The sequence below is a fragment of the Platalea leucorodia genome, assembly GCF_965183815.1.
Source record: "Platalea leucorodia genome assembly, chromosome: 6".
Lineage (NCBI taxonomy): Eukaryota > Metazoa > Chordata > Aves > Pelecaniformes > Threskiornithidae > Platalea > Platalea leucorodia.
The window spans coordinates 72,720,913-73,009,270 of NC_138828.1; the positions used below are offsets into that span (position 1 = coordinate 72,720,913).

General features: G+C 40.6%; 5 protein-coding genes across 23 annotated transcripts in view; 1 reads left to right on the top strand and 4 right to left on the bottom strand.

The window, feature by feature from the left end:
* Positions 1-7,314: 7,314 nt before the first annotated feature.
* EVC2 (EvC ciliary complex subunit 2) lies at positions 7,315-81,231 on the bottom strand (the record flags this gene model as incomplete). The annotated part of the gene is given in 23 exon segments (XM_082315009.1): positions 7,315-7,588; positions 8,112-8,213; positions 9,114-9,307; positions 15,968-16,055; positions 17,517-17,734; positions 19,957-20,184; positions 28,355-28,477; positions 29,782-29,982; positions 32,989-33,453; positions 34,993-35,152; positions 40,705-40,880; positions 43,025-43,264; positions 45,841-46,165; positions 55,318-55,469; positions 56,189-56,323; positions 62,145-62,207; positions 63,339-63,448; positions 65,429-65,615; positions 70,251-70,316; positions 70,855-71,015; positions 78,069-78,123; positions 80,958-81,200; positions 81,202-81,231. Coding segments are annotated over 23 exon segments (3,996 nt in total).
* A 108-nt stretch (positions 81,232-81,339) lies between these two features.
* On the top strand, positions 81,340-138,599 carry EVC (EvC ciliary complex subunit 1). Of its 3 annotated transcripts, none has more exons than XM_082315286.1 (21): positions 81,340-81,516; positions 85,130-85,240; positions 87,979-88,062; positions 88,597-88,829; positions 89,793-89,877; positions 92,105-92,203; positions 94,526-94,663; positions 96,612-96,770; positions 98,331-98,547; positions 102,333-102,481; positions 105,950-106,048; positions 116,481-116,693; positions 123,204-123,313; positions 124,619-124,829; positions 127,541-127,747; positions 128,524-128,668; positions 133,169-133,277; positions 135,232-135,358; positions 135,624-135,717; positions 136,922-137,027; positions 138,038-138,599. In XM_082315286.1, exons 1-21 carry the CDS (start codon positions 81,346-81,348, stop codon positions 138,117-138,119), a joined length of 2,949 nt encoding a protein of 982 aa, XP_082171412.1. In that variant the 5' UTR covers positions 81,340-81,345; the 3' UTR covers positions 138,120-138,599. The 3 variants fall into 3 exon arrangements, with proteins under 3 accessions (XP_082171412.1, XP_082171410.1, XP_082171411.1); XM_082315284.1 differs by lacking the exon at positions 81,340-81,516 and adding an exon at positions 82,559-82,645; XM_082315285.1 differs by lacking the exon at positions 81,340-81,516 and adding an exon at positions 82,559-82,645 and having other exon boundaries at positions 133,172-133,277.
* A 7,543-nt stretch (positions 138,600-146,142) lies between these two features.
* Positions 146,143-196,610, bottom strand: CRMP1 (collapsin response mediator protein 1; the record flags this gene model as incomplete). Of its 2 annotated transcripts, none has more annotated exons than XM_082314991.1 (14): positions 146,143-146,234; positions 147,983-148,148; positions 150,822-151,001; positions 152,246-152,416; positions 154,030-154,171; positions 159,184-159,340; positions 160,420-160,540; positions 162,576-162,644; positions 165,891-165,971; positions 167,629-167,690; positions 172,800-172,964; positions 174,523-174,707; positions 180,002-180,090; positions 196,239-196,610. In XM_082314991.1, 14 exons carry the CDS (start codon positions 196,608-196,610, stop codon positions 146,143-146,145), a joined length of 2,052 nt encoding a protein of 683 aa, XP_082171117.1. The 2 variants fall into 2 exon arrangements, with proteins under 2 accessions (XP_082171117.1, XP_082171118.1); XM_082314992.1 differs by lacking the exon at positions 196,239-196,610 and adding an exon at positions 193,547-193,585.
* A 55,858-nt stretch (positions 196,611-252,468) lies between these two features.
* LOC309591912 (uncharacterized protein C4orf50 homolog) lies at positions 252,469-277,211 on the bottom strand. The gene is given in 11 exon segments (XM_082314811.1): positions 252,469-252,582; positions 252,585-252,939; positions 254,058-254,300; positions 263,491-263,673; positions 264,107-264,163; positions 267,801-267,977; positions 270,909-271,055; positions 272,763-272,864; positions 273,630-275,852; positions 276,231-276,371; positions 277,110-277,211. Coding segments are annotated over 11 exon segments (3,711 nt in total). The 5' UTR covers positions 277,125-277,211; the 3' UTR covers positions 252,469-252,514.
* Positions 277,212-285,047: 7,836 nt separating this feature from the next.
* Positions 285,048-288,358, bottom strand: part of JAKMIP1 (janus kinase and microtubule interacting protein 1) — a 108,544-nt gene continuing 105,233 nt past the window's right edge. For all 16 annotated transcript variants that reach the window (XM_082314823.1, XM_082314824.1, XM_082314818.1 and 13 more), the window contains 2 exons: positions 287,423-288,358; positions 285,048-285,155 (listed from right to left, as the gene is read on the bottom strand). The exon at positions 287,423-288,358 is cut by the window's right edge and continues 1,135 nt beyond it. The gene's annotated coding sequence lies outside the window, so the exon portion shown is untranslated. The remainder of the gene's footprint in view (positions 285,156-287,422) is intronic.

Sequence of the window (288,358 nt, forward strand, 5' to 3'; positions counted from 1 at the left end):
CCCATTATTAGAACTAATACAAGGTCCCAAGATTGTGGATTTAGTCCTAAAGGACTGGTTTAAAATGACCAACTCTTTTATCCAAGCGTTTTGTAATGTTTTGCCTCTGTTAAAAACAGGCCTATTTTCATAAATTCAAGGAAAAGGGAAAAAAATAAGATTTTCAGCCATTTAAAAGAATTAAGCAACAGAGGAAAAAGGGAAGTGGAAACAAACCAGACTAAATGTTTTTATTTCCAATTTTGTTTAACATGTGTTAAACAAGTTTGTTTTCGAAACAAAAGCCATTCCTTCGTTAAAAATATTGACCAGCTCTAATCACATATTTGTTTGAAATTGTTCCCACAGCAACTGCAGCCAGAAGCTTAAAAGTTCTTCTGCTTTTGCTTGAAGAAAGACTTAAATGCTGAAAAGGTCCTCTACTTCCCCAAGTATACTCATTAGTCTAATAAAATATAGTTCTCCTCCCTCCTAACCATGATGTCTGGTACTCAGTATGCTGAGACCCCCAATGAAAATATACCTCTGCTTTGCAGAAGTCACACACTGCAGAAAAGTCCAAGAGAAGGAGAAATAGATTTTCATCTGAATATATTTTCCTATTCGGTAGCACGGAGTCAATTTTCCCAGTTCCTCTTCTTCTCTACTTTCATTTAGTAACAAAGCAGCAGGAGAGAGTTATTTGAAACACAAACTATACTGCCTGTTGTAGGTGTTAGATGAACCATCCTAGGGTAGTACCTGTACCTGTCTCTCAGTTAGGGGGAAAGCCACGACATTTAGCTTCAATTAGATACCGTGACATTTAGATGGCCAAAATAAAGCAAAACAAATTGCAGCACGTACCCTGTGCACAGAGCATGCCTTGACAGCCAGAACATGCTAGCAGGATTTTGTGCCACACTGAATTACTCTCCAGTCTGATATGACACTGAATCACAGTGAACGGGGGTTGTATTAACCAAACCCTGACATCTTTATTCATGTAAATAGTATTATTGCATTTAAGGAACTATTCATATGCATAAAAATTGGAGAAGCCAGGAAGATGCCCAGTCATTTCTGCAAGGTTTTTTTCTCCCCAAAACGTACAGAGCTTTTCTTATCATAATTTTCTTATCACATGTTCCTGGCAAATATTATTTCCAAATGCTAGAAGTGCTCTTCATACGCTTCAATTAAGAAGAAAACCTCTCAAACACACACACAAATGCAGCAACACAATTATTCTCAGAATAAAGTAATTTTGTAATCTCATTTTATTCGTTCCACAGTCTAGGCTTGGTATCAGAAACTAACTTCACTCTTGACAGCACCATGCAAGATGCTTTTCAAGATCTTTGTCAGCACAGGCGCCATTAGCGTTACAGCTTCCTGCTTCGCATCAAAAGCCTACAGGCAATTTGCTGAACCCATGGCTTTTCTGTGGTTAGGAGACGGACGGCTCATGAACCCTCTCTCCCCCGCTGCAGTGCTATTCAGGAGCCAATTCCCATAAGGAACCATGTTGCATATTCAACAGTTGGCTGCGAACTGCCTTATTGCAGTGTTGGTATGATTTTTCACTTGTTGTTTTATTCACAAGTGAAATGCAGTGCACTGGGGCCTCAGTTCCCAGATCTTTCCACTGGGATTCACACAGGCTTCTTGGTTTAACTCACTCACGACAGAAACCCAAATCTGGACAAAAGGAGTCGACAAAAAAGCCCAGAGCCTTCCTTAGGTGTTTGGCTCCCAGTGCATGTGACAAATTGTCACATCTCCATGCAACAGGGCAGACACTCTGGAGGGTAAGGTAGGAGCTAACCTTACAGGTTACACAGCTGAGGTGGAAAAATAACTAGTGGTTTTATATACTAACAAGCACAGACTGCTCAAATACAGAGATGGGCATTATCAGTTCTCATTAAATGGACCATTTATATCACAGCTTGCCTGCAACACAAAGGCAAACGGTGAGCACACTGTAGTCTTTCACAAGTGTTGGTCCTGACTTTCCCTGCCTTGCTCCCTGTGAACGACAAAAACACAAATGGAAAGAGAGCACCGAAGACCTGAGCTGGTGGCCTTTGCCAGCCATTTTGCAGAAGAGGACTTGAGTGGAAAGCAGAAGGAAGCAAAGGCTGGATCCTACCTGGAGCACTCGGCTAGGAGGATAATGTTCACCACTTGTACGATACCGCTCGGCTGGTACGAGTGTTCGTATGAACTCTCATATGGCTCTCAACAGCCTGTGACAATATAGCTTTTACAATTTGGTAAGGAAAATAAGCTTTATCCTGGTACACCTGTGTCTGCACCAGTTACATCAGCACAGCAGCGAAACACTTTGGCAGAGGGCAGAGGGGGAACTGGGTCAGCTGGGTGAGCGGACTTGGCGTTTGGCACTTTGAAAATCTTGCTGTCAGTCTCTCGGTAAGCGAGAGCTGTGGATGAAAGGCAGTGTAATTACTGGCACTAGATTGTATTAAGATAACAGCATAAAAACTTAACATTCCCCCAAAGAAATAAAGGTGTTAAAATAGCAGCTGGGTAAATACAAGATAATGAAAGAAAGCAGCATGATTTCCCCAGGTTCAAATAAAGCAGACGAGTATTTTGCAGAATTGACCTTATTAAAGAGACATTGTCACTTTAAAAATTAATCCAAACCCAAAACTATTATAGCAATAAGTGAAGATAAAGTTACCTATTAAACATAACAATTAATTCCACCAAAATGTCAACCCTTTTACTTCCACTTTTACATTTTTCTGTAGTGAAATGCCAGGTCCATATATGTATTTCACTTTTTTTTTTACGATTGACTTTTTGAGACAATGATGATGTTGATAGTCTTTACCAGAACATCCAGTCATTCATTCTCAGTATTAATTATTCTTCATTAGGCTTAGCATGTGTATTCTACTTTATAAAAAATTAATACATAATACTGAGGACAGAGAAATTAAAAGGAAACATTGTAGGAAGTCTCAACTCACTTGTTTCATGGAAACATTTTCAGCTCAATCACTGCAGAACAACATTTTGTCTACATCTTATTCTTTCTAAAGGGAACTATGCAGGCTTCATGCTATTGTGTATGACACTGTGATTTTTGTTTCAACCTCTATTAAGAGATGTAGCAAAGAACTTCATCACTCACATTAATTAGACTTCAGTAAATGCACTCACGAGGAAACTACAGCATACAACTTGAACAACAGGATCATAATATGACACAGCAGAAAATCTGGTGAATAATTACTTACCCCACTGCAAATAGTTGCACAGGTCCAGAAGCATATGGATGCTGATTCTGTTTAAATCTATGGACGCTGAGGACCTTGATAATTTTAAATATTCCAGTAAGTGCTCATTTAATCATAAAATGACTCAAGTATCTTAAAATAATTTTCTTTGAGTCTTTATATGGCGCTAGCATTTTGTCCCCTACTGATGCATACCTCTGCTTTGACAAACACTACGTGGTCCTTCATGAGGGATCACAGCATGAGCAGAAAGCTGGGCTAATGATAACGCCAAGGAGCCTGTGCACAACTACTAAGCCTCCTGAAAATCCTGAACCGGGAGCCAGGTTGTGCCCAGGCAGTGCCCTGGGCACAAGGGATGTGCTGTGCAGTGGGTGCAGACTGGAAGCTAGCATTACTTAAGTGCATGTTGAAGAAATGATAATAAAAAGCTACAGTTTATTAGTCCAGTGTGGAGAATAATTTCTTCAATAAATTATGTCATTGCCAGTAAGTCAGCTTTACTGTGTGGATTAAAGCATCACTGCCCAAGGACAGCCGCTTTGGCCTGGTTTTTTGCATGTTTTGTCTCCTTGGTCAATGGCTTCAGGTTGAGGGGAGACAACAGCTGCAACAGAGATCGAGTACATTGTCAACAGTCAGGGACAACAAGAGAAGTAATGAACTTCCAGGGGAACACAATTAATTGTGGGATTAATTACAGAGTCATTCATTTCCAGCACTTCCAATCTCAGTAAAATGCATTATATAGCCAGGCAGAAACCAACAGGAAGAGCTGCCAAACAACTGAGGCATTTAAGTCCCAGTTCTACAATGAGCATGATATTAGCACGCTTACCCAGATACTTTTATCCTTTTAATTTGGCTACATCTGTTTAAAATAGGAGGTTCAGCCAGACTGTAAGGTGTTTCTGATGCTAATTTAGTCAGAATGAAGAACAATTTGCCCCATGTGGATAATGTTCAAAATCCTGAAGAATTTGGCCTTACATTTCTTAATTTATTGATGACTATGAAGACAAATGGGCTTAATTTGAATGGCTTGTCCAGCACAGCTTCCTTAGAAGACTTCAACTGTGAAATTGTTGTTTAAAATCTTTGTGGGCAACATGGACAGTGGGATTGAGTGCACCATCAGCAAATTTGACAATGACACCAAGCTGCATGGTGCAGTCAACAAGCTGGAGGGAAGGGATGCCATCCAGAGGGACCCTGACAGGCTGGAGAGGTGGGCCCATGCAAACCTCATGAAGTTCAAGAAGGCCAAGTGCAAGGTCCTGTGCACGGGTCGCGGCAATCCCAAGCTCAAACAGAGGCTGGGCAGAGAATGGATTAAGAGCAGCCCTGAGGAGGAGGACTTGGCGGTGTTCATCGATGAGAAGCTCAACAAGTACCCAACAATGTGTGCCTGCAGCCCAGAAAGCCAACTGTATCCTGGGCTGCATCAAAAGAAGCGTGGCCAGCAGGTCGAGGGAGGCGATTCTCCCCCTCTACTACGCTCTGGTGAGACCCCCATCTGGAGTACTGTGTTCAGCTCTGGGGCCCCCCACATAAGATGGACATGGACCTGTTGGAGCGGGTCCAGAGGAGGGCCATAAAGATGATCAGAGGGCTGGAGCATCTCTCCTAGGAAGACAGGCTTCTGTTTTCTTGGGGTTGTTCAGCCTGGAGAAGGGAAGGCTCTGGGAGACCTTACTGCAGCCTTCCAGTACCTGAAGGGGGCCTACAAGAAAGCTGGAGAGGGACTTTTTACAAGGGCATGTAGTGATAGAACAAGGGGTAATGGCTTTACACTGAAAGAGGGTAGCTTTAGATTAGATATAAGGAAGAAATTCTTCACTGTGAGGGTGGCTAGGCATTGGAACAGGTTGCCCAGAGAAGTTGTGGATGCCCCATCGCTGGAAGTGTTCAAGGCCACATTGGATGGGGTTTTGAGCAACCTGGTCTAGTGGAAAGTGTCCCTTCCCCTGGCAGGGGGGTTGGAACTTGATGATCTTTATAGTCCCTTCCAACCCAAACCATGCTATGATTCTATGAAATACAGATGCTAATACCTATGGTACGGACACAGAACTGCACACAGAACAACTGGCCCTCCTATATCCTCTGAACAACTCAAAGCTGAACGTAAGTCAACTCTTTACTGAAGTGGACTATTACCTAGGTAGTACTTCTTTCATAAGGCACAAGAGATTTTAAGATCTGGACTTTTCTTTATATATGTATTGCATGATATGAAACTGATTCATAGCAGGGTATGACTTTCCCTGCTAGAATAGTTACGATCACTGAGCTGCTTCAAATTTGTGATGAGGTGTGCAAGAGTTACACATCAGCTTTCCATTATTAGACATAGAGATTATCTGTTAGGATAATAAACTGATATTGCAATCAATATTCAGATGTTGCATTATATTATTGTAACTGATTAAAGCTATTGGCCCCAATATCTCATCTGCGATCAGTCCTGTCACTTCTCATTTATATTATAACAACCTAGAGTCTGGGCTTGCAAAGAAATCTTGGAAGAGACTCATATCCAAGAGAGGGTACTTCAGCTTTCAAGTGCTCCTTGCAGCCCCGAGCACAGCTCTGACCCACCTCCAAGGTAGGACAGACCCTATCTTTACCTACCCACGCCTTGGGGACGATATACCAGATGCATTAAAATGTAGAGACTCTAAACTCCCACAACCCTGGTAGACTCCTCTTTCTATGAGAGGGATGACTTCTATGAATGCAATCAAAAAATAATTAGGATTATCAGACTAATTACTGAATACATTTTCTAATGCTAATAGCGATATGAAAGACTAATTGTTGTTTACTGTGGGATGAGTATTTAAACCTGTCAAGAGAAGTGGAGGAAAGAAAATAATGTTTTTTTTCTCCACTTGGAATAGATGCCAACTGCAGACACATTGTAACATTTCAATTTTTTAAATTAAATTGGCACCCTATTAATACAAAGACACAGAAACTCCATACACAAAACCCTGCAAAATATATGATTACAGTGCCCTCAGAGCACAGCATTCAAATACTGTTCAAAAAACCTCACAACAGGCTTGAATATCATGAAATATTTTAAAAAAAAAAAAGTATTTATTTTAATTAGCCTTTTCCCGTTCCTGTTTTTAGGGTTCATATTTACAGGCTTCTTTCTGTCAACTAGAAAGGGTTTAAAAATTAACTCTTTTTGAAATGTAAAATGATCTTCTTGTCAATTCAGAGAAAGCCAAGAATAAGAACTTCAAAAATACCCACCTAAAATTGTGACAGTTGGCAGCATTGCAGCCAAAAAAGCTTTTGAAGGTATTACATGCCCATTTACATTTCTCCCTTTTCTGCTGAGCAAGCGTGATGATACTGGTTTACGAAGAAAAAGACTGCAACAGGTTGCAACTATTTAACACAGTTTTGAAATGTAGCCACATTCATAGTTCAATTGGAGTTTAGAAACAATAGCGAAAAGCTGAAGTTACTCCAGGATGTAAGGCTAAGTGTGTATGTATATGCTGAAGATCTGGACTATCAGCTATCACTCTAGGACATAGATTGCAGAAGTAACATTCAAAGCCTATTAAGAACACAACATCAAACAGTAAATTAGCTAGAAAAACAGAAAATCAGAGAAGAGAGGACTTGTGGGTCATCCACTTAATCTCTTCATGTCCTCTGCTATACCGCAGCTTATTACAACAACATATAAATACAACAATAGTAAATCAGTACTTTATAAATAACCTTTCTATATAAATTACGAAAATACAGCAACAGTAAAATCAGTGCAAAATTGATGAAAATGTCCTGCCTGCCAGAATGTGCATCATAAAACATCCATATTTCATCTACTGCATGATACACTGACAAGAATTAAAAAATGCACAATGCACATTGCTAACTGCGCTATTCTCAAATTACAGCTATTTACAACGTCAGACAAATGAGATTAAAACAACACACATGTTATTTAAACTGCACACTTCATTCTTTCTCATTATTTTACTGAATTTTAAATAACTTCCTCTTCCCTAATTGATACTTTGAATGGAAATTGCCTTCACGAGTCCATATTTGCACGAGCAGCCTTTCTGGAATTAAGAAAGTTCTTTTTCTTTTTCCTTGGAGAATTATGCAAAGAAAGTATTGGATCACTTGGCTCACGGAATAAAAATACCGTCTCCCCTGTGTCTAATAGCTCTATGGCTTCGGCAGCTGCAGTGTTCAAAGGAACAGGTGGATCAGACTGCTCTGTAGGAGGATGTGCAGAGGAACATCCAAGACGAATGAATGATGCTTTTTCCAAGAGGGCAAGTTGCTTCTTCTTTATCAAGCTACATTAATGAAAAAAATTGAATTGAAAAATGAAAACTTGGGCAATAACTTTTGAAAAATGAAAACTTTTTTGGGGAAAAAAAAAAAAAAAAAGCCTAAATTCCTTTATCATATCCTGACACAGAAGTGGTGATTTTGGAAGCTAAAGAAAATCGTATTTCAACAGATCGAATTCTAATTTCCATTCCAATCCCTAATAATTTACATATCATTTTATGAGATACAAAATTTAATAAGGAAAGGTAACCTTTTAATAAATAACTTTAGTGAAGATGGGCAATGTATATGAAAACCGTGTGAATTTTGTGAATATGTACGGAAAAATCTTTTCAAGCATTTACTATTATTGCTTATTATGTGTAAGCATGTTGTAGGAAACACAAGCACCAAACAGCAGAACAGTGTCAGAAAATGCATATTTATAAACTTATTTTCTGATTTCTAACAGATGTAAGAGGAACCTCTGGAGATGAAATGAAGTATTAAAAAAAACATATATGTTTCTTCCTGTTTTCTCCTTACCTGTCTTTTCTCTTGTTTAGGGAAGAGATCTTTTCCAAACTTCTGTTTATCAGATCTTGCCTTACTTTGTTCTCCAGTGCTTGCCACAACTCTTGGTTCTTCCTGAAGGAGCAGAACAGAAAGAATTCCCAGCAGCAAATCCCCAAATATGCACACTTTCCTCCCCTTTCTGATTTTAGCTACCAAACCCACGACAGTAATACCACAAATACAGTCAGTAGCAGCATTCAAGGATTTTTGCTGCCCTGCCACAAATCATTTAAATCAGCTAAGATCACACCTCAGGGCATAGTGCCAAGGACCCTTATCTGTTCCTTGACAGCTCACATCTGACAACTGGAGGGCCCAGTGCCACATCATCTGTTTTTCTCTCCTCCCCATGTCATCGCAGGGAGTTGGGAGAGAGGGTCTGGGAGCACCTCTTGGTGTTAGCTGCACAGCTATTCAGCTGGTGTTAATGGGGATAAGCTGGAGGGATGAAGGCTCTGGGACACTACCTGTCTCTGTGTGTAAAAGGGAAGACAGTGGTCACTTGGGACTTTAGTAATGAACAACAAAGGGAACAGGTATCTGCCAGGTTGAAACGTCCATTATTAGAAAGGAGGACCTCCTTTATATCTTTAGGAGCTATAGACACCTGAAATCTGGTGTGCTGTGAATATTATAAATATAAAAAGCTGGGAGGAAAATATTTTAATAAACTCCAATTAAAGTCAACAGGAAGAAAATTATCAGAACAAGATTTGTAAATCTATAAAATAACCGTTTAATTCATAAAGTTATAAAATTTATTAATTCTTAATCAATTTATTATAGTTAAAATATTTCACAAAATAAGGTAGCAGTTTCAAAGTATTTTTACCCCACAAAAATATTTCAAAAGGAAACTTAGGCACCTGTGACTTTTTCTACTGCTGTCAATCTGCTTGTCCAGCAAATACATATATACATGTAAAGCAATAGTCTTTTCCTGCAATCGTCTACCAAAAATATCACACTTACCTTTTCTTACAGCTGCCAAACTCATCTGCATTACTGTCACTTTCAGCAACACCATGTGAATATTTACTGATTGAATCAAGGACAGAAAGAACCTCACTTTGCGAGCTGGAGGGCAGCAACAAGTTCAGGATCCTGTGCAATATCCCCATTGGCACCCTTGTCAGTTTAGCTAAATAACCTGCCAGTCGGAGCTCCTAGAGGATTAATGAGTAGAAGACAGACAAATTTAGCATTGAAAATAAAAAAAGTGTTAGCAAATTTTAATTACCATCATTAAAGAATTATTCATTATAGAAACAAAAAATATTATTGAAAATCATGTTAGTGGTGACAGTTTCGGTGTCAAGTGGTCATAGTCCTGTGTTTACTGTTTCTACCCTCAGTGGCCCATATATCTTACGGTTGTCCACTTCATTCTGAATATAGGCAATGTAAATGTTAAACAACCAGTTGATCTTAGCATATGTGCTTAGGGCATGTACTCAATGCCCTTCGGTCTGAAAAATCACCATGCAACCATATTCTAGCATGTAAGGTTTAGTTAATTTGTGGACTGTACTATCAAAGAAATCCTTTCAAGATAGCAAGGAAGCGATATGGCATTCCTTGGTCTGTAAAATTTGGGGTAAAAAAAGTAGCCTCTGAAAGCTAATGACAACATTCACATGTTGCCATGGTTGAGCACTTCATGGTTCAGCCTCTCTTAACACTAGATTCTGTGAGAAGCTCAGAGAACAGCTTGTAACATTTGTTAAGAGGTGAAGGAAACATCTGTTTTTGTTTTGGTGCTTTTTTTTTTTCCAAACATCCTCTCTTTTTTGGCCCAAAGGTCAGTGGTAAAGCATACTCACATAATGCTCAAATAGACTAAGCTCAAATGTAGTTGTTCCCTAGACAATCAACCAGCCCCATTTCCTGCCCCCCTCCAAACACCAAAACCCTGTTGTTATTTTCTGCTCTGCTGTCAAAACTACTGTGTCCCCGGGGCTGTTTCTATGGATTTCTCATGCGTATCAAATATGAAAAGTCTACAATATACTGAGAACTACATGGAAAGAAAAGAGTAGAGCAAATTAAAGCAAGTTAAATGCCTCAAAGGATGCCAGAAAAATGCTGTTGTAGTCTATTCAAACCATACGTGTATCTCAGGTAGCCAAAGTTAGGTAAACCGTGCCAAACGTTTGAGATGACTCCTGACAGCTGAGTCACCTCCGCTCTGTAGACCCTCCTATAAGCATTGATGGGGGAAGATGACTACAAAGCTCACGTCACATAAAAAACCCACAAGGTCCCACCATGCAGGAAGACAGCCAATTTCTTTATCTACAGTGGATTCAAAATGTCACAGCAAATGTTTGAACTCTGCTTCTTTTTTGCATGACAAATTTTCAGAGGAGTGAATGCACCTAGGATATCCCTGTATCAAGTGAATCTTCTTCTTTGAAAGAAGCCGCTTCACCAAAAGGATGCTCTGTAAAGGACAATTCTTTCTGCTAAATCCATGTAAAAACAAACAAAGCAATCACCCCCACAGCAGCCCTAACCCAAATTTAGATGGCCACACAAAATAAAGATATCAATCAACCTCCTTTTCCCATAATGGTTCTCCAAGCAGAGAACTTCTGTCCAAAAGGCAGGCAGACTAGTCACTTCCCAGAGTTTCCTGGGCTCTTCAGTGTTATAGGTTTTCCACGGAAACCACTGAGATACTAGAATGAACAAGACAAAATCCTAAGATTGATGAGAGATTAGTAAGTTGATGTGGTATCTAAAACATCCAATATTTTTATCCTAAACAGGCACCAAAGTTAGGTAAAAGAGATGTCTGTTCAGGCTACTTAGGGCAAGAAATCATTTGATTCTTCTCTGGAGAGGAATGTAAACAAGAGCTTAAACCTTAATACAGACACCTAAGTTTAATTTCTATAGTTGTATACAGACTGTGTCATACTTTTGGTCTCTAGAAACTGTTCTTCTAGAAACTTACAAAAAACAACACAAAGTGAGAATAAAAATGACACATCTCTGTGACCTATTCTGCCCCTTTTGGCTAAATGATGTCAGGACCTTTAACTCAGTAATTTACATGCAGATGATCGAAACATCATGACTTCAGTACTGTTTTCCTCTGTAATAACTTCCTTTTTAAAATGTTCTTTTCTCCACTCTGACCCTTACCTTTCTGCATCAGGTATGATTTGGACTGAGAGGCAGCCCTTAATGCTTTTCTAACGCAGCAGAATTCACGATTAAGTAATCCTGCAAGGTGCCACAATGCTGTCAACAGTACCAAAAGCAGCAGAGGCACCCACCGGCCAGGTGCATCTAGCATATGTACGGCAAAGGGACTGCTGATGTGTGAACAGGCACCAGCAGTGAGCAGCACTTTCAGATGCTCACAGCTACCCAGATCAGCTTGCAGAAGCGGCAAGGAGAACTGAACGTGCGTGCAAACACAGGAATGGTCACACCAGTCAGACCAACAGCCCTCCAGCGTGGGATGCGTTTGATACTTCAGGTATATTATTTAGTATGGTACCACAAAGATTAGGAATTATGTTTTTCATAACATCTAATGGATATAAGTGCTACTTGCGCCACCAACAACCTCATTTGTATTCTCTGAATTTGGTCAGAATAAAACCAGGAATGAACTGTAGTTTACAAACAGCAGAATTACTTCTAAGTGTTTGGACTAAGCAATGTGTATTTAAACAACTAATGTAAGAATCAATGAACTTGATCCATGCGGTGTTTCAAGCTTACTGTGCTGTTTCCACATGACAGTCTGCCTGCATCATCTGTTGTCTCTAAAATGCAACTAGTGTACCTGGGGCTATAGCTATGAGCTGATTTGAAAGTAACTTCTCAGCCAGAGGCCTATGATCCTGAACTCGCTATCATGCAAGCAAATCTCTTATTGACCTAGATCTGCCTCAGTAAGGATGTAAGCTGAAACACAAAATGTAGGAAAGTACAACTTATCTGGTTTTCCAGAGAGGGCTGCATCCACAGTTCTGAAAACTAGCCTAAAAGGGAAAATCCTCTTTAAAGAAAAGAATGAGTGTAAGATACAGAGGTACAATAGCTAGTTTCCCAATACTTGCCACTGTAATGTTTTCTATAAATTGTAAGAAAACAGGGGGAAAAAAAGATTTAAAAATCAATTCCCACATCAGCTCACAGGATAAGCACAACCAGAAGTAGGAACATGTTATGCTGAGACTTTGTAAATTAATAAATTACTCTTCTACTAAGCATATACTTCTCTACAGTTGAATTAAGAGTAGTCAGGTTTGGAATTATAGTTGGAGTTAGTATACTATTATACTTGCTGAGAACAGAAATTTTGCTCCGTATATCTGCAGGGTAAATATGTATAGGTTTTATGGAATTTCAATAAAGTATATCCCAGAATATCTCTGGGCTGTATTGTATATGAATAAATATAAACACAAAAATCCCAATGGTATATCTAATGCATATTTACACAAATTAATTATTTCTCCAGGGAATTTTATGAACAAAACATAAAGCACAGTCCCTCAAGTATACACTGAACAGTGCGTCCAGTTTTTCAAGTGCAGTGAGGTGACAGTGATGCTCTTAAATCTCTGCCTTCAAGATGTGAAAATCTATAATTATCAAGGATCATTGTTCACCTGCTAGGGTGCTAAGATGACTGGGTACTGTGAAAATTATGACATATTCTGTTTGCATGCATCTAATCTGCAAAACAATGATTTTAACCTCTCAACTTGCAGAATACATGCCATGCTGTTCAGAAGCTCTTTCACAACGTATCTGTGCCAAAGGAAGTTAATAACTATCACAGGAAGACAATTAAATTGTCAGCAACTTAAGCAACATGGTTTACCTATGCTGTAGAAAAGCAATATCCAGCTTCCTCCCCCATCCAAGTGGTATGATCTTGGGGAATACAGAACAAGGAGTGTCAGTATTTAATTATAAAACTTCCTAGGACCGAAACCAGCCACAATAACATACAAAACCAGCATATTCGTGGTTAGTCCTGGGCAGTCCAATGATAAATATGATCAACACTTCCAAAAGGAAAAGAGCACTGCCTTTGAACTGAAATGCAAAGAAAAGAGCCAAGCTCTCTTGGGATAGGGTTCCCCTCAAAATGAATGATTCACAGCCAGCAGCAGTAGCACTCAGCCACCGGGTTTGTCTCTCTTCCCTCGCACCAAGTCCTACACAGCCGCTTCAGCATTCATCTTAACATGCCACACACCTTGAATTCATGCCTTCACGAGGGAGGCAGATGCCGAGTTTCTATCAGAGACAATCAAACTCAAGAACAGCAGAAAAACATTCCACAACATCCTTTGCAAGATAAGAACTATTCTGCTGAGCAGCTAGTTTGTTACGTGCATCTTCTTCCTACCCTTCTATGCCCAGGAGTATGGCAAGCTAAGAACCTCAGTATGAGATTAATGCAGTCCTCATGCTCTCTTTAGGAGCTCCCACTCAGCAGTGACTGTTTTTGCCAGCCTATGAAATTGCTAAACCAACACTGTATAAGGTCTCTTCAATCAGTCCAAGATTGCAAGGCAACAGAGGATTTAAAAGCATTGAAATTAAACTGTGATAATGGTCTCAGTAGACCACAAGACTATGGCTCACCAAGACCAATGATTTAAACCACAGTAGTACAGGGAAAGATCAGCAAAGCCCAAAGGACCTTTCAAAGCATTTTCAATTTTTGTATCTGTTCTGATGTTTATTTCCCACCGATGCTGAATGGAGTTTATTTTATCTAAGACTTACTTTATATTTATCATATTCAACATGTATCTGAAGTACTGTATGTTTCAGCAAAATATTCACACAAGCCTGTTAACTTCTTACCTGTTTTTTTTTTTAAAAAAAAAAAAAAAAAAAAGGAACGTTGAACAGGACAAAAGATCATCCTTCCTCCTAGAAAAGTATCTTGAAACCTTGAGCTACTAGACAAACTGCAACTACAAATGGGCAAATAAAGCCTCAAATTTAATATCGCCTCTGAAAAGCGTTATAGCTGTCATTGCCCACTCCTTACCATTCCACGACTGAACGAATAACTGAAAATAGTGGGTGACTGCCTCGTTAGCATTATGCGAGTTATTTTAAAGGAGCATAAATGAATACATATAAAGTTTAAAGTTACAAAGAAATAATAAGATTAAAACTCACCATCATGTGAGTATTTACATCATAAGCACCCTACAAAGGTCTGCAGCAGAAATTTTTATCAGTGTCAGCAGGATGCTCTTTCTGTGAAGTCCCAATAAAACGTTAGGAGCTCTATGTGCAGTAGGCCAAAAGGGGCAGAAAACAGTGAGAAGGAACTGAAGGCTGGAACAGAATTCAGCAGCTCCTGACAGCCACATCCGCTTACAAGACCCCAAACTGTCACAGCCAACAAGGTAGCAAGCCAGTATGAAAAAAAAACAGGTGCAACAGGAGGCAGGGGGTGGGGGGTCAAAGAGGAAAATAATAATACTAAAAAAAAAAAAAAAAACCAAACCCAAACTCTAAGGGAACACATAGCTTGTATTTAAAACCAGAAGGCTGGTACCGCAGGTCATGATCTGCTCAGCAAACACCTTCAAACATTACACTCTGCAAGACACACCAAGATGGGTTTTTGGTGTTTGTATTATCATGCCCAGAGGACAGGATGCTCTTGGAAAGCATTAAGATGAAGTTTGAATTCCCACTCTGCCTGATTTAATTCATTAGCACAAAGTGAGATCTTCCATTTGAGGACAGCACCTTAGCCACCAGGCTGCCAGATATTTAGAGGTGCAAGGCTCACAGAAGGACTCCGCTCTGAATGGAGCCCAGGTGTCCACACGAGAGGCAGTGACTGAAGGGATTATCATGCTCCTGTGAGCTTTAGGAGATCTTGATGCAAACTCCTTACCCAAATCAGAGTAAGGATCTGAAAGCATGTGCTACCTTCCAGGTGAATCTCCTAACACAGATATAATATACAGGAGTCTCAGTCCAAGTCTTCATGAGAACAGCTGACCTCAAAAAGACATCTAACTCTAGAGAGGATAATGAGTTCAGAAAACTGAGGAGAAACAAGCCGAGACACAGGAAAAGCTCAGAGACCCTTAGTCTACATGGTCCCTCCTTGGCTTGCTGGCCTCTGAAGATCCCAATTCATGATACAGGTGACTGCGCCCACACTTGTTCCTGAGAGGTAAGATACTTGGACGTGAAAAGCTGCAACACCGAGTCTGTTCTGACGCTAGCTACATATCTCAACCAAGGCCTGCAGATAAAACTTGGGGACAACAGCGATTCATTTTTAATGCCTTTCGTGGCACTGACAGGCATCCAACAGATAGCAAATCACCTGAATAGGTGATGCTGTTTTTGAAAACAATATGAGTAATGATACTAGAAAATTGAACTAGCAGTCCTTCTACCATTTAGTTTTGTAACACAATCAATGCAAATCTTTTCTAACACTGATTAAAGCCTAAACAAAACCCTTGTCTCATTACATGAAAACCAGACTGTAAATCTGTCTGTAAACCAGAAACTCAGGCAATTTAGTTCTCTCCACAGAATGAAATGCAACAGGACAACCCCCAGACAGGATTTGTAAGTGAACAAAAAGAAGTATAACTCAGTAAAATTCAAAAGTCTGAAAGTAGGTCAGAATTAACTGAAGTGAATGATAATACAGGCTGCAAACACGAGAACTGGTAGTGACTATTAGCAGAACTGGGTCCAAATACAACTGTAATGGTTCCCAAAAAAAGGCAAGAAAAGCTGATTTCCGGATACAGCTGTAATTTAAACTTGGATGCTTTGTTCAATTTCATGCTTACCTGACTATAAAGTGCCAAAAATGCATCCATTTCTATATTTTCCAGGAGATCTTCAAGCACTGCGCAATTCCATTGCTCATCTCTCAAGCTGAAGTGAAAGACAGAATTAACATTGAAATCTTCCCAGGCGCAATGACTGTGTTACAGGAAACAATATCTGAAAGTCATCCATTCAGGAAGTGTATCTTTCTGTCAGCTAAGTTGGGTGAGCAGCATAACTTCTAAAATAAGCCAGCTTCTCCTCCTTTCTCCCCTGAACCACCAAGAAAACATCAGAGCAGAATCTAAGGCTATGCTCTGGCACACAATTCAAATCTGGTATTGCTCCAAAGCAACATGATTCAACCTGTCCCCATCTTCTTTAAATTTCATCACCACACTTCATGGCAAGTTGTGGATCTTTCTGTTGCTAGAATATAATGGTAAACAGTTAACTTCCTCACTACTGGTGATTTTTTTCTTTCTGGACCAAATCATGGAGACATCCTTATGTCACTTGGGAAACGTACAAAATTTGTTTCTTCCATTATGTTTTCAGGTAAAGACTAGTTGCAGTTTCTTTGAAGGCTTCACGGATATATCTCTACAGTAGTATCCACAAGCCAGTAATCTATCTGCTCTTCTAAGTGACTCTTTACTTCTACAACAGGAGAGTCATTGATCTACATCAAGTAGAGCTCCAGCCGTTTCAGAATTAAAACAGACTTAAGAGTGCAATAACTCCACTCAAAGTGTATAAAAGCCATTTTTAATATATCAATTGTTTCACGGAAACCCCTCTTCGTAATGGAAAGCACCCTCTCAGGATCTTAGATGAACCTTGAGATGTGGTAGACTTTTAATATTGTGCAATACAGATGGAAATGTACTCTCTAACACCTGTAACCCTAATGAATGTAATACAATACTTTGCAATTTTGCAAATTATCACCCATTTTTGCTAGGCAACCCTCACGACAAGACAGATATTTCTATATATCTCCCAAGAGGCATTTTTTTTTTTGCCACTGATATCTTTACTTAAAAACTGGCCAGGGAAAAGTGAAATTGAGCCTGTCTCTGAAGAAGAGCTTATATATCCCATCAAAAATGATTGCGTGACAGGGAATTTAATCTACAGTGTGATGGTGGAGATAGAAATGCAATTTAAATTGTCTCAGCTACTTCCTTTGACCCCAGCAGATCAGGTTTCACTGAAGTCCCTACCTATCTTCTTGGGAGACGAAGCAACAGGATTAAAATTCTTTTCCTCCTTGCTGCTAAGAAGTATTGTTATTTTTCCACTGTCCCTGTCAAGAAATGGTGATTGCCATGCAACACATCACAATCTATATGTAACTAAGTTATTATTATTTCATGGATTCTTATTTCAATATTCCCAAGACTCTTCAGTTATGCTCTGGGCCACATCACAAAAATGCACTGTTCAAACGTAGTTGTATAGTTCCTCCCCGACAGAGCAGAACATTTAGCCTGCTGTTTCTCTGTAATATCTTATGGTCTGTAAGGACTGCAGTAACTTAGTGACACCTGAGACCAAAGCACTTACCTTTGCTGGTGTAGATTTATAAATTGACTACATTTACTCATGGCCTGTCTTAGCAGAACTGTCACCTGTCTGTCTGCATTCATTTCCACAGCTTCACTTGAAAGTCCCAATCCATCTGGAGTCCACCTCTGCCTACCCATTAGATGCTGCTGCTGCTGCTGAGCTGACTCCTTATGCAACATCTCATACTCCAGCTTCCTGTCAAGTTCTTCAATCTCCTAGGGGTTGAAAACACGTAATGACAAAAAGTCACAATTTAACTTGGAAGAACAAATTTCATTTGGAGTGAAGAAAAAAAGATGGTATCAGAATTTCTGATATTAGTTTATTCATTTCTCATTCTACCCAGCCACTTGCAGTCATTACACTTTCCAATTCATTGCATGGCTTCAGTAAACATGACTTGCACACTATGAGTATCGGAACAATGCTGAAAGATATGAGTCAATTTTCATTGTGTTAAAGGTCGATGCTCTCTGAAACCTTCCACTGTAGAGGACATCTAGAAAGTACACTACCAGCATGGCTGAGATCCAAACAAAAGAATGGCACCACTAGAATTCATCTATAACCTGCATAAAGCCACTGAAACAGCTTGAGAAACTCAGACTGACTAGTTTTAGTTATACTGAATTGACAGCTAACATCAAAGAGGTTTGAAGTTAAGAGACAAAAATTCACATTTAGTGTGATAAAATTAGGGTTAAAATACAATGCTCTAAAAATCAAAGGGCTAAAAACCAAAGTCTTAAGCGCACTGGATCCCTCATGCCGAAGATCTCTCTTTGGTAAGAGTCAAACTAGACATCAGAGGGATGACTTCATATTCCAGTTTTCCAATGTCATTGTTGTCCGATCTCAAACAAGTCGCTTAATATCTCAGCGCCCTACTTCCCAACCTGTAGCCTGGACAACATGCTGAATTTTAATCTATTCCTCCACCTCATCAGCCATATTTGGACTAGATATTCATTCGAGCATGACATCTCTAAGTAAGTATCTGCTCCCTGGTCAGCAAGATTTGACATTGGAGCTTAGATCCACTCTTCTAACACCAAACCCGAACATTACCTTGCTGTCTCTAAGGAGATGAAGCAAATTCATATATAGCCGGATGTGTTTGTTTCACTGACTGGCAAAACTATCGCTGATGTCGTCAGCATTAGGGAATCCTGTGTATTCTGATCATTTTTTTTTTAAAGTAACAGGTGTTTAAATTTGCCAGCTAGTGTGACAAAAGAGCAGAAATAAATCACAGCAAGAGAGAAAAATCACCAGGAGGCAGTCCCCATACACCAAGCCTAACAAGCACTTTGAACAATGCCTAAAATTTTTTTCCCCCCCAAAATAGGGCTCAACTCAGTTCTTGCACATTGGCTAAAGAATCCAGTGCTAGCTACTGTAGAACTCTCCTTCAATTCTTTATCTGTTGAAGGACAGAGAAGCTAAAAGCAACCTCTTTGCAGAGCCCTCTTGCACTTACGGCATAAAAGGCCATAATTCCAGATTAAATTATTTTTAATATTCCATCTCCATACAACTTTCACTATTTCCTACAGAGTTAATACAAATTTAAACAAAACTGGAAGCATATAAGCATTCTAACTGCCATTCTAAGAGAAACTCTGTAGAGATGACAGCATTAAAATTTAACCAGGAGTTTTCACAGCAATAGCTGTCTAATGATGCCCTCTAGCAAAGAGGTTTTGCTCTTAAAAACCCATTTTGTTTGTTCTACTCCAGTGCTCTCCCAAGCCCCACTTGGATGGCTGCAAATAGCAGATGTAAAAAAAAAAAAAAAAAAAAAAAAAAAAGTCCTTATGACTACAGAACACTGAAGTATGAAAAAAGGATTAGAAAAAACTGGCACATACCAAGTACGTAATAAATACGATGAAGGGAAAAGGCCATTCCAAAGTTTCTACTATTTAAACTGTATGAGCATGCTTGGAGGGAGATAGACAGGTAGGAGACTGTATATATAATCTTTAAAAACTCGATGATTGACACATATCATGTGGTTATGGATTTTACTGTATGGATAGCACTACAACATGAACAATTTTGTAATACAGTCATGACAATTTACACAGTACCCCAGTCATGACTCTCAATCATTCCCAATTGTCTTCCTTGCAATCTACAAAACTTTAATATTAACTAGCCACCAAAACACCGCTCTTTCTGACTGTAGATCTCTGGATACTACTATAATAAAAATAAATAATAATACACAATCTTCTACACAATTCCCTGGCTTTAATACTTTCCTTCTCTTATTTCTTTTACTGCGTGCATTAAAGTGAACATAATCACAGAAATTAAAAGCCGGGCCACCAGGAGCTGCAAACCAGCACAGCTAAATCAAAGTCAAATAAGCTACTGTGATAGCTGCTGTCTCCTAACAGGAATTTTTCCTTTTCATAACTTCATTACTTACAGGATTATGTGCTTCTAAAATCTGAATGCATTCCAATTTTGACAGGGTTTTTGACGTGCTCAGTTGTTCAAAGAGAAAAACTTGTACGCTTATGACAGCAGTATACAGCTCCAACATTTTGGATTTTTTAACAGTCTTTTGAAAGGCTAAAGAAGCAATATACTCTCCAAGTTTATTTTCAAGATCACGCAACTGACACTCTTTCTCAAGCAGCAACTCATACTTAACCTGAAAAATACCAAAGCACAAAAGATAACAAGATTAACAGATAACCTTACATGCATGCACATGATTTTACTACTCTGTAATTAATGAGCAGGATTAAAGCAGCAAAGAAATCAATGCTGTTATCTTATAATGTAATACATTGTTTTAAAAAGTGCTTTTAACATTAAATTCCAAGCTTTTACTGTGTTTAAGTGATCAAAAAAATTACTACAGTAAGATCAGATATTTCAAAGAGATCAGGCTTTGTTTTAGGGTAGTCATAAGTTTAATATGAAATATTAAAGCCTAAAATAGAGGGCTATATAATTTTCAATCTAATAAAAGTAACAAAAATATAAACAAACCTATGCTTACCTATGTGATTGGTTAAATGGGAAGATAAAATACATCCTTCTGTTCAGCAAAAATACAAAGTTTATAAAGACTGTATTTAGTTTCAAATTGGCAAACATCAGTTAATACCGACCAATGAAATTCAACCTACCATTCTTTAAGCAATAACCAAAAATTCTCTTATATAAAACAAAGTTAAACTGTAAATCAAGAGTCTACTGGTAATGGATTTCAAACAAGATTAAAACTGGATTGAATGGACATCAAATAGAATTAAATCAAAATGATTTAACTCAACAACTATGTTGCTGCCATACATCTGATGGGACATCCCCAGAAATTAACCAAGGGTGAAAGGCAAGCACAGCATACGCAAGCACGCGATCAAACGCAACGTGATTGCTGAGCTCTCCATGCTATCCCACTGACATTCACAGCCAGTGATATTGCCACTGTGACCATTTTTCTGCAGGACAATGTTGATAGCCAGCTGCAATTACCCTCTTTAGATGCCTTCATCTGAGCTTGTCACTCTAAGCTCCCTTTATAGTCAAAGAAAAGGAAAAGGTACTTCTCGGTATGTTTCACATCCTAAAAAATGTTTTTCCACTGAGGTATAAGTGTGGATGTCTAGCTCGGACATTGACGGCTACACTGCGTATCTAACATCTGGGTGGCTGAATCCTCAAAACACAGTAAATAATTATCAGTTTGGTCTTATTCTCTCTCCCTGTATTATCCAGACGAGCCTAGAAGTTGGATTGTAAGAGAGAGAAGACACAGAGAGAAAGCACATGCAACCATAAAAGCTCCAACTCCACTACTTGGTGTTGGTATCAACTGCTGCCCTACACACTGGATTTAGAATAAAGCTAAGCACAGAAACAGCCCATCTGTACACTGCTGGGTATCAGAGTGTGGGGCTTTCCCTCACTCCATCTCCAAATTCTCTTTCGACCCTGACAAACCTAATCAGATAGGTTTCACAGCATACCAAAAAAAAAAAAAAAAAAGTTTTCAGAAATCAGCATTTTCAAAGTTTCCAGTATTATGTATTTTAACAGCAATGCTCAAGTAACTACTGTCTGTGACAGAACTGAAGAACCACAGCCATCAAAGGAAGCATCTCAAAAACTTTTAAATAAGTTTTGGTTAAGTTTAGTATCACCATGGCACCTGAGAGCAGATACTCACATTTGCATTCTATGGAAAAGTATTTATCCCATCAAGTTTGGCCTCTCTCTTAAAAAACAAGCAGAGATGAACATCCCTATTTAATTGAGATACCTACACGGTTAGTACCTTAGCATGGTAGGCATCCTGTGGTATACCTTTATATATGTAGTCTTAATCTCTGTACAGTTTTACCAGTCTATAAAATAAGAATAATAAAGACCAATAGTATTTGCCTTCAGGTGTGAACTACAACACTGTAAAGGTCAACTGCAGTCTTTAGACACTGTATGACTTCCCATTGGCAGAAGACCTGATTTTGCCCCTCAGAATATCTTTACACAAATAGAGATGGTACATACTTGAGACATTAAAACCTTATTAGCTTTCTATTCATGCTAATCAGAATTATTTATTATTGACTCTATTCATGATTAGCTTTAAAGGAACATTTAAGGAGACTTCCACCAAGTTTTTAGATCCTAAGATGATAAATATGTAACATGATGCCCATGAATTTTCTCTGGAAATTCTATTGATAAGGGACCTGCTAAGACTGATTGTGTATCATACAAATTATATTATCCAGTAGATAGACCTAAATTTAAAATGTGATTTGGAACCACATGTGCTTGTGATATTCTCATTGATGTTCATGTGATATTCTCCAAAGTCTCCATTATATCATCTGGAATGTCCTTGAATGCAAGAGATGGAAGGTTGCTTTCAGGAAATATTTCCTACTAACACGAATTAAGCCAATTACAACACAAGAGTAAGAAATCATCCTACAGACACAAAGTAGAGGCAAGATTCATTTTCTTGATATCTTTAACAAATCTCCATCTTAAAAGATAGACATTGTCTCTTAACATTACTCTTAATCTAACAAATCGGTCTTGAATAATGTAGGTGTGTGACACTAAATAATAAGTAAGCATATGGGTTACAAATAAACATAGGGGATATTTGAGTTAGGAGGAAAATTCAATTCAGAGATCATACTGGAAATATAGTAACCAAAATGCTAAAAACTAAGCTAAAAAAGCAAAAGAGATGGCCAAAATTGGGAGTTTATGGAAAAAGAGCTGAGCTGCCTTCCAGTACTTGTTCAAAAAAAGTAGATGACATTTACCTTAGGATAGGTCCAGAAATATCCATTGCTTGTTTCTATGTTTCAGTTTTCCTTAGGAAAAAAATTCAATAATAATAATAGCAATAATAATAATAATAATATTTTTTTATATCTATCTTCCATGTTCTTTGCAGGCAGGCAAGAAACCTATAAAAGTAAATTTGAGGCCTTTTGTTTTCTGTAAATGCTTTTTACTGAAAAGCAAGTAATTTTAGCATCTCTCATTTAAGCTCACAGTCCAGCAGTTCACAAGCATCTGAAGGTGTACACTGTACTCTAGCAGCACCAATCGGAAATCAAAGATAAAAACTTCTGCAGAACATCCTACGAGTCACAACTCTGATATAGATTGCACAATACAGTCAGTCCCATACTAACTCAGTTTTTTGGGGGAGTTTTTTTTGTTTAGTTGGTTTGGTTTATTTATCTTGTCAAAGCAAACTTATTTTCAAAATCCAAAGTGCTATTTCAAGATATTCTTATGAGCCAGTGACATAAGACTAAGGCCTAGAAGCAAGACTATTCCACACCTCAGTGCCAGGGCAAATATTTAAAACAAAAATAATAATAATAATAAATCTTCCTTCAAAAGGCTGTGCACAAGAATAATTTCTCAAATAAGACTCAAGTTTTTGTTGTAAAAGGCACATTGAATAAATTGTTGTACTACTGATCACTGTGACACAAGACAATGTTCTCAAAAGCAATTAGCAGTTTTCAGAGCCGTATTGTCTGACCATCCAATTTTTTAAGGTCTCAGCTATGAAGATTCCATTGACTTGCCTTCACCCCTCTTTTCGGCAGTGAAAGTTGTTGCACTCTTAGGTGATTCTTAAAGACAGGATGGAATGGAAGTGAGTCCTTAACAGTAAAACAGACATGCTAAATAACAAAAGAAATAGCTTCTAAAGGAAGGCAAGGAATTTATATCTGATTCAGCCAGCCACTTAATACTTCGCTAACAACAGCTGCTACTTAGCAAGGTGTTCAGGGAGATGCATCGCTACAACAGACATCACATTAAGGGGTAAATCATCTTAGAAATGAACCAGGTTGGGCAACTAATGCTACAAGTCACCTTTCAAAACTGTGGCAACATTGATTTTTGAGTTTACTTAAAAGCAGGAAAATGAAGATGGATGAGACCAACCAATGTTTTTGTCACAAGAGACTAAATGATTTATATCGTGATTTTCTTTACAATAGCACCTATTCAAGGAATGGAAAAAAAAAAAAAATCAAGTAGACTTACTCGACTAGAAGTAAATAGGACCATTTTCAAACGAACTAATGTGCTAGAGTCTATGGGATGCTCCCTATTCAACGTATTAGGGCAGCTTCTTAACTAATAGAAATTATTATAACACTACTTGCTTACATGAGTTATGACAACATACACACACTGAGGAGCTGATCCTTCTTTTTTTCCAGCCTTTATTTACACATCTAAGATACTGCCTGCCAGAATACACACATTTTTACATTATCTCAAAAAAGAGGAAAATACATGCTTGAGGTATGATTTATTTTATATGACACAAAATTAGTAAGTGATATCCGAAGGCTGCCTTTGTGGTTTCGGAACAGGATGTGCTATAAACCTTTAAAAATATAGATTAAAAAAATTACACAGAAATGTTTTGACAGGTGTATGCACACAACTGAATTTAAAGTTTCCTTCTTTCTTCACAGGAGGCTCAGTTTCAGACACAAGGATTTTAAATGAATTATACATATATGAAATCTGGGGATAGATGAATGAATAATGAATAGATGAATGAGTAAATGAGCGATCACCTTTGTGTAAGTTTGAACCCATTAAAATGAATCATGAATAAGGATGGAAATGCAGTTTGACAACTCAGGTTCACTTATAAGGAGACACAAGAACGTGTATTTTAATTGCAGCTGAATTCAAAGGCAAAAGAGATGACATTGATGACTGAAACACTTATACTTTTGTCAACCACTTCAAATAACAGGAGGTTTATATGATATGTTCAGTATATTCTATGAATCATAAGATTTATGGTCCAAACTGCAAAACTAGATACTATTCGCATATTACTAAGTACAAAGCCATATGTTAAGCACGTCCAAATACATGGGAATGATGTTCAGCTTTCTCATTCAGCATCTATTCAACATTATACAGTAAATTAACTGCTTTTAAACAAACAAAATGTTGCATTACTCAACTGGTACTACTATCTACCCCTAGCCACCTGAGTTTCTTTCTGCCTCGTCAGCTCTGAAATCACAGCTCTGCAAACAGAAATATGTTTGTGAAAATCAAAGCTTCTAAGTAGACCCGACTTCAGTGTGACACAGAAGGTGACTTCAGTAGAAGCTGAATCAAATATTGATTACAAACCAAATTATAAACTACTTATAAACTAATATCCCCTTGCCATTCTTGAAGCCTTTCATCACATGAAACAGAAGACTGTAGAATACTGCTTGACATACATTGTACTATTTGACATAATATTATTAGTGTCAAACTACTTTGGTTATGATGAATCAGCCCCTGTAGGTCTGAACATTTGCTGCCGATTCCACCTGAAACATCTGAACTACACAAAAAATTGCCAATGCTGTAAATGCACTGATTAGTCCATTGCTTGAAAGTGCTGACTTCTGAATTCCACATTTAGTTCAGACTAATTGCTAACTAGTGTTGTCTCAGTCCTAAATATTACAAATAAAGGGAATAATCTGAAAATGTACGTGCTTACCTGCAACCCCAAAGACATTTCTCATGCAAGTCTTATTATTGGGTTTTTTAAGCCCAGCAGGGAAAACAGACTAAAGAATGTCATTTTGCCACTGTGTTTCTTCTGAGATAGGTAACTGCTATTTCAGAAAGGAACAGCTACTTCCTCATGCACAAGACAGCTCAAAACAGCTACGAAACAATAAAAGAAGAAGATATAGCCTGCTTTTGAAGATTTTCACAGCAGGGTCAATGATACTCCCAGGTGCTCCAAGATTAGGCTTCAAACTTCTTGCCATGGCCTCCCTGCTCACTCCCTCCTGTAATGAGTTGTTCTTCTCTGTCATGCCTGTTTTACAGTATTACAAAACACATCCTGCTGCTGCTTTTGTAAACATTAGCTGGAAACTATTTTACAGCCATCCTGTAGTGAGACAGAACCCACGACACCATGTGAAGTCTGCAGAACAGCAGCAGGAAAGGCAGAAATACAGCAGAGCTATATTGCTCCATCGTCCTTTTTCCCTGCCTTGAATTGGTTGTGAAACTTCAGATGGTTAATTTTGAGTTAGATGATAAAAGCGTTCACATTAATGCAAAATTTAGAAGTGTAAGATTCTAAATGAAGAACAAGCTAACAGATTGCAACAGCCAAACCACTTCTGTGATCAGCTTAAGGTTTATTGCAATACTTCTGTGTCGTAGTGATAATGTGAGAACTAACAATTTTCCTTAACAATCATTCAGTTTCCTTATTGGGAAAAGCCCAAAGCATTTGGCTTTTTATAACTAATGTGCAGCCATACAATTAGAACAACAACAGGTATGCCAGATGGGGCATATAAAACTGAAACAACGAGGCCTAGAGAAGCTAACTTTCCAATTTTAAAACAAGGTTCTAACAAAAATGTAAGGCAATATTCATACCAAACAAGTATTCGGTACTTTTTGTAACATAAGAGCTTAGCCCAAACTGCATTGTACTTTCAAGTAACAGTACAAAAAAACCTCTAAGTTTTGGAGGTCATGGCATTAGGTATTGCAGCCAAAAGTTTAAATGCCTCCAGTAAAAGATTAGGGCATTCTTCAACCACAGTTATTAAATTATTAAAGAGTGCCAGAACACACTTGCCCACTTGTTGCATTCTTGCCCAAGCACCTGCTCTCACTTTCAAAGACTGTGTGCTGGACTAGATAAACATTTGCTTTTATCGTCTGCAACCAATACTAACAACGTGTTGCTCTCACATAAAAGTGAAATTATTTCTGAATAAACATGTTGACCCAATATTTTTCATTCCTCAGGATACAAGTATAAAAAGCACAAGAAAGAGGTGTAAAACCAGAATTTTGTCCAAATTGGTACTAAAGTTGATATTGCAATCATTTGTGAAACTATTTTTATCTACCAATGGCACCTGCTTGTTCTGCATAGTTCTTACAGCTGTGCACCACCTATGTCTAACACAGTTATCATTGTAACGTTCCTTTGATATACTAAAGTAATATTACCCATATTTTACAAGCATGAAAGAGAAGGAGAGATAGGTTAAGGAACACGAACAAGACCTCATGGAACATCTGCTGGCAGAGAAGGAAAAAGCCTCCAAAATCCCATATTGGCATTGGCCCCACTCATTCTTTAAGGATTAACTTTAGACAGGGGCTGTGAGCCTTTTAAAAGATACCCACCAGAACCAAGGCTCCCTTTCAATAAGCTCTGTACAGATAAACTCAGCCCCTAACGAAAAAGTCTTTGGATCTAACTCATTTCTGGATTTTCAGTAGTGTTAGGAGAGGTGCAAGAACTAAATCTTGCTCAACTGAAGTATGCAGTGAAGCACCTTCCAGCAATGTGCACTTGCAGCCCAGAAAGCCAACTGTATCCTGGGCTGCATCAAAAGAAGCGTGGCCAGCAGGTCGAGGGAGGCGATTCTCCCCCTCTACTACGCTCTGGTGAGACCCCCATCTGGAGTACTGCATTCAGCTCTGGGGCCCCCCACATAAGATGGACATGGACCTGTTGGAGCAGGTCCAGAGGAGGGCCATAAAGATGATCAGAGGGCTGGAGTATCTCTCCTAGGAAGACAGGCTTCTGTTTTCTTGGGGTTGTTCAGCCTGGAGAAGGGAAGGCTCTGGGAGACCTTACTGCAGCCTTCCAGTACCTGAAGGGGGCCTACAAGAAAGCTGGAGAGGGACTTTTTACAAGGGCACGTAGTGATAGAACAAGGGGTAATGGCTTTACACTGAAAGAGGGTAGCTTTAGATTAGATATAAGGAAGAAATTCTTCACTGTGAGGGTGGCTAGGCATTGGAACAGGTTGCCCAGAGAAGTTGTGGATGCCCCATCCTTGGAAACATTCAAGGTCAGGTTGGACGGGGCTCTGAGCAAGCTGATCTAGTTGAAGATGTCCCTGCTCATTGCAGGGGGGTTGGACTAGATGACCTTCAATGATTCCTTCCAACCCAAACTATTCTATGATTCTATGTTTTGAAAGCCTTACCAAGAAAACCACAGGATCTAGGGGAGTCTTGCAATCATACATACTCCAAGCCCCAGAAACACCAGAAGAAAAAAGGGTGAGACATGAAATCAGTTCTGTAACTAAGGCGTAAAAATTAAAACAAAGCCAAAACTATTAAGCTTGAAATACAACATTTCAACAAATGCAGGCAAGAGTAGAGAGATGCATCATGCCACGACACCTCATGTATTTTTTATCGGGTTCTTATTCACATTAGTAATTAAAGAATGACAGTTTTCTATCAAAGACCTAGGTTTTGACCTCAGTACAGAAAAAGTTTGCACTTACCTTATTCAAATTTTCATCTTCCACCGAGTCTTCATAAATGAAAATTTTGTCCTGTAAAGATTTCTTCAGAATATCTATCTTATTTCTATTCCTGGATCCTGGTTTCTTCATTTTAGAATGCTGCTGTAAGAAGAGGAGCACAAAATGCTTTATTTCTAACAGGTATATGAGGATGCTAACATTGAGATTATTACTTGCTATTATTGGCAGATCCGCCAATTAATGAAACACTTGGCAAGGATGACTTTCACTGAGAAAATATTTCTGAAATGAAGGTGCTGTCTATTGATTCAGAAGATTCCTTTCAGACATTCAAAGTTATAAACTTCGTTTTTAATTTCTTTCAAGCAGAATTATATATACACCCTTTCCATGAAAACTGCTAGCACATAAATTTGATTTTAAACAAGCTTTAGCAGCGATAATAAGAGAAGATTTTAACTGCTATGTTTTCTCCTCGGTATGGTTAAAAATGAACAAAGAATATTAATTTAAGAACTACATTGTTTTCAAGACACAGTATATGAATCACAAATGAACCATGATAGTATTAAGGGGCACCGTTCCATGTAATCAAATTATTCTTGACCTTTATATTTCTTTACAAGAATATCAACTAAGTATAATGTACTCTTGGGGAAATGATAACATCTGTTCAACTATAAGGCTTTGCAGAGTCATTTCCCTTCTTTAGTACTTTAGAAATTATTAAGGTTTTGAACTAGGCTAATTCCTATTCCAATTAACCCAAGTTAGTTTACACATTTAGAAATCATAACTGAACAAAAACAAAGCAAGGGGAAGTCCTCCTTTTTATGACAGTATCTGATAAAATTCATACAGGAAACATTTTTTCCCCTCCTATTTAAGAATTGGAAATAATTTATGATCCCACAGGTTTTATACTTTACTGAAGGAATTAATAGCCCTCACCTCTTTCCTACATGGACAAGACAGTGTAGGACATTCCCCTAAAAACCTCCTTAAGTCTTTCCTTGATTTAGTGTCAAATTTAGTACTGTGTAGGGGCTGCCAAAGAAACCTCAGTTTGGGCTGTGAAGGACCTAACTTGTCCCTGACATTCAGAGCCAGGCTCAGCACCACTCCAACTTTTGGCATTTCAGTTGACTCTCCTCAGAGATGCAGCCCTTTCTGAACACCCATCTGCTTTATACCTATGCCGCCTTCTTGGGAAATCTGAAGGACATGCAAGGAGCAGAAATATGCAGGCATATGTGAAGAAAGTATTTATCCAACTGCTACCCAAACAATTACCTTTAAGGTCCACCGATCCACACAGACAGGAGAAATGTACACCGCTGTCACACCTATGGAGAAGTCACGGACCCATAGGCCGAGGCCAACAACCTGTGGGTACACCCATGAACCCCTTGCACATCCCCACACTGGTCCCACATCATTCCCACCTGTTTATTGCTCATTGCTAAATTCTGATCGACTTTCAGCAGTTCTGTGTCCCTCCGCTCCACCTCGAAAGCCTGAAGCAAGGTTCTTGCCCTTATCTTGGGCCAAGCCAAGCTGCTGTCCACCTGAGAGAAGCAGCAGTGCAGCTCTTGCCTCATTCTAAGCAACTCCTCTTCTGATAGTGAGAGCGGTAAACTTAGAAGCTGCCTGTTAAAAAAAACAAAAGCCATTTGCTGTTCAGCAATATCGGCAATTTTTCATAAAATGTAAGAGATGTGCACACAAATACTTTACGAGACAATTCTCATCCTTTTCTCTCTTATTCATACATCAGTTAATGATTCCACACATAGGACTGAGCTGCTCAGCATGTTCAAAATATCCTTGAGGATACTTTCAATTCTGCATACAGAACCTTCTGGACTGTAAAACTTCAATTTTCAAGGGGAAACCGTTTTTGAATATTTAAAAAAATAAATAAATAATTTTTAGCACTTTTCCTATGCACAGAATCTTTGCACCTCTTCAGACAATACAAACCCTGAACTTAGGGCTGAAATCAAGGTAAAAGCTTCCTGTAAAGCCTCCCTGTGCTGTTTCCCAGCACTTAGCAGTCACAGCTACCGAAGGGGAAAAAAAATAAAATAAAAAAAAGTATCTCTTTATTATAAACTCATATATGTCATCCCTCCCATCGCCAAGTCACAAGGGTTCCAGCTGTTCTTTGTAAAAAAGCTTTTAGCAGTCTGAACAACACGGAATACATTTTAAGAGCAACTTGAATCACTCAAAGTTCCTGTTTTGTAGAAGAAAGGTTCTCAACACAGAAGTCTGGGGAACTGATCCTCAGGTCAAGCTGAAGTTGACTTAAAAATAAAGCATGCTAAAGCCTAAATTAATCTTCCAGTTGTGACTAACTTTAGACTACCTTCATCATCTTATTTTGTGACTGAAGTATTTCCTTAAGAGTATTTCATAAAAAATAGCATAATTTTTTGTTTGGAATTTCTCTAATTCCCAAAAAATGTATTTGTATTTAAAGCATGAACAGTATATCTTTTTAAAAAAGTAGTTTTCTTTTAAAAATATATTATACTGTATGTTCCATTACGACTGATGCTTTTATTCAGTATATCACAGGGCTATACCATTTCACCGAAGTATTTCTGAGTTTAGAAATCCTTATTTCTGTTTACTAAAAGTACAGCTAAAGCCTAAATTAAAACATTTTTAGTGCATAAAGTTTTTCTCTTCAAAGAATTACTTACTTTAAGGCAATATTACTCCAAGCAAGCATTTACAGTATACTTAACCATTTCTCATGTTGTCTTAGACTTTTAGAAGAAAATACATACTATATATCCATATATACAGATATATGGACAGAGATACAAAAGAAAATACAGCAAATCACAGTTTTGTCATGTCCATGTTTAAAAAGGACTTTAAGCATTAACAGTCTTCATAAATATTTTGGACTAACTCATAGTCTCTTTGATAAGCAACAAAAATGAAAAGCTATCATTCAAAATAATTCTTTGTGAAAACTAGATAGCAGATGAGAACATAAACATGAGAGCTGGCATCTGTCATCGAAATACCAAAATTGACAGACAGTGGACTGAACATAAAGACAGTGACAGATTTTAAGGGGCTTTTGATAGAATAGCTGTGCAAATGCTGGTTTTTTGCATGTATTTTCCAGTATTTTACTGGAAAAAACAAACAGCTTACTGTTGCTGTAAATAAAGATAGCATTTAACAAATACAACAGGCAACACTGCAGGCTGGAACACAATTATCATGGAATCATAAGTTAGAAATAGGAAAGACCTGCTGGGTCATACAATCTACTTCCCTGCTTATGCAGGTCTGCTTGCAGCAATATAAATAAGAGAGAATAAGACAAGCCAGAAAATACATTGAAATGGCTTATAGAAAAGTATTTAAAATGCTGAATAAAATACAAAGGCCTTGAAATTAGAATGAAAGCAAGAGAAATGGATTTATTTTCTTCTTTAACAAAGCAAACATGCAATGGGCAAGGCTTCTTTTTATATTTCGCTTATATGGTTTGACACTGTGCAGCAGGCAAACTTACAAAGACGCTGTCTGGACAGAACTGCCCATACAAATCTGTTTTGCTTTAAAGAAGAGGTATGAAGGAGAAACCTTAACTAATGCCGCCCCCCCGCCCCATTCAATTTCTCATGCCCAGTACGTTTGCTCCAGGGGCAGACAGCCTAATATAGGTTTGCCTGTTCCAGTTGCTTCCCCTAACGCTGCAATTTTGACAGAAGACTATTTTTTCATGCTCCCATGTCTTTAACAATGTCTGTTATTAAATGGACATTATATAGGAAATGTAGTAGTGTAAATATTCAGGTAATACAACAACTAGTCATAAATGTACTTCACAGCTAAGAAGAAATGCTAGCGAATGGTGCAAATCTCTCAGGGACCTTGCTGGCCAGTCTGAGAGGCACCGTGCACATCAACTCTTGGCTGCAGCCACAGTCTCTCCCTCAGCAAGGTTTCCCAATGGCAGCAAGGCCACCACTCGCTTTCCTGCCTCCCCAGGGTCACATTGTAGTAGGCAGTGATGGCCAAGATGTGTGCCCGGGGCCAGCAAACCTGTCTGCAAAATCGTCTATGCCATGATACCTCTCTGGCTGGGGGCTCGGGGACAGGGGCACTTTGTCAGGAGGCCAGATTGGCCAAGTCTGATGCATGGAGCCCATGAGCTGGAGAGGTACACTACTGTGCTGTGTATTTATGAAATATGGGGAAATACTGTGGCAGAACTTAAAATGAGCACCCGATGAGTAAAGCTTGACTTGTAGCTGGAAGGAATATATTGAAATCGAATGCAGGGCTAATTAGGCCTGACATACTAAATGACATTTCCGAAGTGCTGGACCTCTGAGAACAGACTGAGAATAATAATGAATGATGTGCACGTGAAACCTGACATGGAGTGAACAGAAATATAAAAACACTTCACCTTTTTGGTTTCAAAATGGCTGTTTCCCATTGCATAGGAGTGCCGGCTTACCTGCCAGCGCTGCAGGGGCTGAGTGCTTGTGAAAAATCAATTCCCGAGTGCACAACAGAGAACTGATCGTAAGGAATTATACCCAGACAGGTGTAAAAACTCCTAGTTCGTCTCTATTTGCAATAATAACTAAGAAAAGGGTACAGAGAGATACTTGCATGAATACTGATTGTTCCCAGCTCCTTAATTTTTTTTGTTCCAAAAGGCTCGTTTCCAGTTCTTGGCTCAGCTTCTGCCTGGTGAGCTGAAGCAGCTCTTCAGCGGCCGTACTCTTGTCATGCTCTTCCCTTTCAAGCTGTTCATGTTTAACAACCATCTCTTTTTTATGCTCCTCCACAGCTTCCAGCAGGAACAACTTTGGCACACTGAGCTTTACCAGTTCTTGCACAAATACTCCATACTGAACACGTTTAAGCTCTTCAATGGTTTTCTCTGTTAGACTAAATAGAAGCTCTTTCAGCTCTTCACTGGCCTCATTGTCAAGCTTTTCAGTAAGTTCTTCAAATTCAATGGTGTGATCACTCAGAAGATTTTTCCAGTGGCTCAGGTAGTGAGTGATCTCCTTAGTAGTTTTGAAGGGGTCTCCAAGTGACAGCTGCTCCTTCCGATGCTCCTTCTGCTGATTCATTTGCCAAAAGGAGAAACAAGGTTAAGAGAAGGAACATCTCAAATTATAGCTCTTTAAATATGTATTTCATAGCAACACAAAATTTCGTACTTTTGTTTTTCAGTGTTCTCAAAAATGCTTTGTGCGCATCTAGCAGGCCTGTGATAATTCAGGTTATTGTTAGATAGAAGGGCTAACACAGGCCTATGATAATTTGGATTGTTGCTAGATAGAAGGGCTAACACCTAAACAAACGCATGATCTTGTGGTTTGACATAATCCCAACTGTAATGATCTGGCAGTGTTCCAGAAGTAAATCTGGATCAAATACCAAGGAAGAAAAAGAAAGAAAAAATGAGAGAGGAAAAAAAAAGTTTGGGTTTTTTTTATTTTATTTCCCCATCTTACAGCATGCAGCAATTTCATTGGAAAGCTAAACCAAAGCTATGTATACTGAGAATAAATACAACAAATGAAGTCTCCATCATTATACCTGCTGTCTCTTCTTGCACTGGTATCTGTTAAAGAGCAGAAAATACTGGAACACATATCCCGCAAAAGGTAAAATTATTCTCACCTAGCTTTGGTCATCCAAAGAACAATCATCACCTAATCCAAGATAGTTTTTTCTACATCCTTTAGGCTGAGAAAAATAGGGACCTTTGGATAACAACTCCCTTCCATTTATCTCATATCACCTGCAAGTCATCTTCCATCATGAGATTGTTTCATACAATCATAGAATCGTTTACGTTGGAAAAGACCTTTAAGATCATCAAGTCCAACCATTAACCCAACACTGCCAAGTCCACCACTAAACCATGTGCTCAAGCACCACATCTACCCTTCTTTTAAATACCTCCAGGGATGGGGACTCAACCACTTCCCTGGGCAGCCTGGTCCAATGCTTGACAACCCCTTTCAGTCAAGAAATTTTTCCTAATATCCAACCTAAACCTCCCCTGGAGCAGCTTCAGCCCATTTCCTCTCATCCTATCGCTTGTTACTAGGGAGAAGAGACCGACCCCCACCTCGCTACAACCTCCTTTCAGGTAGTTGTAGAGAGCAATAAGGTCGCCCCTCAGCCTCCTCTTCTCCAGACTAAACAACCCCAGCTCCCTCAGCCGCTCCTCATAAGACTTGTGCTCCAGACCCTTCACCAGCTTCGTTGCCCTTCTCTGGACACGCTCCAGCACCTCCATGCCCTTCTTGGAGTGAGGGGCCCAAAACTGAACACAGCACTCGAGGTGCGGCCTCACCAGTGCCGAGTACAGGGGGACGATCACCTCCCTGGTCCTGCTGGCCACACTATTCCTGATAAAACAATAATATATTACTTTCTTGCAAGTTTTTCTAAAGGAATAGCTATTAAATACTGCATAATTAATATAGCATATGGCGGTATACAGCTAAAAACAATGGATACTTGTTTTCACCAGTACTCCTGGCAGTGTTGACCCCATCCTAAGAATTACACTTTATTTTTCAATTAATTCTGTTTTTTATTTCATGATAAGCCCTGTGAAAAATAAATATACTGAAAATAATTACCTTTTGTAGCATTTCACGCCTTCTCTTGGTAATGAGTTTCTGGCGAAGCTTTTGCTTTTCTTGTTTTAAATCATGATCGAATTTCTGTTTAACAGAATTAATTTCAGCCTCAGCTCGGTCCAGCAGCACTCGCAAATGACTTTCAGGTAGATGACCTGCTCTGTAATAACAGTGTTTGAAGCCTGTTATCCCAAATTCTTAAGAGCAAAAGAATATTTGAGGCAATTAGTACCATAATAAGGCTCAACAAAGTAGACACACAGAATGATCTTTGTTTCTTTAGCAGTGATAGCTGGGGGGATCAAACAAGCAAGTGGATAACAGAAAGATAATCTCAGAGATGAGTGTAGAATTGAGCCAGTTTGTGAAGGTGTACGAAGAAGGAATGGGAAGAAGGAAGGGGAGGCAAATGCAAAACCAATTACCTATCAGTTAGTAATGTAAGTGATATTCAAATGAGACATTTTAAGCCTTATATATTATTCATAATATTTACATTTTTCATTTAATGCCCCTGGAATGCAATTCTAGATGTCTAATATAACTCCTTCTCCTCATTAGAAACAATTTTCTCTTTAAAGGATGTAATCTAATCAAGTAAAAACAATTTAAAACTATTTTAAAGATACAAAGCAATCATATCCATGAAAAGATTTATATTCAGATTTCCTATTACATTTACATCATGAGAAAAATTATAAAGATTTCAAACTAATAGCAAAATATAATAATCTAACAGAGCAAATTCTCAGTCTTAAGCACACAGTGCTTTCAAATGGAAGTTTAAGACTATGGTCTACCTCCAGTTGCTACAGTATTTAATTTCAAAGAGTAAGCAAGATCCCAACCATGCCTGCAACAGTTAGAAAAACCTCCTTCTCCACAAACTCAAACCAAACTTCAAAAATTATCTGCTATTATATTTACACCAGAAATTCCCCAAATCTTTCTTAGACAACAGAAGAATAAAAGAACATCTTAATTCAGATCAGGCTGTTGGAAATTTGTGAGTTATAATTTCTAATAATACAAAGTGGACTTCCAAATTGTGGCGTTGAAAAGGTCAACATGGAACTCTGAGTAGAAAGCACCAATTCCTGACCTGAACCTGGATGTTGTCCAAATACTTTCTCGCTGCAACAGAGAAAGACAGATGTACTGGAACCATCCAGCAAATGAAAGATACAGGAAAAGCAATGCAACATAGAATGACTGGAAGATGGTATCTACCTACCTAGTCTTAGGATGAAAAAAAAAAAAAAAAAAAGTCTACATTATTTCAGTTTCAGGTTGTTGATTTATTTAGAGATCCAATATGTCCACAGCTCAAACTGAAGGTGATGCAGTAGTGTAAAACCTATCTATTTATTTATTTGGAATCTACTTATTTAGAAATCCCAGATAACAAAAATAATGGGCAAAATCCCTACCACCACAAAGTCTACGGGAGTTTATGTGGCAACTTACTTACATTAATCAGTATTACAGTAATTCCTAGAAGGCTCAATCCTGGCAAGGGACCTTCATTTCTGGTTTCACATAAATACAGTATAAAAACAATTATGGTATTAGAATTAAAAGATGTCCTGTTCCAAAAGGACCCTGAACTGAAACACAAAATAAAAGGAGAGGAGAAAGATAATGAGACAGTATAGACTGTATGATAAACTGCTTGGTCTCAGCATACCAGACATCTAATCGCTGAAGAAATGTGCAGGCACACGTTTAATGTCTTTGAACAAGGAGAATTTTAATGAAGGAGAATACTGCAGTAACGACAAGGATGTTTACAGGGAGATTCTCCCAAATGCAGCGAGCACCGTGGAAGGAACAGAGATGAAGTGTGAGGCCAACAGCAGCAGTATCAGAGGTCAATCAGAGGCAGACCTTGACTTCTCTGTACTGAATGAAAGCCAACAAAATTAGGAGAAAGTGTGAAGTGAGGGCCCTAAAAGTAAAAAGTAGTAGTTTGTATTTCATGCTATGGAGAACTATCTAAGTGATGCTGGACCCCAGCAAAGGAAGATTGTTTTATGAAAGCTACAGAAGGCATGGGAGTGTCACTAAAACATAAGGGAGATAGACATGAAGCAGAAAAGTTGTACCAGCCTGGATGTACACAGCGGCTGAATCACAATACTATACAGAGAGAACCTGCAGGATGGTGCCCACGTAGTAACTTCAGCTACTTCAGGATTTCACCTGCTGAACTGGCATCTTGCTGGTGCCCAGATCAAAATTTAAGTAAATAATTGAGAGCAATAAATGCTCTACATAGCAAAGTGCTACAAGCAGAAAAGGTTTTAAGAGATTATTAGAAAACTTTATACTAATGCATTACTGCTGGAGGCATTCACTTTCCAACACCAACTCACTGAAAGGTCCAGCAGGACACTGTTCAGAAAATTAGTTTGCTTGTAACAAGGTCCATATAAATTATTAGATTATTCAGAAGAGTAAGAGACCAATACGAGATGTTTTGCTTTGAACTTTTATGTCAAAGATAATCAATTGCCTACTTTAAAAACACAGTTCACAAGAAATGCTTGAGGTCTTATAAAAACTTAAAATTTGGGGAGAAATTTATAAAAGGAGCTTGAGTTGTTCATACCTAGCGAGTCAGCAGAACTGGATTCAGTTTTTAAGAGACCAAAGAAGGAAGGAAACTTCTTGTGAACAAGCAGATACTGGCAAAAGAAGAATGCAACATGCTACAGCTGCTGTAGTTCAAAAACATCAAGAACCTCATGCTTCTGGGGACAGCCGGAACAACCCAGGATAAATACCGCCTCAAGTATCGCCCTCCTGCCCATTTATTCTTTAAGGGAAAACACAAAAAGCCTAGCTACACATCCCTGAAATCTATTGTTATTAATTATATTTTAAAACTTCCTTTCCTGGCTTTTGGCACTGCAGTCGTGGACTTGACTTCCAAAGGCACTGAGTATCCAGAGCCAGTCCTGACACACAGGACATTTTATTTAAATACTATCCTTAGAAAGCCCAGCTTGAAAATTGGCTGCTCTATTTCATTTAAAAAGTTCACAACCCTACCTAGAATTGGTTTGGTTTTACTTTGCTTTTTATAACCTTTATTTCTGGCCATACAGAATCTTTTTCATATTAATTTGAAATTGCCTTGCTATTTGATAAGTTTTAAACACCCTGTTAAGTTCCGTTTTTAAAAGACCTCTCCCTTCATCATTTATCTGCTGGTTTATGTATCCCTGAATCCGTTTATCTGTGGTATATCTAATCTACATCTTTTCTCAGTTTCTCTTTTCCACACAAACAGTTCTGCATTTTAAAATTCCATTTATAACAGTAAGTTTAAGGCACACTATTAAAGCTGGACACAATATATTAAGTCAGACCTGGATCTATATTTAGATGAGCAGATTCAATGCTGAAGTGAAAAATAAGAGGCTATTATGGATACAAATTTGAATTACCAGCCATTCAGACCAGACTTCTCTTGCTGCTCAAATTTTAATGCTCCAATTTGTAAATATTCCCCAAATCACTTTACAATTAAAAACTGAAATACAAGCCTACATAGCATAACTTCCTCAGGGTTTATACTAGGATATTTCAGTTTGCCTGTAGAAAAAAAAAAAAAAAAAAAAAGACTAGCAAATAATCTGATTTACTACATTCTGGAGTTTTATAATCTCAACAGCTAGAGAATGAATAATAACATAACAGTTTGGCCAACATTTGCTTGAAAGGTATTGCTGCCACAGCAGGTGTAGGAAGTTAGAGGAAAACAACTCGTTCTAGTCCCAAAAAGTAAGGTGGGATTGCTTCTCTACAAATGCTGTCTCCAACTATGGACTCGTTTCCTTTGTCCGCAGAGTACTATGACCATTGCATACTCTGAGAAGTTTAATAGGGGAGTGCTAGAAAAATTAATTTTTCATCTTGGTAACGATGCTTGTTGGCTTTGGAAGTTTTTGGGTGGTATACATTTATACATTTTTTGGGATGAGATCCATGAGGTCTTGGATTACTAATACTACACATTTCCTCTTTGTTTTGTAGTTGATCTGTTTTGTGACTGTTAGGTACAACAACAGGCATTAAACAGTGAGTGAAACCTATTTTTCCAGCTTGAGAAGTCCCAGTTGTTCACTGGAATGATTTAAGCCATGGATTCAGTGGTCATACAGGTGAGAGTTTCTCACGAAGGCTTTTCACATAACCACAACATCTGTGAAAACATCTCAGAACATTTCTCATAATCTGATTCCAGAGAGGCATGACCTGATGGAAGGGACCTCTCTGTGAAATACAATGTATTGTATGATTAAATATCTGAATTATATTTCCTATGCCAAGACATTTATTTTTGTCTTTGAGCCACACAGCTGCAGATGTTAGCAAAATAGGCAAAGCACTGCAAGCATACTGGAAGAACCTCTCTTTCATCAACAAATCTTGACGCTAAACTTAGGGTATCATTCCAATGAGGCAGCACACAGGACAATCAAAAAGAAGAGCAAGGAAAAGTAATACAAAAAAAAAAAAACACAACCAAAAAACAGGTAAATGATTTTATCATATCAACAGATGTGATCTTCAGTAGCTTTTAACAGACTTCCTGTTCCTAATATTAAATTACTTTTAAATTAAGTCAACATTATGAAAGAAAAACCACAACGTAAACACTGATATTTACACTTGTCTTAATGCATGTTTCACATGTTGTCAGTGACTGACACTAATATAGACATCGAAAATACACAAATAAAGCTGCACAGGATCAACAGCAGCAGTGCTCGGTTGCTTTCCTGCCCACTAACGTATTTTACTGCGCTGGCATGCTCCTCAGTAACCTCTCTGGATGCCAAACTAAGACACACCACAGCTCTCTGGGTAGCAGCAAGAAGTCTCTCTCAGTGCTCCACATTGCCACGTAATTTTAATAACTATGTCTCTGGTAAGTCACCATTTCTGTCTCTCCACCTTGACTATGAATATCCTCACACAGAGTACTTGAACCAGCCTGGATCTGGTACGATATCCCAAATAAATTAAATGAGTGTATTACAACAGTCCACTTCCAGGTCTACTTTTTACTTCACCTGACCTTTACTTTTTAACATTCCCTGCAATAGTTGTATCCTCTGCTAGTCAAGATCTTCCCCAGTTACATTATTTATAAACTTAGTCACCTTTCTTTAGAAAATATTCATGCTTTCCAGCTTGAGACTGTACATCCAGCTCCTCAAACACATTCAATCACAAGTGAATCAAAACTGTTCTTTTCTGTTAAATCCAGATATTCGCACATGAAGAACCCAGACAAATGGTCTTAACTGGTACATGTTGGAATGGACTCTGGTAGGACTTTTCACATGATCGAGGACTATTTACATGAATAATGGATGTGTAGAGACATCGAGACTCTTACATGAGTCTGGTTCCCACTGAAGTCAGAATTACCAACAGGTACTATACACGTTCCCAGCAATTCATCCCTGTGCTGTACAAAGCGGACACAGACAACAAAGCCTCACCTTAGCCTCTCCTGGGATATTAACTAACAAAGTCACCAGTTACAAAGTATTTTCTTAGAGTTAACTTAAAAGATAACATTTTTATGTGCCTTTCCTGCTAGGTAACACAGACAAAATGACTTTTGAAGACCTTTCCATTCCTTTTGAGATAACATAGTCAAATGGCTGCCAAGAAAACAACTGAGATATTTACCTTTCCATCTTATTAATGAGACTTGATATCTGGTTTGCTGCTGCATTTATAAGAGCAGAGGCTTGAGAATCCCTTAACTGTATCTTACTTATAAGATACTCTCTGTAAGCAAATCTTCTATTCAGATGATATTTCTTGCTAGCTTGCAAAAAATCCATCAGGTCTTCAATGTCTCCCTACAGGAAAGAATGTGAACAAATATATTTAATTAGACATAATGTTAATTTGAGCTAACACCTGTGCTTATCAGACCAGATTTGTTCATTAACAGGGCAAAGTTAAAAAGCTTTTACAAGCGAAAAACAATAAACTTATATCAACTTAACTCTAATGATCACATCAAATTATTACTGTTATTTCAACAAAACAAAATAAATAATGTACTGCGCGTTTGGCCTGAATACCTCAATATTGTGTGTACTCTCCTGAATAGCTAGTGCACCTCCTGAGAGCCCTGAATTAACAGGTAATTTGATCAGGTACCCATAATTAAACACACATGCAACCCTACCAGTGTTAGTAGAACTGTTCCTGCCTAAAGCTATCCACAGGCTGAAAGGTCATCTTGAACTGGGCCCTGAAGACAGCATGTGTTCAGTAACAGCAGTAAGTGGCATCATGTCCTTTTTTTTTTCCCCCCTTTCTTTTTTCTTTACAATGTATTGTATGATTAAATAAATGAAGGGTAACATTTTCAAAGGTGTCTAAATTGACTTCAAAGCCAAGGATAAGTCTTCCATGCATGTCCAGTACAGCATGGGGAAAGCCAAGCCTGCTGCCCACAGGCTGGCTTAGAAGTTCCTCCTTCCAACAGTGGGGAACAGGAAGGGTTTAGGTACCTACAATGGGTCTGGTAGAGATCGGAGGCGGGTGCACAATGGTCTATAGCAGACATTCTGCTAGCATCAGATAGCCAAGACAAGGTCTGATACTTAGGTGACCCATGTCAGAGCAGCCAAAACATCCGTCAAAACTTCTTTCACTTGCTCTGTCTTCTGCTGGCTGCTCAACTGTCTTTTGCCCAACTCTTTTCTGTATCTACATCTGACAGTGGCCTATGTGTGGGTTTTCAATACTGAGATCTGACAGTGCATCTAGTTTTAGGAGTAGGCCTTACATGTTTTGACACCTGCTTTCCAGACGTTGCTTTTTAACCTCCAGGCCCTCAACCTCTAGGACCACAACAATCATACTCTTCTTCAAGAAGCAGCCAGAAGAACAATTCCCAGAATTTTTGGAATCTAGACACTAACTTTCAAAACAAATGGAGTAAAAAAAACAAAAACAAAAACAAAAAACCACATGAGGAAACAACTCAAGCTATTCTGTTGCAAGAGGCTTAAAACGTAACTGAAACCAAAACTAAAGTCCTGAACATACTCTTCATCAGCATCCCCGACCACATAAGCTAGAGATACTCAACCCTCAAAGTACAAAACCACAGCAAATCAGACATACCACAATTTCAATAATCTACATATTACATCTTCTGAAGTATAGAAAAGCACTTGATGTCTAGGGAGTTTTGAAAATGCCTATACACACAGGCCTCCAAAGGTACTTATCATTCATTAGACAGCATCTGATCTGTTTTAGAAAATGCCATTCATAAAATAGATTTAGGTACCTAACTGTTCTCTTAGTTGCCTAAGTCCCTTTATTTGGTTGGAAATTACTTTTGAAAATGGCACTCCGGCATTTCTGTACCAACGTAAGGGCCCCATTAACACCAGCGAGGGTAGACCTGGAACCAGAAGTTTGCTGCATGAGCACAAATCTGCTCTCAGACCATCCTGTGGGGGAGGGCTTAGGGGCAGAGCTGCACCAACAGAGCTTTCAGGAGCTAAGCAGAGCCCCAAGACATGCAGATATATCAAAATATTCACTGCAAAACTGGGGATTTCTATTACACAATTTCCCACTGCATGGTGTAGATGTTTTCTAACTTCTTTCTTCTGCATGATACAGGTGAGCTACTAGTCTTATTTTCCCTGAGCAGTAAAGACAAGCTTTAAACACTTGGGTGCTTTGGAAATATCACCCATGAAAACAAAAGTCAGCACTAAGCACATAATCTTGTGGCATATATATCTAACTCACTGTTGTAGAAAAAGGCTGTGTGTATGCATCAATATACAGCTGTGTAGTTGTCTAGACATGCATAATGATGGCATTATACTTTTTAAAATTCTTCCTAAGAAAATGAGGTATAAAAGGGATAACATTTATCCTGAAACATATTTCCTGAAACATTTCTCAAAAGTTACTGTGGGTTTGTTATTCTGTCATCAGGTTAGGAATGGAGTTATCATCCTATTACCTGTATTTTAGAGTAATCTTCCACTAATGTTTTAGCTGCTTCCAACTTCAGTTCTCCCTTGAAAGTAGCATTTGTTATCTGTGTAAAAAAGATATTATGGAGCTCCTTTCTCTGGGTAACAGCCAGCTGCCTATAAGCCTTTGCGAAATACTCCTCCTGCTTTACCAGAAGGAACCTCTTCAGGCGGTCCTGCTCCAGTCTGTGAAGTCTATCCAGAAGACTTTTGTATTCTACAGCAGGCTGCAGAGAAGAGAGAAATAAATAAATCTGAAGTGATTTTAAGTATTCAACATATTTTAAAATATCAGTGCTACTAGCTCATACATATTTTATGCATACTCTGATTACTGTCTTTTCAGGTTTGAATGAAGGCTAATACTAAATCAGTGTACACTTTCCACGGTTTTCACCTGTTTGGAATGACAGGGGCTGTGCAGCTGTCAATCTCTAATCCAGATAACACTTCCAAGGCATAATAGTCTTTTTAGAATTTAGAAGCATTATTTAAGATAAATTATCAAAACGACAAGAAATACAACACAAAGACTATATATTAAATTAATTTCTTAGGTTTCATAAATCCTGAAATCATATTAAAATTGAATAGACTCATATAAATCAGAACAATGAAATAACAATAAGCATACATTTAAAAAAATATATAAATTAGAAAAAACTATTCTACTACAAATCTCTAAAAGTTCTTATTTTTGATGACCTACTTTATCTATTGGTTTCTACAAATTAATCCAAGAGCATCATTTTAGAGTTATAACAATGGAGTAGAATTAAACAGCAATTAATTTAAAAGCTTCTTTGCAAGAAATATTTTCTCAGAGTTCTCCAGTAAGACTTACATATTCATAGTTTTAATCTCAGATGGCATAAACTCATTATAGAATCAAAACATACATGTCCCACAGAGCAAAGGATGCTTCTTATGCCAGCAGAGCTACCTAATAGTAGCTATGTTGGTCTTGTTCTAAAATTCATGCTATTTATCTGGGGAGAACTGTCCTTTCAACCTCACCCTTCATTCCCAAGAGACACAATACAGACAGCAAATAATTGATCAAAAAGGCGGGGAATATACATTCTGTGTTTTGACTGAGAAGGGGAAGAGGTTATTGCTCCAGCTGTTTTTCACTGCTGTCTCTTGGATGTCAGTATACCCGCTGGCAGGAGCACAAGTGTGCGCCATCTCCAGTGCTCCAGCACATCCTTTTGGACCAGGTTCCATGGCAAGTACAAAAACAGGTCCTTTCATAGACATGAAAGTGAACAGCAAGATGTTAGTATACGATAAATGAATCAGGACAAGTACTGGATTGGCCTTAATTCTTTGTTTGACTCCAACCATTCAGGATTTCCAATATAAACCAGACTGAACCGATACCAATGTATTTTGTGCAAAGAAAAGCTTCTTTGCTGAGAGCATGTTTAGTGTGAGTTCACATACTGAGTTTCAGCCAGGCACCTCTCTCTGCAAAGCTAGGATTTATTTCAGCGAGGTCTATCTAAGTGTTAGACATCTAGTCTAGGCTCCTTCTATAACCAACAGAAGGAAAAAGACTTCTGCAGAGTACAATTCACCTCATCCTTGAAAAGACATCCACAAGTATCCCTTCCTTGCCGTCTCCTTTGACTTTCTAGCACCTCTAGTTCAGGATGCTCATATCCTACAGATATTTGAGAGCTCCCTAGAGTGACAATTTAAAATTCACCTGGAAACACCAAAGAAATTCAACTGGCTCACTAGCCTCGTGCCATCAACTTTCTCCACACAACAGCCTGATAAAGCAAAGTTCTTCCTGAGAGCCTCAACATACTGTAGTAGCTTTGATGGATCACACTCAGCAAAGAACTTCTTTTGTCAAAACTGCAACCATGAATTGTCATAAAAGTCCTTAACAATTATAGGTATACGATATGAAAATAAAAATGCCTTTATAAAAAAAAGAATCAAACCAGAAGGCCAAAAACGTAAGTACTGTCTACAAAGAGCGCATACACAAGTAAGAAATATACTGCCTAAGGGATTATACTCCTAACATAACTTATTTTGTCTCTGTAATCGAACTGAAACAGACAGACAGAAACTCAGCAGCATCACATTCAGTACCCACATATTCACTTGCGCTCCAGAAGCACAGCCCCACCGGTAAGTAACGAACTGCACTATTTATTCCCAGGAAGACTCTAAGCTTGTAAAGAATCATACTCTGCCTTAAATTATTTATCTCACTATTATCCAGAGGCTATTTCCAAGAGAAGTCCACTCTCTGCTCTGTCTAAAATACAGATTGTTCTGCTTGCCTTCACTCGGTTTGGAGGAAATCGGCCTCTGGTTGCGCTTATACTCTTATTTTCTTCAAAATAAGAATATAAATATTGGAGGCTTTTTACCTAGATTGTAAGGTTTATGATGCAAAGAGTTTGTTCTGCTCTGAATGTGCAAAATACTTTAGACAGTGTCTGAGTTCTTAGGAACTGCTGCAGTAAAATATAGTAAATAAAAATACACCACTTTGCAAGGGTTTAAGTGACTGTAAAAAAAAAATCAGGGTAATGACAACCTTTTATTTTCAGGTGTCACAGATTCTCTCAAGATAAATTCATTTTCTGGTGAAGTAAAACACAGTTTCTTAATAACAACTACGCTAATTATGACATCTGAATTTTTGAACACATTTAAATTGTACAGCTTTTCTCTTCACTCTTCTAAGAGGCCAGCTCTGCCATTCTAGTCTAAAAGAGAAACCATCTATATAAAACCACATATCGTGCAAAATATATTTATTTTATACCATATTTACCTTTTCATTCATTTTCTTCATTAATTCCTCAGCCTCTTCATTTGCAGCTCTTGCTTTTTGGCATTGAGCCTCCATTTTCTTCCTAGTTTCCAGATTACATTCAGCTGTTAAAGCCACCATCTTCCTTTCATACTCCTCTTGAATCTCTTTCTCCATTGCAAGAAACTGCTTTTTGAAAATTGAACTCATCCTCTTCTCCACATGAGGAAAGAGGCTGTGACTTAAGACCATGTTCTTCATCATCATAGCAATCACTTCTTTACATATCTGCATTCGACATGCCTCAAGATCAGCATCTGCCCGTGTCAGGCTGGCAATCTCCAAGCTGTAGAAAGGTAATCAGGATTGTTTGAAATCACAGATTGTAGGAAATTTCTATCAGAAAACAAGGATACCTAGATTCACTCAATATTGGGTAACCAAATGGCAGTCAGAGAACTGCAGGAATGTCACAGCATGAGTTTACTAATCACGATAGTAATCATTCATTAAAAAGCAGGGTGAGCCAACTTCTACTACAGCAACTTTAATGAAGTATGCCCATTCCTGCATCTCCACCTTAGGCAGAAAAAGGCAAGGCTTTTCTTTAAAACTCAAAACATTTCCTCAGATTAAAAGCAAACATAAACCTCCCACAAAAAAACCCCACACCTCTCTTGGGAAGCAGACAAAGTGAGTATCTGAATAGTCTATAAATTTCACTGACTTTGTAAAATAGTTCTAAACTCACTGACCCATCTACACTGATACATCACTGCTTTGTATTCTGTGCTGGTGTATTCCCTTCCCTGCAGGGAAAAAGGGAGAGTGTTTTGATTATGTGCCGATACAAATAAATTAAAATAGCTGATACTTCCTTCTCATGAACGTTAATAGAGTTTTAGAAAAGAGATTAAAACCAGTGGGAAATACAAGGGTTTTTTTACAAAATGCCAAAAAAAAAAAAAAAGTCATGTTGCATATGAATACATTCTCATTTATCTTTAGAGTTAATTAAATTTGAATTATAATTATTCTCATTTCATATATTATGTAACTACTGTATATTCTATAGCTTTGCCTATTCTGCACTTAATTCAGGATTGGAGAATTAGGTGGGCTTTGCCCCTGCATGTCAATTTACATGAACACAGAGCACTGTATGCTTCTGTGTGTGGATTAAGTACACAAGAATTTCTTTGTGACCTACAAAATACACTTTTAAGAGCTTATATCTGTTCTTTTTTCAGTTAGGCTAAATTATTGGTTTGATTTGTTCCACAGTCAAATCTTAGAACAAATTTCAAATCCATAGCATAAATCTTGGCAAGATTTGCAAGATAGTAGAATGACACTACATTCAGAATGGTATATGAACACTTCAGCTTTTTGTCAAACGAACTTTCCCTTCCTTATGTAGGCAAATAAAGTTCAACTAAAAGTAAATCAGCAATATATTATTATCACTGCCCCTCTGTTAAACACGAGATATATTTTCCCCATTTAGAAATCATTGGGATAAAATTAAGTTGTTTTCTTACAATGACTCAAATACTTGAAGTATTTAGGAGACATTAGCTTAAGTTATGATTATCTATCCCAAAGAGGCACAGAGATTTTTCTGTTGCAGTCTCTCAAAACGCACTGGCGATGGCCATACTCATCTTGGTGATCTGCTGCAGGGCTGGCTGCTGGCAGCTGCAAAACCTCCTCCATTTCCCTCCCCTCTTCCTCCCATACAGGAGCCGGAATCACTGCCGTATGAGGCCAGATCCCTGTGCCTGAAACATTGTGTGGCTGAAACATTCTTCACAGTAATCTGAAGATCCCGTAAGAGCTAATATTTTCTATAATGTCTCCAAGACAACACAACAATCCAGCTTCTCTGTGCTGTGTACGTATGGACATTGCAGGACAGCACCTACGCATACATAGCCTTCTTGGGTGGTGTTCAGCTACATCCATGGTTGAGTCCCCCAGGACACTGACCTGCTCCCTGCGCTTGGGGTGAGTCCTTCTCACTCCACGACAGCGGGACAGACACAGAGGACAGGTGATGGCAGGATCAAGGGAACAGGATGCTGAAGCAACACAGCAAGCACTTCAACTGGGCAGCGCAGATGCATATTTTCTATCTTAGTCTTTCTGTTTACCAAAGTCCTAGGACTTTTGCTGACACAGCCAGCTAGTACTAAGCTAATTACTTACGACAACTAACTTAGGGGAAAAAAAAAAAAAGTGTTTCAGTTTTGTGCAAAAACACTTAAATATGAAGAAGGATCCAAAAAATGGGAGCTTTATGCTATAACATTTCCCTAATGACTGTCAGGCAGCAGTAGAAGGCTCCCTTTCGTAGATTCATCAATTCATTATTAGTCCGTAAAATCCAAGCCACCGGATTTATTTTCCTGTTTTAATTCCTGCTTCAAGTCCAGTAGCTCTGATTTAACTGAAGCGTATCTGAAACATCTCATCTTGGTTTTCAAGCATTGCCTAATAGAGAACTAAACAACACTTTAATTAATTGTTCCACTTGATAATTCCTTTAAGACCTAAAAATGGTCACCTTATCCTCAGTTTGAATTTGATTAGTTTCAACTTCCAACTCCCTTTGTTTGGTGGAATAACAAGTTCCTTAGCCATTATTTTTCTGTTCTTCATGCGTGCACTGATAGATGGTGGTCACAGCACCTACTAACCCTTTCTTACTGAGGTGTGAAAGACTGAATTCCTCATCTCTCTCCCTGGAAGGCAACACTTCACAGCTCCACCACGTTGATAAATAGCTCGTAACACAACATTTCTTTCTACCACAAATGCAGAATTTTTTTCAGCACACTTTTGAAAAAAGATTAAGCCATTCCTCACCCGCCTCCTTACTTGTTACTTTTCCAGTTGTCTTTAGCAGTGATCCCAAGAATGAAACCCAAAACCAAACACAATCACAACACTTCCTATTGTTATCTTTCCCTCAGTCTTCCAATAGCATTTCTTCCTATTTACTGCAAGTCATTACAGACCAGACCTGATTTCATTTTGAGCAAGATTCCCATGCTCCTTCTTGCCCGCAAAGAGAACTACGGTACCCAATTAACTCCACTGCTCAAGTTCATGAAGCCAAATGCAGGAGGAACAATAGGTGCAGTTCACCTGACGCTCATGTGTCAGCAAGTGAGTGATGAGGCTGTTAAGAGCTCAGGTGTATTTAATCTGCAACTCTCACCCTCCATTTTCCTGACAGCACATCTGTGAAGAAGGCAATGAAGCAGAAGCAGCATGTGAACTGTTCCACCAATCCAAGGGTAATAGCATGGAGAAAAAGTAATCACAAGCCACAGCTCTCCCAGGTCACATCCTGGAAGACAGCAACCAGACCATTACCTTTTTTCAGTGGCAGCTGAAGAAAGGTTACGTCTGTAAAAATTTGAAATCTACCTTCCACGTGATGTGCTCTGCTTCTGGTCTGCCTCCTCCACACAGCAGCCAGCGGGAGTGAGACAAGCTCATCACATCCACCAGAAACCTTGCTCCAGGCTCTTACTCCAAATGAGAGGCTGAGGGCAGCCTTAACAAGCTGCATCAATATAGTCTTGGAGTCTTAGATGCCAACAGTCAGTACAAAACAGTAATCCTGTACATATAATAAACCAAATGCTTTCAGACACAAGTCCATCAGAACAGCAATGCTTACAGTCATTCAGATTAACTGCGCAATGTTTTGTGACATTTAGGGGAAAAAAAAAATCCTAACCTGACACTCTGTGCCTCCTCAAACCGAAGCAGATTTAATAAGCTGCTTTAAATGCTCTGCACTCTGCTTGTTACAGCAATTCATGTTTAAAAGGTCTCGCATCTCTTCCTAAGCGTATTTGACATAATAGAAACATGAAAGCCCATGAAGTACAGGTAGCAGATGGCAACCTATTGATGAAAAAGATCAAAGCTTCTGTTGGACAAAGCGTGCAGAGAAAGGATGAGGACAGTACAAAAGCGTGGGGGGAGGAAAGGTGAACAGACACGTAGAAAATGAAGCTGCAAACAGCAAGTGTAAAGATTTTTCACTCACTTGAAGAGGAAGAGGATTTAAAGATCTGTCAGAGAAGATCTGGGAGGGGAGAATCCCAGACGCCAAACACAGAGAGGCAGAGAGAGTGCCTGAGCATCTGATGTCTTCCACAGACCTAATAAAAGAATACAGGAAAGCAGCTAGTGTCAGGAAAGAAACAACTACATTTAATTTAAAAAAAACACACCACACCACAAAAAAGGAAACCTCTCATTAACTACAAAATAATTGTGTCTTTAAGTCTTATTCAAATTAGAAGCCTGCAGAGGGAATTTTTGAACAGGAGAATATAATAGAGGCTGAATCTAACAGTCCTAAAATGAACTAATGGCTTTTTGACACATTTTTAAAATGAATTCAGAGTTCACAAAGATAAGAAACTACTGTGACACAACTTTCTGAAGTCTAAAGGGAAGAGAAACATCAAGCAAACTCCCCTTCGGTGACATTTTCTCACCAAAACAGAAAAACTCGTCATCTTCAGAAGATTCATCTCTCATCTGCAAATGCTAGCCAGCTAGTAGCATACGTATTACAACAGCATCCAGAGGAGACTGGAGCCCTGTGGTAGTGGTTTCTGCAAAAGCATTCCTTCGTGATACACAGTGTTGCTGAAAAGCATGTAATTTAGGGCCATCTGTGGACGGTTTGTGTCTCCACTGTCCCAGACGCCCCGTTGCAGCTGTGACCCGGAGCACCTCAGCTGCACCAGCTCCTGCTGGAGAGGGCAACACAATCAGGGATGGACGGACAGACACACAACTGCCCCCAGCCCGGTGGCACCCACTGCTACTGCCTGAGACAGAGCAGCACATCACCTGCACCCACAGGCACAACGCCAAGGGGTCAGCTGCACTGAGGAAGGGAAAAGGAGAACAAAAAAAAGAAGTGTTATAGTCTGTGTTGCCTTTTCACACTTCAGAGAAGTGAAGATGGAGAGAGGGTCGGACAGGGAGAATCATACAGCTGAGACGTGAAACAGTACGTGCCAGTGCTGGCGTTAGTAACAGTAAGTGGAGAAAGCCAATTCATGTGTAACAGGCATCAGAGGTCTTCAGTTGCAGATGTGGTTTGTTTCCTAAATCATCCATTTATTGAGGGGTTAGGAATACAACATCAATGTTGGGCTGCATTTTGTTTTGTTTGCTTTCTTGCTTTGTTTTTGCTTTTTGTTTTTGTTTTTCAATTGCTGTGTCAATGCGGACCCTGTGTGCAGTGCTGCAGCTTCCTCCCTTCAGTCTCTTCCTCGTTTTTCCCCCTCCTCTGCTTCCCACACTCTCCTGCTGGGTCCAGTCACAACAGAAACCGCAAACACTTCAGGGCAGGGATTTATGCAGGTTGCAGCACAACAAGGTGCAAATCTTTGCAGAAGACCAAAACTGTGCTGAAGCAGAAGCAGAGGTGATGGTGTGAGGTCTCCACAGCCACGAACAGCTACTGACTGCTCAAATTCTTCAGCCCTCCTGTGCTGGAGCGGGGTGCATTGTTTTTCCCTGGTCTCTTCCCACTGCCTGGCTGGGCACAGCCCACCTGTGTTAGAGGAGGTGTGAAGATGCTCTGTGCTACACCAGTAGCTGTACTGGCCTGCAGCCAGCTCTGAACTGGGGGAGTTCATCCATTAGTCCTGCAACACCATTACACAGCTAAGCGTAAACTCAACACATCTGGAATGTGAGCTTACAGAGAATACAGGACATCTCAGCAGTAAATAAAATAGCTAAGAAAGGTATGTGATGATTATCTAAGTATGCTTTCACATGGATGAGTCACAGGTGAAGTTTAGCTTTCCAGAAAAAGCCAAGACGCTGACAAAACCAGAAATAGGACTCTCATGATATATAGCCAAAAATTAAAAAAAAAAAACCACAAAACCGAAAAAGATGATAAATTGAGCTGAGAGACCAGTGGCTCTTCAGAAAAAGCAATGATTAATGAAAACCTGCCAAAAGTCTAAGCACTAGATTTGGCAGCAGTTTCACTATCAAATTCCTTTAACTCTCCACAGCAATATAAAGAGAGTAAAAGTATTTCAATTCTTTAATTAATCTATTTAAAAAACATTAGAAAAATCCTGCATCTAAAAGACTGAGAACGTCTGCTTTGATTGCAGAAAGTATGAAAACTGATAAATCAGTCACCTTCAGCAAACCAACTGAATAAATACAGCTAGCTACAATACAGCTGTTGCAACAGAGCTCAGACAATGGTATTTCACTAAAAACCTACTATGCAAAAAGAACATAAAAAAGACTCGTCCTGCTTCCAGTGAAGTCATCATGCATTTTACCATTGATTTTAAAAGCACCAACTTCAGCCTGGATACTAACAAAAGCATAAACAAATATTATGGCTATATACATTAATGCCTGAGGAGCTTCCAACTTTGCTGTGATCTACTCAGACTGGGTTTGGGGTTCATTCCATGTGTATTCACAGTATATTATTGTTATATCCATGTGATTATTATTTATTGTTGTATTCCTGCATTGTACACATTGCACAAAAACAGAGCAATGAATATGCCCTCCCTTCAAGAATTCTAAAATTTCAATTACACTTTTAAAAAGTTATGAAATACAGAAATTTAGCACCTCAATTTTTTTTTTTTGTGCTAATAAAGTAGCTATTTCTCACCATTTTCTATGTAGAATTATTCATGTCTAGCTGCTATGACAATGTGATCTTTTATTCTTCCTTTCCATCTCAATTCAGGGTTAAAAAAAAAAACACATTTGCTCCCTAGCAAATTAAATTGAGATGTACAGCAAGAAATTTACATTTATAAAGAAAAAGTGAACTTCTAATATGGTAGTAAATTGGTTTTGACTTCTCTGTCAAGGCTCTCTGGAGACAGTTTGATCCTGTTCTCTAGTACATTGGCCTCAATGCCCTCTACCATCAGAAAAAAAATCAGCTGCAACGCATACATATTACTTAGTGATTTCCCAAAATAATTGGTAGTATGTATTGTGTATCAGCAAGCAGGTTCAAGTTCAGCTAGAGCTTAGCTATACAAAATGAAGATGAAAAAGAAAGCCATTTAAAGACATTAAGTTGCCTTTAATGTATCTGTATATTCTGAGACTATGAGCATGGCCAGACTTCATCACATTGGACACAAACCCAAACTGCTCAGCTCTCTTCATACTCTGTTCTAGACATACAGAGACCCACAACATTTTGGAACATGATCTTCTAGTGCACCCATCAAATATTCAAATCACATAGCTTCTTCTCCATAGCATTCATTGCCAATGGGCCAATATTCAGGAATGTACACAGTAAGGAACCTACTGAGAATAAAAGCCAAGCTATTTTGCTGCATAATGTGCATCAAGGATATGACTTATTAAGACAAAATTCACAAAATGAGTAACTAAGAAGCTTCCTTATGAAATATTAAAAGTATGTTTTGTTCTCTAGCCAATCCTCCTGACATTGCAAACTGTCTACACTCCAAAGATGTCCCTGTCCATAAATATTGAACATGTCCTCCTAATGTATTTGCTAAACAATTTCACACTGTCACTTTGTAAAAGACATTAACTATTAACATAGCTTTACATCATAAAGAGGACAAAAAAAATCCTGTGGCTCTTACTTTTCTGAGTAATTTTCTCATTTGTGTCTGGACAAAAGAACAAAGCACCAGAATGATTCCAACCATGTTTACTATCACAGTGCAATTTAAAAAGAATATATAAATTATGTTGGCAAGCTTATACATATGCCATGTAGAGAAAATGACACATAGCTGCACCAATACATGCAGAAGGAATTATCAAACTAGCATATAAGCAAGATGCTGTTGGTTGGTTGAAAATATCTAAAGTATCAAAAGCTCTATAACAAAAGCCCCTATACTTTTGTCTCCCCAAATAATAAAAACCAGAATTACGATGCTAAAATTCATATTGGCATACATATGACATGAAAAAATTGCGCTCAAGATACAAGCCCAGTTCTTATCCTCAGTATACTGCCATTCCTATAAGACAATACAAACCTTATGCCTCAGTTCCTTACAGAAAACCCAACTATTCTATTGGGTGACACTAAATGTAATAAAACAAAATGGAATATTGTTGAAAAACTGATTGTGACTACAATTAGGAAAATTACATTTCATTCAAGCACAGAATCCATTTAAATTGACTGCAATTATCCATTAATAAATTACAAATGCACAATCTTTCCCATTACGTTTTGCAAATTACTATCCTTAAAGCAGGTAAGGCAGGAAAAAGAAGGATTACTCCATTCTGGTTTTAGCCTAGATCACTATCATAGAAGCTCCTAAGGCAACAGTATGGTATTTTATCTTTGTCTTTGGAATCAGCTAAAAACCTGGATAATGTACAACAGCTTATGAAATACAAAACTAAAATGAAACCTTTAAGAAATATAGATCAGAAATTAAAGGACTGCTTTGCTCCAACTTGCAGAATGAATAAAGAATCAACATTAAGAGATGAGGAAGCATCCTAAGCTAAATATCATATAGAAGTGTTAACAATGAAAGATAAAACAAGTGGTGTATTATAGCTACTGAAGAAAGCAGAAACAATATTGCATGTATCTAATATAGGCATTAAAGTAATGCTGTAGCCTTTTTTACCAACCAGCCTGCAAGACTGGGATTTATCTCACTCACCTCCAGACCCTTACAGCTGAGCTCATCAGCCCAGGCTCTAGGCTTTAGGGTCAGTGGGCACAGCATCCATATGATTCATTTTTTGGAAGTCTACTTTAGGATGAGAATAATCATACCCTAGAAGTGCCCTTTTTCACCCCTGAGTAAAAAGGGGAATGCAAGGCAACTTGCAGAGCTCCTCACTCAGTCAGATAAACTGCACCACCAGTAAGAGAGGAGAGTAACAGGCATATAGTAACTGAATACACATATTCAATGAGTGCCAATAAAAAGAGGGAAAGAATAGAAAAAAAACATGGTAAGTGCATCTGTGTGTCACCTCCTAATAGTAAATGAATCAGAAGGTCCATTTTAAAACTACAAGAAATGAAAAGAATTGGGATAATCTAAACAGGGATTAGGAAGCACCCATTGCTAACAGGTAGAGGCTGATTTGAGCCCTTCACAGCAACATCTATCACCCTTTCAATCATCTTTTGTAGCAGGAACCACTGTAACTCTGGATGCCTTTGTGGTCCATCTACCATCCTCATCCCAGAAGATGGAAAAGATAACTCAGAAGGTGAAGAAGATTAGGGACTGTTTGCTGATGGGCATCTATTTTATTCACTGCAATGCTCTGCCTCCTTAGAGGCAGAGAAAATAGAAACTGTGAGGAAAGAAGTGGAAGCAAGAGAGACATTTGTGCTAACTGCGTAAGAATATTAAAAACTTTAGCCCCTGGATACATATGGATGATAAATGTAAAAAATGTAATGTAATAGCAGTGAATTCTTACTCTTCTAAAGCCTGAAGCATGTTCCCAGATTCTTCAAAGGACAGAATATCGATGATTTGATCATTCATAATTATATCTTCACTGAACAGATTACCTGAATTAAACTGAGAATGCTCCAGTTTGTGACTTTGACTGAGCTCATGCTGTATCTCCTAAAAAAAAAAAAAGAAAAAGAAGTAAGCTTCAGATTATTAAAAAAATTTACACCGTCTGATCTAATTTTATTGCAAGTAACTCTGGGTGAGAAGGTTCCAACTTATCATCAAACTGTACAGCTGGAAAGGGTATAAAGAGATTGTGCAATTCAGATACGTATCCACAATCAAATACACTACTGAAAATGCTCCATCCCCAAACCCACTGTTTTGTTTAATCACTCAAGAGATTAAGGCACATCCAAGGAACTAAGACCTAAGTTCAAATCCCTATTCCTGATAACCAGAAATACAATTTGGACCCAAGTCTGCTGTGCTCGAGGTGAGTTGTCTACTCCCTGGGCAACTGCTTATAACCCACAGACATCCTGCCTCTCTCTTATTTTGGGGGATGAAGAGGAGATGAGGAACAGAGGAATATGAAAAGAAACAAATAGCCAAAAGGCAGTCTCCTTCCAGTCTGAAGCTAACATCCAGGTACTGACAGCAGTTCTTTTGATCAGATTATCATTCTTACAATCTCCTCTAAATCTGATTGTGCTAAAGATTAGAGATTGTAGAGATTACATTACTTGTGAATCCAATCCATCACTTGGTGGCTTTTTATTTATCTTCAAAAACTCGTTAGACAATCTGTATTAGTTAGCAAGTTATAGCATCAGATATGATCAACGAAAAAATTTAAATAAAGTACCGTTACAGACAGTATGACTTACCTGGTTTTTACTACAGAAACTCCATTGTAATATTTGGGTTCGGTAAACAATGAAAAAAACAGCACATGTCAATACAAGGGAAACAAAAAAAGCAATGAAGAACCCTGAAGCGTGGATGGCATGGCTGTATGAAATCTGAAATTAAAAGACCGTATTATTAAAATTACATATTAAATATATATAAAGATCAGACTCAAAGATTATAACTGCAAGCAACATCGTAAATTGTTTTTAAATGGCTTCACACAACTTCAGAGTTTTACACCATTAGGTTTTACTTACTACATTTTTATTAATATTTTCAAACAAGTGTCTATTTTCCATAGGTTTTCAAGTCAGCATGGTTCATTACATTCACCTAGTCCAAATTCCTGTGTAACTCCAAGCAATAGAACTCCCACAGATTGAATTTTAGGTGCTGAGACTTTTGGGTGTCCTGTACTTAACAGCCTGTTTTCCAGTGTTGCCAATCTCCCTCTCCTGGTTTGGGCCAGGACAGAGTCAATTTTCTTCCTAGTAGCTGGCATAGTGCTGTGTTTTGGATTTAGGATGAGAATAATGTTGATAACACACTGATGTTTTAGTTGTTGCTAAGTAGCGCTTACACTGGTCAAGGACTTTTCAGCTTCCCATGCTCTGCCAGGTGCACAAGAAGCTGGGAGGGGGCACAGCCAGGACAGCGGAACCAGACTGGCCAAGGGGCTGTTCCATACCATATGGCATCATGCTCAGTATAGAAACTGGGGGAGACGGCCAGGGGGCAGTGATCGCTGCTCAGGGGTGTCCTACACATCAGTTGGCGGGTGGTGAGCAATTGTATAATGCACCACTTGCTTCATATATTATTATTGTATTATTATTATTACTACTATTCTATTTTATTTTACTTCAGTTATTAAACTGTTCTTATCTCAACCCACGAGTTTTCTCCCTTTCACCCTTCCAATTCTCTCCCCCATCCCACCAGGGATGGGGGGGAGTGAGTGAGTGGTTGCGTGGTGCTTAGTTGCTGGCTGGGGTTAAACCATGACACTCTCCTAAGTCTTGTTGAAATTAATGGCATTTCATGTTGCTAAGGGCCTCCAAAAAAAGCAGTCTAATGTTGGCTACCTTTAATTAACGGCCTTTTTTCTCTTCATTGAAACTCAGTAATCACCATAGGGAAAAAGCACCAATATGAGTTCAGAACAAGTATGTAACTGACAGTTGACAAAACCACCCAATTTGTGTGCACCCCTGCAGTTTCTGCATGAGCCAGAGTCAGAAAAGAATAGCAGGAGCACCGGAACCACGGGCCAACTAACAACTTTGCAGGCGTTTCACTTTAGCTCTTAATTTAATCTTTAAATTGAACTGCATTAAAAATTAATCTTTACTTCATGCTCCATGTAGCAAAAGTTAATTCAGTGTTTGTTTAGTTCTTTGAGATCTCTGGATGAAAAACATAGCACAGCTATTAGCATAACGTTTCACCACAAACTAATCACTCTACTGGGGCTAGAAAGTGTAAATAATTAAGGCGATGCTTGCAAGCTGGACTTGGTCATCTCTTGGAGCAGAAACCTGAGAGCATTCCATGGAGTCAACGGTAATTCTGCATAGGAAGTGATAATCAAACATGGTCCACAATTTGAAAAGGATTTATTCCAATTTAACAGCAGAATTTTATCCTTTTACTGCCTGATACGGCTGATAGGTTTTCCCTGATATGTTCTTGTACACTGAAAATCTGTCATATCTCTAACTGAAAGGAACTGCTTCACGTCAAACTTTGCTGTTTCACAGGCTCAGCTCCTCAAAGCTGCAGGAGATGCTCAGCACTCATTGATTTCAACATGATTTCAGTTGACTTAGTCACTGGCATCAGTATCAAGGAGATCATCAAGATGTTAATACAGGCTCTATTTGGCACTTGCATAGTTCCAAGAAGATGACCCAAGGTTTACTTCACAGTATTGTACATACAGAATCAACAATTGCTCCGACTGTGACAAAAGTTATGTTTGGTTTGTTTTTTTGTTTTATAGAATAATAGAATCATAGAATGGTTTGGGTTGGAAGGGGCCTTAAAGATCATTTATTTCCAACCCCCCTGCCACAGGCAGGGACACCTTCCACTAGGCCAGGCTGCTCAAAGCCTCATCCAACCTGGCCTTGAACACTTCCAGGGAGCGGGCACCCACAACTTCTCTGAGAAACCTGTTCTAGTGTCTCACCACCCTCACAGTAAAGAATTTCTGCCTAATATGTAATCTAAATCTACCCTCTTTCAGTTTAAAACCATTACCCCTCATCCTATCACTACACTCCCTAATCAACAGTCCCTCTCCATCTTTCCTGTAGGTCCCCTTTAAGTACTGGAGGGCTGCTACAAGGTCTTCCCAGAACCTTCTCTTCTCTAGGCTGAACAACCCCAACTCTTTCAGCCTGTCCTCACAGAAGAGGTGCTCCAGCCCCCTGATCATCTTCGTGGCCCTCTGGACCCCCTCCAGCAGGCCCATGTCTTTCTTATGCTGGGGGCTCCAGAGCTGAACACAGTACTGCAGGTGGGGTCTCACCAGGGTGGAGTCGAGGGGCAATATCACCTCCCTTGACCTTGTTTTTTAATGTGGTTAGTCTAAAATAATGAAACCCTTGAAGCACTTTGAGGTTCACCAAAATGTTTTGGGACTAAGTATTTATCCAAGTAAGCCAGCCATGTGCTGAATTCCTTCTAATACCTTTCAATATCTTTAAGTTTTAGATAGAAACAAGAAAGAAAAGAAAAAGAGGAGCATCACATTAATTTCCTGGTTCCATATGTAATTACCAACACATTGTCTGAAAGTTTTTTCTTGATGTAGCTTTCTACTACTTCAGCCAACTGCTTCCGTTACGTTCCCCTGTACCATGGCTGACCACTAAGGACACCCAGCACATCTACATCAGCATCAGTACCAGCTCTCCCCTCCTCTGACTCTGCACTGCCCCTCAGTTCCTTGTCATGAACTCAGTTAAAGCTGCATCACTTTGCATCAAAAACATCTTCATCTTGAAAGATGATTATGTAAATATTAAATAACTCCTTTCCCTAACCCAGTGTTCACTCCCTTCACAGATCAAAAGGGTTTAGCCCATACCCCTTGAACGGTCACAGAACCAACAAACACACGTGTGTGACTTGGAAAAAATGCAATTCCTCTTAAGTCAATCTGCTGTCCCCAGCTTCTCCAGTTGCACTAGGTGGCCAAGAGGGAATCACGGAAGGGTTCTCCTTGAGCTCTGCCACACCAAGGCTCTGCCTGATGTCTCACCGCTTTCAAGGAACAGGAGATGCTGTAGATAATACTTAGGAAAAAAAGTGCTGCTTTGGAACCACTTCATAGTTTTTTTCTGAATTCACTCGCATTTAGCTAATTTCCAAGCACTCCATGAAATTTAGTGATCTCTCTAGGCCTCTGGGGAAAGCAGGAATCTAGTGAGGCTATGGGTTCAGTGAAGCTGATATGAAGCTGGTTAAGTTTTGATGGAGAAAAAGCACTGGCTATGGAATGACCCTGTGCTTTCTAAGTAAAGTAAAAGGCAAGACCTCTGCTGGGACAGTCAGCCTGCACCAGGGTAGGCAGTTCTGTCAGAGGTTAAGCTTCAATGGAGAAAAATGAACAGGGAATTATCTGTACTTTTATACTTAAAAGAAAATGGGTTCTGGAAGGGCAGTCCATGTCATTGGGGGGCTGTAAACCCAAGCAGGAAGACACAGCAGACACCTAATGGTATCTGAAAGCATCACAGCAGACGGTGTGGGGCAGGTGCCAGAGCCCCTGCGCAAGCCAGGGCATAGGACCAGTGTTGGCACTGTAGGCCGACCTTCAAACCACTGACACACCAGTGAGCCTCAAAACCCACATCCTAACTTCTTAAGCCATCCCAATAGTGGGAAGAGGCATTACAGGCCCAAGTTTCTTTCAAAAACTGCTGCACTCCCACTGATTTGAAGGATGCTGAGGGAAGCAAGCCTGGTAAAAAAACAGATGAAAGCAATTATTATCATCCATCCCCTGCAATGTGCTTAGATGGGAGAACTTCCTTTTGTCCTTTTCACTACAGCTTCCCATTCAGCATCAAAACCACCTATGGACAGGTTAAATAATAATTTTTAATAAATAAAATTTGAAACCAAGAGCATTTATGACAGCTGAAGATATGGATGAAATACAAAACATCACACCTTTTTCAGCTGATCATAAATTTCCTTGCACAAACTGATTTCATTCTGAAACACCTTATGCTTGGCCACAGCCCAAAGGCAAATATTATGCATGTGAAACATGATGTGTTCCATAATTTCTTAGCTTTATTTTTCAAAAATTAACAGTATTCTCTACACACCATTTCCACACATTTTAATTACAAAACCTGTTGATTTAGTAAGTTCAAATGCAGCTCAGCCAATTTTACCTAACTATGGAATAGTCCCCAAGAACTTGTTCAGGTCTAACTATCAAGTTCAAGTTGGAAAAAAATACACTATAAAGGTTTTAAGTACAGTAATAGATTGCAGGAGTTTTCGCAGTAGGCTGAGACCAATGTAGCTTACAGTCTTAGCTTAGACATCATCAACTGCTGCAGATCAATTCACACTGAACTCATGCACGAAGCTATTTTTCTAACCCGGTCAGCTACTGCATGGCTGACACCTTTAAGAATAAGAGTTTCCAAAAAATACATTTATGGTAATTCCAAGAATAATTCTTAGCCATACAAACATCCGATCCTTTTAAATCTTACTAGATCTTTATCCAGGAACAATGAGTTTTCTAGCTCATGTATAGTTTTACTTTATATCACGTTTAATTCTGGCTTTCATTTTAACAGAATGGGCAGCTGATCTTCAATTACGAGAAAGCCAAGTCTGGACCTATATCTATTACACTAATATAAGCTAAGAGGGCAAGAGATCCCCAGCAAAAGAGAATACTGGAACAAGAGGCTCCTGTGCCCAATCTCCAAATAGACTACTGATTTTAAACGTGGAGAGGAACTCATGGGACAGGCCTGTGGAAGGTCAAGTCCTCAGGACCCCTCTAGGCAAACCCCATCCATGTGAACTTTAGATTTCAAATGATACAACCATGGCAAAAATGTTCTGGGGTGAAACAAACTATTTTCTTCTGCCTGAACACAAATAATCACAGTGTTCTTACCAACCAAGCCACAGCTCCTGAAAAAAAGACCCCTTGCAACACAGCAGCCTGTCAAGGTAATGAGGGGCTGGGAGAGCAAAACAAGTTTGGTGAAGAGATTACTCTAGCAATTAAACTGATGGATGCAGTGGGGAGTTCTCTCATAAAAAAATATCTAGAAGAATAACACTGTGCTGCAATCAATGTAATTTTGAAGGTTTGTTTGGCCTCTTAGAAACCATGTTAATTCAGCAGCCAAGAACAGAAAGTCGTATTGGAAGGATGACTAGTTAAAAAATGAAAAGCAATCATAAACTATGCCTCTCATACTGCCGTTTTATTTCTCAGGCTCCCCACACAGTTATTTTCTGATTCGTGTATCAGCTTGATACAGAAACCTTTTCTCAATACATGGAAGATAACTCCACCCTTGTAGAAAGGCAAAAAGCTTTCTCATGGTGGCTAGGCACAGGAGCAGGTGAGCATATTCCTCATCACAGTTCTCTGTGCCTGGACAATTCTTCAAATGAAAAAACATGGCTAGGAATATAATGGAAGTTTGTAGATTTTCCATACTAAACATTGCTGCTTTAAGACAACAAAGACCCCCTATCGTGACTCTTTGTTTTCTTCCTCTTAAAATCAGAGAAGGCAAAACTTGTGTATGATGAATAGCCAATAGCTGAGTGAAAAGATACAAGTACCTAAGTACACCCTTAGCTCCTAGGATTTAGTTTAGATTGTCCATAAATTTAAGCAGGAGAATCAACGCAATACCACATCATTGAATTTACCTTGGTCTTTTCTTCTTCAGTAATGGTGAACGATGCTGTCAATGATATAAGATGTGTTTTATTCTGAGAGAGATATAAAAATATTACATGTATTAAAAAAAATGAGCAGAATCCACTGGCAAACAGCCCAGAGTCTCTAGAAAAGCCTTTCCTTAGAAGATAAGCTATACTTCTCATTAAGCTTAAAGCTGAAGTAAATCTGATAGGAAAATGCAGTGTACTTAGGGATAACACTAACAGACATGGAAGCAGCTGCTCTGTGGGATACACTCCTCTTCTAATCACACAGAAGCATATTCCAGTGCTCACAGAATTACATTTTGCTGTGCCTATAAAATCTGGGTTGACTGAAAATGACAGGAGCCACAGTCAGTGCATATGTCTCTACTCTTAAAGTTCCCTATTTTTTGAAGTCTTGCTCTCTACCACTCTACCGCCACTCTCATGCACATTGAACACTTTTTCCTCTAAAACAAAGGAGATACAGCAGTTGAAATGAAAATACATCTGTAGGTTCTAATTACATGCAATTATGAAAACCACAGAAAAAATATCAAGCCATATTTAAGAATCAGAAAATTTTACTTTGGAAGAAACCACTCGTCCTGCCTCTTACTCAAAGCTGGGCTAACTCCAGTTAGACCAGTTGCCTCGGAGCCTGGTGCAACTGAGTTCTCAAAAACCAGCAACGATGGAGATTCCTCAGCTTCTCTGAAAAATCTCTTTCAGAGCTTCACAACTCTCATACTAAAAAAGTGTCTTCCTTACGAGCAAGGAGGTTTTCCTTTGCTGCAACTTGTTTTTTGGTTAAAAGAAATTATGTTCTGATAAAAATATGGCAAAACTTTCAATCTCTCACAGACTACGGGAATATGCATATGAGTATGTGGAACACCATTATTTCCGGGTTACATAGATAAACTGGAGAGAAATACAAGAAGTAGAGAGAAAACTACAGGACAACACATAAACACATTTCACCTATTTAAGGAGGTCTAGGACTTCCTAAGCTATGAAGAATAACTCATGTATTTATAAATTCATGGCAAACAATCAGAGAGCCTAAGAACTTCATTTTGTTACATGCAGGCCTCATTGCTTAGGCAGACAAGAACCACCTTGGAGACTTTTGTTTTGGTTTGGTTTTTTTTTACAAAAATCATGAAGAGCAAAATAAAATTGTAAAGGAAATACCTGTGATGAACTCCTGAAAGTTAGCTTCACAGGCAGTGTCAAGACCCTGCCATCCCACATTTCTTTTGCATCAAGAAGTGCAGAGTAGTTGATTGCAAAGTGTTCTCCACCTGTTAAAATAGAGAAAAAAAACACAATTATGTACATTAAGCAGATGAGGTACACCTGCCAGGGCAACAGTGGCCTCTAAGTAATTGTATCTGCATTTTATTAAACAGAACAGTAGCTGCACTGACTTAAAAGCAACCCAGTGCAGTTGCACATCTTTTTTTACACAAGACTGGGCGTGAATCTCTGAAGAGCTGAGCACACAGCTGAGCTCAGCTGCAGTTACAGATGTTTGCAAAATTTGAAAAGCAAGTTCAATATGAATAAAACATCTGAGGAGCTTTTTAGGTTCCCCTTTAGACTGTGCTTCCTCACCAGCAAAAGTGCTCTCCCAGGAACCAAGCTGCAGTAAGCTCACAACACTGACTTCAAGGGAATTCAGCAGAGGAGGCAGACAGAGCCTACCAGCATAGTCCAGAGAGGAGGGATATGGACAGATTTGATCTGTCCCAGGAAGATTTCTCAAAGATCCTTGGGGAAGGCTTGGGACAGCACTGAAGCTTTTCCTTTCTGGCACAGCAGATGCCCCACATCCAGAGTACAGAGCTCCTGGCCACATGAGCCCAGCAACATCCTTTGTATCTGCTGCCTCTAAGAACTCAAGTAAATTTGGCCCAGGATCTGGAAACTGCATTAAATGATGATTCAAGCTACTGAAAAGCATCATGTTTTGACTAAAACTCAACATGAGATATTTAAAAATATTTTTTTTTTTTTTATAAAATGGACAGCCAACATTATAACCACTATATTATTATGGTGAATGTGCAGCATGACATAGGCCAGTGTAGGCATGGCCTTTGTGTCCAGCAAGGTATGGGCTGAGTCCAAGACTGATATAGTAATGACCAAACCTTAAACTATGCAGAAATCTGTTCTGCTGGATTTTCTTCCACTTCGGTATTCTTCATGCTGATTCGTGCAATGTACATGGGCTGGAAAAGTTAGCTTCAGTTACAGATTCAGTAATTATAAATAAATAACTGCTCCAACTTGGTTTACTAGATCAGCTCTGCAAGCCATTTTTCTATTCTTTACCAGGGATCATTCTTTCTTAGGAACCTCTGTTGAGAGCCAGCAATTCCTTGACATTTTCAAAAAAACCAGCCCTGTAATCAGTACTACTACTCACACTGCTGTTATTAGAAACAGAGTCTGGCTATCCGTTTGCAATCAGACAGCAGCCCCAGGTCTACTTATTTCCCTTTCCTATTTGGAAATCTTTCACCAGTAAAACACTATCATAACCCTAGATACTCCAACCATAAACAGATATCACTGAACACTTCTGAAGCTCCAAGAGAAATATCATGATTCTCAAAAGCAAGCTGCTAATCTTCGCTGCGCTTGTGCTTAGGAAAAAGGACATGAAGAAATCAAGAAAGGTAAAATTATATGAATGTGCAATGATCCAACTGCTACCAAAGGAACAGACTGACTCCAAGAGTGGAACAGGTTTATCTCTCTATTACTTGCTTTGATTTTATAATTTGCTCAGTTTTGGGGAGAACGGATACTGCGAAGAGCTGCCTTATTTCTGATGAATCATCTTGCCTGCTTGCATGGCCTTTTGTAATTCCAATGCACCTCAATACCTCAGCAAGCCAATCTGCCACGCTTGGCTGAAGAAGGAAGACTCGTCAGATATGATTAAAATGGCTCGTGCAGCAGCTTTTAAAAATATCCAAAACGAACACATACTATTATGAAAGATTCTGTTTCGTTTTGATGGCAGTGACTTTTACAGAGCACAGGGGCTCCCTTCTGTGCCTCAGAGATCAGAAGCAGTTCAAAGGTGGGAGTCAAAATGTGAATTAATAGAATTGTAAACTGCAGCACAAAACCCTTCCCAGAGTTTTTCACCTGTATTAACTGATAATCAGAGAATTTACACGACCAAAAAAAAAAAAAAAAATATTGTGATTTGAACAGATGCTCTTCCACATGTGTAATCAGGGGTACTTCCCTGAAGATTTTTTTACCTTGCAAAAATCTTTTCCTGTAAATCTGTATGCCACTTGTGGTCTTATTACCACTGTTTTTTTGAACATGTAGACCAGTGATATTGTCCAGGAGGATAAGATCTGTAATGTTTGTTGAGAGCAGCGTGTTGGTGTTATTAATCAGAAGTGTAATGTACGCAGTTTGAGGGTCATGTTCAACATCCACCTGAAAACAGAAATATTAGTATTAATGGTGCAAAATGGCTATATGTGCATCTTAATAGCAAAATTCATAGTCTTGATTACTAATAAAAGCTCATTATATGTGTAAACTTATTTTCTGAAGGCATCCTGAACGACCTGCAAATGGCACTACACTCAGTTTGATCTCAAACTCCCAAGGAGATTTTAATCTTTGGTATGTCAAGCTATTGCTTGGAGACAAAGGGACAGAAAGCCAGAAGTTGGAAACTCAGCTCATGCAGAACCAGAAGTGAAAACAAGAATCTGAATATCCCCGTGATACCTCATACAACACAGAACTGGATCATAACTTTATAATCAGAGTCTGGAAAATTCTTAACTTTGAACTTCTGTACCAGAAGGATGTTTCTTTTGCAAGCTGCCCTTGCTGCAAATTCATTCTCTCCATGCAGTTTTGGTCTCTATTTCCCTTTTTTCACGGCAACCACACTCTTCAAAGGGTGACGGCTGCCTCGATTCGCCCTTCCCATGGGAAGGCTGATGGAGCTACCAGTGGACTTCGACTTCACGGCTCTGCTTCCAGTTAGTAGTGAAGTTCATAAGCTAATCACCAATCCCTAGCAACATGCACTCAAGTGATTTTATTTATTTATTCCATCAGGCCATTAACTCTTATTGAGTAATTACACCCTCTAAATGAAATTACTCTGAGCACAGAGTTGCTTACTGACCTCTCACCTTCCAAATTGCCTTCTCCTATAACTCATATTAAACCAGAATTGTCTAAAACTTCATCAGGTCTATAATATGCTGGCCCATAGTATAGCCATGATGGTGTATCAGGCTTCTAATAAGGACACCAAATTAACACTTATTTAACGGACCAAAGTACGATTCAGGCCAAGCCTCTCTCCTTTTTCCTCCTCCTTTTTAGGAAATGTCTACTCAGTATCTGGACACCAGCAAATATAAATAATAAAGCAGCTCCCACAGAAATAAGTTCTAAAAATATGAATTGTGATAGACTTCAGAAATCACACCAGCGTTCATGGCAGCCACAGGGTTCGACATATGTAGTTATGATTTCATTGTGCACCGTTGATCTCTGTATTTCATAATAATTCAGTACAGAAACAGATTACAGTTTTAGGATATCGTATGAATCAAGGAGAAGAAACAGTTTATTGAAATTATTATTCCTCAGTTTGCATTTTTCTATTTAAGTGACAATAATTAAAGTACATTTGAATAAATCCATTTATATAATAACTCTCCTTGGTGTACTACACTAAATTTTCCAAACTCAGTACAGCAAGTTCAACCTCAACTGTATTAAACAAATCTTACGGAGGCAAAAACCCAACTATTTATTGTACTAGGTTCTGCAAATAATTGTCAGCATGTATAAAAATAGGCTTAATCATATTTGTGAGGAAACCATTACCAATTTCATATGTTTGTATATCATGAATTATACCACAATATTTATGAGACTTAAAATCACCAACTATTAAAAATGTGATATATTTTGGGCAGATTTTCTCCCTCCTGGTTTCTGAACTGGCATGATGCAGTCAACATGCCTTTCAACCTTTCCTGTGCAGTCACGAAGGCTAGAAACTTGCTTTAAAGAGCACAAACAAAACGAAACAGGAAAAAAAGCCTCAAAGCCACATAAAGGAAATCCAAAGCCACAAAGCAGAGACCCTGACCCAACCACCAAAACAAGAAAACACACCTTGAAAGATTCAAGGTTGAAACTGCACAAGTTGTTAATACTGTATTATGCTCCACAGTAAGTGTGGATGGGCTTGGGCAAACAAACATGTATGCACCAGCAAGAGAGGGAGCTAGGGAAACAGGGGGAAATAGAAAAACTGTTTCCTCCCTTCATTTTCCCATACCTTTCCCTTGCTCTTCTGTGAGATGAAGGCAAAAAATGAGGATTTCAGGGTCTCTTCCTGTGCTTCTAATCAGGCACAAATATATTCCTTTACATTTGGGGAGACGGGATGTAAACAGTAATTTAGATAAATTCCTACAATAAAATAGGCTGAGAAAGCAGCATGTGTATATTCACCAGCAGGTGTGGGAATATGGCAGCATATACCTCCTTCGCCTAGGCAGGAGGTTTAATGCACACGCCCACACACTGCTCATTCTCTTTCTCCAACCAATTTTGCACTTTCTCTTCATTTTGTTTCATTTAATAAAATTCTCAGTTCAGTGACTAAACAAAGCAACCCTTCAGAGGTATCCCAACTGTATCGCCTATCTCCTACCACAACCTTCCCCAGGCGGCCAAAAGGCCACATTTGTTGCATTTCTGATTAATATTAAATACATGTTTTGCGTTCTTTATTTTTCACTGGCAGTCAGTTTTAAGCTAAATTGCAAAGGGATTGAAAGAATTTGGATTTTTTTCCCTGATAGCACTGGAGAAAGCAGCAGATGAGAAGCAGTAGGGAAGCTCTTGGGTTTGACCTCTCCTAGAAAGAACCTCCTCCATATGCTGCTGCCATCGGGATCAGCGGCCACTGGATATCTCCTTTAAGTTGCTCCTCTAATTTGCCTGAAGATGTTTTTTCTCGCTTTTGGAGCAGATGATTATGCTGCCAACCATCTACAGGAACCGAACCCAATGGCAGCCACTGATGATGCATAAATGCATACTCTATCTTCCCTCTGCTGCTGAAGCACACCGTGTGTGTCACCACCCCCTGCAAGCGGTATCACTTCAGGTACCTGGGAGAGTGGAGTGAAAGAACCACAGCAAGAGCAAGGACATGCTAGGAGAAAAGAGAGGAGGAAGGAAGTGCCATGGAAGTGAAAGGAATGGAGAATCTTTGGGAATAAGTCAGAATAACCAGAAACTGGAAAGGAGGAAAAAACTGAAGGATCATAGAATCATGGATGATCTGCAATGCAAGAATGCTTAGGAGATTGAGAAACAAGACAGGTGGATGTGTTAAAAGCCAAACAGCCAAATTTAAAGATTTACTTCAGCTCTGCTAAAGATTGTTGTCATTATGAAGTACTATTATAGAAAAGTTCATGTCATACTATGGAATGAAGCTCTTAAAGGAGCACATTTCTGGGAAGAAGGAAGGGACTGGGTGCTGGAAGCATAGGTAAAATTTAACCCCCCCAGTTTCAATAAGGGTATTTCTGCAATAAGGTGTTGGAAAAATCCTGACTCCAAGAAGTAAACGTATGTCATCTCCATGCTCTGAGGAGCCACTCATGGTAGGAGGAGGACAATGTGCAAAATTCACTTTTTTCCATTTAAAACAGCTAAAGACCACCACAGGCCAGTCTGTCTCTTAGCAGGAAAGCATCTGTTCAGACGAACTAGGATTGAAGTAGGTAACAACGTAAGCAAAGGAAAATAAAATGTGAACTGCATTTTAAGGTGGAAGACAGCCACATACAATGGCATAGTTTTCAGTAATTTACAACTAATAGCACTGCAAAATTATTTTGTAATAATCCTAGCATCTACAACAGATTAACTTTGGTCTTGTACAGCAGGATTTCACAATTTTTAATGAGCCCGTGTGAGGCTGTGCTATAAATAGCAGAAAAAACCATGTAACTGTCTCAAATTCTCTGAGAGGCTCTGACATAAAAATTGGGAATCTTCTGTGTTACTGCTTCTTATGCTTGAAATGCTCACTATTCAGCCTCATTAATTATGATATGCTGCCATTTCAATAACAACATTATAGGTAATTAGTGCCATGAAATGTGATGTATATTCATTCTTCTCTACGCATATGATCTGGTGCAGGTTATAATGTCACCTCTTCTGTACTGGTTACTGAATCTTCTACCCTCATATGCAGCATTTCAGTGGCTGAATTCAGATTTGTCTTAAAGTTGGATGCGCTTTCTCTCTCCAAGGGACAGGTAAGACGAACTGTCTCTTAATTACAAAAATTTCAGACTTGTTTGTAAAAAAAAAAAGCAGGGGGAAAAAAAAGAAAGGAAAAATAACAGTCTAGGCAAATCTATCAACCTATGCCACATAAAGTAAAAATAAAATGGAAGGTTTAAAATTTCCTTGTAGTAGGAGGTCTTTGCTCCTCATAAGCATTTTACACAAGTCAAATGATACCTTTTTTCCATTAAATACCGTGCTGTAGCTGAGTCTCACTGAATATGCAGACATTGGCTCTTTTATGGCTGTGTGATAGGATGCTCAAAGACACAATGGGCATCACGGGGCTCAGTGCCCCATCCTTCAAAAGGAGTCCATACTTGACACAGGTAGGGCACCCATGGTTGAGCCAGGAGAGTATCTCAGAAGGCTTATCTCATCCCCTAAAGAAGCTTGTCTCTATCTCTATCCAGCCTTGTGGTTAATTTCTAGAGTTCACTGAGCTTTGCCCATTTATAGTGTTACAAATTCACACTGAGGTATTTACTTTGACCACAGTCCAAAATCCCCTGAAGTCTGAGAGAAGACTTCACTGACTTCCTTCAGTTTTGAATCAACATTGCAAAACTGCCTCTTACAGAGGATGCAACCATCTTAACATCAAAATGGACGTTCTCCCAAACACTCAGCATGGGCACAATTCTGCTCCCACTTTTTAAAGGACATTTGGGGACAAACTTCCTACTAAGTTAACAAGACAAATGTAAGAAAACTTACCACACCACATTTCTGAAGGGTTATTCCAAATCCAGAAGACACTGACAAATCGGACACATCTTCAGGCTGTGGAGGAAGAGGAAAAGCCTACATAGTGTATGAGAATACCATAATTCACAAACTGCAGGACAAGATAAATTATGTAAATAATGAAATGAGAAAAAAATTTAAATATATTAATCGCCTTCAAATTTAAGAGCTGTGTTATCCCAATAGTTAATCTTTTCTTCTAGTCCAAATTTGTATGAACTAGTTATTCCCACAAGTAATTACTAGCATCTTAATTGATATATTCATCTTTTGGCTACCACAATTCCCTAACAAAATACACTATGGACAAAGTTCATCAGACTATACAGATCCGTTTCATTACTAAGTGTCTATCAAAATTTACACACCAATCACATAGTTGTATCTGTCACAATAATTCTTTGGAAGTCTCACAACTAGTTGGTGTTGCTGAAGATGTCTCAAGTGAACATAATCACCTGAGACAGAATTAGAAACGTACTAATTGGGTAGTAAATTCCCAGCAACGTTCACTTTTGATATAATTGCTACAATCCTTACAAATATTAAAAGTGGCAAACCATCTTTTACTGACCAGCTGGTGCTTAACAGACGACTCTCGTTTGAACAAAATCTTCTTTGTCCATGAGGGTATCAAAGCAAACAGTGAATGGCTCCACTGATCGTCCGAGGCTGCAGAAGTTAAGAGCCGGTGAGAGGCTTCACTTGCTTGAATGACCAGAGGTAAGGACATCACTGAAAACCAAGGCAACACTGCATTAGAGCTAAAGCTGGCTCCTGTGCAGCAGCTGCTTGGTGCAGATTCCATCCAGGGATGGGGCTCGTGGTACCTAGTGCTGTGAGTGCACACAGCGACCTCAAAGCACTTAAAATCAATATAGGTAACAGAGACATGAGGCCAGACAGGAAACAGAGATGGGATTTACCCCATAAAACCCAGCAGGAGTTAGAACAAAACTGTTTCCTACCTAGGGAACTCACATATATCCCACAGATAACTTCTTGCCATTTAAATGTAAAGCGTCTAATGCATGAATTAAAAAGCTTCAGCCTTAAATCAACTGTTAATATTTTCAACACAAAGAAATTTTCAGCAAAGCATAAATAATTGAAGCACTCTACAACGTGAGTGGCCTCCATGGTAAAGGTATTCTGCTTCAAAGACATAGTCTGCCAATTAACCATTAACCATGTCAATACATATTCAGAACAAAACTACTTCTCAGTTGAGTAAAGCTCTCAGTTACATTTCAGCTGAATTGGAGTGCCATCAAATCAAATGCTCCTCAATTTAGTAATTAGCCATATAAATGCTATCTTATACTCCTATATTTTTATGAAAGATTAGTCTACGGTATCACACCAAATTACAAGAACAGTTTTGAAATCATATCACTTTCATCTATTAAAGTAAAAGCACCTGTGACATTAATAAAAGAAGCTTACACTAAAAATCAATAATTTAATACACTAAATTGTCAAAAGGTAAAGCTGCTGAATGAAGAGAACAAATGTCATGAAAATTTCAAAATGATAGTTGGCTGTCTATGTTTAAAGAAGATACTTTTGTTCTTTCTTTGCATAACAGTTCTCATTTATTACTTATTTTTAAATCCCATATTTTAATCATTAGCAATATATATTCATATAAACAAAAACTCTCATTGAAAAGCAAAGATTTTTGGCAAATGACATTTTTCTGTGAAGTTTTCATTTTTAAAAAACCTATTATATGTTAATGAAATATGAAAAGCTGAAGATACTAAAATCTCGTTAATATGAGAAGCAGCATATTTTTGAAAAGACATTGCATTGTTCGAAGAACAATATAGAGGAATAGTTAGCTGTAAATAGAAAAGAAAGACATGCACAGAGCATTCAGAATTGGACCCTTAAAAGGAGGTCCTATAAAGGGCCTTGAAGCATTGATGCACATGAATCACTGAAAAGATTTCTGTTAACATAATGAACAAGATGTACTCCTGCTGCTTACAGAACCCAGATGGACATGTGTACCTTGGGGAGCTTCACTGTCTTCCCATGCTGGAACAGCATGTTTTTTATTTGGGAGGGAATGGTTTATATTGGACAAAATTATGGATATATGGGCCAGGAAAAGCTAGTTGTTTATATTTTACGATCAGTTTTCATTCACTTCTCTAAGTTTTACTTAAACCACTGTTAAACAATGCAACAGAATCAGACTAATTTAGGGACTGTAAAAATAACAAGGTAAACTTGGTGAGAACAGTAATATGTATAATTACAATACCAAATGTCTGCGTATCTTTGGGGCTGGAATTTTTTCAGGGTAGTCATGCACAGCATATTTCTGTTTCAAGACTAAGTAACAGCCCAAATCACTCAGGATGACACCAGTGCTGAACTGTACATGGAGTACAACCTGCTACCTACCAGTCTGAGCCCACCTGGCCCTGGCACTCCCCAGCAGACACAAGTATCATACTATATCCCACCTCCAATGGCTCTAAACCCATGTTCTGACTACTGAATCAAGCTTCTTTGCAGATTTTATAGATATATCCAAACACTGAAAAATATTATTTTTATATTTGCTGTGTCTCTCATGTATTAATCCAATTGCCACCCCATTCCGATGGAGGTGGAGCAGCAATTCTCCTTTTTGTTTTCTTGCCAGACTACAGGAGATGCACTTTCCTTTATAGTAAACAGAAACCCTGACTGAAGATATGGAGCTTCTTTGTAGGGCTTCATAAGAGTCAGAAGTCAAAATGGCTAAATGGATGGGCTGGGTTGAGTAACTACTGCCTTGAAAGTGCTTCTTATTTAGCAGATCATTTCCTTCTGTATTCAGGATGAGGGAGGTCAGCCAACAAGAAGGGGGTAATTGCTTCATAAAATATATTTTGTTCTTGTGTCCTATGCAGCATGACATCTCCACCAGCACACCCAACTGCACTTCCATGTGACAGCAAATCCTGATACTCCCCTCTTGAGAGTCCACAGCAACCAATTTAATTAACTGATCATACTCTTTAACTCTGAATAAATCTCTGTATTACTAATTACACAGATGAGTCTGTTTTCAAGTTGTGCTTTGTCATCACTTACAATCCCAAGATAATGTGCCCAGCTCCCAGCAAAAGTCTCCAGGCATGTTATTTGGCTGCTCCATCATCGGTAATTGGAGGTTGGGGATTTTGTAGGTTCTTGACATTATGCTGAGCAGCCTCAACGCTGATGATGATTACAAGAATACTTCTGCAAATTCACTTGTATCCTCCCAGCACTCACTGCAAGGTTTTGCTTAAATAGATTCAATCAGTGTGACGCGTATCCATACACCAACATGTGCCACTGCCTTCCTCCAGATTTTTTCTCATCCTTCCTATTAATTTTTAACAACATAGGCTGTTTTATAATACCCTGGTTTCCCTTGCCAGTAAAGCAGCACTTTTCTATCTCATTATTTTTGTAATATCAACTGTTAGTTAAATAACTTTTTCCTGATCCACATATATTTAACTGTCACTAGAACATTATACAGCTCAGTCCAGCTGACCTACAAGAACATAACTGCTTTTCCACATAACTTGCTGCGTATTCTTAAAATCAAGACATCTCTTTTCAAATGAGGTCCTAGACAGATTGTAGATGGCTGATGATTGTTTGAAAAGCTGGATGCTGAATATCTGAGAAAGGACGGTACAGGCATAACACATTCTATGGTTTTCACGTCTATTCTAGATTTCCATTCTGAAATTGGTTTTTTTTAACAAATATAGATTCATCTGAGGTTGGAAAATACTAATACTTGACTCCTGCGGCCTTTCACTAACAAGCATCGAGCTTTCTTTTGGATACCCTGCTGCTCAGAAGCGGGCGTGCACCATTGTCAGCGCCCCTTCAGAGGTGCAGCCCAATTCTGACACCGACTCTGCCGTCTCCTTGTTCCTCCTGCTCTCTTTTCTTCTTACAGCTTCAATCTTTGCCATTTCTCTGGCTGTTTTCAGAAAAAGCCATTATCAGAGCTGCATGATCTTCACTTCCATTAGTTTCTAAATGGAAACTATTCCTGCTCCTTTTCGAAAGGGAAACTTTGCAGAGCAGGGGAACAATTTCAGCTCTACTCACAGCCCAAACAGCCCCCTCTCAGCTGGGCTGGCCAGGCTGCTGCCAGGCTCTCCCAGAGTACAACGCAGAACATGAGGCTTAATCTGGGGCTTTCCTGCAAACACCTCCAAAGATGCCAAGTGAAACAGTTCATCAAAAAAAGGCAGTAATTTCACTTTCTTTTGAGATGTGAGACAATATCACTATCTTTAAGATGAAATTTTCTTTGTTTTGTTTTCCTTAATTAAACAGTACACATTTTACAATGTATTATCAAGTTGTTAAATATTTTATCTTACTTTTAATTAGCACGTTACTGAAATGTTTTCCCATGATTTAATCCTCCATAAATCCAAGATAAACAGATATGCCAGAGCCCTGTCTTAAACTGCATATTCCTAGCTAATTACCAGTGCTGACAGGTCGGCTTTGCACTGAATTACAAACTGAAAACATGAAAATAAATATTAATATAGCTGAAACAGCTGGAAGATTGGTGTAACATTTTACCACTCACATTCCTAGAGCATTCACTCAGTCCCACATATGTGCAGTGCCACAACAATATGAAATGACAAATGCACAGTTGATCAATTTAACGCTGTTCAATTTTCTTTGCTATTCTCCCCAGGTAGTCATTTGCCACTCCTCAGCTTTGTGCACTATTGCTTTGGGTGGTGATCTTTTGCTCTTTTGGACCTCCAGCAGCCACACTCAAGGCACACGCAATAAACTTAGGAAGGAGAGCTCCCCACTCCCAGATACCGCTGCATTCACTTGCTGCGCAGGGTGTGCAAATACAGAAAGGATCCAACCTGGTACAAAATGCACTTACCGTGTGGAGACAAAAGGATGATACAAAATTAAAATAGTCTTACAGTAGGTTTTCAGCTAAGACTCCAGTATGTCCTTAAGGCTCCCATACCTTTATGACACATCCTAACCTGCCAAATTACAGTAGGAAAGTGAAGTCTCTGACAAGTTTGTGAAATGTCAAGTTCAGAATTAAAAATTACCTGACACTGAGAGGAAAAAAAGCAATTTAACTAAAACAGTCATTCTAATTCTTAGCTCTTGAAGGCTGCATATTTCAAGTCCCACATCTGCAGTCTGATTTGCTTTCCCCCAGAATTTATCAGCAAAGCTTTGAATACTCTTGCTTTATTTCAGTGGGGAAGAAAAGAGTTAAATATACTTGCTTACTATATTTCTGTTGTTGTTGTTGTTCTGAATTATTCCCTGTCCTGAAAACCATCCAGGATACAAGATCCAATTTGAAGTCCTTTCAATTACACACAACAATGAACAGGCAAAGGTAGTAATTTACTTTATTTCAGTTTTGAATGTTGCCATTAGCTTTTCTTGTTCCAAAGTCAAAGAAACTATGGGCATCAACAAGACAAAACAAATCTACTTTCCAGGCCTGTTTTGAGTAAGTCAGAGCAGACTCGAACATAACTCAAAAATCCATTGTGTTCCCCAATCACAGGACTATTCTGGGACTGCTTTTTCTCATCTTATCCAGAAACAACTCGAAAAAGCTTCCAACAGAAACCCTGACATCACTGTGCTGCCACAAACCATTTCACTTCAGCACACTGCTACTTTCAATGACAAAGGTTTTATGCAGAAGTTCCTAGCTCGCTGTTTTCATTGAGAACTTCTTCAGTAAGAAATAAAGAGTCTAGTACCTTGATTAAGGAAACCACTAAAAACTTAGCTTTAAATATGTTAAAAATTCATGTTTATTAGAATGGGACAATTCTCAGTTACAAAACCAAGCATACAATTCAGTGCTTGTAGCAGCCCCTCATTTAACACGTATATTTACCTACTAAAAAAATGGCAGAGTTTCATAGAATCATACAACCATAGAATCATTTAGGTTGGAAAAGACCTTTAAGATCATCAAGTTCAACTGTTAACGTAACACTGCCAAGTCCACCACTAAACCATGTCCCTAAGCACCACATCTACCTGTCTTTTAAATACCTCCAGGGATGGGGAATCAACCACTTCCCTGGGCAGCCTGGTCCAATGCTTGACAACCCCTTTCAGTCAAGAATTTTTTCCTAATATCCAATCTAAACTTCCCCTGGAGCAGCTTCAGCTAATTTCCTCTTGTCCTATCACTTGTTACTTGGGAGAAGAGACCGACCCCCACCTCGCTACAGCCTCCTTTCAGGTAGCTGTAGAGAGCGATAAGGTCTCCCCTCAGCCTCCTCTTCTCCAAACTAAACAACCCCAGCTCCCTCAGCCGCTCCTCATAAGACTTGTGCTCCAGACCCTTCACCAGCTTCGTTGCCCTTCTCTGGACGCGCTCCAGCACCTCGATGTCCTTCTTGTAGTGAGGGGCCCAAAACTGAACACAGCACTTGAGGTGCGGTCTCACCAGTGCCAAGTATGGAGGATGATCACTTCCCTAGTCCTGCTGGCCACACTGTTTTCAACCACTACAAAAAGATATTGTGTGTCAAAATCCTCCAATTGCCCCATTTTTTCCTTAGCACCAGGAGGTTTTTCTGACCTACAAAACAGCATGCATTTCCTCTCTCAGTGGATGGTACGTTAATAATTTGCAACCCATCAGAAAGGAAGATGTGAACAGCAAAGATGACATTGAATAAATACAGGAAAAAAACAAGGAAGCTCAGCAAATCTGAATTATTTGCTTTCGTATTTAAATTAATAAACTCATTTGTGAATTAGCCATGGCAGAGGGCAAAGAAATTAGACGACTGCTTCAGAGCGTGTAATTTCTTGGCAAATGCATGTCATGAAATCATCTCTTGGGGAACTGCAGCCATGGGGGGAGTCTATTTCAGGCACGCATTGCCCCTCTTAATACGCTGTATGAGGATGTTGTCACCTGTCAGGGTACTCATCTTCACTACACTTGGGTGAGGCAGCACACTATTTATTATACACATAGAAAGAAAATAAAGACAAGAGACTTAGAGAAACTAGGTGATTGTTCAAATGTACACAAAGAGGCTGTGGCAGTCAACCCTCAGATGCAGCTCCTCCAAGCTGTAAGGGACTTCTCTAAGTATCAGGGTACCCTATTTCAATCAGATTAGGCAACCACCACTGGAGATGCTCAGTGTATCTGAGATCAGTGACAAGTACACTTGATATCTGCTGTAGAGAGTATTAGCATCCCAGCAATACTTCCAGACACCCTGAGTCTATGAGTCTTTAACAATTTGGTCCAGGACAAAGTCTACGAGTTATTGTAATTGCAGAGGTCTTTGAAAATAGCTTCAAGAGTAGGTATGGTAACAGTGTTAGTAAATGCATAGAGGTTAAGTTAGCTTCTGAAAAGGAACGAGGTCTTGATCAGCTTTAAGTAATATGGGTTTTCCACAACAGTGGGAACACTGGGCATCAGAGAGTGCTCCCCTATGTCACTATGTTTAATCAGGAAAAAGGGCTCCTCCTGAAAATGATTCAGAGCAGGGTATGAACTAAGGCCTTCTCACAGGGGTCCCATTCTAGATGAGCTGTTTAGGGAGTCTAGAACACCCTCATTCCTAACTTCTGAGCAAACACTCCCCTGTGGCCCAGGATCAAGAGTCCCATTGACAACAGCCACCAGGGCACAGCTCCAGTTCCCTGCCCACCTTCACACCCATGCCCTGGGAGTCCCGGGACTCCCACAGCACTGAAAAGAGAGAGAAAACAGCTACATACCTGTCATTCCCAGACATCCCATCTCTTTTTGAAGCCACAGATTATCTTTAATAACCTAAAGTTAACACAGAAGAGAGCAATTATAAAAAAGAATTGTTTTCATAAATGTCTAATATCGAACTCTTACACCGAATTTATGCTTCACAATTAGACAGAACCCTGTTGCACAAAGCCTCGAATTTCCCAAAATTAACTACCAGAAGAGACACAACACGGCTCTAGAGGTCTCCCACAGCTTGTCAAGCAGTATGAGGCTCTGCTGTCTCCCAGTATGGCTACAGACACTTGGGGCTCAAACTGTACTTACACTTCATAATATCAGGCTGAGCCTCTGCGCAATAATGGAGCAGAAGGGTTGATATTAGTTTGTTCTTATAAAATAATCTTTCTTTGCCATTTTCAAAGGCAGATTTGAGGACACAGGAAAGTCCGATCACTAGGAGTCAGCAAGAATGTGTCCATGTTGGATGATCCAGTCTACTGACATTACGCTCATTCCTCCTTCGGAGCGTTACACGGAGCCTTTCAAAGGGACCACAGGCTAAAAACTGCAGCCTCTTGCCTGTGCCCAGACCACAGAGATTGCTACAGAAATCACAGCTTTAAAACATCAGTAAAAGAAACCAGTGTTTTTAAGAATTGTTAATGCCCAGTGATTTGATCAAGATGTGGTAGTCACACAAGCAAGTTTTCCTTTAATAAAAATGCTTCCTTGCAGGAGATAATACAGAGTTAGGAATGTCAGCTGATTAACGGCAATCTTCTAAGACCGCTGAGTGTCGTGACCCGCACTCGCTGTTTCTGTTTGCTCCCAAGCACTGCATCTGAGTAACATCAAGTACTGGCTTACGTCAACACCACTGTTACAGTACAGCAAGTTAGGGGCAATTTTCTTCTTTGCCTGCTCAGGGAAACCATCACTTTGATTATCGCTAGAGCTGTAACTTTAGTTAACCTTGTGTGAAAATAGTTCTGACTTCAGATAGGGCACTTTCCCTCAACATAACAGAAAATGGAGGGCATCTCACAAATTTGGATGCAGGAGGAACCTTGCGTTTTAAGTGGACACTGCTCTGGAAAACAAGTACATATGGGACTGGAGGCAGCTCTTGTGGAGGAGAAATAAAGGACAGAGAAAGGAACACAAGCGGGAACACGCAGCATACTCTGAGCGGCCCCAAGATGCAGTTCTGGGAGACCCCAGCATTGAGCTCTTCACTAGGGTCTACTTGCAAATATGTCATTGTACAGCTCTCCCTGCACTCCAGAGTTCTTGTACACAAACTGAGTTATGCCGAAGTTTTCTAATGCCATTCTTAATTTCTTCTCATTGGTTAAACAATATATATGACCCTGAATTTTGAGTAGCCAAGCACCTCAAGAACACAGAAAGATAAGAACAGGAAACTCCAATGGCAAACTTAAACAAAAAATCTCTGGTGGATACATATATATATTTACGTATGTATTTCCATATATGCATATGGATATGCAGCAATAGAAATCACATGTTAAAAGGGAATTAACCTTTTAATTATTCTATTATTTCTAGACCAGTCTAGAGCCATTCCTGCATTAGGGAAATGTGTACCAGTACACTAAAGGGACTTAATGACACCAGTGTAAAACACTGATGAAAATACAAAACAGCAATATGATGGTCTATTATGCGAAATGTTGACATAAATCTTGTTTATAAATATAAATCCCAAATATTATTCTTATGCATTATCTCAGCATATATATGAATGTAAATATTAAATGTCAACAGTTCCTTTGTAAATGAGCCTGTAACAAAAGCAGACAGTGGTCTAAGCGTGTATAAAGGCATGTAGAAAATGTGGCTTGCTACCTAACAAGGTTTATTTCCTACTTCCTAGGAAATCAGTGTACAAATGGCTCCTGATTTCCACAGACTCCAGGCATTCATTCATCTGTGGTTTTACAACAGCTCATGCACAAAAATCTATGGTGTTCGTATGTCCATGTGCATCAACTACAAACGACATTGTTCTTCCTCCTTGTTTTTCCTCCTGCCTTACCTGACATTCAGTTCTCAGTACTCTGCACTGGAAAATATAGTCTGGATATTCAGCACAGTTCTTCCACTTTGCTGCAGAGTGCATCCATAATACCAGAGGGCACCATGAGGGGCTCCGCATCTGCAAATAGTGCCAATTCTATGGGCCAGCACTCACATCATGCTTCAAAAGTAATTAATTTAATGCAGTAACAGTGCCGGGAGACATTTTCCCAAGTTTTACATTAATTTATTTTTCTGGTGGAAAAATAAGGTGGGTTTTTTCCTTTCATTTTCCTGCAATACTGTTTCCTGCTGATTAGTCTTTCTGTAACGACACCACAAACTATCGTTCGTGACTCCCTCCATTCCCCACCGCAGCCTCAGGTAGTCTCCACATGGGCAAAAGCAAGCTACACCGACACATTCTGAGGCAGATTGATAAACACATACCTAGATAAGGAGAAAGAATGAAAAATAAAAGCCGTATGCTAAACTGCTAGTCGCACTCCTAATAGCGGGCAGACACCCGTGGGCAAGGGTGCTGTGACTGGATAAAAAACCACGGAATGCCGCTGCTCTGGACGAACAGCGAAGCGGAGCCGCTGTCGGCATGGGGCACGTTGCAGCGGCCCCACCTCGCCGGCCCCGCCCGCTTTTCGGGCCGCTGCCCCCAGCCCGGGTGCCCGGGAAGCGGCCGCTGCTGCTCCGGGCCACCGCTCCCCCAGCAAACCCCGCCGCGGGCGCTCGCCGCGCCCTCAGACGGGGCCTCTCCTTCGCTCGCCGTCAGCCGCGCCGTGCCCGCGGATCCGCCCCGCCGAGGGGCTGGCCCGCCACCCGCGCGGCGCCCCGCGGGCGCACCGCCTTACCCCAGCCGCCGCCTGGCCGCAGGCCTCCCGCGGCGGGCTCGGCGCCCCGGCCCCTTCCGCGGGGCTCGGCGCGGGGCGGCCCCCGGCCCGGGCGGGCCAGGCCGCCGCTCCGAGCGGCTGGGCGGGCGCCGAGGGCCCGGCGGGGAGCAGCGCCAGCAGCAGGCCGGCCAGCAGCCGCCGCATGGCGGAGGGCGGCCCCTCCGCGGGCGCGTAGGGCGCCGCGGAGACTTTCCGGGCGCTGCCTCCGAGCCAGGCCGGGCCTCAGCCGCCGCATCCATCCGCCATCGGTCTCCTCCCACCGCGGCGAGGGCGGGGGCCGGGCGGCGGAGGGGCCCCGAGCAGCGGGACCTCCCCTCCCCTCTCCGCGTCCCGGGCCGGGCCGGGCCCGATGGCGGCGGCCGGGGGCTGCCTGCGGGCGGTGGGGCTGCAGTTCTGGGCTCGCTCGCTGCAGGCTCTGCCCGCCCTGCTGGCCCCCGCCGTCCTGCTGGGGCTGCTGCTGGGCGCCGCCGCCGCCGCCCTGCTCTGCCGCTGCGCGCTCGGGCCGCGCCAGCGGAGAGAGGTACGCGGGGCCGGCGGGCGGGGGGCAGGCGGCCGGCCTTCCCCACCGCCCTGGGCCGCGGAGCGCCGCCGGGAGGCTGGGGCGGTCTCGGGGTGAACAGCGGGGAGGTCGGGGCCGGTTTGTGAGGGGCGGCGGCCGCAGAGGGCCCCGGAGGTGCCGCCGCTGGCTCTGCCCGCCGCAGCGGGCGGCAGGGGCTGCCTGCGCTGGGCCCGGGGCCCCGGGGCGAGCGGAGCGGCTGGCGGTGCGCTCTCAGCGGTGGCCCCGCGGCCTGGGGGGAGCGCGGCGGGGGGGGAGCCCCGTTATTGCTGACACACCTCTCTTGGAAAGGATTTTACTGCTCGCTTCGTTTAAAAATTTACTGGAACAAACGGGCTGACTTAAAAATGAGACCGGTTTAAGTATTTATGTGTTCCGAATATTGCCCGGATGGCCTGTATGTTGAACAGACTCGCTAGTTGCCTCTCGCAGCCATCACTTCTTGTACGAGGCTGCGTTGCTTTTGGGGGATAATGGAAGGCATACCCGGCTTGCAGAAACTTCATGAGATAATTGAAAATAAACACTAATTTCCATCTTAAGCCAGTAAGAACAATCCAATTTCCAAAACATTTTATGAACTTTTCCAAAGTTCATTTTACAAACAGCTCAAGCAGAATATTAGTACTAACCGCTAGCAGTAACTTTGTACTGAGGGTACACACGTACATACCCAAGAAATAAAGGAGGCAGAATACATCTGATGGTTTGCTTGATGCAAAAGTAACAGGGTTTTCTAAAGCAAGTGATTTTGTTGCTGACATACCTGCCTTGCTGTTTTAAGGACTGTGGTGGATGATTCATATCTCTTTATTACATAAAGTGTTTGTTTGAACTCGAGGATGGCAGAGGTAGCACATACCCACAGAACCACTACCGGGCAGATACATTTTCTGAGAATTGTTATCGACTTCTGCTTCTTTCTCCCATTGCATTTAGTCCCAAGTCGTGCTGGATTGACTGGATGTAGCAATGGTTGGCGCAGCTGGGAAATCTGGAGCCCTGCGGAGCGTTCTGCCAGCCTGCAGTGGGGGGTCTGGTTTGGCTTGGTTTTTAACCGCACCTTTTTTCAGCTATAGCAGCTCTGCTGCAGGTGCGTATCTGCTAGTGTTGATCGTCATTAAACATGACATAAGAGAAAAATCTTCTTGCTCCCAACTGCTTTTAAGTAGGAGGTTTGAAACTCTGAAGCCATGCTTCATCCTAGTAACGGAGGCATTTCAAATGCTGGATCAATGCCTCCTGTGCGAGTGCAAGCCTCTCTGATTCAGTTGCTCATTTTCCCTGCCTTAATAGATGGTATCTTTATTGTACTGCCACTACCAACTCAAATATAGCCATGTACAATTTTATCCTTCATGTCATTTATGTCAATAGGGAATAGAAGCTGTCAGTTCTCTCTGGCCCAGATCTTCAGATGCATTTAGGTGCTTAAATGCCATTAAAATCAATGCTACTGCTGTAAAGGATTTGTTTATTTTGAAAGAAAAATAAACTGCCTGCTGGCACATACAGAGCACACTTCAGGGTGGGCAGGTTGTATCCTATGGGTCTGATTTCCCAAATTCAACAGCGCTACTTTAGGCTGTCCATGCTTGTTCCTTCTTCATACTGTCTGCAGCCCCGATGCTATGGAGCAGGCCTGTTGCATGTGTAGCAGGTACTGAACTGTATGTATTACAGCCTTCTGTATCCAGAGTAAAAGCAGGGATAGTTTACCTAAGTACAGCATGTTGCTTCCAAAGCGGCTGAGTTATCCTTGCAGTGGGAGCAGGGCAAGTACCTGGAGTCCGAAGCAGCTATAGGCACCGCAGTAAGGTACCAGCATTTGTCATTCAGCCCCAGTTGATCATTGTGCTATAGATCTCAGCCTGAATCTGTGGGACTTGGACACATGCAGTTAAGTGCCTTAATGGTTTGATGATCTGTGCATAAGGGCGCACTGGGAAAGTTTTAAGAAGAAACCTTTACCATGGTAACTTCAGACTGTGTAGTGTACTGTAATAGATTTCTATCAATAATATTCTCCTGTTAGAGTACGGCATTGCCTGGAGGCTCTTGTGACCCTTTGGGTTGGAGCTTGTCTCATTATGGTACTCTGGTAGATTAGCTTGATGAAATGTTACAGTAATTACAGTTATTTTTTTTCAACTTCTTAATGCTCTAAAAGGGGAGCTCCGTAGCACTGCAGCTGCAAAAATAACAAAGGACAAAAACAAATGGAGAGGAAGGGAGATTAGAAATGTTAGCAGGAAAAAAATGAATCCTGGAAAAATTCAAAGACACTTAAAATTATGGTGATGGAGATACAAAGGAGTGAGTGACTACTGGATCAATACGAACAATCAGAGAAATAAGATGAGAAAAGCAAATTCTTATTTTGGAGTGGCTATGGTGTGAGGTACAGCGGTGAATCCAACGTGGCTATTTGCACAAGTCCCGATCACTCAGCCTAAGTTTTGTGAACTTCTGGTTTGGGACAAATAAGTGACCAGATTGCTGGGGGAGTACTGTAGCTGTTCTTTTGTCATTAGTAGATTTTTAGGAACCAGCATCTGCGATTCGCCGCGTCTTGGAGACTAACCTGAGAATATGATCTGTATTATTGAGCATCTAAGTTCCAGAGAGGTGATAAGAGGCAAGTCATGAGGAGTGAAATGTATTCAAAGGCTCATCAGTTCTCTATATTCTTAGAAAATGGACTACTTTATATACCAGGTGGCCAAATAATTCAAGGAGAATCTTTCCATAAGACAGTTACATGTGTAGTGGCTGCAGCCATATCATTAGACTGCATCAGAAAGCAGTTAGTGCAATGAAAACCTGAAAAATAATTTTAAAAGTAGTCGAGGTAGGGAGGCTGCCATCTTTTCCTTCACTAAAAAAATTCCTTGCAATCCTGTGTTTGGATGCATTGACCAACATTAGTGTTATTTTTTGTCCATCTAGTGCACAGGGAAGAATGTGCGTGGCAGGAGGTTTTGTTCCTGCACAGTCTGTGTCCATACCAGCAGCTCTGTGTGTATGTTAGGGAAGTAAAGACCAATGATACGGGCTGCTTTTGGGGAAGCAAGATGGTGAACGTTTTCTGATAGTTATTTCTTCCTGACAGGAACTTTCCCACTAAAACTTCATTTAGGAAGTTTTTCTCCTAGCAGGGGACCAAAAATACCAGGCATTCTTTTTATTGCAGGCAATTATGGACAATTTTAGTTAACTTGCTTTAATTGAGAAGTTTGAAGTCAGACCATGAGCTCGACTCCATAGTTCGTAGTAAGACGTTTTGAGAGCAAGTGGATTGATTTGACACGTTTACAGCCTCTTACAACTTTTTAGATTAAAGTTCTACTTCTGGACTGACAAATCAAATTCCTAAAGTTCATTAATTTTAATTTTTCCTTCTTATATGTAAAATTCTCCTTCATTTTCAGATTGTATTTTTCCAAAATTTTCAACCAATAGTGAAATAATTTTCTGGATGGAGACATGAATGTATCCAGGCTGCTGTCCAAGATATTTCCAGTGAATCTGCATGATCTCTGTATTACATTTTATCTGTTTTCTCTTGGAATTTCAGAAGGATGATTCCCAGAGACTTCTGGAAAGCTTCAACTCTGATGAAAAAGAGCACACACTCATGAAAAGTAAAGCAGAACCTTATACATCAAAAGAGGAAATGGTGCTGGAGGTAAAGCTCTGCTCTTGGTGGTGGGTGTCCATTTTGCTGGAGGTAGCAATGAGCACATTCAGGGCCTTGCCCAAACTGTCTTAATATTATTGGGTTTGGAATTGAGCCCTTAAAAAGTGTTCAGAAAAAGGGTAAGAAGGAAAGTGGGAGTTGATGGCTGCTTATGAATGCAACCATTTCAGGCACTCATTCCCCTTATGAATCCGTTTCTCTTGGGGGACTCTTGGCTATTTTAATCAAGATCCTGAATTCTTTTTGGACAGGGACTTCTTTGGTTTTGTCACTACAATGTCCTTAATTTCAAAAGGCTGATGGGAAAAGTTAACACTGTTGACATAAGAAAAAGTTATTAAGTACTGAAATCAATGCTGATAGTTAATAGTGGATTCTTTTCTGGAGAAGGGGCTTTATTAGGGAAATTTTGACAGTAACGAAGTTCCCTCATCAGGTCCAATCTGGAACAAATACTTTTTTCAAGAGCCTCCTTAGAGGCTCCAACTCTCAGTTGGACTGAGTAGATCAATGGAGGCAGAAAGAATAAATGAAGTAAAATGAGTATGTTTGTGAATAGTAGCATCTTCAATGGCTTTCCCACATAGGAAGTTCTCCCATCAGGTACCAGCTGAAGATACAGTGTAGAGGTGAAATGACCACGAGGACTGAAACACCAGTGTGGTAGGCTGGGATTCAAGGACAATTAGAGAAATAATTTGGAAAGAAAAGTAGGTATAAACTTAACCCACCCTCAATCAAAAATTCAAATAACTTTTTTTTTTTTTTTGTGATAATCTCAAAATAACTTGAGAACCAGTCCTACTATATAGTTGTTAGATCACAGCCTTTCACCCAAAGCTGATTTGACTGCTCTTGGTGAAGCTAAAGGTTGTGAGTTAAACTACATTTAAAAGAATGTGCAGTTCAGCTGACTCGTTCAGTCTATTATACATAAATTAAATACATGCAGAAACTGTCGGTTAAAGCCAGCCAGTCTGGTGCTTAGCTTGTAATGAGAACTGGTTTCAAGACAAAGAGAAGATAGACGTTATTGTGAACATGTTACTGTTGGTTTAAATCGTGACAGGTAATTAATCTTCATTTCAGTTTTGTGATTAGGAATGGTGACAAACCATGGTTGGTCATTTTGCTTGAGTTAAAGTACAGCATGGATTAGATTCCTTTTTGGAGTGTAAATCCTGTGGGAGAAATTATATAATGATATAACTTTACGCGTATTACCAGCCCTTTTGAAATGGGATCACCGTCTTTTAAGGTGACCATTCACAACTGTATCCATTTCCCAAACACGTTAGCTCATTTATAACACATTAAGAAGTAACCTTGTTATTTGAAGGGACTTTCTCCCACCTATTTGTCCAACTACTGAAGTTATGTATTTTTTTTCTATTCATTTGTTCCCGTTCCCAGAGGCTTTTGCTGTTACTAGCATCAAATTGACAGTTCATGGAGAAGCATAGATGGAAAATGCTTTTGGTTAGGTTAGAGCACTTCAGAAAAACAGATATTTTCATTCTGAGACCTTCCACATTGCAGTAATACCATAATTACCGTATTAATAATAACTGTGTATTACTCATGCCTGCTAAGAAGCAGGATGTGTTAGTTTCTAGCACACTGCGATGTGGCTTTACGGCTTTGGACTGGAGCTGCTCTGCCTCCAGCCATGGCAGAGCAATGGATCTGTCAGCTTCTGTTTCTGAATCTGTACTACAGCAGTGGGACTGCTCAATATGAGCAAGTGTTTTACATGCTGACCGCCTGCTTTTAACTTTATCAGTAAATCCAAAAATGACTTCTGGAAATAAATGAAATGGAGATGAAAAGGTGCAATGATAAAAGAATCTAATGAATGACGTAGTTTGCTCTTTTCTTCCTGTCTCTATTTTTAGACTCTATTAGTGCTTTGATATTTCCTAGAAAAATCTATATAAAGAAAATTGTGTTTTGACAAATCAGATTCTTTCATTTCATGTGACAAAACCAAAAAAGTTAGAATAGGAAATCTCCTAAAGCTTGGTTTTAAACATTCTATCTGTTGCTTGTAGCCAACCTTTTATTAAGCCATACATAACCTCACAAAACAAAGCGGATTATCCCACTGTTCCAGTGCATAAAGCAGTGGCTGGGAAAGAGGAGGAGCAAAAAGTCAGATTACGTGTTATAGCAGATTGCATGAAAAGAATGCATTATCTATAAAAAGTTCTTTGGAAGAACATTGGTATTTTCTCTAGATTATAGGTAAGGGTTGTACTATAAAACTTCTTCCTGGGAAAAATGATGACTAATTGTGTTTAATCTATTGTTTCTTTATTTAAATTGGAAGTCAGAATTTATAGCCATGATGATACCTGTGGAGCTTATCCTTTAGTATTTTCTGTTATTAAGATAATTTCAGTCTCTCATGTGAAATCTTTAGTTGCTACTAAAGGGGGGAAGAAAATCCTGAAATTAAAATAACTTCCGAATACCAGCTCTTACCTATTTTCCCTTGCAGGAGTAAAAACATTCTGGAGCAGTGTTAATGACAGAGTTCTGTTTTCTGGGTTTCATACTCTGAATGAGTCTTATGAAACTTCTTCTGCCAAAGCAGAAACAGTCAATAAATAGTTATCAATAGGAATTTCTAAATTGTGTAACCAAAAAGGGCATGCAATGCTTACAGTGAACAACCGTCAGGTCTACTGCTGTTCCCAAATGGTTTTCTGTTCTTTTCCATACAGGAAAGTGAGTCTCCTCTGAACAGTAACGTCACAGCATTTGCATTAAAGGCAAAAGTGATCTATCCCATCAATCAGAAATTTAGGGTAAGGTTTTAGATTCTACTTGTAAAAATTAACAACAATCATTCTGTGTCAGAGTAAATTGCAGAGTCAAGTAATGGAAGAAAACTTACTGCCAATCTGCTTGATAGGGATCTTTCTTTGTTTATAGTCCATTGATTCAGGGCTTATTCTGTAAGGCATCAGCTGCTTTCAGTTCCCCCTGAAACCTGCAGTGCTTTACGTGGTGTCTGGTCAATTTTCAGCGTAGTCAAGAGACCTTTTCTTCCCATCAACATTAATGGAAGTTGGGTCTGTCCAAGGAGACACAAGAAAAACCCCACAAGGATCTGCCCTTCAGTAAGAAAACATGCACTAAGCAGATAACCACAACAGAAGAATGCTTTTCCGGGCAATGCAGAAACCTGTCAGTATGATGAATCTTTAATTTATGTGGAAACACTTTTGCTGTGTATATTGTTTAATTTTTCGCTTGAAAGCAAACACTGCAAATTGATGAGATGTTTATCTCCTTATTGTGTTGTATTAACTGACCTTGTAAATTTTCTTTGACTGTAGCCTTTGGCAGATGGCTCATCCAATCCCTCTTTGCATGAGAATCCAAAGCAGTCCGTTCTGCCTAATCAGGTCACGGAGACATCTACGTCAGGCAGCCTGGGATCCCTGAGCCAGGGAGACAAAGAGGACTGCAGTTCCTCCACGACAATACATTCCACAACAAGCGATGACAGATTTCAGGCTCGAGCCTTCCTCAAGGTGATCAGCTTCCCTGAAGTGCTAACGTGTGAGAGGTAAGCAGTAAACCTGCCCTCACGTTTGGTCATTTCCTAGCATGCCTCAGTGGTTTTCAGGACAATCACTGAAGATCTGGTGTAAACCAAAGACTGGGCTTGAATGCATATATTCACTGCATCAAGACATAGTTATCTGCGTATAACCCTAAAAAAGTGGTTGGGGAGATTAAAGTAATACATCATGCTGCATATTGAAAGTCAGTTTGTTCTATATGCAATTCTGGGAATCAGAACTTTGACAAAAGCAGTCTCATAAAAGCTGTATCACTGTTACGATAGTTCACATGTGCAGTGATGTGCTTGGCTGGGGATGGAGTCCTCTGCACTGTACAACGTCAAGTCACACAACAGGTGCCTTGAGAACAGCAAGTGGCAGTGGTCTGTTCTCTCTGTTTTAATGGGAACTACTCATGTCATATTGTGGGAAAACTGTTACTTTCTCAGACACTCCAGTAATGAGCAGGTAGAGCTAATCAAAATGGCTTATCAGCTCTGATATTCTTTCAGCTGCACAACAGCAAGATACCCCTAGATGAATACATATATGTCTGTATTCTCATTAGCAAGAATAAAGAAAATTGTATTTGTGTCACTATGGGGACTGGGAAAGGTACTAGCGAGACAGAATATTTTCAAAATGCCCACTCTTACTATAGCCATTTAAATTTAAACCTTTGTTTTCCTTTTGTTGTAGCCACTCGTGCCTGTATTTACCTTGCCTTTTTCTAAAGGGAACTGCAACTCCAACTTTGTTAAAGCACTGTTTTGTTTTGCTTATTTTTACGTAGAGATGTTTTATCTGAAAGGGAAGGCAATGTAAAAATGAAGTGACTTGACTGCTGTTCTAGAGCCAATGCTTTTAGGAGAATTTAGTGATTAAATGAAACTATTATATGGTGTTGCTCTTTTATGTGACCTTCATTTAGATTTATATTAACACTTTTTAAATCTTTGTTTTAGTTTTGATGTTAAGCTCTGCCTTTGCAGTGTTATTTTAAAAGATCTCATGCTGCTTGATACTGAACTCAGAAAAGAAAAACATGTGGTAGGTACTCATGTCTCATTTATAGCTATTTGTTTTGAATTGAATATCAGTTTAGGAAATAACATAAACTACTGACTACCTGGGAAGTAGTGTAGCAGAGTTGCATCTCTGCAGTATTCTCTTTATTTTTTCTCTCTGTTCTGCCTATATATGAGCTTCACAAAGGAGTAAAATATAAAGAAATATATTGGGCTGTGAAATACAGGAGGTCAGACTGGATAATATAAAAATTTGGTTTTAAATGTTACTCCAGAGAATAACATAGAACACTTGAGGGTCATAAAAATAAAAAAAAAAATACATTTAATAGATGAGTTTATGTTTTAAGGACAATGCTTGTGCATATGTTTTAAGGACAATGCTTGTGCATTGCAATTCCAAGGACTCCAAGCTCTTTGAATAAAATTGAAAATTCGGGTCAACTGAATCAGTACCATTGTCATATGTACAATAGTCCTGATTTTGCATGACAGAGGAATTAAGGTACCCATTTAAACCATAGATAGCTAACTACATCAAGTCACAGCATCCAAAGCTGACAGGAAAAAAAAAACCAAACCAAAACAAAAATGGATGTATACAATTGTTTATGGTGACTAGTTACGATCAAGTACAGAATCGTTACCATTACTGAGTTTTAGCTTAGTTAATATAAATCTGGACATAACGTATGTAGCTTTCTCCTCCCCTTCTTTCACAATCTCTGTTTAAACAGATTTATTTTTTCTGATATAATTTTTTTAAACGCAGTGAGAATATTTCTGTTCTGGGATTTTCTGAACAAACTTCTACACAATCCAAAACAGGAAGCATGAAAGTAAACCTGGAAAGCAGTTTCTCTTCTGATGGGATTTATTCCCATTTAAGCAGATGAGGAAGGGAACTTGAGATCAGATTCCAGAAGGAAATTTAGCTTGACTAGAGAAGGTTGAACTTGATCTCAAAGTTAATCATCCATTTGTAAATGAAGATAAGTTAACAACATGGTGATGTAATCACAGAAACACTGAGGAAACGAGCAGTTAACATACTTGAAGGCCCACCAGAATTACCATAAAAGACAGATGACTTTGACCTTTAGCTGAAGCTTTGAGTAGATGTGTGTTTTCACTAGCAGGGGAAAAGGGCAAAAAAAATGAGTTTAGGGAATAGCTTCTTCCTTTTCAATTCTGCTTTCTCTGATTTCAGAGTCAGTCTTTCTTAGCATCACTTCTAGGAAAAGGAAACGTATCCTCTTCCTTCAATGTTTTCCTGGATTCTTCCCCCCCCCCCCGCTTTTTACAGTATGTGGTATCTTGGTGTTGTGTGTTCAAAACTTGCCAAACTCCTATCCAAAACATAGATAAGTGAGATCAAAAACATGGCTGCTTTACTATTTTCTCTTCTACTCAACTCTAATGATAACATACTTTCCAGATTTTGCTCAACTGAAATGTTGGCTTTGATAACTTTGTATATGTAAATATGGTTTTATTTATGTTTTTACATGTTTAAAGCAGGCAACTTCTGCATCATCTGTTTTCAAGTACATGAGTAACAGGCAGTTGGCTGTTAAATTTCGTATATTTTTGTCTTCATGTTGGAAAATGCTGCAGCACAGCAGTTAGTAATGAAGTGAATTGTCTTTACACTGACACTCTAATCAAGGCAAGAGGAGAAGAGGTTAAGCAAAAATTATCCCAGTGTTCAAAAACATCTTTTTCAAGACACAATCCTTAAAAAAACACAACAAACGACTGGAAAATAGGTGTATTTTTTGTAAGAGAAGGTAGCTAGAACTTGAGATGGTTGCTTTTGTGTTGTATATAAAAATGATTGATACTTCATTTGGCCGACTACAGTTGAAATCATAGTAATGAATATGTTAGTTTCTTTCAGCTTAGAGGTTCATTAAACTTTAAAAAATGGGCTTTATATTTTTAAGTGATCTGTATATTGTCCAGTAAAGGATAGTTTCAGATGTGTCAGTCTGGTTACAAGGCTGTATGAGATTATGTCCTTGGCCTTGTTAGAGCATAACACCGTCTTCCAGTATCTTACTGAGGCCAAAGCTAAAGAATTTTTCATAATGGAAGTACTGTAGAGTTCTGATGGTGTTTCTATTATTTTGCTTATGATGCACTATAGTCTCACTGATTGATTTAAACCAACAAAAGTTATCACAAAGATGTCCTTACGATGTTGAACAGGCACTTACCCTGGGATTTGTTTCCTTCCTTTTGAATAGATGTTTATGCAGGTTCTCAAAATATACCTCACAGACTTTTGTCATAAAAAGAAGATTACTGATGATTTGTTCAAGAAGATCCTTTTAATTCAAGAAAATGTAAGTGGTTTTGTTGGTTAATATTTCAGACTGCAGAAAATAAGAGTTAATCCAGCCAGTTAGTGCAAGCTGCCACAGCAGGCTATCTCACCTGCTCTTTTTAAACAGCAATGTCATCTGTAATCCATTTCAGAAGAAATGCAAAGAAATTCCCTTGTTAGTTGATTCTCTCCATTACCTTATCCACATTTCCCCCTTGTTGTTGTATGAGGTGATCAGGACAATGATGTGTCTAATCTGTTAAGAATAAAAGTGTTTTGTAGTTGAATCCATTCAACCAAACAGAACGTTGTGAACCTTATTCACTCAGATTTAAAAATTTCTCATTATCAGGTCTTTGTCTGGTTCCATGTATCATTACTGATAATAGAATAGCAGGAAATAAAGTACCAGAAGGAAATTCAAGGCTTTTTTTAATCAAGGGAAAATATACTTATTTTCCTTTTTATCATTTTTTCTTCCATATACTTGTATCAAAATCCATTTTCCACTTCTGAACTAGATGACGTACATTGACAGTCAATATGCATTTCAGGTGGCCTCACAATACTATTTTTAAGATTATTAGAAAGAAAAAAAGCTTTACAAAACGGAACAAAATAGAAGAGCTACTGGTTCCACTTTCCCTTTTCCAGATTAGAGTCATGGAAAAGTCTGGGTTGAGAGCCACCTCTGGAGATCATCTGGTCCAACCTTCTGTAGGAAGCAGGGAATAACGTAAGGCTATCCAGTGCCCTGCCAAGCCAACTCTTGAATATCTGCACTGAAGGAGACTCCCCTGTTTCTCTGGGCAGCCTATTTAATTCTTCTTACAGTAATGATTTTTTTTTCCTTACATACAGATGGAGTTTCACATTTAGGCATTAAAGTCTGTCGGCTTCCCAGCTCTAGTTGTTGAGATTTATTTTGTTTGTTCAGTCTCACAATCTGTGAATGAATATCAGGAATCTCTGTAGTTGGTACCTAATAATTTATTTCAGAATGGATTTTGCCTTAAAACCACTCCTGCCTTAAATCCTCAGGTTTAGTGTTAAAGTTGATTGTATTTACTAACTGAAAAGTGAGATTTTGCGTGCAAATCCCTTTTTCTGATGGACTTCCAGTAATGACTTCAAATTATAAACATAGAGGTAATATAGATTAGGCATGTTTCCCAGTGTAGCCTAACCATCAGTGGGGCTTGATGGCATCGGTGTCTTCATGCACTTAACTGACCTGCTGCAAGACAAAGACTAAATCTTGTTTATTAGGTGCAGTAATTGCTGGAGTAGGCCAGTTGTTTAAGTGTCAATATGGGATTCCTGTGTCCTATATTCTGGAGAGAAAGGTCTTGAAAACTTGACAGCTGTAGGGTTGGGATATCACATAAGGGATGAGGCTGATTGTGGATACCAAGTAAAAGAGACGTTGGTCACAAGCAAAAGCATTAGCACTGGAAACTACTGTATGTAATACTGCCTTGGCAAGACTGAGGATTATATGATTTATCACAGAGAGCATTTTCCTCTTTTAATTCTGCATTGGAAGAAAAATTTATGGGATTTTGATGAAATTGTTTGTGAAGCTTGTCAAAATCTGGTTACATTTCTTTAAGACATAGGGTATCAAGTTAATGCATTGACACCCAAAATTGTGCTATATTAGAAGTAAATGCTTGTTATGTAAGGCATGTTATGCACTGAAGCATCATCCATTTCAGTACCAAGCTACTAAGTAAGGGCAGAAGACTAGTATTTGTCTGTGTCATTAGCTTTCAGAAAAAATCATCCTGTTTTCAAAGGACTGAAAAACTTTAAAAACCCATATAATCATGTAGCCTGTAATTTGTCCCTTATGAGCGTTACAGGCGTGTTTACCTGTGTGTGCTAGCACTCTGCAGGAAACACTCTCTCATTATCATATCTGGATACTTCTCTGTGCTTTCAAACACAGCGTATATACTCATAGCTGCCATTTAAGATGGGACACATGCATTAAAATAAAAATATTTGTGGGTAGATTCAAAGGATTATTAGTATGAAAGCTCCTGCAGCAGTGCTTACTAAAACTTGAATTAAACGGAGGTGGATAACAGTCTTGATTGTACTCACATACTAGTGGAAATGTATGCATTTGTATTGAGTGTAGTTAAGAGCTGCCATATATATATAACTTGAGTTTTCTTTGCTTGCTGCAGGAGGTGCATCACCCAGAGACAGAACTTTCTGAATACCTTTGTTCAGCTTCCTTAGCCATGAGCCACAACTGACATACAAATTCACTCCCGAACTTAGAAATTATGTCTGGTTTTCTGTTTAAGAAATCACTTGCTTTTTTTTCCAGGATTTTGAAGAACTGCAGAAACAACTTGACTCTAGACTCCAGAATACTGAGATGTCAGGAGCCCATAATTCAGAGTACCAGACTCTAGAAGACTTAGAAAGGAAAGAAAGAGAATATTCTGAGCACATAATAGATAATGTAACTTCCTAATTTTTCTCTCCTAAAATTGTATTTTAATGTTATTCTTTTGATGGCGAGTGCTTTTTAATTTTTTTTAAACTGTTGTGTTGACTAGTCCACAATTAGTACTTTAGATGTGCGTGAGTCCTGAAAACATTTTTACATTGTTCCAGCAAAGTATTTCCAGTTCCCTTTGGGAGCCAATGTGGTTTTTATACAAACACTGTTTTATTACACTGGGTTTAGAGCTGAGAAATGTCTGTTGCTTGTCAGATAGTAAGATTTATTTCAAGCCTAGGTACAGTCTGACTTTTAGGAATATTATCCTAGCACCTTGTTTTCTTCAATCCTCTATAACAGAGTAAGAAAGTAATGAGACTATACAACATTTTTAAGCTGAAATAATTACTAAGAAAATAATTACCTGTTAGCATGCTTTGCACATTTACTTTAGCAAAACATTTTGTCTTAGCAGCTCTGCACATTATAATACATTTTTTTTTTTAATGTAAAAAATATAGTTTGATGGCAGGCATTTGATTCCCATAGTGAAGTTTGGGGTTTTTCTTCTCTACAGTAGTGTCACTGTGTCCAAATAGCTTGCAGGATAGAAAACTGGAGGTTAAGAATATTCTGCCTATTATTTTCCAGTAAACTGAGTAATCTGAAAGATATTCTTCTTCCCAGTCTTGTTTTTGAGGTTTGAGCAAATTCACTGCTGATGAGAATGAGAGACTGACTAGTCAGAGTGATGGCTCTGCGAGCTGCCTGCACTGATTGACTGTGACACTTCAGCCCTGAACTAAACAGCCCATCATCTCAGCCTTGGGCCTTTTTGATAGAGGAGTTAACATTTTTTAATGTCTGATGGTTAAGTGCTTCACTGGGAATTTTCTTAGCTTTCTTGTGATTCTCTGTGCCTTTCACTTTATAGTGGAAGTACTAGTAACGATGGTACATCTGTGTCAAGTTTCTTTTGCAATTTAACTTTGCTCTTTGAAAAATTGGTTGTTTAGAGTTCTCCGGAATTAGTCATATAAAAACTCCCTGGCAGCCTTGCTCAGCAACATGAGGCAGTTATTCACCAGCAGCAGTCATCCTTCAGTGGGTCTGTCACTCTTATGGCAGCAGATGCTTTTCATCCATATTGAAAACGATTTCCCTGTACGCAGATTCGTATAGATCAGGACCTTGAACTAATCCACTCTTCCCTCAGTAATATAAAGGGATTTTTTGCCATACTCACAGATGCCATAGTCACAGGTTTTTGCAAAACTCACAGGTACTTAATACAAATCCTGGCAATGGATGCATTTTCTTATCTTTATGTGTACTAGTAATCCCATTGAAGACCACAGAATATTCACATTTGTGCACAGTCGTGTTTGTGGGATTGGAGCCTAAAACTAGAGATTACCCATATGATAATATATACACTGTGCTGATACTGCATAAAGTGCTCAATTCCAGCACAGTTAATAAAGTGCTTATATAGCATGTGGCTATGAAAGGCTTTGATGGTGAAAAACAGTGACAATTTTCAGTTTTCCTTTTTTAGCAAAAATCTTGTTTGACCGGAATGCCTGCTCCTACAGCTAAATAAACTTCCCAGAAAAAAAGGCTGCAGTTTCTTATCTTTTTTAGTTTTCCCATTAATACTAACAACATAACAGGATTTTATAGATGCAATATGTGGAGAACTAACAACAAATTCTTAGCAAGTTATACAGAATCCCTACACTTAACAAGGTCAGAATTAATCTGCTGGTTATGTGCCACCAACACGTGTATTATCATATAGTAAATAGGCTCTTTAGCTTTTCAAAATGTTCAGTATAACTAAAACTGAAAGCTGTCTGTAGTCTCAGTGACTTGTATCTCAGTAGACTCATATGCCTCTTGCTGTCATGAAATGCTAGATGATTAATGAGGGAACATGGATTGTTTTTTGATTCATATTCCACAGATGGAAGCTTTCTGGAAGCAGACTGACAAAGCCCAGCAGGCTTTTTTGGACCAATCAAAATGCTCAAGTGCCAAAGCAACAAAGATAATGATGGATCTGACTGAGACGATGATTGCAGTAGAAAGCTTATTAAGTGAATCTCAAGATTTGCAGGCAATGGTAAAGTACAAAAAGAAATAAAACTTGAGAGAGATTTAGTCAGTCTGAACACAAAGAGTGATGCAAGTGTACAGTCTGTCAGTCCTACCTCAGGAATGATGAAAGCTGCTTACTGCAGTTGTCTCTTTCAGGCTTGTTGCAAAGAGCTTAACTTCCGTTGCAGTTTATGAAGACTCACAGGAGGGTGAACTCTCTGCACTTGAGTTCTAATTCTCAAAATACTGTTTAGGCAGTCATGTTAGGAAAAAGTGATATTAATGCAGCCAGTGAGCCAGGAGCAAGAACACTAGATCTAATGATGAAGGAGAATCGTTACCCTGGGCATCAGGACATTTCTTTTCCTTTCAAAGTATTTATTCCACTTTGACTGAGAAATCCTGATTTAAATTTGAGGGTGATTCTGTGTGTCCAGTGACTTTAACTGGAATTGAAAACCCTTAACATCTCTTAGTGATATGGTCTTAAGGGGGAAAAATGTGTTTATAAATACCTCAGCACTGTGCTTTATGTTGTGTTAAATCTAACAGATCCTTTATTTGCTTTGCAGAGGACATACTGAAAGTATTACACGGCATTTACAGATTAACAGTACAATCAGAATCTGGCCCACTGCATTTATTAGTAATTTGGAGAATAAATGGATAGCTAGCTTTATTTGGCTTACTAATAAACAGACACAGTAATTATTAGCTTGTTTGTTTTGCATTGGAGCAGCTAAGTAAACTGAGCTGGCCAGATATGAAAATAGTCTTTGCAGCTGATCACACTTGACCCATACCGGGCTGCTGTACAGTAAGTTCCTTCAGATGGGCAGATTTCACATGAGGTATTTGGATACAGACACAGGAAGTATTCCTACCTGAAGTCACTACTGTGATGCTTGCATCTCATTGCAAAGGTCATTGTCTGTGTGTCTCCGTTAACTACAGTAGTTGTCACACTCTTTCCAACCTTGCAGCATTGTCTAAAGCAGTTGCAGTTTCAAACAGAAAATCTTGCTCCCTACTGTAATTCTGGGCTTCTTCTCTAATAGTGCAATGAAAGGTGCTAGGCCATAGGCAATTGTACTAATTTTTAGTATATTTACTGAACTCCAGCTGACCACATACTTGAAGGAATCCCAGCAGTATCAAAATCAGATATGTATCCTCATTTCAAAGTGAAGGCCCATACTAGTGTGCTGCATAGCATCTTGAAAAGTGGCCCAGGACTTCCATGTTGCTCTTCTGTCCATCTTTCCCCCTTGAGTATTTAAGTTTGTTCTGCAAGCTTGCGGTTGTCTTTTCCTGCCTTAATGTCTCCTTGACAGCTACAAATAATGAAAAACACCAATAGTTCTAGATTAGCTCTTGCAACTGAACATGTGATAAACCCACCGCTATCCTACACCAGTCAAGGTTTTCGGAAGCATTTAAGTACCTGAAGAAAGTTATTCACATAGTCTTGAGAAGCCTCCTCGGTTTTCTGCATAGTTTGGGAATGAAAAGTTCAACGAAAGGGCACGCACAACTAAAGACCCATTCTTGCTTTCTAAACAGGACTTTTTTATGTTTATTTTAGGACATTCAGGAAAGGTTATTCAACTGGGAGCTTATGGTGAAAATGATCGATTCACTGAAGTCCTATATACCAGAAGAGTGCAAGTATAAATTAAATATTGTATCAAATAGTCTGGACCATTTAACTGTAAAGAATAATCTCTCAGTCCGACAAAAGGAAGAACTTTTAACGGATCTGCACAAGGTCTTCTGGGAACAACTGGCCCATTTCAGTAATGGTGAGTACTTAGACCAGAGCTCATGACTTAACAAATATGGGTGTGAGTTCTCATTGTTGTATTAAGTAATAAAAAAATTATGGCTTCGGCCTTATACCCCTCTGTTTTAAAAAGGTATTGATGGATTGGCCAAGAACACTGTTACTGTGAAGGGTGGATACTTAGAATAGGAACTTTGGCTTCAAGCCTTCTAGGTCTTTTTTCAGGCATTACTATGAACTTACTCTACAGTTCACATAATCTATACCTTACTTCATTAATTTGAAGATTAAAGAAGACTCACATTTGTTACAATTATTTGTGAGATTTCTCCATTTACTGTTCACGTACTTGACATTGTCGGTGATACTGGCTAATGTTAGGGGCAGTAATAGCTGTGTATGTGCAGAATACTGTCTTATGATATCCTGATAGTGTGTGGAGCCAGAAGATACACAAAACATATTTGTGCTATCATTCTTGTGAAAAGATAACTTTAAGGCTTATGATCTTCAAATAAACCTCTCTCTTATTATATCAGACTAAAATTCTCTTAAAACAGTCTTTTCCTCTTCCTCTTACAGCCCTTCACATTGCCTATCTGTAAAGTACACAATTATAACAAAGTCTAAGCTGACTGACCCACTGATTTAAGGTTCTCCCTGTGTCACTTTGCACGTTACCTAATGCCCAACGTGTTGAGAAGCATACCCCCAACTTCTCTGATAGGTGCTGTATCAAGGCCTCAGTGCTTCCCGTCAGCACTCATGGAAAATTATAATACACATTCAGCCAAAAAGAAAACAGTGAGAAGTATTTTACTCTCACATATTTTCCAGAAACATTTCTGCTATTTGTGGGCATATTTAAAGAAAATTGTTGTAGCAAAATGGCATGAGGGTTAGAGTTCAGTCAACTGAATAGTCAGAATGAATGTGGTCTTGTTCCAGTGTGTTCTTGCTGCAGTGCTGCTCATTCACATTCAGGCTTCGTGTTGATAAATTGTGCCATATCTCATGGTCAGCAATTCACAGAATCACGAAATGGTGGAGGTTGGAAGGGATCTCTGCAGGTCATATGGTCCAACCCCCCTGCTCCAGCAGGGTCAGCTACAGCCAGTTGCCCAGGACCATATCCACATGGCTTTTGAAGATCTCCAAGGGTAGAGACTCCACAACCTACCAGGGCGGCCTGTGCCAGTGCTCGGTCACCCTCACAGTAAAAAAGCATTTCCTGATGTTTAGAGGGAGCCTCCAGTGTTTCAGTTTATGCCCATTGTCTCTGGCCCTGTCACAGGGCACCACAGAAAAGAGCCTGGCTCTGTCTTCTTTGCATCCTCCCTCCAGGTATTTATATGCATTGAAAAGATCCCCCTGAGCCTTCTCTTCTCCAGGCTGAACTGCCCCAGCTCTCTGGCCATTCCTCATAGGAGAGATGTTCAGTGTATCATTCCAGTTCCATTTTCATGGCCCTTTCTTGGCCTCTTTCCAGTCTGTCCATGTCTCTCTTGTACTGGGGAGCCCAGAACTGGACACAGCACTCCAGGTGTGGCCTCACCAGTGCTGAGTGGAGGGGAGGGATCACCTCCCTCCACCTGCTGGCAATGCTTTCCCTAATGCAGCCCAGGATACCATTACCCTTCTTTGCTGCAAGGGCACATTGCTGCCTCCTGTTAACCTGGTGTCCATCAAAATCCCCAGATCCTTTTCTGCAAAACTGCTTTCCAGCTGGGTGGCCCTCAGCATGCACTGGTGCCTGGGGTCATTCCTCCTCAGGTGCAGGACTTTGCACTTCCCGTTGTTGAACTTTATGAGATTTGTGTCAGCCCATTTCTTCAGCTGGTCAAGGGCCCTATGGATGGCAGCATGACCCTCTGGTCTGTCAGCCACTCCTCCCATTTTTTTGTGACCTCTGCAAACTTGCTGAGGGTACACTCTGCCCCCATCGTCCAGGTCATTAATGAAGATACTGAGCAGGGTTGGACCCAGTATTGACCCCTGGGATACACCAATCATTACTGGCTTCCAGGTGGACTTTGTGCAAGTTTTCAATCCATCTCACTGTCTGCTCATCCAGCCTATACTTCATCCTCTTCTCTATGAAGATCTGATGGGAGACTGTGTCAAAAACCTTGCTGAAGTCAAGGTAGACAATATCCACTGCTCTCCCTTCATCTACCAAGCCAGTGATTTTAGCATAGAACGTGATGGGAAGTCCCATGCTGCAGACTTGCTCCACTTTAAAAACATCAGTTAACCATGTGAACAGTTTTCTGATACTCATGAATTCATGTATATCGTGATACAGATTATTTCATGGATGTTTGCTCCTAAAACTGGCATGCCTAGTTCATAGTCTTTGCATAGGTTCAGCCACTAACATTCCTTAAGCATAAATGTACGTTTGTGTGTGTTTTCTCCCCCTTTTTGTCAAGCTTCTCTTGTCCCAAAGCAAAAATACCTCTATCAAGGCCTTGATTTTATGCAAAGTAGATGTTTAGAGTTATATATAGCTATATATTATAGTTAGTACTGCCTGTGCAGAAGGGCATTATCAACCTCCTGGTTTTAGGTAGAAATGAAATGTGCTTAAAAAAAAAAAGAAACTGGAGAGCAGCATTTTCACATGAGAGTCTATGTTGACCTTGCTTATGAGCTCCTAAATACGTAAATTAAACTGTACCTATAATTCACAAGCAGAACACAAAGCCAGCAAGACTCTGCTCCTAGGAAACAAACAAGGAAGTAGTAAAGAATCAAGTAGTGTTTAAAAATAACGGTTGCTACATTTGTTCAGATGACATTTTTATTACAGGCTTTCCTGTACTTTTAGTGCACTTCAAGTGTTTTGTCAGTGCATCATCAGCCTGCGGATAAGCGTGATAAATTAGCATGGAGAATAAGTAACATGCTCGGTGCTACAGTACTGTACTCCTTTATTTCTCCATGAAATAATTTTTCATAGTTAAAGCAGCTTGATGTGGTGGCAGGGCAGCAGCCACAGATGGCTATATTTTATTTTTTTGCATTCCCCTTTAGCTGCCTGTGTCAGGAGTGAAGTACTGGCCTGGGGCAGGTTGAGTGGAAGAAAAGAACAACATTCTTGCTAGGTGGACAGGCAATGAGACGTGAAGTAATGGCAGAACATCGTAAGTGCCAATTCCACCCTGCAGCACAGGGTCCAGATAGACTCATGAATTTATAAATCACTTGGAGCTGTAGGTGTGATGAAGGGGGGAAGAACTCGGTCCCAAATATTTCACAGTACTAGCACAAAATCAGAGGGACCTTGACAACTTTTGCTGCAGGTTCCTGGATGAGTCACTTTGGAAGCCTGGTGTGGCTCCATGCCAGTTCAAGCTAATCTGAACTAGCACTGTTCTAGACCTTTTATCCCCGCCATATGTTACTGCCCCTGTCCTTGCAGCAGCATTTGCGTATCTGCAATTAGGTAATAAGCCACTTTTGGACCTTCCCAGAGCAGAAGGGTGAGGTTTGGGGTGCTGCAGGTGGGAATCTGTTTCTTCTAACTCACTGCCTTTGCATAAGCAGCAGCAGCAGTGAAAGGGAGGGTGCAGGATGGTAGTAATCCAAAAACCTGATAGATGTAAGTGCCCTGTAACAGCCCAAAAGTTCATATCTAAAAAGACCATCAGAGTAAGAATCAAATTTGAAATCCTGTATGGTAATTACTTGCCTATTTCACTCACTAACAGATTTCTGTGAGCTTATGTTGTGTGACAGTAGCAGATGCTACTTTCTCCCTGTGGAGATGTGCTATCTAATCATCGGTAGTTTATGTTCCAGAATGTATCCAGCAAAGTAAAGACCTGATCTTGAAACGACTAGAGTGCCGTGCAAAGAAGAGAGAAGAGTTCAAACACAGACAGAAAACTGAACAAGGGAGTCTCCTCAGTAAAACTTTTCATATTAAAGATGTTCATGATTTTCTTAAGGTGAGCAGGTAAAAGCTTATTTTCACTGTTCCATTGGTTTTTAAGGCCAAATATATCACAGATTTCTCCCAGTTCCATAAAATTGGTATTTTGGGGTCATCCTAAGAATTGTGTACAGTAGCACAGGTAGGATAGGGTCACACCCCCTGTTGTCTAGGCTTGTCTAGAGACTTTTCCTTCAGTTTTGGTCTTGTCACATTGGAACAAAATGCCAAAGGGTGTTAATGCTAGAGTGCATGTTTTGTAGAAAACATCTTTTACTTAGATACTATGTATTTGGTTCAATATAGGAAATTCCTGGAGGAAAGTATTTAGCGTGCATTACAGAAGAAAACAGACTGCACTGATCTAATTACTTTTCTATAAGTGAGGTTACTGAGGCTCAAAAGAGTATCAAAGTTCACATAAGCAGAAGGAAAACTCATTCTGATCGCTGGCAGGATACCTTAGAGAAGGTTTGCAATAGATAGTTTAATATGGTATACAATGGCCAGTGTAATGTTTTCTTGGCCATATTTTCTATAGAGCTCTATTGCTATTGTTCAGAATGTGTATATGAAATCAGAGTTCTTAGCTGTAAATGCTGAGAGCTGCAAAACTCCTATAACTGCTGAGAACCACAGACCCAAGTTATTAAGAAATAAAAAAATCAATCCTCAATTTTCATGAAGAGAAATAATTTAAGGTTAAAGTGGTTACATCCAGCAGCATTAAACTTTTGATGAAATATAATAACTTAGATAAATTACTGTATGAGAAGACCCAGATTCCAGCTGTAACAAACTGTCAAAATTTATTGATCTCAACACTGCAATTTGGTACTGCAGGGACAAGTTCTTGAATTATATTGTATGAATTCGATAATGCAGTTACTGTTCTTGTGTGCAACACCTGTCTGGCAACACCTCACTTCAAAACAAAAGATTTCAGGCACTTGAAAACAGTAGAGCACATTTTACTACTTTGGCTTTTCGTAACTTGAGACAAAGGATTCTCTCACACATTTTTGTAGCCATTGAGCGCTTGTGAATGTATTTTCCTTATACACATCATTCAAAACTCTTGGACACATCCCAACTTATTTAAATAAAGCTCAGAAATTTTGTATGAAGACCTCTCCCCTACAGAGTTAGAGCCACACAGCTTTGTGCAAGAGATGCTCTATTCTGTACACCTTAGAAAGCTAACAAGCTTAGTTAGCCTGTAGACTAGCAATCTGCTTTTGACAGGCTGAGCAGGAATGGGCAACTTGCACTTTATGCTGCAAGACAGAATACAACTGAGTCTTAATGTTATGAAATGTCTGTGTGCAAATAATAAAGCAAGTCAGAAATTTAAGCCTTTCTGCTGCCGCAATGGAGAGATCCTTTTGTCCCAGAACAGATGGGGTATTGAGTCCAGAGAATCTTTGTAGAATAAGAAAAACGTGTATATCTGCAGCTCCCATGATTTGACTTAAATAGTCCAGTAATTATTTTGTGCGAACAATCCCCTCAGCATTGAGGAGCTATTTTAAACCTGTTTCATGGTTTCATAGCTAGCCCAGCAGTGAAGGGCTTGGTCTTGAGTCCTTACCATGAGCCCAGAGTTGTACCCATCAAATGCACTTTTCTTCTCTGCCTTCCCCCCTCCACCACATCAAAGAGCTCGCACCACCATGGTAGCAGCTTCAGCAGTAACTGACCTTTCTGCTGAATTTTAAGTGGTTGCAAATTAAGAAGTTGGATTTTGCAATGAACTTTCTTCACATCGGTTTCTTCTGAACACAAGCTGGATGGTAATGATTTAGTTGCTGCAGCTCTGATTTTTTTTCTATGACAGAATGACCTAGATAGTAAAGGTTAGAGTCCCTGTATCATTCTGTTTCCTTCATCTATGTTTCCACTGGAAAAGGAGCATTTTCATTTTGGTTTTTTTACTGGTAGGAAATACAGGAATGATCAAGTGAAGCACACAAGCCAAAAAGTCCCAGTTACAGTAACCCAGTCTTGCTCAGCCCTACCGCAGGTGGGCATAGAAGTTACAGCAATTAACTTGTCATATTCTGTTGGTAAACTACGATTTCATGGTAAGTGTGAATTTTAAAGTCCACCTCTACAAGGATGACCTGTACATGAAGAGTTTATGAGCACTTTTGTGCTCTTTAGAAGAGTCCTATTGACATATCTAACAAAGAAAGCCATATTTACCACGGGGAATGTAAGAGGGCACTTCGCAGTTTAAATCAAAACATGGAATATTTATGTATAAGACCACTCATTAGTCTATAAAATGAGATGTTCTTAGTTTGTGAAATTTAGTCTTCCGTTACAGCACATGAGCTTGCCAACACATCACAGTCCTGGGTTGAAGAAAAAAATTGCATCCCTCTTAAATCTGTGACCAAGGACCAAATCAGGACCAAGTCATAGATCAGCCTTTTAGGCTGAGTGTCATCTGACATGGGACATTGTCGTGGTTTGTACCATGGGACATTGTCACGGTTTAACCCCAGGCAGCAACTCAGCACCACACAGCCGCTCGCTCACTCCCCCCCGGTGGGATGGGGGAGAGAATCAGAAGGGTAAAAGTGAGAAAACTCATGGGTTGAGACAAAGACAGTTTAATAGGCAAAGCAAAAGCCACGCACGCAAGCAAAGCAAAACAAGGAATTCATTCACTGCTTCCCATCGGCAGGCAGGTGTTCAGCCATCCCCAGGAAAGCAGGGCTCCATCACGTGTAACAGTTACTTGGGAAGACAAACGCCATCACTCTGAATGTCCCCCCCCTTCCTCCTTCTTCCCCCAGCTTTATATGCCAAGCATGACGTCATACGGTATGGGATACCCCTTTGATCAGTTGGGGTCAGCTGTTCCAGCCATGTCCCCTCCCAGCTTCTTGCGCACCCCCAGCCTCCTCGCTGGTGGGGTGGGGTGAGGAACAGAAAAGGCCTTGACTCTGTGTGAGCACTGCTCAGCAGTAGCGAAACCATCCCTGTATTATCAACACTGTTTCTAGCACAAATCCAAAACATAGCCCCATAGCAAGTAGTGCAAAGAAAATTAACTCTATCCTAGCCAAAATGAGCACAGACATGGCGACCAACCCCAGTGCAAAACCCCTATACAGTGTGGTACAGCTGTGACTAAGGTGTCTGATGACTGTTCTGCACCTCATAGTACTGGCTATGATTAAGTGATGTTCATCCTCAGGAAAGCAAGTTGCAAATCAGATCATTTCACATGTTTTCCAATATTAGGTACATATTATTTAACCCCAAATAGCTGAGGCTATGGAGTTTCATACTCAAGACTGGATATGCTGAAATTAAGGTGGTAAGGCAAGTTTGATTTCCCTCTGAGTCATGGTTCCAGGTAAACACTTACTATTGTGATGGTACATGGGAAGGGGATCAGGGAAGGGGAGGACCACAAGATGCTATCAAAACCTTTTCAGCTATTTAAATATACCTATTGTGTTTCTTTTAGGCTTACCATGAGCTGTTAGAGAAGCATTGGCAAGCACAGTGGGAACTGGAGGAAGAGGATGACTGCGAGAGCACAGAGGCTGTTGCAGATCTCTACAAGGTACCACCTCTAGTGATATGTGTTATTTACTAAAATAATTATGAAGGATCTTCTAACCCCACTACACAATGTCAGGCCTTGGGGAGGACTGGGGAATTGCAGGAGAGATCATGGCAGCTCCAGGAAGCGAGGCTGGCAAACCAGGAGATGGAGACAGGACAGTCTTCCACGTTAGCTTGCCTTTTCCATTATGTCCCCAACACACTATGTTTCCTAACCTCGTATTAGTCAGAAAATGCCTCTGTGGTCTGCCAAAACATGCTGCCTGGGTGGCTGACAAGGCTGCAGTAACATTGAGAGCATACAATGTCTGGCACTACTACCAGGAGAGAGACTTCATTTATGTAGCATAATTATCTCCTCTGCACCATGGTAGCATGATACTATTTGTAGTTAACTTTACTACATCTCCAAAAATAGTTTTCCCATCTCTTTTTCTCTCAAAGAAATTGTTTTGACACTAGCTAGTTCCCTGAAATAAGTTGAGATCTTTGGTGTAAGTAATATTTTTACACTTCCTTATGCTACTGATTTGGAAAATATGTAGATGCTTCATGCTTTTGCGTCATCTTTAATTATTTTCTGTCTGCACCAAAAAAATAAGATAACATGATCTATCTGATGAAGCCCAAAACTGTAGCCAGCAGTGACCTTTAATTAGGCTGGAACTAATCACTTTCAGCTCAACAGGATCCTTGTCATGATTAATTATGACCAGATCAGGGTGTTATGGAAGCTTGTAGTCCCTACCACGTTAGGATAAGATACCCACACAGTCTTAATTAGCACTAGTCCACATGCACTTTTTCAAATTCAATTGATTAAAAAAATAATGCAACTGTATTTAGAACAAATAGTTTTGTCATGGTTTTATGTCATAGTACAAGCAGCAGGATATTTGAGAACTACTGCTTTGGAGAGAGGAAAAGTTTGCTTGGAGGGCTATGCCAGTGAATCAGAGTAGATTAATTGTACAAGGCTATTTAATTTAAGAAAAGTCAACATGTCTGCTGATACTACTGCCACAGTTCATTCTCCAGAGTTAACTAGCTTCTCCACCCCCTTCCTCAATTCACATGAAGTCTCTGGAGACCAAACAATTTTTTTTACCCTGCACAGTTCCACTTCATTTGTGAAATTATATTTCTTTCCTTTATTGTATATTCTGCTTTAGTGACACTAAGATCAGACTGAAAATCCTATTTCTTTCAGCACTGTTAGCTAAGTTTTCTTTTCCATTAAAGAAAAATTGGTTTGAGTGAATTAAGTGTTTCTAGAATTGCCAAGTTGCCAGGAGAGCTGCGCAAACTTGAACTCTGCCAATTCTCCCAGCTCTAAGCCATTATATTCCATATTACAGCTGCTCTCTTATTCCTAGACCCAAACAAACACTGCCAGACATGAAAAACTGAAAGTACCATGATCCAGCTGGCATCTGTTGAATGAGGGTCCACAGATCTTAATTTCCGCTTTTTTTTTCCTATAATAAAACATTTTTATTGTGACATTTAACGTAATGAACAACTGCACTTTCTCCCCTTAACCCTAAATACATGTACTACAGATGGTTTTAGGAGAGCAGACTGCTTCTGAATACACCTTGTAAGCAGTATAAGCTAAAAAGAAGAGACAATACAAATGAGCATAGCCCCACTGTAGGTAAATGGAGCTGTTCCGACTTCTACAGCTGAGGGAAATGCAGTAGTTACACACGTTGTCCATTGTCTGGGTGATAAAATCAAAAGTAGATTTGCCATTAAGAGAAGGAGTTGCATCTCACAACCACAATGCCTTTGCTTCTCTCTCTGCTCCACCACACTTTCAGAGCAGAAGTGCACCTTGGACAAGCAGAAGCCTTTCCCTGGGCATCAGGGCTTTGCCCCTTCACTTAGTTTCTCTGGGTTTCTGCTAGGTAGAAGCTACTGCTGCCAATGGGGAAGGCAAGATACCCATGGGAAGGTGACAGAGATTTGAGATACTCCACAGTGCAGTGGTGTGACTGCTGCTCAGGTCGACCTAAGCAAGCAAACATTAGACTAACCAGCTGGGTACCAGCAACCCTCATGTGGCAATAGTCAGCTCTGTGCTACAAGACCTATGTCCCAGGCGGGTTTGAACAAGCTAGTTTGGCACATCTGCAAACACTGCAGAGCTCTGTGTTGTCATTTCAGAAGGTCTGTACTCCCTGAAGCTTAACTGGTAGTCATTTGCCTTGCACTTATTTGGAAGGTTTGGAGTCTGCTGTTTCTGTTCTACCATGAGCAAGGAAGAGGTTAAATTAAAGATTTGGTTAAACATTCTATTGTTCACTTAATCTCCGTATTTCCATAACTGCAAGCATGTGTTACTTGCTTAAGTAAGTAAGTTAGAAGGCAAGAAAAGAAGTTCACCAGTAGAGAGTTCTGTTCTGTTGCTTTTTTATCATTCCAGTAGTAACAGCAGCCTAGCAATATTACTGGAAAAACTGAGTGAAACTCTCTAAAGTCACCCTGGCATGCTCCACAGATATTTAGATGAATACTCCTCAGCCTGTGGTCCACAGATAGACCACAAGACAATTTAAAAAAGATGCATTCATACATTTGTAAACACAGTCAGAGTGGAAAGAACTAGAAGTAATTAAATATTTAAGAGTTCAGCCCAGTTTTTATTTTGTTGCAAATGAAGATTAGCCTTGCAAAACTGCACAAAGTAGTTATGCTTTCCCACACACAGAAGTTAAATAGCTGTTGGATTTAAGGGAGGTAAAACTGAGATGTCTTACTAGGAGCTAATTACCTAAATCCAAGAGGAGACAAAGTGTTATCTAAATCACAATTTCTCCATGACCAAGATTTACCAATGTCATCCTATATGCCCCCTGTACCAAGTAGCTCATACTCTCTACTGGCCCAGGGTTAAAGAAATACCACATATTTCTTCTGGGCTGAACAATCTAATATTGTCTAGTACTCACAGAATCTAGGGTTCCAGACAAGTTCCTGCTTGTGTACCCATTGCCATCTTGACTTTGGTTGGAAGCCCCCGGAACTGAAATGAATCACACCACACTTTTCAGATTAAGGGCAGCAGAACCCAAACCATGGTGAGGTTTTTCTTCCACATTCAAGCCCTCCATTTTCTTAAGTTGCTTTCATGGTCCTTGGGGCATCATCAATGTTGCAATTTATCAGATAAACCCCAATATCCTAGTAAAGAACAACCATGTTGGTTCAGACAAATGACCATTTGGTGTAATATCCAATAAGTTCATGTACTGTAACAGCACCAGTGCTAGAGAGATACATAATACCCAGGTAGACAGAGTTAAGTCCCATTCTCAGGCATGCCTTCAGCTAAAAGCAGTTACTAGCAGCTTTCAAAGAAACTGTCTTGGAGCATACAGGTGCCTCCATCCTATATCAACTTTCTAAACCATCCACCTCCATTTAAGTACTGTATCAAAACTTGCACTGTAGATGACAAACCAGAATAAATCCTCAAGAAAGACAGCTAGCATAAAGTTCCCAAGGGTTGCACTCTCACAAATTCATTTGACCAAGCACAGAAGCCCAAGACCCTAAGGTCATGGTCCTTAGCTGCTGTATTTGAAGGCCATTACACCTTTTTTTTCCAAGGGAAAAGGACCTGGCAAGGTCTTATATGTGATAAAGGCTTGTATGTGATAGAAAGTTTAGGCCCTCCATTCCTCCTTCAGTTGTGCACTAGAATGATTTGACTTATTTCAACAGTTACCTTGGTTTGTCCTGGTATAAGCAAGCAGGGAAGCAAGCCTGGCAGGCTTAATTTCATGAATAAGTAGAAAGATGACCTCAATGCAAGGGGTGATATTAAAATATAAAGAAAAGGTCACCATGTGACCAAATAGGGAACCAATGAATATCCTGGGAACACAAAAAAAGATGTCACTTACCTGTAAGTGCCACTCACCTGTGGGAGAAGATCCTTACCTTGTTCTCACAGTGTTCTTCTAAGCCCTTCTCAAATTTCTATGCCTTTTTTATTTTTGCATTTTTTCCCCTTTTAAGCAGTTCGTGAGTTCACCAAGATAGATTTATATAACCCTCTAGCACTACTGTAGCCTGCAGTGCTACAGTACGTCAAAGAATTATCCAAATTGGTGAATAAATATGTAAAAATGCAATGATCTGGAAGCTGACTGTGTTTGCATAGAATAATTGAGTAGGTTTGTTTTGTGTACACACGAATAAATCAATTAAAATGATCTAGCCAAGGTCAATGGAGTCTGTTGATGCCTGAAGTGAATGAATGAGTTCTATTTGGAGGATAGCGTAGGACTTTTCAACCATACTAGTGGATTAAAATAGTGCGCTGAAGGTGAATAGTCTGTGTCTAGACACAGGCTCCATAACTGATTTTTGAAGTGCCAGTTGAGGAATGGGGGCAAGTGATTTTGATTATCACATTGTATCATAACTGAGGGAGGAATTGTGTCAGAGGTAATTGAATGGCTCAGCCTAATATTTTCATAAACACAGTCTGCAGAGTTATCCCGTACACAAGGGATATTGTGCTGCGGTAACAGTGCACCCTCCCCCAATATATCCTGTTCTGTTTCTCGTTTCTCGTGATCTCTTGAAAAGATTAACGGCTAGCTCCTTGCAAGTCTGTCTCAAGTTTAGCATATCAAATGTTCACCAACCTTTAATCTTTTCTTTCTCCTTTTTTTTTTTTGTGAGCTACCTACTTATTTCAGTAGGGAAAGGAGAAGTGAAAAGAGGTTGGTGGTTAACAGTTCATTATTAAGAGAACAGACATACAGATAGCACAAAGAAAATCAATTAACAGCTAGGAATTACATAGTCTATGGTAAGATAATTATTTTTCCTCAGCCTTAACATCAAAACCATAAAAACACACAATTTACTGTCATTTATAATTCCCCTTTGCTGATAGCAGTTCACCAGAATGTTATTTCACTTGACAGAACATAGAAATGCACAGGGATTTAGAATAAAAGCTATTAAGTAATGAGTATTATCAACAGGCAAGGCAATAAACATTTTATGAATGGGTAAACATGAATGTGAGGTTGAAGCAAAGTATTTTATTTTTTCCTTTGTTAATAAAAAGGGAAAATTTATTTTTGTCAAAATAAAAAGTACAGATTCCCAGAGACTTACTCTTTCATTACTTTCCTTATGTAATTTCATTAACATCAGGTTAGGGATGCTTTTCATAGAGTGGACTGCATTTTTGGGTACCAAGAGCTAGCTTCTTTTCAAGGTGAATCACCCACAGCTTGTCTCAGATGGAAATCCATATCAAGAGACATCCACCTCAAGTGCTCACTTTTGAAAATTTTGCCCTGTGACTTACCCCAAAAAGGCTGAAAGACAGCATGATCTAATAGATGAAATTTGTGAACTCTTACCATGCGAGCTCGGTCTGGTTCTGGGTTTGGGCACTGATTGATTAAATTTCATTTGGTCATTTCAGTCAAAGCTAATAGAAGATGCCTGATATGGATAGCCCTCTTATGCTTTATTGCATAAGAAAAATCTATTTTACCTCTCTGTGGATTCACAATTTGTTAATAGTTAGATCTAGTAAAGGACATAACCTTATCTACACAGGCACATTTCTAAAAAGGGAGTATCAAAAGAGAAGATTGAAACTGCCTCCTGAATAAATCAAAAAGGACCAGTGAGGGGGCAAGACTGGAATTTCAATGAACCTCCATTTTAAATGTATGGAAATGAAACTTTTTTTTATTAACTTGTGCTAAGGATGACTTCAATGTCATTGTGTTTTACTGGTGTTAGGATGCTTAAAAGCAGAGTACCGTTTTTATTTTCCAGTTAGCATTCCAGAATTCGTCACGTGGAAGAAGTACACACCATCAGCTTTTCCCCATTTAGCATGAATTTATAATGTGACGTATCTTCCAGTGGCCAGTGGTGTCCAAGAACGTTTGGAGTATTTATGGGATGTATGATCCGAGTATTGAATCCCTGTCCTAAATAAGATACAGTATGGGTTGGGAGGTGAATCTCTTGCCTCCTAAATAAGTGTCCTAGCCATTGAGCTTCTGGAGATACATGCAAGAGTATTCTATGACTTTGACCAGGAATTTTAATTATTTTAATGAAATGCTGTTGTATCACAAGTTAACAAATAGCTTTCACAAGTTAACAGGTAGCTGTGCAGTTGCCTCTTGGAGATAATATATACTAGTTAGTGGCTGACATGTAAAATACAGTACAACCAGCCTTTCTAAATACAATATCCTGCTTCACAATTTCATTATTCACTTTATTCTCATCTGCATGTAGGAACCTTTTAATCATTTGGGTTTGAGGGAGAGCATTAATATTGTTCTTTGGTTTTGTAGTGAAATCTGATAAGCTATGTATTTCCCCTGGTTTTTGACAAAATTACATATTTATTGCCTTGTTTGAAATTCAGATACACTCAGCATTTTAATCTGAGCCCATTTTATTTCTGCATATACCCCTCGGTATTTCTTTATGCTTGATGAATTTCTCTGGAGATTTTTTGAAAAGCTTTGAGATTGACTGCCAGGTACTACAAACAGGTTCATTCAGCACTGCAATCAGCTATTCTATTAAAGGAATCAATGTGAATAAATTTCATTAAGTAAAAGTTCTAAAAACAACAGAAGGCATATCAGAAAGCTTGTAAGAACTCTTTTGTAGGGGTTCTAGTCCAAAAATAAGACCCTGGAAGCAGTAGGATTTCTTAATGGTTTTCTTTTTTTCCTGTGGAAAATAAGCTTTATAATGGGTAGTGCACCGTTGCTGTTCACAGACAGACTTTATTGCTGTTTCAGATCAAGTACATTCCTTACAGTAAAAATAGTTTTGAACTATTTTGTTAGCTTGAGTCACTTTGGTAGAATTCAATCACATCTGCAATCTTTCCTAAATGTAGACTTACCGTTTCCCGTACCAAATTTTAAAAGGCCATTCCACTGCGTTTTTTCAAGTGCTGCGTTAAACAGTGTGGCCATCGTGTTGTACCTGTGGTATGTCCTCTGGCTAGAGCATGCTGTCATGTTAGAGTCTGGGTTGCAACGGCTGCCTGGCATCTAATATCCATACGATTACGTGTTCAGATTAAAGAAGCCAGTGGTTCCCTGAACACTGGAGAGAAGTTAGTATTTTGCTAGTCACCACTGACGGTGGTTTATTTTGTGATCCTGAACCACGGATGAGACCAGTAAGTACAGGATTTGTATCCTGCACAGATTAGAATTTCTAACAGAACTTAAAGGGAAAGTCTTCAGTTCTGTTAAAAATCACTGTCCCAGGGACTTAGAGCACCTGACTAGGCTTCCTGTTGCTTTGCGTGCCAGTTTGCAACACATGTGAGATATAAAGAACATACTGCTTAGTCCTGCTTCCCCTCCATGTATTCACCCAGCATTTTCATTTTTAAAGGGACTGTTGATGTGAAAAACTGCTCTGGAATTCTAATCCCACTTTCTCATCCTTTCATACACTAGTTTCAGCAGAGGGCCATGAAACATTTTGCAAACAAATAGTTAAGCACCTTTGATCTAAAGATAACTTGGCCCATCACATTGATGTGTTGATGTAGGTAAGTAATTTTGTGGGAACAGAACCTAGTCACATTTTTCCTGGGTAACTATGCACCCACTCTGGTAGAGCCAAAGGTAAGTATACAATATAATTCAAAGCTTCAGGGAGTGCAAGCAGAACTCTATTCACTTGGTCTTGAAACAAGATGGCATGAAGGCGAGTAACAAAATACCTTCTTTATTTTCTGTGCAAAAGATTTCCTAGTAAATAATAATACAGAGCTGTCAGCATGGCAGGGAAATGCTATCAGTTCTGCAGCAAAATGTGTTGCTAGTTATTTAGCTGCCATAGGTGGAACTCTTTGTTTCAGAATAGAGTTCCTTAACACCCTGCCTGACATCTTTTGAGATTGCAATAGAAATGCCACAGACTCCTCTGGACTGCTCCTGAACTATTTCAGACCCAAGAGAAATTCTTATATCCATGAACACCCAGTAAAGGCAGGAGAATTAACTTAGCCTGAAAGGGTGGTAAAGCTCAGAGAAGAGATAGATGGTTTACAGAGATAGAGTGATCATTCTTTAAATGTTGTATGGGATACGGAGATTAGAAACACAGGATCTTTGAGCTTATATTAAATCCGAGAATTTGGAGACTTGAATTTTAAAATAAATAGCAGCAGAAGAGAGAATTCAAACAAACCATTTTGCATTAGTGTTGGCAAGCAAAGCCAAGTCCACAACTACACAGATGATTAAGATGGTATAAATCCTGCCTCTTCTTGTAATAGGAACTGGTAACTTTAATAATTAAGGAGTAGGGGAGATCCATCCTTCAGCATAGGAGGCACTTGTGTAGCAAATGTTACCCTAATGATACTGTCATGTTCAGATTGTGAGCAATCGCTAGAAATGGGAGAAGTGTTACCAGAAATGAGGTATCTGATTTTTGGGTCTTTGACTGCTAATTCTCATACGCCCAATATCCTGTTTCAGAAACCTATAGCCCAGTTTACAAGAATTCAGAACACTTTGAGATTAAACAAAGCCAGTGGGTGATAGATTCTGAAAATCCTGCATGCTTTAAACAGGTAAGAGTGGAAAAAATCAAGACAGTTCATCTCAAAGGTGTAGGGAACACCCTTGATAGTGTTGTGCCTCAATTTTATCCATAAGAAGAGGTTACTGCAGGGAGCTCTTAAGATAAGCTATTTATTGTTTGTGAAACAGCTCATTAATATGGTGATTAGCATCCTAGAGGGATCCCAGGAGGAAAATAATAATTTAGTATTCAGTGCACAGTTTGGATATTTTACAATAAATGAGAAATACAAAATAAAGGTTTTTGAGAAATCTATCCATTCAATGGGTGTTGATAAACCTAAACATGGAACCGATAAAGGTCCTGTGGAAACAGTACATGAACCCAGAAGTTATCATTATGGGAGCACAGAACTAGATTTCAGATGCAACCTAAGTTCTGGTCATTCTTTATTTCTGAGTTCTTGACTTTGCAATTTAATACCCTTTTCTGTTTCTTGGGGTTTTTTTGGTCTTATTTTCTTTTTCATGATACCACATCTAGCAGTTGGAATGGGTTCCTACACAGTAGTACATTATACCAGTGTCTCTCCCAGAAAAAGACAAGTCCACTAGAACTTTTCATGTCTATGAGCTGCAGACAAATGGTTTTGACATTTAGATAAATATCTTTGTGTTTCTATTGAGAGGTTGTAGATTTTGATCACTGAAGACATTGTAATTAAACCTATATTTAAAAGAAGGCAACAGTTAGAAGACTTGACTTATTTTTGCAACAGGAATGCTGAAAAGAGTTATAAAAATATTAGCTGTATATTAAGGAAAAGAAAGAAATGTAAGTGTTTTCAAGAGGGCTAACACTGCTTTGCAATGAAAGCAAAACCAAGTAGGCAATAAAGCTTTTTGGACTGGTAAGATTATGTGGAACTTACACAAAAATAGCTCTTCATGCTGCTGGAGTACTGCAGTGTCCATGGGACCTTTCCAATGTGTCTTTGTTTTTTCTGCCGGGGAAAGCTGCCTGCCCTCACGCCTTCTCCTCAGAGATTATCTCAAATTGCAGCAAGTTTGCAAACACAGCACCTATCATCACTGTGTATTTGGCAGTGAAATTATGTGTTTTGAACAGACTTTTTAGCTTGGATGCCATCTGACTAAATCACCCAAACTCTTCTTGTGAGTGAAACAGCCTCAGCAATTGAAAGCCACTTACAGGGGACTAGTTTTAATAAAACCACCGGAAGGTGTTTGTTTTCCTAGGCTTGAACCTGTTCTGCATAAGAAGGAATTTGAATAATTCTGTCTTTCCGGAAGGCATTGAAGAGTGTCATATTTTGGAGCAGCAAGTATTAACATGACTAGTGTCAATTTTGTCTCACTAAATGCCATAACATCTCTTTTAACTTTTCTTTCTTTCTTGCCTTCATTCATTTCATATCAGCACCTTTGAAAATGTGCCTGTGAGGTGTTGTGCTACATCGGAGTGTTTCCACAGCAACTTTCAAAATAAGTGTTTTTATAACACATTGCCATAGCCAGTAAAACCAGATATTCTTTGTACTGTAGTTGCATGTGGGCAACAGTTCGGATTCAAGGTCTCATGCTCATGCCACTATTGCATTTTAAATACCCTTGTGTGCCTTGAACCAAAACATTTAAGTTGTTCCATCTACAAGACCTGGTCTTTTTAACTCAAGCATTAGTGGCATTGGATTTTAGCTCTAGGCGTCGGTCACTGGCCCAGTGTCTTCACTGGGACGTGGTTCCCTCACTGGCATCATGGAGACATGCAGTGAAACAGCCCCAGAGGGCCGGGAGGGTTCACTTTCTCACCTGTCTCTCTCTCTCCCTCTTTGTCCCTGTTAGGAGCTGTACTCTAAAGCTTCCAGTACTTTAGCGGAGTTGGTGACGGAGCTGTTTCTTCAGACCCTGCCAGTTGTGACCGGCCTCTCTGTAAGAGAATGTGAGCTTCTGAAAGAGGAATGGCAGGAGAATTTGGTCCCTCAGCTGGAGAAATGGGAGACCCACCGCCAGAGACGCTGGAAGCTTTTCCAGGAACAGCTATTGCAAGAAAAAGAAGTAAGAAAGAGCCATGTTACATTCTGGGACCCAAGGGTCTAAAAACAGGGATATGGAAAAAAAAAATCAAGATATTTATCTGTGGGGAGTATTTTGTCTACAAATATACAGCCTGGGTCCAGACACAGGATGAGACTCAGGATGGGGAGTTTGACCTGCAGTATGGAGTGAATATATGTAGATGTACGTGTAGACTTGCATAGAGGAGTCAGAGTAATTACTGAACATCTGTCCACAGTGTTTGAGGGCTTTGTCAGCACATAAACATTTTTTGGCAAGGCTGCTGTCTGATGTCCTCAACTCTTGAGCATCTGCAGAAACAGTTAAAAAAACCCTTCACCTGATCTGTTTGAAGAGGGTACATATGAGTACAGTTTACAGGAAAGGAGGCCTTACAATGATAAATATTTCTTAATCATTTTTATGTATTAATACTATAATAATTGGAAACATATGATCCTTTTATATAAAACTTATTCTTTACTCTGAGAAGGTAAAGAAACACACATCTAGCTTTCCTGGTCTGTGCCCAGCATAGGGGGCATTGACACCAGAGGAGAAAAGCAACAACAGCAAATGCAGAGGCAGATATCTTCAGCATTAGGCTGGAACTGAAATATACCTTCAATTTATTCATGCAATGCTATGTCTCTTTTAATACTGCTTTGAAGACTAACACAGCTTGGTCAAAGACAGACCTTCTGTGTACAAAGTTGTGCCACTTCTCAAATGTCAAGTGTGTGCTGCAACATACAGAGTAATTGGAGCTTCTTCAATAAAAGGTTGGCAGAGTTCTTTGACACTGGCAAAATCATACTTTTCCCTAGCCTCATTCTCCAAAGTGCCTGGACAATCTAGTACATGGTTAATAAGGTACTGATTGAGTCCCTAACTATTACAGACTGCTATAAGATGTTTAACTTTTCTACCCACTCATATTTAGAGTTCTTCCATAAAACCCTGTGATTCAGGAAACTGTGGGCTTCTGGTAGAGTGGTTTGCTGACCAGTCATTTTAGAATACCCTTGGGAATACAAAAGTAAAATTACTTGTTGGAAATTTTTAGCCATTTCCTTTTTTTCCTCTTTTTTTTCCTTAATCTGGAGTTATACAACATGCACCTCCCTGATCATTTTATATTTACTTTATTGTAACTCACCTGTTATCTCAACTATTTTGAAAAACAGTTCTGCTTGCCTCTTCGGTTTCTGTGTCACAGCAATATCTAGCAGACTAAACTAAAATATGCTTGGGACCGACCACTGATGCCTATGAGTCTGCTCATATGCTTTAAGTTAAGGTTGAGCATTTGTGTTTTCTAGGACTGCTGGCTGACATTTAGTGTTTGAATTTGGCATACCTATACCTTCAGTGATTAATGAAACAGTGTCTGACCTCAATGCTTTGTTTCACCCCTTTTTTATCAAGGATTAGATTCAATACCTCACTTGGCAAGCTTAAACCTCTGGGTTGCTGTTTATTTTCACGTTCACCAAAGGTTCACAAATTGCCTGTCCTTGTATGTGAATGTCCTGAGCAGCCTGGACTAGTAGGTGCACTACAAGCATGTCTCATAGTGCATGGAGACCAAAGCACCGTGGTGGTATCTGCTGTCATTAAAAAACACAGTCAGAGAAGGAGGAGGTTCTGGTGTGCAACTTATGATTAGTCTCAGAAGTCAGAGTGCATGTTAGGGCACCTCTGCTCTGGTCCTTCCACTGTCCCATTGAACCTCAGCCATTGTTCAGGGCCATAGAGGATGTTGCTCAAGGGCTAGGAGACTCTTCACAGAGGGAGAGATCTCAAGTCTAAAGTTCTGTTCCAAAAATGCTGTTTATGCATTCCTCTGTTACTGTCGTTGGGCACACTATTGAGTGGAGAAACCACATCCTGGGACTTTTTTCTCAAGCAATAAAAGGATTAGTTTATCATCTCCAGCACCTAGTGCTTTGGGCAACACTGTGTGATGGATTCATTGTACGTGAATTCAGATGTTCCAGTCATGCCCAAGCATAGGTTATTTAAACTAGAAAGTTGACTTTCCATCGCTTTCAGTGTACCGTAGCATTCATAATACAAAGAGGATGGCTTCCTAGCTGAAAAAAAAAGAACAAAGGGTTTTCTTACATCATTAACAGTAATTACTGAGCTATAGAGGAACTCATTTAGCAATGACAGAGCTCTCACATTGGTCTCTAGGTCACCAGCACTGCAGTTGGGCAATGTAAAAATTTCCTGAGCAGCAGACAGAGCTGTCTTAAGGAGGAGTGATTCTGTGGGATACATTACTAGAAGAGACAAGGGTTTCTCCTAGTGGAAAAATGTGTGATTCCTCAAGACGATATTCTTTGCAGGAGCTTAAGTAGCTTTTTTAACTTAATGCATGTGGCTTTTTGGAAGTGGTTTGAACTGGAAAAAAGTCTGCTATATCTCCAAAGAGAGCATGCAGGGAGATAGCTATTCCACCAAAGCTAGGCTGGCAGATTTTCCTGTATAAACAGGTCGGAAAAACATCACGTAACTCATTATATTATGTTCAAATGCATTTCTTGGCCCTTTCCTAGGATAAACGCAGCAGCATGCACATTTAAGCAATAAGCTGACACTTGCATCCTACAAAAAGGAGCACTTAGTTTCCACCTTAAGAAGAGAAGAGAGATCAGACAGTTGTGACAGGTGATCATGTCATTTAGGAGATCCCATAGATGTTACAGTGCTGAATATGACAGAAGATCCATAAATCAACATTCATATTGACAGGGCTTTTAATTTACCAGACATTTTCCAGCAGGAGATATGTCTTTCATTTGCCTCTTGATAAATGTACTATACTAAGAGTAACATTGTCACCTGCTTTGCAGACTTGGGAAGTCTTAACACGAGAAGACTTTTCACCAGTGTATTTATGTGTGCTTTTCAAGGTGGCTCAAAAAGACGTTTTTCCCATTTACTTGAATGGCATTTTTTTTTTAGATTATCTTTCCTAGCATTTATACATATCTGGAATATGATGTCCTTTGGGGGAACAGAATCTCTTTTACAATTTAAAAGAAAAAATCAGTTACGTATTTAGCTTTTGCCATATACACTTGAGGATGTGAGTGAGGCAAATGAGAATAAATGACTAATGAAAATAAATTTTGAGCATTTTCCCACATAGCCCCTACCTCATGATTTCTGTAGAGGAGCTCTCCTGCCTGGGCAGGGGTTACGGGGAGCAAACTGCTGCACCAGGCTGAGGTACTTGCTTGGCATTCAGTGTGCATCACACCCCATCTACAGGCTGTTAGGGAGAAATTGCTTTCCTTCGATTTCCTGAGAATCTGTGCTAAAAACGTCAAACTGATTGCTGCAGAAAAAAGAGTGAACTTACTTGGGTCTAATTTGCTGTTGCATCTGAGGTCTAACTCAAAATATTTTATGTGTTTCATTACCTGCCAAAGACATATTCCTCACCTTTATTGCCAGAGAGTAATACTTAATGTTAGCAGTGCTCCAGAAGCTCTTGTAATGGACTTGTTGCCAGGAAGCAAAACACCGAGAAGCTTACAGAGAAAAAACAGGGTGAGGAGATTTTCCTCCATTCCTACATTGTTGGTTGACACCCAGAAAGCTGAATCGGCATCTGCTTACCAGTTTTGACATGGTGTGCATTTTATTGCTTTCTCTTAATTTTATACACATTTTTTCATAGTGATTGGAATGACTCTCTTTTTCAAGAAGCCAGACATTCCTTGGAGCTTTACTCCCCCATTTACCATGCTTTTGTCACTGGTTTTACTGGTTAAATGCAGGAATCAGAGAGCCCAAGCTCTGTTCCAGCCGCCCAGTCTGTGCAGCAGTGTCATTTTCTCCACTCCGTGCTGACCTGTCTCTGAGCAAAGTAAGGCCATTCCCAAGAACAGGAAAGCTTGGAGAGGCGCCCGGAGATTTGGCCCAGTGTTGGAAGGTCGGTGCAGCACAAAGCCTGACGTTTCCACCTGGCTTAATGAAATAGTTGTCTCTGTTTTGCTGGTTTTCAGCAATATGCCAGCAGTGTCAAATTAAGATTCCCAGAGGATCTTTGCTGCTGCATTTGTGCCTGCATGTGTGAGTTCTTGTACTGTTTTGGAGGTGGAAAATACCCAGCCCTTCCAGCCCATCCCAGTGCACCATTGAAGTGTTGCTTCCAGTAAAATATACAATATTATGTTCTTATTCCCAGCTGATCCTTCCCTTTTTTATCATCTTCCTAATAGCCTTTTTTGAGACAAAACACTGCTTTAGTATTTGGTCCAAATCTCAGTCTTCCTTATTTGTCATCCCATTTTAAATGCTTAATAATCCCCCTCCTTTCTCCTTTCTTCTCTTACTGCTTATGTGGCTGATGTACTGCTAGTGTTCAGTTTAATAACTGTGTGCAGGGGTATTTTCTGCTGTATTCTCAGTTTCCCATTGGGTTCAGGGGGGTGAAGAGACCTTTTATAAATTTTGCGTACAGCTTACCTTAAATGCAGTCACAATGGAAGAGGTGACTCATTCTTCTCCTTTAAAAGAAAGTCTATGTTCACCACTACAGAACTAGGCTATTTCTTCATAAACAGAAGGAAACGACGACTACAATCCCTGTCATTGTTATCATTCTGAGTGCCTTTTTGGATAGGATATACTGATAGCAGCAGAGGTGTTAAGTTTTAGTTTCTTGGCTGCAATATTATATCATTTATCATCCCAACTGTAATTCAGAAAACATCTCCTGTCTTCTGTATCTTGGTGATCTACAGCAGATTTAATCCACAAGCTGAGAGTAAGTGTGCAGACAGGCCCTTCAAGAGCAACTTCTCCGTGAATAACCAGGTCTCCAAAAATGATGGGAAGCCATGTCTGAGCCACAGCCAGTCTCTTATTGAAAATGAAAATACTTCTAGAAAATAAAAGGTCATTTTCAGCCCTTCTTTTAACTGCTGAAAGAGACATTAAAATACACAATGTGATGGATCTAATAGGTATATGCAAAGAGGTGTGAAACACCAGGAAGCTATATCCACAGAGCTGCTAAAGGGAAATACTGATACATTTATTACTTGAAGCGAGTATTTGCCATCTGTCATGATGATACCTGGAGACCTAACAGACCTTAATTTGACACTTGCAGCATGCAGTCAGAGAAGACACTGTGCCGAGCTGTGCTCTATGATTTTACGGATTGCCAGACTCAAATCAGTTGAGGTCTGGCTACACAGGTGCACCTTGTGGCTCTTTCTGAGAGCAGCCTGGTGGGCTCCCCGGTGCCGTACAGACTTTCAGGCTGTGCTTCTCATGCGCAGCTGAACTCTTTCCATCTGTCACCTGTTGTTGACTGCCTGCCCATCCTCCCCAGGCATCCTGCTCCAGACTATGTGGTTTGGTAAGGTTTCCTCCAAGAAAGAAATACGATTTTGTTTTAAAGTTGAAGATGATGTGGTTTGTGATGTTCTGCACTTCACGGGGGAGTTCATCCTGTGCTTACAGATAAAGCCTCTCTCCTGCACAGATCACTGCTTCCCAAGGAAAAGACTGTCAAATCCAGTAGGAAGGCCCAGGACCACTCCTAGTTCCTAACACTAACAATCATTCAATTACATATCTAATTCTTTGCTAGGCACATTGATCTAGTGAAACCTTGCTGTCTGCAATAATAGAAAATTTAGTCCCTCATGTTCTGAATGAGGCTAGAACATGAAGTGAAGCTGTCAGAGAGCCTGAGTATTATATTTAATTTAGGGCTGTGCATACGTCTGCGGATAACCTGCATTTATCCAGCTGCCAGTGTGGCTTAAAATATACTCTTCATCTCATGGTAATAAAGTTTGGACCTTACAACCATTTCATCTTATGGCTTATTATTCATTAAATTCTGACAATATGCTAAACAAAATCTTAAGTCCATATCTCCACAAGTTTACAGTCTAATGGCAAATCCATCAAAACATTTAAAGATTAAATTCTTTGATCTAAATGTCACTTGAAGGAGCTGTAAACTTGCAGTCCGTAAACCTAATCACGCAATCTCCATTTCATTAGCACTGTGTACTACACACAAAAGTATGATGGAAGATGGTATCCTTATTTTGTTCAGTGAAAATAAAAACTACATTCTGTACTAGTGAAAAAAAAAAAAACAAATAAAAAGCCCACTGCAACATGCTGATAAAGAGTCGATGCAATATTTTGTGCCGTATTGTTCTTTTTCCCTTGTTCCTCTGTTGCTGAAACCAGAAAATCTGTAGGAGACACAGCTCAGGGCTGATCCAAAGCAGTGCAAAGCCTCCCTTTCTTTTCAGTGAGATTTGTTTAAGACTTTCGCCACTGAGGAAAACATATTCCTAAGTAGAATAATTTTAATACAGCATGAGTTTGTTTCTTGAAAGCGGGGGATGATTGTTTTTAGCAAAATAATGTCAAGTAAACCCCTATTTCATAATGTGGTGACTAGAATGAGTGAAATCAGAGTATCTTATGATTGTACTTTTTTTTCCCCCCTGCTTTTAGCTATGGATAAAGGAATATGCTCTGTCTGCTGTGATGCAAAAGCACCTGTCTGAGAAACAAGAGAAGATAATTCAAGGTGTCGTGAGCAGACTAGGATGCCTCAGTGATGAGTAAGCTTGGTTTTATCAGTAAGCAGTGGGGTAAAACTGCACTGCTGCATGCACAGATAAAAACTTGTGTACATTACATTGTGGAAAGCAGTGTTGAGGGACTATGGGCATCTTCAGACAGAGAGGCAGTTACTCTAGTTTTTTGTCTGAGTATCAAAAACAAATTAAAAAAAACAGATACCATGACTCCTGGTAAGTAGAAAAAATAGTGTCTTCTGTGATTTGTCAAGTGCTTTCTGTGTATCTACTCCTATGTTTATGAGTGATTTCTAATCTTGAACCAGCCTCTCTTTGCACTCTGTATGCCACACTGGAGTTGGATATTCTTCAAGGTAAAATGTTCGGTCCAGCACCATTCAGCTCTACCTTTGCTTTCTGCTATTACAATACCACTGGTCATCGCTTTGCATGATAGTGACTCCTCTCTTGCATTCTGGGTCTGTATTCAACAAGGAAACTTGTAGTTTTATTTCATCTTTGTACAGCTAAACATCTCTTTGATAGAGATACTTCTCAAAAAAAACACAGTTCCGTGTTATCTGCCTTGTTTTAATTCAGATATCAAATGGCTTCATTCACCATGGTCTTCACATTACCAAAGATCAAAGTGTTTGAAGACTTGTCTATTTGGAATATTGGTATTATTGCCATTGCAATCCTTTGTTTCAGCTCTGCTTTTCAGTTAAACCTTATATTTTCTCATTCTCTGACCTCAGTGTTTCCCAAGGTTCGGTAGCTACAGAGCTCATGGTGCCTTACATATATGCCCAAGTTAGATACAGGCACAAACACTGTCATCCCAAATGTGCACACAGATTTCACTCACCTGGTCTGGAATCAACTTCAAAATTTGCTCTCCTGTTTAAAATTCATCACAAACTTGCTTCAGCCATGTCTGCCCCGCCAGTGAACACTAGCCTCTTCAATGTCTCTTCAGAGTGTGCCTCCTTGTTAATCCAAGATGTGCTCTGCTGCATTTTCTTGAAATAACTTTCCTGTTGTTCTGATTACATTCTCTTTTCATCTTATTTCAAGTCTCCTATTAAAAAACTTTTGTTATGTAATTATAGATGATTATTTATCTCTTTTCGTCCTATTTTTATTTTAATTTAACTTCAGTGTGACAGAACTAGAAGTCTATCATAGCAATTCCCATTCTTTACACCTGAGCAGCTTTCCAAGGCATGCTTGTTACACAGAGTGAATAGTAACTGTTGCCATCTTTGAGCAATGACTTTGCTGAACACAGGTGTGCCAAATCAGCAAGCAGCTCAGCTGATTGATTTTTAATGGTCCTTTTTACAGGTCTGTTAACTATATATTGCAAAAACACCGACTTCTGCTGTGTTCAGTACTCACAAGGTTAACCCTCCGAAGAGTTGGTATGGCAGCCCTGGCCCGCATGAGAATGTCCAGAAAGAAGAGCTTGCTTCAGGAGCTGCGAGAGCAACATACCCTGCAGAAGGGATCCTCCCCCTGCCAAGATGAGGACCAGTGGCAGTTACAGAAGGCAGTGGTAGGTACCATGTCCGGGTGGTTTTTCTCCAGAGGTCTCATATGCTATGATGTCTGGCATTAGAAGTAGCTGTAGGAGATCTCAAAAAATAAAAATGTTCAAGTTCCAAATAGAAAGGAAAATATTCTGTCAAAAATGCACCCACTGTTGGCATAGGCAGTCCCAGAGTGTGCCTGTTGTAGTTTGGGCAGACATTTAAAATTCCTGAATACTTTATCTACTGGCTAGCTATCTGTGATACGTGTTATCACAGCAAACTTATTTAGCTTTTTTTTTTATATGAAAATAGTAATGAAAGAAGGCATGCCAGTGTGTATAATGGACTTCTACACAAGTTACTGCTTCAGGATATGATAAACTCCTATTAATTCTGCTAGGGCTTGTAATATGCACTTGAAAATTTCTTACTTGAGCATCAGAAGAAATTCTTCCCTCCACCAGACCTAGCAAGTTCTTCTATACTGTCATCATTTTTCATTCTTTTTTCTTTTTCCTCTGTCCATAAGATGCTCAGCATGCATTCCCTTGACATCCTTCCAAATAATGTAGTTCCTGTAGGTCAAGGAGATGGGAGAAAGTTTAAGGGATTTTTTAGACTTGATGTTCCCACAGGTTGCTTTCAAATCTGTTTGTCACTGGTTTTTGGGGTTAATCCATTAAGTGTTGTTGGTTATTTACTTATCTGCATTGGATACTTACCTAGAACAACACTGAATTGTCATATTTCAACCTCAGAGGACCCTCCTAGTGAGTGTCAGTGATAGCTCCTGCTCAGCCCACTGCTGCTGCACGTATGGGTTGAATCCATCCAACACTTTGCAGCTCTGTACTCCATGCTGTTGCTGTGTAATTAGCTGAGAGATAATATTTTGCATCTAATTCTGATTTGCATAATACAAACCCTAATTCTGTACTTGGAAGAGGAATGAGGAAATTCTGTCTGCTGCCATTTTCATATTTGATACTTCCGTTGAAATAGTTCCTGTTAAGTGTGAAAATCTCAAAATCTCATTAACCTTCAGAAGAAATAAAATATAAAATAATAAAATACAAATGCATATGACTGCATTCATCTTGTGATGTGCTTTCCACTGCTCCTTCTGACTTAGCTCCCACAGGGACATTAATTGGTGCAATCACTGTGTTCCCTAACAAAAATGAAATGTCCCAAGGTATTATTGTTCTTTGGCCTCTCTCCATTACAGCCTCTTTCCAAGGCCAGCTAAAACCCATCGCACAAGGAAGTGCCTAAAAATATACATATAAGATCCTTGCTGCCAAAGAAGTAGAGCCTAGGTGTGGAATTGCGAAAAGTCAGAGAGAAAAAAAATGTTATGAACAACCTCCAAAACTAGAACCAATGTCTAAGGAGTTAAGGAAAAGGTTAATTTACAGACACTCAACCAGAGTTTTAGACATACCTTGTTGTTTGAACTAAACTTAATTTGAGCTTATGCCAATTTTAGACTGGTAGTCAGTGTCGTGTCTATCTGTTGATTTCATATAAAATGTAAAACTACACTAAAGAATCCTAGCTTGGACATGATAACATGACATCGTGTTTCTCTCAAAAAAAAGAGAAACAGTTTAATGACATTCCAACTGTCTAAAAAAACTATCAAAAACATATGTCTGAGCTATAAATAAAGACATGTCAGAATAACCCAGCATTAATAGGGACATCATTATTTTCCACAGATGAATGTGGGCAGAGCAGGTTCCTTTTCCTACTTGCATTTCTTATCTCCAAGAGGGAATCAAATAGATGCTGTCAAATCCCCCAGAATAATTTAATGGTTATTTAGCTTTAAATGAGAATATTAATGTGAGAGAGACATCAGCAACTCTATGGAAGGCTAATACACATAAGAAAGACAGAACAGGTTGTGCTGGTGAGTGTATACTATTGTGTGCTAAAGAAAGTTTAGAAGGAAAGTGGATTTAAAAAGAAGCATAGAAAATGGTGGCAAGGATGGTCTAAAGACCTCAAGAGACTAGAACTCTTCAGCCTAAAAAAGAGGTGCCTTCTGGAATATCATAGGTTTTAAAAATGGCATCAAAGATGTGAATAGGGAGCAATTTTTCACTTGTTTCTAATAAAAGAGGGGCACCGGGCAAAGCTATTAGATGGCAGGTTCAAAATTAAGAAATGTGTGGCTAAGCTGTAGAACTCACCAGGATGCTGTAGATGCCAAGAGTGCAAATGGTTTCCAAGTGCTGTTAAACATGTTCATGACCTCTCCCAAGGGCCCTAGGTACCAATATACCAGCTTTTTCTCAGGTAGACCCCACAAACTGTACGAGTATGCCGGGTGCATAACTGTATACTTCCCTTGTTCCTGTGCACTTTATCAAGGCATCCACAATTATCCCTTACTGGACTCAGGATATTTGACCTAGATTGTTCGTATTTTTAATAGAAATAAGACCAAATTCAACAGTGCAGAATATGAAGATGGGAATACATCACTTGGAAATGACTAATGGGACAGGATACAGCTGTTACTGTACATATCGTGAGAGAGGCAATAGTTTTGTTGCAAAGACAGATGTGTTAAATAACTGTACATAAGCTTCTGCTGGAAATTAGATTATTCTAAGTATTAAAACAGTGTCATTCTGAATGGGTGTAGGACTTATTTTTAAAGTGAAGCTGACTAAGTTCGTCAGCGTATTTACACGGCAGTGCTATCTTTTTGTCTGATTACCAGGAGTCCCACATTCTGGAAGAGGAGGAGAAGCTCGAGGAAGAAACGCAGCAAATCCATTTAGAATTTCACCAGCAGCTAGTCACAGAAATTCAAGAAGCTCTTCAGTTTCTTCAGCAGCACATGGAGCAGGTGATTGGGCGGACACTGCTGCAGCATGCCCACTGGGAAGCTGGAAAAAAGAATTCAGATGATGGACAGGACTTCAAGGTATAGAAACGTTCAACAGCAGTTTTCCAAAGAAAATGAGTGCTACTTTGCTAAAATGGAAGGCAGTTTCATTTATGCATTACTCTATGCAACCTGTGTCAGCACTGAAGATACCTTGCAAACTATTTACAAACTAACACTTATGTAGAAGTACAGTATTTTCTAATGACTTGCTATAGCAGCCAAAACAGGTTTTATTAAGCCAAACCCTGGAACATAAAAAAAATTTGAGAGAGATCTTGATGACAGAGAATAACAAAAATTAGGAAGAAATGGAGATGGTTATCTATTGATGAAGGTTTTATGGTTAATTAGTAGTATTTGTATATTACCAGCTTAATATTAATTCATAGGCAAATAATTAAATAAAAATAAAACTTGCTTCATAGGTTAATAGAATTGTTCCAAAGTAAATATTTGTATTTTCTGTATAATGGAAAGTTGTAGCAGAGCTACACATATTGATTTTCTTTTCTGGCAGTCGGGTTGACAGGTAAAATGGGCTATAGAGATTGAACAGATAGGGGGATGGCCCCTTCCCAGATGGAGGTGAGGCACATTAGAAAGATTTTACTGTAATTTTTCATGTTGAAATATTCCATGGATGAATAGAAATACCTGTTTTCCAGCATCTCAATCTGCCACATTTTTAAAGCACAAAATTCACAATTTTGTGCGCACATACAAAATTAGATTGGGTCTTCAGTTTTAGACAGATCAAAACACTTCAGTTTTTGACTTAGAAAATGAATTGTGACTTCTACTGTGTAATACAGGAGAGACTGGTGGAAGCTGCTGTGGAAAGTGTGTATGGGACCAGCAATAATATCAATAGACTGGTGCAAAACTACTATCAGCAATTAGGAAAAATCACAGAGGATTATGAAACTAAAAAGCTTCAACAATTGAAATCCTTACAAGGTACGTATGATACTGACAACTACAAGATAATTCTTGGTTTTTAACAGATACATTAATTTTCTTACCACTGTAAAGATTGCTTTTAAAGATAACAGAAGTCTTTTATTTAAAGTAAGCAACGAAGTAAAATGAATGTGTCGGTCCATTTCCATCTTTGAAGGAGAAGTGGTAGAGCTGTTATTATTAATAATGACTTGAATTACAGTCATAGATGCAGGACCCTGTTACTCGAAGTTTGGTACAGACACACACAGAATGATGACCCAGTGTTGGAGATGATAGTTTAACCACGAACTCCAGTTCACCAAGCTAAGATCAGAGATACCACCATAGTCACAACCACCAGCAGTTGATTTTCTGGTGCTCTGACCCTCAACACAAGGCAGAATAATTTAGAAAGCAAAAAGTTGTACAAGTATTAGGTTGTACAGCCAACGTCTACAATAAACACTGTTCAACTTCGCATATTAATATATGCAAATAAAATGAGTCAATGAATCAGATATTCATAGGGGAGAGAGAGGGTATGTGACAGGCACCTACAAGCAGAATCTTTTCCCTAGAAGGGAGGAGATCTGGGTCTGCAATCCCTGCTCCCATATTAGAAAACATGAACATCATTGGCAGGCAGTCTGCTTTCTCTGAGGTGACTGCCCTCAGCTTTGGGCAGTAGATTCTTGTATTCATTCCTTTTTTTGGCTCAGTGAAATGTTGTTTTCTCTGAAGTTGAGGAAATGCATTAGAGGAGACACCAAAAAGCCAAGCATGTCCATCCTGGAACACTGTGAGCTACTGCATTGTTTCTTAGCTCTCAACCATGACCCTCTCACAGGTTGTGAAACTGCTGAAGACGTTTATGAACTGCTGGATCTCACATAAATACAAGCAGTTTCTCATGGAATTATTTTTAATTGCTCAGTTCCTTCAGGACAGGAGAACAAAAGCAAGCTGTGATTATTGATTTCTTTTGTAAACACTCTCCCCTCCCCGGATGAAGGCTGTTGGCATTAAATGAAGTTGGCAAGGTAGCAAAACGGCAATAGCATCAGAGGCTAAGTATTTGAGACACATGGGATGGATTTTTTTTTTCTAAAAATAGAGTTAGCAATTTTAAATAGAAAAGATTCTTTAACCACAGAAGAGAGTTTTTGAATAGGAACAGGCATATCCACTCAAGGCTGAGATCCAGAAGTGAGTTGCTAGGAAGGATTTGTGAGCCCCAGTGGTAGCTAGGTATGCTCACCGGTTATAGGGCAGTGCAGAACAGATTGGTTCTGTCTTGTTGTGAACCTTGAAGACTTTAATATTGGAAGCTGAAGTGCTAGGGTTAGGCAAAATCTGTGCAGGGATTTTTGACAATCTGTATTTTAGACATTGGCAGCTAGCAAGGCAGTCAGTTACTTAAGTTCTCACAAAGACCTCTTTGGCCCTGATTCAGTCAACTGCAGAGTCTAAAATCCCTTTGATTTGAGTTCCTTTAAGCAGGAATTAAAACTGAAGCGTGTTCCAGAATGCTGCACTGAGCTGAGCTGAGATGGATGTCATTAGAATCATAGAATTGTTTAGGTTGGAAAAGACCTTTAAGATCATCAAGTCCAACTGTTAACCCAGCACTGCCAAGTCCACCACTAAACCATGTCCCTAAGCACCACATCTACCTGTCTTTTAAATACCTCCAGGGATGGGGAATCAACCACTTCCCTGGGCAGCCTGGTCCAATGCTTGACAACCCCTTTCAGTGAAGAAGTTTTTCCTAATATCCAACCTAAACTTCCCCTGGTGCAGCTTGAGGCCATTTCCTCTCGTCCTATTGCTTGTCACTTGGGAGAAGAGACCGACCCCCACCTCGCTACAACACCTCGCTACAGCCTCCTTTCAGGTTGTAGAGAGCGATAAGGTCTCCCCTCAGCCTCCTCTTCTCCAAACTAAACAACCCCAGCTCCCTCAGCCGCTCCTCATAAGACTTGTGCTCCAGACCCTTCACCAACTTCGTTGCCCTTCTTTGGACACGCTCCAGCACCTCAATGTCCGTCTTGTAGTGAGGGGCCCAAAACTGAACACAGGATTCGAGGTGTGGTCTCACCAGTGCAGAGTACAGGGGGATGATCACCTCCCTGGTCCTGCTGGCCACACTATTCCTGATACAAGCCAGGATGCTGTTGGCCTTCTTGGCCACCTGGGCACACTGCTGGCTCATGTTCAGGCAGCTGTTGACCAACACCCCCAGGTCCTTTTCAGCCAGGCAGCTCTGCAGCCACTCCTCCCCCAGCCTGTAGCGTTGCATGGGGTTGTTGTGACCCAAGTGCAGGACCCGGCACTGAGCCTTCTTGAATGTCATACAGTTGGCCCCGGCCCAACGATCCAGCCTGTCCAGGTCCCTCTGCAGGGCCTTCCTACCCTCCAGCAGAGCAATGCTTCTGCCGAACTTGGTGTCATCTGCAAACTTACTGAGGGTGCATTCGATCCCCTTGTTGAGATTGCTGATAAAGATATTAAACAGAACTGGTCCCAGTACTGAGCCCTGGGGAGCACTACTTGTGACAGGCCACCAACTAGATTTAACTCCATTCACCACAACTCTTTGGGCCCAGCCATCCAGCCGGTCATTACATGCTTGAATGTTCTTCTTCATCAGTGTTTTGATATTGCTCTCAACTGGTCTCCCAATTAGATTGTGAGACCTAGAATACCAGTCACTAGAACTACAGTCAGCCTTCTGGTAATTGCTCATTTAGATTATTTTTTCTCCTAGAGTTTGTGTGGATATATTTTTTTTTCAGTGTATTGGTGTTCCATGAACTACAAGGAAGAAAATTACATGTGTAAGCGGAGCACATTTTCTTTTCAGCTGAAGAAAAAGAAAATCCTTCTGCTGCAATGTAAGCCTACAGGCATGAGGGAAGATGAGAGTATTTATGTTGGTAATAAAAGCAGGAGTGTTTTAGATTTGGGTGGGAGAGAAACCCAGCTGAAATTCACAGATCAAATGAACTGCTACAGTGAAAAAATATTGCAAACCTACATGTGCATGCTGCAGCCTGGCTGAGATTTTCAGTATCAACAGATAACTACTTCAGCTTTGTTGGTGCTTTTTACATTAGGAGTGAGCACTACCATCTAAAAAGGGACTTTGATGCTTTCGTACCTGTAAGTCCTTCTTTAACCTAAATCCAAATTTGTGATGCAGAACCCCACTCCTTTCTCTTTTCAGCTGCTGTATTGGCCCCAGAAGCACTTAAATTTCTCTCTATGATTTTTAACAGCCTGAAGCTCTGCTCCAGGGCACAGCCAGGACAACCTAGGCCCTGCCAGCCAGCCAACTACTTTCCATCCAAGCTCAGCCTGGAGGCAGAACGTCTATGCTTCTTCCTTTTCAGAAGGGGTTAATCTGTTAGGTGATCTCCAGGCATGATTACCATAATGAAGGTGTGATCCTCCTCACCACTCTCATAACTTCTCTCTCTAAAACACAAGATGGAAAAAGTGGTGTTTGCAGTAGAGCCACCTACTATGTGGTAGCCGTGGGGTTAGAATGGCCACGTAGGAAATTTCTTATGTACTTCATTCAGTGATAGCTAAATGGGAGTAAGGACCATAATGCTGCGCTTCTCTCTCCCAGTGACTGTGCTTAATACCAGACTAGAGAATTTTGCTTCTTTGGGCCTCCCTTGGCCTAGTAAATCTGAATTTACAGTCTGCCTGGAACAGCCACAGGAAAAAAAAGCGGAGAGTACCTCCCCTCGCCCAGACAGCCCAGCCTAGAGTACAGCCAGTAACTGCTCCTGATGGTGCCGTTGGTAGGAGAGGTGCCTGTCAGCCTCTCTGAGCATTAGGAAAAGGTCGGATGCTCCCCAAATGACTGATATGTACCCTAATGTGTTACGTACCCATCCATCTCCCTCCTTCTGTGTTTTATTTAAAACCAGTAGCGCAAGGAAACTGGTCCTATCTGTCAGACATGCCCTTGCTGCCAGGCAGGACTTCAGGGGCAGGAGTCAGGAGCCTGGTCAGCAGATAAACACCGAGTTACAGAGTGTGAGCATACGCAACAGTACCCAGAATACTTCGCCGTCAAATGAAGGGGACGTCTAGTGAAGTTAGGCATTCCCAGGACTAAGTGGCCTTTGAGCGGAGTTTTTCTTTATATTGCATTTTTCATTTAGGTGTTACAGTTCTTTCTTAAGGCGTCAAGGTCTTTTCATAGAATTCCTGGTTTGAATTCCATGTTCATCAGTTAGCCTAGTGGGAGAAGTAGAGAAGAACAGGAATTAAGTGACATTACCATCTCAGCTAAATGATGCACAAACTATTGTCTGTGCAACAGGTCACAGTGGCAGAGCAAGAGTGTGTAAGAAGTACTTGATATCCCTAAGGAGCAGTAACTTTGGAAAGGCTACCTAGAACAGGGATTGATTTGTGCTGATATAAAACATAAACTGTCAGGTTGCCATAACTCAGAGTTTGTAATTTTGAGCAGATTTTACAAAACCATTATTTCAGCAGAAAGAGGTGAAAGGAACAGACTTAGGAAGAAACAAGAGAATGAACTGGCATTGAAAGAAAAACAGACCAAAGGCCTCCTGAACATATCATCCACAGTCCATCGAAGGTAAGAGCAGGCAGCAGCACTGCTGACTTTATTTAAATGTTGTGAGTGTTTGCAGATCTACATAAATGTCTAGCTGAATAAATGTCTTGGTTTTGCATTTTATATTTGTCTTTGATGGAAAAGCAATACCTGTTGCCAAATTATGTCTACCCTTTGATCTTAGAGAATTACTTTCTTATTAAATAAACTTTTTGATGGTCATTAATTACAGACTGAAGCACCATACATAGATAGTTTGAAAAGTGAGAATGAAAAATAATGCCAAAACATATGCCAAATTTTAAAAGAAATTTAACATAAATGCAGGATGGGAACCGATGCTGTCTAATTCATTATATTCCATCTTTTCTGCTTTGAACATCAAAAGTGTGTGTTCGTTTGCTGTTGAGTAAACATACTATAATGAAGAGAAAATGTTTGAAGCATAAATAATGCTCAAAATGGCAAGAAGATTTCAGTAAATGCCTTGGACAATCAAGATTACTCGCACTAAATTTAGAGTGGAATCCCTTGAATGTTAATTAAATAAAAATCATATTTAATTCATTACTGATTTTACGAAACTTAGAGTCCAGACAAAAAGCACTGCAATTCCAAAGGAATAAGTTGTCATAAACAGCTGTAGGACTTGGCATGCACATGATACATTTTTGTAATGATTTTATTTCTTTACTCTTGGTTTATTATCCAGAACAACACAGCATCTGCAATTTTGACATTGTAAAGAGGTTAATTCTTTTTTTAGACATTCTGTTACTTCTAAATTGAAAGAAATCATTGCCCATTTTTTGTTTTCCATCCTTGTTTGAATTAGTATAGAAATGGATTCATGTAATAAAGGGCTTCATAAAAGATCTGTTAGTTATTCATTATCAAGTTTATAATTTATTGTGACATATAAATTAACTTCTAGCTGTTGTCTCAGTTTTTTCTCCCATAATGTATTCTAGTGTCTTAAAACAAAATACAATCAAATTGGCCTTCATGCAAGCAGAAGTATGGTATTGAAGAATGTAACTATTCGGTATCTAAGCTGGTCTCATAATTATTAGTAATCAAACCCGTTTTCATATTGTCACTAGGATTTCTTTTACAGTCAGATCCCAGTCCTGTGTAAATTAATGACAAAATTTTCATTAGTTTGTCTAACTGCTATTAAACTCAACATAAATTGTTTTATTTCCTTTTGACCTTGGTGCAAGGTTATAAGTGTGAGTTCAAAAAGCAAATTGTGAAAGCTAACCCTTTGTAAGCACTGACCATTACAATAGCAACTTCGTTATTTGTAGATGTCAGAAACAATTTGTGTTATCTCCTTCCCTGAGGAATGTGATGGGTGATTGACAGCATTGGTTCAAGGTAGATCAGGCAAGAGAACAAAAGAAATATAGATTGAGCAAAGTTGCAGCCATTCAGGTTCTACTATATTAATATTAATCTTTAACCAGCAAAATAAAACAAGTGAAGAAAATAGTTGTCAATGCTCCCAATTGCCAAGGTTTGAATTACTGTGTTTCTGGCTCAGTCTCAACCTGGTACTGAAGAGCCCTGAATGAAATGCCTAATTCTTAATCCCTTATCCTCACACCTGATCTTGTAACAGCTTGTCTCTTTGGCAAGCAGACAGTAAAGCTGACTTCAGAAACATACAACAGTTTTGAAAGCAGACTTCAACACTAGAGCTGAACTCCAGCTCCCAAAGTCCGGGCATGGACAACCCAAACTCCTGCTGCAATTCCTGCCTCTGAAAGGAGCTTGTATCCAAGGCAGATTATTAAAATAAGTAAATCTATCTAAAAACCTACCACAAAATTTTTTGTCTGAGCAGAAGCTGGATGGGCTGATACTGTTAATGAGCCTTTCTCTCTACAAAATCTTCTAAATACACTTTGCCAGGATTGTATTCCTCCCTTGAACTGAACAACATCAGTACTTTAAAATTTCTCTTGACCAGGATGGTGCTGCAGCAAAAGAAGGTTTTGGCTCAGTTTGAACTGCAGCAGCAAATTCGTCTGGAGTCTCTGAAACAGAAGCTGCTGGGATTACATCACCTGGAAACTGAGTTGGAGAATCAGCTAAAAGTAAGTCAGGGTAAAATGACTCACGGATCTGAAGCAGTCTATGGCAAAACATCTGACAGGTTGTAAGGGTTGTCGTTGCTGTCCTAGTTGAAATCCGTGCTAAGATTCACCACTGTCTTGTAGGAAATGCTTCCCTGATGCTAGTCATTTTGCTTCCTGTGTTTCTGCAATGACATACGCGTTTTGTCATGCCACACATAGAATAACATAACTCAGAATCAAGCTGTGTTGTGTTAACTGACTTGTGGTTTATCCTTGTGTGCAGGAAGCAGAGCAGGACTTCATGAGCGAGCTGGCTGCGCTGGCCCGAGTTCCAGTGGCTGTGAAAAAGAAGCCTTCCAAAAGGAGTAAACCAGCAGGTTGGTACAATCCTGAATTGCTTTAAAAATCCCACATCGTTCCACGTATCAGTGCGTATTTTGCAATATAACACAATGGAGTTTCAGGAGAGCTTTTAGTCAGTGCCATTTCCCTAATCGGGATGTAGAAAAGTAAGGCAGCCATCCAAGGTCACCCAGCTCACCCGTAGCACAGCCACAAATAAGTGTCACCATTCCTCACTCCAGGGCAGTCCTTTAGTCAATAGATCACATTGTGTCCACTGAGGTAAGGCTTTGCCTTGCTCAAACCAGAATTGTTTTTCGTGTCTTTATCATGTCCTTTAGAAATTATTCTGTTCACCTCAATCACTAAGTCTTTGGGAGGCCAGCAGGGCTGAATCACCCAGCTTTCATTCTCCTGGTAGAATGGAAGAATCGCTTTCCCAAACACATGCTCAAAAGTAAAATCTTACTGAATCGGGAAACTTGAAATATGTATATGAATTTACTTCAATTTTAACAAATTAGACTAATTCATTATTCAAGAGATACTTCGGGACAAATTGCCAGAATAGCAGTTGTGTTTCCTGATTCACATTTGGGGTGGAGCCTGCAAATTCTCATCCTTTGAGCCATGCAATCCTTCTGTCATCATTATCAGAGTGAAACACTTGGCATTACATTTGAAAGATGCTGAAAGGTGAGATGGGTGCCCGAAAGGGAAAAGCAGCTCACTCACCTGGACAGATTTGAAGTGTCTCTCCCCAGTCACTTGTTTTCTCAAGCGTGCAGAGCTGTTTGCCCTGGTAGGCACCATGACCCCAGGGACACATGTGGAAGCTTAGCTCAGGGCCCTAAAACCAGTGACTTTTTGACATCAGATTGTTCTGATTCAAATCACATAAAATTATGAATTGGCTCTTGTTCTGTTTGCTGGTAGTAAAAAGCCATTTTCAATTACTTGCTAAGAAAATACATGATAGGGCTTTCAACTGTTGCACCTCATGGAAACTTACTTCAGTGTTCAGCAATTACGAAAGTTCAACATCTGCTCTGTGAGAACTAACTGATAGTAAAAAACCAATATTCTAGACTAATGTAAAGTGGAATGATTTCCTTGGAATAATAACATATATGTATGAAGTGTTAGAGTTTATTTTTTTTGCTTTAGGTTAATCAAAACCAAACAAGCTTTACTATCTGTGATTCTTTTTTTTTAATCCACATGCATTTGGCAATTCAGGGGAAAAAACAAAAAGAAAGACCTTTCAGTCACCAGAATCAGAAGACAAAGATATTTCTCATGAAAATATTCAAGAGCCGCCTGGACTGACTTCTGGCTTATGCAGGTACAGTAGAGGCTAAAAAAAAAATGGGCATGTGAAAAACTATTTATAAAAAGCAGTACAAAATCTACTTCATAAGCAGGTATGTCAATCAAACCCAAAATGTAACACCTACACTAGCTGAGCTTCTTCCTTAATATTCACTTCTCACATGTATTTGACCTTTTTTTTCTTTTTTAAATTTAGGAAAATCATCTGAGTTTGCTTGTCTGTGCTGTTATGTATTTTATAAATAACTTTGATTTTAGGTAGAGAAATGAGAAATACTGTTTCCAAATTTCCTTTAATAAGGTTTTTTAAAACCTGAGTCACAGACAGCATAAATTAGCAGAGGCAAGTGAATCCAATGGAACTAGGCTGACATGTAGCAACCAAAATATGGTCTGTGGTATTTAGGCTTTCAACTTCCACCTTTATTTCAGGAACAAAGGCAAGCGCCAGTCTTTGGCTGATGAGGGTAGCAGCTCTAACAATGATTTTCTTGATAGATGTTTCGGTTGGCTTATGCTGGGGTGCTAACTAGAGGAGAAGAAATGGCTACAAACCTGAAAGATGCCAGCTGATTACTACGGGCAGATCAAACCAGCCAGCTGGTCGCTGGGGCTTGATATATTGAGCAGAGAAAATCCTCTTGACAGGCAAAGCAAACAGTTGGTTCTCAGGAGCCACAGGCCTTTGGGGAAAAGTATTTATCCCCTGAGTGACCTCAGCCTGGGACTGACTTCAGGAGATGGCTCCTTTCCCTGATGGCATCAACCCTTTTCACACACTCCTTTCCCACAGCCAACAAGGGATACGTGTGTAGGGAACGGGGACCCAACAAAGGAATGTTTATCTTTATGCAACTTTGTTCTGGCAGCCTCAACAGGGGCAGCTGAAACCAGGGAGTGCAGAAATTATATAGCAAGCGCCTTTCTTCTTTTATCAAAATTAATTTAGTTTAAGAGAGAACTGTAGCGTTTGAAAAACTCTGTTTACAATTTTGTTTTATTTTTCTTGTTTATTTCTTTCAGAGAGAGGTTACAGAGTCCACATGAAGGGGAGACTGAACGAAGGGAAAACTCAAAGATGCTAAAAAAAAGAGGCAACAGGTAGTAAAAGCATTTATATGAGCTGTCGGAACATAGAGTACTAAACCATTCTTCTGGGAATCTCAGCAGCTATAAATAGTGAGCTGCTTTACCGAGGAACAACGAAGATCAATAATAACCGAGAAATCTTAGCTATAAGATCAAGAATCAATCCTGTGTTCCTTTAGCTGTTAAAACATTCCCACTTGGTTTTGGTAAGGGGGAGCAAGGAAGTCCTTAATATGAACTCTTCTAGATCGCTTGGGGAATGTGGAGGGGAGATAGTTTTAGCTTAGGAATATCCCTGAGGAAAGTGCACTGATAGCACAACAGGTCCACACTAGGCTGGTTGCCCAGGTCGGTGCATCTCAGTAAGGTTTCATTATAATAGTGATGTACCCTTTGCTTTTGAGCCCTAATTGTGGTAGATCGGGTCTTAATATTTTGTGATTACTGCTTTGAACTAACAAAAATAGATAGAAATGTAAAGAATACATAAACAGACTTCAGGTGGTATTGGTACATCAAAAGATTAAATTTTGTCTCTCTTTTGTTATATTTTATTGCTTCCAAGGCTCTGTATACTTTTTTAAATTTGTACAAAGATTTTTATAAATGTATTTCTCTGCATTTGTCTCAGATTTTAAATTATTATTTTTAGGAAGAGTGAGACAAAGCCGGTTTACTGTTTAATTTTTTATACTTCACTTTCTAGTCTTGTTCCTTAAGTACACTCTTTTGTTTCCAACATACTTTGTTATGCTCATTATGTTTCCTATGGGAATTCTTCTTGTTATGCAAAGCAGCTAGTTCTTACTGGCTGTACAGAGCACCTGTATTGTGTAATAAATTGCGGCACTTAAGCAATCTTACAGCTTTCATGAAGTGAAAATTTTCTGCCTTTTTAAGACGAGCATACATTTTGCTAACGAAAAGGCTGTCCTTTGGTGCACGATGGAAAATACTACATCAGTTATGCAGTTTACCTGAGACAAAAGTGCCGCCACCCAAATGACTTTACGAGGCACATTACACACAATTGTTAAATGGTTAATTTTTACCTCCATCATTGTAAAAAAAAAAAAAAATTCTAAATTGTACCACTTCAAGCATTTGATTCTGGTATTTCAGTACTTGGTCTCTATGGTCTGTCTGCCTTCCCAATCTGGACATTTTAGTTGCTGCTTGTTGTGCCTTTTTTTTAAAACAAATGCAGCCTATTTACCTCTGTTTGAACATCTTAATTCTGCAGTGCGCTCTGTATAGATAGCAAGAAGGAAGCTTTTACTATTAGAGTTGATGATGTTTTAAACCATGCAGCGCAGCAGCGGCTCCCATCACAGTTAGGATGCAGCGTAATCACCCCAGCTGGGTCTCCGCGGGTGCAGTCACTCCTTTGGCTAGGCAGGGCTGAAATGGCTTTTTCTGTTGCTTAGAAAACATGGGGAGGTTCAGATTATCCCAAAAGCAGGGCAGCAGTGCCCTCTCCTGGGCAGCTAGCGGGGTTTTCCTCCCCTTGCTGGTGGCGGTGGTGGGCAGAGAGCACCAGGAGGGAGCCGAGGAGGCTGCTGGCTGTGGGCGGCGGGACCCCCGCCAGTCCCTACAAACAGGCCTTTCTTCTCTTTTCCCAACTTGCCTTAGCTTCCCGGCAAAAACACCCGCTGCTCTTCTCCCTGTTACTAACTGCTCAGTCTCCTTGAGTTACTCCATGGATTCACTGTCCTGTTTAAAGTCATGTGCGGATTTCATGCATAGCATGGCACTTGCCATCACTCCCTGTCAGTGATGCAGACATTGAACAAGAAAGAGTTTCATTAGACCAAGAAACAAGTGTGGTGAATGCCAAGCTAAGCTCACGACAGTTGGTCTTCAGTTAAGCATTGTTCAACTAATGTTATGTTATGTTATGTTACGTTATTCAACTTCAGCCAGTCAGTATCTGTATTCTGATACTGAAGATCTCCCTCCCATCTCCTGACATAGTCATTACAGAGAGTGGTTGGTTTTTTTTTTTACCTCTGGCCCCTCAGTTCAGTTTAAATCCATGTGACTGCTAACTTCTGAGCCAACACAAGATTTTCTTCTTGATGCTGTGAAATAGTATATCACCAGCCAAATGGGCCCAGCTTATTGCAATAGTCACAAGTTTCAACACAGACATTCCAGTTACGCATCAGGAAGAAAAGTATCTTTGCCCTGAAATGGGTGAAGTGCTGGAACAAGTAATTCGGAGAGAACATCCATCCTTGGAGACTTTCAGCTCTCAGCTGGACAACATCCTGATCAATCTAACTTTGAAGGTAGCCCTGCTTTGAGTAGGAGGCTGGACTCAGATGATACCTCTTCCAACCTACATCTTTCCGTGAGTCTAATATTTCTTCCTACTGATGTGTTACTGAAATGTTTGGTGCTTCCCTCCCACTCCCCCTTTGTATCTTCCCTGTGTTGTAAGGGATGGTAGAAATTGCTTGCAAGCCAGGGATTGTGCCTAGAGAGTCCCTGGGAGATAAACTGCTAAGCAGTTTTGCCAGCTGAGAGCAGTCTCCAGCATAGTGGATGTCAGAGGGGGGAAAATGGGATGCCTACATGCCAGTCACAGCCCATAACATTTGCTTTATGGTGTAAATCTATAAAGCACTCTCTCTTTAGTTTATTCCAAAGAGGCTCACAAGGAGCTTTGATCATGCCTTACAGGTACATATCAAAAACACTTGCTGCAGAAATTTAGGGAAAAAATGTCATGCCTTTTTTCTCCTTTTTTTAACATCAAGGGTAACAATTATTACAATAGCTTATGATTGTGTTCAATCTATCTCATTCACAACTTTATGACAAGGGTGTATCTCAAACAAATTCTAAGCATGGTGTTAGAGTCATTCAGTGCATTGTATATCATGCAAGACTCAAAATAGCCCACAATGGTCCCGCTGCTCTAGAAGAACATGGAAAGCCTCATTGTGGAGAAGTCCTGCTGAAAGGTGGCCTGGATCACACTGAAGAGGTATGCAACTTACTTAAAAGACTTGTACTTGGGACATTCAAGCCGGTCCCAGTTCCTGTGCAATATGGGCAGTTTCATACCTGATATAAACAAGCACTCCTAAGTGACACATAAAGGTCCTTTGGTCCTGCCTGTGCACACAATAACCCAATACCAGGGCAAGCACCAGGTAACACGTTCACTCTCTCCGTCGTGGCATCTACAACGGTCTTTGGGAGCCATTCTAGAGATCATTATGTACAAGTTTTTTGGTCGTGTTTCTTCCATCCAAAGAAATGCTTCTTCCATCTGTTCAGCAGAGACTATGAGGGGCTTAGTGCACGGCTGCCCAGCGTGCCCCGTGCTGGCTGGGAACTGCCTCTGTGCTGGGAGCGCTCTTGGTCTCGGCACCCTCGCAGCTGTGGCCACTGCTGCACTGCAGAGCATTGGAGGGGGACAAGGGTCTGGACCCTGCCACCTGAAGACTTTTAGAAATAGCATTGCAGTCACTGATGTATTTGCAGGTTGGCTTGTTTCCAGTTGTGAGGAAGAAGCTGCTAAGGTCAAAGCTTTTTAAAGCAGTATATATGGCTATATATTTAAAGGTAGTCTTGCATGTACAGCTCACTGTGCTGGAAAATTACAGAATATGCAGTCAGGGAGGGGGGCTGAGACCTAACTACTTTATCCATATCACTTCATGAGTTACATGATACGGAAAGAACAGTATCCCAAATTCTGCATTTTTACTACATTGTAAGACATTATTCCCTCTCCCATACACAATTTATTTTTAATTGAATACCCCTCACTGTCATCACTGAAATGTATCTGGGAAGCTTGTGCAAAGTTCACCACAATCATGATGAAAAACTATCCTTGAATCAGTTTGTTTAGGTCACTGAGATTTAATACTGACCAGGTCTAAATGGCAAGAATTAGCTGGTGCCAAGCAGACTAGCTTGATGCTTCGTCATCGTGCATTGAGCTGTGCAACTCCTTGCTCCAGGAAGCGACAAATGCCAAGATTTTACCTGGGTTTAAAAGCGCCGTGGCAAATTCATGGCAGAAAAATCCACTGACAGCAAGAGGGTACAAAGACACTGCTACTTCTCAAGAAATCACAAGGCACTAGAAATTAGGGAAACTCTCAGAGGAATATTAGCATTATATGTTTGCTCTTTTCTTCAAGCCTACCTTAAGATTATGTTGTTGGCTACTGAAACCCCGAGTAAATGGCCATCTGACCTGGTCCAGTCTGTTTTTAGTTCTTAAGCATGAAGATCAGTGTATTGCTAATGAGAAACATTTAATGGCTGGGACAGCTGTCAGTTTTGGACAGTCTTAGCATCATAATTAACAGGCTTTGCTACAAACACTAAAATTTAAACATGTAAAACTGCATTTCTCTGGGAGCAGACAAACTGTAACTCAAGACAAATTAGTCCAAACTGTTGCTCAGGAAGCAATCCATGGATCCACCCTTCTCCTCTATCTCACTTGATGATGAGGATCGCCCTCAGACTGGTCATAGGGACTAATTTCAAGGGGTCTGCAAATAGCAATAGGGAAGAGCCAGTTTTACATCATTAGGGCTATATCAGGTATTAAAAGGTCATAGCCCTGCTGCAATTTTTTAGAAACTTCACTATTCAAAAAGCATGAATGCTTTGCACTGCTTTCTTCTTGTAGTTTGAGATAACAACAGCTCCCCACCCATGAACTCACAAATTGTACATCTCCCAGCTTGATGCTTCTACAAGGGAGCAAATTCAACTGTAGTCTCCTGCTCTGCAGATGTATTCAGGATCACCAGCTAATCCGCATTTTATTTACTGCTACTGTTTTATTTCTTTAGGGACAGGTTAGCAGTGTTGGGTCAGGGGCATTGCTATGAAATAGGCCTCCTGGTGGTAAGAGAAGCACTGCTTACCTTGCTTGGTTTGAACACCCTGTGAGCATGGCAAGTGCCAGCTCTCCAACGGCGTATCACAGTAACCATCCGAGTGAGGCATCCTGCACCTCACTTGGTGACCATGCAGTAAGGTACCTGTGCTCTGATAAAAAGCTGCTTAAATCACATCCAGGTAGTATCGCACATCCAGAGTGGAGAGAGCCAGGCACAGCACGGGATCCCCGGGCTTCCTGCAGGCCATCCCTCGGCAGCAGCATGGCAGCAGCGGTCAGGCTGCGGGGGCTTATGAACATCACGGGCACGCTAGCGGATTTCTCCTTGGAAAAATCATAGCAGAGTTACACCAACCTGAGAAGCACGGTGTTGTTCGCACAGAAGCACTGAACCATGAAGTGCCTCACAAACACCCACGCATGTATTTATTCACAGACACTTCACCGTGAAAAAATGCATGTTAACAACAGTGGATCTTGACTAGCTTGTAGGCAAAGGGTTCTTTGGTTTAGGATGTTGTTCAGCATGTAGGAAAAGTGGAATCTGTCAACAGCTAGTTAACACATCATTTCTCTCACCTCAAGTGTGACAAGCCTTGTAGATCGAGTGGAAATCTTACTCGGAGGTGAGCAACCATTCCTACTTGCACAAGCACAGACAAGAAAATCACTAAGGAAATCGTAACCAGCAGTTCCAAAATTTTCACACTATGTCAAATTTGCTGCATAGTTTCACAAGCCAGCTTTATTTCTATTTTCAGGGTTACATTACCAGAAATATTACTGGCTCTGTCAACACTCATAGCAAATGGGTTGGAATGGGACAGTGGAGATGGAGACTTGGTATCTCAAGATTGTCTTACCTGCTAGGCTGTGGGTTATTCCAGGGCAGGTTGTCCTCAGGCTTCTCTGCTAACGTTATTTTACTTCATATAAAAAACCTGAACCACCAAGTGAGCAATTTATTTTACTTCATGTAAAAAACCTTAACCACCAAGTGAGCAATTTATTTTACTTCATATAAAACACCTGAACTACCAGGTGAACAAGCAAGCCTAGGGATGGGGACACTCTCCAGGCTATAAGAAACATGAATTTGAATCCTTAGCAGAAGGTATTGTTCATAAAAAGCGTTATTTTTCTCTTATTTTGGGAGTAATCGGTTAAGTTCACTGCAGGCTGAATTGCAGTGTTTCTTCAGTGGTTCAGATAAAAGCCAATGCAAAAAGAAAAGCTGGCAATGCAGACCAGCTCTGCTGCCAGGTTTTCAGACCAACCTGACTGAAATGGAGTTTTCCAGGGTAGTGGTTCCTTTCCCAGGCAAGCTGGAGATGATAGCATACTGGCTTCAGAATGACAGGCTTCAGGTAGGCTACTTTCCAAAACTTTTATGTCCCATGTGCACCTGGCGCGCACCATACGCCCTGTGCCAACACAATTTATTGCTGTGTGGACAGGATGGACCACAGCTAAGTGGTCAAGCATCACAGCTAGATAAAACCATTGCACTGGCACCACGCTGCTACAAGACTTTTCCTGGTGCAGCTTTGCAGCGTAGACAAGGGCAAAGTGGCACAAGGCCAAGGGGAGGTGTTTTGCTGACCTGCTTAATTTCATAGCACCCCACCCTCCACCATAGCCCATGCCTCCCACAACATCTGCAACATCATCAGACAACTAAAAAGCGACAGGAAAGGTTTCTTTACGTAGTTTGTGAGAGTCAGAAAGACAAGGAGAAAGCATTTCCTTCATTCTCATAGAAAGGGAGAATTCAAATCTGCTTTCCTCACCTTAACTGCAGCATGCCATGCCTAAACACTGTCCCAGTTCAGTCAGCAGAGAAAACCAGTATGAAGTCAAATATAGGTTAGGTCAAATTGGAGCACTGCACACTGGTTCTGTACTACAGATGAAGATGATGGCAATCAATTACCATTTCAAGCAAATCAGATGCAGACCTGAAGGTCTTGGGAGAAAGCTAATTTAGATCTCATTTGGCCAAAACTGAGGCAGCTGCAGTGTCAATAGTACATTTTTACTGTGAGCTCTATTTAAGACAGATTATGGCATGCTATAGTATGCATATGCAGACATTTATACTTTTAAAACCCCTTGTGATCTAAGGGGGTTCCTTCTTTCACATGATGTCAACCTACAAGAGAATTTCTCTTGAGTTTTCCATTCTAAATTTTCAATCATTGAGCAACAGCACTGGAAAGCAGAGGAAGACACTTACCCATCAATTAATTTCCTTTATTTCACAAGCTTTGAATTCAGAAATTGAACCACAACTAGTAGATCTTGATACGGTAGAGTAAGTAAAAATGCATGTGATTACAAAGGAAAAACTTTGTACAAAAAACTTTAAAAATCCGACGGCAACTTGGATTATCTGTAAGTACCAAAAATCTCATGCAGAAGGAGAGCACTACTGCCCAGGTGGAGAAATCCCTGCAGGGGTGGCAATGGCATTGGTATGTATAAATTATGGCTCTGTCTAAAGTGGAAACAAGAAGGACACAGACTTGGAACGTACTGAGTGGGAACAGACAGGTGCTACAGAGACCATTTGTCATTACGTGTCCCAATGATCTTCTGTGTCTGAGAGAAGTGCTTCTTGGGTTTATAAATAAATTAAAGATGAAACAGAAGCTGCCTATACTACTCTACTGCATACTTTCAAGATGGCCATTTTCTTCCTTCATAAGTGTTTTTGGTGGTGTTTCTCAAATACAGACATTAATCTTGGCATTGTGTCTAGTCAATTGTTGGCAACGTGTTCTAAAGGGACTCACTCACAGAATGCAACTTGCATAAATAACTCAGTAACATGCATTAACTACTCTAATACAGCAAAAGGGTGCAAAGGAACCATCATTCAGTTACGAGACGAAGCTAAAACCTGTAGTCACTAAAGGGGCAATGGAAGCACCATGCTTTAAGGTGACTATGGCATGAAAGCACAATTGTGAGGCAAGTAGTTCCAAGCAAACACACCACACTATTATCACCTCTTCCTATACAAAAAAAAGAAAGACATTTCGTTTTTTATTTCCATTAGTACCAAACAAAACTGTGGATTCGATAACACAGACATTGAAGGGAACAGACATTATTCCCATGATCCTTCATCCTTGTTGTTTCTGTCCATCATCATTTTTCAGCCAAGACTGGTAATATTAGAGCGACCACCAGGAGGTGCCACGATGCGGTGGCCAGTACGGCGTGGGTTATTGTCATCTATCTGAGCTCCTGCAACAACAGAAAATCAGGAAACAGAGCTATAAAAAGGAAAAAAAAAACCATCAGCGGTGAGATTTTACCTGGCTTGTTCCAACTACGTGCCCCTCACGCCACCAACAGCTGGTTTCTTTTGAGCCAGACCCCTGACTGAAGTGCTGAACAGACCTTCAAGGCACATTTCTGTGCCTAGCTCCAGTTGCCTTCAATGAGAAGTGTAGGATTAAATGTTTGGGATCGGATTGATGCTCACCCTACATGGGGAATTGTTTTCCATTGACTTGAAGAAGAGCCCATGCAAGGATGACAGCCTACAGACTGAGTTCCCTTTGTGAGATCAGACCCTGACAGAAAATATTACTGTTACAACTACAAAAAAACCCCAAAACCCTATATTTGCAGAGCAGATTTTTCAAACCTGCCTCACTGATTTAGAATACCTGACCCTACTGAGTCCACGGGTCAACAGTACAGTAAATTTGATGTTAGCAATCATAAATCCATGAGGAAAGGAGCACTGACCTAAGGTAAACTCACACCCACTTCAAACTGTGTTTTAAAATGTTGAAAGGTTAAGCTTAAGGTGACAGCAAGCTTTCTGCCAGGCTACATATTGTCTGGCCACACTCAGCTTCCTAAAAGCAATGTAAGACTACCACAAAACCACAGGATCATTTTAAATGCTATCGTAGTCTCTGGTTCTGCTTAACACAGTAATGCACGTTTGCCTGATTCGGATCAAATTCATACCACTAGATGCCTTGGTAGTACCCGGATCCAGCACTGGACTGTGAAACCACAGCTTCAGATGCTTATGAAAATCCCAGTTATTGGTTATTATTATTATTATTAGAGGTTAAATTTCCAAGCACTTTTTTTGCTTTATATAGCTTTACGTATCTGTGTGTGCTCACCATGGCCCCAGGTGTATGGGCAAAAATATACTTCAACTCACTAGAAGGGTTTTTAAAATATTTGCTCTCCCTGGGCTTTCTTCCAGAAGTTTCATTTAGTTTCTAAAGACAGGATCTGTCAGGGAGAAAAACTCCACCATCGGCTCCCACAGGGGAGAACATCCAGTGACTTTCATAACAGTATAAGGAGCCACTTATTTACCAATTGGGCTGTAGCCTTTTGAAGGATAAGTATTTGAGACACTTGTAATTGTCTTCGGATGACAAGAATTATTTCCAACAACCCCAAAGGATGATTTTCCAGTCTGTTTCTTACGTCATGGAAAATGTTTTGGGCGCCAAGTGCAAAGAGGACAAGAAATAATCTGCATATGAATAGCTTCTGCACGTGGTTTGCTGACCGTGGACAAGGACAGTTGAGGTTTCCACATCTAGCAGTTTCTGGTGATGCAGCAAGAAAGAAATCTGAGATGTCTGAGCGACATGGGTTGCACCGGACCCAAGTCCCATCAGCTGTACGTACCACCAAGGGCCCTCAGTCACATCAACCAGCAACCTCAGCTAACTGTGATGGGCCAGGTAAAATAATACTAAAAGACTGCATGCAGACAAAAATTTTAGATTGCAAACATTTTGGCAATTTGGCAATTTGTAAAATATTGCTAGGGAAAGAATGTATAAAAATATATATATATGTTCATACATATATATATGTAAGTATATGCATGTATGTGAGTATATATAATCCTTTCATATTTGATTAAAGAATAAATTATAATTGAAATTTATCACCAATAATCCATACTCACAGCTTTAAAACATTTCTGATGAGTCAGGCTAACTTACCTGATAAGCTAAAATTGGATTGATGGAGGTTTCTGATTGGTGGGGGCTGGTTTTTGGCAGGGGAGGATTTAGTTGAGGGTGCAGGAGTTGCATATTTTGGCGTAGCTGGGATTTCATACACAGGCCCATCATACATTCCTCTGGAGACTCCTTGCAGTCCTCCCACCTAGATCAAGGGGGGAATAAAAACCCAGACACTGAATGCTCTGGTAATGCTCCCTCATGATACTCCTCCCTACATGCAGAGACCACTGAGCACAGAGCTATATTCTGCATTGGCTGAAGTAAAAACACATCTGTATTCTCATCAAAGCTACAGTCTGCTTTATATATAAAGGAAATTATAAAGCCTCCTCCCTCCATTTATATATATATAAAAATTATAAGAGAGAGATCCTTATTAGGCATCCTTCACAGTCAATGGGGGAAAATGAGATTCAAAAGAACAGATGTGACCTAAGATCTTTATTTTAAGTAATATCAGTCACCACCATCTCTTCTCTCTCCATTCAGAGGCTGTTCAGCAGGGCTGGTTCAGCTGCTGAATCCCACTCTGGTTGTTGCAAGACTGATACCCACTATACTGATTGGAGCAATTTCACTCCTACCTGTATTCTCTCTGCTCCTCCCCTTCAAATATATCATTACCTTCAACAGAACTCATTGAAAAGCGGTGGCAATTTTTAAATTATAATTTAAAAATTTTCCACTTCTTGTCATGAACTAGAAAACCAGTTACACACTAGAGTGTGGCATGGGACCCATCTTTCATTATTTGTCAATACACTGTCTGTTATTTGAGCTCTGATTTCAGTTTGAGGTCTCTAAATTTTATCCCTGTACAGTTTCTGTAAGGAATATGAGAAAAGACAATCATAACAGCCTCACTGGCCTTAAAATCACAGGAACCTAGGAAATAATATTTTTTAAAAACAGTTCCAATTTTCAGAAGGAGCCTGAAGCCATTGAATTGCAGAATCCAAAGCTCATCAAAAAGATCAGAAATCTGTGGCTTACAAGATTTTTGCTTCGGAGCCATTTGCCCAACAGGTTAACAGTGAAATTAAAATACCGTATAGGAAGGACACTATTCAGAGGGGTTTGATCCAGCGCTTACAGAAATCAGTGCCTTTTCCTTGCTTTTGGTGACAGGAACATCAGGCTCAGAAGAGCCACCGTCTCGCAGGCTGAGCCAAAACTAATGCCCAGAAGGGAGCAGCTGCCGATCACAGCAAGGCAACCATCTCACAGGGATCCACAAAGGCAGGAATTTATACTGCTACCCCTGTGCCAGGGATAAATTGAAACTGCCATCCTGTGCCAATTACAGCTCTGCAGCCCCTTGTTTGACAGGTTTTTTCTATACTCCTTTGTCATGCACTGACATATCCAAATGGTGGCTGATATGACCATCACTGGGTTTTTCTAAATATTTCCAGTCGATAAAATTCGATAGTGGGAAAAGAAACGCGGACATGAATCTGCTCTCCCTTCCTCTCGGCAGGCAGCAGAGGGAGCTGCAAGAGCAAAAATATCAGTCCTTTTCTTGGTCCTTTTGCAGACCTAAGTGTCTAAAGGTAAGTATTTCCTAAGTATCCAAAATCAAAGGTCTTTCCCAAAAATCCAGGCCCATTTGCAAGATGCAGGTTACTGGGCCCAGTTACTTTTGTGCAAACTACTGGTATAAGACACCACTCTCTGATATTTGTTTTTAAAGTGTTGTTTTCACTATATAAATTATATTTATATAATTAATATATAATCTATACATAATTAATATATAATTTATGTATCATTTTATAATTTAATATTATATCAATATATTATATTAATATAATTATTAGATTATAATCATCTACTTTATATAGCACTCCCATGCACTAAACTCTTGAGTGTGAAGAGAAGGCCCATGTCATTTAAGTGGACAAAAAAAGTGTAATGCTGATTGGTACTTTGCAAAACTTTTGCATTTGATTTTTACAGTGCCTCCTCTCATTAGAAGAGCAGACCTTTTGTATCCCACAGCTTAACAGAATTTGTATAACAAGTGATGAAAGAGAAAATCTATCAACCCACTCGTAGACTTCATTTCAGCTGCCATCCCCACAGGCTGTGATATATGCTTGGTTGAAGAAAATACGGGGTTTAGTCAATTTGTCATTACCTGTCCTCACACAGTGAACTTCTTGCTCAGTAGCAAAAAGCAATTTCCAAATAACCCTGAACTAGTGCCAAGTCAATTGGTTTTCAACAGAGGAGCACTGAGAAAATTCAAAACCAGAAGTGACCCAGTGTTAATCTTGGTCATTTCCCAAGCTTTTTATTAAACACGAAAGAAAAGTTTTCTGAGCTGTGAATGCTGCTGATACTCAGCTCAGCAAATGCACCAACAGTTCAGAGATGCCAAATATAATGAGTATTTCTGGCTTGCACGCTTTTGTTCTCTGCAGTGTGGCTGTTCAGTATGCAAAGCTCAGTAAAATTTAAAATTCCGTTTTTCTTCTGACTAACCCTCCTCCCAAAGAAGCTTTCTCTTTTGCCTGAATCTCAACTAGAAGTAAATTCTATCACTATTCCACCTCCCTTCAAAAGACTGCACAGCTGGACATAAGGCAATTATACCCAAGTGGCAATTATATGCTCTACCCACTGAAGCTCACAGTGTTGATTAAGTTACATCAGTTCACACTTGCAGAGAAGCCAGTTTTTTGGTCATGTTTTGAACAAGTCCATCTGATATGGACTCAGCACAATAATAATTAAAAAAAAAAGTGAAATGTGCTACTGTGGTTCCAAGAATGCATGACTATAAAGAAGATTAAGTAATATCCAATATTACCTTATTCCTGATTTTGATGCGCTGGTAAAGATATTCAGGGAAAGGTTTGCGAGGGATGAAGCGGCCCATTCCCTTATTTACGTGCAGATTCCCATCTTCAAACACAATCTTCCCTTGGCTTATGACCACAAGCGGGGCACCATGGCACTCCATTCCTTCAAAGATGTTGTACTCAACGGCCTGAGGATCAACAAACATATTCGCTGCAAGTTCAGTACAAGATCTCCTTCAATTAGTAACTTATAATCTGTATTTGTAGTTATATTTTCAGACAACTGCCATTAAGAGGTGTATAAAATTGTTTTGTCTGAAGGAAAAGCAATGCATTACGATATGAAATTATTTAAAACAATCTCTCTGATGAGACTTTCCTGTATCAGACTTCTCCTTTCTATTGCTTACTTTCCATCAGGGCTTTCTCTCATTTGTTTTTCAGGACTTTCCGTGTTTATCCAGAGCCTCTACAAGTGCAATAGCCTTAGTAAGAAGGAAAATTGTGACTCAGCTGCCAGATACCCAGAGGATGTGGTCCCACTGTGCATCTACTGTGACTGCATAAGGGAATTTCAAAGGGACCAGCACACACATTTCTGTCCGAAAAAGCCCAGAAAGGACCAGGAAAGCCTGAGTCTAAATGGGAACGACTGTCAAGGACAGGTGATTATTACCTTCTTGAAAACACAAAGAGATCCCAAGACAGAGAAATAAAAACTGAATCACCTAAACTTACTTTTTAAAGGTTTCTAAAGGTTTATGCCTTTTTAATATAAGCCATGTTACTGGATTTCCAATAAAACATTTGGAGGAATTCCCCAATATAAAAGACCAAAGCACTGAACGGTAAGATAACAACTTTAAAATACACAACACATAAGAGAAAACCTGTCACAGTCAAAATCAAAGCAACTGTGAGTCACTGGTACTCTGCACTAAGAGCACAAGTATGCAGCAAAGCTTTGGAATTAGATAGAAAATCCCAGCCGTGAAGCTGCTCAGAGCTGAATCATCAAAATATTTAATCACCTGTCACAATTTAGAATACTGTTGATTTAATCATGTGATTTATAATATCAGGTGCTTTTCAGGTAAGCAAAAAAGTGAGCTGATTTTAAATTTATCATCACAGCTTTACTAACGTCAGCTGCAGACCTGCTGATTCACACCTATTTACAGCTCTGCCACAAGCATGCAAAAAATAGTACAATGGTATATGCAGAGAGAAAAGAAACCCTTCCTGATGCCAGCTTCCAATGCAAGATTTCAATACTTTCATCTTCTGAAACACTTACCCATTTCAGAATAGGAGTAGGCAGTTATCCCACTCCTCTATATCCCATGCATTTGGTGTTCACATGAGTTAGATCAACATTTGAAAAGCAACAGTGACATTTCTTTTTTCTTACTGGTTTTCCTTTTCTCCTTACCGATTTATGGCTTTTAGCTGTTATAGTCTTCACCTTATCAGGGTCCCAAATAACCACATCAGCATCCGATCCTACAGCAATCCGGCCTTTTCTTGGATACAGATTAAAGATTTTGGCAGCATTGGTACTGGTGACAGCTACAAACTGGCTCTCGTCCATCTTACCTGTGGCCTAAAAACAATGTGACTTGAGCAAAACATGCTTATAAAATGGGGATTCACTATTCAGAGTGCCGAACGATCAGGGAGATACAGGAAGGCTTGTGTTGATGTTGCATGAAACAGAGGTTTCGTCAAGCAGGACTTTATATAAGGCACATTACTTGGGAGTTTCAAATAAATGAATGTGTTATTCCTGGCATCCCAAAAAGCAGCCAATAAAACCTTAATGCAGCTGATACCATCAGGTTGCTCAGTTATCTAAGGTCCCTTTCTCTACACACTGATGCCTAAATGCGTTTTGTTGCTAGTCCTAGTAATTTCCATTTAAATGTTTTAACGATTTTAAAACAAAGAAACTCATGTGAGTATTACAAGATTAAATAAAAGATCCAAGATTCAGACTCTTAGAAACATTTCTTGCAAATTAAGTCCATTCTACTATCAGTATTACTAAACCTATACATCTGAGTAATACAACCCCAATTATAAAGTCCTTGCCTGGAGAAATGTCACCACCAATTGAATTTTTTACACAGTCAGTGATGGCTTAATAGCAGCTGTACACATCAGCATTTTGATTTCTCAATAGAGTATTTTGGGGTCTTCCCTGGCAATAAGCAAGAACAATGCTCTAAGGAAGAACAACAGTGCCAAACTTTTTAATATTAAATAAACACTTATTTCCTGCCTGGTGAAACATGATATTTGCAAAATATAAGCTACTCAGTGGTGCAGGACTGAATGTTGCCACCTGGAAATCCCATGTTGCAGCCCTTGCTGCAGCTCCTTCCCTTTGTGGGAGTAACAAAAGGGAAATATTGCTGGCTGGCTGCGCTTTGCTTGCTTCCCTGCTTTGCTCCTACATGGCAGGTATCTGAAGCTGCTTCTGCGCTTGGAATCTCAATAGCGGTCTCTGAAGAAAGCGGTTATTAAACACAGTCTGGAGAAGTGCTCATGACAGCATTGTAAATACGACCACTTCCCAGTTTGCAATATGCATTCAAGCGCAATGGGTGTGGGTGTGTGCATGAGTGTGTGTGCATGGGTGTGTATGTGAAGACGGACAACGGAGGGAGACTATCGTTATATATTAGGACCCATGGAACCATCAAAAAATTGCTAACTTATACCGGCACCCCACCGCAAAATATGCCAGTATGAATTACATGCGATGTTCTCCTTCAAAGCATTTTATCATCTAGCCTCAGGCTCGGCTGCCATCCATTTGTAGTTTCTCAAAAACGATGAGACACTTTCCGAATTCAAACAATCCATTCATCATGTTTATATGGGTTCCACTTCAAAATCATTAAACTGCTCCAGATCCTACATCTCTGAAAAGTATCCACTCTGACACAACTGGAAAATTGAGCGGTGGAGTCTGTGAAGCCTCAGGTCTAATAAAACACGATGGTCTTGCAGTGTCAAAAGTGAAACACAGCCCTGAGTTTATAAAACTGGAGGTTTTTGAAATAAGCAATTCACCTCGTAGTAGCGCTCTCTCAGGGAATTCTCAGAAATGTATTAGAAAGTCACTTAAGTACTGGCCAAGAGTCTCCTGGCTTTCATTATTCAGCCAACACTCAATTTCTTTTTAGTCCATAAAAGTAAGCAATTACTTACTACAGCCTTGTCCCAGACAACAGTCATTCTTTCCTCAATTCCATTGACCCCTTCAGGAATCATAGTGAAGTTGTCCTTTCCAATGGCTTTCTGGGCAGTGCTATACGGGCAATGTCCACTTCCCGTCACCTGCAGGTCCCCACTGTGAAGTTAACACACAGAAGGTTTAGACCAGGCATTACCAAGGTTACCTTGGTCTCAGACAACCTGTGAATGGACCTTTCAAGCCTACACACCAGAGGCATAGGCTGTAAATCACGTCAGCAGCCTTTACATGTTGGCTACAGATCAGTGAAGAGCAACAATGGCATTGGACATCTCCACTTTCCCCCAGGAGCAACCCAGACTCCCAGATTACAGCCCCCTCGAGTTTCAGGCTGCTTATCGACACAGATCAGGCATGAGCCCACTAACCAGGACAAAGGATTACTCCAGGATTAAGGAAATGATCGGAAGCTTGTATGAAATGTCTGTCACTCTCAAGATAAATTAATTCACAACCATGTTGAAAAATAATGGCTGATTTTACAATGCAAAGTCATGAGCATCAAGCTTGTTTCCCTGCATGTCTCCCCTGCACATATATTTTTCTCGCAATTCTTACATGAATTGCCTAACCTTCCAAAACGGAACCATGAAAATAAAAAAGGAAGGATCCTCTAATTAAGCAAAGAAAGGCACAGTGCAAGCCAAACATGCGCTCTAGATTTATCTAGCTTAAAGGTCTTATACAGAAAAAGGCATGGAGTAAAACACAAAAAGAGCACTTTGGATTTATCTAGCTCTGGATTTATCTAGCTTAAAGGTCTTATACAGAAAAAGGCATGGAGTAAAACACAAAAAGAGCTACCAAATAATAATGCTTTTATTCAAGAAGTCATTTTTTTTAGCCTGGAGAAAATTTTTGCAGAGAACAGAACTGGATCACAGCTGCTCTCGGGAATAAGGAGGAAGAACATAACCAATATGCGGAATCTTGCAAAAATAGAAAGACAAAAAAAGATAGGTTCTTCAATATCCACAGGAAACAGGTGATATTTTTAGGTCTTGATTAAGCTTACAGGAGTCAAGCACATTAAAATACACTACAATTTCTCTTCTGTCACTCCAGAAGGACAATGACCCCAAGAGCCTGTCATCCTTTTCTTTAACTGATAATGTAAGTTCCAGCTCCGAAACATCTGAATGATTCTGGTCCACAAATTTCGATTCCAGCAAGCTAACAAATAGCCACGTACAGAGGAAAAAAGTGTCACATATCAGTAATTCTAATGCAATTTTCTGGGCTGCCAGCCCTAATGATTACTGACAGTCAGAGAAGAACCTTTGGCTTCTTTTCTGGTTCTTCACCATGCTCACATCCATCCATCCATTGTTTAACAGAAGCCAAACCCATGTATTTAATAGTGAAAAAGCAGCTATGTTTTAGCTATTCCTGATTAGTAATGACTGCCTGGTGTTACTTCATAGGATTAAACCAAATCCATCAGTTAAACATTCATTTATTCTAACACAACAATAAAGTCAGAAGCTTGCAATGCAATTTCTTCCTTTTTGTTGCTCTTCTGTCAGCTAGGCTTCTTGTGGCTTATCCTCTCTCTCTTTTCTGCACTCTGATGAATACAACCATGAAAACCTGAATGTCACAGCCAGGCCCTGTATCACTGCCCATTTCCCTGAAGTTATGTTGCGCTTCTTACACCTGAAAGATAAAAAGGAGTTGCTTCCTCTGACCTCCATTTTCCCTCTCCTCTGACATTTAATGACATTTAATGACATGCACTGCACTCCCCAGTCTAGTCAACAGAAGACTTCTGCAGCCAAAGCATGTAGCTCAAAAGCCACCCAACACCTGCTGGTTAACCACACAGGCGCTCCTACCATCTAGATATACTCTACTGTCAAATGGGGGATGAGCGTCAGATCAGCTAAAAAATTGACAGACAAGAAGGGATCACCACGGAAAACATCTCCAAAAGAGGGAGTGGTAGGAATTAACAGTGGACATATGTGTATCTTTAAATGCCACATCAACACCTCATTGTCTTATTCTTCACCGTAAAAAAGGCTTTCATGGCAGATTATATCTTCCATGAAGCACCAAGATCTCACATCACTAGTTCAGAAGAGATGGCATATCACAGCAGCAATAACGCAGCAGTACACCATGGAAGATGAAAGCTACCTCAGGTGCACGGCCTATAGATGAAACAATGACCAAATCTCATGAGGCAAATCCAATCTGTAAACCCCATGAGACATGCTGGATTTTTATACACTGAACTTTTCAAAGTGAAAAATCAACACTTTCTGTGGAAAACAGCACAAGCAGTATGCTGCGTACTTGCAGAGGAAGAATGTTGTAAGGATTTTTTAATGAATGTAAAATATTGGTCTCCGGATGAACAGTACAATAGAAAAGTGAAATACTGTCTTTCCCATCATCCTTGCATAAAATTCCCCACAAATGCATGGCAGACTGATAAAATATACAGTTCTTTTTTTAGTTTCACAGTATAGATTTAAAGTATTAAAACTGAAAACAGGCTAAGCTGCTGTCATTTAAGATCTAGGACTTTAAGCCGCTAGGAAAAAAAAGCCATTTTTGCATGCTTGGAGGATAATGAAAACTTCTGTGACTCCTCAGTTTGTCTTTCTGATGTTAGTGTTAAAAAAGTCATTATTTGGATTCCAGTTCTAAAAATTCTCTTGCTATTTTTGCTAATCTGTTTTGACCCACATACTATTATTTTAGGACTCTCTTCTAGAAAACATATAGCCATGTCTGACAGAGTAAAGAGCCAAATATCTTGATACACATTCGCATGTGCTGGCTAAGAGCCTTACCCTCACACAATGAGCTTCACTCTTTATAGTCCTGACAGGACTACAGGAAGGACATGGACCTGTTGGAGCGGGTCCAGCGGAGGGCCACAAAAATGATCAGAGGGATGGAGCACCTCTGCTATGAGGAAGGGCTGAGAGAGCTGGGGTTGTTCAGCCTGGAGAAGAGAAGGCTGCAGGGAGACCTTATTGCGGCCTTTTGATACTTAAAGGGGGCCTACAAGAAAGATAGGGATAGTCTTTTTAGCAAGGCCTGCTGTGACAGGACAAGGGGTAATGGTTTTAAACTAAAGGAGGGTAGATTTAGACTGAACACAAGGAAAAAATTTTTCACAATGAGGGTGGTGAAACACTGCAATGGGTTGCCCAGAGAGGTGGTAGATGCCCCATCCTTGGAAACATTCAAGGACAGGCTGGATGGGGCTCTGAGCAACCTGATCTAGGTGAAGATGTCCCTGCCCATTGCAAGGGGGTTGGACTAGATGACCTTTAAAGGTCCCTTCCATCCCAAAGCATTCTATGCTTCTATGACAGTGCCGGATCAGACCAGAAAAGTAATTTTTCTTCCTTGTTTTAAGGAACAGAAAGCTCAATTATGGAAAATCATTTCTGCCACCAGGCCATCACAACAGAACAAATTCCTGCGTATTCTTACCAGAAACGCATGTGACTCAGAGCTCAGCCGTGCATCCACTGATAGTGCTGTGAATGCAGCGTCATTAGGGCAGCTGAGTTAAAACCTGGATTCGGTGGGCCGCACAGCCTGACTCGCCGTGTGCAAGGAGAGATGTGCACACTGCAGCAGCAGCACTGATTGATGGCAGCTTCCTTCCCTTCACACATATGTGCCCATCCACCTAAAGGGCAGCTCTGCCCAAGCCTGAATTACACATGCAGGGCTCTTATATTACCAGCCACACTGGCATTGCCTGCCACACAGCCTGCCATGTGGAAAACTAACCTCAGGGGGAAATGTTTTCTGAAGACCAATGGGTCGGTTTTAGGGTTCAAATTCTACTGCTCTGTCTAGAGGATGGGAAACCCTAGAAAGGGTAGGCAGACGGTGAGATGAGTGCATAAGGTTTTGAATGGTAAGTTGAGTTCCTCACTCCAGCACTAGCAATCTGTCCTGATGGGACTTCAGCTGTGAATTTCTGTATCATTTCAAAGCAGATGGTCTTTTGCTTAAGCTAAAGAAGACCCACAGTTGGCTACAGGCAGGAAATACTTTCAGGGATGGGTTTACAGTCTAGGTTGCTGGCAAGGCATTGCTGATATCTTCTTTTCTATACAAGAAAGACACTTCTCCCTCTGCTGTCCACATTCCTTTCATCCCTCTCCCTGCCATCCTGAAGACAGTCAGCCCATACCCCTGTCGTGGCAAGTGATGGCCTCCACTCACCAGCCTGTCTCCACCTGAGTCCCTGACAGTCTCCTTTGTAATCCCCTCTGGCCTCTTTCTCCTGCCTGACATACTTTCTCTGTACGTACCACTTATCTTTGCTGACTTCCAGCTTGAGGACCCTGGAACCTATAAAGACACAAGGCAAACTAAAAGTAAAAACAAGGCTGCAAGAACTAAACACAAGTAAACTTGTATGATTTTGGTCCATTCCAGATGAAGGCAAACTACCAAGTCAGAACTTTGTAATACACAGGAGTTAAAACCACTGAACTCTGCTACAAACACCTACAATTTAGTTTAGGACAGCCTGTTTCTCAAAAGTGCTCACAGCTTGCAGCCCTGCACCAGCTTTGCCAAAAACTTGCACCAGTAAAGTTTTCTCGATTCCAGGTATCTCTGCATTCAGGGACAACCCTGATTTCAGGAGCTGTGCTTGCCAGATATGACCAGGGGCTTAAAACTGAGTCTGTTCTCACAGATGGGGGTCTATCCACCAGGCTGTTGCTTACATTGGATGGTGAGGCTGCCATCCAATCGTATATTAACAATTTGGCTGGAGGAAACAGAGATCTAGGGAGAAAACCAGTCTGAAGTCCTGGGCTAAAGACTATCCAGCTGTACAACTAGGAATCACTTGAAAAGCAGAAGGAAAAAGAATTAATTCCTGAATAACCAGCAGTTACCTCTCTAACATGCTAACCAGGAGCTGCCGAGACCATCCCTGCTCACCTGGCTGACAGCCTAAACACAGGGGTATAACCATCCCTGGTTTTCTACGGTCCCTTCTCTGCTGTTTCATGTATGAGACTGGTCTAAAGGAAACTGAGCTGATCCCTAGATGCATCATTGCATGTGGTTTCTGCACTTCCCTGACCGCCAGCTTGTAAAAAAAATGAAGGTCTTACCATGCTAAGAGTGAATTTAAGTGATCTGGAGTGGTAGGATCAGGGCTCAGAGGTGGCGAGGTCACAAAAGCTGCAGCCTTGGCCCAGTTTTTGCTCCAGTAATGTGTCCCATCTGTCCCCAAGCTGGCAGTGATCGGCTCTCCAAAAACAAGGGGACCTTGGGGAAAGCAAAGATATACAGGAACTGATTACAATCCACTCTGTCTCTTCAGCACATTATACCGCTTGCTGCATGCAGCCATGTATAATTTACGTATTGCTACATGGCCAGCGTAGCTCCCAGAAAATTAAGCAGCCCTGGTTTTGTCTGTATGATAAAAAATTAATCAGGAGGCTCTCTGAGCTACACATGCTTTTGATCAGCATATTTATAAAGCTCCCCTTCTAATCCAGGAGACTGTTCATATCTGGTTTTAATTTGTACTGGTTTAATCACAGCCACATTCTCTACGTTGCTCTGCTTCGGAGTGCATTTAGGTGGAGGATGGGCTCCAGCAGACAGATGCCTTTTTACTACTCCCAGGTTGGGCATAGCACCAGCAGATAGCAGCATATGGTCCCTGGCACCATACTCCAAGTCTTCAAGAACACAAATATCAAGACGATATTTTGCTCTTTGGCTTTTCCATATTGCTCACAGCTTTGTAGCACCAACCAGCAGAACAGTCCTGACTCGCAAATGCAGCTTTGAAAGCGGCTGCCCCCAGGCTCACAAGTCCCTTTTGGGTGCTTTGTAACCTGGATCCCTCCACGGCCCCAGCAAGCAGTGTCAACCCGCAGTCCCTGGGGTCAGCCTCCAGCAGCAAGGCCAGGAGTGAGCACCAGGCATCTCTAACAGGAGGTTCACTGCCCAAGCTACCCTTCAGAGGGTAATACCCTGAAAAACCCCCAAAAGGCACAGAGGATGTGCTAGACCCTGTGAGGAAGAAAGTATCTCCCTCCCATGAGAGGAGAGAGATACAGCAGTCTAAGGGAAAGGTAAAAGGGAAGACAGGATAAAGAAGAGTTACAACACAATCTTCAAGGGGACAGTTTGTGGGGAGAGTTTCTCAACCGAAAAATGTAGAAGGATTTCCCTTCATCTTTCCCAGCCATAAATATTTTGGGTCTGTGATGGTGTTACCATTCTTTGGTAACCTCTCCCTATATCTTGTGATTTGGGTCATGTTCAGGTTTTTCCACTGAGCTTCTATTCAACAAAAAAATGAGTTTGGGGGAGAAAAGGAAGTCTCTTACCTTTCTTTCTGGCCAGTGCAATGATATCAGCCGCACTCTTGCTCATCACCTTGGTGATGTACACTGGGCAGTTTATTCGACTGGCAATGGTGATGGCACGGAAAACTGCTTCTGCTTCAAGCTGAAGAAAACAAGGAGGAAAAAGTGAACTGTAAAAGCAGACTGAAGAAAAAATGAACTGGAGCACTAAGCCATATTTCTCATTGTTTAACAAGAACTCTTCAGGGGCTGATTCTGCTTTTTCCATCGAGAGAGATGCAGTGCTGGGAAACAGGGAGCTAACCCAACCTCAGACACTTTGCGTTAGGAGTGACCACAGCCAGGCTGTACCCGTTAATGGGGTACAGCTGCCCCGGCACAAATACAGCTCCCTGGCTCCCTGCACCCCAGGAAAGGTCACGTTCAAGCAACTGATGGGGGTCCTCCCTACCTCCCTCCCACCTTTCTGCTTCAGACTTCTACCCTGCAGTTGGAAGGAGAACGAAACAAGGAAACATTGCCCCAGCTTGGGGACAATCTCTGAGCTCTCCCTGGCAGCTTACCCTATGCAATCTTTACATAAGGATAAGATGACAGTGAATGTAAAGTATTCTCAAACAGCAACTTCAGCACTATGGACTGAATTTAGCCCATAATCCATAAAAGCCTTTGAAGCATCGCCCAGTAAGTCCCCTCTGTCAGCAAGCATAAAGGCAATCTCCTCCCAGGGAGCCATCTGGGACGCAGGCACACAAAGCAGTCGTCTTCAGACAGAGGAGCAGTGTTTCCCAGGGGCTCTGGAGACTCCTTTCCCAGCTCATCAGTTTTATACCTCCTTCCCAGATGGACTCAAGTATCAGCATTTTAAGACCTAAAACTCCATTGTGACTGAAAATACTGACTCAATGGTACAGAAATTTCTCTCCAAGAGTTGTGCTAGAAAAGTTGAGAAATTTAGCTCTTCCAAAACCACATGGCTTAATTCTCCACAGTTTTGCAAAATATTTTTTCTTAAATCACACTGTTGCTTCAGGTTACCTAGGACCTTTATCACAACATTTGCTCTGTAAGGCCCAAACGCACCCGCAGAAGACCAGGGAAGGAGGCAGGACCTCTGTACCTCAGTGCTGGGGCTGAGGTGGTCAGATGCACACTCAGAAAGATGCAATACTCCTTTCTGGAAACTGCAAATGCAGATTTACCTCAGGCCTTTGTTCACATTAAAAGGAAACAACTCCATTCTTTTAGAATAATTTAGGTGGAAGTTAAACAGCAAAATGAAAAAGTAAATAAACAGTTCAATAGAAGAATGTGACCAATTAAGCTGATTCCTTTTGCCTTGGGGAGAGGTTCTATAAAGATCTGCAAACCACAACAATCTCTTCAAGTTTAGCCTCAGATCCCCAGGGCCTTGTCTCTCCAGTCTTCAAGGAAAGCAGTCACTTCCCACTACTGCCCTCCATCATCCCATTAACGGTCTGACTGTGTACATTAAGGGACATCCACATGTCTCCACCTTTTCCTTCTCATTAAAGAAACCCTTTCCAGATGCCTAAGATGATCCTTGCCAGAGCCTGGTTTTTATTATAAGAGAGTTGCATAAACTGAGCTGCTTCACAGCATCTTTCCGTTCTCACATATTTGCATTTCTATAGCCTGCATTTCTATTACAAATGTATCTGCTGGCATAAACGTAGATTTATATGTGGGTGTATGCATATGCACGGTATATACATACACATACATCTCATAGGAGGTTTTCAGCCAAAGCATTTTAATGAATGCAACTACTCCAAAGCCTAACCCACAAGCTGCACTGCTGATTTTTACCCCGATAAGCCCATTTTTCTGTCGTCACGAATCAAATCACAAGGGTCACACTCAAAAACACATGCACACCCGTGCCCAGGGCAGCAGGAGCTGGGACTCCTGAGCGTACAAGGACCGAGGGAACACACCTGCTGCAGCAGCAAAAGGGTATTTCAGGAAACCAAGCAGCCTGAAGGGGACCTGGACTTTTCAAGGCTTTGAATAATGCTGGAAGAGGCCATGGGAGAAGCAGACGGTTGCCTTTCCCCACGCACCCATCTATCATCTGCACATACAGAAGCCAAGCTCCAATCCTACATGCTCAACAAAATATTTCCATGAACGACAAAATGAGTGAAGTCTCTTACCTCCTCGGGCCTGCTCAGGGCATGTCCCTCGGGTCCGGTGATTCCCATCTCCAGGATACGCTTTTGTTCCTGCAACATAAGATAAATGCTGACAACCACTCCAGGATGAGACCCTTGCACCAGGCATCCTCTGGCGGATTAACAGCCATATTGTCTGACTGCCCCTTTTTCGTCTGTGTAAACGCAGCTGCGTAAGCCTGCTACCAGGGGAGGAGGACTGAAAACACTGGCTATAAACTGGTCCTATGCCACCCTGGCACCTGCTCCGTGCAGCCAGCACAGATTTCAGAGGAAGATCTGTTGCTGCAATGCGATAGAGCATATTTGTGCCTCGAGCCGTTCGGCTGCACCATCGGAAATCTCCTCTGCTCTCCAGACACCAACCCAGGGAACAGGTTTCAATCAATATACTAAATAGTAATTACAGATATTTCCAGCCCACAATTCTTTCTTCACTCGCACAAGTTCCTCTCTGGCTGCAATCCATGAAGCACTGTTATCTTCGTTAAACTTTCAGCATTGCTGACACTTCATCAAAAAAAGTCTTGCCTTCGGCATCCAGTTTTCTGTAACACTTTTTCCCTACAGAGTGAATCACTAAAATTATGTTTTCATGAAAGGAAAACAGTGCCCTCCAGTTGTGAGGGGACTGTGTCCACACCAAAAGGCCCATCTTAGGACCAATGGGGGTTTGTCAGAAAATCTGTGCCTATCAAGCTCCAGAGCACAGAGATAATTTTTTTAAAATAGACAAAAAGCTTCACCTAACTTTTAATTTAAGGTCAAGCATTGGTATTGGAATATATTTCCCTTTTTGTAGAAAATGGTGGTCAGCCACTTCTGATCTGAGGTTGGTGCAGGTCTGCCAGCAGAGCAGTAGGACCAGAGCTGTGGATGTACCTCCGCCGCGGCCTGCCCTGCTCACAGGCCTCTGATGGGCTGAGCTCAACAAATGTAATGACTCTGTGATACAGACAAATGTCCCCTAGAGACCAGGATGAAGTTACCAAACATACTTTACTGTGTTATCTAATAAATATTTGATCCAAGGTCCCCGAGGGTGAAAAGCTCACACATTACCAACACACTCCAACAAAACCTGAGCAAGTCAATATTCACATATACCTTTGCCTTTGCTGCAATGAATCAAGGCTGAAGAGGCATTAATAGGAATGTATTAATCTGACTCCGCAATTAAGATTATTTTGGTTAGAAAATAATAATGTTTCATAGGTATTCTTAAAAATAGCTGTTCTGAATCATTAACGCAACAGCTCTGAACAGTGCCAGTTAAAGACTTCAGATAATTACAATACAACAAAAAATAAAGTTGCAACTGTATAATACAAAAAATAGCGAGATGGCAAGGAATGGAACACAAAGAAGGATAGGTTTGTATCTTGAAGGAAATCATAAAATCAGATCATATGATAAAATTACCCACTGTAAGAGGATTTGATAGTGCTAATAAGATAGAATATTTGTTTGATAAGATCAAATTCGGATTTTCACACAGGATAGTCCTGCAAAACCTCCCTGCAGGCAGCTTTCTTTTCACTACCCAAATAACGCTTCTAAATAAAAGCATAAGGAAAGACTGATTTTATGAGACATGGCAATGGCAAAGAAATATGTTGATGTATAACATAATTTACATTTCTTTACTACTTCTTCTTTTCCTAATAATTTTTCTGTCCTGTATGTTCATATTCCATGGCTGTATATTAAAGCTGATCAAAGAAAAATGTAACTGCAATTCCACGAGTGCACCTTGATTTTAATGGGGAACATATCAAAACATCACGGTTGCCATTTGATTTGTTTCATTTTGCCATTCTTCCAGTAGTATTGACGAATGTTTCTTCTTATTAATTTTCATTCTACTGGATATTTTATAGTGTATTAAAACTATAAATTATATATTTTGGTAGTTTTAAACCATGCTAATCTTCATGGGGAATCAACTATTTTTTCCTCTTGAGTCCAAATGAGGGTTTTCACCTTATTTCAGTGGGGGAATGACACAACTGCAGTGTATGTGTCTGTTGACTCCTCACTAGTAACTTTTGAGCCCAGTGGTTATTTTGGCCAAACTTGAAGGGAAAAGGGAAAGACGGCTCTCAGAGGTGGTAAATTCCTACCAAGCAAATAAAGTACAGAATCCCACTGACGGAAAAACAACAAAATAAATCCATGTGGGCAAGAGCCCTTACATACTGCCCAACCACTCAAACGTTCACTTGAGGTCCTCCCTTAACCATGAGACAAGGTAGCTTTCCTAGTCCAGATCTCAAAGACTGGATAGTTTTTAGCTATTGTAATTTCCCTGTCAGCTCTGCAGCCTAGTCCTTAGCAGATAAACCGGCAGCTAAAGAGCTCAGCAGATAAATCAGTTGGCTCACTGGGAGCCTCATGGACCTCTGAGGGGCTCTACGCACATACATAGGATCAGAGAAGGGAGACATCTTTGCAACAGCCTTAAAAGATTAATCATCTGCCACAGATGTATAGATTAATAACAATACCCACCCAAACCTGCCCATTCTGCTTTACAGAAAGACCAGCAGGAGGTTTACTATCAGCCGCTGTCCTTGGGATACCTCTGTCTTGCAGATCAGAGCTACGGCACACTCCAGTGCGAGGACAGTACCTACAGGAGGGATCTGACCTGCAAAGAGTGCACTGGGGATCTGGGACATGTTAAGGGAACATACTGAATTTGAGCCCAGTTTCCTGGTTCTGACAGGCATCTTCAAAGAGCATGACTTACACTTTAACGCACATTTTTGAAATATTTAGAAGATCACAGTGGTTTCTTATTCACAAACTTCAGAGATTTATAAGAATATTCTCAAAAATGAATAGGTCTGAGAGCTTTACCACCCACTCTAAACTCACTATGCTGCTTATGCTGATAGCTGCAGCAAGACACATTAGCATAAAGCCTCCCAGCTCCACTTTTTGTCCCGAAAATCTCTGAGCAAGGCTTTATGTTTTTCTGCTTCACTCGTCTCTGCCGGATTCAGAAGAGATCTTCTTGCTTTCTTCTCCCCCCCTCACCCAGTTTTCATCGGCTGCCCAGGCAAGGAGCTGCCTGGATCGCTGCTCTGCCTCACGGGCGCTCTGCCAAAGCAGGCAGAAGGGCCTCCATCCTCTCATCCCAGGGCGTACACCAGTGGTGTGCAGGGCATCAGGCCCAATTAAAGCACTTACCAGGTAGTTTCTTTTTTCCTACCCATACTCTGACTGGAGGGTTTTACTTCTCTCTTGGGTCTATCTTCTCACAAAGTAAAGCAAAAATGACAGTTCACTCACCTGAGCTATCAAGTCTCCATTTTCAGCATGCACCAGGATAACAGCCCCAAGACTTTTTAGAAAGGTAAAGGCTTCATAAAGCTGCAGGTAGTACAAAGAAGGAAACAGTGCTGAATAAGGAAAACACATTACTTAACACTCAGACGTCTCTGTTCATCTCAGTTTTGCTCCTTTTGTGCTGGTAATTACCTAGGCGAATAGCAAAATATCTCCCTTTTCCACTCTCTGCTTTCTACGCAGTCAGAGCTTCGCTGCTTGGTGTTGACCGACCCACCCCTTACACCAGCCAGCCCCAGGAGGAGCCTCTGCCCTTCTGCACCGAGGCAGGGTCAACAGTCCCGAGCGGGGCTGCGCCTCCCGCGGGCGCAGTGCCTCCCCCAGCCCCTTGTACTGCAGGGCTACCTCTTCACGCCCTCCCACGCAGGCCTAAGTTTAGTGAGTAGTCTCTTTTCCATAGTTTTAGCAAATGTAAAATGGAATTATTCCCATGGACTACAGACACTTTTAGTATGGCTAAAACACCTCTTTTGTGAAGTTCAGGCGTTTTGCACCAACTTCTTAGAGCAGATAGTGTCAATCTTCCACCAACATCTTTAATTCTGCAAATAAAAGTAGTATTTTCTCTAGATCATCCTTTTTTTATTGCTTTCTAAGATTCAAAACCCATCCATACAGAAGAGAAATAGTTGATCCTATTGCTTTTACTGAGAATTTCTAAGAATAGATCTACAGAAATTCAGCTCCCTTTCCAAAAGGTATTCAGCTAACGTGTTCCCTGCTTAAACCAGACTTCAGCAACGTGGGAACCTAGTTTCCAAACACAGATCAAATACTGAAGACACGGTTTCTACAGTGCCCGCTTCTGCACTAGGGCACTTCAGCTAGCATTGAATGGGTCGGAATACAGAGCGTGCAACGTGAGCATTTAAACAAGGTACCAGGCATTAGTCTAGCCACACATTAAACATTTTGATGTATTTCTCTTGGCAATTCCATTAGGGAGTTGAATTTAACAGGCACTGCCTCTCAGAGAATATTTATGTGTTATTATGTCTAAAATTCCAATTAAAACCACATGGATTGGAGGTGTAACAGTTATTTAAGAGACCAAGAGCTATAGCTCTGGGAATAAGTAAGAAAGAAACATTTTCTCAACTGAATAAGCAAACATTATTATTACTAACAGATGCCATTGTCCATTTACAATGACCTGATACTTATGAATGGGAAAGCTGAAGAGTCTGGAATCTGTAATGAGCCCTGGACAAACAAGCTCATTGTTATCTCCAGCCCTAATGAGAAAAGGCCACCTCCCCCAAAGAGCAACTCCATTTAGCTGTTTGCAGCAACTGAGAAACTCTTGAAATCTTAAAACTGCCACCTCCTTGAGTGCTTCACCTCTTCTTCCCTCTCTGACCTAGAGCTCTTGACAGGTAACAGCAAAATAAAGTGCACAGCAAAATCCTGAGCAGTGCTGAGTGGTTGCAATGTTGGGAGACACCAGATAATCCTTGCAGAAGGTGAATGTCATGCACTCGAAGGAACACATACAGATGTTCAACACTGCTCTGCACTGACCCTCCAGAGAGAAAAACTCCTCCACCGCACATTTCCCCCAGTGCCACTCAGGTCAGTGGGAACGCTTCTCTGGGATTCAACCTTAGCAACTCCTCAAGTGCTCGGGGGGAGATCACAGAAGAGGACAGATCAGAGCAATGAAAAGCAGTCAGAGCAATACCTGGCTGTCGGACATTTGGTAGAGATCTTTGTAGGCCATGTAGACTTGAAAAGAGTTCACACCTGTTCCAAGACAAAATTCAAAGGTATTGCCATGTAAGTGGATTCTTAAATTGTATTTGAACAAAAACTTCAGGAAAAATAGGTCATAGAATGTTCATCTGGACTAGGCTTTTCACCAGTGATTGCCAGAAATAAAGCATGGCTCCACAGCTGGATTACAGCTGCTAGGACTGGAAGCCTGAATCCCCTCTTCCCTGGGGGAATTTGTTGGGCTCTGTGGATTGCTTGTGTTCAGCCCTGGAGGAACCCAGCCACCACCGCAAATGAGATTGCTTGTAGCCAAATCACAGCCAAGAGACAGTGGCTAAAGCAAGCATGTAAAGTTTGTAAAGTTTAAAAAAACTTGTGAAAGGTTCCGTGAATCACTGGTTTTCTTTTTAGCTTTCTTTAGCTAATCAGGAAAACATTTCAGCCTGACCTGAAACTGTGCTTTTTAATAGACAAACATCCAATTAAGTTTCCCCAAAGTGCTGAGAAGCTGTAGGAAATGTGTATCTGAATTTGCATACAGACTTGCTTTTTCTTGACCTACTGCCCAAAGTACCCAGCTTAGCTGATGGCAGACACTGGGAAGGAGTGGAAGCAAAGCCTGAAACCAGTTACAAGGGCAGCTCACCATACCTCTCTTTCCACCTTCCAAAGATGGAAGGATTTATGTTGGCAGTCATACAAAACTGTGAAAGATGACAACTCCAAATTTTAGAAATCAGTAAGAAATGCTAGTGTTGAGTGTCGGTTGCCAAGAACCAACTGTATTCAAACCCCTACAAGTTTTGCTATTTATTTCAAAGATTTGATTATTTACACAACTTTGTATTCTAACGGAATGGGAATTCCACACCTCTTCTGTTCATATTTGCTGTGCATCTGAATTCATATTAGTTTATAAATTTGCCTTACTCTTGAGTCTACTGAAAACATCCCCAGTTTGGTACAGGGACTGATCTCAGAGTTTTCTAGCTTAAAAGAAAAGTAAATTCTAAGCTGTCTAAGCCACGTATGCTGCATTTCAAAACAGCCATCATGAAAACCGTGCTTCCTGGGGCAAAAAGAAAAACAAAGAAAGAGATCTGTTCATGTTATACATATTGGCTACACAGAATGAATAAGGCTCTCTGATGAAGATGTAACTCCTTCATGAGTCTAGAAGGCGCAGATATATCCTCAGGCAGAGGGTATGGCTGTCACACTCACACAGAGAATTTATTTATTCACAATTACAAGATTAAAACACCCTAGGATACATACAGGATAAAACCTTGAAATGATCCCTGGTATTATGTCTTCCTGCTAAAGCCAGGCAGCTCGGGGAGAAATACAAAGCAGGAGCCAGCCCCTCCTTGCCGACTTCCGCACTGAGCAAATCCAGCCTGGACTGTGGAGCCCCGTCAGCCTGTGAGCCTGTCCTTTCTTCCTATTTTCATATTTCTCAGGTTCCCAGAAAACATGCATGGCCTTTACTAACTGTAATCCCTCAGCCTATTCCTCATTACACAGTTTCAATGCACTTAGTATGTCCCTGCTTTAAAACTTTTAAGCTTGACTACGCCTCCCTTGGGGTCAGTTCTTACACCCTCATGCCTGCAGCACCATCTCCCCTCTGATCGCATCTGCCCGACCTGCCTCGGAGGAAAGCTCTGTTTCTCTTCACAAACCCCAACCGCGTCTCAGATGTCAGCTGCACCTGGGAGCCACCTTTCTTCACGGGTGACCATGCACACACGAAGCAACGAGAGACCTGTCAAGGCTGGTCCAAGCCATGCCAACTAGCCTCAGTGATGGCACGGGACTGAATCGTCTCGTACACATTTCTCTGTAAGCGAAGAGCTGGGTTACCTATTGCTCTCCTTTATCCACTGGGATCTAGCCAAAGGTAATTCATTTAATTACAGTCCCACAGGAGACAAGGCAGCTTTCTCTGGGTACTGTGGTTGGAAGATGTACATTGATACATATACAAATAATATATATTCTCTTCCTTTTTCTTTTATTGCCTTTTTATCTTCTTGGGCCCTTTTCTGACCTTGGTAAAACGACTGTGAGTTTTGCTCCCACTCACGTTAATGTTCTCCCTGAAGCCAATGAGAGTAGAAGGGATCCTGCCATGGGATCTTGAGCCCATCCCTTACCAACAGCCCCCACAGTGCAGAAGCAGAGTTCTCCCATCTAAATGCACATCCATGCCCTCAGCTACCACATCAGGCACACACAAAGTGGGAAGGCATCTCACGGGCTGCCTTTACAGCTAACAGGAGGGATGGTTTGAACCATCCTGCCTTGCAAAGAGAGTACCTTTACAAGAAAGCAAGATAAAATAACACCAATTTACATATACAGGTATCCACGATTAGACTCTTCGGTCTGGTGTCTTGATCTACTCATTGGAAATACGTGGCTTTTCAAAAGACCTGGTCCATGGCCTATTGACCTTAATGCTTAACATTTGTTACATACTACATTCTTGTTAATGTCCTGCTTGCTTTCGCACCAGCAGTACTCAACAGGATCCTCTCCAAATTTCAGCCAGTGCTACAGGTTTTTTTAAACAGTGACAAAGTGCAGTAGTTAAAGGAACGAGTGAGGCATTCGCCAACACATTTCAGGCTCTTGTTCCTTTGCATATACTGGAGAAGCCCAGTCCCAAATTAGCTGCCAAAATGCTACAAGCCTGAGTCTTTATCATCAACATTTGGTTCTACAAAATCTCCAGGCTGTTCCAAAGCCTATGTCTCCTTAAATTAGCTTTGTATTGATTTAAAACTGATTAATTATTCAATTATACCTAATGACAGCGCACCTCAACAGCAGCTCTGTAAGCTCCCCTATTATTCATGCCGAGATTGTATTAGGCACATGCAGCACTGAAACGTGATTAACTGAGCCCTGTTACTTGGCTAACTCGCCCACCAGACAATCAGCCGAGAACAAATTCAATCCAGATTCCCAGCTGATGAAAACCAGTGTCACTCCGTTGACATCAAGTCTATTTGCACCAGCTGGCTCAAATGTTTCCAATTATCAGCAGATATTATCCATTAATTTGAAAGCCTCTGCCATGCTGAAATATTTCCTCTTGTGCTTGTGCTTTCGTACTCGCCCTTACCTTGCATCTCCTAACACATGAGAGTAATTCACATTGACTGCCTGAGACATACTGCAGCATCCATGAGAACAAAGGTGACCTCCTAATGCTACTGCCACCAAAGAGGCCACCAAGGGCCCCGTCACACATCCCGGTTCAGGAACCGATGAACAGATGCCTGCTTCCCCTGAAGACTGAAAGGCAGGTCAGATTTATATTGAAAACTCACATTTCAATAGTTGGAGAAAACTATTAATCTAACTGTCTGCACCAGGCTTTTCATGTAAGGCCTCAGGCACATTTGGGAGTGCTGAGCCATCTGTGATCAGGGAGCTCTGGAAAATAGTATCTAACCTTTGAAACAAGGCACAGTATACTTGTCTGAGAGTACAGTTAGCTAATGCATAGCAGCGTATCCATGTTAACACTGATAGCAGGGAAATAGCACAGATTTGGCACCATCAGTGTTGACAGATGTCATCACCTTGTAAAAATCACCTATATTATAAAGAATTATGTAACACCAGCTGCGGTTTCTCCAAATAATGTGTAATCTTGCTGATTGAAGGGTTTTGTTGCCTAAAATCTGGTTATACAGCACAGGTACTGCTAGCATGCTGCGATACAGGATAAATTCCCCTACCTGACTGTACCTCCACATTATCTCAGCAAACAACTGCTCACTCAAAAATAGGATTTTGCTTTATTTTTCTACTTCGATAGTACATTTCTATATAAAAAGAATATTTCAAATCTAAGTCATCACTAGCATTACACCTTACAAAGGATGCTGCGTACACATATTAGTTAGACTTCCCAACACAAGGGTCATTCTGATTTACTCATGGTAACTAAATACCATTTCAAAAAATATTTCTGAATTAATATCCATGCATTTTCAAGGAAAGTATCAAGTGAAAAATATTTGAAAAAATGTTTCTGGACTGAAAATCCATGCTGTTAGGCAGAATTTTGAGGAACTAGATCAAAATTATTATTTTCTGAAGGCTAGATTCAATTGTTCACACATACATATCTGATGCCACCAAGATGCCCTCCATATATGAGGCTGCCACGCTGAGCTGGCATGTATGGAAAAGGATTTATGTGAGGCTTTATCTGTGCTGTTCTGGAGTGGTAGCCGGAGTCCAGATAGGGTAACACAGCATCTCACATGATAGCAGACCTGTTAATTGAAGTGAATCAAGCTTAAATAGATTTCTTAAATAGATTCCTAAATAAAGTGACCTGGTTTTTCTAAGTCCTGAAACAAAGCATCTTCTAGTAACTTCAGGGAAAGCCACTGGGGACCAAGCACTTGAGAAAATCAGGACATTTTTTCAATATTAGGTACCTAAGTTTAGCTTCTCTTTTTTCTAACAATTTGAACCTATTTTAAAAATATAGGCATATTTTATAAAGAAATCTAGTCTCAGCTGGTAAATTATCCTAAGCCATTGCTGAGAAATGAGATCTAGCCTGCGATGACAGTTTCTCAGACACATGTGCCCTTCATATTGGGGCTTAATTTGAGGCAGCTAAATGGGCAGATTCCAGTCTAATTAAAATCTGAACTGCTACCTTCAAATGTCTCATTCTCTCCATTCATGAAATAGAGGATCTAAGGGGACTGGGCTGATTATTCTAAATGCTGATCTCTGAGTTTTATCTTAAAATAAAACCTAAGTATGCGATGTCTGAGCCTATTTCCACATGTACAAGCAAGCATAAAGTGATACATTTGTATCTGACAACATACACACCTTAATTTTCCATGCCTATATTGGGGTAAACCTACTCCCTCCATCGGCCTTGCTGCTGACTAGCACCAATGCACAGTTTTAGGTCCATTTTACACAATAGTAAGTGAATACAAAAGCTCCAAGGTAGTGCAGAACCTTGGGCAGCATAACCAGCACCTGTGCATTTCTGTTCTGGATGGTGCATTCATTAAAGTACTTCAAAATTTCACCTCCATATGATATTTCAATAAAAACAAAAAACACTACTAATTTTCACTCACTAACCTTTGTCTTGCACCAGTATTTCCAGCTCTTCTCGAATCCCATCATACCAGCTGGTAATGTCCACATGGAGAGAGTAATCACAACAGGATTTGGTGTCAGCTGCCTCATGCCACTTCTCAAAGGAGGTCAGTAAACTCGATCCAGGTTCTGGCAGCACGTGGTCGACTGAAAAAGAGAGTCAGTGTCTGTCACCCAGACTGCACACTGTTCATATTTCCTCAGTGCCTGTAAGTAGCCTTCCAGCATCTCGGCCAAAACAGCAGCCTTGGAGGCAGTCTGTGTGCAGACCGTAACTTTGGGATGCTGGCCAGGTCCTGTTGTCTCAGGTATAGCAGACTTTGTGGACAGTCTATACTAAAGCTGGATCTGGCAACCTGCTTGCTGCAGCATCAATAGACACACAGTGGTAGAACCAAACATCTCACAGTTTAGGAAACATTTGTCTTTCCCTTTACTATTTTGCAAGAGACCACAAGTTCTGGACTTACCTGTATTTATTGTCTGACGTGTCCATTTCTATGTATTTCACAGTAAGCATTCTTATTAAGCAGTGTCTCGTAGTCACTGAATTGGCCCACTCTGCCTTACCAATATTATCAATGGAGATGCCGAATGATTTCTCAGCAGCCAGAACTGGGAATATGGCCAAACGTCTGAACAGAGATGATGTATAGCACAAACACACAGCCAACTATACGGCAGATCGAGTGCGCTGCAGCTATGCATCTTCACTGTCTCAAGGCCTTCTGCATCTTATGATGCCACAATGCGTACTGACATAAAATAAAGACATGACTACTTATGTATACATACTTATCTTTGCAGGGCTAGGTCAAAAGTAAGTATGGAAACAAAGCAGGATGGGCTTATCGGTGGCATCTGAAAACCTAATGCTGCACAGGAAGCCTCAACTGAAGAACATACACTAAAAAAATTAGTAACAAAAGTAATGAACAGCAGTGCATTTTGTGCTTATTGCCAGAGATCCTTTCAGCTAATACTTGCTGCTGAACACAGGTAACAGATAACACCACTCCGCAAAAAAAAAGCCACATTCCAATTCAGTGGGAGTAAAACCCCACTGGGCAGCTCCTCCGCACAAGGAAGCTAAGACCATGTATGTCACCTGAACAACTGCCTCACGACATCTAATCAAGGGCCAAGCCACTGCTAGTAGGAAAGAGATAAATCTTGTCCTCCCATCTCGCAGACAGAAGAAGGGTCTTTAACAACAAGAAACACTTCTCCCTTCCACCAAGAAAGGTGTTCCTCGAGGACATCGCTGGTAAGGACTTCCTCGATTCCTGGTGCCAAATCCAAGTTCATAAATAAGCATCTTGTTATTTCCAAAGCCCCTGAAATGTCACTAGGTGGGAACAGCGGATCTTTGTCAGATTTTCTGTGCCATACACCTACAGCACTAATTACCCTGTTTTTCAAAAATCCCAAGAGTAGGTATATTATCCCTCAGGGCTTGTTCTGTATTTCAGAGGGAAATCCAAGAGACAACTCCCCATGCTGCTGTTTCTTTCTGAGAGTAAGTTCATTTTCAGGCCAACCCTAGGTGACAATGATGAATGCATCTCCAACACAGTGCCCAGAAATTTGAAGATTCATTGTAGAAGATCTCAGAAAATTGGTATGGAACCTCCTGTAGCTATCCCCACATGTGCTACACAAGCTTCAGCTTGGGGTGGGAAGAGTTAGTATTGCTGGTACTCACTGATCATGGTGGTGCCCCCTGCTAGTGCTGCTTTTGTGCCTTGATAGAAGTCATCGACAGCAGTCATTCCTTGGTAGGGCTTTTGTAGGTAAGTGTTGACATCTATTCCCCCAGGAATAACCATGCGCCCATTAGCCTCTATAGTCTTGACTCCTCCAGGAACAATCAGATTCTCTCCTATTTGCCTAGGCAGCAAGGAAAGCCAATATTATTTTACTCAAACAAAGAAGCAGAGAGGACAGAAGCTATTTGAGGCACGTAGGGGAGAGGAACTTAGAGGCCATACAGAAAGAACTGGGACCCCAAAGGAGAGGTGAAGCTCACACACCCGCTCTGGCCGCTCTGCACGGCACTGGCAGAGCAAAGCACCTGCGAGCCTGCCTAGGGGGCCGTGTGCTCGGGCTGCTTTGCATTGCTCTAGTGGCCAATAAAGAAGCCGTAACACACCAGCATTAAAAAATGATTATTTTTTTAATGATTCCTATCTTTAAACAATTACAAATAGGTACAGTTAACGCTCTTTTGGGGGCTCCGGTTTTGCATATTAAGTTCTTAAATGAAAACAGAAAAACATAGATCAAATATGACAGCAAGCTGGAATTGTAAATATATGGCAGAAGCACAAGGCTCATCAGAAAGGAGTTATAATTACTTTGTAACCAGGCAATGCAAACTTATCCTTAAAAAGAAATCTAAATATCCTAAGATACAGAAATACATATTTAAGAGACCCAAACACCTTTAATCTACCATGTCACATATTCTTCATCCTCCTCTTAAAAGTTAAAACTCAGTGAAACATTCTGCATAACTGTGTGGAAAAATGTTAATTAACTGTTGCAATCTTTTTCCCTTCAGTTCTTCAAAACAGGATTTTTTTTCACTATTAAAAATATTAGTCTGTCCCCCATGTTGATAAATAAGCGAACTCCAGATACTTACAATCAAAATACTTTGTGTGTTCATGGACACAACTATGAGTAAATTAACCTTTAACTTTTAAAGCTACATTACATTTTTATTGTCTACTTCGCATGGTGCCAAACAGGAAAAGGTATGGGTCTGTGTGGAAGCCGTGTCTCTGCATTGTTGCACTGTAATATATTTGGGCTTAGAGATAACTATAAGGTAGTTTAAGTTCACTTAGTTTATCTCATATTACAGACACACAGTCCTTGTCTTAATTTCCTTTCGTCTGGTATAAAATAACATTTATCCACAGCTAAACAAATACCCCAGACATCTGAGCTGCTGAATCTGTTTCTCCCATATTAAAATGCAACTCCCACCTACGGAGCAAAACACAGCAAACGATTGCCAATTGCAACAAGCTAGAACCGAAAATGAATATAACCATTAATTAAAACCAGTGAAAAAAAAATACAGATAATTATTCACATTGGAATTTGGCCAAACCGCCAGAGTTAATAAATAGCCCCAAGAGGTCAAGAATTTGTTTCATATGCTATGCAAAAATGTCACCTCCAGCAGCTTGGCTCCCGCGGTGCTCTGGGTTTTGGCTGGAGGGAAGCACAGCCATTCAGTTAGCAAACTCCCCGCCAGCATCCCGAGCTGGGTCTCTGCCGCTCAGCACTGAGCAAATCCAAAAGGGCTTACTCGTGAGAGCTGGTAATATCACGGCTTGAAGCCGTACAACTCCATGTCTGGCGTCTAATATTCATCAACATGTATAGTGCTGGGAGCATGTCATAACCTGTTACAGCTGTGAGGAGCGCAAATGACACCATGACAAACAGGGAATTGATACACATGCAAAAGCCAGCAGCAGCCCAGCACATCCAATTGCAGAAACAAGTTGCCAGAAGCTTCTCTGCTGTTAAAATCTGGCTTGCAAAGGCATACCATAAGGCACTCCAATGCATGAGCAGATCGAAAGCTTGTATAAAGTTTGGTAGCCCCATGGATAATAATGGTGTTGCACTAATTTTCATTAGTTGAATCCACTCCCCAGATTTTAATCAGAACAATCCTCAACCTTTGTACAGTGTTTGTGTTGCTAAAAAACTGAACTGGGAAAAAAATTACTATGATCAATCTCCTTTAAATACGTCTAAGGTGGAACTGCACTCCAAGGACCACACCTTCTGAAAATAACAATATTAAAGAAAACCTACACAAAAATATAAAAGTAATTCATTTTTATTTTCTTCCACAATCAGTACCTACCAGTTCCCTGTTCAAGAAAATGCATATCCTAATGAAGTGAAAGAGTGCTAAGTATGTACGGAAGCTTTTTGATGACTCATTGCTCATTATTTTCAGTGTACAATTGAGTTAACAGCTTATTTGGCAATGGCTGAAGTCATCCATGCTGAAGTGACATGGGACCAAATGGCCTTTGTGGATGCTGCTGCTGTGCTACTACCTGTCAGGAGTCTGTTTCATCTCTTGTCCTGGCATCAAGATTAAGGCTGGGATAAGGCTGATCTTCACTGGCATTCAAGGTTATTTTTATTCTGACTAACTAGAACACAGAGTAAGAGATAATGTGACAGGATTCCTGGATTGCTCATTTGTTAATGCTAAGTGTATGTTAATAAAAATGGGGTTCAGTTACTTGTGGGTGAAAAAATACAATAGTGCAGAAAACTGTATTCTAGACACTGTACAACTGATTGAGCTGGTTTTCTGATGCACCAGCAACTAGAAAACTCAGACTCACAGGAAGCTGATGCTGTCTATCGGCTTCAGTTGAACAAGCTGGTAAATTCTGTCATACGTGAGCTGATTAAAGCCCAATGAAAACATCAGGTTTCAACACTTCATAAGCCTAACCTGAGAAAGCTGAAAACCTCCCTCAGAACTTAGCGGAGTTATTTCTGTCGTTATCAAGCCCAGATCTCTTTTAGGCATCTGAGGTTCCCCCTAACTTGGCTCATCGTCTGCCCAGCTCTGGAGACCCCGTCCCCAGCCACCCATCCTGCACACTTGTTAGTCCCCTCCAGCCCGGAGGGACCCAACCTTTCCCCTTGAAAAGGACAGAGCAGAGGACAGCAGGCACCAGACCGTGACGTGCCGCTTGGCATGGAGACCAGGGCTCATTTCCTCATGTGGAAATGAGAGGCAGGATAGATGTAAGCAAAATGTATTATTTATGTGCCAATGGCAATTTAAATTACTAAATATCTAAATTACTATTTAGATACCAGAGAACTGCCTGTCAGCTGCCACCTGAGTGTGCAGGGCTTAAGTTTCAGCTAGGAAAAATCCACATGCACCACTGCTCCCTTGTACCTAGGGAGCCAGTCTGAGCATTAATAAGTAGGAAAAAGCATCTACCATCCTCCAAACTACAGCTCATCTTCAAACACGTTCAAGGTTATATCTGCACTCCTCTCTGTAGGACAATAAGCCTTAAAAGACCCTACTTCGTTTCATTAGTCAGCAAGAGAAACCCAACCCTCTATTTTCCAATCAGTTTCCACTGCAGAATAAGAAAATTTACCCAGATCTTTTATATCCCAGCAAAACCAGAACACTCTTGCCTATTCTGGGCTGAGTGGTTTGGTGGCTGCTCCATTCTGTGGAAACAATTCTGTATTATCAGCAGGATCTGCAGCTGGAGAGTGAGGGCATCAACTGAAATGTGGATGCCTGAGGTTCAAGGTCCTGCTCCAAAGGATCTTGAGCAACATTTAACAACTATGTTAAATATTTAGACACAATGGGCAGTTCCAGCTGGAGAAACTAAAAGAGACCAATCCCAGAAAATATAGCGCTTCCCTAGACTGCAGAATTTATCATCTGAATACAGTAAGGACCCAAGCCCATCTCACACCAGGCTGCCCTCACAAAGTAGCTGCTTTTTCAGAGCAGGACTTCTTGCACAGTTTACAAAGAAAAACCCCGGGTCACCTAAATCCAGGAAACCAGGCACAACTCAGGGTGTTGAACAGTAAACTTGCCTCCTTAGGCAAAGATAAAGGCATTTTAAAAATTAAGATCTTGTCTGTCTATTCGTTATTAATCCCAGCTATCTCAGGCAGCTGCGATACTTTCTGGAGGTATGGATCCATGCATGGATTTCAGAGGGAGTCTATGCACTCAGCAAGGGCTGCGAAATGGCAGGGCAGCTGAAAGCTTGGCATTGCTAACCTGCCTACCAAGTACCATTATATTTTGGGAATCAAGGCCAAAAATCCACAGCAGTTTCAGACTCACAGCATCTCATGCGCTTAGTTGTTATATCAGTTCTGATGCTTACAAGTGTTACTAGGAAATCTGCATCTGAACAAAGAAAAGCAGAGAAAAACTCATCGAAAATGCCTATCAGAGAGAGCACAACTTGGTTGATTGTTGGTATTAAAAAAATACGTGTTCATAATTTTGTGCCTTCTCCACTTAAAATGATATGCTCCTTTTGCCACTTCTGCAATGCAGGTAACACTACAAGTGGAAAAGCTGAGTGCAGCATTAAAAAGAAAACCACATAGTCCACTGACACAAGCATTCAGACTTCTTTTCTGTTATAATAACTTGAATCATGAATAACATAAGTAGCCACAGATATGTAAAGAACTGGACTTCTAATCTGATGATATATTCTTAAGAAAAGGAGCTCTGTAAACAAGCAGATAACAAATTCTTTATCAGATAACCGTAATTATGTTTCTGGGCATTAAATTGTAGCCTCTGGAGACCAAACTTGTTAGGTCACTAGTGAAACTGTTTAGCAGTCAAGAAAAAGGCTTTGATCCTTGTGTGCATCAGAGTGCTTGTACAGACTACATAACTTTGCAAAACTAGAGACCTCCATCTCCACGAAGCCAAGGTAGGATCAGTATTGCTCCATGAATAGACATCTGGTACTGTTTCCCAAGCTATCAGTAACATGTATTTTATGTTTTTTCACCCAAGGAATACTTTCCCAGTTCCTGTATTTTATATCCTGATAAATCAGTAGGATTTTCTGTCTAATTGTGTGAAGATTTCAGATTATATATCTTTGCTAAACAAGAAAAGGGACAAACAAGCAATGCATGACAATGTTGTACAAACAGAACATGCTATGCTTCAGCATTAACCAACAGGGGAACCGAGAAGGAGTAGGTCCCCGTTAGCACTGTGTAACACGGGGCGTACTTCTGTGCCGTACAATCCTTCAGACCATGGCTGCATTCACCCTGATTAGGTGAGGGGAAAAAAGCTGTAATGAGCCTTCTGTCACATATGGACTCAAAACCATCCATTGTCCTTAGCACTACTTCTTGAGAAAGCCTATTTGCCTTGACGAGTTTGGAAGAAACTAGGATTGAACTGTTTGAAGAGCAAATATCTTCAACTTACAGTAACGAAATTTTCTACTTATCTTAGTAAAGATAAAATAATTCTCTCCTACGCTTCTCTGCTACAGCCCCACATCTAGAGGTAACCAAGATGCTGGCTGCAGGTCAGCACCATCACAGTAGTCTAAACTAACAGGCATGCAAAAAAAGTTCAATATTTAAAAAAAACCAACTTTATAAGTCCATCTTCAAGGTATATGTCTGCATAGAAGGAGTGGTCATCATTGATAATTCTTCCACCTTTAATGAGTAGTCGGTCACTCTGGGGGGGGAAAAAAAGGAAGAAATGTGGGTTTGTTGAAATCAATAAACATGGTAACATATTGATGATACTAAGTAGGTTTATATTATATAGAAAGCCGTTAACATCAAAGCACTTATTCTATATAAAAGTCTATGCTATAGGTTCAGGTGGGTACATAGACAGTGGAGAGGAAAACCATAGTTTCACTGAGTGTTTATTTTTGACTTTTGGAACATGAGGCCTCACGGTCACCACAGTCCTTTTGCCTCAAAGCAGAACTCACTGCACATGGAAACACTTGAAATCCCGCTACATCCCCTTTTTACCACCACCTTATTGTACAAAGGCCAAAAAGGGAAGAGAAGGCCCCAGAATAAACTGCCCAACACTGGAATGGCCAAGCTGAGCTCACCTGCGACTCTCAGCATCCCTGGATGAGTAACAGATCTTGAAATAGGAAGGGAGAAGGTCAGGAGAGGCTGCTGAGCTCTGTAGCGCAGAAATTCCTGCTCAGAGAAGCTGCTTTAAGCAACGTCAGCTCAGCAGGGTCAACTCAGCCGCTCCACCGAGGCAGCCAAGGGACATGGCCCACAGCTTGGGCCTCCTGTACTGTGTTACAGACTGACAGCAGAAAATCTATTTTCTAGTGGGCATGAAGAATGAATTGATGTCTAATTTGCGATTCCTGCAGGACAAAGGCTGCTGATTAGTTGGGGGCAGTCTGTACTGAGGCTCCCCACGCCGTATCTCACTCACTCCATGAATGAGGGCGGGAGTGCAGCCTCCAAAGTTCAGTTTGCCTAAAATATCATACAAACAGCAAAGCGAGCTACTGCCTCTTGGTATTTTCTGAAGTGCCAGAAAGCAAACATTTTTTCCCGTGAAGAACTGTCCAAATATTAAGGCTGCTGGGGCACTGTTCACAAAAATCATGTTTCCATTTTTCTCTATTCAAATGGTTACACTCTGTTCTCAAAAAATACATTTTACAGAAAGCAAATTTTACCACTGCATATTCCTGAGAACCAATATTTGAACTCTCTTGCTGAAGAAGTTGTACTGGAATCGCCAGCACTCTACCACCTACCCAGAGACAGGGAAAGTCTCAACTTCAGCACATAATGCTTTTGGAAAGACTTTTGCCAAGTGACTGTGAACGCTGGAAAACTCTAAAGCAGCCAGAACCTTCTTTTCCCATTCATATATAAAAAAAGCCATTTATTGTAAATTATTTCCTTGGCTCACTAAACAATAACTCAGAATGTCCATTTTGTCCATGTTCTATACTCCTCACTCCAGACTCAATTCTTGGTTTAATTACAGGATGACTCACACATATAAACCATGCATGTCCCAAGTTCCCAGTTTCGAAAACAATTAAACAAGTTGATATGTTTCCTCATCTATAAAAAAAGGACAACAATACAGACCTCCTAAAAATTTATTGATTAAAAAGCACCAAGTCAGAGTTAGGGGTGTTACAACCACCTTTCTTCAAGGTAACTTCTCAGTTATATGTAGGATATTTACTTTTCAGCTTGTATTTGAACATTTTACAGGTTTGAAGTCTCTATAGCCCTCTATATCATTCTGGAAAAGCAAAAAGGGAGAAACAGGCATTTTAAGGGGAGAAAGAATGGGGGAAAAGACATTATAAATACAGCACATGACAAAAGAGTATGTACACAAGGTTTGAGGCTTTTCTCCATGTGCAGCAGCAGCAAGATGACCTTGGGGGGAGAACCAAGGCCCAGAACTACAAAGAAATATGTCCTTGGGACCTGCCTCAGATGTTGGTACCCTCTTGCTGAAGGATGTTGGTACCCTCTTCACTGAGACGAATGCACTTCCTCAGTCTGGGATTTGCCAGAGCAGGCTCCCTGTTTTCTCCCCAGCCTCTCTACTGTCACTTGTAATGGCAGGACTCGTGAAGCAGCAACCTGAACGCTAGTAAGTTATTTTGCCACGTGCTGGCAGTTGCATCTCCTCACCATGATGATTTACGACACTGCCCGCTGACCTGCGGAGACCACCATCTTGTGAGCTCTTTTTAAGCTCATTCAGTTGCCTTCCTAAACATTAATACTGTCCAATTACAAGAGGCAGGAGCTTATTGACACGGGCAGGGAATGCTACCAGAGCACTGCATCTGTCACTGCTAATGAGTCAAAAATCTACACGCTCATCAAGATGTTCTACATTTTATTTCTTTTAAAGCAGGAGAAGATGCATAATAAATAGGAACAAATGTAACATGCTGGGAAAATAAGACAGACTAAAATAAAGCAGAGGTACAACCCTGGAAAAATAATTGTAGACATAAGGATTTTATACGTTTTTATATATAAATATACATATAAAAGTGGCAAAACTAGGTATTAGAATAATCTGAAACTAAAAAGGATACAAATGCGGTTTCAAGAAAGCACTCAATTATGTGAGTCACCCATTAAATTAAGCCTCACTTACAGTTTATAAAGGATTACTGAATGTTTAGCTACAAAGTCTCGCCTTCTTCAGAATTTCAGAGGGTCTAAGAAATTCTGGTGAAGAAGAAAAACTACACTTTATGGAGACTTTCAACATTTGAATTCTTGACACCTTCCTGCTCAGAAGAAAATACAAACCATTCAAAATTGTGAAAGGGAGCAGGTCCTGCACTTGAGCTGGCCTGTGGCTAAGGTTGCCCCCAACCAGGAATAGGAAGCCATGGGAGACAAGGCTGCCAAACCACAAAGCTTGATCCCAGGTCGTCTGCCAAGCCACCAGGGAAGGTGCCGTGGAGCCTTGCCCAGCTTTCGTCAGGACCTGATAGATGTGGAAACATCTCTGACACACATTTCCATTCCAGCAAATCAGCAAATTCAGAAGAAAAAGGGTTTTGTTGGAACTTCTCCCAACCAGCTCGAGCTGTCAGCGTGTCTGTAGGACACGTTACAGATCACTGCAAGCCAGGAGCACAAGCAAAGCAGGGTACCCTTACACAGATGGTGCTGATGGGCACAAGCAACCCAGGTGGGGTTTCAGTGCCATGTGGACACCCGAGCAGCACACTGTGCCCAAACAAACAGGCGCTGCCTCCTACACCCTGCTCTGAACCAGGGGTGGGCTGTCCTCAGCCAAAGCAGCGGTACCAAACACCTGTGTGCACCTACCCATATAGATGCACTTCCATGAACAAGCTGGAAAAATTACACAAACAACTGACTAGCAGGGAGGCGTGGGTTAATGTTGACAAGCAATTTGCTATATTCTTCATGAAATAAACTTTCATACAAACCCTTGGTCAGCATGTGGGTATTCATTCCCTGCCATAAGCTAAGCATGTACTTCTGGGACAGGCAGAGCCCTGGCCTGAAGGCAAAGGGACGCTGCTGCCCTGCACCGCTGCCAAGGCCACCAGTGCCTGGGCGCTCCTGCACTGTCTTAGGTCACTGGTACTTGCGACAGTGAAATCCTGGACAGAAATCTGGGCACAGACAGGGGCTGTGAAGTAGGTTAGCCTCCTCGGGCACACAGCCCGCCTGTGCATGGTCAGGGACCATTTGTTATTTACTGAGGGCTTGATGTCAGGCAGGCTGCTTGCAGTTCTCTGACCAAGTGCCAAACATCCAGAAAAACTAGGGACCAAAGTCCTCTTCTACCTGGACAATGTTCCAGGCTGGAGGACAGCCACACTCTGTAGCACCCTGGGGAAAGCAGAGGGGGGCGGAGGGAGGAGTGACCTGAAGCTCATGAATCAATCACGCCGCGCTGTCCCATATTTCCCCTCCCCAGCTGTAAACCCCTCCAGGCAGGTCACTTTCTTTGCCTAGCTCTCAGGTGTACCCTCAGCCACTCGGGTGACCTTCGGGTGCTCTCACAATGCAAACAATGTGCTCACTACTCAGCTCAGGAGGTGACAATAGTGTAAGCCTTTATAGGGTGACTGCCACCTTTCTATTCAGCTAACAGATGTCTCAGTCACTGGTGCCCTGCCTGCTGAGCCCTAAAGGCTCCATACCAAGTTTTCAGTGCATTGCCTGGCACAAGAAGCTGCCAGCCCAGCTCTTCCCAGTGCAAGCCAAGGGAAGCTGCCTGGACCCTCTCCTACCTCCAGCCTGCCAAGGACAGACAGCGGGAACACAGCAAAAGAGAGACGGGGTATTATATTGAACATATAAACTGAGCAATTCATTAGGTGCCAAGATTCAAGGGGAAAAAAAACCCTGCTCTCATTGGCATGGGAGGTGCGGAAAGCACCACTGTAAATCCATGCCATTGCTCAGCATTCACTGTGGGGTGTGGGAGCCGAGGTGCTTCTCCTCCACCCCTCACTGCTGCAATGATGCGACGGCATTGATGCAACGCTGTTTGCTTCCGGGTTTTGTGCCTGGCTGTGACACAGCATCAGCACAGCAACGATGCTTATCTTCTGTCTCCTGCAGCTCCATTTTACAAGCGCTCTGGCACCTCCCGGCTCAGCTCGCTGCTGAGTATGATACAGCCATTCCTATTATTCACAGCTCTTCACCTTCAAACGCCGCGCACCGCTTTCCTGGTGATTTTTTTGCTAATCGTGCTCTAGCGTCTCCTGCTTAATCTGGCAGCAAAGCCACTGAGCTTAGTCTGTGACATGACAGCAATTTTCATGGCAGCGGGAGATACCACAAACTCAGCATCGTTTGCTGCAGGAGGAGGGGCCGTCTGCTCAGACACGAGGCGGTGGCTTTTGCTCTCTTACAACTATTGTTTGCATTACGGTAAGAGCAACATGAAACATCTGTAAGCTGGTGACTGGCACAATTTGTACAAATTGCCTGTTTTGCTGGGTTTTTTAAATCAGCTTGGCTCAGCTCTTGTGAAGCATGTCCATATTTTCATACACTCCCAATGGTACAACGCCAGCAGAAAAAAGCAGCGTCTGCATCAACCTGCTGGATGACGAGCCTGAGCCCTGCTGCGGTCCTGAAATCTGCAATGGGCTCTGCGCAATCACAAGCGAAGTCAAATGCCTTTGGTCAGCAAATCACTCAACCCTGGCTTATTTGTAAATATGATCCAAATGTTAGATTCAACTGTTAGAGCAGGAACAATTGCAAAGAAATTTTAAATTAGCCTTTTTTCATTCACCTCCTCCACTCAGATCTAGAGGTATTTAAAAATACTACACACAACAAAATTTAAATACATTTTTTACACATGCAGTTCTCAATCTGCTTCTGGAACTACTAAACAGCACAGGAACAGAAGAAATAAAACTGCCATCTTCTGATGTAAGATTTACTAAATAAATATTATTTCAAATTGGTGCAGCACGTCAAAATAAAATGCAGCACAAGTTATAGCAAACCACACCCTTCTCTTCAGTATCGATACCCACGGTACTGCACCTGCAGGCACCTTTCAGAGAAAACCACACCTCTATCATACAAGATGGAGCTTGGGGGGGGGGGGGGGGGGAGGGAGAAAAAGAAAAAATCTGCCATTATCTGTTCTAGCCCTATCAAAAGATTCAGAGATTTCAAGAGCAGTGTTTTCATCAAATAGCAGCATCTGTCCAGACTGTAATTCTGATATATGCTATTACGTTTTTCCTTTTCTTCCATGAAAGGAATGTCTTCCTATTACATCTCCAGCTCTAAATCAAGTAAATGATGTTTTTTTTAATTATTTACAGTTTTCTTTATAATTTAGCTATAATGAACTTCATATAACATACCTTGCATATGGGTCTAAGCACTGCTTCATTCCTGGATTTGGACTTATATGATTGCTGCATTGCAGCCATTGCCAACTGAAAAAGTCTTTACACTACTCTCAGCCCCAGATTTTCTAGGCCTAAAGGAGGAGAAAACACTCAGCAGTGATTTCATCCTTTGCGTAATTCTAAGGACTTACTAGAATATACCATTGTCCTTCCATCTCCAGAGCAACAATGGCTGTATTCTCTAAAATCCAGATTAGTTAATGGCCCTGAAGATGACTAAGGATTTTATGCTAAATAGTCATTTGAAAACAGTTTAAATTTCAAATCCACCTGTATTTCCAGTTCTCTGCCTATAAATGTGTGTGGTTTAAAAGACATCAGATTAAAGGCAATAGACATAAGAAAGCATTAGGCTACGTTATCACACTTGCAGCCAAGTCATTCATCTTTACTTTTTCAGTATTTGAGAATCCTTTGTTGCTAAGGCTTTAAAACAGCCACTGAGTTAGAAAAGACACAGAATCCCCAATTTACAGGGAAGGTTCAAAAGCCACAGGCTGAAGTTTGTGCTCTCCTTGATTATCCAAATCTCTACAAGAAGACAATTTGCGAGGGAAGTTTCTCAAAGGCAAAAGTCTCACTGACGGACAATGGAGGGAGACACTCAGATCTCCTCTGTGCTTCTGTGCATTCCTCCTCACAGAGTTATTTCCCATAATATACAAGAGATTTAAAAGATATTTCCTTTGTAGATATATTTGGTTGCCTATTGTCAGAGCTGGTCAGATTCAGACCCAGTTGTGATACAATACAGTTAAATTCCCTTGCCTTTTTTTAGCAAAGTACTTACGAATAAGCAGTATTTTTAAACTTAATGGCAAAAGAAAAAGACATCCTTCCCAAGAGGAACGCTTGCCTAAAATCCTTTCATAAGGATCAAAGAGCTGTAAATGGGATTTCATGAAGTACTGTCTGCTTATAGAAGATCTGCTTTTAATCAGCACTATCCTTCTTTTTAAATTTCACGTCTAGGTTACCCTCCATAGGAAGTAATTTTTAGCTAGGGTGATCCCTGAATCAACTCAGGGAATTGCCTGTAAAACATTGTATCCTTGAGGCATCGTTTCTGATAGGCCACTAATGGAGAATCCTGCTTTTAAGGTCCTTTTCTTAACAAATGCACTCCAGTATATGGCAATTCATTTAGGAAGGATTATGTTGATTGTAGTAATGCTGTATCTTGGTCTGTAGCCAATATATTCATTCATCTTTATTCATTTAAAAGATCTGATGTTCCTTGGTTTCCCCTTTGGAGACCTGACTTTCTATTCAGCTAGCAATTTCACTCCTTAATCACACAGTCTAAAAGGGCTACTCCTACAGCTACTAAGTCCATGGGGATTTCTTCACTGTAAATGTCATCTTTGCTTTGCTTTTAGAAGGGAAGCACAACAAACATCTTATTGATGACAATATCCATTGGCATCAGCAGGGGTTTCACCGAAGTATGGGCTGGAGGGTTGAACCATCCATTGTGTGTTGCTACAGGCATCTCTTGGGTTACACACAGGTTATGTCAATTAGAGCTGATCTCAAAATCTCAGCATGCCATTCATAGGAAAGTTAAACTTGGGAAAAAATAACAGCAATTTACAGCACAGCTGGCTGCAGTGTGTCACTGAATGAAAGATGAGTTTTAGCTAAGCTCTAATCAGAAACCTGCATCAGGTTACTGGGACACATCAGCCCTGGCACCAGTCATGGTTGAAATCCAGCTAAGACCGTAAGGAACCCCTTATCTGACAGAGGAGGTGGATGCAAGGGAAACAGAAGAGTAGAAAATGTCCTGGAATATGATGTTAGCAATGTATTTCATGATCAACTAAATATGGTGGATACAGGTGCACACTGCTTGCACTTAGACACTTTTTACTGTCTTGTTGCCTCATGTATCTCCTTTTCCTGCAAGTCACAGAAAGTTGCAACACTTGCTACTCCACCTCCCGTGGTATCAGCACCAGTGCAAGAACAACCCTTCCACAGTCCCTTAGCTCTGAGCACTGCGTACTCCTTCAGCCAGCCATGTGCAAGGTGGGCAAGGGCGATCAGCTTTACTTAGAGAGATTTTACATAGAGACTTTAGTGATACTAGTGGGGACATTTATTATTCAGTAGGAACATAAGCAAGAGCCGAGGCCTTAAACCTCATCAGGACATGCACTACAGATCAAAACTTCATCTTGTGACAAGTGCATCAAGCGACAAGCAAAAGTAATCCCAAAGTATCTCTGTCCCAGGGGACAAGGCCACCATCTTTATGTGTTGCAAGATTAGAAACCTGCAAATTATTCTGCTGCTCATCTCTGTTCCATCTCTCTCATGCCTACAAAAGTACCAAGAAATTCATCGCAACTAACTCTCAGTGTCTGACTGCTTCACAAGCCAGTGGGCTCTCCTGGCTCCCACTCCTGCAAAGGAAAATGAAGCTTCTCCCTTTTACCACATGTATAAACTTGCTTATTAAAGAAATGTCCGCAAAGCAGAAAACAGACCCTGACCTCCTGTCAGGAAAGTAGTTCATTGCTAGCGGTCACTCTCAGCACTTGTAAGAAGGAGATTCAGACTCGGTGAACAACCACCTCACTGCATCAGTTGTCTTCCCAGACAGCCACTGTCCCCTTTCCAAACCTGCCCAGCTTCCAGCAAAACGCAGCTCAGTTCCCTGTGGTGGCACCAGCTACGATGCTGAAAACCCTGATGCTCTGCTGAGGGCACCGACTGACAAACTTGCTGTGGCAGTTAAAGGAATCACTGCCCCAAACCCTTCTTTCTGTCCCTCTGCCAAAGGTTTCAATCTCCATAGAAATGTGCCCAGAAGGACCTACTCTGAACGTAATTTAAGACACCCAATGGAAGTGGCTTAAACACTGTGGCCACTTTTTCTCCTGTAGAAAAAGTAAAGGAAAAGACTTATCACAGAATCATAAAAATGGTGGTTGTAAGTCCAACAACTTCTACTGAAGCAGCTAAAGCATCTCCAGAGCTGCCAAGTCCAGTGCAATACACAACATGAATTCACAAATGTTCATCGACAGACAAGTAAACTGAGTGGGGCCAAGTCTATTAAACAGCTACAGATAGTAAAATGTAACTTTGCATATTAAGCAAACGTTCAAGAGTAAGAAGGGATCCATAAGTCCCAAGCCTTGGTGTTTTAAAGCAGTACAAAAAGTGCTGTCTAAATCAGTCCAAATCTTGCGCCAATAGCAGAATAATAATGTGAGATGCTGTTCCCATGCCCAGCACTCAGTAGGCTTTTCAAACACTTCTGGCAAGTCACACACCAATCTGTGTGTAGCTTCATATTGTTAAGCAAAGGTGGGTGGGAAAAAAGCACAGCCAGGGGAGACATGGAATAGATCCAAACCTAGATGAGGACTTTGGTTCCCCATTCCAGGTACTCACCATGTCTTGCATCTGTAGGACGTGTCCCCCCTGGTGTCTGAAGGGAATTAGCCGGCAGCTCTCGCACTGCTGTTGTCTCACACCAGAACACCTCACGTTACCCCAGCACTTTGTTCAGGCCAAGCAGAAAGTTTCCCATCTTGACCCTCAGTAGTTAGCTTGAGACCAAAGCCTCACACAGCAAAAGTCCAGATGAATCCATTTTTTCTCTCTCAAAGTATTCTGCCATGTTCAGCTGAAGCCCACTTATTTCTCAGCTCTCTTCACGTCAATCAATTCAAAAGGCTACAACTAAAATTATTCTCTGTGCCCACTCCTCTGAATTTCTCCAGCCTCTCTTCATTTTTCTGCATCTGCTTCTTTTTCTCATCTTGTGCCAGCTCTTCTTTACTCACTAAGCTCAATAGTGAGATCCTTCCTCTCTAACACCTCGTTTTTGAGCTCTCTGTCTCCCCATGCCTTACAGTCTGCCAGCTGAGGACCAGCAATTCCTTCCCCCATTCATATGCCAACCCTTGGACCACTCCCAGGAATATTATTCCCTTTTCTAACAGATTCGGGTACCATTTGCCTCTCCCGTGTCCCTCCTTGCATTTGCTTTGGTGACTAGCTATTCTCCCTTTGCTCAGAAGAGTTGTCTTCACACCTCCTCTTCACTGAGCTCACGCTGATTATGTTTTAATGGTTGCAATCGCTACTGGAACAAACAAGTCCTGTAACAGACATTTTACATGCCACATGCTTTTTTTAAATTGTGCTCTGTATATACTGTAATTTTGAGTTCATCTGGACCCAGGCCTTGCTTGAAAAGTGCCGAGCACTACCAAAACACCCAAGCCAAAGTAATTTGCAACAGATCTTTCAGTGTCATCCTCCCCATTGATTCCCTGTAAAATGCTGCACAAGAGGAGTATAATAGCGACTTTAAAAGCAAGGGGGGGGGGGGGGGGGGTGTATCCTGGAAAATCTGGTCTGCATGAGAGTATGCCTGCACAACGGAGCACAAAAGATTGCCACCTCATGCAGAAAAACACCTCAGCAATGGATGTGGTGGCTGACTGTACCACACAGCCTGAGAAATATGCTCCGGCAGATGCATTCTTGGCCACCTTTACATTATTTACACCCCGCTCCAACCCCAGCCAGCACTCCTGAACCACGGGAGCGAGACCCCCCAAAGACCTCAATGCAGTGCAGAGGACGTGACCGAAGTGCTTACACTTACTGGTTCAGTGCATCTCTATTTTACATCACCCAGAGACTGGTCTGGTGCTTCAAACAGAGAGATCCTTCCCATAGCAGTTACAGCGAAAGGGGCCCAGTTTCTCCAGTCTGACTCACAACTTGAATGGCACCTTGCACTGGAGCAGTGCTGGTGCTCAGCTAACAAGAGCAAGCCTGGATGCTGCGTGAGATTCATGAAGGGCAGCAGGAGAGTCACAAACAGGATAAATTTCAAGAAGCATGAATTTTCAGGGGCTGAAATGAAAAAAAAAAAAAAAGGCAGGTGAAATGAAATTAAAAAAAGCAGGTGCAGATTTGGTAACTGCGAGCAGGGAGATGCTCGGTGCCAAAGGGGGCCTGTCTGCAACACAGTGCCTCTGCTGTCCTAGGACTTCCAGGAGAAAGGGGAGAAGCGAAGGCAGGAATAAAGCTGCTTCGAGGGAGAAGGGTGAAGCAGGTATCAGTCAGGCACTGCTGATACTCTGAAGGGGTCGGGACGCGAGGCACGGTCAGACAAAGCACGAGGAGGCAGTTATGCCCACGTGCACCAAGGCGAGTAACCCAGAAAGGACACCACAGCCCTCCCAAGAGTGATACCTGCTCCCATGCTGACCAGAGCTGAAACCAGCCCCTGCCTCTTACTTCACAAAGTTCCTGAAGCTGCAGACCTGACCCCAGAGGGAAGTTTTGGCCAGGTACTGACTGCAGGCTCCTGGCCCCATGCAAGGAACACAGGCTTGGTACGGGAAAATCCACAGAAAAGTATCAGCGCACAGGGCAGCGTCAAAAACTAGTTTCTTGCTATCCCAATGAATCCAGGAGCTGGTGTAGCTCCAAAGAGCAGGAGTTGGGGGGGGGAAGTGTTAAGCACAGTAACAAATGACATTTTTATATGATTTCATCATCGCTGCTGTTGTTGCATAACTTTACAGAGCTATCACATTTCCTCAGCACCCAGAAGGCTTGAAGCTCCAATCTATTTCCTTAGTGGCAGGACGAAACATCTAATTTACCATACTGGAACGGGGCTTTCAGAAGGTACACGCAGACAGACAAATCTGGTGGGCTCTTGAGGGATGGGCAGCATGTACAAGGTATAATGCAGGGTGTCTGACTTGCTTTTGCTGGAGGAGAAGAAGGGCCAGAAGTGTAAAACATTAAAGTAAAAAAAGGCAGTCCAAGTCTGATGCCTGCCAACTTCACTAACGTTAATTTATGCCTTTGATTTGGTCACAAAACTCAACACTAGCATTAATGAATATTCATTTATAGAAGCTTCAACACATTCCTTTTCAAAGAGAGCAGGCTGAGGTTTGGGCTTTCTTTTTCCCAGCAATCCTCGCACCAGCACAGAGAAGGAAATTTGTGAGAAGTGAAGAAATTAAAACAAACTGTTGATTTCAAGGCAAACACTCATAATTCTTCCAGTTTCTTCTTTTACATGAAATTGGAGAGCAAACAACTAGCTGTGGGTGGGAACCTGTTACACTCCAGCTGCAGACGAAGGCTGAGCCACACACAAAGCAAGCACCTGACACTCACACCGAGGGCAGCCAGGGCCTCCCCCCACCCAGAGGTACCCCGAGTAACTGAAAGTCAACATGATGCACTGAAGATGGAGGCGAGAGGAGCCATCACCCAAAGAGCCATCGCAACACTCAGGCTGCCTGTTGATAGTGGAAAACTGTATAAATGCACCATTTTGGTATCATAAAACTCTGCTTTACAAGGAGGCTGAAGAGCCTCCTGACCAAATATTCGGGTTAAAGTTTTTTTTTTTTTTTAAATGAGAAAGCCTCTAGGTGCTTACAAGCCTTGTAACACTGGCTCAAATAATGCCTTTAACCAGCAGGTTTGCTCAGGAAGCCGCCACACCCACCAGTCAGCCCACTCTCCAGCTACTGAAACTTGCCCTGCCTCCCAGCGCCCTGCCGGTGCCAGCTTTCCTGGGAAAGCTCCAGGAGCCCCAGCCTCTTTGGGCTCACCCCGCTTCCCCGCTCATCTCTGCCCCAGGTGCCACAGCAGCAGTGACCCCATCACCCACTGATGCGGCCCTCCAAGAGGAAAGCAGGCACCAGCCTGCAGACCGACACTGGCTCCGACGAAAATCTCTGTGTGACCAAACTCTGGGGGAGATTTCCCCTGAAACCCCCCTCCCCGCCAGCTCTGCCTATTCTTTATCCCCAGCCCTGTCGATCCAGTGTATCTAAGGAAACAATATACTGAATCAAAGGATCCCAGATCCTTTCTTTCTGTCATGGCAAGCACGCTCTATTGTAGTCCTGCTCGAGGATAAAGGCATCTAGCGGGAGACAGGCACAGATAGGAAGAGGATGGTTATGATTAACTCTTTGACTTCTGATCCCCACCATGTCTGATGTATTAATAGCGCACAGAGGTGTTGGCGCTGGCATCATGGCGCTCTTCGATTTTCCACGCTCCCCCCCGCCCCGCTTCCCCACCTCCCACCGCTCCGCACCCCCAGCCCACCCCGGCCCACCGCCCCCTGCCCCCGCCGGGGGGCCGCGCTGCCCCTGCCCGCTGCCGGCTGCGGCGGCGGCACGTTGTGCTGCGGCTCGTCCCCTCCCTCTTTTGTTCTGCCTCGCCCGGCGGCCGAGCCTCCCCGGGCCCTGCTCCTCGGGAGGGCGGCACCGCCGCCCCCGGGCCCCGGCCCCCGGCCCCGCCAGCGCCGGGGCAAGCCTCCCGCCGGGCCGGCCCTCCCCTCCCCGCCCCGGCCCACCGCCGCCCGGAGAGCAGGCAGCGCTGAGCCACGGCTGTGCGGAGGGCGAGGAAAGGGAAGAAATAAAATAAAAATAGGACAAAAATATGAAATGAAATGAAATGAAATGAAATGAAATGAAATGAAATGAAATGAAATGACTCCCAGCCCGGAGCTCCAGCAGCAGAGGGCACCGGCGCCCGCACCCGCCCAGCCCCGGGGAGCCTCGGCCGCGGCCCCGCAGCCCGGCGGGCTCCCCGCCGCCACCCGCGGGGCGCTGCGCGGCCGCGGCCGCTGCGCTGCCGCCGCACGCCCTTCCCCGCCCCGCGAACAAAGGAGCGAGGGCAGCGGCTCGCTGCCTGCCGGGATCCGCTTACCGTTATGTGGGGGATGCTCTTCTTGCCCTGGTACGACATGTCGGCTCTCGCTAGCGCCGGGCGCACGCAACACACCCCGAGAGGCGAGCCGAGCCCGACGGAAAAATACGGTGGTAATAAGAGGAATAATAACTCAGAGCGCGGTGGGGTGATGGGGTGGGGCGGGGGCGACTCGGCAGAGCTGTGCAATGGAGGCAAAGTTTCCTCGCCCAGAGGAAGGGGAGCCAGGCAAACCCGGCACCTTTTTTTCCGGCTGCAATAAAACAGGGACGCGGCTCCCGGGGGGGTCGGCGAGCGCTGCCTCTCCGGCGGCAGCAGCGCCCTCCCGGCTGCAGGTCGGAGCAGGATTCGCTCAGCTCAACCCAGGAAGCGTTTCCTTCCCTCCTGTCCCCCACCCCTACCCCCTCGGCCCCCCTTCCCAGCCCATCAATCCAGCCGGAGCCTCCCTCCCTCCCGCACCGGCGCTGGGAAACGCCGCCCCCCCGGCTCCGCCACCGCCCCGCTCGCACGCTGAGGTCGCCGGCGGGGTCCCACGCGTGGGCTCCCGCAGGGTGGGGACCGGGGGTGGGGGGTAGCCCCCGGCTGTGGGTCCTACCGCGCGGCACATGGCAATGGCATCGCCTGCTCTGTCCCCATGGCACTGACCCCGACGGCACTGCCCTGCTGTGCCCCCATGGCACTGCCCTGCTCTGTCCCCCTAGCAGTGCCCTGCTGTGTCGCCGTGGCACTGCCCTGTTCTGACCCCATGCCACTGACCCAGATGGCACTGCCCTGCTCTGCCCCACCAATGGCTCTGACCCCAACAGCACTGCCCTGCTCTGCCCTCCTTGTCACTGTCCCAGTGGCACTCCCTGCGTTGCCCCGTCCCCAGGGAGGGCGTGGGGGCTGGCCCCGCCCAGCACAGCCAGGCCAGGCCAGGCAGATGCTATGCCAGCAGCTGCTGGAGAGGAAAATTGAAATTTTGAATTTCAATTGAAACCTTTCCGTCGTTTCTGACTCACAGAGTGCCTCCCTCCACCCACAGTGCTTGATTAAGACTCCATTAACAACTGCAGGGAGGGTAAAAGGCACTGCAAAGCTGCACCCAAATTAATCCTCCCGACAAGCAGCCAGGGGCTCTTAGCGCACACACCCCTGCGACACACACACAGACAGCATTTCCCACCCAGGCCACGTCCCTGACATATCTCCCCTGAATTCACCATTCAGAGCTTGCAAAAAGCTCCAGCCGCCACCATGCAGGGTCAGGCACATGGCTGCTGCTTACAGTGCACCTTCCTAAGCCAGTGACGAAATATTGCCTCCTGTATCCCCAACCTCCTCCTCACCCCCCCAAGTCCAATCCAGAGCCATACAACTTTGGAAGCACAGTGAGACCCGGGGAGGTAGTGTGCAATGTGCTCACTACCCCGAGTCCCAGGCTGAACTAAGAAGCATGGGGAGGAGGCATCAGGGATGTCCCAGAAGATGGGGGACATTCGGGGTGTGCTGTGCCCTGCCACTGCCCCGGTGTCCTGATGGAAAAGGCACAGGGGTTCAGGTGAGCTGGGAAAGAGAAGACTGCACTGCAGCTGGCAGCCTCTGAAGGCAACCCTGAGGTCGTTGCAGTGAAGCAGCACCATCGCAGGCGCAGTGTCCCACCAAGCCCTGCCTGCTTGCTCCAGCGTCCCACCGCAGCAGGCACCCACCAGGCTGCACTGGAGGCCCTGTGGCACCGGCACCCAGCCCCCAGCCCAGAGAGGACCAGCACCCCATTCATGCTCAAACTGAAGAGGGGGAGAAAAGAGTGGGAACTCTCAGTTTAGCCAGTGGAAAGAGCAGAGCGTGGACAGGCCATACAGCCTCCAGGCTGGGTGCTAAGGGAAAGGGTGCATCTATGCAGGCACATGACCGCAAAGCCGCATTTCTTTCTAAGGAGAAATCAATGACAGCCCCGGTACCCAGCAGAGCCAACCCCTCGGGTCTGCCTCCAGCCTGCTTGCCACAGACAGGGTTAAGATGGAGAGGCACAGCCGGCCGGGGCTAGCCAGCTCCCCCGGCCTCACTTTTTCCTTAAGTCTACGATATGAGCCCAGGTTGCAGCCCCAGAGGGGCTGCAAAGGTTTCGGCAGATCCTCCCGCCTTACGCACTCCCTGCCGGGGAGACAATGAAGGCGCATGGGGAGCCGGGGGGAGCCGGGGGGCAGCCGGGGGGCAGCCGGGGGGCAGCCGGGGGCTGTGCCTGGGACAGGCTCCGCGGAGTTTTCCCGGCGAGCCCAGAAGTGCAGCGGGGGCTGCTTTGTTCTGGGGGGCGGCGGGGAGGCGCCGAGGGGGCCCGGGCTGCCCTCCAGCCCACCCGGCATGGGCAGCGTTTTACCGGCAGGAGGGGAAACGGAGAAAACTCATCGCCATCACTTACAAAGGAAAACGATTCCTGGGGTCGCCCCCCCCCCAGGCTCAGGCAAGTGAGAGAGTTTAGGGGCCAGCCAGGCTCTTCCTATAGCATCACCGTGCCGGGGAGGAGCGGTCCGTGCCTCCCCGACCTTCCGTGCCGAAACTCCCCCGCGAAGGCGGCCCCCGTCCTCCCGCGCCGGCCAGCGGGGCTCTGCGGCACGGCACGGCACGGCACGGCACGGCTCGGCTCGGCTCGCCCGGCGAGCGGGGGCGGCGGCTCCCGCCCCCCGGCCCGGGGCCCCGCTGCGGCCCCGCTCACCTGCCCATTGTCCTGGCCCTGCAGCAGCTCCTTCCCCACGGGGTATCTGATCTCCACGCCCGGGGTCTTGTCCTCCCGGTCTCCCGGGGAGCTGATGACGGAGCCGGAGACCTCGCTGATGTCGCTGGCGGTCTCGCTGTAGTTGTCCCCTCCGTCCAGCATGTCGTGCCGGCTGCCGCTCCGCGGGGTCCGGGACCCCTTCTTCCCCACGCTGTAGGCGTCGAAGTCGATGGTTTTGTTCTCGTAGGCCCCCTCCACGGAGGCGAACATCCCCCCGTATTTCTGCCGCGGTGTCTGGGCTGTCGTACCCGGCCTAGCTAGATACACAGGCAGGTCATCTTCTTTATTCCAGTTCCTCTTTCTCTCGGCCATTCTCGCCGTCCGGATCTCTCCCTCCCTCTCCCTCTCCCTCTCTCTCTGCCTCCCACTTCTCTGCACCTTCTACTACCGGGATAGGCTGCTAGTGACCATAAAAATGAATGGATGGATGCAGCAGTGGCGGAGCTGGGTTGGCTGGTGGGATCTTTCCCTTAGGGAGATGCAAACGTTAACCTCCCTCCCCCCACCCACCCCCCGGCAAAAAAAAAAAAAAAAAAAAAAAAAAGAGAAAAAAAAGGAAGAAAAATAAGAGAGAAAGAGAGAGAAAGAAAGAAATCCAAGCAGGATTTAAAAATAGCCGTGTTAGTAAAGAGCACGTGAAAATAAAGTACAAAGAGCGGAGAGGAGAGGGTGGCAGAGGCAGGTGATTGGAAAGCCCCTGACGAATAGGAAGAGCAGCAGCGATTCCCAGAGCAAGGACCGCAGTGCACACGCTCCCCCGGTATAAAGAATGATCCGGGGGGCGGGAGGCAGGGGGAGGAGGCAGCCCTCTACAAGCGCACACAGCCGGTGCAAACGGGGTCCTTCCCGGCGGGCGCCAGTCACCTGCTGCTACGTGGCTTCAGGGGGGGAAAAAAAAAAAAAAGGAAAAAAGAGGGAAAAAAAGCCCAGAATCTCCCCAGCCCCGCCGAGCGAGCCGGAGGGAGTTTCTCCCACTTAGCACACTCACACTCCCCCCGCCTCCCTCCGCAGGAGGAGGCTGCGGCGGTGCCCGGCCGGGGGGCGCGGCCGCGGCAGCCCGCGGTGCGGGGTCGGCCGGCGGCCGCAGGGGGAGCGGCGGGGCGAGGAGGAGGGGCGGCCGCGGCGGGGGGAGGAAGCACAACCAGCCCCAGGGCCCCCGGGCCGGCGCTGCCATCCCTCTCGCTGCCGCAGCAGCTGGTGCCCGGGGGGGCGGCGGCGGCGGCCCCGCTCCCGCTCCCCCCCGCCGCGGCGGCGCTGCGAGGGCTCCCGATGGCGCAGGCGGCGGGCGCGGCGGCGGCCCTGACACGGAAGTGATCGCGCCGAGCGCTGCCCGCGCCGCCGGCGGGGACGGGGCGCCGGGGGGCGGCGGCGGCGGCTCCGCGGACGGCGGCGTCCAGCCCGCGGAGCCCGCAGGGCCCGGCGCGCCGCCCCGCAGAGAGCCCCGCCGGGGCGGCGGTGCCCGCGGTGCCCGCCCCGCCGCGCCCGCCCCGCCGCCCCGAGCCCCGCGGCGGGCGCGGCGCCCCGCGGAGCTGTCCCTTCAGCACCCCGGGCATCCCCGCCCCGGCCGGCCCTCGCCTGCCTTCTCCTTCGGCAAACCGGGGGCAACCGCGGGACCCTGCGGCGGAGGCCTTCGTTTCACTGCGAGGGCTGCCAGTTCCCGAGATCAAGGAGGGTTTCCTAAAGCAGGGGGGGGTGGAGAATGTGTTACCCTCAACTCTCTGCACAGCCCACTTCAGAAAGTCCATCTTTACACCTTTACCCATCTTAGGATGCCTGAGGAGATCATTCACTGAAACCTTGGACACTCCTCTCCCGCACATGCAGCCCATCTCAGACAATTCTGACAGGCCTTAAATACACCAGCAGTTACATAAGGAACATTTTCTGTTGCTCTGAAACGATGTAATCGAACAAACTGCTCTGAGATTGATTAAATGACCAAGCAAATTTGAAGCAATGGATCAATCACAAGACCTGTTTACTGCTCATGTACAACGTGGTTATGCCATCTGAATACAAGCCCAGCCACACAGCACTATTGTCTATGGCCTGCAGGCATGCCTGGTGGTCCCAGCACGACAAAAACTGCAAGTTATAAATTGATCAGGAAAAGTAGGAGGTTAAAGACAGAGGGCCCCGGGATTTCATCAGAAGCAAGTGCATATAACCATCGTTCTCATTAACAACTACCTCTGGACCAAAACCATGTAAAAAGCAGTGATGTAACATACTTGAGCATTGCCAAAACACATCAAAGGAAAACATCTTTCTTTTCTGCATTTGTTATAATGCAGTGGTACCTCCTGTCTCGAATGCCCTGGAACACTGTGTTGTTTGCAAGGAGGGAGTTAGGGAATTAGTCAAAAGTTCACTGATCATTGGTTATTAACACACCGAGCTTAGTAGCTTTGCAGCATTGTGACCGACATTTCTGAGCATATATTGCCCAGGATTCCACAACTCACTCGATAAACCTTGCCACCACATTAGCACTAATATCATATGGAGGTTTCACTGCTGTGTGGAAAAATAAGTAGAGTTTGTAGGACATTGCTTTGTTGCTTCCTTAAATTCTTTTCTTGTATGTAGACAAATATTGTTGGGGGTTTTTTTGTTCCTAATGGTAACACTGAGATTTATTGATCATGTTGGGGAAAAAAAAGTCAATTTGTTCCTCCACAGGACACCAAACCCTGATAGTGAACTATGCAGGTGGTACCTGGAGTGTGATGTGTGACCTGCATGTCTTCGTAAGTATTGGAAAAATTATTCATTTTATGGATATTTCTTTCCAATCAAGAGATTAATCTGAATGACCAAAAAAAATTTCTGATGGTCCCATAGCAGGTCCAATATGCTGTACATAGTGCACGCGTCTGCTAAATGAAGAGCACCTTTTATTTAGCATCCATAAAGCTAAGAAAGATGGACTCTGTTTACACTTGGGATCTAGTTAGATAACATTGTTCATGTTTCTAGAACTGCTCAGTTTTTTGAAATAACAAAGAATAATGCTATTTTTTTCAGTATTAAGCTAGGACATTCATCTTAATGCTAATACATAAGGAGACCACAAGACTCAGAGAACACGTCGAATCAATGCTTTAGAAAACAGTATTAAACTTTCGAGTTAGAAATAAGCATAAAATCATATCAGAGACTTTCTTTGCTTTTAAATGGATTTTTTTCATATTGTAGTCCTTACTTTATTAAAAACTGTGTTCTAAGTCAACAGATGGATACTGTTCTTCTATGCACTAAGAGATAAAATTGCAGTTTGAGGTGCTACAGAAGCACACCCAGTTACAACCTGATACCCTGTCACCCTGCTAGTTTACCTAAAAACATATGTGCGACTTTGGAGAAATATATTGCTTTGGTATATTCTCTTGCAGACACTGCATCTCATCCTGTCTTGACATAGCTTGATGAAAAGAGGACAGAACTTGATTGAAAGTGCACCCTCTCTGTACAGGACCTTTAATCTTTATCCTGGTATAGCATCAACGACAAATTAATCATGTTCTGAATAGACTAGATGAGAGATAGCAGACATGCTTGCTTCACACAACAAAAACCTTCAACTAAAGTCCAACAAGAAAGATCCCACTTACCAGCTTGGCTCCAATTGTAGCTGGAACTCTTCTTGCAACAGCATGAATGAACATCATGAGCTGGAAGAGGACTTCCCTGGTGCAGGGGCTCAGACAATATGCAACGTACTTTTGGCGCCTGTTTTTGCTATTGTGCGTTTTACAGCAGAATCATCAGAAAAAAAGGGCATGAACAGACCAAAGGGAGTGAGTGTGAGAGGGACCCAAGTTTTCTTTCTCCCAGAGGAGTGCCCTGAGTCACTAAGTCACTGAGTCAGCCTCCCTCTCTCTGCTCTACATGACCGTTGTATCTCTGGCTGCGGTGTCCTCCTCCCCCACAAAACCCCATCCCGTGGGTTGGTGATTTGGACTGTCTCCTGACATGTAGGAACCCTAGATCCAAAAGCCCACAAGCTGGGGAAGGCTCAGGCTTCCCACTTCCTGAGCAGTGATCCAGCCCATAGTATTCTGCTAATTCATATTAATTCTATTAAAGCAGCAAAAGTTGAATGGCAGCTCCTCCACCAAGAGGAGCAAGAGCTCAGGAGTAACAGTTTCCTTACCCGGTTAGCAGATCAGGTGGCCCCTTGCTCAAAATGGAAACTTTCTGGGTTGCTATCCCGGGATACAGTTGTATTTACAACTATATTTCAGAAGCTCCACCACCATTTTAGAGTTAAAAATAATTAAAATTATAAAGTTTTTAATTTAAAATATGCATACATTTAATATACAAAATTATACAAATTATACATTTAACTAACATAGAAAAATACATCTTGTTAACAAGATAAAATGTCAACGTATCTTACATAATTTAAGTGAGAGTTACAAATCTGTGATAATCATCAAGTAGACTTTGTGACTTCATTACAATTTTGTATCTTCCCTAGTTACACTGAAAATTAATACATATGTACAGTTGATATCCATGACAAATGTCTTAGAGTGGAAATCTTTGCTGAAAAGTTATCCAGAAGGTTTTAATGGAACAGATCAAAACAAGAGTGGCCTCTCTCATACTACTGAAGCTTCTCAGTCAGCTGAGACCAATTTGACACCCAGTTACAGGGTGGTCATGGGTCAGAGTTTAAACTTTTTGCATATATTTACAAACACCCTTCCCTCCCCAATCTAGCCGGTACAGCTGGTTAATAAGTATCACAGCACAAATCCCAGCCTTTTTGTGCATTCTTCTGCACCTCTTCAAATGGATCCCAATTTGTGGCCCTAACAACTGCTCTGCATGACTTCTGGTTACCATCCCGCTGTTGGCTGTGCAAAAGAGTTAAGTAGCTGCACAGCACTAGAGCTCAAAAGGCAAGATCTCCATACATTATTCATCCCAGATTTCTCATTAATACCTCAGGAGGTAGGGAAATATCTTTGTTTCAGTCAAACAAATGAGTGCAGTAAGTCTTTACTCCTTATTTAATTTACATGGTTTCTTTTTCCAAGTTCCAAACAAAAGGCAGAAGCGTAATTTATAAACAAGCTACGAAAATCTGTTCCATGCTGGGTCTTGTCTTACATACTGCGAGCCATGTAATGATTTTGTTTTAACTATTTACATATTCTTTAAAACTTGCTTGTCATCACAGGGAGTAAAATAGAAGACCATCACCACTCTGATTTTCAGGTCCTCATTTTTTTTGCCCCTTTTTTTTTTTTTGTAGCTCTGTACCAAATAATTTCTCTTAATTCCTAAAAGGTAAAATTCACTCATGAGCTAAAAGCTTATGCAACTTCTCCTAAGACATGCTTAGGACCATCAGTGAGTGCGTGAATTGCCTCACACAGGCTCTTTTTTTTTTGCACAGGAGTATTTTTCCCGTTAACTACATTTTCCCTCTTTTTAAAAAAGACAAAACCACAGTTCAGAGAGTAGAGAAATGTAGTTGTTCGGCATCGGTTAGCACACACTGCACAGTAACCTCTCACGTCGGAATTTACATTTGCATATTCATATTCCCATAGCAAGAGCCTATGTTACACAGAGAAAAAATAGTGAACAGATTTATACCACAGATCCCAACAACTCCAAATCAAGGCAGGTCTCCACAACTACTAATCTTTCTTTTCCTCTCCTATGTGCATAGAAAACATTAAAGCATGATGCTTAAGTATCATCTATCATATGTGAGCATTTCTTAAGCCAAGTAGAAGCAAGCATGAAATCTTGGTCCCAGGGAAGCCAGTGGAAATTTGCCAGTCATTTCAGTGGTACAAGCATTTCATCCAGGACATTTAAATTTTTCTCCTTCTTTTTTTTTTTTTTTTTTTTGGCTTTGCCTGCAACTTGCAACTTTCCTAGTTGTCAAATAATGGTTTATGCATGGATTCCAATGGCAGAACTTAAGTTAGCCATATTTTTAATTCACATCCTGTGTAAGAAACACTATACTCTCTTTCCTAACATTTGTGCAGGGACAAAAATTCCTGTCCATAATCCCATGGCTACTGATTTCTAATGCAAATATGTTTGGAGCCAAAGGCACAATATATTTTAAAGGAATTCTGCTAAAGCAGGAAAGAGGTTTGAACAAGTTTTTGTAATCCTAAGGTCTGTTCCCCCTCTGCCTCCTTAAGGCACTAAAGGATTTCCAAAGGATTAGTGGCAAAACCCAGCGTGCACATGTCCCTCCCTCCCTCCACCCCACCACCACGGTAAATTCAAATACTAAAATCCTTCATCTGCAAGTGTGAAATACAGGTAGATTTATGAAACACAGATTAGGGTTTCCACTTTTTAAAAGGCCACAAGGACAAATATCAGCCATGCCTTAGCATGAGGTTTAGCCTGGGAACTCTGCTGTGTATGTGAAATATTTCCTGGCAATTGTATTATTCTGAATGTAACATGATTATCATGCCAGAGTCAATCATTGTCCTTCCAGCATTTGCCATCCATAGTGGAAGAACAGAATTCGGGATTTAAAGGTTGCGTAAGGAGCTGTAGAAATACTGTAAGCTGTATTTTCAATATCCTGTGATGCTCTATACAGCAGAGTATATGTAAATAAGTGAACTGCCAAAGAAATCATATTTTCAATGTAACACTGCCCATTTTGTCTATTTAGGGTGACAGAAGAAGATTGTATTTACTTACGTAGAACTTAGCAGCATCTTAATTTTGACTGTAAGGAATTTGGTCAAAGCAATATTGTGCATATAAAGCAAACAGAACAAAGTGCCTGATTTTGCATTCTGAGAAAGTTTAACACAAAACAGCAATACACGTAAAGCATCCCCAGGCACGTTTACCATAGATAGCACATCTAAACAAGTTATCTTCTGCTTAGTGAAAGAAAGCCGAACAGACTGTAACAACTAGACAACACTTTTCTCTTCACCGTAAGGCAACTAGAAAATAATAGCTAGGCTCTCTGTCTCACCTAGTAATCTCACATTAAAATTTTACTGCTTTCTTACAATGATTTGAGGTAAAGTTGGGATTTTAATTCCTGATTCTCAGCCACATGAAATGTACCCCCTGGTCTATCAATTTAATTAATAAACAGGCTTTTGCAATATCGGTGAGACAATTTTCATATTAGGAGGTGGTAGAATTTAAAGGAGATCAATGTGGTACAAACCACAAAGAATGAAGCATGTTTAACATTCCCTATGCTAATCGTTTTAAAATAAATGAAACCAAATGGCAGAAAGCCTAAGATGTTACAAAATGGACAGGTTCATTATCAACATTTATAATTTATGGTGGGAGATTATGCATAAATACCAGGAAAGAGGCATGATGTTTTAATTCAACACTTAATTCAAAAGTAAGAAGTAGGGTTTAATTGTCTGAGTGTTGTAGAAATGATGTATGTTTTCAGGTGGATAGTATGCAAACGGATAGAAACCTACACATATGTCATTGCTTTATTTTAAGAACTGGTAGTTAAGCTTCAAGTGTTACCATGCCAACGTGTCATCTTGTTACTAATCATAATCTAGAAATGCACATTACATTAATCTGATTTGGGATTCCACAGTTTATTATCCTTCTGCCTCCTTTCAAAGGATATCTGAAATTACTGGGCGACTAAGCATTGTAAAGACAGCACATTCTAGCAGTTAGCTCAACGTTGGAAAAAAAAAAAAAAGAGGAAACAAGTTATAAAACCATTAGAGAGCAGTACCCACAGCTGCTCCCATTCAGGTCAACACAAGTATTGCCACTGACTTCAACAGTGCTGTGTGCCTTTAGTTAAAGAAGGAATGGATGTACCCATATGATCCCTTATGCACAGGTCTTGTGCCTGCATTCACATCTCCCTGGGTGCATAAATCTGTGTTGAACACTGTGGTTGCAAAATGTGTTTGCATCACTTGTAATATTACCAACCAGTGTGCGCAAACCCACCTATTTCAGGAAAAGCATGTATGCATGTGAATACCTTATCTGAAAGTTAAATTCAGTGTGACCTATTCCTGTGGTTGAAACAATCAATCTAGAGTACTAGGACACAGGGCTTTGATGTTCCAAGTGCCTCTCAGTGCACAAGAAGTACATTCCCAATTCCTACTTACCCTTGTAAAAGTGCAGTTCTGTCTCATTTCCCAGACAGTTTGTACCCTCAAGTATGACATCTGCAGAAATACTAAACATCCTAACTCAGATTAAAGCCTCTTTCAGAAATGCTCAAAGCCATATGAGGCTGAAGATATTACATACCCACGTAAGCAGACCCATGAAGACTGAGATCTCTGCTTAACTTGATAATTTCTTTAAAATGCAAATGCTGAGATCCCAAGAAAACAAAACAGAACGAAAACCCAAACCACACATTGGGTTGGCCCGCATGGCCAGCTTCTGCTATGGGATGTGGCTAAAACTTGGCAGGTGGTTACACAGGGCAACTTCTCCGTTTTTCCCATAATGAAGCAGCTGCGGTCACCACCAGGTCAAAGCACCTTTCATCATTCCTACAGAGCAGTATTGCTTCTTCTGTGTGACTGATGATACATTCCTTCCTGGATAAGAGGAAGGAGAAAAAAAAAAGGGGGGGGGGGGGGGGGGAGAAGAGAGACAAAACCATCAGATAAGTATCTGGATTTTCACAATTTAAGGAATCATTTGTTATTCACTCAAGGCCAAAATAAAGCATTTGGGAAGAAGTGTGTCTAGGTGCTGCCATACAAACATAAAAATAGCAGCATTAAGAGAACACATTGTAGAAACTGAACTGTTTGACACTCTCCCATGATTTGCTGATTTTAAGATGAAAAACATATCCCATACTTTTCTCTTTTGCTGCATCTTCTTGTAAACAAGTTCCTGTCATCCATTTTTCAACATGGGAATGAACGCTCCCTGCCATCTTCCCAACACCATTTCATAATCCCCTTGGCAGGGATCTAGAAAAGTAGCCTCGTGGATAAAGTTCATCCCAGGGATGACAGCCATCACAAATCTGACCTTCCAAATAAGTCCTATTTCTATGCCTCTTCCCAGAGCAATATTCCTAATTTGAATTCTTCCTCAGATATTAAGTTTCAAAGCCTGCAAAATATAATATCTGGCTTTGCAATTTCCACTGAGGCTGTCATTATTACTGTTAAATATCACCAGTGATGCGCTGCCTGCATACCTAACTGTGGCTAAAACTTGGTGTCTACTGGAGAAACATACATCTTAGTACATCAGGAGTGCAGGAAATGATAATAACATAAAGAATTTTAAAAAGTGGTATATTGTAATTATTATTATAATAACCAAGTGGTGACAGTAATTAACCGTCATTACTAAAACATGTCCCATTCACTGACATGTCCCCCAAAAGAGAAAAATTAAAAACTGGGAAAGAAGAGAGCCTTTATGGCTTGTACTTTAGGATGGAAAGGTTTTTCCAGGTGTGAAGAACAGAACTGAAAAAAAATCCTGCAGAGTGAGGCAGAGTAATAACGGGAAAGCCATTATTTTTGGAGAAGCAGCTAGATGGGATATTGTAGGACACAAAATCAGTGAGGTATGCAAAAGTCAGTAACTGAGCCAGTGGAGTGCCAGTTGGGCAGGAGCACATCTAGGAGTCCTAGTGATGAGAGGCATTTAGAGCCCTTCCATGCTCCCTAGTTCAGATCTCCCTCTTGGATCAGAAGGTGGCAAATGTTCAGACTGCTTCTGATTCAAAACAACACCAGAAGTTTCCTGCAGCCTTCTTAAGATGTTGTACATTATCTCTGCCTCTGCTGTAGGTGGATCCAAACAAAACCGGTTTTGGAATTTCTTCTCTTTCCATGGTCTAATAGAGCTCCAGGCTGTACTGCAAACAAGCGAAGTCCATTGCAGTTCATTCTTGTCTCCAGGCAAAGAAAGGGAAGGGTACTAGAATCTCCATGGATCATCTTCTTTTTTGATTAATGTCTTTGTAGTCTACGTGCAATCAAAACAAGACCCAACAGAACACACTTACAGCCTTTGCTATCCACAGCTTTCAAGGATTTCTCAGGACATCAGGCACTTTCCCTTTTATAATTAATATTACAAGGAGAAATACGACATGGCAACAGCTGAACTGGGCTTGTATCCTGGAATGGGCTGAAATACATTCCTGTCTCTCCCCATCTACTCATACACAAAGTCTCTTCTCTGCAATCCCATCACTGTGCGTAGCAGCTGGGGAGGATCAGAAGGATGAGCCCCTAGGTCCTCCTAAAACTTAGCCTTATTTTAGAAGACAGAGAGGTCACAATTTTAGTCTTTCATTTGCTTGCACAGCAGCCACCCACTGTTGCCAGTTGTCAGTTTACTGACTTGTTGAAAAAAAAGTCCCTAAAGTATCAGGTGTGAAAACTGGTGTGGCCAGAATAATGGAAATCTGATTCAATCATCATTCATTCAATGATTTTTTTTTTTTTGCACTTTAGTGATCACATTTTTTGTTACCCACCAATTCAAATTTAAACCAAGTTCTCCAATTTTCCGAAGCCAGGGATAAAGAATATTTGCCAAACATGCACTGCTAGACTAGGGAGCATTTACAAATGTAAAAGTCATTATTTGCATAATATTTCCTTCAATTTTTATTATTTGCTCTTGAAATGTTAGCTGCCAATTATATTTCTTTTCTTGTTTTTGTCAGACTCTTCACTTTCTCTTTCACATTCCTTTCATCCTCTTTGTCTGCCCTTGCTCCTTCCTATGTGACATTATTTATCCCTTCTTTTATTCTCCACTCCAAGTCTTTTTGAAACCTTGTGCTCTTTTCAGTCTTATTTCCATGACATATTTGTCCTTCACCCTTCTCTTATTCTTTTTCTTCATACCACTTATCTAACTAAGCAGTATGGCAACATAAACACTACTGAACCATTTTGTAATTACTCTGGTCAGGGAGGAAGTCTGTTTTGTGAAATGCTTGAGGAAAATAAAAAAGGTCTTCATGACATCACTTTACCAAAGAAAAATATCAACCAAGCATTTCCAGTGCTTAAGAACAAAGGTGCAATTTCTAACCATGCATCACAGTGATTAAAAAACAGCTGAGTCTTTATCAATAGTGGACCTAAGAGTTCCAGCACGAGTATTTCTGGTGCTCAGAAATTTGCTGGCCTCCCGTTCTTTCTTAGGACTAAAGCATACACTTGAGCAACAATGTGGAGGCTGGGCTCATGTTCCTTCACATCACGAGCAAAATCAATTTCAGTCAGCAACACAAAGAACTGCTAATGCAGAAGGTCATTAAACAAAACTGATTTCTTTATGACATTGGAACCTTAAAGGGAACCTTGCAAAATAGAAGTGGTAAGACTCTGCACTGCTCTTTCAGCCAGGACTGAATCATTTCCAACACAACAAAGATCAATGATCCATTTCCATGCACTGACTTGGTGTTCTCCAATCTTCTACCACCTCTATGAGCTGCCAGCATTTATTTGTTCTAGCTGCTCCCAATCGTCCTTACTCATCATGTGCTAAGTCTCAGGAATCTCTAAGATCATAGGAAGGAACCTCAGAAGGTCATTTAGATCAACCTACTCAAAGCAGAGTCAGTTCTGAAGTCAGACCAGTTTGCTCAGTGCTTACCTAGTCAAATCTTGAAAACCTCCCGGGATGCAAAATGCACAACCTACCTGGGCAGCCTGTCCCACTGCTGGGCTGTCCTCATGAGGGAAATGCTTTTCCTATATCCAGTCTGAACCTCCCTTGTTTCAGCTTATGCCCAGTGTGTCTCATTCTCCCACCATGCACCACTGCAAAGAGCACAGCTCTGTCTTCTCAGTTACTTCCTCACAGGTTCAGGAAGGCTGTTGTGAGGTCCCTCCAAAGCTGGCTCTTCTTTGGGGTGAACCAGCCTAGATCCCTTGGCCTCTCCTCAGAGAGCAAGTGATCTACACCCTCCCAGTATCTAAACTAACATTTTTAAGGAAGCTCAGAGAGCACCAGTACTGCCAGCCAAGGCCATTGCTATCCCCTGGCCAGCTCAGCTTGTTCAGAGACAGACGATACAAAGAATACAATGATAGAAATGGTACTGCCTGGTCTGCACAAGCTCATCTACCTCAGCTCACGCTGGTGGAACAGAACCAGTGCTGACCAACCACACCTCCTCCTAAAGAGGGCTGTCCTGTTTAACTCCTCCACTCCGATCAGTTCCCCGGAGAGCAGAGCTCTGTGTCCACTGCCAGGCTCCGTGGTTTCTGTCCCCTGCAAAGCACACGGTGGAAGCCACCCTGCTCCACTTAAGAAGGTACAGCAGTAAAAGCTTTGCAAAAACATTCCAGAGTGTGCATCAAAGTCAGAAAGAAATGAGCCAATATTGAAACTTTAAAGACAAACAACAGCAGGGCTGCAAGGAAAAAAAAAAACAGCTGTAGGACTGTACACACATTCCTAAAATCTCTATGGCATCTACAGAGAGTCCCTGTTCTTTTTTTTAATTAATGAATGCACACACAAGATTTTAAGTTAAATTGAGAAAATAAAGATGGAAAAAGGAGGATGCTATTTTATTCTGATTTTCTGAAAGAGGATACGAAATATGGTGATACCGTTAAAAAATGTATGAAAATAACGTCTGCTAACTTTCCAAGTATCTGAGGTGAGTTTAGGTGGTGGACCATCATGCAGTTCCAGCTGCTTCACTCTGGCTTCTGACTAATCTCAATCAATGCATACTGGGAACATTTCCTCAATATATAACACACAGCTTCAAACATCTCAAGTCATCAGTACACAGTGAGTGCTCTGTACCTCAGCTCTGATATGCAGGGTGAGTACACCGTATTTCCATTGCTTTGTATCATTAGAGGCATTTAAAGGGAATAAAGTGCAAAATTCAAGGAACTAATACAATTTTTTTTTATATCCAACGAGGACATAGATATTTTTGCTATTGTGAACAAATATTTGAAGAATATACTATGCAACACCTGAAAAGCATTTCTGCTGCAAAATACAAAATAATTACTCTGCTGTGCCTCCGCCCTTACCAAGCATCACATAGTATCCTCTCCTTAGTATCACTGAAGCGCCACTGGCTTTTACCACCATTCTGGAGCTACAGTAGCACAAATGAGAGAAAATGCCAGGCATGAAGACTTGTGCTGTTCTTCAATATTTTATAATGAAGTTACAGATGTTTTACTTGGTCTAACTAATATAATCACGAGCATCCAGTCATTTTATCATTTCTATTAATTACAGAAAATCAAATGTGTCTGTGGTGCACACACCTTAATAGAAAATGACCTACCATAAAATATTCCATGTGTGGTTTATAGCACCTTATTTTAAAATATAAACATCTTTATTTAGAAAAATTTTTATTACCTGCAAATAGAAAAACTGGTAAAAAAGAAAGTGATTGCAAGAAAGGAAACATTGCAAAGCTGCATTTTGCCATAATACACATGGGATCCCTTAGCCATTTGGTAAAGAAACACTATATAACCAAGAGCATACTGATCTTTGCAAAAACATTAGATTTCTGTGTTTAGAAAAAAGAAAATCCAGTAGTATTCCGTGTAGTCTTCTCATTCACAACTCGCTGCTTATAAAATTCATTTCTAATTGATGGATTCACATTGGAGCTCAAGAGATGTGAATCTCATTAAACACTGAATGAAGACATATTGATCCCAATTACAACCAAAGGCCAACAGAGCTTGCCTATATCTCAGAGGAAAGGAAAAGCTACACCAATTGCATCCCGGGGAAAAAAAAAAAACCAACCAACTAATCAACCATGGGTGTTGAAAACCATGAATAAATTAAATTCTCTTCTGTTAGAAAATGAAATCATGTTATTCTACATTTTTGCACTTAATAAAGGTATTACATACTAAATAGTATTACATCTATAGATCTGATTCAACATCATTGCTCTGGCTTTATGCCAGTTTCTTTCTTACAAAACTAACATAGTAACTCCAGTAAAATGAATTCATGCAGCAATGAATGAGGTTTGTCTTAATCATTTTCTATGCAAAGTACATTAATTTCATTAAAAGCTGAATCCACAATACGGTCAATACACAACATACAAGCAGCACTGCTATTTAATGTTACAGGACTCTTCAGAAAAATGTCACACACACACACTCACTTTCACATTGTTTGGAGAAGAACAAGTTAAGAGTCTTAATTAGGGTTGGGTAACCACAGTGAACAGGAGTTGCAAATATGAAACATGGACAGTTGAATGCACTGCTGTGCTGAGTGCCATTCTGGAAGTTTATTTCTTCTGTTAATGGCCTATCCATATATATAGAAATAATTAATTTGCTTTCAAAAAAAGTCTTCTAAAATAATATCCTTGCAATCCTTTGCAGCTTTGAGATGCAAATGCTTACAGAAGAATCCCGATGTCTAACCTCCTGTTCATCAAATATTCCACAACTCTGCAGGCAGGCAGCAGTAACACATACACTTCAGAGATCAATCGCTAACCCAAAATCTTGAAAACGCAGCCAAAGCAAGCCAGCTTGCCAAGAAGCTTAGGGTGAAACACACTGATATGAAGCAGCCCAACAATTTAAAATGACAAACTAGGAAACCTCGAAGTCTGATCACAGATTGTTGAGAACGCACAAAAAAAGGAAAAACCAGCTGGAATCTTTATTTTTTATGATAGAGTTCACCCAGTGCTAGTTCTAATTAAACAGTGGCCCTATTCCAATTTAAAAAAAGAAACAATTAAAACACTCTTGTATTCAAAGCATCTTCCACAGGACCCCGTTTACTTTACTGATTCCATTTTGCTGTACAGGCACCACCCCATTTATATACCCCAGAGCTTTTACTAGCCTTGAAAGTCTAACGGTACTTATTAAATATAGGCTCTTTTTTGTGCTAATGTAAATTGAGGATGTGAACTTATTGTTATTTACATCTCTCCCATTAAGACAGTTATAATTGATTTAAAGGCTAATACAAATGAGTTAACCTCACACTACAGAGACAATAACAGCATGACATGTCCAAATACGACAGCAGCGTGGTACCTTCTATATAGCAGCCATATTGTTTCTGAGAAACACCTCAAAACAATAATGCAACTCAATACAATGAAAAAGCAAATTCCAAAGGATTATCTTGTCAAGTCAAAAATGGAGACAATCCCTATCATGTGCATATTTCGCTGAGGTTAGTCAAAGAAGTGAGCGTTATCAAAAAATCACCAACAGTAACAGACAGTAGCAACAACCACATGAAATACTTCGCATCTAATGTACTTTGCTGTGTGATTTAGCACAATAATACATCCAGTTGCATCTGGGACATATGGTGTTTCTTCCCATGCTGAATATGCAACAGTCAGGTTGGCCCACAACAGTCCTGCAGCTCCAAAAAAAAAAAAAAAAATGCAGTAGAAGCATGTTCAACTTGGTTATTTCCCAATCTTTTGGGCTGGTGGGCCACTCCTTTCCTTTACAGTTTCTCAGAGAGGTACCCTTAACATCAAAATCTTAATGATAAAGTTCTGTTGGTAATGTGTAATATCAATTTCACAGACCAGCCATAGAACACCACTGGAACAGATATATTTGCAATAGGTAACAGCCATGAATCTTGTAAAAACATGCTTCATTTGCTGAGTTTGATTCAACCTCCTTGCAGCAAGGCATTGCAAACTGGATCAACAGACTATGGGGGAAAAGCCTGTGCCTCAGAGCAGCACCCTGGTCTGTGGGGGATGCTGGGGAAGCCAAGGAGGTAAGTACAACCATGAAAATCTAGAAAGACCTATGAGATTGAAGAGCACAAATTGTGAGCAGGACAACATAAGATCCTTGGAAGTAGAGGCCATTTGAGCCCTTCAGTCACTAGAGCATGCTATCTCTTTACCAGATGATCTTCCCAGCCAGCCCTATTTGCATTTGCATAGATGTTGTGGTTTAACCCGCAGGCAGCTAAACACCACACAGCTGTTTGCTCACTCCCTGCCCCCGCAGTGGGATGGGGGAGACAACTGGGGAAAAAAAGGAAAAAAAAAAGTAAAATTCACGGGTTGAGATAAAGACAGTTTAATAGGGAAGAAAAGGAAGGGATAATAATAATAATAATAAATAATAATAGAATATACAAAATAAGTGATGCACAATGCAATTGCTCGCCACTCACTGACTGATGCCCAGCCAGTTCCTGAGCAGTGATCCTTCCCCGGCCAACTCCCCCCAGTTTATGTACTGGGCATGACATTGTATGGTATGGAATAGCCCTTTGGCCAGTCTGGGTCAGCTGTCCTGGCTGTGCCCCCTCTCAGCTTCTCACTGGCAGAGCATGAGAAGCTGAAAAGTCCTTGACTATTGAAGCACTACTTAGCAACAACTAACACATCAGTGTGTTATCAACATTATTCTCATCCTAAATCCCAAATGCAGCACTATACCAGCTACTAGAAAAAAAAAAAAATTAACTCTATCCCAGCCAAAATCAGGACAGTAGGTAAAGGCTGCCCAGAAGACCAAAGGTTGCATCCATCTAAGCCACAGCAACCTTTGGGCCAGAGAGTCTTTGTCCTGGGGACAGCAGTGATGCCTGCAAATGCGGATATACCCATTGTCCTTCAGGAATTTTAATGATCTGAAAAGCACTACAAATGTCCTACAGAAAACCATTCATTTAAATTATTTGACTTAGGGGGAGTCACAGGCATTTTTTTTTAAAAGTCAAGGTCATTAAGAATGGCTCACTCAATACGAGACAAGATTTTATGACTCACAGGAGACTGGGAAAATCAGCAGCAACACTGCATATTTAGAGTATAATGTTTAGTCACCAAAGACACTTTCAGAGTTATTGCCTCCTCCTTAGACACATTTTTTTAATTGCTGCAACAGAGCTGCAGCAGTAACAAAGAAATATCTTCCCCTAAAATGCACAGTCATACAAGTAACTGATCAGCAGGTTTGCCTTGCTGCTGTCAGCCTAAGAAAAATGGGCAAGTGAATTCACATTTCAGCAAAGCATTTTTGTATCCCACTACCCCTCCAACCATGCAGGGAAAAATGATGTATGCGCATCCAGAACAGATTAAGTAGCATCTGAGGAAGAGGATTTCTAGATGTTCTGCACCCCATAGCAAAACCTTAGGAAGACAGGAGCACACAAATATTTGAGCTTTTCTGTTTTGCTTCTTTTTCCTTGCCTGATCTTTACGAAGGCCTGATACAAGCCAGAATAACTGCTAGAGTAGGTTGGATTTTTTTTTTTTTTAAAGTAGTAATCAAAGCAGTATCATTACAAGTCTGTAAGCAAATTGTAGGCTTTCTGTAGTTACTTCTTCACCCTGTTCCCAGATCAACCTACAGCAGATTTGTGTGTCCACCTGCACAGCCCTGTCTGCCAGAGACAGCAGATGCACAGCCGTGGTGGCAGGAGCACTAGGGGGGTGGTAGCCTTGAACAGCCCACAGCAGAGCCAGACAGCCCACTCATCACCCAGAATGCCCCCAGATCAACAGTGAATTTTGCTCAGAGGCAGCAGTCTAAAGACTGTGGAGTTAAATAACAGCAACACATCATTACTGCAACCTATTTTAATGCACCACCAACAATAAAAGTTTAAATGGTTTTATCCCAAATCTAACTACTTGAAAATAACTAATACAAGAAAAAACATTTGCTATTCCCATCAATATTTACAGAGGCAAAGCAAGTTTCCCTGGTCCATCTTTACCCCTTAGTGGAGGATTCAGCATACAGCATATGACCTACATAGCGGGAAGGCAAACTTTGTTATAATCCTGTCCCCCTGAGCACTGAAAAATTTGGAAATCAGACGATGAACGCAGTGGCCCAGATTCTCTCTGTCATTTGGGCAGTTTTGCATTGCATCATTAGTCCTAATTCAGCCTGCAGGGGCCATAGTCATGACAGCGAGCCACAAGGCCTGTTGTATTATCCTCCTCCTGCTCTATGGCTAGAAAAAGCAAGAGCAAGCTCACCTTCCAGGGACCCCCAGCTGCTAAAACGTCACTCTGTAGCTGTAGATTATAAGTATAAATTATAGTAACCTTCAGGCTGCTGTAACTTACATTGGAAATATCTGTATTGAATTTTAAGTACATGCTTGGGTTACATGTGTGCCCGGACAATTCTCCTGTCCAGGCTGTTTGGACCAATATCTCTACTCAGACACAGACCTCAAGGTCAGTCATAAAGCAAGCATGGGAAAAAGTGCAGGGTGCCAACATGTATTTCATCTGCCTTTCCAGTACCATCATATTAGCCGCTATGCCAGTCAAGAGCCTTCCTAGAATAGCCATGCCCTCCAACACCATTAGGACAACTGGGTTTTGTAGGCCATCTGACTACAGGCAGCTTAGTGCTATGTGAAGAGCTGCAGCTGATCCACATCCCAACTACAGAGATACTAGGATGGCGTAAATATCTCTTTGTCCTCTCTTCTGCCTCATTGAGCTTTGCACCCATTATATCTAAAGCAATGGGATGCAGGACCTCCAGGATCAGGTGCTGACATGTTAGGGTTTCTGCATGGAATTATTAAAAGTGGTCAGAAACATTTTGCATGGAACATTTGGTTTTGATGAGGTTGCAGTAATCACGCCTGATTTCCTGCCAGGTCCTCTTCCCTGATCTTCAACAGTACTCCTGGCAGGTTGACAAGAGAGTGGGAGTTTGAAAGAAGTTATTGCTCCAGGATTGTCTCAGAGATTGCAGAGCTCCTAAGCTTCTGGCTGCTCTACAGATCTCATTAGGCAGGATGCCAAGAAACTCAGAGCGGAGTATCCCTGCTCATAAACTCCAAGGCTGCCAGTTCTCTGTTAGCCCACCAGGCAGAAAGACAAGAAGCAAGAGTCTGGAAGTTCTGGAAATGTGCAACTCCTTGGCATCCCAGGCAGCCAGAGGATCCAGACAGACTGCCTTGAGCTGGGGACCCCAGAGCTTCTGATGCCTCCAGGCCCAGGTGTCATTAACTTTGGACTAGATGATCGCTGTAGGTCCCTTCCAATTGAAAACATTCTATTCTATTCATTAAGAATTGAAAAAATACTCCTTTTCATTTCAAATCAGAATAAAATCAAATTGAACACATCTAGAAAAATTCTCTGCAAAATAGGATGATCTTTTTTCCATGCTGCACCACTTAAATAACGGGCTGTTATGGCTGGTGTATAGCACATCTTGTGGTCTCATTCCTTAAACATACAGATTGTACCATTACTCAGCAGACTGAGATTTCATTACATTCATCACCTCCTCACCCTTCCTCTTTATCCCAGGTATTCACGCTCTCCCTATTTTATTTTCAAAAGCAAGGCCTTTAGGGAATAACGTTTTGTGGGGTTTTCCCCTTCAATCATACCTGTATAGCCATACAACTCCAGAGAAAGCAAGCAGAAAGCAACAAAACTTAAAAAGACACTAATTTCTTATCTTCATGTTGGCTAAGGTGAACAGGATTTATTTTTCTCAACCTCCTATTACCACAAAGCTCTATATGCAGGTCAGCAGGCTTATGTAACAGTGATGCATCTGGCTCTCTGTCCCAAATAAGTAAGACAGAATATGCTGTGACTGCTACATAACCTTGTGCGCTGCTCATCAAAGGCTCATATCCATCTTTTTTTCCTATTAAAGGAGACCCACTGAAATCTCGGCCTTCAATTTTCCAAAGACCTGTAATTGTTACATGTTCTCAGCCTGGTGCTTGCAATCAGACACACAGGACCATTTTCATGAGGCTTTTTTTTTTTTTTTTCTTTAGTGCCCATCCATTCAAGTGCAGTTTTGTTTTTGGCAAGAAAAGGTTTTGAGTTAATTCATGTGAGTTTTATTTTAATATACTGGTTTAAGTTCAGTTGTTAACTTGTGAGTTCACTCCATCACATTTTCTTACTGCTGCTTCTTGCTCTGCCTTTTCCTTTGACCTTTTCCATTTTGTCACCCATCCAGCAGTCACCCCTGTGAAATGGTCATGGCAATGGTCAGGGACTTCATACATGTCCACAGGACACAGCACGGAGGAGACTGTATTCAGACTTGGATGTTGTAAAAATCTTCTTGCCATTAAAACTAGATCAAGGTATTGTGAAGTGAAGGGGACACAAGTCAATAGCAGGTGCCCAGCTCTCACACTGAAATGAAGTATGCATAGATTTATGACATGCAGTCAGACTTGAGAACAACAGATTTGACCTACTACAGTAGGCACCATGATGTGTTTTATTCAGGTATCAAATGTAGACATCTATGCAAATCCCAGTTCTAGACCAAGAAGGTAAATCCAACTTGTTAACTCCAGCCTCCAGCTAGTGTGGAAAAGAAACCACTGATTTTATATAAATATTTTACTATGATTAAATGCAAAGTGATGCACTAGGAGCAAGGTGTGCATTCCATGCCTGCAGAATGGTAGACCGTGTCCAGAACAGCACCAAAGATCAGAGGCTGTTCTACCTGACAAGTCATCATGACCAACAAGCAGAAACCAGAAAGACCAAACAGGACTTGACATGTAAACTAGCAGGCTGATGGACAGACAAGCCTTTAACACCTCTCAGGGGTACCTATGCTGAGTAGCATATGTGAAGTAGGATTTCCCTAGCATTACTCCTGAGTTTGATACTTTTCAGAATCATAGAATCATAGAGTTATAGAATCATTCATTTGGAAAAGACCCTTAAGATCATCAAGTCCAACCATTAACCTAGCACTGCCAAGTCCACCACTAAACCATGTCCTCAAGCACCACATCTACCCATCTTTTAAATACCTCCAGGGATGAGGAATCAACCACTTCCCTGGGCAGCCTGTTCCAGTGCCTGACTACTCTTTCGATGAAGAAGTTTTTCCTAATATCCAACCTAAACCTCCCCTGGCGCAACTTCAGGCCCTTTCCTCTTGTCCTATTGCTTTTACTTAGGAGAAGAGACCGACCCCCACCTCGCTACAACCTCCTTTCAGGTAGTTGTAGGGAGCAATAAGGTCTCCCCTCAGCCTCCTCTTCTCCAAACTAAACAACCCCAGCTCCCTCAGCCGCTCCTCATAAGACTTGTGCTCCAGACCCTTCACCAGCTTTGTTGCCCTTCTTTAGATGCGCTTTAGTACCTCGATGTCCTTCTTGTAGTGAGGGGCCCAAAACTGAACACAGCACTCGAGGTGCAGCCTCACCAGTGCCGAGTACAGGGGGGATGATCACTTGCCTAGTCCTGCTGGCCACACTATTTCTGATACAAACTAGGATGCTATTGGCCTTCTTGGCCACCTGGGCACACTGCCAGCTCATATTCAGCTGGCTGTTGACCAGCATCCCCTGGGTCCTTTCCATCGGGCAGTTCTCCAGCTACTCTTCCCCAAGCCAGTAGTGTTGCATGGGGTTGTTGTGACCCAAGTGCAGGACCCAGCACTCAGCCTTGTTGAATCTCATACAGTTGGCCTTGTCCCATCAATCCAGCCTGTCCAGGTCCCTCTGTAGGGCCTTCCTACCCTCCAGCAGATCAACACTTCCACCCAACTTGGTGTCATCTGCAAACTTACTGAGGGTGCACTCGATCCCCTCATCCAGATCATCAATGAAGATATGAAACAGAACTGGCCCCAATACTGAGCCCTGGGGAACACCACTCATGACCGGCCGCCAACTGGATTTAACTCCATTCACCATAACTCTTTGGGCCTGGCCATCCAGCCGGTCTTTTTACCCAGCAAAGAGTATGCTCATCCAAGACATGAGCAACCAGTTTCTCCAGGAGAATGCTGTGGGAAATGGTGTCAAAGGCCTTACTAAAGTCCAGGTAGACAACATCCACAGCCTTCCCCTCATCCACTAAGTGGGTCACCTTGTCACAGGAGATCAGGTTAGTCAAACAGGACCTGCCTTTCATAAACCCATGCTGACTGGGCCTGATCCCCCGGTTGTCCCGTACATGCCACGTGATGGTGTTCAGGATGATCTACTCCATAACCTTCCTCGGCACTGAGGTCAGGCTGACAGGCCTGTAGTTCCCCGGATCTTCCTTCCGACCCTTCTTGTAGATGAGCATCACATTTGCTAACCTCCAGTCAACTGGGACCTCCCCAGTTAGCCAGGACTGCTGAATAAATGGTCCATTCTGTAGGTATGACTTCAGATCTTTTTATTTTTGCATTTGATTCCATTTTTACCACAAATTAAAATATTGACACTAGGCCGGGACAATAATTTGATACCAAGTTCACCAAAACCAATGGTTTTATCTGCAGAAGTATAGCTCTAAAACTTCCTAAATTTGCATCTGTAATAACATCCACAGCATGGTCTGTTAAGTTCATCCACAGAGCAGGCTCATCCACTGAGCAATGTTATGCTCAGTTAATATATGCAGTGCTATACTAAGCCCAGTTAATCAACACTATCTATTCGGAAAGCAAGAAAAAAGATTCTGTATGTCTATCACACTTCATCAGCTTTTCCCACCCACTTTAAGCAATTTGTTTCAAAGACTTCCTGACTAATTTACATAAAATACGTCCTTCCCTCCTACCCCTTGTTAATGCATTAGACTATAATTTTATAAGGAATTCGTGGAGATCACCAGTGGCAGGCAGGTATCAGAGATGACACTATGCCTTGAGAACACAGTCCCAGGAATCTATGATGGCAGCAATTTCCTGGATCACCTCGTCACCTTCAATGGACTTACATGCCTGTGGAGCAAGAATGCTGTTTACTGTCAGAGATCCTCTGGGTCTGTCTGCAGAGAGAAGGCTCTGCATTTTTTTAGCTCTGCTTTGAATAGGTGGATGAGAAAAGAACAGCTATCAACAGACATAAAGCTGCAGTTGAAAGATCAGCAAAACTCACTGGAAAACCTTTGGAAGACGGAACTCCAATCATTTGCAAGGGGAGAAGCAGGTGGAACGATCTGTCTGGATAAGAGCTGAGGGGTGGGCTTCTTATGGTCAAAATGTTTCGTTACTAGGGTTTTTTAGCCAGGACTTCAGCTGGCATAACTTCACAAGCTAGCTCAGTTCTAGACTGATGGCTTAAGCAGGTGGTGATGTATTTGTGGCTTTCGGTTAACAACTTAGTCTTGTAAACCCTCCTCACACAGATCTGTTCAAGAGTGTTGGAATGGGAACCGCATATTCAGGAGACTTACAAGATTAAGCCCAAAGTACTAGGACACAACAGTTCTGTTGGCAATAAGCTACTGCAAACAGTTGCATAAGCTGAAGAAAAGCAAGAGCAATAGTTCCAAGCGTCTGCTTTTAGCATTATATTTACAGCTTTTCCCTGACTGTGCATATATTAAGCAGATTGCAAACTTGTAGTGAGTGCAAGGAACAATCTGGCTATTTATAAAGCAGTTAACCTTTATGAATGACCTTTGTTTTAACATTAAACTGGCCTGCTTCATGTTCAGAGGTCCAGCATGTTCATTGTTTGGAAAATGAGAAAATATTCCATAGCTATCTCTGAAGATAGCCAGAAAGATTTCAGTCTTGCACTCTGAAAGATCTTGGCTGATGCAGACTGTATAAAGATGGAGTCAATGCAATCCTGAGACTGCGACAAAGCACAGTGGCAGAGTGAAGTGACTCCAGGGCACATGTGAGGATGGGGGAGAAAAAACACATTCTTTTCATGTTTTTCTGACACGATCACTCTTCGCTGCAGAGAATTCCTGTTGTCTTTCTTCTAATCAAAACAAACATACCACACCTATCTCTGTTCATAAGTTACCTGCCAGTATCAGCTAACAGCTAGACTCCTCAGCCACATCATTTATCTAGTATTAAGCTGGGACCAAAAGACTAGAAACAATGGTTGGCATGACATCATTTTTCTGACCTTACTTCAGTGTTTTCTTGTTTCCAGGGCAACTCACAAAACTCATGTAAGAAAATCCCAGTCATAATTGAAACAGTAGATTTTTATTTTTAGATTTGGTTAACGCATCCATTAATAAAAGGAAACAAAATCAAATGGAACTGAGAGCTGCAGTAACACTGCTGTAGGATAAACACAATGTTGTCATTGACTACATCTGCGGAAACAATTAACTGAAAGTACATGACACTTGTTTACAGAGGTCCTGGGCTGATTTACTCAGGTTACTTTTATCTTAGCAAGTTATTTCATAAAAATATTTCAACATATTGTGACTACTATACCTTCATTATGCTTTCTTTAATTTGTTTGGCTGATTAAAAGTTAACTGTCTGGTAAAAGATTATGGGAGCCAAACCCTGCCTTCCACTCACCTTCAAAGACACAAAAGTCAGGGAAGCAACCTTTAGTTTTCTCCAGAGAGAATATATGATGGTCCCAAATTGCATACTAATACCATGAATTATTCAAAATCACAGCAGGTAACAACAAACATTTTGTTGGCCATAATGAAGGCTTAAACATGATAAACTATAGAAGGAGTAAAATTAACAACTAGAAAAGCAGAGTTCAATTAAACAGCAATTCCACTGTTGCTTACGCACTTCTTTGGTGGATGGTTCATGGCACTAACCCCAGTGCAGAACTGTTCTCACCCCATGACACATAAAGCTTCAGATATTCCCTCTTGCTCCATGGGAAGACAAATCCGGAGGTCTGTCAGGAGACCAACTATAACCAGTCCCACTTCACTTCAGCAAACAGGAGACAAGAGACAAGTCTCCATATGCTTCCAGTTTGCTTGTTTTCATTGGGAATATTTGGAGAGGAATTTGAAGCGGGCCATACTCCTGCCCCAGCTAACTAGGATTCGCTACATTATCCACTATTACCATCAATAATTCCAGCCCTATTTTCTAAATGTGAAAAATGAGGTCTGGAGTTTAAGAAACATGTCCCTTGTCATTCAGCAAAGCACGAGGGATACTTCGTGGGACTAATTAGTACCTCTCCTATATTGCTCCCTGACTCAGCATAATGTAAGCTAGGTTGTAATAATGTACCTGGAAGAAAAAAAAAATTCAATTCCAACACAGAAACATAGATTATTGGAAGTAAGGCTTAATGTTTTCATGGTCTGGATTGTTCACACAGCAATTGTACAAAGAGAGATTGTTCAGAAAAGAAAGTAAAGGGAAAAATTACACATTTCCAGAAAACTAGTGAAGATCAGTAATTAAGCGATGTAGGGATCCCCTGCTTCCTCCATCTCATAAATTATATCACAAAATAATATAATTTAGGAACTCTAAGAAGTCATGGCACATGTCTCCTCAGAAAAGTGTTACACTGTTTATGAGGAGAAAATTCAACTAAAAAAAGAAAAATTAAAATATAAATGCCTGTTGTAGTAGTGCTCTTTAACGATAACAGATGACCTTCTCTTTTGACTGAAGGCCTCAGGTTGGAGATAATACATCTAAGGTATTACCAGCTATACCTCATTCATTTCCAAATTACATTTTGTATCTCCCCAGGTAATCATTATTTAGCGATACAGAAAAGACAATTCAAATCTTCCTTACACCCAGAAGCCATTTTATCCTAAGTGATATGAATTAAGGGATGTTGGCAAGCTCAAAGGGAAAAATAGACCTTCACTGATAGCATGAACTAATTTTTAAATAAAATGGTTCATTCACCCTTATTTTTTTCCACCCTTCCTCACTCCATTATAAATAGATTTTCATGTGATGTCTTTGGAACATTCATCAACAGCACTGGGATGAACCAGTTCAATTGGCGTGCTCCTCCGATGGAGAGCAGCTCCACAGCCCGCAGCCTCTTCCACAGCTCACGTCTGTGCGCAGGCAGCTATGAGGAAGAGAATGATCGTGCTTTCTCTCCATTCAAACCCCAAGCCAGCATTTAACTTGCAGTACCAGACACCAGAGACAAAGGTCAGTTCTCTAAGCCATTTTTAGCCAAAAAAGCTGGAAGGATATTGTCACGGCTAATTGCCCAGACATTCTGTATCCCACACCTTTGCTTGAATATACAAAATGCTGAGGATTATGTGGCTGATTACCCTGCAAATTCCATAGCCTTGAGTCTGAGAAAGGGCACCAAGCTGATAAAGAATGACACCAGACAACTTCCAGGTACGCTCACTTCAATAACATTTCTTACAGAGGCATTACATTTTCTTTCTTTGCCTCAAAATATGTAAAGCACTGTCTTTTGCAGAAGCAAAAGGAAATATACACATTCCTCTGAGCTTCCTCCATCATCGCCCTAGGGATTTAAGCACAGAGTTGGGCATTCAGTTGCCCATCTGATTTTGGTGCCCGACTGCCCTGGGTATATGGGCCATGCCTATCCTCTTATCCCTGTAGTCTAAACCTTGAAATGCGCCCAGCAGTGCTTTGCCTGTGGCTATCTTTTCATAAGACTAACATACACACGAGACTCCTCTATATTCAATATATCTACCTCATCTCTGACAGGAAGAAGAATAATGTGGATAACTCCTCTGATCCTGCAAATCCAAATACCCAACCGCTCTCTGTGTCCTACCAACGAGGGGGAAGCACCTTTTCTTTTAAGTTGTCTCCTATCTAATTACATCACAAAATTAGAATAGAATATTCTAAGTTAGTGAATTATTTCTGTCAGAGATTCAAAACCAGCAGCTGCTGTCTCATTAGCTGCTCTGCAGCTGTGTGAAACAACACAAGAACCAGCTAATGCAAAAGCCATCTCTAGCACGTGACCTGGAGGAGGCAGCGGGTAGAAGTTTGTGTCCGGCAGCCGTGCACCACATCTTCTACCCCTTCCCTCTTCTCCAGAGGAGAGCTCATTTCACAGCCAAACTTTTTAGTTTGTTCATGAGCACAAACAAAATGACCTTTGTGCTGGGAAGGAGGGAAGGAAAGCAACACGAATGGAATTGCTGATGCAGAATCTTTCTTTCCCTTTTCCCCCCTGCAGAAAGCCGCCAGGACAGCAGCAGCCTCTCGCAGGGAGCGGGCTGACAGTCTCAACAAAGCAAGTCACAAAACTGATCTGTCTTTTCAGGGCCAGACAAAAAGGAAAAGAGCTGCGACCATTCTAAAGCAATGAGAGGTTTCCTTTGTAGGACTGAAGGCTGAACGAAGGCTCACGAGAGACTACAACTTTAACTCTTTCTTTTATTTCACTGTTTTAGGCTCTAGTGTTATTTCACAGGCTTAGCCAGCAATTTCAATTGGTAGCATAGTTGAGCTGTGGCTACAGGAGTATTTTTAGGCTTGGTTTCCAATGGAAACAGAGCATTCATTACTACTGTGCCTCTCTGTACATGCATCCCTGCATTACTTTTGAACCCAGTGACCATATTTAACTAAAGCCAACTTAGGGGAAAAGCCTCAAACTTCCTACAGGTTTCCGAGAACTCAGAGCCCTGGTAAAAGAAAGCAACTCCCACAATAAGCTTCCTCACTATCGAAAAAACTACACAAGTTAGGATTTTTACCCCTGTAGAATTCACATGGTCCTCTGCGTACCCAAATACTGCAAAGCTTCAGCTGGGGCTCAAGCCCCTGGAGTAACTGTCAGAAATATTCAGCTCATGGGCAAATCCGATTCAGAAATCTACTGCTTTGTCCCACTTACAACTTCTCATTCCTTTATCATCAGGGTAGGTCCTCATGACAGACGGGCACTAGCATTTAATGGCGCCTGTTACCTAACCACTGTGTAATCTTGTCTTTTCTCCCATAAGATGAAATGCCTAGTCCCCACTAGCACCGGGCTGTGTGCTTCAACTACTGTATTCAATAACATGGACTTACCTCAGCTTCACAGAAAACACCTTTTCTTGGTTTTCAAAATATCCAGATTATATCTGCTTCCCAGAGGGCAAGTTCACACACAGGATCCATACTGGACTGTCTTTTGACAGCATGATTGCAGACTGCAACAAATGAAGATCATATACCATAACGCATGGGCTTTCCCAGTGACTGGCACCTCTGTAATTACTAACCTGTTCCACACAAAATTGGCTTCGAGTGCCAGCCTTTCTCATACTCCCCAAGTCAAGGGCCTAATCCACGTGTGACTAAGTGCTCATTCAATGGACCTAGGCATTACATTAACCAGGGTGCTGGTTGCAAGCACCCCTCAATTTTATTTATCTAGATAGCCAGATCCTTCACTGTCTTTATATTGATAATGCAAGGTTACTATAGCAACCTCTGTGCAACCTGCATAATCAAGATAGCAGAGAAGAGCTGATAGATGAATTAATGCATTTATAGCCTTGAATAGGAAATTTTAAAGAGTAAAGATTAATGGTCTATGAAATTCATATATACTCTACTCATGACATTACATGTATCCCATTTCATCTCCTTTTCAAAATACATTTATCTTTAAATGCTAGAGTACGTGATACAATATATTAAGACAACAGTATTTAAACTTGTTGTTTATTTTCTATTTTCAGTTTAGCACGCAATTAAACTACTTCATAGAGTCCAAAGACTAATGTACATTTTACAGTATGGTTGACCAATTTATTATTATCTTGTAGAACCTAGAGTTCTTAACCAGATTTGCAGATTATAGATATTTCCACAAAAGTTAAAATAAGCCAATTCAGAACTAGTAAGACAGTTTCTGGAATATTAAGCACAGAGATCACATTGTCCTTCAATTTGCTTTTTATTTTCCTGTACTCAGCTGGTTCTTTTTAAGAAGTCACTAACTTTCATTCAACTAGAGACCTGCTTGCTAGCAATCTACTACAAGTTCATAACACATCAAAATAATATGTAAAAGCTTGCTTGACCGTTCTTCAGCAGACAAAAAAAGACATTGCTCCTGAATCCAGAGCTGGATGAAAGTTGCTCACACAACCAGGATTGTGACATGAAGGAGATGTACGTGGAGGGAGATACTGGGTATTACTGAAGTAATTTTTTTTTTTCTTTTCTTTTGCTGGAGTGTCATTAAAATACAGGTTCAGCTATTGTAAGAATGTCAGGCAGCAAGCATAGTTTTAGTCTGTGTTTCCTTCATTACTACTACACAAACTGCCCGAGTGTGCACACATGATCTTAGATCAGAAAGGCATGGGTAGCTCTATATGGCTTTTAACTGCTTGAGGTCCAGGACAGGCAAGAAATTCTCATTCTGAGTAATCACCCAAGCAAAAGAGACACAACAGCGGACCTTCAAGTGAGACTTAAGTAGCATTTAAGTCATATGATGACCTTCCATGCAGTCACGAAATTCTGTCTCCACGAGACAGTAAATAAATGTTCATTGTTCTCTCTCAGGCAAGTTCCTTTTTTATTTTATTTCTTTTATATATATCATACTAATGTAATTCTTCTCTGAGCCAACTCCTTCTCCCAAAGGCAGCAGGATTACTTTTCTATTTTCAGAAAGGAGGGAAATTGAGCTTCAAAATGCAGTGCCTCAAAGCCATACACTATAAAAAAAACCACCAATATCAGTGGAGGAACTGACAGGGATAAAATAAATCCGCCGTAAGAATCTTCTATCACTGCAGTCTTGACACAAAATGCAGAAGTTTTTTGCCCTTGGAGTCTCATAAAGCAGACAGTGGCTTAAGGGATTCTTGGGCTGAACAGCTCTGTCATCAGATGGACAGTTGGATTTTGGGGGTTTTTGGTTGGTTGGTTAGTTAGTTGTTTTTTTAGCTTTGATTTCTTACGGTAGGTGATTTAGCTAACAAAGAGTTTTTGTATCATCTTCTGCATTTGACCTTTTTTTCTCATTGCTTCTGTTGCTATCCATAGACAGTATAGGAAGGATAGGCCCTCACAAGTCAAGTGAAAAATTTGCTTTTTTCCGTCCACAGCCATTTTCCAGCAAAAACACTAATTTCAAAGATATTCAGTTAAGGCTGTGGAGGGGAGAAACTGGTTAAATTGGGTCCATCCACCTGCTTTCCCAATATTGACAGAGTTTTACTTAATTCCAATCAACTTGCATAATTGAGGCCAAGCCAAAAACCATCACACCATATGTCTAACTTCACACTTGTAACATTTAGACTTATTTCCCTTTGGTATTTTAAGGCTTTTGGCTAACGTTTTTAAAACTTGCCTTCCTTAGCCTCCCAGCTATATTTAAATGGCCTGTTTTTTTTTAAAAGTGCTGAGTATGTCACACCGTCACAGAGGTCTGAATGGTGCTTAGCTTTTCTTGGTTGTGGTCTCACATGTCACGAGTTAATGTTCAGAAAGTCTTAGACCGCACTGTTTGCAACACTCGTATCAAACACCAAGGAAAAACCTTCCTATGCTCCTAGTATAACAGAAAGATGAGAAGAGTTTGTTTTCGGCCCATCACCATTGCATTCCCTTGTGCCTTTGAAAATGAACATTACATCTCTCCAGCTAATATGACCGTACATCAGTTCTCATCACCTCTATGCACCCTCCTGTGTTTTAAGCCTTTTATTTTCATTGACTTAAGAAAAGGTTTCATTAGAGAGGACAGCGTGCTGACTAGCAATTAAAATATATGAACACCATTTCTGCAACTCTCCTTTGAATCCTAGCCCATCTCTCTCAACTTTTGCAGAAAAGGGTCAAACAGTCTAAAAACAACACAAAGACAAGGAAAAATATCCACAGATGTATCAAAGTGTTGCCTAAAACTTTTCTAAATTATTTTTGTGTTAAAAGTTTCAGTCACTTTTGTTGATAAAAGTAGCCTAAAATATCTTACTTAAATGTCTGTCTAAAACATGTCTAGTAAAAGCCCCTACTGGTGCAAAGACTGGTTTTTTTCCATCCCACCAGGATTTGCATCAACAAATAGCAATGCTGACACCATCTTCATTTTAAAAGGTGACTTTGTAGGTCACTCTTGAGTCTAACCTAGTGTCTAAAGCACAAGAAAATTGGGTTCAGCTTCTTTCTCCTCCTCAGACTCCTTGGGAAATGTTGGGGAAGTCACTCGGCCTCTCTGTGTCTTAATTGTCTCCTTGTAAAAACAGGGATGTAAGAACCACTCCAATGTTTAAACACGTGCTTAACTCCTCAGTTTATCTATACCTTTCGTTAAGTGTCTTTTGCTGCTGAAGTTCATGAAATTTCATTATATGCTTAAACATATACTTCAGCAGTTTTGCTGATATGGCACTGCAGTATACAGAGTATTCTCATCACTATGGTGATATTAAAAATATTTTAAGTCAAATAAGAATGTATTTTAAGCTCATGAACCAAGTCAATATTTTCTTTCTTAAATCCCCGGCAATCATGCCCGTGTTGCCTTTGTTAAAGAATCAATGTGGTACTTGGCTGCATGTGTCCAAATTGAAGCCATTAATCTCTCCTCTCTGTCACCTCCAGATTAAAGTGGTTTTGCAACCAGAGATGCTGGTTGACATGCTCCTGATGTTGAAACAAAGCTCTCTCTCAGGAAGCTCTGCTTATGTGTAGAGGATAAAAATGGAATGTTTTATGAAGAGCACCACAAGCAAGAAGGAAACTGTTTGTGTATTCGTTCAATCTTTGAACCTGCCTAAGTGAAGTGAACTGTATTTTACTATTGACTTTAACAGGAGCTATTTTATTGCAACTCAAAGCATGCAAGTATTTAATACACTGTTAACAGCAAATAACCTTTTGGTCCCAAGTTACCATAGCTTTTTCAAGATTGTATGAATATAAGAACAAAGACGATATGTTTGCAACTGTCTGAAAAGTACCTGGTTACAAAATTTTTTTGGTTGTGTTTTTTAGTAAACACCTGCTTTTAAAGGCATTTCCTAATTTGTGAAACATATTTAGGAGAAAGGAAATATATCTTTATTTAGACAATTTTGTAGTATTTTGGTACAGAGCATGGAAAACAAGTTTGTTATCATAGAGCCTGACCTACTGAGGTGTTTGAAGCTTCCTTTAGTGATTTACAAAAACATCTAAAATGCAGTTAAAATGTTAAATTCCCATTAATATTTTTGGCTTTGTCTAACTTAGCAATAAGGAGCAGATAGAGCAGAAAGGTGGTGTTAAGGACCCAATATCCATACAGTACAAGTTTTGGGGACTTGATTTTGGAATAGCTTTAGTCTGGTCCGATGGACTGAAAGCCATCAGCAGCTGGAGACCATTTTAGATTCACCTAGAAGAAATCCATTTTGGCTACTCCACTATGTTAACTATAACACAGCAAAGACAGGATGAACAGGAGATTAATTTCAAAAGTGCAAACTAAACACTCAGGCCAATACATCCAGTCTGAATGCAAGTTAGGGATTTACACCAACTAGACATCTATCTCTGTATCTTTGTAAATTTGGCACTGCAGACATTATTCGTCATGTTATTCCTTCTGAAAATCAGTGAGGTCCAATCTGGGAAGAAGGGAATCACTAGTATATGCTGCACTGCATAAATGGTGCTACATAAATTAATATGCAACTTAAGGAGACACCTTCACAAAAGGAAGTTATGTTTCCGTCTGAAAAATACTCCATCTACTATAGTTAAAAGCAAAACCTACATTGTTACAATTAATGTAAATATATATGTCTTAGCTAAAGTTTAAATAACAACTTCCATCTCTTGCTGAGCATGAAGCTCAAGAAAGCTGACAGACTGTCCCATGCAGCCCAAAAGAAGTGTTACTTCACTTCTTGCATTTTTCTCTCATTGCTCACTCTGCATCTTCCCCTAGATGAACTCTCTAAACAACAGCAAAAGAGATTGGGGCAAAGATGATCAAAAGCATACCTTTGAGTGTCCAGCTGGGCACACAGTGTACAGAACATTAGTTCTTTGGCTCTGGAGACCCTCTGTACAGCCTTACTTAATATGAATGTGCGGGATCAATTTGTCCCCATTACAATGCGAGTCAATCATTTCTTATAAAAACTATGAAATAAAAAAGTATTGCTCATCAGCACTTACAGAATTTTTGCTTTTACCCAAGACAACTAGTTTTCTTCATCATTAGCTTTCTATTCACTTCCTCATTACAATCTGGTATAGTATTTGCCAAGACAGTTGTCAGTTTTATCTGGCATAGGTCAAATGACATCTACATTAAAAAAAAAAAAAAAAGGTCTTGAACTATATTAGGGAATTTTTTAAGAACATTAAATCTGCATCTGTTGAATAAGCTATTCAATATAATCAGAGACTTTAAAGATCTTGTGTGAAGACTTTTAATTAAAGCTTTACAAGCAGTAATTAAAAATAAACCACTAAACATGCAGTATCTACTGTATGGCAATAAACACCCAAGAATCACTGCTTTCTTATTTAGGTGGGTGAAATTATTTTGCCTTGACTAGCATACAGCATAAATAAGGAAGACACCCCTCTCTTATTTGTCTGGATCAGGATTATCTCCCTTTATTTTTTCATATTTGTTACCAAGACTAATGCTGCCTGCAATTGTGTGAAATAATTAACAGTTTTCCCATTATGATTTCAAAGGTAAAAACAAAAAATCCAAAAGCAAACAAGATTCTGTTTCAAATGAGTAAATTTCTATTGTGTTTGTAATCTAACAGGCTGACTAATTTCATTTTTGTGGCGATGTACAGCATAGCCTGTGCCCTCCCCCTGGACACATACAATGCAGGGACACTTAACGTGGGAGGCATGTCCAGGAGTAATAAATGGGTGGATCTCCTCTCTGGAGACAGAACAACAACAAGAAGGGAACATTACAAAGCGTGTTCACTCCTGAACATTAGTCAGTCTGATCTGGGTAAAAAAATCACCTTTAGACCTAAATACCTATGCATACATAAAATTTACAATATCATATATATTCTTTTAAGATAAAGGGACCTGCCACAGCTCCCTGCTGAAGGGCTGGCTTGGTGGCTTTTGAAAAGCACTACAGAGCATTTCAAAAACTGATCCAATAAAAACATTTAAATAAACAACTATCATTACTTACTGACGTCAGTCTGTGCCTGCAGGGGCATGTAACGGCAGGCATTTATTATTTCCGTTTACGTTCTAGGATGTGTATAATGCCAAATTGCTCGGGACAGGGGGATTTCTCTGAGTAGCCAGCAATGTGTAACATTTTCACAGAAAAACCCAAAGTCAAACTCAAATGTCACATCTCGCAGACCAGGCATTCTTGGTGAGGAAATCTGATCTTCTCACTCGTTTTCTTCTTGTGCTGCAGGAACCTGACTTTTAAAGACATTTGGATTACCATGGAAGGACCTGACTAAAATTTCTTTACCGGCGACACTCTCTACCTAGCCAGTATTTTTCTCCACTCTTCACTAAGACATAATGTCTGCCTCTTACTTTCTTCAGTAAAAGAAATCATAACTTTCTTAACAAAGCTTCAGAAGATCCTCCAAACTTTGGAATCCCTGTATTTCTAGCCCACAAGCCTTTACATATTAATTTTCTTAAATTCTCAAAGCAAACTGCCATAGCTGAGTACTCTCTTATTGTGCCCTTACTAACAGTTTTTCCATGTTACAGTGAATAAAACCAGGTCCCAGTCAGGTGATCTGAGGTTGCTCTTTATCTCCACAGTGTGGTAATCTCCTTATCAATCTGTATCAAATCCAAATATCTCAGTGTTAAGCAGGGCAGGAGGTTTGATTCTTAAAACTGAAACCAAACACCCTCAGCTCTCACTTTCCTTACAATTAATCCTAGCTCCAACTCCATCTGCTGCCATTTGGAACTTGCCTTTAATGAGACAGTGAAACTCTGTTCACCCAGATACACGATATCTACTCAGGAATCACAAACAGATGCTTCATTTAAAAAAAAAAAAAAAAAAAAAGTAGCACTCAAACACTTTGCAGTTCTTCTGAATTACCTTAACGTACTACTGACCCTTTACAGGTTCTTTGGTGTAAAAGTGTCTCCTTATTAGAACATGCATATATTTAAATTAAAGATGCTTTTGCAACAAAGACAATAGCATGGTTTCGCAGAGATGCTCTGAGGATAAACGTCAGCATTCACTTTCACACAAAGAGTACAACTGCTACCTTACAAGAGCTGGCAACAGGCCGTTGCTTTTCAGAGCAAGACTGAGCTTCAAATCATGGGACTTCTCTCCTGCAACGGCACTGGACACTTGTCATCTCAGAAACCAAGCCAGAAACACCATCAGTTTGAACACTGATTTGAAATGTACACAGAGAGCACGAGTTTTCTAAGACAGTCTGGAAAGATAGGAAATATTAACTGCAAAATAAGTTAGTTTCCTACAGCCTTTTCAGCAATACTACTCATTAGGCAACGTTTTCTGATACAATACTAGACCAAACTAGTAAAGGAGTACTAATCCTTTGACTTGAAAGGAATTTTACCTGATTGCAGCAGCAGAGATTGCAGTACATTGTGTGCTACATAATTTGCATATGTAAATAGGGTACATGAAATGAGATACAGAGGAGAGATAGCATCAAGTTTTATTCTATTCTAGAACATTTAGGTTACACAGGAGTGTCAGACCACTTGTGAGTAATGCAGGTCTTCTTAAATCCTTACCATTTAAAGTCTTTATTCTCTACTTGTCATTCCTTAGAAATTTGTAAAATATATTTTTGGCAAAGTACTTCATGGCTTCACTGCTCTAGGTTTTGGCATCTGGACTCCTGCTGTAAAAATCTCATAAAAGATCATAAAATTGTTTAAAAATTAAATTAGTTCTTTCATGCTAAAAATTATTATGGCTTCAAGTCTATGATCTCAATCTTTTAGGGAACCGAAAGTGTTAAATCACACTGAAAAAAGGTTCTCCCTTTCCTGTGGAAGAGAATACAATAATATCGTGGACTTTAACAATTATCCTTGACATATCCTTGACCCCCTTCACAGGACCCACAGAGGAGCAATTTCTGTCTGTGGGAATTTCACAAAAAACAGAAAAAAAAAGATCTTGCCTGTTGTATTTTTTAAGGGTAGCTCCTAGCTCAGTGGCGTGGAGTGCTGGAAGAGCCCCCTGGAGCAGAGATCAGGTGGAGGGGCCAAAGGAACAAGATAAACTAATTTGTCATATGGCTGTATGGTTTATGGCATTTCTATATTTTTTTATGATACTCCTATCACCTGCACATACAGTTGACGCATAGGTAGGAAGACAAAGAAAGGAACCAGTATCTGCAGTGGGAGAAGGTACGCTACTGAATTTCTAAGGACAGGTGCAGGGCATTGACATGAGAAACAGAGAGTCAGATGAGCTAATGTGTTTTTTAGATCACAGACTGAATCAAATAATGACAGACAATTAAGACATCTGGGAAAAAGGACACATGGGCAAAGCAGGATGCATGATGATTTCACGGAATTTGTTTTGAATAATATTCAGGGTGAACTCTAAGTATCTCAGAGAAATAAACCTAATCTCAGTGTACTTACAGGAATAACTGCAAATGATGCCATTACAAAGCTGCCATAACAGACCCAGAAGCTGCCTTGGCATTCAGAGCCAACAGCGGGCACGGAGAAGGATAACCAGGAGTAACGCTACCAAGAGCAAACTGACCTAGTCTCACCCCACTGCTTACGAAGACTAACTTGATGTCTGCCAGGGGCTCACTGGCGGAAGAACCACAAATCCCAGGAGAAGCTGATGTGTGTCTGAGAAAGCACATCACATGTCGCGTCCTGAGAACCAACCTCACTCTACCAGTAAGCCCCTGAGCAACCAACTGGCTAAGAGACGTGGCTGAGCCCCCAAGAGAGTTTCAGAAAAACTGCCAGGAAAATATATGTGCAATACCAAGTACTATTATCCAGTTCCACACTTTTTTCCAGAACACAGCATTTGGTGTTTATTCTCTTACATCGCTTCTAAAAAGTGAAGAAAGCCTGAGAGCATTAGAGGTATTCAGGGAGCAGTACACCCATCTTTATCAAATTATGCAGTTCAATGGTTCCTCCACATTAAATATTGATGATAGAATAAATAATATCTTTGAACAAAGACTTGGGTTACCTTGATACTTGCTGAACTCATGGCAGACTTATGCAATTCCTCATCTGCGTGAAACCATGGCACAGAACATAAATAGGGAAAAAGTTAATGTTAAAACCACAACTTGTTTAAGTGACTTAATATAGGATAGATATTTGCCTTTGGTGGTCCTGAAGTCTTAGGTGGATATTAAAGGGTGATTTATGTTTCATAGCATCTACTTTATCATGATTTGATTAGATGGACTCAAATGGCAAGTAGATTTTCTGTCAGACTTGGAGATGAGCAACATAAAAGCCTCTCTGACCCTAGCACAGCTGTGGTATTTACATGACTGACTAGAAATTGTCTTATTAAAGATTTCTAATGTCTGATTCCAAACCCATCCTCAGATTCATACCCACCAATGACTGCAGAAAGGCAACCAGAGACAGTAATATATATGTAAAAATTTAAAGCCCAGGCTAACTACATTAGGCCAAATCCTATAGTCACCACTCTTCTCCTCCTCTTCCCCACATGCATATTTAGGTAACTGACTTGCTTAAGCATCTTTAAATAATTAAGCATCTTTAGCATTCAGGCAAGTCTCATGCTATTTTCAAGCAAAAGGTACATTTCCAGGCTTTCACAGGAAGCTGCCAGCTAGGTCTGCCTGCGCCTGTGTTACAGAAAGCTGCAGGAATGCCTCCAACTTGACCCAGCGTTTCCTGAATAAATGAAGTGGCACACATTCCTGCCAGCTCCCCTCTGCTTCGGGCTGCACAGATATATCCGAATTCTCTTTTAAGTCAGTGGCTACATCTTCAGTCCGTTCAGTTCAATTTGGGCCATTTGGATTCAATTTCAGCTTTGCATGGCAAGGTGCAACTTAATCCTTAGGAAGCAACGGATTTCGAGGAGACTGCTCAAAGAATCAGCTCTTACTGTAATGCTGAGCAAGGGCTTCAGCCATGAAACTGTAATTTCTGCTTGCAAAAAATTCTCCTGAGTACCACAGTATAAACACTGACCAAAAAAGCCAGATACAAACACACAGTAAACATGAGCAATAATAATTCTTCAACTACTGTCTTAGTATGGTGAAACACAAACAATTTAAACAGCCTGAAGAGCTGCTCCTAAATGTGCATGTATATCCAGAGATCTTTCTTAAACCACAAGTTATGGAAGTTATTGTATTATGGAAATTGTTCTTACTACAGAAAATGGGCCTGCTCTTGTCTTTAATAAGGCAGGATCAAGCCCTTGATAAGGAAATGGAAACAACATCCCTTTGAATGTTCATAAGTCATTTCAGATAATACATGCATAAATCCAAATGACAGGATGACTAGGAGTAGTGATATTACTCTCATTGGGACTATGTTTAGAGAACTGGAAAGGGTAGCAAAGACATATATTTAAAATTAATTATGCATAGGAAGATGTGGAAGAATTGCAAAGAGTACCTAATTTACAACTACAAATAGTGGCAGAATACCCTGTGTACCTTTAATATTGCATCTATACCAAAGTAGTATAAAGAAGACAATGTACTAAATTTATATATGGATAATAGAACACATTTTCAATAGTTCGTTGGAAAGGGATTTCATTTTTCTCAAGAAAAAAAAGGGGCAAGGAATCCTGAATCAATAAGTACAGGTGTGCTGGTTAAAATGAGCACATACCTAGACCCAGGTGAGCTGCAGCAAGTACTGTCTCCTGCCCAGCCAGTTGTCTGGAGCTATGAGAAATGGTTAACAGCATTGCAGGGTCTCTGGAGGGAGTGAAATGGGGAAGGGGCATAATGGGACAGACAGAGGAAGCACTGAACTTACTGTGAAAGTGAGGAAACTGATTTGTGATAGGGGAAGATGGAGCAGCAGGTAGGAAAGAAGTACTCAGACTCTCATAAGGAATCCAATAGCATGTGTCCTCCATTAATAGTAATGCAAGCATTCAGGCAACCAAAGGATCAAAGGATGGACTATGAACTCTCATTTTTGTAGAAAAATATCTCTTTCAAGCCTACAAAAGTTTTCAATAGCTATATCAATGTAAATTCTTGTATCTATTGATGAATACAGGATTCACGCATCTTCCAGGTAATCAGTCTGGCACCTTTCACAAGAATTAAATCTATTTAATACAAATAAATCAACTTCCCATTAAAATCACATCAGCTTTTAATACATTTATTTGTATTGGGTAAAAACTTCATTTCTCAACTCTCCCTTTCTGACATAAGAAGATCCAGTGCTTAGTGCACTGCCCTTGGATTTAGACCAGACTTTGATACCCTGGTTTGCATGACCTTGGACTTAAACTCTCTGTACCTCAGTAAAAGACAAAGCTGCTATATTTTAAAGGCATGGTGAAAGGGCAACTAGGTTTAAGAGTGTGGGGATGTTGAATGTGATCAGAGCAAGCATTGCACAGTTCCTGAGAGGCAGGTAAAAAATTGATACAAATTGGATGACTTGGCAACAGTGTACAAGCCAAGTCCTATCTATGTCCACGTGTTGGACCAAAACCAATGAAGACTGAGAAATCTAGCCTTCCAGTGTGAATAGGAAATATAATTAAACTTGGTATTTCAGCTAAAATATAATAATTATATTAAGACCAATTTTAAATAGTTGATTTTAAAACTATCCTGATGACATATATTTCTACTTAGTTTGCTGGCTTTTTTTTTTTTTTTTGGGTGGGGGGAAGGCAACAGAATAGATTATATGTCAGTGACCACTGTGCAAAAAATGTCAGACTTGTGTTTGTCATCAGAAATGGTTATATTGATTTTATTAAGTGTTTCAAGATCGATGTGCTGTATTTGAAAATTAACACTGCAAAAAATTAGCATACAGGGTTTTCTCTATCTAAATGAAACTATGCAAAAAAGCAGCATCAAAATTAAATAAAATTTATTTAATGTCTTTTGAGATAAAACATTACATGTTCATTTGTATCGAACCTACCTTGTATTCTGCAATGAAAGTCATATTGCAACCTCCTAATACATCATCATCTCTCTGAACAAGCCATCAGGCTGCCTCTCCCCACTGTTTAATAATGTAGCCCAAACCAACTGGCAAAGTCATCCCTGGAGAGAAAACAAAAAAAACATACAGCAAGAATACTATTTTCTTTAGCTTTTCAAATCACTGACATTGCATAAATGCAGGCACTAGAGCTTTTCTCTTTTTTAGTGAGTAAAGTCAAATTAACAGTGTCCCCAGTTCAGTACAACATTTCATCTGAGTTCTTACTATTAAGTCAATTGTTAACCCCCTGGCCAATATAGCATTCAAGTTACAATGCAATCTCAGCACATGCTTTAAATGCTTGGTTCAACAGGGACATAGCTTTCTAGAATCAACACTTCCTTATTAATACTGTGAATTTCCCTATTAATTCTACATTTTGGGGATTAGAAAAACATTAACAGTTACTCATCTCAGTCACTATCTTCTGCATTAGCTATGTGGTCTAATAAAATTTCCATTAAAATATTTGTTCACATGTGGTAGTAAAATTACTGTAACGAAAGGGGACTTTTGTTTAAGAGACAAAAGAGTGAATGAAAAGAAGCAGGTGTAATAGTATAGCATGGAAAAAAAGACAATATCTGACAAAATAATTGCTACATTCTCAAGACAGGAATCTGAGAAAAACAACACTTCAACCAGAAAAAGCTGATTGTATTTCTTAATATTCAGCAGCAGAATGAGAATTTGGACATTTTGGGGTAGAAATGTGTCTTAAAGACATAAAGACTTTGGCTTTAAAAGTTCTTTCAGAATGGGTAGCCACTGAAAAAGGAAGCGGAATCACGAAGATGTTAATTATGCATACACAGCTTTAAAGAGCTGACAAGAAAAGACTCTCATTCTGTTTTTCCTATTCACTTTGCCCCAGTCGGTATTAATCTGAGCCAATAATTTGTGAAGCTGAGGGTTTCCAGAGTGCAAAATACTCTGGAGTTGCATAGAGGAAACAGAGACATGATAAATGTAAAATATTTCAAATGGAAGCACTTGTCTGGAATAGAAAAGAAACAGTACCCCCTATTTCCTAACTTAGTCCACCTTCCCACTGCCGATCATTGCCTTATTTATTTTACAAGCTCTGATAAGGAACACAGTTTGCAATATTAGTCATACCTCCAAAAGTTTTGGCTGTGCTTTGGAATTGGCCCAGTGAGTACCGGAAATTAAAATTAGTAAGTGGCCATTTACACTAAAGCCTGCAATTTTGGAGGAGAAAGATTTTAGGACTTTTCAAAAATATTTACTCTCTATATGGCCTGAAATGGCTTTGGAAATTTGAGTCCAAAAGCTAACAGTAAACAAAGCTGCTGTTTGCTAGACAGATTCTTGTGCAAACCTTACAGTCTGTGGTGAAGAATGATTCTTGGGTAAAAGTACATCTAAATGGAGAGGGAAACCAGAAATGGCAAGAGCCAGGGTGCACTAATTGGTAATAGGTTCATAACAAAGTGGTTCTTAACATGTAATTAAGTGGTGGACTTCCTTTCCATGGTATGCTGCAAATACAAAAAGTTTATGCAGGTTTGAAGAGAGACTTGACAACCCAATAGAAGAAAAATCTATCAAGATTCACTGAATGCATAGGAATCAGCTCTGCCTCACGAAGTCCTCAAGCTGCAATTGATTAAAGCCCTGGAGAGTATCAGTCTGCCCTGTTCTCTTCCCCAAGGTATCTGCTTTCAGCTGCTGCCTCATTTTTTTATGGATCTTCCTTTTCTACCCACAAGCATATTTCTATCCTTCTATCCACAAGCAACTTTCCATTCTCTAAGCACGAGAAACAACAATTTGGCTACTTGTCTTCACTAGTTGTGTTCTAGTATATGCCTGCAGAATACATGAGGATGTAACCTTGCAAGTAAGAATAAATCCAATTTTAGGAAATTATGCCTAATACAACTGCATCAATAATTTGGATGCTGTAACTTAATTGCTCAAAGGATGTCTGCAGCACAGTGTCAGCACGTGTCGGGGTACCACACAGGCACAGCTTGCACAGCCCCTGTGCTGCCACAACTCTGCAGCAGCAAAGCCCCTTTTGCCAGCAGTAGCTGCTGTTGTCTCATAACAAAAAGGTGCTGCCCACTTTAATAACTCATTAAGGACGTAGATATTAGCCAGATCCAACTGTCACACACCACAAGGATTGAAAAAGCCATGATCTGTCTGGACAAAATCTTAAAGAGCACAAAGAGAGCTCTAAGGGCGCTGGCAAAGGAGGGAAAATTCAGCTGGCTGTTTATTTGTGTTAGCTAACCAGATATTATTTCTGTCTCATTTAAGCTACTTTCAGAGGAAGAGAAAAAGAAAATTCACATCTGCAACTGAAGTGATGCAGCAGTAACAAACATCAGCTCTCTCCATGGGAAACAAGGTATTGTATTTGTCACAGCTAATCTTATGAAAAGGCTGTCAGCTGAAAACATATGTTGTCATGGGTTTTCCTCAACAGCCAGGTGAGTAAACAAAATGAATGGGAATTCCTGCCTAGGAATTCCTCTCCCTCTCCTCTCCCTAAGAAGTCCTTCAGCACCTGGGCTCCACGCAGCCCCGCACACGTGCTTCCCCAGCCCTTCGTACACAATATGTTTTGCTGTCTCATTTTATTTACCACAGCTGAGTCAACCGACCTGAATATTTCTAATCGTGGCTATGTGCTGTGGAGGGACAAAGGCCTCCAGCATGGCGAGACTGAATTTCACATGAAAAATGTGTGCATTAACTGGCTTAGCCATGAGTTCTTGAAACTCTGGGGAAGAGAAAATCTCCACATATTCTCCTTTTTTTCCTTTTTAAAAGAATAGCCTAATGCATCATATGACATTTGCTTCTTAAAATCCACCCACAAGAAATTAATTAAAAATGTTTTTTCTCCCTTCATAATCACTACATGAGCAACATACACATAAGGCAATCCAGAATATTTCTGGTGTTACGGTGCTTTGCTCCTTCAACAACTGAAAATGCTCCATGGGAACACCAATGTAGAGAAAGACAAGCAATTACAGTACTTACATTATTTGTTTCTGATGTGGGTCATTTAGCAGTCTAAAAAGCCCTCCGTCACGGGAGGAAGCTGTTCGTATCCTCACCACAAACCATGTTTCTGGCTTTCTATGCTTTACTGAAGAATTAAATATGTGCTAAAGAATTAAGAATATATACAAATATATAAAACACAATCATCAGAATTGAGAAATGGGGATTCAAGTACAAATCTTTGTCCTGCCTGACACACATTTGCATGTTTTCCTTCTAGCCTTTTCCCCCAACACCACTTCATCTCTTCTGCCACCAGCCTCTGCTTCTGCTCCTGGACAGATTCTTGTTTCCACTCTTTCTTCCCTTATGTTTTTTTACTCTCCCTCCTTACCTCCTTTAAAGTGGGTATGAAAGAAACACTTCTAGCCAACTCAGCCTGCTAGGCCTAAATTATTAGTAAGAAGTTCACTGTGGCCTGTGGACTTCATGAATAATGAGACCCCATGTCACCAGAAACCCGACCAGACTCTTTTCCATGAACTCCTGTCACTGCAAGAGTTTAGGAGCACTCTTGAGGGAGACGGACAGCCAAGACAGTCTGGAATTAAGGCTAAATCCTTTATTTCCAGGCATAAGAAAGCTCAGAACTTCTCAACGGAGAGAAGATCTGGTTTCACCTTTCTGGGAAAACCTCGTGTTTGGGGGGCTGGCAGGTGAGGTTGGGTGGGACCCCACCTTCCCACGTGGGAGGTGCATCAGATGCAGGCTATGAAAGAGCCGAGTGCCTTCCTACCAGCTGCCTGTGACGTGGCTCTGTTCACTGGTGCAGAGTGTTAAAGGTCAGAACCAGAAAAAAAAAGTCTTTTCTGAAGTTAGGAACTGTGCTTATCTTTTGGATTGCACATCCCAAACACAAGTGTTATGGCCTGGACTCACACATAAGCAGTCAGAGCTTGCACCCGCTCAGGTTACTTGCGTCCAGCCTGAACATAACCAGCAAGTAGCAAGGACAATGGATAAAAATTAGGCATTGAAATCCAAAATTCATAACTCACTGATGAAATATGTGATTGCCAATACACTGAAATCCTCTGAGAACCAGGCCCTAACTGAACTTTACCTGAATCAGTGTAAACCTCCACTGAAACTGGAATGTAATCATCCTTCACAGACTTCTTTAGATTGTGCAAGTATTTGCAAGCTAGAGGTCTCAATTTACAGCTGTTTGATAAATATTAAAATTACTAACAATTTCAGGTGCAAAATGCTAAGGAGCAATTGCTCCTAAAATCAGAGCTCTGATGATGAGTTAGCAGATTTGGAAGCCATCCATGATCTCATGGATCTGATGTAGGAGTGGCAACTTTTGCTGATAGAGCAAATGATCATCAGTGGCAGCAACAAAAGGCTGTTTTAACTCTGAACTGTTCGGTGGATGAACTTCCAGTCCAGCTGCCCGGGCACATCTACAACAGCAGCATCCACTGGGGATGCTGGGTGTGGTAAAGCAAAACTCAAACTCACTGCTGACAGAGCCCAGCAAGTCACACCAAACCAAGAAAGAGAGAATAAGCAGTATCTAGGGACTACTAGTAAGAAGAGGATGAAGGAGGTGTGGCCCTAAAACACCAGGCACTGAGTCATATCCTTTTCTTAATTTTTGCCCCTTTCCTTGGCTCCAGGTAGTCACACAATACTCCATTTCTGCAGAACTACATCACATGGGTTTGCCAAAGGAAAAAAAAATTCCAAGCTTGTTTTTCATAAAGAAAATAGGGTTGTCCTCTTAAACTACAACCAGCAAACCAGCAATTCCTACTGCTCCTTCCTGCTTTTATGCACAGGGATATTAGGAAGAGATTTCAGTACATTTTCAAAGATTTTAGACACTAGCACTTCCAAAAAAAATTATGATGCAGAGGATAAAATCACTTTTCAAATAAAAGTGTTCCAAGGACAAAGCACCAGTGCCTACATGCTTATTACACTCCAGTACCTCATGACATGCTGGGCGATAGGAATTCATGCTGGAATGACTGTGCTCAGTGAGGGGAGCAGGGTGCAGACCTCGCTGCCCACCCAGGGTGTCAGAGTGGAGCAGCTCTGACGTATCCCTTCTGATACACAAGTCTTCTTGAAAGCTAATTAAAAAAGACAAATAGGAAAAACTGCTAAAAATGCACAAGATCCCATAGTCCCAGAGCAGCAGCAAAAACGTAGCATTAACCAGTGTCACCTCATTGTACTAGGAAAATAGTCTTTCTTTGGTTAGCCAAGACAACATTATGATTATAATGACTTTTTTAATGTTTAGAATATTTTACTGTTCTAGAGGGGGAATCCTGAGATAGAGCTTGCTTAATTTATGACAGAGATTGCATGTCTTGTATCCCATGACAGCAGGGAGCTACACTTGCAGACCTATATTCCTCCAGCATCATTGGGCCCATCATCACCTTGCTTTCTGCTCCCTCAAACAAAGTTTCTTTTGTTTTAGTAAATTAACCAGCACCTGTCTATACAGAATAATAGGGATCTTTCCCCTCCCTTATTGATTTCTGGAGAGGAGAGGGGAGGGGGGAAAAAAAAAAAGGATATTCAATCCCCATCCCAACTCACCCAGGAATTAAGACTGCTTAGATGGTCTGAATAAAATAAAAGATGAACAACATGTTTGTTAGATGTAATAATGTATGCCCATATGGAAGGAGTAGCTAAACTGTCCTTTCCCATGAAAGAAACTGAACAGATTGCCTAGAAATAGGCAGCTCCCGTTCTCTTTACTGAGGGAAGCAAATGCCATCCAGATGGAAATTATCAAATGGATCAAACAGCTACATTTTATTCCCGAATGATCTTTGTTCTACTTATCACTCATTATACCAGGAAAACTCTTTTTCCTATATCCCAAGTGCAGTTAAGAGAATATTACTTATCGTATGCTCATTCAAAATACTCTGTATCGAAAGTTTCCCTGATGAGATATTGATCTTGTTACACAAATGGTGGAGAAGAAAAGTGTCCTTCCTAATGGGAACAGTCATTTAAGATCCCTGGAATCTATTAATTCCCATTAAGTCCAACACGTGACTGAGGATTACACTGTCCTTGTGGCGTGGCAGTCAACTCTGCAGTCGCTTCCTGATGCCCAGGGTGACAAAAAGCCTTTTCAACAGTCCTATCGCTTGCCAGGTTTTACAAAGGTGAATGTACCAAGTCCCAGTGAAACCACCTTGGGGTTCTTGAGCTACTTTTATTTATACTGTTCCATGGGTAAATATTTCAATTGGAAATTTGTACTGAATAAAAACAAAATTTAAAAATCACAAAGAATCCTCATCTTTGGCCCTATATGATTATATATGGCATGTATAATCAAATTCAATAATTTAGGGGGCATTTTCAAAGACATAAGAGGAGTTAGTTACCAACTAAAATGGAAAGGCAATGAAATCTGGATACCTAATGCCTTCTTAAGACTTTGAAAAATCTCCAGAACATTTTATATGGTAAAAATCATATTTGTTTAAGTATATCATCCTATAAATTTCTGATTATGTTTATGGATGTTTATCTTTTATCCTATTGAGTTATATAAGCTCTGGCTATATATTTTGTTATAATACCATTTTCTTTTAGCCTGAAAACCTACAGCAGCACAGGTACAGTCTTTTATGAGGACATAAAACTGTTAACAGCTGTGGCTGAGGGACAGGATTAGATCAAGAGCATCTAATCTAACTGGGTCACATATCACTACCTTTTATTTCACATTAATCATTGAATATGAGTTCAACTTGTGTCATAGGTCTATCAGGTGGGCCTATAAATTAGGCAATAAATTAGAAGTTGATTTTTTAATGGTGTGGTTGTTAACAGATAACACTGAGTTCAGCTGCAGCAATCCAAAAATACCAAGGATCCCACGGCTTCATGTGCAGAAGGCAGCAGTGCAGCTCCCAGGGCCCGAAGTCCGTGTGACTGTTTTATTCTCTTTGAGTGTCGATGGATGGGTGTCAGCTTTGCGATTGCTGGGGATGTAATGACTTTGCTGCCAAGGGAAAACACACCAGGTACACTGACTGTGGAAACAGTATAAACTCTCTGCCAAGGGACAGAAGGGAGGGGAGACCCCTATGCAAAGGGGTCCCAATGTAATGCACACAGATGGAAATGCAGTTCCTTCCACCGATAATCACAGAGGAGATTGGCAAGCAGATTCAGACATTTTGTACAACAGTGCGACTTGCTAATCAGTCCCAAAACAATCATTCTGGAGCAGGAAGGAGCCCCCAATGTTAAGCTTCCAGAGTATCCAGTTGAGGCGCACTGAACAATATATTGCTATGACCGCTGTTCAACTGAGAGCTCAAAAGTGGTAATTCATAGTAGGACATATACCATGACATTTCAAATAAGTCTTACAGACTTATTTGTTGTCTTATAGACAACCTCTTCTGAGGGAAAGCTAGGCTAGGAAATAAAATATGTATGTTTTTACATTCAAAAAAGGGTCAGATTTATCCACAACAGGAGTTATTACTCCTAATAATACTGCTAAGGCAATTGTTTTATTCATAACCCATTTGTCTATAAAAGGCTTAATTTACAATGTACTCCAGTACTGCAGAAGAAAGTAGGTTTATTTCAAAATAGAAAAGGAGTGTTTATTTTCAGGCTAGAGTTTAGAATTTTTTTTCAAGGACTATTATTAAACTTCTTCTCAAAATGGTTTATTAAACTGAAAGATGTGTCTTGACAATCACATTATTCTCTCCCCAGCATCCAGTTTGCCAGTGCAAAGACCAGTGCTCATTCTTAGCAGATATTTCATCTCCCGGAGACTTGCAGGAATTTGAGTGATTGCTTTTAATTTAGGAGCAGCAGAAACTACTTCCCTCCTTTACACTCTGTAAAGCTCCCAAGGAAGCATACCAACAAGGATTTGTTTTAATATCACCTTACTTAGGACACAGAAATTAAAAAGAAGAACACAAAAGAGGTCAGAAGCCCTCTAAAGGAAACACATGTGCTTACGTGATTTCCCAGGAGAATGGCAGCGCTGCAGGTACTAATCCACTGAAGAAAACTCTCCATAGCTCAGGCTGAATCCATGTGTTTGAATACACTGTTTTATAAGTTGTTGACCTCTCTTCTGTAGTGTCCTATTTTACATTATTCAAGGAGATGCACGCACAACTAAAGAGGAGCACACAGTTCACAGATAAAGAACAGCAATTTTTATGCAAAAGCTCCCAAGTATTAGTACTAGACCCAGCATATGCTCAATGCCTCACTTGATGAATGCTGTCTCTGATCTGCCGGGGCCTCAGGAAAATTTGTCAGGTCAACCAGGCTTCAGATCTACATACACATTTTATTTCCTATTTAATATATTTATAAACTGGTACCTAAACACCTTACAGTGAATCCAACAGAGTTGGTGACTACAAATTAAGACAAAACTATATAGTTATTCCAAAGTATAAGTACAAAGAAAAAGTCCTCAGGCAGAATATTCAAAAAAGAGCTAGAACACAAAAGAGAAGTTCCCAATTGTTAATGTCTGTTATCTCTTATGAGAAGGCTAGTCTAGTGTTCAGAGCAGTCACCTAGGACACAGGAGGATTTCAAGTCTTTGTCCTTCTAGGCACTACCAGATCGTCACAACCAAGTCCCATATGACCTTGGTCACATTTACTACTAAAGTACTTTGGGTGGGAATCACCTTCCTGTTCTTCTGCAGTGTAGACTTGACATCTGAGGCAGTCCGCCTCCACTCATCCTTATAGTCAGTGAGTTGAGAAGGCACCTCTAGAGTGCAGATCATCTTGCCTATTTTAGGTCTACATTACAATGAGATGAATCCTGTCCTGTAGATCAAGTGCTGATTTCTCTTCATGACTGTCAGGGACCCCAGGAGACTAACTCAGACTTATACATGTTCCAAGGAATCCCACTCCCTAGAGCATGAATTAAGCTTAGTTCCTACACATATGATGACAAACTCCCTGCTTGGAAGACAGACATCTGACAGTCACTGTTGTGAAGGTCTGCAGTGTTGGCTCAGCTGTAAGCAATAAAGAGCTTAATTCTGTAGCCTAGTAAAGATATCATGTCACCCACGAAAAACAGGAAATGTTGAGTCACTTGTCTGTCCACATGCAAAAGTCAGTACAAATCCCAGTGTCACAGAGACATCTAAATGGGGGACTACAGGAATGTGCTGTTCTGGGAAAGATGCAGATGTCAGATATAGCAAGCAGTGGTTTTTTTCTGGCTCTCCTAAGCGTCATCACACAAGGTACTTTCTGTTCTGAACCCAATTCAGACCACCTAACACACTGGCATACTTGTCCACACCAGTTGCAGCTTTGTTTCTTAGGTTTCAAAAACCTGAAGAGGTTATTGCCTCCAATACCCTCTCCAACACTCACTCAGGGCCAACCACCTGCCACGCACCACTATTTCCCCAGAACTTCTTGCAGAGCTCCTTCTGTGGTCATCTGCTCTTTAGCACGTTCATTTTGACTGAAATGGTTTCAGGGATTTATCATTTGAGCAGTCACAGTGACAGGTTTCAGGAGATGGCAATTTCAGTTCATGGATAGGAGGCAATGGGACCATGATGAGCTATGAGAGATAAATTAGGGGATGAACACCTCTGCAGCCATCATAAAAAAATACATGACCAAGACCTCTACTTCCTAGCTCAGACTTAGGAATTGTCCTCCACGAGACCATGTCTTAATTTAGTGTTGGTAATGCTCAGTGTGCTCTTAATTAAAGCTCTTTAGTTGGACCTTGGCTTCTCTACACTTCTGCTCACTAGCTATAGGATACAGACAGTATACTTCTGCCTTGCAAAATGATGAGGTATCCAGATCATATAGGAGCCATATAAAGTAGATTTGTTATTTATTTCTGCCCAGCTCACATACATCAGACAACCTGTCTGCTCATCCATAAACTGCCATTTGCAAAAGATCCACCATCCACAAAAGATCTCTAATTAACTGTTCATTCAGAAGCCACATCATCTTGGTGATTGTATCCAGCACAGAAAAGGCACGTAAAATTGTAAGGGTGGCAGAGATGAGCAGACACCAGCCCCTCACTAGCACAGAGCAGCCACATGACGGACTGCAGTTTCTCCTACAAATCAGCTCCTCTGAGAGACAAGAACAGCCTTGTGCCCCCTAAGCAAAGCTCCCTGCGCAAAAGTCACAAATTATCGATACCCTCCAGCGAGGCAGCTTCACCCCTAGATTTTAAAGCCTACTCACCAGAAGGGACTGTCTGCAGCCAGCTGGAAACAAAGATGTGGCTGCTGGGAGACAAAGTCCCCAGCCCACAGATGGGAAAGCAGAGAGGCAGCACCCAGCAGATGGCGGGGGCAAGGGAGGGCAACAAGAGAGGGACACATCCTCTGTTTCTAGCTGCGGCTTTCACTAAGGGTGAGAAAGAATCGCTCACAACTTTCAGCCTCGGAGCCACGTTACAAAAATCGACAATGTGCTCCAGGAGATTCCCACTTAAAGAAGGCTTTGCCAGACTGCCATATGCTGAGAGGCCACGGCACTTCAAAGCTTCTTACTCTTGTCCAAATATAATTAGTACAAGTCCAACCCAAGCAAACTTCAAGGAATCCTTTACTGAAATTCCCCTTTACTCTGCTCCATGTTCCACACTGCGACCAAAACTGCAGTGACTAGGTAGAACAGATAACATCTTAATTCCTGTAATTGTTGATTAAATGTTCCCAGTAACCCACCAAAAAAAGAACTCTCTGCCCATCCTTAGATGTGTGACCTGATTCACTAAGGGCTTGAACATAAACACAGTTTCAGTGCCTGAGAAGCCAGGCTTACAGCTACTCTGGATCACCAGACTGAAACCGAGCTGCTGTAGCATCCTGGTGAACCTGACCCATCATCTGTAATAAGATCCTCTAGCTCTTTTTTTCCTCTCCCCCCGCCCCCCCTTCTTTTTAAGAGCGGCTTACTTCACAAGTCGTAACTCTCTCTCTCAAGAACTTGCCACACTACATTGAGCTTTCCAAGGGCAGATGGGCTATATTGCATGAAATATGACAGTGGCTACAGTTCAAGAGATCTTTAGGGTGTAAGTCAGTCTAGCTTCCACTGTGGGAGCCTGGCATTTTCCCTAGTGGTGCCTAACTCCTACCCAGTAAAGCTTCATTAGTTTATGCATATGAAAGCAAGGCAAAAATGTACTGAGACTATTTTATACAACAACTGATCTTTTTTCTTCCCTTCTTTCAGCAGCAAAAGAGGCAATGGGGAGCTAAACTGCTATAGTGCAAGTGTCCCCCATTGGCCTGGTCCCACTGTCATCCACACTTGGGCTGACAGCTGGAGCGTGCAAGTGAGTTTCCTTCCCATGGACTACTGTATTTTGGAAAGGGAAGACAGACCGATACATACCTGGATTTTAACCTGCAGTGGAGTCAAGGTAAAATCAGAACTTCCACTGCATAGTCTTAGTTTCCTCTTAATGTAATGTTTAAATTCAGTCTTTAAAATAATAATAATAAAAAAACCCCAGTCTCTTATGTCCCTACTTCTATTAGCAAATCCCAAAGGAGAGAGGAAAAAAGAAAAAAAAAAAGATCTGCAGAAAGTGACTTCTCCCTATTATTTTACACGACCTATACTATTTATTTAGGCCAAACCTCATGCAATTATACATATATAGATATATATATGCACATAAATATTTTATACATATTTATATGTAAATAAACACATTATTCTATGGTTCACCTTTATCCTGATTGATAGGATCAGAGCCACAGACTGGGGAAAGACAATATTCCTAGTTAAATGTAATAGGCCGAGGTTTCTGAAATATTCTCTGAAATATTTTCTGTCCCAGCCCTTCCCGTTCTCTTTATTCCCAAGAAAAAGCTACTGCAAGAAAGATGACCTTAACGCTACCAGCTGCCTGACCTGCTGAGAATACAGTTGCACAAACAGATGTGGGAGTTTCTTGGTTTAATCGGGCCTTAAGAGAAAGCTCTGCACGGTAGAAATCTTTCATGCATTATCTATTTTTCATTAGGAGCTTTAATATCCATCAGCTCAAGGGCTAAATGAAAAGGCTGTTACTAAAAATATATTAGATAGTGCTTTTACAAATCAGAATTGCTACCCAAAAAACATAAACAGGAATTATTAAGGACTATGGAAAATTTAATCATGGGCAACTTGTTTTTGTTCTGACTTGTACAAATATCAGTCCTGAGCATGGAACTGAGTTACCATGGGCTGAGCATCAGATCTAATCTCCAAATCTCCTATATGCATAAAAGCTTTTCATAGCACAAGATAAGCAATAGACAGGGAGTGGCAGGCTTCCAGAGCAACCCCTCTCCATTTTCTACAAATGTTTATTCTCCAGGAGAACCTAGAGCGGACATTGGTATTGTTTACTTTAAAGACACTGAGTTTTGTCATCTTCCTTAGTTTCCAGTGCCTTCCAGGCCTTCTCCAGCAGACCAGTTCTCAAAGAGGGATAGAGACCATGTTCCTTACACTGATTCTGACCAAACCACTTCTGTTTTAGACGTTCCTAAAATGTAACTGGCAACTGACTTTATCTTTTGAACCTGCATAATGAATTCTTGGTAGTTAAGTGAGACTGCATGCACAGCTGAGTGTAGACAAAATACAGGGCAACTTATTATTTTTTTAAATACTATGAATGTTATTTTCCTGAAAAATAAGAGGAATAGAAGGAGTAGTCTAATACAAGAATTGCATTGACTAAAGAGAACTTACTTAAAATACACATGATCTGTCATGTAGGTGTTCTGTTTCTTTTAATCTGAACCTAAAAACTGGCATTACCTTCCCTGTTTATGACCTCCCCTACCAGAGAAGAGCAAAACAGATAAAGCACAAGTGCAGGAGAATTATTAGTTTTCTTTGGTTACATAAAACTGCTTGTTCAGTGTTGGAAGAAAGTAATGGATTTTTTTTTTCTTTTTTTTTTTTACATCGGCCATAGGAGAATGGTTATTCCTTCCAGTGGTTTTTGATTTTCAGATTCCACTTCCTCCCCAGAAAGGGGTACAAACTAATCTACAGTGCATTTGTAGCCTCAGGTACACCATGGGTTTCCTCTTTATCTTTCACATGGCCTTTAAAAAGTACTATGCACCATTTCAGGTTACTACTTCCATGTATTGCATTTATATTCTATTTCTAAGTAATACTTCTGTTAAAACTAGAGAGAAAAGAGATGACTTTGCTGCTAAAATGAAATATTTTGACTTTAGTACTGGGGAGTTCAAGTCTAGAAAAAAAGAACTGGGCAAACATTGCCTGAATACATTAATAAACATTCGTTTGATGTGACCTATTGATTCTAGCAAATAGTTTTCTGTGCTGTTTCAAACAAGTTCTGTGTAAGTGGAAGAGCCTGCATGGGAAGCAGGCTCAGTGAGCATCTGTTGGTAGGAAGCACACTGTTGCCCAGCTTCCTTCCAAGTGTCCTGATCATCCAGTCAAGCACGGATAATGCCATTTGGCTTGGGCGGGTCCATGGATGACAAACAGCAGATCACAGGTGATTCAACACAAGTCAATTCTTCAGATGTGTTCTGTAAGCACAGTGCTACTGATCACCCTCAATTTAAAAAACCTCAAATAATTTAAGAATAAGGGGCAATATTAATTATTCTGTATGAGTCACTCAGCAAGCTCAGACTCCCAAAGGACCTCAGCTTGGCAGGACACCAATATACGAACCATCTGGCCTGCCACTGTATGTCTTGGAGCTGGTTTCTATAAATGACTGTGTTTAAAGAATTTGAAGGACCTTGTTTGATGGTGCAATGCATCATCAAATCTTCTTGTACATCAATTAGTGCATAATTATTTGGCATAATCTGACCATCACTTCTCATTTGCCCATTCAGTAGTGGGAAAAAATGGAGTAGGACAGAGGTTTAAAAAAGAAAACCTTTAGCTGATCCACCTTTTCTAATTCTGTTGCATGCAGTACTCCAAACTTTGCTGTTAAATTATTAGCATCCCTCCACTGTAGTGTCTAAAATATTGCATTTTTACTTAAGAGAAACAAAAAGCAGCTGAAACAGCTGCCCAAATGACAAGCGTGGTATCTGCATATATTTAAACAGTAGGAAGAATGGGTGTCTTAAAAAATTAAAATCACAAGGGGCTACAGGATTTTAACTGAAATTTGTGACTTGTGAAGCAAAGGTATAATGCGCCAGCACAGAATCCATTTGCCTGAGGAATTGCTTGAGTCCATTTTGCATTACAGTGCTTCCATGCAGGTAATATGCTTGCAAGTGTTTGTTCCCCCATCTACACCTGTGTGTGTCTGCAGCCCTTGTTCAGGAAATTACTAATTCCAGCAGGAGGAAGAACGGGGCCAAGTAACCTAATTAGCTTAAAATGAAGTCTGAAGTTTAAAATGAACCACCCTTGTCTTTGATAGAAAGGAACTGGACTGAGAAAGTCTTAATTTCATGGTAAGTTACTATGGTCCCAATCACAAAGTAGATAGCTACGCTAGGATAACAAAGACTATCTTATCATCACAGGGTATTATTATTAATACCCTTATTATTAGCACACTTCATGCATTACAATCTGTCCTCCAGCCTGAACTACCAGGCCCTGTATTTTACTGTCAGCAAGATAAAGCTCAAAAACCAGTTCTGATAAGTGCTAATTCTTAAAGCATCATTTTATCAATATAAAAGTTACCGTGTTAAATATTTACAAGTGTTTTTCCGCATAAAAATATCTTAACATTTAACAAGGCAGCTGGTGGCTGGGTATCAGCTATATCTGTCTTCAGAAGTGCTGGCCAGGCATTAGGAAGAAGAGAAAGACATGTGAGACCAGAAGCCCAGATTTTGTAACTTCACTGGTGTCTCCTCTGCTTAGACAGCACTCCAAAAAAATTGCTCCCAGGGGCTATTTCGCTGGGCACCTGGTGTGTATTTTCTAAAGATATTCTGGATGAAGACCAATTCAGTTACTGCTGTAAGCAATTGCACTGCTACCTTACTGAGCAAATAAAGACAAGTTTCCCACAATAAAGTGTGAGTGTGTGCATTAATATTTCTTCAAAACCATTTTGCTTCTGGCTCCAAAGAGCAGCATCAAACAAAGTAGTAATGTACTATGAACCAACTAGGGTAATCAATGGAGGCAGAGGATGAGCACAGGAACAGTGCCACATATTACCGTGTGTTAAAAATGCCCTTTTCTAATAAAAATAAAGGTAGCTGGGAGGTTTGAGTAACGGAGGTTTTCCAAAAATATTAACTCCGGTGGGGTCCCAATATAAATGACCCTTCAATGTTTTGGGGAATTTACAACCATGCTCAGTTAAACTTCCCAGAGTCAACTGGTGTTAGTGCACACATGCACCTGCACAGACACATTCTTCCCTCCTTCCTCCAATAACCAGGATCCATCAAATGTTCATGCAGCTCAGATCACATCTATTGCTGAGCCAGACTACAAGGAAGCGTTGTCACAGCTGTGCTAGCGCAGGTGGCCTGGCACTGCATTCACTTGTCCCTATTGTAGGTGTAGGGGTTTGGCAGCACAGGGTGCAGTCTGAATTATCCATCCCTTGAACTCCGCTGTTACTGTACTCATGATGCCCAAGCAGTCACCTGAAGAAAGTGGTTGGGAAGGTGTCCAGTAAAACTCCTCAAGTTAAGCTGCAATTTGAATAAGGAGCTTAAAAGTAACAATTGAAGGATGCTATTTTACAGATACTACAACCTACAGGTATATATTGAGTACTCTGCTGTAGGTCAGCAGGATAACAAAAAAAACCAAACCAACAACCAACCCCCAAACCCAAAAAAACCTGAATACTTCCCCCCCTCAAAATCCCAAGATGCTAAAAAAACACTGACAGCAAAACTACTCCCAAATTTCTGTAAAATGTGTTTCTAGGAAGTCCATGACATGACATTTCCTTAAGTTCCAGAGGAAACAGTCATGCAAGCCAGATGTTCTTTCAGAACTTGCCACTGCACACTGAAGAAATGGGTTATACATAAAAGTTAAAATGATTTAATAGATTGTTTCATGGTCTTAGTTAAAAGAAAAGCAAATCAAGCGGTGAAAAACAAGCGGTGAAAAGAAAATGGAGAGGCAGCCCGGCTACTGAAAATTCCATAGGTTTCAGTAACGTCAAATGTTCTAAGAAATTTTGATCACAAAAAGTATTACAGCTCTTTTTCATGCAAATTTTCCAGTCATTTCAAACTAGTTGCTAGGCCATGCTAAGTAGTAAAATATCTTTGTTTTAAAAAATGGTTAGTACTTTTGTAACAATGAGAAAATCACATTGCTAAGATGCTTTACCTTGTTTTATTTCTGCGGGTTTTATTCTTCCCTGTGCAGCTGATTTCTCCCCACAGGATTTCGACCTTTATTACTTGCTGACAACACGTCTGACAAATAGCTTTTTGCTGTGGTAGCTGAGGTTGAGCCATCTGTTTTTTCTCTAGAGAGCCATGCCTTATTCATAATGGCATTTTTCTGTTTCATTCCCTGGGGAATAGCACCTGCATGCTGATTTCCTATTTGACCCCAAAATACATCATCACATTTCGACAACCGATCCCTCCCCTTCGTGGCCCAGAAAGCACTACGCTCCGGAGGCATCAGTGCATCCTTCATCCTTGACAGCAGAGGCCAAGGGGCTTCCTCATGGATCAGTGGCAGGTTGCAGTCAGCCTTCAGGTTTGAGTTGGAGGAGACAACTGAAGGTATCTGAGCAGGAAAGAAGAAAAGAAGACATAACCTTGGATGTCCCAGGCCACTCTATGCATTTTGGCTGATTTCAGCTGTAGCTTCCCATATAATTGTACAGCAGGCCTGTGTCATGCTCTCATTAGGATTTAATTAAAGCTCAGGTGATGTATATAGAAAGAAAATCCCTGAGTTTACAAAGATCAGGTCAATCAAAGAACTGCTAGCATTCTGTTCTCCCTAATAATTTTCTTTTATGACAATATTTTCATTGATTCTTTTTATATGTGACTGTGATAAAGAAAATTATCAGGAAACTGAATATGAGCTGTCACATATATCTCCTGGACTCAACAGCTCAAGAGTTTCACATGCTATCAGAATTCTGAGTCACCGTTTCATTGTATAATAAATTTATTAACTAAAAGGAAATTTCAGTATCTTGCATATTTTTTCAACTCAATGCCAAAAGCAGAAACTATGTTTCTATTTGTTTTATTACATTTATTTTAATCCAAGATTATAAAGGAAATTCAGCAGAATAATATTTGTAGCTACTCTAGCTAGCTGGATCCAGTAACTGCATACTTGAATTTTGTTTCTGTAGAATTATGGAGAGGTTATGTTGTCTCAGAGAGGGTGAAATCTCCTGCATGTTTAGTTTAGCAGCAGGCTGTCACAAATGCAATTGCAATTGATCAGCTCTGTTCTTAACAGGATTCCTGCAGTTAATGGAAATTACTACAGAGAGCTTCAGGGCATAGGAATAATTGGATCACTAAAAAAAAAAACCAAAAAACCAAACCAGAATTGGAGGAAAAAAAAGGTAGGACAAGATCAACATAACAACTTTTTTTTTAAACATCCAACAATTTTCAAAGATGGTCTTACCAGAAAGTACACCATGATGAAAACAAAACAATTTAATTATTTTTACAAGCCCCAAGCCATTCCTAAACAATGGGGAAGAAAATGCATAATGAAAAACATGAAGCGTTTGTTATCCTCAGCTTGTTTAAACTAACACTCAGCTGTGCGTCTCTGGAAGCAATCATTCAAATATCTATATAATTTATAAAATGACTGCCAAGAATAATAGATTTCACTAAAGTAAAAACAGTGAGAATATTTTTACTGACCTGGCGATTTTTGTGATGGTTTTGTCTTAGTTCTTGATGCAAGGCTATGATCCTCTCTGGACTTGTTAATTTTATAGGAGAACCAGCAAACACGTTTGGAGTGATGTGAGAACTGTGGGTGCTATCCACCTCTTGCTGAGAGTTTGCAGGTATTGACTCAGTCATCCCATTCATGTTGACATATGTCTCATGATCCTGTGGCTGTCCATTGGCCTGTGAAATGTCTGTGGAAGAAGGCAGCATCTGCAAGAGAAAATAGCATTTTAAGAAATTCAAGCAAAATGAAGTTTTCCAACACTGTTTATTTTCGATTAGTGGAAGCCACTTGCATGAATTCATTACAGTCAATGTTCATAGAAATTAAATGTAAATAAATTACTTTTATCAAAATAATAAAAAAGGTAATATACCAATTATTTTAAATATGAAGCATTCCTGCATCTGTCTAAAAAGGAATCCTGCATTCATCAATTCTTCCCCAAAACAAAAAAAAAATCTCTAAGCTTTAACTACAGCCAAAATTTGCATCTGGATATTAAGAAAACCTAGATAAAAAGTAGAAAAAAATACTAATTTTAAAAATTGAATAATGTTAGGTCTCTTCTTGAAGAATCTCAAAATTTATAACATGATTCTTTTATACACATATTCTCTCACTCCACACAACATAACAAAATCGGGTTTGTCTACCTACAAATGCTCAAGAAAGTTAAGCTGAATGGACTTCAAAAGTGTCTTAGTTCAACTGCATGAACTCTTAAGCAGATCTTCCTATTCTGAATAAAAATAATATTAATTCAGTTGATCTTATTTCACCTCCAAATCAACTTTAACACCACAACAAACATTATCCTTCTTGAATATCTTCACTGAACTGAAGCCAAATTTAGAGAGAAATGGCGGTTGTTTAATTATGCACCTTTTCATAACAGTTGCAAGCAGGAAAAGAAGATCTTTGTGAACTTAAATCACTGTCACAGGGCAGTAGCAATTTATCATCCAAATACAAATTTATTAAAGCTACAAGATCAATGTTACACTTTTTCTTGCAATTGCACAGAAAAACAAATTTAAGATTGTTAATGACAGTTTCAGCCTTTGGATTTTTAAAAATAATTATTTATTTAATTCCAAAATTAATATATCTAATTACAAGTTATCACCTCATTGCCATTAGTCCTCTTGCAAAAGCTCCAGAAATGCAAATATTATAAATATGCCAGATCAGGAATGGTTACTTAATATAAAGCACATTTTGCTTAAAATAATGTATTCTTTTTCCTCTGTACATCTTTAATGAGCATTAGCTACATCACTTGTGTCCATTAAAAAAAAATCAAAGGATTCTGAAATGCCATAGTGGTGTAAGATTGCTCTGGTGACTCCCCAAAAAGATGAGCATTTATTGACAAGCTCATGCACCAAAATATAATTCTGTGACGGCATGAAGAAGAATGTACGGTGTGTAAGCTGTTGCCATTGCCAAGAAAAGAAGTCTTCCAGGAGTGATCACTGTGGAGCTTTATGAGAAACATGTTGCTTGCAAGGAGTTCAAGAGCAGCTCCGATGCCAGGGTTAGAGCATACAGGTATCAGCGGTGCTGTACTGTCCCATAGCCTTGCAGGTGACACTGAATCCCAGCTGTTGACATGTACAAGCTAGCCAGACCTGAAAAAGCTCATCACTCTCATCTTCTGCTTGCAAAGCAACCCTCAAAGCTCATGGGCCCCCCAAAGTATGCATCTTATGATTCTTAAGTACACCAACACACTGGTATTCAGCTCGTAGGGTCAGGAGGGTGGGCTGTGCCTGTCTGTCTCTAGACCTGGTGTGCTGCAGGACAGACCTTTTCCCAGGATAGACTGCGTGAGAGAATGTGAGTGGTAAACACAAACAATCAACACTGCCTTTGATCCCATTTCACCTTCTGTTCTTGGCTCCCCACCATGAGAGCTAGGAACCAATGCTGCTGAATTCTGGCCATTGGTCCCATTAGAAGCACCAAATGCAGCATGTTTGGCCAGCAGAGACACTCCCCAGTAACAGCTACCACCTGGATCATTTACTTCAGGCTGAACAAGAGGCCAGGGAACAAGATGGAACAATAATCTAAATTGTGTGCCCGAAGTTGGTCAATATGAGTGGTCCTTCAACTCCTGGATAATTTAGATTGCTGCTCTTCCCTAAAAGACTTACTTTCTCTACACTCATTACAGAGGGAGTCTGTGACACTATCTGGATACAGCATTTATTTAGGTATGGTAGCATGAATAACCAATCATATCCTAGCATCACAGGCATAGATCAGTTGGAAAGTGAAAGCTATGCATTTGGATGTTCCCCTGTAAACACAGAAGCCAAAGAAGGCTTCAGAACACCTTGGTTTCTGACCAAGGTTATGAGTGCAGTATCTCCCCAGCGCTCACAAAAAATGCCAGCTGGCTGAAAGCGATGGAGGGGTTGCAAAGGGCAGCCCTGAAATGTTTTGAGGCATGAAGAGATTGGATCTAAAATTATTTGATGAGAATTTCCTCACTACAGGGAGCACAGTTAGAAGCACCCCTGGTGATAGATGAGAGTCAGCAGGAGCAGAACAAGTTCTGGAGCTCAATGACCCATGCAAAGGCAAATCACTGTCCTCCTCATAGGCAGGAGAGCTGGTACAGCCACCAGAAAAAAACACAAATCAGAGCTGTGACACTGCCACATTTCATTTCTAGAAAAATAACCTCCTGGTGGGGGTCTTTCCTTGCCTTCTATTTCCTTCAGCTGTTCAACTCACACACTCTTTTGCCTCTTGGGATTACTAAATTCTGCTGCAGCCAAAGTAGTGAAACTCAGTAGAAAGGTGGGTTCATGCAAACCCTGATGAGTGAAGCTGCTACCACATTGTCAAAGTTTTCACAGTATGGTCTACGCTATATTTGAAAGCTGATATGATTCTCTCAAAAACACTCGTCCTCAGTGTTTTGTAAGATGCTCTGAAACACTAAAGACCACATTTTCTATAGCGCTATGGATGTAGCCAAGCAAAAATCCTGCATTTTGTCTCATTGTCCAGACATTAATTTATTCCGTTAGTTAATTATTCCCTATTTATTTATTTATTTACAATATTGATTCCGTTTTTCTTTTATATTTTTTGCTTTCCTCCAAAGTTTCCACATATTACCCCACCTAGGAGGAAATGGATTGTGATATTCCACCAAACCCGAAGAAGTGTAAACTTGCATACTGCCAGGTTCTAGAAAGGACTGACATTAAAAAAAAACAAACATCACCTTCCCCCAACATTACAAAAAAAAAAAAAGTCAGTGGTGTCAGAGATAAGAATAAAATATTTTAATTCATCTGGATATTTTTAATTGCACATTTTATCTTAATCTAAATTCTAACACTTATCAGAAAATAAAGGAAGGTTAGTTTTTAAAGCTTTTCTTTTTTTAATCATGGCTGTTACTCTACTTGAATTTACTGTTCTAGGCAAACGCATGCTGTTGCCCATGAATCAGAGCAAAAATCACCGCTAAAGTATCTGTATTATGTATGAAGTCAGGAAACAGATCTAAATCTTTGTCAACCAAACCCAATTTCACTTTAAAATGGCACTAACCTTGATTATGTACCATCTCCTCAGCCACCACAAATTCTTGGTATAGCCTCTGTACAAAGAGCCATTTACATAATTATTGAACAGCTTTATCAGTTATTTCACTGGAAAGGCCAGGCTGCCCTTAACTGTTTTTAATCCGCACTTTACACCCTTCAGTATTTTTAATAATCTTTCTGAAGGTCAAAAATAACATATCTCTCAGCAATAGATTTTACTCTTCTTTAAAAAAAATTACTAAAGAACAACCACTGTCTCCTCTCTTTCATCCCCTTGGAATTCCAATGATTCAAGTCACATTTTCTGTAATGTCAGAAAAAGAAGCCTCTTCCTGTAAAAAACTTTGTCTTGAAAGGTCCCTTGGTCTTGATCAGCACTGTCCCCAAAAGACTGAAACCCCAAAGTTAAACTTGTTCCCCTCTCTGGGGGTGGGACTCATCTGACTGAAGTCTGTCTCCTCCTGGCCCCCTTCACAACCAGTGGAGTCTAGCTTCTCCAACTCTTCTCACCTTACCTAAAGCAGACACCTTAAATGGGCGGGACACCTCCTTGTAAGTATCTCTTTCTTTCCACTAACTATTAAGAGACAGACCACGGACGTGATTGTCTGAAGTACAGACATCAAACATGAAATAAATCTCACCCTCAGTGTCAGAAAAGCTTCTGATCTCACCAGCCATGCACAAATCATTTTAAGGAGTGTATCAGAGAATGCTATTTCTGGTCTGTTTCCTTCAAACATGATTCACAGGAATGCAGTAAGTGGTTTCTTGCAAAGAAATGAGTAGAAATAGAAAAAAAAAAGCAGCATTGTTCTACCAAAAAGTATCTCAGAAAAAATCCCCTGATACAAAGTAGGATTAAGCTATACTGTTCTGCACATTTATTCCCTATTCTGTAAAACAAATAATTCACTACACTGGACATATTCTTTGCCTGGAGCTTTCCACCCATAAGGTTTAAGATGACTTGATGAAAAGCAATAAAAAGTGCTACCATTTATCCCTATACTCCTTGCACAAATTCCCTCTCAGCCCTGAGAAATGGGGGCAAATAGCCACAATGGTTTCAGCTCCACTATGGAAAGAATATATAAATATATCATCAAGTCAAAGCCTTCCAGCGCAAGAGAAATTGAAGTGAATGAGTACAGCAGCATTATCCATTACAGCCATCAGTCATCTGGACAGAGGCTGTTGACATAAAACCAGGACACGTTGGCTCAGTCATTTGAGGGAAAGAATTGAACGTACTCCTGTTTCTCCACATGCAACCCGAAAGAGAGAGAAAAGTCCCCAAAATACTGCACATCTGCGCTGGCTGGGATGAGCTCACGTGAAGGGTAAGCCAAGCTCTCTTGTTCTTCTGTGTGGTTCGCTAATATATCAAAAGCAGCATGGAGACAGCCTCATGTTGAAGCAAGTCAAACTGGGTAAAGCTTGTTTCTTAAACTGCAAGTAGACACCTAAATTCAGAAAAAACCGGAGACTCCTTTTTCACATTTCCTATTAGTTATTGAAGCATCTTCTCTTGCTTCCCACTCTTACTAACCCAGGTAAACCAGTTGTTGCAAACCCCAGTCCCAGTCCTTTTTGTTAGCTGTTTAGTGAACATGAGTGTCTAACATCAGTTGATGAATGCTGTCCTGTGTACTTTCCACTGGGAAAGGCAGAGAAACAATCACTGTTAATAATGTCCATGACTAATACTACAACAGCAAGAAAAGAAAGATGAGGCCAAGGCCTTTCCAATAAGATGATGAAAATGGGACATGACAAAAGGCCAAAAATGGCCACATATTCTGTGTCTGACATTGGGCATGTGAATCCCAGCTATGGCACTGTGCCGAGTGCCATGTGCACCCGCTGGAGGCAGCCCTTGTCCCTGGGACGTGTCCTCTCCAGACACATGCTTTTCATTTTCCAAACACAAAATAAGACAAGGTTTTAATTATGTCAGTTGCCCAAATTTATTATTGTGTCACTATAAGGGGCTCCAATGGTTTCTCAGTTTAAGTCTTTTAAAAGGAAAATATATCACAAAAGCTTAGAAATCAACTTCTTCGTGCCTCCGAAAATTTCAAGTCCGTATTAGACACACATTGTCGTTCCTATGGCTCCCAAAACGGCTATTTTTTCAAAATTGAGACAGACACAATGAAGCTTTTCTTCACCATCCTGCACAGAATTTTTGCTTTCACTACAGTGACATAGGTGTTTTCTCTGGATGAAAAGGAATTGAAGTAAAACCTCTTCTGTGCAATAGTATATGTTTATTATGATAAACCAAACTAAAATTAAATTAAATTACACTAAATTACTCAATTAAACTAAATTACAAATAAAGAGCTTCATGGTGTACAGTTTCATAGTGAGGAAAAGTCATTCAAAATCTAGTCCTTGTTACAGGGACTTGAAAAGAATATTAAGAGAAGGAAAATTGACTTTCTTTTCTGAACAGATTACTCCAGTGTATGTATATCTGGCTTCAGTGAAAAGTAAACTGCTGGAAGAAATTAATGATCCAAGCAATTTTATTTCTCAAATACATTTGAATGTAACACTGGGCTGTGAAAATAATCAAGAATGACAAAATTCAAAATGCATGCTGTTTTGCTGAACCAAACTGATTTGAAGTTTCCATTTAGAGAAAGTCAGCAAAATGAAGCCATTGGGACAACAGTGATTTGCCGTGTCTGAGAACAGAGTCTCAACCACTGAAAGTGAAGTCTGAAGAGAAGCTCCAAAGATGGTTGGTTTTGCATTACACTGCCTTCATGTTTTAGTATTTTAATTGGGATGAGCATTGGGAAGAAAATACTTCTGGCAAACAGAAGGGAATGACCAATCATTCATTGTGTCCTGAATGAGCAAAGAACTGAAGTTCACTTTCATCTCTAAGCATGAGTAACTTATTGATGCCCATAAGCCCTCCACTGAAACCAGAGCTTCCTAGCACACAGCTAGGGCAGATCTATCCAATCTACATCTAATTCCATATAGAAATGAAAAAAAAAAGAGTTGTTAAAAGAATTTTAAAACATATTTTCTTTTGAGAACCAGGCACAAAGTTTTTTACTGAACTACAAAAGGCCAGGCACTGAATTGAATACAGAGTCCCTTTTCCCTTCAAAGGCTGCTGGATTAGCCCTTCATGCATCACTGCAAACTTTTGGTTGAAATTCATCAGTAAGCCAAAGCAGGCAGGTCTGCTGCCAGTGTGCAACAGCCTTCCATTTGTCATTGGGTCCAGAAATGAATAAAGCCAATTGCAAATCTTTAATTTAGGAAGGTGGCAGGGGAAGGGGGAAGCATCAGTCCACCGGGTTTTCTCTAGAAGCATTCAAATGTTAGGAATGATTTAGAAGTGAAAATCTGAGGGGAAGGAAGGGAATCAGCTTTCAAAGGAGTTTTATGTAAGTAAAAGCTGGGCATAGCTCTGGAATACAAGATGTGAATTCCAGCAAGAATAAGAGTTGAAATGCAAAAAATGAATCCTCGAAGATGAAAAGTCAGCTCAGTTTAACATACGTGTACAGAATTTAGTACAGGATTTTTAAAGCCAAAGGAATGTATCACATGAATATGAAAGAGTCTCTCTTCTTTGTGATTGTAACCATTATTTATTAAATTAGGAGTAGTGACACTTGGATATTTTCTCACTGAAATGTTTTCCATTGGAAAACTGATCCACAGAAATGTAAATTTTTCATGGGAACATACAGATCTACCTTGGCAGGAAAGGTTTCCCCTGTTACACACGGAATTACAGACCTGAATGGTCCAAAGCTCAATGTTATGGTGCCCAGCAAGAGCCAGCCTGTTCTCTGCATGATCCAAAAAAAACCAGGCTCGAATCCCAGCGTGCCTGAGCCTAAGTGGGACTTCTGACCACTACGGTGCTGGGTACTATGGGAAAGGCTTTGTGCTCCACTTAACATGAATAGCTAAATGTCTACTGAAGTAGTGAATTGAATGTGGGGCTCCTACATTGCAAATGAACTCATTGGCCATCAGAATATAGATTCAATCTAATTCTCTCCTGTTGGAGCTGCTAAGTTTTGTGATAATTAGACATTCAGGGAGACAGTGTGAATGTGCACAATATTTTGATATTTATTGTATTGGGAAGCTTTACATTAATGCTCATTTATCACAGCAACGTCTGAGAAAATATCTGAAGGCAGTGAAGTATTACCTCCCTTCTGACAGATGAGTTACTAACTACTGTCACATAAAACATTCATTCTCGGTGTGAGCTTGGGCGAGACAGTGGTGGACCCAGACTTGACATACTCAGAGGAGACACAGCCAGACATAGAGCCCTGTCCCATCCTGCAGCCACACTGCCTTTTCATCTTACACTGACAGCGTTACTCACGATAGGATGATGGTATATGTAGATATATGTAGATATGAAGGCACATAAAATCCAAAGCATAGAAAAAGTCAAAGCATATAAAACCTCAACTAGTCAAACATAGGTAGTAGAAGACAAACAAGCAAACAAAAAATATTCATGAACCAGCAAACTCTCTTGTTTATTTTCCAAATTACTACAGGGAAACTGAATGCTATTTACATTAAAGAATCAATCTACCTTTTCCTTACCATGCAGTTAAATTATTTCTTGCCACAGAAACAAGTATGACTGAGTGATAACTTGCAACACTTAATAACACTAGAAGAATAAGCTTCTTCAGAGTGATACAGAATACCACTCTGTGTGTAAAAATGTAAAATAATCAGAGAAATAATCCTGTGGATTTACTATATTATATGCCCATTGTAAGCATCTCTACTTCTGCTGATGAAAAATAGATGTCAACATCATTGAAAAATAAATTATTTTTATGTACTCATTTTGCAGTGCATTGTGTTAGCTGAAGTACAAAAATACTATGAACCTATGTTCCATGTCCTGCTGTTCTAGGCAGCCACTTTCCCAATATTTTACAAATGTGTAAGGCAAAATACATTCTTTTTTTCCCCTTTAACCAGCAAGATTCTGCTCGAGTACACTTGACACAAACATTACTAAATATTGTTTGGCTATTTTTACAGGCTTTGTTTAGAATAACAAGAGAGAGAAAATGAAAGGAAAAAAAAAGAGCTTGCTTGAAGATTACTGAAGTACTATAAGGGAATTCCTGTTTCTCCAGGTTGCCAGATTCAGATTCCCATCCTTAAGAATGTTTTCAGGTAGGTGCTACCCCAAAAATATGAAGTATATTCCCAGCATCCGAGCTATTAATGATTATGCTGAACAGCACCAGGTGTAAGGCAGAGCGTATCCCATTCGAACAGTGGTTCCTCTTGCCACTGAAACACAAGTAACTAACTCCCTGTTGAATATGAATATCCACTGAGTTGACTTAAATCTTGAAATGATTCATTCTAGACCTTTTTTTTTCTGATTTCTTCAGAAGTCTGCGATAATGCATTGTGCAGGAAGAAAATGCAAAATTCATATTTAAAGTCAAATTGTATCATGTGCTGCATTACCCACTAGGCTAGATATTTTGTCAAAATATTGGGTAAGTGGTTTTTGCATGGAGCACTGACATACTTTGCGATAAGCTCCAGAAGATTTAAACTTTGACCAAAACGGCAGCAAAGCAGCCAACCCCACTGACTTGCCTGAAATGATATTTATATTATGCTGAGATATATTTTATTTATATTATGCTGAGACATATTTTATAAGGATTATAAATTTCATAAGGATACACTGAGTCTCACTAAACACTTTAAAAAAATATAATCACTGACTTAATACAATAGCGGAAACGGGAGGATCCTACAAGGAAGTACAAACACTTACCTCTTGATCATACATTGCTGTAAAAGCAACTGTGTACTCTGCCAGGGCCATGTCATTCACCAAGTTTTTCACCTCTTCGTCAAAGGCAGAGTTAATAATTCCTCGCCTGTGAAATTCGCTAAGCATCCTGGTAATGAAGCTGTTCCTCTCCTGGCACTTTCGGGTGAGGCAAGCCAGCTTAGCCTATGTATGTGGCATGAACACATATACATTGATTTTACTCCCTGTTGAGACTGCAAGATTATATTTTGTATGTGATTTGTAACTAGATGATCTTTAAGGTCCCTTCCAACCCAAACCATTCTATGATTTTGACCCAAAGCTATAGATTGAATAGCTATGTTTCCAGGCCATTATGTGTCTCTGCACCCTGCAGCAGCAATCCGTGTGTACAGGTAAGCTGGAAAGAGACGTTCCCTTTCCATGCGCGAGGTCACCCTTTTGACAGGCTGAAGAGTACCCATAGCAATAATGTCAGCAAGCCCTTGCCTAAAGCCCAGTAGCCAACAGCTAAGTCAGAGGCAGCCACAGAAGGCAGGCACATGCACAGAAGCCTGTAAGCAAAGGGATACACCTTTGTGTAGGTCCTGCATCAGCTTTCAGGAAAATACAGTACCTTCAGAGGAGCTAGCATAAACTTCGCTTCAGACATTGTCTTCTGAAGTTCTTTCTCCTGAAAGGTGGAAAAATATTCTGCATTAATTTATTCAAGAGTCATTTTAAAATACTGCAGCAGTTTTTGCTATTTGTTTTAGACCTGATTTCCAAGGTGTACACTTTGCATATTTGTGTGACCCTGTATCAGAAACAAGATCACAGAATCATAGAATCATTAAAGTTGGAAAAGACCCTTAAGATCATTGAGTCCAACCGTTAACCTAGCACTTCCAAGTCCACCAATAAACCATGTCCTCAAGCACCATGTCTACGCATCTTTAAATAACTCCAGGGATGGAGACTCAACCACTTCCCTGGGCAGCCTGTTCCAGTGCCTGACTACTCTATCAGTGAAGAAGTTTTTCCTAATATCCAACCTAAACCTCCCTTGGTGCAGCTTGAGCCCATTTCGTCTTGTCCTATCACTTGTTACTTGGGAGCAGAGACCAACCCCCACCTCACTACAACCTCCTTTCAGGTAGTTGTAGAGAGCAATAAGGTCTCCCCTCAGCCTCCTCTTCTCCAGGCTAAACAGCCCCAGCTCCCTCAGCCGCTCCTCCTAAGACTTGTGCTCCAGACCCTTCACGAGCTTCACTGCCCTTCTTTAGATGTGCTCTAGTACCTCGATGTCCTTCTTGTAGTGAGGGGCCCAAAACTGAACACAGTACTCGAGGTGCGGCCTCACCAGTGCCAAGTACAGGGGCACTATCACCTTCCTGGTCCTGCTGGCCACACTATTCCTGACACAAGCTAAGATGCTATTGGCCCTCTTGGCCACCTGGGCACACTGCTGGCTCATATTTGGCTGGCTGTCAACCAACATCCCCAGGTTCTTTTCAGCCAGGCAGCTCTCCAGCCACTCCTCCCCAAGCCTGTGGCGTTGCATGGGGTTGTTGTGACCCAAGTGCAGGACCCAGCACTCAGCCTTGTTGAACGTCATACAGTTGGCCTTGTCCCATCAATCCAGCCTGTCCAGGTCCCTCTGCAGGGCCTTCCTACCCTCCAGCAGATCAACACTCCCACCCAACTTGGTGTCATCTGCAAACTTACTGAGGGTGCACTCGATCCCCTCATCCAGATCATTGATAAAGATATTAAACAGAACTGGCCCCAACACTGAGCCCTGGGGAACACCACTCGTGACCGGCCGCCAACTGGATATGACTCCATTCACCACCACTCTCTGGGCTCAACTGTCCAGCCAGTTTTTAACACAGCACAGAGTGCACTTCTCCAAGCCATGAGCAACCAGTTTCTCCAGGAGAATGCTGTGGGAAATGGTGTCAAAGGCCTTACTAAAGTCCAGGTAGACAACATCCACAGCCTTCCCCTCATCCACTAAGTGAGTCACCTTGTCATAGAAGGAGACCAGGTTAGTGAAGCAGGACCTCCCTTTCATAAACCCAGGCTGGCTGGGCTTGATCCCCGAATTGTCCCGCACGTGCCGCATAATGGCACTTAAGATGATGTGCTCCATGACCTTCCCCGACACCAAGGTCAGGCTGACAGGCCTGATGAAGCAGTGCAAGGAGTTGGTTGTACACGGATAGGCCCTGGCACACAAACTCTGCCCTACTAGCATTAATGTTGGTCTTATGTTTTACCAAATGCTTTTGGATTTTTTTAGGTGGAGCCCTATATCAGTGACATTATTTCATTAAAGCAGCATCACATTAAAGACTCAGTATCCTTCATTATGCACTCATATTCCCATCGCTCTGTGAATCTTCCAAAATACTCTTTTGAGGAAAAGTCTTCCCTTTTCTTATCTATATTATGTTGTAGAATGCAAGAAACAAAGAGGGATTTTCTGAACGTGTATTCCACGGCAGGCTCTGAAAAGTGAACATCAACAACTTTCTGCTCTGACACGATTGATGCATGTCCTCTATTAGGACGTGAGCCAGATGACCTAGCCTGTACCTTGTGATTAAAATGTTTATTATTCATGGGAAACTTGCTTTCTGATTATGGAGAAAAAATACAGTATCCCACCAGGTAAAATCCATTTCTATTGCAAATCAATACAGTATTATTTGGCAATAAAGTACAGATTCCTTTGCATTCATTTTGCTTGACAATTTTATTTCTATAAAGCCTACACTAAATATATTATGTGCATCAAAAAGAAAAAAAGGATCCCTTTATGAGAATTCAGTTATGCTGAAAGAGGTTGCATGGTCCTCTGCTAATAAATCGTGGGCTTGGGCAGGAACATAGTAGATAGGACAGGAGAGACATGTCTTTTCATTGCACTAGCACTGGGGGAACAAAGAAAAAGCTGGCAACAGTCCCTGCACTGATGACATTCAATTCTTGATGAGGCATGGAGCAAAACACTTTGCCAATGCAACAGAACAATTAGGAGTTGCCCATTTATATGGATAGCATGCCTCACCCTGTACTCACCTACCTACCATCTGATATGCACTATCCATCATTACACACAACAGACACTACAATTTCATTTTACCACCACTATTCTGCTAAGAGGCATACTAATCAATGCCTGAGAGAATCCACTAACCCTCCGTATAGGACTGGTTTAAAGCAAATCACAGTACATGACAAGGCTAGGAAAAAAACCACCCAAACAAAACCAACAACAACAACCAACCAACCAAACAAACAAAACCCAAAAAAAACCCCAAAACTGTAGAACACGTTTTACCATGGAGGAAGTAGGATGAAACTTGCACCCAGCAGGGAGAAGATGATAATCTCTTGTATTTCAGAGGAAAGACAGAGGAGAAGCGTGTTCTACACATTGTATCATAGTATGAAGAATACTATTGAGAAAATGCCATTTACTAGTTGTTTCAGAGTATGATGGGCAAATCCAGCTTGGCTCACATTGTAACTATTACGCCTTTTCAAAAAATAGTTTCCAAAGAAATAGGAAACAAAATCTAAGGGAAAAAAGTCCTAGCAAGAATTTGTTTCTACCTGAGTTCAGCAGTTCTAGTCACACGGACAGCAGCAGCTTTGCTGTCACACTACAAGGCAGTAGCTTTGCAAATGTTAGTGCCCATACCTGCTCTGGTTTACCAGGTGAAATATAACGCACAAGTGTAAAAACTGCCCTTGTAATTATACTTGTGTATATGTGGGGGCTCTCACCAGAATAACTACATCAATTAATAAAAATACAAACCACACACCTAACTAAAAATGTGTTAATGAAACTCTTAATGTGTAATGCTAGCAGCTGGGTCAAAAAAAAGTTAGAAAATACTCTATCAAAATACTATCACTAGCTCACTATGTTTCCTAATCTGATATAGTGCAACAAGAGAGTTGGGAATATTAAAAATCCTGACAATTTAAGCCACGGAGGTGGCTCTGTAAAGAATTTCGCCACCACTTTGCTTGCATTAGGTTATGAGGATTATAGCAGAGACTGGCGGCAAGTTTTATCATAGTCTATCACCTTTCCATAACATTGACCACCCAGGTAGTTTACATCTTTTTTCTTATTTCTCTGAAGTCAGGGGTACTTTTATACACCTGCAAGCCACTTAATTATCCTCAGACTTGTACCCAGGAAAGACAACTATTTTCGTTCTCTCCTTTGAGAAGAAAGAGGTAGAATCTGAAGTCTAAACTCAGATTTGTCCACCCACTTAACCACACAGAAAACAGCTTTATTATACCTTTTCACATAGCTGAGCCTGAAGGAGTTCCACTTCATTCTGCAAGTCGTGAAACTGACTTTGTAATGCAGCCTGGTCCCTGAGCTGGGCTTTCAAGGTCAGCACTTGCTGCTGTAATCTCATATTGGCTATTTTATTCTCCTCTAACTCCTGGCCATCTTTCACAGTGTACGCAGTCTAGGGAGTGAATGCACAGATTTTCAAATTAGATGTATAAAATAATGAAAATATTCTCAATCATGTTTTAGAGCACAAAACTTCTCAATCAATATATGTACCTACCTTGTATGTAAAAAAAAAAAAATAAAGCTGATTGATATAAAACTTATGAGTTCAAAACTTCATAAACATGTTAGTACTACTATCTGGCACTAATCTTAAAATTATTTATGAGCAAGGAGTTCTTGATCCCCTGTGAGAGCAGGTGTAGGACTCGGATTTCACAACGCTCCTTCAAGGTAAGTATTGCATTATAATCATTTCATATCTGGGGAAACCGGGGCACAGACAGATTAAGTGACCAACCTTATGGTCACATAGTGAGTAAGAATAGAACTCAAAAGTCCTCAGTCTCCTGCTCCAACTCCTATACAGTAAGCCACTTGGTTTTCCACATATATTTATCTCAGAGAGCAAATTCCACTCTCCCAGTTATATTTTTGTTTTGGAAGATTATTGATAAAACAAATCAGGTTTTAAGTACAAATTTCAAAAATATTTAAAAAGAAAATATTTATTACATTAAAATGCAGCAATAGTGGTACAGAACAAGTGTAAGGAGGAGCTTCTGAACTTAACTCCTCCCCCCCCCTCTCTGATTTTGTTTTCAATTTCATGCACTTAGATTGAAAGGATTAGTGAGAGCTTTAGATTGATGGTCAGCATCATAAGGTCAGCTCCTAGAAGTGATATTATCGGATTAAACATACAGTCTAAGAATAAGGAAACGCTGAGGGTGAAGAAAGTCTTGTGAAAAACATATATGCTGTTGCAAGCTTATATTAAACAATATCGAGTTAATACACAGAGCTGCTCAAGATTTCTAATAACATGTTATATAAGCAAGTCTAAAAAGATTACACATTTCAGTGATTAAGCTAAAAATTCTGATCAGACCTATGATATACTGCAGTAAAACCATATAACCTTCTGATAAAACATGCAGGAAGATAGTTTGATTTTAATGGTTATTATCAACGATACCGCTGAGAGAACAGCTAATATTCGGCCATGATGCACAGCAAGACAGTTTAATTTTCCCTCACTTTCTGACAGCCTTTCCAACTTTGACACCCTTGGTGACTACAGCCTACTAAAGGCACCGTTTCATAGAAAAGAGCAAACTGAAGTGATAGATCATGTCACTCTGGCTGTAACACATCATTACAACACAGATAAAAACAGAAATATGACATTTTCATACTGTTCTTCCTAATGAAACAAGTCCTCTATGCACAGCATTCAAGCAAGTCGTGTATGCTTTGTACCAAACTTTTTGGCTCCCTCTTGCGTTAAGAGAAAAGAACAATAGAAACTGTTGGACAGATCAAGATTGATTAGACCAGGGTTGCAGTGATAAAAGCCTGAGGATGAGTTTAAGACATGGTATTTTCCTCATCTTCTTCTTTCCCACACAAAAAGTACGTTAAATAAAAACTGGAAACACTCCCTGACAGAAGATGCTTAATGGAACATGAGGTGGGGAAATAAAAAAATTGCTTGCAGATTAAAGACAGAGGGAAGTTCCTTCTTTCCTCTTGCATTTTGCTGACCTGCTAGCAGTTTTCTGTAGTTTCAAAGCACAAATGAGGCATAGAAGGTTTATTTATGATCACTCTGTCAGACATGCCAGTTAACAGTAACCATGGGTTAAGTCAAGCTCCAAAAGGGTGAAGGACCCAGCAGCTGGGACTGGGAAATAACCAAAGCATAGCATTTAACACACTGCATTCTTATAAAACCTGGCAAGATCTTTAGCCTTTGGACTTGGTGCCTAAACATGAAAAATAAAAACAAAATCTTCCTCATTTTGTGTGCGCTGTGCTTGTCTGAAAACTCAATGAGAAAATGAGAGGTCCTTTCCAACCTCAGTGATTCTATGATTCTATGACTTGCCGGTGGTCACCTGCACTCTCAGCCAGGATGCCCTAAGGCATTTAAATGGGATCAACAGTGATGTTTAGGCAACTGCACTGAGCCCAGAATCTTTACATTTTCCAGAATTTGTTTTTATTTTCTTCTGAAGCCATATCTATCTAACCTGTTCAAACTTTTGCAAATATTGTAGGTTGCTACAAAATTGCTTTTCCAGCTGATAAAAGTTGCATATTTGTTCTTTGCAGTTTTCTTCTTAAGGAGGACAGAAATAATTTCAGAGCTAGCTGAAAAGTCTTTATGAAAGCTGCTTCCAGATGATTATTCAATAATTAAAAATCTTTCCATAAAACACTTCATTTTGGTGGAAAACATAAAAACTATCAAGACACAGAACCACCTGAAAATTCAAAAAGCTTCCATTTACAGCAAAAAGAGAATTTCCGTGATATAGATACATTCTAATGAGATTTCTCTCCCCCACGTGACAGAAAGATTTCCTGGACTTTGGGGATACACACTTGGGCTGCATGAATCAGTTACAGACTTTGACTCCCCATTAATTCACACCACCTGGTCACTGGCAGTGGAAGTTGCTCTACAAAGAGCCCGGCATCACAGCTTCATTTTGCCTCTCCAAATCTGGTACTTGGGGCTAGAAGGCAGAAAGGCCAAATACTGGAAACACTGGAGACTCCTCCAACACCTTTCATTAAGGCCACTTGAAAATCCATACCTCAGAAAATGACTCTGGCTAAAGCGAGCAGGGCAAGAGTCCTCCTAAAAAAATGGAGGTGTCTATAATGCCCATGCAAAGGCCAGACTTTGGACTATCCTGTAGACAGATGGTCTACCTTGCATAATACCTGTTCACTTTCAAGTTTATAGCTCCAGTGACTCTAGGTGCTCTGTACTTGCTTCAAATCCATTGCCAATAGCAATAATGGGTGTCTCTGCATCCAAAACACTCCCTTCAAAGGAATGCACTTTTCTCTGTTCCATTTACATACATACCATTAATTTGCAGTGCTGCTTTCCAAGCATTTTGTCCCCAACTTCTTGTTTAAGATAGTCTAATTCTGAGAGAGCCTGTGTCAAACGAGTTTTGATTTCTTCATATCTTGTTTCAGCAAAGCCAAGTTCTGTGTACCATTTCTGAGCCTAATGGGAAGAATAAAAAAGGAAAATTACTGAGTATAATTAGTCTAGCAGTGGTAGCATTTCTCAATACCAGCTTACAACCGTGGACTTGAGTTTGATCTCCACATCACAAGTTTTAAATTGTTGTAAATTGATTAAAATAAATGGAATTACACAATACACTATAATCTTATAAGAAATGAGTAAGATTTAAAGTAAATCCTATAGAAACATATCTAACTAGAGCTGTGCAGGAAATAGATTAATTTTTAAATTGATTTCTAAATTTGAAGGTACCTTGAGTATTCTGAATAAAGCTAAAAAAAGCAGTGGTGAATGCACTCACAGTTTCACAATTTTCTTCGAAAGCCCTCAGAGCAAATGGAAAGTAAGATTTCATCAGCTAGGGGAAAAAAATAATCTTCCTGACAAATGTCAAAAATGAAAAATGCAAAGAAGGAAAAAAACTCCTTCATATGTTCACCTTTGTACTTCTTCTAGGATGCATTTTCTCCACTTACACACATCAACTGTAGTTTTGGAAAAAAAACCACAAAAAACCACTCAGTAGATCAGCTGGTTGCCTGACAGCAAGCTCCTTCCCTCCTATGAGAGATCATTGCTTCTCCCTTTTGAAAGCAAAGGCTTCACATTCTTTTAAGTAAACTGAGGAAGGTGCTGTAACACATAACTTCCATGTAACACACAAAAGGATTAGAAGGATCCAAGTTAATCAGATTTTTAAAAATAAATAAAAATCAAATGATCTCTTCATGTTCATATTACAAGGTCAGAAGTCCTCCTGTAACCATCCATCACTCATCCAAATCCACCCCTTCATTCCAGCTGCCTCACATGAAACCTGGGAAGCCTTATAAAGCAGCTGTCAAAGGACAACCATTATGTACACCCACCATGTATAATCCTACTGCTCTTTTACATACTCAATACACTTGTTACTGCCAGTGGTTTTTCCACAGGGACTCTGAGCAATGCCTGCTACTTCATGAAACAGCCCCATAAATACACTTTTGCCATAAAAGCAATACATTTCTGCTTAGATAAGCATGCAGCGGAGATTGTTCAATAAAAAATAGGAATGTGAACTCTAATGCGTTTGGAAAGGCACAACACTGAAAGCTTCTTTAGTTGGTATTAAAACTGCAGATTTACTTTACACAGGCACAGAACTAGCCATCCAAACAAGTTTCCATGTAGGTGGTGTTGGACTTTGTGTTTAGTACATAGATGTCGAGAGAAGGGGCAGTGTGCATGCTTTGCACCATCACTGGATATAGCGAGACCCCTTGACAGTGTCACATTTTTCATCATTTTGCCTCTCATTCAAAAACTACTTTGAATTCAGGTTTGCCGTAGTCCTCAGTGCTTCTACTGCCTTCTACTCCTCCTCATTCCTAGGGAAGGGGAGGGAAGCAGCCTGCCCAGAGATGGCCACAGCAGATAGTTGGTTCAGTGTGTCTTTATTAAGCACTCAGCTTCTGTCAAAGTGTGCTGGAAGAATGCAGCTTCACTTGAAGTTCTGGCCAACCATGAATGACTGCACAATTCATCACTTAACTGAAAGATCAAAGAGGTACATTTTGGTTTTGCAGATCAGACTGCCCTATTTTGTAAAAGTGTTAAATCCTGGCAGAAAGAACAGCCATGTAAGATAACAAGAAAGAAAACAAATTTGCTCCTCAGAGTTACATAACAGTAGGAGGTTACCTCTTTTTTTGATTTTTCTAATTCCTTTTGCTGTATTTTCAGTTCTTGTTTTGTCTTTTCGACTTGCTCTTTCATCACACTGTAGCTTTCAAACATGCTGCCCTGGATACACAGCAGAAAGACGTGACTCCTCTCATGCATACAAAATGGCACACAGGTTTTTATAGAACAATATATGGTTTCCTTCTATCTGAATTACTAAAAACATTTGCATAAAATCAAGATATTAGAAATAAATCTTTCCCTGTTGATTATTCTCAACTGAAGTAATAATTCTGGTTTTACAAGAACATAGTAATCTCCATAGAAATTCACTGTGGTGTAAGATTCATGGCTACAGAGGAAAAACATGGATGAGAAATCCACTATAAGTAAAGATCCTGTCTTTAGGTATATGTTTCATAAAAATCAAAACATTAAAAAAATAGACTCTATCAGAAGAAAAATTAGTAAGAGAACATGCGCATACTTTTCAATAAGACATGATTGTTTCACAACCCTGAATACTTCACCATTATAACAGAAGTTTGTGGAAATTAATTTGCTCTACCAGAAACTTTTACTCTTGCAAGAAGATAAATAATTTTAAAAATGCCAGAACAATGCTGTCTTTTAAGTATTATTTTTAACTTTGTAGCTTGCTGTATCACTTAAAAATTCCCTAATACAACAATCAGAAAAAACCCCTCTGGTATTTTGCCTTCTATTTCAAAGTTAACTTTAGCACCTCAGATCTCCAACACATGGGAGGTTACAACATTTTCTATATTACAAAGTTAATTTAGCTGTGTCCTCCAAATGACATTTATAACTGCCCCTTTCTTTAGAAGATCCTGCTTGATAACATACCTCATTGTTATTATTTACCTCTTTTCCGGGGAAACAGTTTGAGGGGTCTATAACCAGAACTCCTTCTTCTTCAGTCTGAGTTACTCTACATGCTGTTGCAACTTCCTTTGGCTTAAGACCACGTTGCTGACTTTCTTCTTTTAGTGTTACTATCTTTTCCTTTGTTCCCAAACGTTTATCTTTTCTCAGCTCTTCATAGGTGAAACCCAAAGAAGACATTAATTCTTTCAGTTTGCTATTTTCTAAAATAAAGTTTGCATTTGTTTTCTGAAATTCATCAAGCTGTTCTGAAGTTTCTTTCTTGATTCTGTCTATTTCTCTTTTCAGTACACATTTTTCCTCCTGTAAATCAGAAACAGTTTGATAACAGCTGGTTTTGCACTCTTGAAGTTCTGAAACCAAGGTCCTGTATTTGTCTTGTTCACACTTCACCTCTGCCAAACATCCTAATAAAGTTTCTTTTTCACCTTCTAAAAGAGATATTCTTTGTAAATTTCCCTCTCTCTCTTGTATTAATTCATTATATTTTGCTACATAGTTCTCCTTGTGTCGTAATAATTTAGCTATTTCTTTGAAGGATCTGCTTCTTTCTTCTTTCAGGTCAGAAAGCAGCTGGAAATATCTCATTTTCCTTCCATCCAGGGATAAAACACTCCTGGGAAGTTTATTTGATGCAATTGACAATGAGTCTTTCTCAGAATTCCTATTTTTCTCTTCAACACATGAGAGGTTCTTAGAGAAGAATTCAACAAAAAATGTTTCTGGGCTCATGGTGTTTTCTTCTGATAAGTCATTACAACATTCACCAGCAACTTCTTTCTCATTAAGCAAGTTTTGGAATGAAACAATGTTAGCTTCATCTACCGCTAAAATATATTGAAAATATGCATCCATCTCCTTTTCCAGTGCACACATCATCTGAGCATATCTCTCATTCTCCTGTTGTAATATACAGACTTTTTTTGAGTAATTTTCATTCTCTTGCATCAGTAGAAATATCCTCTGAGAACACACAGCCACCACTTTTTCCAGGGCATATATTTTCACATTATGTTCATTACCAGCTTCCAGTGGTGACAGATGACAGAAACACTCATAAAAATTGCTCCCTGGCAGGAACAGTTTGCTTAAGCACACAGTCCTCTCCTGCATAGGACACAATGTGTTTAGTGGATACCTCTCTTCCTTTGACCAAGAAAATTTCTGAGAGTATGCATATTGCATGTTTTCAGCAGCTATTTTTTGACATGAGAAATTCTTCTCGTTTGGTTCACATAGTTTCAGGGTCTGGTCTTTCTTTTCTTTCAGGCCAATATTGCTTGTAGGGTTTGTTTGGTGACTTTGTTTCTGAGGTTGCTCTCCTTTCTCCTCCATTTTGATTATGTCTTCTCCATTATATCCCCGATTCACATCAGAGATGCAGATTTCGGAGAGGTTTCCTTGTTTCTCCATTAGTTCAGGGCTCCCTTCAAAATGCCTCTTTAAGTCTTTAAAACCAACAGATAAATTTTGGACATCCTGCAGGCTACCTAGGCTGTCTTTGGCTTCCATTCCTTGCTTCCCAGGCCTGATCAATTCAGTTTTATTTAAAACTTTAGAACTTTCCTCAGGAACACAGGTCACCTGTTGTGGTTGGGCTTTCTCATTCTGTATTTCTTCTCCTTTAGCTCTCCCTCTAAAGATTTTTTGGTGATACTTTCCATCATCAACAACTTTATCCAGACGTTTATTTTCACTTAGGCTTTTTGGCAGAATATGTTTGTTTTCCCAATGTTTTTCCATGTTGTATTTTTCTAGAGATGATGTGAAAATTTCAGTCACAATGCAAGGCATCTTTCCACAAAGAAGTGTAGAAGCTTTGTGAGAAAATTCTTCTGCAACAAGGCAGAGGCCATCAGAGCAAAGAGTGGTATTCGCCTCATAGAAATCCAGACTCCTCACTTTCTTCACAGTGGTGACAGTTGATATGTGGTAGCTTTCAGGTTCTAACAAGGTAAGTTGGGGCTTCTTCCTCATCAAAGCTTCAACCACAGAAATAGGGAATGTCTTTGCTGGTAGATTTATAGCTTGTTCCTTCAAGAGAGAAAAGTGTTCTTCATCTTTGGTTTCCTTACTTGTCTCATCGTTAGTTAACTTCTCGGAGCAAGAGGGAAGCAGTCTTGCTGCACAATAACTTGGGGTACATCTGAAAAAAGTGAAACTATCTTCTAGAGTACCTGCCCTCTTTGTTCCAGGGGTGACCTGGTAATAGCAAAAGAGAAATGTTCCAAACTGAAAAATATAAGCTAAGATATATCATTCTCTGTCGTTAATCATAATTTACTTTTCACTTCATCCATAAAATACTTGATTGCAGACAGATGAGAAAAAAAATATTTCCATATCGAGTTTTCAAATATTTAAAATTTGCGATGAGAGTAATGATACAAATAAGGTACAAATAAGTCAATAATTTTCTTAGTGCACACCTGTATTCATCTTGAATACCATCTTTAGTAGCTATGATTTAAAGCTACTCTTATATTAATCTTTAAATACACCAACTCTTCATTTTATCTCAAAATTCACAGACTCACTGTGCACAAAGATAGCAAGAATAGCGGTAACTTTTCTTCTCACCTGCTCAATCTCAGCTAGACCAGCAACTTTTGGAAAGGCACTGGAATTGTATTCCACAACTGGTAGAAGTTCTTCTGGTAGCTCCTCCATCTGCTTTAGCCCAACACAGCTACATTCTGGTGTTTCTGTTATGGTAAAGCACTGGACAAGTGTAATGCCACTCCCACATAGTTACATGAAAACCAAACCCAAAAACATCCGACCAGAGGTTTTGAACAGAAAAGTAGTTTAGTGAGAGTGTACTCAAAAGTACCTTCTCTACCAGAAGCATCACCAATGATGCAGGGATAAGCACAACATTAAACAAGAAAACAAACCTCACAAGAAAACATAAATATTAAGCTCTAAAATAAGGTATATTTGGCATCTTCCCTCAGTTCTCAAAGCATTTAAAAAATGGAAAATACATCTCATTACAGCGAGTAGATGAAAACTTATGGGTTAAACTTACAGGTTAAAATTATTCAGTGTGGGTCTGCACTTGCATACACTGAAATTTGCTATAAAATTCCCATTGATTTATGTTGGAAGAGTTTAAGTGATACAATTTGCGAAGATCAGAGCTTTCATGGTGTTCGGTCTAAAAAGCAAATCTGACTGCTGCACAGCATTCCCTTCAGGCAGGACATGGGAAGTATCCCCTAATTCCTCATCTCTCTAGCTTCTTGAAAGTTCTACGATTTCTTGAGAAAGCTCATATCTAAATGCTAGTATTATACTGGCAAATAGTTATTGCTTCACCTTCCCAAAATACAGTTTGCAGATTAGGAGGTTTTTAGAAGGTCTTATACCTTCTAAGTCATGCACACCACATGAATGAAATCATCTTCACTTGTATTGCACAGAAATGAAAGCAAAAATTCCAGTTTGTTTCCATACCAGACTCTTCAGCATGTAGCAGCACAACCGGAGTTTGCGTAGCTCTGCTTCTGAGTGAATCCAAGACTGCTCCCCGTTTCAGATTTTGATCATCATCCTGGATTAGATCTTCATTCTTAATGGGAAAAGGAGAAGGAAAAGAGGGAAAAAAAAAAAAAAGATTATAAATATACAGTGTTTGTGATATGAAAAACAGACACATAAATGTCCTTTGCTGTTTTACATTCAAAGGACCCATTATTTCATGCAATTTTCTCATTCCAACATTTTCTAGTAAATGTTGTGGTTTTAAACTTCCCTCTAATGTTTCCTTCATACTTTACACAGAGTTAAGGAAGAAAATCTGAGTAATAAGCATGTAATATGTCAGATCACAGATTGAACACTATCAGAACAGAGACTAAATGATATGCTCATGAACAAAAAGAAAAGGAAGTCCAATCAAGTAGGGAATGAGACTAATAGTTCAGTGCTCAGCTACAAAGACAACTGTTCCTAGGTTGGAAGAACTCAAAGTAGAATAATCGTTCCAAATAAAATTTTCCTTTCCATTGATAATTTAATTGTAAATTTCATATTCTGTTCTTGACATTTATCTTGACTCCCTGATTGAATCTGGAAATTGTGACAATTTCGGGTGCAAAGCAGATACCCTTATTGCTTGATACACAGCAGATCACTTTTCACATGCACCATGCTCATTTTTTGTGAACAGAAGACTCAGGTTTGATTTTCTCAACAAAACACATAATCAAGGTGGTAGCCAAAACAGCTACAGCACAGAAAACAAGCCAACACAGTCACTTTTGTCTTCCTGTACTGCTCTGCATCAAAACAAACTTGGTCCCTTTGGGCTGATCTGCAGCTTTAAAATTACATACAGATGGGAAAGGCAATGACTTCAAAGTCTTTGGTCTATAGTGAGTCAGAAAAAGCCACTTGATTTTCTACAGGATCACCAGTAAGAATAATTTTAATTTCAACCCAAGTGAGCTGGCACATTATAGTGCTCTATTATGAGAGCTTGACTGTGTCACGACTTAAGTGGAAACCACAACACTTCCAGAAGTTCTTCCTTCATTTCCTTAGTAAGATTGAAGCTAATGTTAATTCCTTGAACCACACTTTCCTGCAAGTTTGCCTTTATTTCTTCCCAAATATCTTTTCTTTATTGATATGGGGGTTCTGTCAAAAGAAAGTTACACAAAATGATGTAAAAGATACAATGCTTGTATGCCAGGAACATCATACAGTGAAATCAAGACCTCAGCTGTCATGTGAAAGCTGTAGAAAGTGATGCACTCACTTGGTGTTTCACACTTTTCCTTCACCAACACCTTCAACAGACCCCTAACGTTCACATCTAGAAACTGTCTGATAAATCAAGACATAGCCACATGGAACCAGCTGCTTTTTCATGCATTTTTCATTCAGGCATAGGCTGCAATTGGAATATTGCAGACAGGATACTGACACCAAGTTTGGAAATTCAAATTTCTGACAAGATTTATGTGACTATGCCACTCCGTGAGCTGCAGTTCACCTCTACAGTACCAGAACAAAACGCCTAATTGGATCCGATATTATTGCATGAAGATGCAATAACGACTAAGGCTAGTTTTCAAGAATAACCGATGTGTTCGGCATTTGAATGACACGGTATTTACTAAGGAATCTCATACCGTGTGTATTTCACAGGAGTCTGATAAGCCTGTCTTCACAAACTACTTTTTTCCTGGCTGTGAAATAGGCAAATGATCCCATTCGCTCTTTCACTGAAAAATGATATACAAGCAGCTTTCCCAAAAAGTAACAGCATGAAAATTTTTCCAGTATTGCACACAATTTCTCATTTTTATAGCTGTTGATTGAGTATGATGAGCTCAAATAGGACTTTTCTTGTAACTACTTTGGCTTGAATACTACAAGATCAAGGTAATGAGATTAGGAAATTCTATTTTAATAGGTGCTAGTAAAACACAAGATGAGGCTGAAAAGACCTCTTCAGTTTTACAGTGCAACACCAGAGGTCTCCCTCCTCCTTTTAGCATAGATATTGAATTTTTTCCTGGGCTATCTCAAGCCATTTTCTACTAGAAAAATCCACGTGAATTAGTAGCAGTACCAAAAGAGGAGGAAAAGACAACCAGAAATGCAGAAGGTACAAGATTTAATGCTGCTGATGCTATACACAGCATTTAAGGAACACAACCTACTGTGCAGCAGACCAAAGTAAACCAGCTTAACACAAATTATGGTCTGTTCATTTATACCAAAGACTGAGTAATTCAGACTCAGTAACCTCCTATGACAACACAGGTGTAAATTAATACTTAGAAAAGAAATGGTTAGAAAACTTTGTGTAGAGGAAAAAATAACCATGTATTAGGGTACAGCATAGAATGAAAGAGATTTTGTTCTGTTTCTTGAAGAGTTTTTGGATTAGTCTCAGGCAATTAGTCAGTAGATATATCTTGCTTCACACCTTCAAATAACTCAACATTTACTTTCTCCTTTTCTCAGTTTTCTCAAACCAACAGTAATTCTCCACTACTTCTTCCCTGGTTCTGAAAGCCCTCACTCCTGATTTTAGCTGGGCAGCTCATAGGGCACTTGGTTGTCATACCTGTCTACAACTCAGTGCAAGTCCCTCTAGAAATATCTTAAAATATTTCCAAACCTTATTCTTCACTCCCAAGAAAAAGTGAACTCACTAGTTAAAGGAACTGTTGCAATGGTTCAGGCTAAGTATAAAAATAAGCAAGAGCAGTCAGTCCTTCTGCCACCTCGGGGCAGCTACAGAGACACACGTGCTGAGGCACATCTTCCGAGCTCTCCCTAAAGGTCATCCATGTGCTGCCGGTTACTGCAGGATGATCTTACCACTCTTTCTCTCTCACACAAAGACAACCTCCTGCAGCTCACTTCTTTGGGACTGTAGAGCCACTAATGGTAGAAAATCACCATGTTTGCAAAAAAAATCACCATGTTCAACTACCAGGTTAAAAACTTTGCCTTCATTTCTTCTAGCTTTTACAAACAAAAGATCCTCTCTACCTTCTCCCACTTCTGGAAGTACTCACAGTCTGATTGTGCTCCTGTACTAAAGGGGTTTTGTTCATGCCCATTATGTCTTGGTTAACTGCAGTTAAAATCAGGAGTTCTTGTGATATCAGGTCACAATCTGAATGGAGTAGCTGAGTGTGAGGCTTAGCTGATTTCACTTTAACAAATCCTCAGAACAAAAATACCCTCTACCTCAGTGCATAAAAAAGAAAACTTTGAGTCCTCTCTGTGAAAAGAATTTTTCTTTGTCAGCAAAATGAATTGGCAGAAGCTGAATGCCATATTACAGCATCTGCAGAGCTTTCCCATGCAATACTGGGGTGAAGTGCTGGAAGCAAACAAGTCCCATTCAGTGTATTCAGGGCATATCCCAATGCTACAGAGCTGCAAACATTGAATATCTCAACTCACTCCCAGCCATGAATACTGTATCCATCTTCCCTTGTTTACCATTATCCAGAAAAATCTCATAGACAGGATTTATTGTCAGCTGTGCTTTTTTCTTCGGCATTTGGGCGTGAATAACATGTGAAAACTCACCCAACCATACGGGTATTCCTCCACTGAATGGTGTCCATGAGACAGAGGTCTCAGAAGTTCTTCTGGGCTCTACTTCTAGTGCCAGCTGAGACCTTTTGCCTTGGGCACGTCACTTAAAAACTTAAGGAAACAAGATTTGTGAAGTACCCTCAACGTGCACGTAATAAAAGCACTGATGCAATGAAGCTCCAACTACTGATTCCAGTGGGTGTAAATTAGACACTGTGAAGTACTAATGTATCAACAGAAATAAAGGAAAAAAGTGCAGGAAGGAAAAAGCCTCACACTTGCATCTCGATTGCACCTCTAATGACAAATGTAATCCAGGGTGATATAAAGATAAAAGCTTTGCCTTATTTTTACTTACCAGGTCAACACTGTTGTCTCTCTCCAATCTTGTAAGTTGTGAGTCCTTTTCTTTCTTCTTTTTCGGCTTCACCCTACCTTGATCTTTTAAAGCCCTGTTTTCATTCAAAAGCTCTTCCATTTTTTCCTGTAGTTTGATTTCAGCTAATTTCAGACTATAAACATGATGGCAAGATTCTTCCAATTTTCTTCTGAGAAAGTCTTCAGTATCTTGAGAGCACTGGAGTTCAGTCAGCAGGTCTGCCTGTTCTCTTCTGTTGTCCTCCTCTTTTTCCCTTAAGAACTTCAGATTTTGCTGAAATGTCTTGAAGTGACTTTTCATGTCATGCTCCACATTTTCAATGCAAGTTTTCAATTCCATTACTTCCACATCAGAATGTTTATAGCCCTGAGTCCCACTGAATGCTGATTCCAGCTTCTGCTGGAGATACTGCACCATTCCCTCTTCTAACTTGGATGTCAAAAGAGCAATATGGGCACTAAGATCTAGGACTTGCTTTTCCAGCCTAGATACCTCACCCCGAAGGTAACATTCCCTTTCTCTCAGCACTGCTGTCTGTTGTCTCTGCCTTTGTTTGTAGTGCTCAAAATACCCTGACTGGCTTTTTATTTCATCTTCTTTTGTCTTCAGCTGCTCCTGAAGCCACCGTAATTTTTCCTTTTGCTTCTTCTCTGACTTTTCTTGGTTTTCAACCTAGAATTTCAGTGAGTTGTATGGTTAATGTCCTAATACTAAATCTCTTCTTCCCTTATAATTTTTCTTAATTCTGCAATAATTCTGACCTTGTTTTCTGAAAACTCAGGAATGACATCAGTAGAAATTTTTTAAAGCCAGTAATATTTAGTGCATTTAAAGCAAAGCTGACCTACTGGTTTGTCATTTCATCCATCACTGAAACATCTCAGCAGGAAACAAACAAACAAACAAACAAAACACAAACTCACCCACATCTACTACATAAAATACAAGAAGTTTTCAAACACTTCCTTTTGCATGTTTTATAGTACACATGAAATCAAAAGAAACCTTTGAACTGGAATTCATACAACCAGCTCTGAACTCTACAGTAACATATCATTAACACTGACAGTAGTGTAGCACTGAGATATCACAGGCAGAGAAGCTGTGGTTCTATTATAGAAAACATAAAATGCACTTTTAGAGACCAAGCTTTTGCCCTTTGCCCTTCACCACACCTGTCATCTGTCAGCTCCTTTTATGAGCCCCCTAGAAAAGGAGAAAGGAACAGATGCCTTTTGAATCAGTTTGAGAAAGACTTTGGTATTTTCATTTGCACCGAAGTGTGTTTGAGCACAGAAACATACAGAGGTGGAAGATGTCAGCGAAAGACACAGGAGGCTTTCATGATTCACATGCTGCCCATGTTTTGAGCAGAGTAAGAGCCATCAGTATCATAGTGCCATTGTGGCAACTTTGAAGCAAGACTGAAGGCACAGAGACATTACTGTATTTCTTCAAGGACTTCCTTAGGTCAGTCTTTTTGATCTCCAGGATTTTCCTTTCTGAGGGGTTCACCAGCAAGGATGGGACAGGAGGGACACTAGGCTGAAATGTTATGCAAAGTCAGGTAGGTGTGGGATAATAGTTTGGTTAACTGTTGATGAGAATATGTGTATGTCTAAGTTTCCTGAGTCTTCAAAAATACATTTCACTTTTAAATAAAAAAGCAAAGACTATTGTTCATACTTATGAGTCATAATGCATGGTACTAGTGTCCTGTCAGATTATTCAACTTTGACTTAAAATGCTGAGACAATGAAAGTGTATTTTATGATAAACAGTCAAAAGACATTGTTTCACTGTAGACCGTCCCTGAATAACTTTTATTCCTTCAGTATTTTCATGGATCCATCCAATGAGCTGTTCAAACTGGGTGTTATCAGCCAACAGCCGACCTTTCTGAAACAAAACATTTACGTGCAGAAGTACTAGTACTCGGCAGAACTGAAGGCTTTCCACTGCAGAGCTGACAATTTCACAACAGACATGGGGAGGGGGAGTTGCAAGGGCATGAAATCAATAGTGGTAAGTTCTTGGCAATGAGGGAGCAGGCCAGCTTGCTCCACTGAAGGGCATTCTGCAGAGGAGGACTCACACTGGCGGGGCTCTGCAGAGTGGTGGCCCATACGACAGTGCATCACAGGAAAAAAGGCAAGACCCAAACCGATCTGGGAAAGCTGGAAGAGGACACAAAGCTAAGCAGGAAGCTTAAAGCAGCTGGCAACAGGAGGTGGGGCCCAGCCTGAAAATGCGTAAGCAATTCAAGAGTCGCATGACAGGCTGAGCAGCTGCATTTGATACAGAAAACAGGCTGTGTTGTGCTGTTGTATTGCATGTGGTAGGGAATAAAAAAAAAAAGCCTTTTTATGGGGCTAGAAAGATAAAGTCTGACCTAGGGAGAAGGAGTATGCTGAGTAGGTTCTGGGGAGAAAGAAGGAAGTGGGAGCGTACATCTCAAAGATCAAGGGCCCGAATGAGAGGAATAACGGCAGTGCTGTCAAAAACATTAGAGAAATGGAAAGTGGGGCAAAAAAGACCAAAAAGTTCTTCTGATTCTTCTGACTCTAGAAAAAGAGAAAGGCTGAGATGATTTATTACTTAAAAACAGAGAGGTCACTGAAGATGAGATTGACTTATAAATTATTACCACAAAGAGAAGCTATACTAGGTCATTTGAAACAATATCTTCCTTACCAAGCTGATCAGGTCCTCCCGAATGTCTCGCAGTTTCTCTTTAACACGCACATTTGCATTTTCAACCTGGTGCAACTTCACATTTAGTTGATCGATTGTCACTAGAAGTGTTTTGTGTGACAACTCCAGATCTTTCATCCTGTGATAGTGAGAATGAAGATCTTTGCTAAGTAAATACTACACAGTACAGTTCCAGATGGATAAGCAGTCATCAGCAATGCATCAACTTACCTTTATTTTTCCATTTTTCTCCCAACAATAAAGTACTAACAAATTGTTGATCACCAATAATAAACACTTAATTCTTAACAAGTCCACTGGGGTTTGCACATTATGCTGGAGACACTCAAAACTGTTAAAGACAACGTCTATGTTCATTCTCTCTCTCTGCTGGCTTAATATGAAGACCATAAGCAAATACATTTACAAGGTTAATATTCACTGAAGCTCGGCACGCTATATGTTTTGGTTTTAAATAAAGTTCTTCCCTTCTTCCCCTCCCCAAAATCTTTGTTAAAATAGGCCTATTCCTTCAAAAGCTTCTATTGCAAAAAAGTTTCATTATTATTTTGACAAAAAGCCCATTATTAAAACATTTCTGGCCAAATCCCCTGATGAATCAAAGCAATTAAGAAATTATACAAATAATTATTTTGAATGCCATTTATATTTTCTGTCCGTTTAATGACTTGGCTTTGTTTAGAACAGTGCAGTTGCTGAATATCAAAAACTTGATCTTATTATTCTAATCAACTGCATAATTAATGCTTAATGGCACCTTTAGTTACTGTAATGATTAGCATTAACACACTAAACTAGATGAAGCTTTCTGAAACAAGCAACTTTCTTTGCAACACAAAATTCCAAATTAACTCTTAACTTAAAAGAAAGGGATATATTTTACAAGCAGAATTTACACCTTGTGAATATTTAAGAATGAAACATCCTGAGAAATCTGTCTGGTTATTTGCTACAAGATTTTAGATCATGCTGTAAATCTGATTTAAGTAATAAAAAGAAAAAAACCTGAATATTGAATTTCTATTCTGACAGCTACACAAAACACTTATACATGCATCTTATCAGGCACCCTAAAGACATAAAGTCTTTCTTTTGGCTAGTTTTGCCAGCCAGTACATGGGGCAAAGGGGAGAGTACATTTCTCACATAACATCAATTCTGAATGAAAAAAAATCTTTTATTTACCTGTTTCTTAGGACAGACTCTGACTCCATGTAGTCCTCTAGAACACCTTTCAGTTTTTGTTCTGACTTTTCCAGCTCTTTTATTCTGAGGTTCAATTTCTCTTCTCCAGCACTGTTTACTTGTTCATCAGGTATGCTTGCATCTTCTAATTCCTGGAAAATCCAGGAAGTATCAATTTTAACATTGAAATTCAGGGTATCAAATCCTTCATTACTGGGCATTTTAATACAGTAACAAAATTCTTGTTCTCTCCCAGATGAAGGATCCATGATGAAAAAACACTAATTTATTAGGTTCTCAATGTACTGCAGTCTAAGCATGCAATAAAAGAGTCTAAGCCTCTGAAGATCAAATGAACAGTCCTTCTCGATTCTGAACACATTTATTATTTATGAGAAAGTCTCATTTCATTAGTCCCAAAGTAATTCAGTGTGTATGAAAGGAGCTGCAGTTCACATGAGATCCCCATAAAAGATTCAATTAGACTAATTCATGAAGGAATTAGGCATCAAAGTTTTGAAAAGAGGATAATTTTCTACTAAAGAGAGGAATTCATAAAATTGAGTACATTTATCATAAAAAAAAAATCGTACTTATTTTGGATAAATGTATGATTTTTTATTGTTTCAAGACATAAGATTAAAAAAGGATATTTCCTATTCAAAAGGAATATTTCGGAGAAACATTTCGGAGAAACATTCAGTATATTTCACAGGTATTTTGGAATTCTGCATTCAGTATTTTACTTGAAATTCTACTTCACCTCTCACTGGTTATGAAACCATGCCTAAAGGGAATTTTTAAACTTGGCCTTGGGAAGGCAAGCTAAGTTTGGTTGATTTCCTTTGCCTCTTTTAACAATAGCTCTAAAAGTTCTTCAGCCTGCAGTTTACCTTCATTTACGGAAACTCTCTTCAGTAAGTATAGCCCTATAACTGGCGTCTATGAAATGCCTTTGCTTTTGCTACATTTGTATTGATTTGGAATTGGATCTGTAATTGGAATTCAGCCACTGAGTTTGGACCTATTCTCCAGGAAACAATGCAATTACTTTTTTTCTTTACTTTATTTTTGTGAACAATTGCTGAATCTACAGGGCAAAGAAGAAGAAAAAAGTAACATTTGTTTTTGCCACCGAAGAGAAAAAAATAGCACAAAATCAGTGCAAAAAGAATAAACAAACAGTTTTTCTCTTATTGTCCCATGTTTTGATAGGTGTTATTCACACATATGGTGAATTACCTAACATTTTATTATTTTGGCCCACTGTATCACTCACTGGCCTTATGTCAGCCACACAAGGACACAGAGCTGCAAAGATTCAGCCACTCCTCAGTCCCTTGAGAAGCCATGATATTTAAAAGCTACAAGCGTGGAAAGACAAACAAAGTATAAATCCAAATGGACAACAAAGTTCAAACCACTTTGTGATCTTCTCTAGACTTACCTAGCCCAGTCCCTTCTCAGAGACCATGCATTCCTGAGACCTGTCAACATAATCATGGCTCTCCCCTGGCCTGTATAATTTGCCAAATGGAACAGTATCTTTGGTTTTTAGCTCCTTGAGACACTAATGTTTTCTCTGTATTTATTATTTGTACAGGGAATAGACATCCTGCTCCCTGACAATGGGCATCCCTGAACACCACTGCAAAAGGAACATATAATAATAGTGGACATATTGTTACTTTGCTTATTAACCATTTACAGTGGAAGCCAAGTTAATGTCATTTTTGTCTCTGCCCCAGTCTAGTATCCAACTCATAAGCTGTAAAAATAAAAATTCTTAGTCATATATTTAACAGAAAGTAGCCAACAGATAAAAATGGAGAGGATGGACCAGGTGGGAAATAAACTGACACTTAAAATCATTACACTGATTTCTACTCACATATTTCTATTACACGTTCTTGTTTGTAAGTGCACTTTCATTCACTGATATAGACATAATGAAAGTTAATACAACAGTTTCTAAAGTTGATCTCAAACCTCATGATCCATTAGGCCTCTACACTTCTGATGCTTCATCCTGAAAACTACTGAGTACTTCAGCATAAAACCAGGAAAGCTGTTACAACTGATATCAGAAACGAGAAACTTACTGTTTCTTTTTTCACTTATATAGCTGGGAGAGATGATTGAAAACCTGTGTCACAGAAAGTGAAAATCAGGCTCAGCATCTTGCATGGACTGAGTATGGTCATATCTGTTCCCAGCTCTACAATAAATATCAATATGCAATGGATAGCAAGACTGGAAAGTTTTCCAAAACTACAAATTCTGCTAGCTCATCATAGAATAAAAATATCATGAATGTCGTGGAAAATGTCACCCAAATCAGCCAGTTTCTTTAAGAAAACTGTCACATGTAAATTACAATGTAACACATAAAAAAATAGAAAAACGAAACTGCTCATACCTTTTCTGCTTTGTAACAAGACCATCTTCTGTCTCTGCTGTGCGCTTACCGTTGCAGCCACATGCTCTGACCCATCCCATGTTTGTGCTTATAGTTTCTTTTCCAAAGCAGTGATGAGCAAAACTATGTCTATGAGAAGAAAGAGTGTTTCTTTGCCAAGTGAATCACACTTTCCAATTTCTGCTCCTTCATCAGCAGCTGGTTTGATTATCCCAAGCTGTGTTTATCTCCAGTTCTGGTCCTTCTCTTCAGAGTAATGCCAAAACCCTTTCTTTTGCAGTGAAAACCTCATTTTTCCACATTCTATCATCACACCGCTAAAAGCTTTAACTAAACCATGAAAAATCTGTATTTGAAAACACATTCTCTAAATGCTTGTTCCTTTTGAACAACACATTGTCAGCAACACATTCTTTTGGGGATCGGCTTTCCAAACTTCTGCATGATCCTTGTTTCCAATTTAAATTGTGCTTTGTACCAGGAAACAGGGTTATTCAGACCCTCACACGAGCCACAGTTTGCTGCATCTGACTGAATTAATCTTGTGGAGTGCTTCAGCTCGTTCAGTGGGTAAACGATCTTGTCTGGTGATTCTTTGTGAAGAGTACATTTTTGGTCTTACTTCAGAGCCTAAAAATTATCTGAGAAAACTGCCTTCTTTTGAGGTTGATTCCTGCACCTCCAACAGTGAGATACTCAGTTGCTATGACAAGTCTTTTCCTCAGCTTTCTTCGTGCTGCCTTGATTGTTCTTTGCCTTATGTTGGTTTTTTCAATCATCATTTCCACTTTATCTGATGTATTATTGCAACCATCTTATTCCACTCTACGTCCATGTTGGAGTTCAGTGTGTCCATGGGAGCAGACTTGTTTCTCTGTAGCTTTTTATGTAGCCTTTGTAACACAAAGATGATTTTCAAGAAAATATGAGCGAGGA

Bases quoted from the DNA above. Each gene is read 5' to 3' on its own strand.
- EVC (XM_082315286.1), top strand. From the start codon at position 81,346: ATGGCGGCGGCCGGGGGCTGCCTGCGGGCGGTGGGGCTGCAGTTCTGG. The intron at 85,241-87,978 runs GTAAAGCTCTGC...TTTTCCATACAG, and splicing joins AAGAGGAAATGGTGCTGGAG to GAAAGTGAGTCTCCTCTGAA. The intron at 96,771-98,330 runs GTAAAGTACAAA...TGTTTATTTTAG, and splicing joins CTCAAGATTTGCAGGCAATG to GACATTCAGGAAAGGTTATT.